Consider the following 288,358-nt stretch of genomic DNA (forward strand, 5'->3'; position numbering starts at 1 on the left):
TTATATATATATATATATATATATATATATATATATATATATTTATTTTTTAGATTATCCCATTTTTCTCCCCAATTTGGAATGCCCAATTCCCAATGTGCTCTAAGTCCTCGTGGTGGCGTAGTGACTTGCCTCAATCTGGTTGCTTCCGCATCTGAGAACGTCAACCCGCACATCTTATCATGTGGCTTGTTGAGCACATTATTGCGGAGACATAGCACATGTGGTGGATTCAAGCTATTCTCCATGGCATCCACGCACAACTCACCACACACCGCACCATGAGTGAACCATATTATAGTGACCAGAAGGTTACCACGTGTGACTCTACCCTCCCTAGCAACCGGGCCAATTTGGTTGCTTAGAAGAAATAAGCTGGAGTCACTCAGCACGCCCTGGATTCTAACTCGTGACTCCAGGATTGGTAGTCAGCGTCTTTACTACCCAGGCCTCCGTGAGATCAGAATATTGAAAATTCTACGTGGCATTGATTCAACAAGGTGCTGAAAGCATTCTTTAGAAATGTTGGCCCATATTGATAGGATAGCATCTTGCAGTTGATGGAGATTTGTGGGATGCACATCCAGGGCACGAAGCTCCCGTTCCACCACATCCCAAAGATGCTCTATTGGGTTGAGATCTGGTGACTGTGGGGGCCATTTTAGTACAGTGAACTCATTGTCATGTTCAAGAAACCAATTTGAAATGATTCGAGCTTTGTGACATGGTGCATTATCCTGCTGGAAGTAGCCATCAGAGGATGGGTACATGGTGGCCATAAAGGGATGGACATGGTCAGAAACAATGCTCAGGTAGGCCGTGGCATTTAAACGATGCCCAATTGGCACTAAGGGGCCTAAAGTGTGCCAAGAAAACATCCCCCACACCATTACACCACCACCAGCAGTCTGCACAGTGGTAACAAGGCATGATGGATCCATGTTCTCATTCTGTTTACGCCAAATTCTGACTCTACCATCTGAATGTCTCAACAGAAATCGAGACTCATAAGACCAGGCAACATTTTTCCAGTCTTCAACTGTCCAATTTTGGTGAGCTCTTGCAAATTGTAGCCTCTTTTTCCTATGAGTGGTACCCGGTGGGGTCTTCTGCTGTTGTAGCCCATCCGCCTCAAGGTTGTGCGTGTTGTGGCTTTACAAATGCTTTGCTGCATACCTCGGTTGTAACGAGTGGTTATTTCAGGCAAAGTTGCTCTTCTATCAGCTTGAATCAGTCGGCCCATTCTCCTCTGACCTCTAGCATCAACAAGGCATTTTCGCCCACAGGACTGCCGCATACTGGATGTTTTTCCCTTTTCACACCATTCTTTGTAAACCCTAGAAATGGTTGTGCATGAAAATACCAGTAACTGAGCAGATTGTGAAATACTCAGACCGGCCCGTCTGGCACCAACAACCATGCCACGCTCAAAATTGCTTAAATCACCTTTCTTTCCCATTCTGACATTCAGTTTGGAGTTCAGGAGATTGTCTTGAGCAGGACCACACCCCTAAATGCATTGAAGCAACTGCCATGTGATTGGTTGATTAGATAATTACATTAATGAGAAATTGAACAGGTGTTCCTAATAATCCTTTAGGCGAGTGTGTATATATATTGGGCATGAATGTAATGTAATGGCGATTGAGAGATATACCTCAAAAGCCTGTTGTATCATAATTGATACATGTCATTTCAACATTCTTTTTCAATAAAATAATGTGCATAATTTTGACCAAGTACAATTTGCTTATATTCAGCAAATACACATTTTAACAATAGTCACTTTTACTTTATTTTTTTATTCATTTATCCCAATATAAGAGTCATGTTTTGCAGAAGTCTGCTGCCATTTTAAATATATCGATATAAACATTGACACCACTTTTTTTACACAAATAACCACTAGATGGTGGCATAATCATGTGAAACTTACATACCATATGATTTTTTTCTTTTCAGATTTAACTGAGAGTGAGACAGGAGCTGTCAAATGCTATGTATCATATTTGATGCATACAGCGTTATAGGGTTCAAACTAAACTGCAAAAATGTCTTTCTCTGCTTTCTGATATTGAATACTTCAACATGGAACCACTCAATTTTACACGTATTTACACAGGTGAGGTAATACGCTATAAAAGTCATTACCCTTACTTAATTGGATGAGATTTTAGAAGCAATTTAATGTCTTTAATTCAGATCAAGTCAGTTTCATTGAGACAACATAATTTAGTTGGATTAGTTCAATCAATGTACTAACTTCATTAAGTTCATCAAACTCAGTTTTCTATAGTTTACATGTTCATATGTTGGTCTAACTTAATTTGTTTTATTAATCATTAGTATATGCCAGGTGATCAAGTGTAACGACAGAATATAGCACTGAGCAGCCCTCAAATCAAGTAACTGAGTATAAGCGTCATTCTTTACCACATTGGCAAGCACAAAAACCCCAGCATAACAGAGCATAAAACATGAAAAAATATCCTCATATTCACATTTGGCTCAAAAATGCATAAAATAAAACTTAATTCAACACTTGTTCTCCCTAACCAGTCCCATGCAAAGCATGCAAGGAAATGGAAATCACCTGCCCAGTTTTATTATATTAACTATATTAACACCACACAAAAGTATTCAAGTTGTTCCAACTTAAATGGAGTAAGTAAACTTACATTTTATAAATTTAAAAAGAATAGAACACAATAAAATCAAGTGGTGACAATGTTCTAGAATCGTGTTGCTTTAGGATATTTTAATTAAATAAACTGAACAAGCAGCAAAAATACTTTTTTTGAGTGAACAGAGGAAGTAGCAAACAGATAAATGTCACCAACTTTACAATGTGCATCTTACAGCAAGATCTATTTATCTGATTCAGCTCTATTCAATTCAGAGAAATTAATTTCCTGATCAGCGTAAAGACCCCCCACAGGAATAGGACCACTAGGCATTAATCGCCTTAGCAACCCTAATGGAAAACATTGCACAAGCGATTTGTAAATCACATCATCCCTTACCTGTCAACCAGATTGCTGAATAACTCAATCACAGTCTCTAGGTTACACAGTTAAAATGGGACTACAGTCAGTAGAGTTACTGACTATAGAAAGCTGGCTGAATAAAACCTCAGTGACTGTATTATGTATTATGCTTTGATTGACACAATGACCAAGGCAAATGCTATCTGTTGCAAATAAGTTTAACATCTCAGTCCATGGATCGTTCATCCAGTATTCAAAGATCACCATCGCCTGAATACTAACCAGATCAGGAACTACAACTCCCAGCACACACTGCTCTTGCCATCTTCCACACACCTGTTCCCAGTTTTATAATTAGACTCTTGCGTATTCATACCCTGCCTTTTCTCTACATCAGTGTGAAGTATTGCCAGTTTCACCTGTCTTACCAAGTGTTTACCATTGTTGTCTGGATTTAACGTATATAGACTTTTCAGCCTGTTTTCCCTTCTTGCGTTTTTGGATTATTGCCTTGGATTTGTTTGCTGTATTTGGATTGCCTGTGTATGACCTCTGCCTGGAATATAAATTAGGTCCTATATATGTCACCTGACTTTTGTTTTGGATTATTCCCTTGGTCATATTGCTTCAAAACGAATGCAGATGGATTCTAATCAGCCTCCAGTCTCCATTACGTTACATAATACTTCGCCCAACCAGAATCCAGCAGAAGTGTCTCAAATCCAAATGGCCATTTCATATAAGAATGAGTTACTCAAGGAATACCAAGGACAACTTATGAATTTACATGCCGCCAATGATCATTTGACTCATTACATTCAGTCTCTGCCTTCCCCTCGACTAGAACCGGTAAGACTAGCTCTGCCTAACAAATTTGATGGTTCTGCTGATAAATCCAAGAGGTTTTTAAGACAATGCTTCATCTAATTTTCTCAGCAAACAGAATCATTTAAAAATAGAGACTCAAAATCAGTGTTTGTCATGTCACTGCTTATTTGCAAAGTGGGCTACTGCTGTTTGGGACAATGATGACCAAATCAGATTCATTTTCACAAATCCAAGAAGTGTTGATTATCCTGCTGGAGGGATGTGTCCATTCAGCTTTTGCATTTACATTTACATTTATTCATTTGGCAGATGCTTTTATCCAAAGCGACTTACAAAAGAGGAAGAACATCAGCGAATCATCTTAGGGAGACAGTGGTACAAAAAGTGCCATATTACAAAGTTTCACTATCATCAGAATAGTATACAAAACAGATTTAAGTGCAACAAGAAATGTAAATAATTGTATTTTAAAAAAAAAAACATTTTTTTAGTGACCGGTTAAGTGCTTTTGGAAAAGATGTGTTTTTAGCTGTTTTTTGAAGATAGAGAGTGAGTTAGCTTCCCGGATTGAGTTGGGAAGGTCATTCCACCACCGTGGTATGATGAAACTGAAAGTCCGGGAAAGTGTTTTGGTGCCTCTTTGTTTTGGTACGACAAGGCGACGTTCCTTAGCCGACCGCAGGCTTCTGGTGGGAACGTAGCTCTGCATAAATGTTTTTAGGTATGCTGGAGCAGACCCAGTGACTGTTTTATATGCCAGCATCAGGGCCTTGAATTTAATACGTGCATGAACCGCAGCCAGTGGAGAGAGACAAAGAGTGGTGTAACATGTGCTCTCTTAGGTTCATTAAAGACCAGACGTGCTGCTGCATTCTGGATCATTTGCAGGGGTCTAATAGCACATGCAGGAAGGCCTGCAATGAGAGCGTTACAGTAGTCCAGTCTAGTTATGACAAGGGACTGAACGAGCAGTTGTGTGGCATGTACAGAGAGGAAGGGTCTTATCTTCCTGATATTGTAGAGTGTAAATCTACATGATCTTGCAGTTTTTGAAATGTGGTCTATGAAATTTAGCTCATCATCAATGGTTACCCCTAGATTTCTGACCGTTTTGGAAGGCGAAACTGTAGTTGGACCCAGCTGCACAGTGATGTTGTGTTCAACAGCCGGGTTGGCTGGAAAGACAAGGAGTTCGGTCTTGGCAGGGTTGAATTGAAGGTGGTGTTCCTTCATCCAGGCTGAGATGTCTGCCAGACAGGCAGCGATTCGAGCAGTCACTGTGGTGTCGTTGGGCTGGAAAGACAAGTAGAGTTGCGTGTCATCAGCGTAGCAGTGGTAAGAGAAACCATGTGATTGAATGATGGGTCCCAGTGATGTTGTGTATATGGAGAAGAGAAGTGGCCCAAGCACTGATCCCTGAGGTACCCCAGTAAGTAACTGGTGTGGCTTGGATACTTCCCCTCTCCATGCTACCTCAAAGGACCTTTCTGAGAGATAAGAGTTGAACCAGTCAAGCACAGTTCCAGTGATACCCAGTTTAGAGAGGGTGGAGAGTAGGATCTGATGGTTGACTGTGTCAAAGGCAGCAGAAAGGTCCAGCAGAATCAGAATGGATGATCTGGATTCAGCTTTCACCTGTCTCAGCGACTCGATGACAGACAGCAGGGCAGTCTCAGTGGAGTGTCCACTTTTGAAGCCTGACTGATTGTCATTCAGCAGCTTGTTCTGTGAGAGATAGGCGGAGATCTGATTGAAAACTGCCCTTTCAAGTGGCCAACGTGATGTAAAATGACAGGGCCAGTGAATCGTCTTTACAGGCTAGTTCAGCTTTTTACACCAAGGCAATCAGTCTGCAGCTGATTATGCAGTGTGTTTCCGAACACTTGCTGCTCAAAGTGGATGGAATGATGTGGCCTTAAAATCTGTGTTCCTCGAAGGATTAAGCCCCATACTACAAGCTGAACTAGCCTGTAAAGACGATTCACTGGCCCTGTCATTTTACATCAAGTTAGCCATAAAAATAGACCATTTGCTGCATAGTAATCCACATGCCAAGCTGCCAACTGTAAGCCCTGAAGCTATAGATTATATTAAGGCTGGACCAGTTGAAGTGATGCGAATTTGAGGAACCAAGGTCTCTATGGAGGAACGTTCTCGACGATTACAGAAACCACTATGTTTTTACTTTGGTTAACCTGGTCATCGCTGCATTTCATGCTCCAATAAACCCAACACTGTTGAATCGCATGGATATGAAGTGTAACTTTGTTTGCTGTCAATTTGTTTGATCTGCTGTTAATCTCATTCATTGTAAACTGGTCAAAGAATTCAACATACCCATTGTGCCCTGTTCTCCGCCCATTCACATCACTGCATTAGACAGTGAACACATTGGAAAAGGGCACATCACACACTAAACAGTGCCTGTAAAGTTTCAAGTGGGTTTATTTCATGTTGCAAAACTTATCCTGCATGCCATTTTCCTCTCCACACCATCCCATTAGCCTAGGCCATCCATGACTTTCACTGCATGATCCACAGATTTCACGAAAGGAGGGTGAACGGATCCATTGGTCCCCATTTTGTCAATCAAATTGTTTCATTTATGACCTTAACCTACCTTGTCTAACCACAAAAGTCAGAGGTCCATTGTTATCTTCTCCAACTAACATTCCAAGGGAATATTCTGATCTCATTTAAGTTTTAGCAACCATTAAGACCAAAGCAACTCAACTGTAGCCACACAGACCTTGGGATTGTACCATTGATCTTCTACACAACACCTCACCTCCCAGAAGTAAAGTATACCCACCATCACTCTCAGAAACCCAAGCCATGGAGGAATATATTGAAGAGGCTCTGGGGTCAGAGTTCATAAGGCCATCTACATCCCCCGCTGCAGCTGGTTTCTTTGTTGAGAAGAGGGACAGGGGTGTATCGACTATAGAGGTCTGAATTCCATCACAATTACATACCGATACCAAACCTTCAGCAAATGAACAACTATGGGGAGCTACAATTTTCACAAAGTTAGACCTGAGAAGTGTGTACAACCCAATACATATAAGAGGAGATGAGTGGAAAACCGCTTTCCTCACCCCTAGGGGGCAATGTGTATCTGGTCATGCTCTATGGACTCGCTAACTCTCCCTTTGTTTTCCAAGCCTTTGTCAATGAGTTTTTCAGAAATCTGCTCAACCTGTTTGTCATTGTCTACATTGATAACATTCTGATGTACTCTAAATCCAAGGAAGATCATGTTAAACACGTCTGAATTGTACTCACTTGTCTTCTCGACTCTCAACTATATGTCAAGGAGTGGTCGTGGCGTAGTGGGCTAAAGCACTGAACTGATAAGCAGAAGGTTGTAGGTTTGATCCCCACAGTCACCACCATTGTGTCCTTGAGCAAGGCACTTAACTCCAGGTTGCTCCGGGGGGATTGTCCCTGTAAGTAAGTCGCTTTGGATAAAAGTGTCTGCCAAATGCAGAAATGTAAATGTAAATGTCAAGGATAAAAAAAAAATAATTCCATGCAACAACCACCACGTTCCAGGGCTATATCATTAGTTATCTTGGAATAGAGATGGACCAGTGCAAGGTCAGGGGAGTAACAGAATGGCCAACTCCAACTACTATCAAGGAACTAAAGCGGTTCTTAGGATTCGCAAACTTTTATCAGCGATTTCATCTGAAACTACTGTACAATTGCCTCTCTAATCACCTCTCTACTGAAAGGAAAGCCCAAGAAGTTGATTTGGACCAGAACCTCTCAGGAGGCTTTTGAGAAACTTGAGACTAGCTTCACTACCTCCCCCATGCTTAAGCATCCAGACCCCAATACACCCTTCATTGTAGAAGTAGATGCCTCAGATTGTGAGATTGGAGCCATCCTGTCTCAACGTCTTTGTAACCCTGCTAAATTATATCCATGTACTTATTTCTCCAGGAAGCTCTCCCTTGCAGAGACACACTATGCTTTCAGAAATAAAGAACTCCTATCTATCAAAGCTTCCCTGGAAGAATGGAAACACTGGCTGGAGGGAGCTCTTCATCCTTTCCAGGTGATCACAGAACATAAGAAACTTGAATATATTAAGAATTCCAAGAAACTAAATCCAAGGCAAGCCCATTGGGCTCTTTCAACCAGATTCAACTTCACATTTACGTACATACCAGGCAGTATGAGAATGTCTGCTTTGCCAATCTCGTATATTTGATTCACCCAATTTATCATCCGAGGCTGAGCCCATCCCACCCCCATCAGTTGTCATTGCTCCAATACGATGGGACATGGAAAAAATCTAGCATGCTTAACAGGAAGACCGTCACCACCATGAGTGCCAACCCAACAAGCAGAATGTTCCCCAGAACATCAGGCAGCAAGTCATACAATGGGTTCACACTTATGAGTTCTGGCCATCCTTGCATCCAAAGGACCACAGCATTGGTACGTAACTGTTTCTGCTGGCCTACCTTAAATACTGATGTTACCTCATGTCAATGCATGCCACATCTGTGCAAAAACAAAGACTCCCAAACAACTACCAGCTGGTCTCTTGGAACCATTACCCATGCCTCAACGACCATGGTCACATTGCCATTGACTTCTTCACAGACCTTCCCAACTCTAATGGTTCCACCAATATCATGGTATCCATTGATTGTTTCTCCAAATCATGCTGGTCAGTTCCTCTGAAGGGACTGCCCACGGCTATGGAAACTGCTGAAACGCTGTTCCATCAGGTATTCAGGATTTATGGAATGCCAGAATATATTGTCTCTGACAAAGGACTACAGTTCACATCCCGGGTATGGCAATATTTCATCTCCTAAAAATTAATGTCAGTTTAACATCTGGTTATCAACCTCAGGCAAATGGTCAGATGGAGAGGCTTAAATAAAAATGTTGACAATTCCTTCAATCCTACTGTTGTAGGCAGGGGTGCCGCCAGGAATTTTGGGCCCAATGACAAAAAAATCGAATTGGGCCCCTTCTGCGCAGCTGTTGTCACCACATCTCTAGGGCCTAACTTTGCCATCAAAAGCTTTACATAACTCTAATCAAAGGCTTGCAACTGTCTTTTTTCTTGTGGTTCAATACTAGTACTAGCACAATATTTACTGCTGGTGATTTGTAAATGCAAGTCTGCATACAGTATGCAGTTCACTCTTTGATGCAAGATTAAAAGCCACCATAAAAAAGGCAATCCTTTACAGTCGCAATGTATTTTTATTGTAAAATTAATGACAGATTATAAAAAAAAGGAAAAAACTAAATATATATTAACTTTTTATTCAAAGTAAATTAACATCATCTCAAAACAATGAAAACAGCAGATTTTTTAACTTAACTGCACATATATGCCAACAACAAAATAAAGTTGACGTGTAAAATGGAATTTTCACATCAGGGTTATTATAGTGCTACAAAACAGATCAAGTGATCACTAAATCAATAGGTTTTGAGGTTTGGAATATGGTCATAAACTTAAACTACATGAAATGTAGGCTAACACCTGCAGCTAGCTAACTTATTTTTTTTTTAGCTAGCTAGCTGAAGCGCAACGCGTCATAATCTGAAGACCACGCCCACCGGGAGGGAAGACAATCCAACCATCTCCGTTGACTTTGCATTGCGAGAGGCTGCCTCCTTGTCATTTATGACACATAACAAAAGACAGAAAATGCCTAACTAAACCCAGAAATACATTTTTATAAGCTTCAGAACCATAAAAGCCAGCCTTTAAGGAGACAAAAGTAGATACAGGCAATAAGACGTGAAGCATCAGTAGGAAGAATGGGTAAATTGAATATATCTCCTCCTCTCAGGTTCACATAGGGTGGTGAAATAAGCAAACGACATGGTTAAAATTATGAATGTTTTTTTTCTTTTTTCAATATCATGTCGCGTTCCAGTGGGCGTAGTTCTCAGAGTAGTTCGGGTAGTAGTCTCCTTTTATGTCCTGAAACAAACCGTTTTTTGGTGTCGACAGCTTATAAAAAAATATTTCTGGGTTATTTAGCTTGTTTGCTGTATACCTTGTCACACAGCAGCTTTTAGACATTGTTTTGTTTTTTTGTTATAAGTCATAAATGACAAGGAGGCAGTCTCTCGCAATGCAAAGTCAATGGAGACGGTTGGCTTGTTCCGTGGCCTAAAGCTCTGTCTCTATGGACAACAGGTTAATACCACTCACAGACTAAAGGCTACCCACCTTTCTTGGTGAAAAACTGGGTTACAGATTGACACCCTTTCCTTTGTCTTTCCTCTCTTTCCTTTTTTGTTAACCAGATTTTCTTATACTACTCAACATTGTAATCTGTGTTTCTGGCACATCGACTAACTGTCTGCAACTAAACACCGTCATTCACTCACTGATGAGCGCGCTAAGGCAGGACCAAACCATTTCATGCAGATACAGGGGGTGGTCGGTCAATATGGATGTTTACTTTTTGGTCAATGGGGATATTTAACTTTTATTGCCAAAATAAGTAAAATCAAAGACCTAATTAATTTTATTATTATTTGAAATATACTCAATGATGATGGTTTATATAGTGTATAATATAATAAAAAAAAATTAATTAATTAAATTAGTTTTTACCTATTTGTTGGGGGCCCCCTGCCATTCAGGAGCCCTTGGAATGGTCCTAACTTTTCCCCCCTATACGGCGCCCCTGGTTGTAGGGAACAACATTGGAGTTCTTTCCTTCCATGGACTGAGCATGTGCAGAATTCCCTCGTTCATTCATCCACTGGACTTGCCCCCTTTCAGATGTGTGCTAGGTTACCAGCCGTCCATGCTTCTGTGGTCTGAGGTTCCTGCAGTGGACAACTGGATCAGGAGGGAAGGGTGTGGGACAGTGCATGTGTCAGTTTGCAATGAGCCGTCTGGAAAGTAGATTCAAGCTGATCGAAGAAGACGCCCACACCCTGACCACCAACCAGGTCAGATGGTCTGGTTATTCACTTGCGACCTACGAATACCCAGCAGAAAGCTCAGCCCAAGGTATGTAGGACCTTTCAAAATGCTAAGACAAGTGAATCCTATGATTTACAGTCTTGAGCTTCTTGCTAACTATCGTATCTCTCCTTCCTTTCATGTGTCCCTGCAAATACTACCCAGATCAGGAACTACAACTCCCAGCACCCATTGCTCCTCCCATCTTCCACACACCTGTTCCCAGTTTTCTAATTAGCCTAGTGTATTTATACCCTGCCTTTTCTCTACATCAGTGCGAAGTATTGCCAGTTTCACCTGCCTTACCAAGCGGTTACCATTGTTGTCTGGAGTTCACGTATATAGGCTTTTCTGCCTATTTTCCTTTTCTCACATTTTTGGATTATTGCCTTTTGATTTGTTTGCTGTATTTGGATTTCCTGTGTATGACCTCTGCCTGGAATATATATGTCACCTGACTTTCATTTTGGATTATTCCCTTTGTTATATTGCTTAAACTTCTGCAGATGGTTTCTAATCAGCCTCCAGTATGTTAAAATATTAAAGATAAAACAGTTGATCAATACTTTTGTAATAGGGACAACAAAATATTTGTAATGAAAATGCAAAATACAGTTTCAAGGCTGGGAAGAAATATTTATGGCCGGTTATTTCATTCTCATGCTGTTGGAAGGTAACGCAAACAATTCATTTTTGACCTTGACCTTGAACATGAGGGTGAGTGAATGACCATGATGTCAGAATTTTCCCAAATAGTATTGGGTGTACTATTCCATTAAGAAAAAGGATACACTGAAATAGAGGAAAAATGAAGTGCAAGTCAGACAGGACCCCAATCATTGAGAGCGCTAAAGACACTTAACCCTGATAAGGTATTTATATCAACTTGTTTGCCTTTTATCCAGTGTTTATTAATCATTAATGTCTTTAAAAACTAAAGAATTCACCCAAAATGAAAATTCTTATCATTTACTCCCCATAATGCCATCCCAGATGTGTATGAATTTCTTTCTTCTGTAGAACACAAATTAATATTTATTTAATTGGTCTTCCATAAAGCACATAAAAGCAGCATTGAAGTAATCCATACAACCCCAGTGGTTATATCAATGTCTTCAGAATGGATATGATAGGTGTGAGAGAGATTAAGTCATTTTACTAAAAATGTACACTTTCACTTCCACATTCTGGTGTGGATGTGACTTTCACATTCAGCCACCTTCTGGTTGGGGCTGGTCAAACATGGAGATTGATCGTGAAAAAGGACTTAAATATTGATCTGTTTCTCACCCACATCATATCATTTCTGAAGACATGGATTAAACCATTGGTGTAGTATGGATTACTTTTATAATGCCTTTATGTCCTTTTTGGACCTGAGTTCTGGTCACCATTCACTTGCATAGTATGGACCTACAGAGCTGAGATATTAATTTGTGTTCTGTTGAAGAAAGTAAGTTATACACATCTGGGATGACATGAGGGTGAGTAAACGATGCGATAATTTTCATTTTTGGGTGAACTTTTCCTTTTAAGCATTTCAATTTCACAACAAAATTCCATCAAACTGAATTAAGTAATCCTTTAACATTTTAAGTTTTATTAGTTTAATTTGGTTTTTAACATTATTCAACTTGACTGAATTTTGTTATGAAATTGAAATGCACAAATCTTAAAACAGGCTACAACATTTTTGGCGTTCAATATGCAATAAAATAAATATTCAGGCTCCATTTACGTATTTACCCATGATATCAATACTTTTCCAATACAAACACAAACTTTCAGAAGTGTGTGTGTGAAGATAATCTGCTACATGTGTCTGCATCCCTCTTGCCCCCAGGTGCATTTATTACACTGGGCTATCATTAGACAAGTGACGTGATTTTCCAATGCGGATCACTTCCTATGCCAGATTTGACTAAGCAATTGTTCTAAAAAAGAATCTCAAATTTTCAGGAATTTATATGCAGATTTAAGCATTGCCTAATTGCATATTACCTTAAAAAAACGTATCATTGCGCAACAGTGTTATTTCATGGATTGCATTATGGGCTGCCCCTGCCTGTCATCTGAAGTATTGAAATATTGCACGGCCATTTTTGAGTTCGGATTCTCGGAAACGTTGAACTAACTTGGATCAGCGGTGCTCGACTTTAAACAGTGAAGTATTAACGGCGAGATTACCGTCAGCTGTGCGACAACAGACATGCGTCTTTACCAAACCACGCGTTTAAAATACATCTGCACTGGAAATATAACAGTGTGTAGAGCTACGGAAGGTAACAAGGCAGTGGGGGTTGGTTCAAGATGCTTGTTTGGTGTGAAGTTTTCTTGCACAGCTGTATCTAGACCGTATTACTCGCTAAAGGGAAAGATAAACACCTGGTATCGGTGTAAATCGCCGGTGCGCACGCCAAATACCGGTTATAACACACACCAGAAACATTTCAGTCGTGTGTTTTCATCCAAACACGCATATGAGGACGCTTTTGGTCAGGCAAGGGATAAACCTGAAAAGTTTTGGAGTGAAGCGGCACATGGCCTCAGCTGGTTTGAACATTGGACCCAAACTTTGGATAACACGGATACAGTGTTTCCAAAATGGTATGTACATAATTGCGTTAGGTTAGGGGGTGTTCACACAGGCAGAACGCATTTTAAAAGTTAAAAAAGACGGCTAACCGTCTTTAAACGGAAAAGTCCGTCTGACGACCACATCTTAAACAGATACGTTGACGGAACACAAAACGCGTACGTTGTGAACGCCCCCCTTGTTGTCTCCATAAGGCATACGAGTGCATTAATGTAGTGAACTGAAATAATAAAATATTTTTCACCGATATTACACAAGTGTCAGTTTTTGGTCGTTGGTAAAAACGTAATGTCATTTAACGATGTGGGATGCATAAAAGTTTTATTTACTCATGTCACTAGGCATGTTTATGTTCTTTTAGCTTTCCTGGAGCGTGAAAGTGTTTCATACGAATTATGGTAAATTAGCATTTTAATTGCTTTGAGTTGCTTATGGTACGTTATTCATTTCGTGAGCAACATAGATTCAACTAATCATGTTATTAAACTGTTGTCGACGTACCTGTCAAGGTGGAGCAGTCCCACCACCCCAACCAAGCTCCAGTATCCCTTACATTTTAAGATGGGTGTTATAGCCTAAATGAAAACACAAAAAGGTATATATGAAGAGCATTTATTTAAAGGCTTATTTTCTGTTCATTTAACATTGCTTGTCTTTACATTTTATTTTCAGCGTCCATCATCCGTCTGTTATTTTATTTAATTTTTTTCCCGCGTTGTCACTCATCATCTGACCTCACACACTAACCTCGCGACAACTGCCACCTACAGTACGTAGGCTACAGCTGCAGGTGGCAGTTATCGCGAGGCTAGTGACAGAGCTCAGTTTGGGATTTTAATTTTTTTACTCCGTCCGGGGTATAATGTTTTAATAACGCAGGTTAAAATACGGGAGATTTACGGGAAAATACTAATACGGGAGGACGGCGGGAAAGAAGGGTAAAATACGGGACTTTCCCGGCCAAAACGAGATACTTGACAGGTATGGTTGTCGATCAAAGTGGCATTGAATTTAAAAGGAGTTACTCAAAGATGATAACTGTGTCATTATTTACCCACCCTCATGTTCTCACAAAAGGAGAATTTTTTAAAGCTCTTAATGCAGCAGTTTTCCATACAGTGACGTAAGAGCTCAAAATGGACCAAAACACCTTAAAGTACCATAAAGAGGTATTCTGTAGTACGACTTTTGCACTATACTCCTTCGAAAGGTCTTTTGAAGCTAAACGATAGCTTTGTGTGAGGAACAGTGTAAAATGTAAGTTGTTATTCACTGACAATCTCCCTGGTTTCCACAGGTTTGTTGGAGGAAAGCTAAACATATGTTATAATGCTGTGGATCGGCATGTGGAGAATGGGAGAGGTGATCAGGCAGCTGTCATCTATGACAGTCCCGTTACCAGCACTAAACAGATACTCACATACAGAGAAATGCAAGAGCAGGTAACATGAGCGTTTTGAGACTCTGTTCCTTCTCATCTTAAGTGGTGTCCACTCATTTGCATTCAGTGTCCATTGTTCTGTTATTTTAATGAATCCGTATTGCATAATTCCTAACCTTGCCCCCAGCCAGTCTGAATTAGTTTATTCTTTGACATTGGCATCAAAACCAGGGCTCAAGGCAATAATACCACTGAAAGTATCAAAAATGGCCCAGATATTTAAAAGCTTGGTCCAAGAAAATCACCCTATGGTGCAAACCTCTGATGTTATTTGATCTGTTATCTAACATTTTAATATATTGCACATATTCTAATATAAACCTATGTATTGTTGGGTTTTGTATGCGTTTAGTGCCTCTTCAGACACCTTAGTGACCTGTACCTGTCTGTGGCAGACAAGCCTCTTGTTCATCGGAAAGGAGGAAGCAGGAACAGTGTTCTCAACCAAAAATAATTTTAATAAAACAAAACACATGCGCGCACATAAACATGGCTCCGTGTGTGTCTCTGGTGTCTCTGGCCCCTCCTTATGTCTCTCTCTGCTGCTGATTGGGGCAACTTCCCCTCTGGTCTTCCTACCTCCTGGGAACCTGAGTTGGGCGAGCTGAGGGCGAGAGTAAGAGAGAGGGAGAGCCAGAGAGAGAGGGGAGAGAGAGACACTCCGGTTCCCGGCCACACCGCCATTCTGTCCTCCGATAGTTGTGCCGCGATCCTCTGTGATCCTGGGCGTTGGCACTGGACTTCGCCTCTTGGTGGACGGCAGCCTCTTTGCAAACTGCTCCAGTACCACCGGATCGTGACTCCTCCCTCTCTCTGGTGTCTCCGGCCCCTCCTTATCTCTCTCTCTCCTGCTAATTGGGGCCACTCTGCACCAGGTGTGCATCCTCACAGCCCGGCCACACACTCCTCCTCGTCACACTGTCATATCTTCTTTCAGAGAGGTGTTGAATGTATGGTTAACTCTGAACAACTCTAAAACTTGTGATTGCATCAAAATCTAATGTGACGGTAGATTGGCTAGTTATTTAAAATGTATAATATTCTAGTCAAGTATTTGTGTTGTGATATACTTTGCATCATTTAGAGCTACATTTTAAAGTTGACTTTATTTTATGTTTAAATAAGTATTAAAGGTATATTCCAGGTTCAATACAATGTAAGCACTTACAATGGAAGTAAATGGGGCAAATCTGTAAACGTTAAAATACTGTTTCAAAAGTATAGCCGCAAGACGTAAACTTTATGTGTGTTAATATGATTTTAGTTGATAAAATCACTTACTGTCATTTTCTGTGTAGTTATGTCCAATTTTACAGCACTATTGCCATGACGACGTAATGCTTTAAACCCAAAAACAACCATAAAAATGAATATTTAAACAACTTTACTGCTCAAATAATACACAAGTATTTACAAAATAATTATTGTAAGTGATTTTTAAAATAAGCTTCACATTTCTACCCTTAAAGCCTACAAACATTGGCCCCATTTTTATTTATTTTTTTATAAAGAAAAGGAGAGAAGTCAAAATGTTTTTTATTATTAATATTATTCCACAAATTCTGTTGATTTAGCTTAACTTGTATAGAAAACAGAATATTATTTTAACAGTTTGTGATGAGGAGGAGGACGGGGCTTAAGGCCCGGTCCGCCCTCCCCTCGTCACACAGTTATAATTGTACAGACTGAGAATTTATTTCATTTAATTGATTCATGATGCAACAATATGCCACAAATGGACAACACATTTTGATGGTATTAGAAAACCATGCCCTTGAAAATCAATTTGAGGGGGCTGATATTGCCCCTTATCAAAAGTTGCATTTCTGACACTGTTCCATACCCTTTTTTTTGTAGGTGTCCAGGTTGGCGGGTGTGCTGGTGAGGCATGGTGTGAAGATGGGCGATCTGGTGGTGATCTATATGCCCATGGTGCCTCAGGCTATGTTCACCATGCTGGCATGTGCCCGTATCGGTGCCACACACAGCCTTATCTTTGGGGGATTTGCCTCTAAAGAGCTTTCCATCCGTATTGACCATGCTAAGGTAAGCCACTGTATTTATAGATAAATGGAAGCTTTGATTTTATAAATGTATCAGTTTGACCACCAGATGTGTCAAACTTAAAGGAATATTTCTCCCAAAAATGAAAACTCTCATAATTTACTCGCCCTCATACCATCCTAGATGTGTTTGACTTTCTTTCTTATGTGAACACAAATTCATATTTTTAGAAGAATATTTCAGCTCTGTAGGTCTTTGCAATGCAAGTAAATGGTGACCAGAACTTTTAAGCTCCAAGAAGCACAAAGGCAGCATAAAACTAATCCATATGACTCCAGTGGCTTAATCCATGTATTCTGAAGTAATCAAATCGATTTTGGGTGAGAACAGACTAAAATTTAACTGCTGGTTGACGCCTGAGTTGCAGCTCAGTGACGCTCTTGAGATCAACTGAATAACACCCAAATGTGCCGTTGATGACATTTAGCCTACATTAAAACCACCTGCTTAATATCATGTAGGTTCCCCCCATGCGACCAAAACAACTCCAACTCTCTGAAGGTGTCCTGTGGTATCTGGGACCTTCATAGATCAGACATATTGGGCCGGCACATCCCATAGATGCTCAATCGGATTGAGAAATTTGGAGGCCAGGTCTACACCTTGAACTATTGTCATGTTCCTCAAACCATTCCTGAACAATTTTTGCAGTGTGGCAGGGTGCATTATCCTACTGAAAGAGGCCACTGCCATCAGGGAATACCGTTGCCATGAAGGGGTGTAAGTGGTCTGCAACACAGTAGTTGGTATGTGTCAAAGTGACATCCACATGAATGCCAGGATCCAAGGTATCCCAGCAGAACATTGCCCTGAGCATCACACTGCCTCAGCCGGCCTGCCTTCTCATGGTGTATCCTGCTGCCATCTTTTCCCCAGGTAAATGACAACATGGATTCACTGTGTGTTCTGACACCTTTCTATAATGGCCAGCATTACTTTTTAAGAAATGTATTCTGTGGTATCAGACCAAACTGGCTAGCCTTTGCTCCCCATGCGCATCATTGAGCCTTGGGCGCCCATGACCCGGTTGCCGGTTGTCCTTCCTTGGAACACTTTTTTGGTAGGTACTAACTATTGCATACCAGGAACACCCCTCAAGACCTGCCGTTTTGGAGATGCTCTGACCCAGTCGTCTAGCAGTCACAGTTTGGCCCTTGTCAAAGTCGCTCAGATCTTTACGCTTGCCCATTTTTCCTGCTACCAAAACATGAAATTCAAGAAATGACTGTTCACTTGCTGCCTAATATATCCCACCCCTTGACAGGTGCCATTGTAATGAGATAATAAATGTTATTCACGTCACCTGTCAGTGGTTTTAATGTTGTGGCTGATTAGTGTAAATGCACTATATGCATTCAAATGTGATTGGAATTTGAAGTGCACAATAATCACGATTTATTTAATAATCGCGATAAGCCTAGTTGTCCTTCTGCAAGTTTCACCCCATTTCCACACATCTCTGGAGCTCAACTAGAGTGACCATTGGGTTCTTGGTCACTTCTCTTACCAAGGCCCTTCTCCCCCAATTGTTCAGTTTGGCCAGCTCTAGGAAGAGTCCTGGTTGTTCCAAACTTCCATTTAAGAATTATGGAAGCCACTCTTTGACACTCTTGTCAATATTGTATCTGATCTCTGCAGACAGTTCCTTTGACCTCATGGCTTGGTTTTTGCTCTGATATGAATTTTCAGCTGTGAGATCTTATATAGACAACTGTGTGCCTTTCCAAATCATGTCCAATAACTTGAATTTGCCACAGGTGGACTCCAGTCAAAGTGTAGAAACATCTCAGAGATGATCCAGAGAAATGGGATGCAAATTTCAAGTGTCATAGTAAATGGTCTGAATACTTATTTCAATGTGATAGTTTTTTTTTTTTATACATTTGCAAAGGTAACCATAAATCTGGGTTTTGTTTTGTCATTATGTGGTATGGAGTGTAGATTGATTTGAAAAAAAAAATATTTAAAGTGTTTTAGAATAAGGCTGCACCAAAAAAGGTAAAAAAATTAAGGGGTCTGAATGCACTGTATGCTTGATTCAAGTGCAGAGCAATGGATGGCGCTAGGAGGTGTAATCGAACTTTAAATCATGATCGCCATGGAGACTGCTGATGTCAGAATTTATGGGGAAATGGAGTTACATTTTAGGTCCGTTATCATTCATAAATCCTTTGGATTGCTGCAGAAGACATGAATGAAACTGTATGGATTACTTTTATGATGCCTTTATGTGGTTCTTGGACCTTCAAAGATTTGGTCCCAATTCACTTGCATTATGAGGACCTACAGAGCTGAAATTCTTAAAATCTTCATTTGTGTTCTGCAGAAGAAAGTCATACACATCTGGGATTGCAAAAAATACGTCGACGCAAAATATGCGCGTCGATTCGTCAGACCAAAACAAAGATGGCGGCGCCGGAGAGTAGAAGCAAAACGAGTGGCTCCTCAGACTACCAGAAGTGCAAGGCGGCAGGCACTCGTTCATCTAAAGTGTGGGAATTCTTTAATTTAAAAGGAAAAAAGTATGTGATATGTCGTCTTTGCAAAATGGAGATGGCTTTCCATTCTAGCGCCACCCGGGAGCAGCCGCAGATGACAGAGCACCGTAAGTTTTTTTCAACTCCCCACTTTGCACTCGCTGTTGGAATAGGCTATAATACGTTGTCGACACCTAAAGTTTTCGCTTATAGCTATTAATAATGCGCTTATAGCTATGAATGTCGTGAAAAATACATAGAGGTCACTGACAACGCGCTGACAGACAGGACCAAGCAGGTAACATTTAATAAAGTCTCAACTTTCAAATTTGGACATTCAAAGAAAATTAAACCATAAATAGGCCTACTATTTTGTGGCTCTTTAATGTGTCGTGACAGATTGCCTCAGTTAAAGCTGCTCGTGAACCGATCATCTTTTCCTTTTTTATTTTATATTTTAATTTATAGCATCAAATAGGCTAAACATGAATGTAGCCTACATCAGAAGGTCTGTTGTTTTAACCGCGGAAAGATGTCAGTACGGTAGCCTACAATCCATTATTCAAATTCACCGACGTTAATCTTCTCTCTCCTGACTACTTTGTCGGACAAAAATGGCGTATTATGATTGATTGATCAGATCGCCAGTCAATCAAACTCCCAGCAAATGTTTTTTTTTTTTTTTTTACATTTTATACACCCCCACCCCCGATGAAACCAGTATTACCGGTGTTGTCACAAGTCGATTAATCGAATCGAAATCGAATCAGACTGGAAAAAATGAATCATTAGATTAATCGATGCATCGAAAAAATAATCGCTAGATTAATAGTTTAAAAAATAATCGTTTATCCCAGCCCTATCTGGGATGGCATGAGGGCGAGTAAATGATGAGAGAATTTGAATTTCTGGTGAATTATTCTTTTACTTCTATCCTTTTGATGCCTTGCACTTTCTTGAAATGCAAATCTAGTATATTGATAAACTAATGTTTGTGACTGCCGAGTAAATTGATACATTACATTTAAATGCATTTCCATGATCTCTCTATTGAGGTTGGTGAAAACAACTTCCTCCATTAAATCATAATTTTCCCTGCAGCCCAAGTTGCTGGTGACCGCATCTTTTGGCATCGAGCCGGGCAGGAGAGTGGAGTACATTCCCCTGGTGGACAAAGCTCTGGAGCTTAGCAGCCACAAACCACACAAAGTCCTCATCTACAGCCGTCCCTGCATGGTGAGCTCCCACAAACCCACAGCACCACTGATGTTGGCTGACTGCCTAATAGCTGGTTAAAGTGAAGATGTTGCTAGGTAATGCAGCAAGAGAATAAATTACAAAAGGTTTCCCTTTTTTTGCTGGACTCAGCAGTAAACATGCTCTTTTTTTTTTTTTTTTTTTTTTTTGTGTTGTGTAAAAAGTTTATGTATAAAACAAAAAAGTTCTCCAGTATTCCGTAGTGTAACTTTAGTTATCTTTTATATGTATATCTACACTCACTGAACATTTTATTAGGTACACCTGCACACCTACCTTTTGGCCATATCTGATTATTGGAGGCGACTTGTCCCCCTCAATGTATATTGCTGTTACGGACCTGGTCTTACTGAAGAAACGAATGTGTGTGCGACTTCAGCCAGAAGTCGTTGTGTAGCGTTCCCTAGCTGTGGCTGCAGTCATTTTAGACCCTGTATACAGCTGGTAATAAGATGCGTTTCGGAATATGCAATTGCAAATGGTCCATGCTAAATATAGTTGTAAATGGGGTGCAACATTTTTTGTGATTGGATCACAAAATAAATAAAATACAGAGGTAGTCAAAAACCACATCACATTTGAGGTTCAAAACGCTGTTCTGATGCATCCCGACTTTAGACTTAATAATCTTCATTCTGTTTTGTCATGGAAACTGTCGGGAAATAGCTTTTTTTTTTTTTTTTTTTATTATTATTATTATCCAACAGATTGGGGTAAAGAAACAGTCCCACATGGTTAGTGGAGATGAACAAAACCAAATTTCAGAAATGTTAAAAAAAAGTTACGAGTTCAAATCAGTTTTCATATTTCCCAGCCACAGAAATACGGACACAAAGTGCAAATGATATTATTCCTTTAGAAGATTCCTACATGGCTCTTAGTTACTGAAGCTTTTAGAATATTCAGAGTTACCCAATTGGAATATACAAAATGGAGATATTCAGAATTTTCATTTATTGCTGAAATTATTTTTAGGCCCCTTTCTGAAGGCCTCAGTGTTTTGTAGATAAACCTTTCTATCTTTTCCCCAGGAAAAGGTTTCCATGCATCCTGACATAAGTCTGGACTGGGAGGAGGAAATGGCTACTGCTCTCCCTCATGACTGTGTCCCCGTCCCCGCTCATCACCCGCTGTATGTCCTCTACACTTCTGGTACCACTGGCACTCCTAAGGTAAAATCTTGTTTATGACAATACGTGGTGATAAAACACATCTGAGGAAATGAATGAGTGTGTTTACTGTGGAATAGATCCATGTTATCAGGGTCTATTGCATATTCTGTTTGGAAACCTTGAGCCATAAATCTCTATAAAATCTTGTCTGTTTTCAAGTTCAGCATGACCTGTGAGTTTCAAGGTGTGTAGATGTACTCGTCTGATGCTGTATATAGGCTTTTGTCTAGCCTGTTTACTTTTCATTCATTTACTATTCATTTAGTGTCGGTGAGAGAATCTGAATTGGACTTGTCATTTTTTCCTTTAAGTTGACAATAACTTTACTATCAAATCATAGGGACAATCAAATAAGAGACAAAAAGGGGTCTATAATTGAAGTTAATAATTATTTGCACCTGAATAATGACATTAAGAAACATCAAGTTTTCATACAGTTTGAATGTTTGAACTTGTTATTAGATGCCGACCAATCGTGGATTTTTGCCGATGCAATTACTAAGGTGGTGGGGATAGCTGATAATTTGGTCTATAGTTTTCATTTATAGAATGTTAAAAGTTTCTTATCTTTCCTTACTGTGACGGGCACAGACATGGAGGCCACAAGAGTCCAAAACGAATAAAGTCCCAGATGCAGTTTATTCTTTAACCAAAATCCCAAATGAAGCATTGGTGCATAATATGGGACATTTAACTTATAAACTTATTTTGAAATGTTGAAGACTTGTCTGGGTTACAAAGTATTAACCAAAATGAAGCTTTAGCCTATATATTCACCAGACGAAGGGTTTTGTAAATGTATATTTCCCCAGATGAGGTATAATGAGCAATAAGGTTTATTATTTTTCACAAGATATGAAGTTGGAGACATGTATGTGTTGATGGGGCATGTTTCTTTATAGTAAAATTTTTCTTTGCGTGCCCTTGCTTCAATTTAGAACACGTGATTATCTAATCTAGATAACAAAATACGCATTAAAGCGATAAATATTGTGGATGAATATTGCCAATGATGACCGATGTAGATGCAGAAAATCCCCTGACGATTGTTTTTTCAACTTTAAAGGCCGCTGTTATACTGTGGAACCAATGCGTTCTAACTGTATAATCCTCTATCGCCGGCCACTGAGGAACACGTAGGAAAAAAAACTATCTGCATGGAATAATCAGTAAAACCGACATATTGGTCCACTTTTACTTTGAATTATACATTTGGCAAAGTCGTGAATGGTTTTTAGAAGTCAGCTACTCAAAATGTAGGCTAAATATGATGTAAAAGAAATGACTGCTATGAGCCATTTTATCTGACCAATTAGATATGTCCTGGCTGTTAAGCCCCACCCATTTTCAGGATCTCTTTTTCAATGCTACTTGCCATTCTGCCCGCCTTCTCTATCCCGCACCTTTTCTTCCAAGACCACCTCTAAATAATATTTTATTTCCCCCACATGATATTGTCCATGAGATGAACAACACTTTGAAATTTTCATGATCGTGCTGTTCTATCCTGAACGTCTCGCTTCTAGAAGGACACTTCTTTAAGCGAGGCAAAAGAAGAGAATACAAAAGCACACAGGAGGAAGTATCATGTCCTGAAGGCACAGTGAACAAATCACAGCTCTCCACTGACATACTTCAGCCGCTGTGAAATATCTGGCTCAAGGCAATCCTGCCCTGTACATAAACCACTTGCTAATAGTCCTGCCTCACTTGCTCAGTCAGGCACATGCCTCTCAAATTTATAGATTTGGCACAATTTACCAGGATTTAATTACCACCCTACAACTCAAAATATACCTTTAAGCTGACTTTCAGACTCCATCATGGTAATACACATGCCTGTAGTTGGGGAATCTCACAAAACAGGTCAAGAAAAATGTCCTGGTCCTATTTTACTCTTTTACTTAAAAAAACAAATTCCTTAGAAAAAAAACTTGATCTCATGAAAATTGGTAAATAATTTACGAGTTATGGCTGTTTCGTATGGTCTCGTACATTGTTGTTCACATAAACTCGTACGACTTCATCACGTGCAAATTCCCTGATGTGTAATACGGGACGTAAGCACAAGTTCCGCACACGTGTTGTTAAAGACATACTTATTAATATTATGCCCTTACCCAAAGCCCTTATCTAAACTTAACCAATCAGTAGAGTGTGGAAACATGATAGGAAGCTGTTGTGTGTGACAGAAGCAAGTAATTGTTATGTATTAGATGGAAACGATGTCCAGTGATGTCATTGGCTGTACTGAAAGTTGTAGGAATTAAAACGAGTGCAATCGCACGATATCATTAATTAGCCAAATTTAGAAAAGTCGTGCGAATCCTGACAATTTTGCCCTGAGAGTGTGTTGGAAAATAAGGCCTACATTTAGGGCCATTACGAGTTTTGCATTGTGACATTATTTTCATGACAGTTACACACATTTTACCCCATTGATTCTCATTACCACAGCATTACAAAAATATACTATTTAAATTGTAATGTGCAAATAGTATCGGTTTTACAGTAACAGTCAAATCTTAACTGAAAGGAATGGGATTAGTAAAAGTATAATGCACAGCCGTGTTGAGGTCATGAACATTGGGGGTTAAAATACATTTAACTGTCATGAAAATAATGTCACAATGCAAAAAAATCTTAAAGGTCCTAAATGTATGCTTCAGTTCTCTATGCAAATATATATATATATAATCAATCACACCACCCAGTTAGTGCTCATTTAAGGTAATGGGTCATGCAAAAATGAGAATTCTGACTTCATGTACTCACCCTAATGTCCTTTCAAACCCATATGACTAATAAATAAAACAATTGTTCAGCTCACTTTGACTGAAGAATTGGCACATTGACATGAAGAAATTATTTCTTGACATTGTGATGTGATCCTGTGAAATGTTCCCATTCTTCTGTTCTTTCTTTCCTCTCAGGGTGTAGTCCGAGATACGGGCGGATATGCCGTGATGTTAAACTGGACCATGTCTAATGTTTACGGACTGGCTCCTGGTGAGGTAGGCCACGATTCAGTATTTTTGCATTGGGGGGGGGTATAATTTTCCTTGATTTAAGCCTTCCTTGTGTAATAGTAACATGCTGTGCATTTCTAAACTTAAATGAGGTGCCCTAGCTAGGGACTAGAATGTTGTAGCTATGACTCATGGCACCGTACAGAGCCAATTTCCAACATTTGTAATGACGAGTTTTGCATCTTCAGGCAATGTTGATTCTAAATAAACATTTATTTTTTATTCAGTACTTGAAAATATTGAAAAACAGTGTAATTAAAGATATTATTTTACCCTGTATTTGTGTGCGCAGTGAATTTTTATGCTTTTATGTGCTGTTAGAATGTGTCTTGAAATCAATTGTGAGTTTCTGCCCAAGAAGAGCTCACTTGTCACTCACTTTTGTTTTTTGTAGTTTGCGGCACAATTTTGCAATTTCATTTGGTGACACTAGTGGCAATAATATTACCCACTTCACCTTAAAGGGCTTTTCACAAATGCGAATCTTTGCCGCAATTAACATTTTCAATCAAAACAATGGATGCCTAACAAACCATTCACACCTGGAGTTAACATTTGCATGCCAGCAAAGCAAGGCTTTGAGTGTGTAAAAAAATAAAAAAAAAAAAAAAATAATAATAATAATTTAAAGGGCACCTATTATGGCATTTAAAAAAATCTGCGGTGATTGGTCAGATGACCCAGTCAGTTGTGATTGGTATACTCTGTGCAGAGATTGTCGAAAACGGAACGCCCATCACCGCTTTGTAGTTAAAAAAATCAAAATCAGAGAAGGAATTTGAGTTGATTTATGTTAGCGATCATAGTCCAAAGTTCGGTAGTAAACACCCAATCAGTTATTGTTTGCGTTAGCCCAACGCATAAACATATTGGTAAAGCACTGCATTACTACAAGTCATTGCTCTATCCTTTATGACAACTCCAATAACATCGACAAACACTTCACATATTTCAAAAAAATTGACATTGGAGACCTAGAAGCTGCGCTGAGCGTAACTTACACAACACACACAAATACTTATTAAGCATGCTAAAAAACACATAAAAGCAACAATTATTAATAATACTTACAGGTTGTGATTCGGAGGAGGAAGCTGATCCAAATAAACTTGGTACTGAACCTTCCTTCAGTATCAACCGGCTCGCGAAACCACACTTGAAAGCATTCATGTTCGTAAAGCAATTGTCATTAAAATGACGCGAACACAGCACAAGGTTCGGGCTATACTTGTGTGGTATAGTTGTAAATATAAACTCTAGCCACTGATTCTTAACATGCTCGTCCCTGGGCAGTGAAAAAAAAGGTCGCTTTTGATATGCACTTCAGAACACAGCGTCTTGTTGTTGACATGATGTTTTCAAGTTTTCCCTGGTGTCTGCGCACGCAGTGAGTGGGCGCGGACAATTTGATAATTTTTCGTCTTGACGTCACAACGAAAAGGAAAATGACTCGTTGGAAAAACGATTCATTACATTGACTCAGATTCGACTCCTACTTTTGAGAGACAATAACTTTTTTTACGGTGAACTTTCATATATAAAACTTTGCAGGATGTTTTTGTTCACTTAAATCTATGTTACACACTACATGAAAGGTCATTTTCAAAATTCCATAATAGTTGCCCTTTAATAATATTTTTTTAAAGAGATTTGGATCAGGAGCCACCGCAGTAACCAAAACAAGCGCAACTGCTGGCGCTAATGCACATAAAACTGTTTTAACCACCGACATTAAATGCTGAAGGAACTCTAGGAAGATATCCTGAACCATCTGCTATGACATGTTTGTGTCTAATGCCTTTGTAAACCTTTTGTATAAATTTCTTTTTAATAAACAACTCAAGATCTTAAGTGTGAGAACAAGCAAAGTGATTGACAGGTGAAAAGCGTCAACTAAAGGTGAACTAAAATAGTTTGTGAAAGTGTTTTCTTTCTCGTTTAACAAATCAACAACAAACTTGTCATCGCCACTACACCTGGTAGAGAAATCAGATTTTCTTCTTTCTTTTTTTCCATCTGCTCAATGGAGAACTTGCATGCTTGTCTTTGGTGTTTTCAAACTTGTCACCCAAGCCGTGAGTGTCACTTTCTATGTGAAAGGGTCATTCATCATCGTGCCACCTCAGGTGTGAAAGGGCCTTAACCACACCATAGTAAACTGGCCTAAATGATCTTTTAGGTGCAAAAAAAAAAAAGTTAAAGGAATGAGATTACTCTTTCCAGGTATGATCTTGAAGTTCCTGTTCATGGTGTTTGAGCAGCATGTCTCTCTTTGTCAGGTTTGGTGGGCTGCATCTGACCTCGGCTGGGTGGTGGGCCACTCATATATCTGCTACGCTCCCCTTCTACATGGCAACTCCACCGTGCTTTATGAGGTACTGTCCGTGTGTGTGTGTGTGTGTGTGTGTGTGTGTGTGTGTGTGTGTGTGTGTGTGTGTGTGTGTGTGTGTGTGTGTGTGTGTGTGTGTGTGTGTGTGTGTGTGTGTGTGTGTGTGTGTGTGTGTGTGTGTGTGTGTGTGTGTGTGTGTTTGTGGGACCGTAAGTGTGTTAAAGCAGTTTACCTGTTACTTGATCCTGGTGCTCCGACTGACCTGAGGTCTGCCAAGTCCATACTGTGGAATTTTATGGACTCTAGCAAGTGTTTCTCTCCGGGAATGCAAAGAAGGAAGAAAAAAACTCATTAAAGCACTCAAGGGATAGTTCACCCAAAAATGGACACACTCATTTGTTCACCAAACCCATATTAATTACTTTCTTCATGTTTTTTTTTAATTTCAAAATAAGGAAAAGCATTTTGAATTGTCTTTTTTTTTTTTTTCATAAATGAATAAACTATTAAATTAACAGAACCTCTGTAAAATGCCATTTTCCATTTTGCACGGGTAAATGCGACTGGATCTTTATCTGATAACACTAGAAACAAATTGGAATGCAAGGTGTAAAAGCAATGCAACTAAAAAATATCCAGATACTATCTACGCTCCTTCAGGGCAATCTGTCTGATTTTACTGACCCAGTTTGACTTTAGTCTTGCATTCAATTTGCTTTTCATTTCAAAAGCTTTTGTGCTGGTGAAAGAGCAGCTCTTATCATTTACTCGCCCTCATGCCATCCCAGATGTGTATGACTTTCTTTCTTCTGCTGAACACAAAGATTTTTAGAAGTATATTAACTCTGTTTCTCCATACAATCCAAGTGAATGGTGGCCAGAACTTTAAAGGCCTAAAACGCATATAAAAGCACCATAAAAGTAATCCATACAACTCCAGTTGTTTAATTCATGTGTTCAGAGCTGATATGGTGTGGGTGAGAAATGGATCAATATTTAAGTCCTTTAAGTCCTCCCTGCCCAGTAGGTGGTATATGCTAAAGAATGCAAAATGGAAGTGAAAGTGGAGATTTATCGTTAAAAAGGTCTTCAATATTGAATTCTTTCTGACCAACTCTTATCGTATCTCTTCTGAAGACATTAGTATAACCACTGAAGTCATATAGATTAATTTAGTGCTTTTTGTACCTTCAAATACGTCTTTACTCGCTGAGCTACTCGGGCCTCTTGGACACTTGACACCATAGTTATTAATAAAGTTGTTTCTTAATCGACATGTTTATTTTACCTTTACTGTTGTATTGGGACCAGTCATCAAGAGATTTTTTTTTCTTTCTATTCTATATCTATAACACCACCCAAGTGTCAAAATAATTGTATTAGCTTTCTTCAATCAAAGCTCGTCTAAGAAAAATCTATTAATTTCTCAGAAAATAATGAGACAATCGATATTAAAGTTATAAGCAGAATACACAAAAATGCTCTTCTACAAATGAGATTGGATATTCCTGTGTGACTGTTTAGTCACACAGGTCTAAAGTCTTTGTTTAGTTTATTGAGCATTCTCTTTGAGCAGCCAGGAAGAAACATGAATATTTCAACAGCTCAGTGTTATGCAATGCTGCTTGTGTGTAATCATTTTGCAACAGTATTGTTCTGTGTCTTAGCCACTCTCTTGGCCCATCTGCTACCCAGGCACCTTTCCAAACCACTCTCTATTTCAAATACATTCTTCATTGAATATTCTCTCCCCAACCTCTGCAAATGCCCGTGCTGATCCAGTTCAATACAATAAGATGCCTGTGCACACTGCTGAATTGGGCGATAATAGAAAATGGAATAGAGATTCTGTTTTTACTTTATACTTCAATATATCTTTGGAGCAGTTTTCACAAATTCACAAAAAAACATACTTTCACTATTGTCAGTTATACTTAATCCTACCATGTTTATGTTAATAATACAAAAAAAAAAAAAAATTGTTCTAATTACTCAAATGGAACTTAAATTAACTGATTTTGATTATTTTTTTTTACAAAAGAGTGTGTTGTCTGCTTTACTTAATCCATGTGCGTTGGGACAGCAAAAAAATGAAACTGGGCAGAGGATTTCTAGTTCCCAACCTGCCTTGCATGAGACTCGACAGGGAGAGTAAATACAAGTAAAAGTTTTGCTTATTGGATCTTATTATATTTGCTTCTATATCTGGTGAATCTCTAAATATTTTGGGCATTGGTAGTTTTTTTTTTTTTTTTTTGCCTTCGCTGCTCGCCATCAACAGTAGACTTGTTTAGCTGATTAAAAATGCTAAGCGGAAGTGTGGAGCATCCACCCGGAAATATCTTGTAGTGGTACCGAAGTGAGAAAAAAGGTGGACGCTTGCTCGGACAGATGAAAGCTGTATGCAAAAACCTGCCTTAAACATTCCAAGTGTTGCAAAAGAGCAATACAGTATAGACTTCAGTATAGACAGTATAGAAATGTTGATTTCAATGGGAGTGATTTTAGTTTGGATGTACCACTCGCATCTGGTACTCACAGTGTAACTTCACTTTTGTTTTTATTTGCAACGAGTGTTGCAACTTGGAATGGCACTTGTCAGATCAGATTAGAGGACCAGAACTGTCTGTTGTATAAAATTATTCATACTGTGATTTTAAGATTTTGGTCATTTTGCCACACCCCTTCTTCTGAAATAACATTATTATTCAGGCAACAAGGGGACGAAGTAAATACTAAATATTGTTTAATTGTATCATTTTATTGTTTAAATCCCCTTTTCTCCCCAATTTGGAATGTCCAATTCCCACTTCTTAGTAGGCCCTCGTGGTGGCGTGGTTACTCACCTCGATCCGGGTGGCGGAGGACAAGTCTCAGTTGTCTCTGCTTCTGAGACAGTCAATCTGTGCATCTTATCACGTGGCTCTTGTGCATGACACCATGGAGACTCCGCATGTGGAGGCTCATGCTACTCTCCGCAATCCACGCAGAAATTACCACGTGCCCCATTGAGAGCGAGAACCACTAATCACGACCACGAAGAGGTTATCCCATGTGACTCTACCCTTCCTTAGCAACGGGGCCAATTTGGTTGCTTAGGAGACCTGGCTGGAGTCACATAAATACTAAATATTAACACAATGTTAAAAATTACCATCATTGAAAGGAAATAAAAGGTTGCCATCTTGCAAAATTGTGCAAATAATTCTATAAACCTTTCCAGAGGCTTTCTGGCTGTCAATTTTTGAAAGGCAATGTTGATTCATTTCTTTAGTGTTTGGTTGAAAGAACAATGTTAATTCTGCATTCAGATATCTGTAACCAGGTGTTGTCTCTGCAGGGTAAACCGGTGGGAACTCCGGACCCCGGGGCATTTTTCCGTGTGATGTCGGAGCACGGCACAACTTCCATGTTTACAGCTCCCACTGCTATCAGAGCCATTCGCCAGCAAGACCCTCAGGCAGAACACGGGAAACGGTACCAGCTCAATAGGTAACCAAACATTTGTACCTGTACACAAACCATTACCATTTATTGAAAATAAATCAATAAAAATAAATGTATATTTATAAATAATTTTGAATATTTTTTTATTTTCTTTATTGGCTCTATTTTATTGGCTTTGACGCTAATGACAAAATCGGCAGATTATAACAATAAACATGTTATATATATGTATATAATAAACATGAATATAAAATAATTTAAATATTGTATACATTTTTATTAGTTTTTTTTTTACTGGCTTTGAAGCTAATTAATTAATCATCAGACTTTAACAGTAAATACATACTGTAATATTTGTCATGAATATTTTATTGAGGATAAATGATGATCTTATTTTCTTTTTTATCTTTGTCTTGGGCTATGTGTAACTGCTTCTCATTTGAGAATGAATGGTTGTTACTTAAATTATTATTATATTTTCTCCCAAATTTGGAATGCCCAATTTCCAATGCACTTTTAAGTCCTCGTGGTGGTGAAGGACGAATCTCCAATGCTTATGTGTCTGAGACCGTCAATCTGTGCATCTTATCACATGGCTTGTTGAGCGCGTTACCGCGGAGACCTAGCGTGTGTGGAGGCTCACGCTATTCTCCACTGCATCCACTCACAACTCACCATGCACCCCACCGAGAGCGAGAACCACATTATAGCGACCACGAAGAGGTTACCCCATGTGACTCTACCCTCCCTAGCAACCTGGCCAATTTTGTTGCTTAGGAGACCTGGCTGGAGTCACTCAGCACGCTCTGGATTCTAACTTGCGACTTCAGGTGTGGTAGCCAGCGTATTTACAGCCCCCCCCCCTTAAAATGTTTAAGTAATTATGCAAATAACTGATGTTATTTCACCTGTGAACACCACTGTTTCCTGTTGAATGCACAGTGGTGGTTCAGCCTTTGCAGTTCATGATAGTAATCCATTTCATGATAGTAATCCATTTCATGTTTTGTTTTAAAGGAGATTTTTGATACTTTGTACAGTATACAGCTTTGAACGTCAATTATTGACCAAAAAATTTACAGTGTAAAATCTGGGTCCTGAAGCATAACCAGTTCAGAACCACTGATCAAGGTTTGTACAAAATGCCTGTTGCTGTTTGGTTTGACAGTGCATTAAGAGAAAAATGTAGTCAATTGTGTAGTTACCATGGTGATAGTAATGGGTTTGATTCAGTAAAGCAGTATAAAGCTTCTATACTCACGTCTATTATGGCTTTGATTAAACTAAATCACTGTTGCGTTAGACTGGAGCAATTCCTCTTCTTCCTTCCACTCAAATAACAGTCTGCAAATAATAACAGTTTAGTGCCCATTTAAACACATTATGACAATTTAATGTTTCACATCTACAACCAATTAATAGATTGGTAAGAGCTTTTACCTCAGGGAAGAAGAACCACAGGTTTGTGTAAATGATATTCCTCACGTAAGCTGCTAAATGGTTTTACGATATGCGAGTAAAATACTTTGAGTAAATAATACAGAGTTACTGGCTAGTAACACTTTTCAAATTTCTATTTAATGCATGGTTTAAATGTCAATTGCTGCTACATTCACTGTATACAGTATAACAGTTTTGTCATAAGTACAAAAATATTTGACCTATTTATATATTTGACGGTATGTATCACAAGTAAAATACCTTTTGACTTCTAATTTGATAGTAATAAATAAATTGTGGCCAGTAAATTCAGTAAATTTTCAAAGACTTAAAATTTAAATCTAATTTCAGTTTAATTTTTAGGTTTTGTTAATCTTACCAGCATATCAGTTCTGTCTGTGACACTTTAATTCATCTAAATAAAGCATAATAGCCATTTCTCATTTACTAGCTTGCACTCGTACAAATGCTTGGCAAATAAATATCTTTTAGCATTTAGGTTATGCACATCTTATTAGAAAGAATGGGTTTTTATTTTCCACCAGAAAATTAACATATAGCTCTCCCATTGAACATTATACTATATACATTTAAAATGTCCCTTAATGAATATATGAGCCACTTTCTTTAGATAAATCAGCATAGTGACACAATCAAAGACTTAAGCACAAAATACATTCCTAGGGATGTAATAGGAGAATTCAGCTGGACCCAAAGGAGTTGTGAAATGTGTGACTACCACAAAAGAACAGGCACTCGTGGAGTGTGACTTGTGTGTCGGTGCTGTAACCTGCAGCTCTCAGCTCAGGTTTGAATGCATGCTAGAGGACACAGCTTCACTCGGTAGAATTTTCCATCTCAGAGGATTGTAAAATCAGGATCTGCCCTTTCGCCAGGATGATAAGACTGATATTAACCTACACTTGCAGGTTGCTATTCTAGATTGTGTGCACCTGGCTATGAAATTGATGTACATGTAGAAATGTAAATAAATTAAATTATACAAATTTGCAAAAGCACTCTTTGAAGCAAGCCTTTCACCCACTCATTCAGACAACAGTAAATTATGCTCTATACAAATCAATGCCTCATTTTGGTGTTGTCATTGTCTTTTTTTCACAGGGGGCTGCATTGTGACTCGATAGTTTCACTGTTGAAAAAAACCAACATATTTTAAAGAGATTTAAATGGCATCTGATTTTTATAATTTTGACGGGTGTGTGTTAATGTACTATGTGTTGCAGCCCCATCACACTCGAGCTTGTTCTCATGCATATCACACACACATCTGAACTTGACTGCAGATAAATGAATCGTTTGTGCATTGTTTGACCCTGGAGTTATACAGTGAAAAGAGCTCCGCTTTAATACTGTCCTTAATCATAGATATTGACTCAGAATGCAACCTGGTCTCATAGTGAAATGTGACTATATCATTTTTTGAAAAGTTGTTATGCATGTCTCCAGGTACAATTTCCAGGTGAAATTACCACTAAAGGTGCCACAACAACTGTGTTTTATTCACTTTCACTCAAAGCATGACTTTAATGGCTGATTATGACTTTATAAATACTTATTTTTCCTCTCTATTACTCAGACTCTGCTATTTTATGATATCAACACACTTTTACTCTAACGAGTCTTTTGAACAACAATATATTTTAATGCTTGTATTACAGACCCACCTACGTATATACACTTATTCCAACGTGATCTGCAGTAGCTCACCTGATAGAGCATTAAACATGTAGTCGGAGGACCGTGGTTCAAGTCCAGCCATTGACTCAAGCTGACATGTGATATTGCAGTTAAGAAAGTGGCATGAAATTATGTGGTTGCTTCAGAAAATTAGCTTTCATTTTGCTTCTGCATTTTAAAACACTAATGCTTCGATTAAGCATTGGTAAGGTAAGTTTGTTTTTTATAAATTGTTATATATATGTATATATTTATATATTAAAACACTATTGGTTAGGTTCAGGTAAACGTTTTAGGGAGGTATGTTTTACAAAAGTATCTAAAATTGACCTTAAAACCTTGTCTGAATACATCACCATTTCATTTGCCTTTAATGCCCCCTGGTGGACATTTCACTGGAAAACTGCAGCCAAAAGTGTTATACAGCACGTACATTTTGAATTGCAAAAATCTTGTAATGTTCACGGAAATTTCATGAGACCAGGCTGTCGGAATACTTTAGTGGTGAAAGTGACCTGATAAATTCATAAAGTCACATCCTTTCCTATTATTTAAAAAATTAAAGACTTTTAGTTTGTACCTAATGTGAAAGGACTATTAAAAGAGCTTCTGTTCTCTGGGAAATCTGTTTTTAAATTCTTTCAATGCTAAATTGCCGTTCAACCATTGCTTTTAAAAAGTACATTTTAGAAAGGCCTTTGGGTGGGGGATAGGACACCAGCATCTGAGAGATATAATACAAATGCATGTATTTGCATGATTTGATTATGTAAAATAGAAGTTGAATATATTTCAGCTGCTTTTTCCCAGCCGTATTAAACACTGCTTGTTATAATTTTACAGTTTGTTAAATACTTCTTAGTCCGTTCATAAAAATTCTGAGCATTCATTCAAAATTAAAATAAATATCTAGCCCTAGGTTTAAAGTGTAGGAAATACTAAACTGGAATTATGCAGGCCTTTTCCTCACATATTTATAATTTCGGTTGCACTTTTGTGACTTTCAGTGGCATTTTCATGTCGGACCCTGGTCATATCATGATTTGGTCAAACAAGATTGCAACATTAATAAACATGGTTATTAATAAACATAATGTTAATACAAATATTATTGTTAAAACACATATTATTATAACTTATAATATTAGTAACACCTGCGTTCTTTATTTTCACATGATTCCTTCCTGTGAAATTTGCTATAGGTCTGGTCTAGAGACTTTCTAAGAATTGTTTTTCTTCTACAGGTTGAGGAGTTTGTTTGTTGCAGGAGAACGCTGTGATATAGAGACCCTTGAATGGGCCAAGAGGAGTTTTGGAGTGCCAGTGCTGGATCACTGGTGGCAAACTGGTGAGTGAACATCTCTGGCTCATTCACTGTAATATTTGGTTGCTTGTTTCATAATGTATGTTGTCTATAAGGCTTTCTTCACAATGTTTCTTTCTGAATGTCCACAGTGTCCTTTTTGCAATTGATGAAATTAGATCTTTCGTTTCAGATTGTGTCGTAAATGTTCTGCATACTGTATCTACATCATTGCCGAAGTAATGTCTTGAGTGTCAGAACAATATCAATTGACTTTGTTCTACAACTACGACAGAGGGTAGCTGTCATTGTGCAAAGAGAGGTTGAGCAACTGGAAAGTTGGCCCAAAAACCGATTTAAATGCATTTGCTGCTGTTCACTAAAAAAAATTAAACTGATTTGAGTCAAACGTGCAAGAAAGTACATCGATTTGTACTGCGCCTCTGAACAAATTGGGCCCAAATACAGTGGTGATCCAGTTTTTCAGCTCTATTGAAATCAGCTACTTACACTGAGCTAAAACATTATGACCACTCACAGGTGAAGTGAATACCGTTGATCATTGCCTAACAAGGGCACATGTCAAGGTCTGGGTAGATTAGATGGTAAGCGAACAATCAGTTCTCAACTTGTTGAATGCAGGATTAAAGACCTTTTGACAAGGGCCAAATTGTTATGACCAGAAGACTGGGTCAGAGGATTTCTGAAATGGTACGGTTTGTGGGGTTCTCCCAGTCAGCTGTTGCGAGTACCTACCGATAGTGGTCTGAGGAGGGACAAGCAACAAACTGGCGACAGGGTGTTGGGCGCCCAAGGCTTATCGATGCACAAGGGCAATGAAGGCTATCCCGTCTGGTCTGAACTGACAAAGTCTACTGTGGCACAAGTCACAGAAAATTGTAATGATGATTATGGGAGGAATGTGTCACAACACTGTGCATCGCACCCTGCTGTGTATGGGGCTGCATAACCGCAGACCGGTCAGGGTGCCCATGATGACCCCTGTCCACCGTCGAAAGTGCCTACAATGTGCACGCTAGAGCTGGAACAGGACCTTGGAGCAGTGGAAGAAGGTCGCTTTGTCTGAAGAGTCCTGTTTTCTTTTACATCACATGGACAACAGTGTACATGTGTGCCGTTTACCTGGGAAGTGATGGCACCAGGATGCACTGTGGGAAGACCACAAGCCGGTGGAGGGAGTGAGACATGCCACTTACCTAAACATCGTTGCAGACCAGTTACACCCCTTCATGGCAAAGGTATTCCCTGATGGGAATGTGTGCACCCTGCCACACTGCACACATTCCGGAAATGGTTTGAGGAACATGAAGAGTTCAAGGTGTTGTCCTGACCTCCAAATTCCCCAGATCTCAATCCGATTGAGCATCTGTGGGATGTGCTGGACCAACAAGTCTGATCCATGGCGGCTCCACCTTGCATATTGTTGGACTTGAAGGATCTGCTGTTAACGTCTTGTGCCAGATACCACAGGACAACTTCAGGGGTCTTATAGAGTCCATGCCTCTGTAAATCAGTGAAATTTTGGCAGCATGCGGATGACCAACAACATATTAGGCAAGTGGTCATTATGCTTTGGCTCATCAGTGTATGTCAGCTAATATTTCTACCAGGCATTGGCACAGTGGACCATCTCAGCCAAAGATAAATCATGTAATGTCTGATCTTGACCAATCAAATACTTGTTTAATTTAAATGTACTGTAGGTGTCCCTTTATTCAAAATGTGGTAGCAGTTTGAGAAGTAGTTTTTGACCAATATGGGGGTTTTCAGTGTTATACAATACTGCCCTACAAAACAAAAAGGCAGTAACTGCATTTTTGGTCAAAAATGAGTTATCATTTTCATGACATTCAAGGCATCCTTTGTTATGTGACAAAACATCTTATCTCAAATGTGTGTCGTTTTGGAGAAAAATGGTAGTCGTTTGTACAGTAACTGCAAAAAGCCCTAGTGAAACAAAGCAAGAGTACAGTAACATCCATTACTGTATTCTTGTTATGTTTTACCTAACAAAAAATAACCGTGTTGCTGCGCAGTGAAGTTACTGTTTCCATGGTGAACACACACAGCTGACTTCGCGGCATCCTCACGGGACAGTTTTAACATTTGCGATTTCACACTTCTAACTTCACACAAATTTTGTTTGAGATGGCACAAAGCCGGGGAAAAAAGATGGTCGAAATGGCATTGAAAAGAAAATACCCGGAGAATGGTAAGTAACAGTGACAGATTAAACATTTAGAGGCTAGGCTATCACAATATAAACACCTGTCAGCCACCAGGGCGGGACTTCCTCTCAGAGGTCCATTCAGATAGCATTATGCTAACTGACAGGCGATGTTTTAAATAGCTTTGCTTACCTGCCCCTGATCCTCCCTGCTCCTAGCTGTAACTTTATCCTCTGTAACTTCACATCATCGCCGATGCCATGTCATCATTTTGTTGTTCATGTCACAAAGTTATAATCCAACCAGCGGTGGAAAAATATTCAATAACTAGAAAAGCATGTGGTCCTATTCAAAATAAATTTTCCCAATTTGGGCCTTGACACAGCTTAGCAATGTGAGACTTTAAGCAGCCGTTTCAGCATCAGAACAGCTTCTGGGTGGAAAATATTGACCTAAAATGGTCAAATTAGTTTGGGTTTGGTATATCCATGTTCAGGAAAACAAATGGTTCCAATTATTTCAAATACAGTGTATAACACACCCAGAGCCCAAGTTGTGGCAAAATAGTTTTTGGAGAATCTGTAATTACTGCCTTTTTCCTTGGTATGGTGCCACGTTTTTGGTAAGTAATACAAAGCAAGAATACAGTAACTGCAAAATAGGGGTAAAATATCAAATTAAATATGAGGATTGATATGTACAAAGAATAAGCTAATATAAAGTAACAAAACAGCCACATGTCCAATAATCTACCTACAACTACTTAGGCTGGATGACAGGATAACTTTAAAGTCATTTTTCTCAGTTCTGCACTCTGCGTAGTTACTGCCTTTTTGCTTTGTAGGGCAGTATACTGTTGTAGATAATACAGTTAAATAATAGCAGATAGTGACTACAATATGTTAAATTCACTACAGAATCTTGCAGTTGTTTATTCATTGACAAAGCTATTGGTAGATTCTGACAAGTGGAACTAACACTAGTGTTAATCCACCCATTGGGTGTTAATTATTAAGAATCTCAAAATGTCCAAGTATTGGCAGATATGGTGATTTAGAGGTTGACTAATATTGGATTTATGAATAATTTGGATTTGCCAATACCAATAACTAAACTAGTAGATAAGGCAAATAACCAACTGGTTAATCTGTCAATAGTTTTGAAAAAATGTATTGAATGTTAAAAAAAATACACAAATGTTTTGTCTTTTCCTTTCTGTGACTGGCACAGAAATGGAGGCAACAAGTCAAAAAGGTATAAAAACCCAGATGCAGTTTTTTTTTTTTTTTTTTGTGCAACCAAAATCCCAATAATAACCAGAAATATTTTTTGTAAAACGCGAGACTTTTTTTTATGTCTGAATGAGCCTGAAATACACCAGGGACTCTTATTTTGAAATGACTGTGCTCCCAGCTTACAAAAACATATAAAGGATACAGAATATACAATCGTACAATCATCTACAATGTATTACAAACACTAAGTAAATAGGCTAATAAATATACTGAGCAGCAGTTCATCATTAGATCATCATTAATCAATAGTAAATCATAAGTGATCACTTGTCATAATTGTCACTGAGGAATAAAACAAACAAAAAACGAAATGAATCGGCAACTGCTGGCGTTAAGTATTACTTATAACAGATAGGTACAAAAAGCAACTATCGGCACGATTAATCTGTAACATTTCCAAGTCATTTCCTATCCTCATCATTTCCTGTCTTTAACTTCTTGCCTCAAAATAAGTGTCAAAAAGCCAAGAAAACTTTGTCCCCGACTGTAAAGTCACCCTTTTCTTTTTCTAGCATGTCAGAAATAGATTTTTTCGCCTTTTTATATTCATAACACCCACTGCCAGCATGATGCATAAACCATCACACATATAATGAATTGGGTTACTTCATTCTATACAGCGCAAAACAGTTTCATCTCATAAATGGCTCCAAAAAATAAACAAGAATGAAATTGTCCTGGTATCCACCTGCTAGTCTTACATACATAAACTTGCATACATTTTTTGTGTCATTCAACAACACAAATCTAAAACCAGAGTCAGAAATGTACTGATGTAATGGCAGCACTAATGTTTCTGTGAGCACAGGGTCAGAGAGGGTAAAGTACTTTATGTGATGAATGATTATGTCGTGTGTGTGTGTGTGTGTGTGTGTGTGTGTGTCCTTCCATTTATAATTTCACTTGTGCCCTCAAATTCATGATTAAAAGCTTGTTTCTGGATCACCACCATGACGAGTCGAGTTATTATTTGGCTTGTAATGACAGCCACATTTCCGCTGGTGCCAGTGTCTGCACACAAGCGTTCAAACGGCACACTGTGTTTGAATTGATCAGTGGCACAGAGCGGGATTTGATTAAAAGAGTTGATGAGATGCAGTGTAATAGCAGTTTGGTTGTGCTGATGCGATCGCTTTTCTGAAATAAAGTGGAAATGACTCGAACCCACATTACCAGCTCAAACCTCTTCAGACGCACACATACGTCTATCAGCACACACACACATTTCACTTAAACGGAATGCCTTTGTTTGCACCAACTTGTGGATGAAAATACAGTAGCGATTATTAAAAATGAATTGTTCAGGACCTGGATGCTGATTGGTCAAAACATCGTCCCAGCCATACTAAAATTTATGATAAAGAAACCGCTATTTTGCGAAACACCTTTTCACCGACATTAGCTAAAGTGCATTTGATTGAGCAGCACACTTAAAGGAATGTTCTGGGTTCAATACAAGTTACGCTCAATCGACAGCATTTGTGGCATAATGTTGATTACCACACAAATGTATTTTGTCTCGTCCCTCATTTTCTTTTAAAAAAAAAGTACAAATCGAGGTTACAGTGAGGCATTTACAATAGAAGGGTTTTAGAGGGTTTAAACACAAATGTGAAGCTTACAATTTTATAAAAACACTTTCATTAATTCTTTTGTTAACACTTGTCTAAAAATTACCATTTATATAAATGTACAGCTCAAATTATAGTCGTTTTATGGTTTGTTGATATGACATCATCATGGTAATGAAGCTGTAAAGGTGTCTATAACTTTACACAGAAAAGGTTTAGAAGTGGTTTTATTCAACTATAATCATATTTATACATGAATTGTTTGTCTTGTGTCTATACTTTTGAAAAAGTGAGAATTTTAATGTTCAAAAACTAGCCCCATTCACTTCCATTGTAAGTGCCACACTGTAACCTCTGAGGGATGAGTCGAAAATATCTTTTATGGTCATCAACATTGATTCTAGTGCTAAAATCAAAACGGCAGTGCTTTCCATGTGGAAATCTAAGCAGTGTTAATGCTGGCGCTGTCCCAGCTCTGTTCAATAACATATTTCTGAGTTGCCAGTTAAGAAAGTGGGAGGCGTGAACAGTAAACACTGAAAACATGTATTTGGAGAAGAGCAAAGTCCTGGCAATTGCTTTGGTATTTTCATGGCACGTTGAAGTCTCAGCGAATGAACCGTACAGTAGATTCATTGAAGGTCTTTGGTGCTTTGAAACAATAAGGTAAATTTTGTGAATGAAGAGTGAATTAACATTCTTTTCATATAGTTTGGCATTTGTTGCTTTGGACTCATTACTAATCACTTACATCAGAAGATGAGCAGCAACTGGGATAAAGTTGACATTATTTGAACTTTATGCACTGGCGGTAACGCAATTATTGCTAATTGTCTGATTGCGATTATTTGATCTAACCATGATTATTGTTCACTTTTAATTTCTAATCACATTTGACTAACCAATAAGGGAATTTTAAGTGAATAAAGGAAGAACTACATGTTTTTTTGTCTCATTTTCAGGTGTTATTGTGTTATGTTTTGTGGTCTGATATTTAATATACATTTACTGTAATTTTACAGGAATTCGGCTGTAAAAACATGAGTAATTTTTCAATACATATTTACAACAGTATGCTGGATTTTTGCAGTACAATTGTAAAAAAATATATTTACAGTACCCTACTGTATATTTACAGTTTTACTAAAATTGCCAGTAAATTACAGTAATTGTTTTACAGTCGAGCACTCAAATTGAACTCTACACGTCTCACTGACCCCGGAATAGTGTATTAGGGCTTGTGGGTTTAAGAGAAGAGCCTTAAAATAACTTGAAAAGAATTAGGACAGAAATATTTTGCTATTGCATAAGACAATACACTACTAATAAAAAAGTACTATTCAGGTTAGCCAGGTTTCAAAAACAACAGTTTAAATGTAAACCGAGAATAAAGTTGACAAAACATATATAACATATATATATATATATATATATATATATATATATATATATATATATATATATATTATTATTTTTATTTATTTAAAAGAAAAATTCCCCTTTTTCTCCCAATTTGGAATTCCCAATGTGCTCCAAGTCCTCGTGGTGGCGTAGTGACTCGCCTCAATCAGTGTGGCGGAGGACAAATCTCAGCTGCCTCCGAGTCGGAGACTGTAAATCTGCGCATCTTATCATGTGGCTTGTTTGAGCGCGTTACCGTGGAGATATAGCATGTGTGGAGGCCCACGCCATCCATTGCGGCATCCACACACAACTCTCCATGCGCCCCACTGTGAGCGACCACATTATAGCGATCAAGAGGAGGTTACTCTACCCTCCCTTGCAACCCGGCCAATTTGGTTGCTTAGGAGACCTGTCTGGAGTCACTCGGCACACCCTGGGATTTGAACTAGTAAACACCAGGGGTGGTAGCCAGCGTCTTTACCACTAAGCTACCCAAAAAAAATGTTTTGGAAAACATACATCCATATTTTATATATTTTAGAAAATAATATAAAATGAAAATTTGTATGAAAATTAATCATGAAAGGCCTAAAACAGACAATTAATTGTCATAAATCACAATTATTTGCCTGACAATTAATTGTCAGCCAAATTTCATAATCGTGACAGCCCTACTCTGATGCTCCACAGATTTTAACCGAAGGTCACCACTTAAATATTTAAATGAAAATTTGTATCCTTAAAAGTTAACTTTGTTATTTATACACAACTAGCATCCCCAAAAGTAATTGCAAAAATGACTCTTTTCAAACATGTTTTATGTAGTAACCGTTTTCTTAAATAATAATCTGCATCATCATCTTCAGCCGAAACTATTTTCTTAACTGAAACATGTACTGTATGCACACATATATGTAAAAGTGTCAGTTAATCATTACTCTCCTAGACAACACGCATCCAGAACATACATAAAATGAAAGGTTCTCGATCTTGAGACCTGATAATAATCTGTGCTATTTTAAGACCCAGTCCTGTTGTGAAGAGGTGGGGGACTTGATGATGAGGGCTGCTGATGTCACCACTGTTGCCGGGCAACTGGTATGTTTCCAGTTGGAAGTATGTAGCAGTGCCTGCTGGTTGCACAAACGACCTTAACACTGGCCTTGAGCGCTGGCACCTGTCTCTGAGCTCTGTGCACATACGGTCACAGTTTTTGACTGGTAAACTTTTATCTGTCCACTAAATCAACTTTGTATGGTGGCAGATGGCTGGCAATAATGTTCAAAAACTAGTGATGGCATACCATGAACTTCAAAAGGAACAAATTTGTGATTTCTCTCAAAATCTTCGAGGTTATTTGTCAATTTGGACCAAAATTGGGCTAACACAGTTACGTTTTCCTGCACTTGACGTCTTGCAGGAATGAGACACCCAAGAATTAAAATGGCCTTTTATTTACCCTCATGTTGTTCATAACCCATATGGAAATCTCTGTGTGTGTGGCAGTCCTCTTTTAATATAGCTGTTTTAATAAGGCTTTTCTCTTGGAAAAAGGGTTCATATCATTATGAGAACAGGCACTTTCTCCTGTTCTGTGTGTGTGGGTGTGTTTGTGTGCACACGCTTTATCACCTGTGAAAAGTATTTGAGGCTTTCTGTATTATTTGCATGTGGCAGCAGTGCCAGACAGACTCATGGTGCCACACACTGTGATGCCAACAATTCTCTCCTTCACTCACTGTCTCTCCTCCTGCTGTTCACAGTACTCCTCAAGCATCTTGAGATGCAGTAGGACTCAGTCAGTCATCTGTTTGTGAACTCTTTGTTTGGGGTCATGCTATCTTCGAATGATTGAAGTATTTTTGTTTCGTGTACTACACTCTCTCTGACCCTTGGATATTTTTGCTTTACAACTTTTATATTCTATAAATATATTACAGGTCGATCGATACATTCGTTTTACTGATTATTCGATGCCGATAACTGCCTTTTGGAATGATTGATTATTGCAGAAATAGACGGCAATAGTTTATTAAAAAAAAATTGTATTCCTCTGTGTTGGCCAAAACCTTTCATGTGTTAATATACAGTTGAAGTCAGAAGTTTACATAGACTTAGGTTGAAGTAATTACAATTAATTTAACCACTCCACAGATTTCATATTAGAAAACTATTTTTTCCAACAATTGTTACAGACAGATTGTTTTAATTGATTTTATCACAATTTTAATTGACTATATCACAATTCCAATGAGTCAGATATTTGTGTACACCAAGTTAACTGTGCCCTTTAAACAGCTTGGAAAGTTTTAGAAAATAGTGTAAAGCCTTTATGCAATTAGCCAGTTAGCTTCTGATTGGAGTTGTACTGAATTGGAGGAGTATCTGTGGATGTATTTTAAGGCCTACCTTCAAACTCAGTGCCTCTTTGCTTGACAACATGGGAAAATCAAAAGAAATCAGCCAAGACCTCAGAAAGAAAATTGTGGACCTCCACAAGGATCAATTTCCAAACGCCTGAAAGTACCACATTCATCTGCACAAACAATAGGATGCAAGTATAAACACCATGGGACCGTACAGCCATCATACAACTCCGAAAGGAGATGCATTCTGTGTCCTAGAGATGAACGTAGATTGGTGCAAAAAGTGCCAATCAATCCCAGAACAACAGCAAAGGACCTTGTGAAGATGCTGGAGGAAACAGGTGGACAAGTATCTATATCCACAGTAAAAAGAGTGCTATATCGACATAACCTGATAAACTGCTCAGCAAGAGAGAAGCCAATGCTCCAAAACTACCATAAAAAAGCCAGACTACAGTTTGCAAGTGCACATGAGGACAAAGATCTTACTTTCTGGAGAAATGTCCTCTTGTCTGATGAAATAAAAATTGAAATGTTTGGCCATAATTACTATTGATATGTTTGGAGGAAAAAAACTGAGGCTTGTAAGCCGAAAAAGAATATGGTTCTTTTTATAGTAATAAAATTAATTTTAAAAACTATCGGCCTATTAAATCGGTTATCTGCCTTTTCTACCACCTTAGTTATCGGTGTCTGCAAAATCCATTATTGGTTGACCTTTATTATAGATTTATATTATATACATAAATGACCTCTCATTGATTCTTGAGAAATGGGTCAAAACAGGCTACAAATTTAATTTCATGTGTCATGGAATTATTTTGTATGAATATGTTAAACATGTTCAGATGTATTTACCTATTTCTGCTGCTTCCATTTTCTCACAAAATGCATGCTTTTGACTTTGCTATAATTTAGTATGGGTCAACACCATCAGAAAAAAGGCATCAAATATGATAAAGATTGACAAGTTTGGCATTCACTTCATTGTGTGGATGGTTTTAAACTGATTTTCTGTGCCATCTACTAAATTGTCATTACCATCAGACAATCTGATGGTTTTGAAGAAAAATAACAACCATAATTTGCATTTCACTTGGGCAAGGTATCGATATAGATTTCCCAAATTTGATTCTGATTTACAAGGTCTCAGTTTCTTTCAATTCTGATTCATTCACATAATGTCCATTTTGCTTACAAATAAATTCTATCTCTGCTAATTCTGTGTATTATACAGGGAACCCTTTACCTTGGTACATTACAAAAATGAATTCTGTTAATTAACAACAGGGCCTAAACTATGCAGTTCCATTAATATTTATTTCACAAATATATTTATCAAACCTACCAAAACTAAAGTCTACTTCAAAGTAGATGTAAAAGATTAATCTTAAATGAAGTATCCACATCAGTAGCATTCTAAAATGAATATTGCAATTTAATCAGAAAATCGATATTTGCCACATCTTTTAAAAGAGGTATATTTTCCTTCTGTCAGGACAAAGTATCAATATTTGTTTAAAAAGCAATCTAAATGTGTATCTTTTAAGTTCAATATAGTTTTAATCTGTATAAAGTATTGATTTATTTTCTGAGGACATGTGGTTTGGGGGTGATGATAATATATTATCAATTTGAGAATCAAATAAAATGGTAGTTTTGTGTTAACAAGTGATGTTTGATTTAATGTATATTTGAATACTGAATAGGTGTTGACATATAAACATATTTCTGAGCAATCCATTTCTGCAGCTTGATTTGTATTGTTTTATTTATTTCTCTCAGTACTCCCAAATGAATCATCATTTCTCTCTCCTGCAGAAAGTGGCTCGGCCATCACTGCCTCATGTATCGGTCTTGGTTGCTCACTCACTCCTCCTGCTGGTACAGCAGGAAAACCTGTACCTGGATACAATGGTGAGATTTCATTTGCTTGAGATTCCATGTGCGCACAATAATGTGTTTATCACTACTCTCTGTAGAAACTGTTTCCTTTTTATCTGTGTGAAATTGTTATTTGACTGCAATTTTAGTTCGTAATAGCCGAACACGCCACTTCAATAAATGCCTGAAGCATTTTACTCTCTTCATCTTTGTCTCATAGTGACAGTGATTGATGATGAAATGCAGCTGGTGAAACCAAGGACTCTGGGTAATATTGTTGTAAAGTAAGTCAATTTCTTGTTCATTTTGTCTTTTTTTTATTGATGGAGACAGTAGAGAGTGTTCTGCTGGAAATTATTGTAGAGAGAGAGAGAGAGAGAGAAAGGGGGAACAGGATCGGGAAACATTGGAGGTCAGATTCAAACCTTTTTTTCCTGCATGAGCACCACAGCTCAATGTCTCAAGCATATGCACTAACCAACAGAGCACATATTCTGACATTTTCTCTTTTAGGATAATTTAGTTCATTTTGTCTAAATCTGTCTGTCACAAGAAAAATCAGACTTGGAGTTGTGATTTCATTCACAACTCAAATGTGACAAATGTCTAGTTACTGCGTTTTGCCTTTGCATGGCAGCATAGGAAGATATACATGTATGAATGAATGTTACATTTATATAGTGGTTTTCTGAAACCACACACAAAGCGCTTTACACCGTGAACAGGTTCTCCTCAACCACCACCAGTGTGCAGCATCCACCTGGATAATGTGACGGCAGCCATAGTGCACCAGTACACTCACTACACACCAGCTATTGGTGGAGAGGAGAGAGTGGAGTGATAGAGCCAATTCATGAGAGGGTATTATTAGGAGGCCATTATTGAGAAGGGCCAATGGGGGTAATTTGGCCAGGACACCGGATTTACACCCCTACTCTTTTCGAGAAGTGTCCTGGGATTTTTAATGACCACAGAGAGTCAGGACCTCAGTTTAGCATCACATACAAAAGACAGTGCCTTTATACAGTATAGTGTCCCAGTCACTATACAGGGGCATTAGCACCTACACAGTCCACAGGGTGAGCACTCACTACTAGACTCCCTAATACCTCTTCCAGCAGCAACCTTAGTTTTCCCCAGGAGGTCTCCCATCCAGGTACTGACTAGGCTCAGCCCTGCTTTGCTTCAGTAGGCAACCAGTTTTGAGCTACAGGGTGATATGCCTGCTGGCATGAACACATAAAAATGAATAAAAGGATCTAAGTACTATATTTATATTTTCATATTTTGACAAAGTCTTGACAACCCGAATAGGCTTTTAGTGTGTCCTATAGATGATAGTGTAAACTTTTTTTCATCTTCACAAATAACCGACACATTTTCTCTGCTTTCCATTTCAATCCACTCACCCCCTCATCTTCCTGCAACACAATAAAGGATTTACAGACACAAAGCAAAAGAAACTCTTCATCACAGATCTGACTTCAAAATCTCAGTCTTTTCACAAGGACATCAACCCCGAGTCTGAGCTGAATGACTAATGGGCTCTCGTCTCATTGGCAAAGACTCTTATTAAGTCTTATTTCAGCCCGTCTTCATGTACCATACCTATCGAAGCCAGCGACGTAGGGGAAAAAGAATCTCATTGATGTATGTTTTGTATTGGTTTCTGTGTTCTGATAGATTTTATTTGAATTAAGAGCATGTTTGGAAGCCTGCTTGGAATAAAGTGAAATGCACAAGTTGTTTGGCTGAAGATTGAATAGATGTGGACATTGGACATTTTATTTTATCTACATCAAGATTATAAGAATATATCTTCAGTCCTGTAACTGATCACAAGTTTATCAACATTTTTGATTGCCTCTCATGCCCTTTTTTCTAATGATTTTCTTTTCTGATTTTCTTCTGAAAGTAGTTGTTTTATACTATAAAGAATTCTCTGCCACTGAAAGGTTGAAAAACAGCCTGTTTGATGGTTTAAAGTGGAGAAAAGTCACATCAAGGTCTCTTTCTTTTATCAGGCTTCCTCTTCCTCCTGGAGCTGCTCTCAGTCTCTGGCAGAATCAGAAGCTTTTTAAGGAGCTGTACTTCACCAAGTTCCCTGTAAGAGTTTCTACACACACACACACTAGCTGACTCAAAACTAGCTGACTATTTTGTCCGAGGATGTCATACCTACCAACTGTTTTGCTGAGATCCTGCTCTCTCTTGTTTGTCACGCTTGCCAAATCTGAATTCTCTCAGATTTCCTGTCTGATGGAGCTCTTTGAAATAACAACGTGTGAACATAAACAATTATAATAGATTGAAATCGGATTAAATTCATAGAGTAACTTTAGCCTGTGATTGTCTGTGATTATGTATTTATTAGTGCTGTAAATCGATACAAAAATTGTAATCATGAAATGAATGAATCGCATAATTTTAAATGCAATTAATCACGTTAACGCATTCAATTCCAATGAATGGGCCTATGAGCAATTTTTGTGGATGATGCATATAAAATTTGAGATTTATGGATAACAGATTCTGTAGTTCTCAAACTGCATAAAAATATGGAAATACAATAATAAAACAACCATTTCTAGTTACAAGTTGCTGGTGTAGTGGTTAAGGCATTGAACTCGTGGTTTCCAGAAAGTTATTCATTTGATCCCCGCAAGAAGCGAGCCATGTCATCATCACATTGCCTTGTGCAAGACATTTCACTCATTTTCCACCTCCAATTTATTTTTATTATAGCACCAGTGTAGTTCATTCAATATCTAAAAATTAGGAATCTCACTTCACGTGCAGGCACCAGTTTCTCACTGGTATGAGCGCTGCATCTGGAGCAGGAGGTCCAGTGTTTGATGCTGACCAGAGCAGGGTCTGTACTGGAACTGGCAAACATATACTAAATACCCAGAGGGGAGATGCCTCAGTGGTGTTTTACCTGGCTTTCCAGAGAGTTGACCAGAGGGGTTATGTGTCAGGTGAGGAGGCACAGGCATTATTCTTGTACATTTACAAAGCACCAGACTCCGATTTGGCCAATTTTTCAAAACATGTTGTTCCCCCCACCTGAAGAGAAATGTACTTGTTGGGATTCAAACCAGTGCTCCTTTCATCTCAAGGCCATTCTCTCCCATTCTGACATACCTACTCCTAGCAAAAGTTCTGTGGTCCTTCTTGTCTGAAGTAAATCTGAAAAAGTTCTAACTAATCTAAAAACATCTTCAACCTGAAGGGAAGAGCAGCATTGTCGTCTTTGTTGGGATTTGAACAGGATCTGTGGGCCTCCTTGTCTGCAGTATTTCTGAAGATGATCCAACTATTCTTAAAACATCTCACATATGAATACAGGAAGAGCATTGTTGTCTTCCTTGGGACTTGAAGCAGCACTCAAGTCCATTTATTTCCATACTTACCAATTCTCTACATAAGCACATGTTCTGTGACCCTCCTTGTCTGAAGTAATTCTAAAGATGAACTCACTTCTCAAAATATCTTCAAATCTTATGAGAAGTACAACAGTGTCGTTTTTGTTGGGATTCGAAACCAGCTCTGTCTCGAGGCCATTCCCTTCCGTACTGGGCTATCGACTACCTACAACCCTCCTTGTCTGAAGTAATTCTAAAGATGAACTCACTTCTCAAAATATCTTCAAATCTTATGAGAAGTACAACAGTGTCGTTTTTGTTGGGATTCGAAACCAGCTCTGTCTCGAGGCCATTCCCTTCCGTACTGGGCTATCGACTACCTACAACAACAAAGGTTCTGTGAGCGCTTTGTCTGAAGTTATCTGAAGATGAGCTAACTAAGCTCATGTCAGCAGCCATATCACTCTGCAGCTCTAGTTTGGTTGCGAGTTGAGCCTGGTCAGTTTTCCCCAGGAGGTCTTCCATCATAGTACTGAGGTTGCTGATGGAAGAGGTGTTTGTGAGGTTAGCAGGAGGTTCTCACCCTGTGGTCTGTGTGGGTCCCTAATGCTCCAGTATAGTGATGGGGACGCTATACTGTAAAAAGCACCGTCTTTCAGATGAGATGTTAAACCGATTGGTACGATTCTGTAAATTGACCTATTATTTATTTATTTATTTATTTATGCATTTGGCAGACGCTTTTATCCAAAGCGACTTACAGTGCAATTATTACAGGGACAATCCCCCCAGAGCAACCTGGAGTTAAGCGCCTTGCTCAAGGACACAATGGTGGTGGCCGTGGGGTTAGAATCTGTGACCTTCTGATTAACAGCCCTGTGCTTTTAGTCACTACGCCACCACCACCTGACAGATTATGCAACAATAAAAACCTCCACAAACATATCGCAACTTAAGTTTTATTGCAGCATTCGTTAGGACATGCAGTTAACTGTTTAACTGAAAACAAGTTGACAAAGTACTTGTATTTAAGTTTTTGCAATTTTCTCTATCTGCCCTCTGACACCAAAACGTACTGTACCTTTTCAACAAAAAGTATGTATATCCTTTCAATAAATAAAAATGAACCAAAAACAACTATAACTTAGGCTAGGTGAACCTCCTTTCTTTATTCAATTATCTAACGATCGGCCGGATAATCACAGCACTTTTACGTTCACTGAAATCTTATTCAAGTAGGAAAAACTATTTGGAGGCATCGCATTCACAATATAAACTGAACCCCTCCTTTTAAAATTAAAATATACAACTCTTCGAATTTACACAGTTTCAATTTCAATTTGACTTTACCAAAAGGTAAGTAGTACACTACATATAATATTTATTATTATAAAAGTATTACCTTCATCTGGGCTCAGGTGCTGGAACATATTAGATGTTTTCACTGCTTTTTTTGCGGTCACATTTCATCTGCACGTTTTGCATACTGGATACTGTCTTCAACAACTCCTGTGTCATTTTTTAGATGGATAAAATGCTCAAAAATAGCTGATTTAATTCGCTTCTTTTGCGGATACAACTATGTTTTCATTTTGAGAGTTTCACGTGCGCTGAAAATTCACGTTCGGCTTTCGACCCGCCTAACCTAGACAATCACCTTGTGAACTCCGTTACCATAGTAACAGCCTCACAGACAAGCCATGCAGAGGGCAGGACACACGTGTGGCGCAAATAGTAAGACCCACACCAAAAGACTCATTTTCAGTAAAGAAATTAAATGGACAACATGGTGGTTTTCCGTTTTTTTGTCGTAGCTTCCAAATTCTCATGGTTTAATAACCATGACCATTTTAATCACGGTTTATTGTGAAATTGGTTAACTGCGACATCCCTACTGTGTTCCTGACTTTCTTTGGTCATTTGAAATCCTAGTGCACTTTTCATAAGAGAGTAGGGGTTGTAACCCCAGTGTCCTGGCCAAATTCCCCAAATGTCATGGCCTTCTAATAATTCCCATCCACGAATTTACTCTTAACACGCTCCTCTCCACCAACAGCTGGTGTGTGAGTTTACTGGTACACTATGGTTGCCATCACATCATCCAGGTGGATGCTGCGCACTGGTGGTTGAGGAGAACCCCCTGTTCACTATGTAAAGCGCTTTGAGACTAGTGTCAGAACAGCGCTACATAAGTGTAACATTCATTCATTAATAATCTTAAAACGTCTTCAACATGAAAGGAAGTACAACACAAGTCATCGTTGTTGGGATTTAAACCAGTGTTCCTTTAGTTTTAAGGCATTTCCTCCCATACTGAGATTCTGACTCCACACATTAGCCCAGCTTCTGTGGCCCTTTGACTGAAGTAATTCTAAAACAAACTTTTTTCTCACACCTAAAGGGAAGTAAAGCACTGTTGTCTGTGGAATTTGAAACAAGTGCTCCTACAGTCTCAAGGCCTTTGCCTTCCATACGGAGCAACTGATTCCTCATTTCAGAACAGGTTCAGTGGGTTAGCAGCCCTCTATATAGCGAGCAAATCACTCGCATATGCAACCAAATTTCGCACTATGCGACTAAAATATGTGTTTTCTTAGCCACTGGGGAGTAATAAGACAAATAAGAACTTGAGCGCCACAATCCATTTACTAAATAAGAAGCTGGCAATTAAGAAGTTGGATTCAGTCTCATCTTTTACAGCGTGTTGTCTCGTGAGTGCACACCCTGAAGGAAATTGACCTTATTTGGCTGCAGTGGGTCCAGATCTGTCATGATCGCACTGTCACCATTGCTTTAATTCAGCTGCGGAATGACATTAAAATTGCATTTAACGACGTTAACTCTGACTTTGGTTAAACTTTTCCCCAGGCTGTTTTCACATCATGCTCCATTTTAAAGCATGGCTATAGACCAGTAACACGCCTGTTAGGTAAAAGTGTTGCAAACTCGAGAGCTTGTAGATTTGAATTTGTGATTATGTACAATAAATATTTGCACAATAATTCATACACATTATACAAGTAAAAGATTCCTTTTGCTTCATTGGGTGTATTTTCTACCCAAAGAGGAGACCCAGGCACCACATTTACACATTTCATGTCTCTTTTAAAATCCTTTTTGTTATTATAATCAGTTGGTGATCAAAAAGATAAAAAAACAACCGTGCAACTTCAAGTGTAAACACTTGCTCACGGTGCTGATCTCATAAAGAGACAGTACCAATTTAGCACTTGTTATACATGTCAATGTAAATTGTACAAGTGCATGTAAACAAACATGTTACAAATTGTAGTAAGTGTAATAAATGTATAAATATTTAAAAGTCACAATCATACATTGTGAAATAATTTAACTTCAGAAAAAACTAAATAAGTGTTTAACTTCAGAAAAAAACTGCAAACATTAAATAATTTAACATAGTCTTGTGCCGCATCTATGCTAGGGTTTGGTAAAGTTTATTTTTTTTGCATAGTTGTTTTGATATAGTAGCACTTAAATTATTATTTTTATAATATAATTATTCATTCTATTTTCATTTGGTTCCAACCTAGTTTTTGTAAAAATTTTAATGAAATTTCAATCAGCGACAACAGATTGTATCATTATTAAAATGCAATTTCATGACATCATATAAATTGATAAAATGTGAAATTTGTACACAAGCTAAAATGTGATTCAAAAGATCAAATATATGAAAAGCGAAATATGAAAAAAAAAAAGACAATCTTGCATACTATATTGCATGAAATCATATGTATCCAGTATAATATATTCCACAGGCCTGTTGAATGCTTGATTCTGATTGGTTGACATACGTTCTAAGGTGTGCAATTATTTTCCAGTAAAAGCACAGCTATTAAGTATTTCCAAGTCTTGACCGCATAACGGTTCCATATTACTACGCCAAATTATTTCAGTTATTTCTGTACAGGCTACCACAACAAAATAACCTATTAAAGTAAAGACATTGTTTACATTCTTCTCCAAATGTACTTAACCAATGTCTATTTCTCCTAAATAAAATAATTTCATTTGAAAAGCACCCTTGCACTCCCTCTTCCTCTCTCTCTCTCTCGTCTCACCCACACTAACAACGTACACGGGCTAACACAGCAAAATAACCATATAAAACAAAGATATTGGTAAATATCAAGTAGACAAAAATCTCTATAATATGCTACATTTATGTAAATTTCGGTTGAATATTGCCCTTGCACTCCCTTCTCTCATCTCCTCCACACTTCCACATGCTGACACATTCATTTGCAAGCACACATACACAACTGGTCAAATGTTTTGAAACAATTGACTGAAATGTTTCTCATGATCTTAAAAACCTTTTGATCTGAAGGTTTTTGCTTAAATGTTTGAAATTAGTTTTGTAGACAAAAATATAATTGTGCCACCATATTCATTTAATTATAAAACTAAAAAAAAAAAATATATATATATATATGGATGGCTTTGACCGAATATTAAAGGCAGCCAATAAGAGATCAACATAGATGGGAACTCCTTCAATACTGTTTAAAAAGCATCCCAGGATGATACATCAAGAAGTTGGTTGAGTACATGTCTGCAAATTCTAACCAAAGAGGGAATATGCTAAAATATAAAACGGTTTTGATTTATTTTGGATTTTGTTTAGTCACAACATAATTCCCATAGTTCCATTTATGTTATTCCATAGTTTTTATGAATTTACTATTATTCTAAAATATGAAGAAATAATTATACTAAAGAATAAGTGGTTCAAAAAATGTTGACCGGTAGTGTATGCATGTGCACACACACAGAGAGACTTGAGTCGCAAACAACAAACAGATCCTCAACCCAGCGACTTGATCAATACACCAGTTTCTATTTAGGGCTGTGTGATATGGGCAAAATTGTTATCACGATAATCTTTTTCATATTGTTCGATATCGATATTTATCACAATATTTTTTTTATTTCAAAGTTGATGGAAGAATAAAAAATACATTCTAAACAGTCAAAATAGTCTCTACAAAACTGCACAGGGTTCCAGAGACAGCCAAAGCAGAGGGGTCTGCGGGATCTTTTACCAATTTTACCGTCTTTTACCGTTTATCAATTGAAAATGAATGTTAAAAGATCATCTGTTTGTTTTGAAGAATAGTGACAGCAGTCCAGTATTTGTTGGAATATTTTTACATTAAAATGTTTTTTATATTTCTTTAGATTCAGATACCCAAGTGTGGGGCATAGAAGCCCTTGTGACTATGGAATGATGCTGAATGTGGGTTCAGGGACGTCCCAAGAGAAAATTTAGAATTTAAATTATTATTATTTTTTTTTAAACATTTGTATATATTCATTTAAGTGAGAGACTAGTCTACCAACTAGAAATTTTAGTCTTAGAGCTGTTGTCCACATCACTGTTGTTCTGTCGCACTTTTCACTAGAGATGATGAGAGGGCGCAAGCGTTGTCATGAATTCTTGCGGTGCGGATGGAATCAATCCGGTGTCCGACGTAACCTAATTGTTAGCAAGGCAGCTAGCATTAGCAAGTTCATCCAGTCTGACCCTACGTTGCCACCGATGCACTGTGAGCGAAGCTGAGAGTGTTTTCAATTCATTCCTATGAAAAGTGAGCATCATGCTCACAAGGTGGATCGTAGGATTGTCAGCGGTGTAGAGCAAGCCCTCTCCTAGCGCTGTGAGCGCCTTTTGAGCGGATTTCGTCCACCCCAGTGGAAACGCAGCCTGAGAAAGCCGAACTGCTTGTGTTTTAGTGACACGCAGTAAATATCGAAAATTCCTCAAAAGCTTATTGTGGATTTCTTTATCATGATATATATCGATATCGTTTTATCGCACAGTCATATTTCTACGTTATCCAAAATAACTTTAATGTTTCAATGTATTTCGCTCTAATCGGCATCCCAGTTACAATGGAAAGCGCAGCCGTGCTCTCCCTCTCTTTTGAATGGCAACACTAGCTGAAGCTGAGAAGAATACTTAAACTTACACTTTGGCAATTTGAAGCAATGTTATTTCTGATGAGAGCCGCTCCAAACACAGGTAATTCAACTCATGATCGATCTGTTTCTCTCAAACACACGCACTTCTTTGTTACTGCAAGGCTGAAGGGCAGCGCATCCTTCGTTGCTAGTTCTAAGTAAAAATTTTTAACTAGCAATGAAGGCTTGAGCATGTAAATTAGTTCCACTCACAAGAGCGTTTTAGGGGCGAAAACCAGAAACTTACTTGAGATAAAACCCTGAACGAAGTCTTAAATGTGGTAACAATCTCGTGTGTGCATTATTTTTCAATAATTCAGCAGTCTGCTGTAAATTATTCTTTACATATTATATAGGGTGCCCTCTTCTCAGTTATCATAATATCTTCTTTAGTTTTCAGTTGCATTACGTTTATGTCAAAATACTGGCTTTTTTTGTTTTTGCTTGCCAATGAGGATTCTTTCTCCAATGTGTCTAGAGGGTTGGTTAGATACATGAGCAGAGTGTTTGTATGCAACGTGTCAAGTGCGAGGAAGTCTAATCATTGATGAACAACTGTATTTAAACAGAGCTGAATCCAATATGGTGACAATGTCAATAATATAAAAAATGCATTTGGTTAATTACAGTATTTCTTTGATAACAGAAGATGTAGCATGTGATGCCAGTTTCTGTAGTAATCTTGCATACTGTACATTCAAGTCTCTTACTACTCATTACAAACTCTCACAGCATTTCTCGTTCTTTGCTGTAAAGATAGTTTGTTTGTCATAGAATGTTTATATTTAGAGTTTTAAAATGTTTTATTTTCTTTGTATTGTTGTGGATCACCATATCTATATGAAATATGTTTTACAAAATGTTAAAATTGAATAACTTGATCATGCACATGCCTAAACCCATATGACAAATTATATAGACTAAGAAGAGTATTACATGTGAGTCTGTTGTTCTTTTATGTGGTGCACAATGCCATCAAGTGGTACAAGCAAGTATTTAAAAATGAGCTCCTTCCATCCTATTAGAATATAATCCATCCAAAATCTAACGCTGGAAAAACATGCATTTGCATTGCTTCTGTTTTAATGTCTCTTTGCTACACTCACTCATAGGGCTACTATGACACCATGGACGCAGGTTTTTTGGACTTGGAGGGCTTCTTGTACATAATGTCACGGTCTGATGATGTCATCAATGTCGCTGGTCACAGGTTATCCACTGGTGCCCTTGAAGAGGTACGAGGAGAGGGACTGTCTCACAGATGGCACAATGCAATTCAGTTTAACATAACCACATGTCCCTTCTTGCTGTACCAACAAACCTTATCTTGTGTGCCTCTTAGTCTGTCCTGCAGCACCCTTCAGTAGTGGATTGTGCAGTGGTGGGACTGGAGGACTCCCTAAAGGGACACATTCCTCTGGCATTATGTGTGCTCCGAAACAGTGAGGAACATAATGAAAAAAGTTTTCATAAGTGTTCTTAAAATAACTTTGGAAGCATTGACTGGTTGAGCTTTACCAATGAGATTTGATGTGTTAAAATGAACAGCCAGGAAAGTAGCTTGTTTATTTTAATGTTCGATAATGTTCTGCGATGCATGAATAATATAGTTCTCTCTCTTTTTTTTGTTGCTTTTCTTGTTTGTAGACTGTCAGAAGAGTGAAGATTTGTTGGTGAATGAGATCGTGAGTTTGGTACGGGAATCCATCGGGCCGGTGGCGGCTTTCAGGAAGGTACTCTTTGTCAAAGTTCTTCCCAAAACCCGCTCAGGAAAAATTCCACGATCATCTCTTGCTAACCTGGTCAACTCTAGGCCTTATAAGGTATTTTCTCCACTTTTCCCTGAAGATAACCGTTAGTGTATGGGACAGATGCAAATCTTGTGCTTTAGTCAAAATATAGTACTGCAGAGCTTTCTAATTTAGACATTTCTAATTTTAAATGCATAGATCACTCCCACCATTGAAGATCCTGAGGTCTTTAAGGACATTGAGAAGATGGTGCGAGTAACACTTAAAGGACCTGGTAAATAATTCATCATGAGATGTGGACAAATGCACGCACGCCAGCTTTCCCTCCAACATCTGACACTGTTAAACTGTGAAACTCGTTATGCGTATAGAATCTAATCATGGTATCCAATAGGTAGTATAGCAGTAATAATCTCTTGAATCAGTAGGAGTGATACTTGCAATAGTATCATCTCAATGGCTTGCCCAAATACAACTACCTGTTGACTTAAAGGAAAAATCTTGAGATAACGCTCTTTGGATGAGTATGAAAGTGAGAATATCACAAAAATGTTATATTTTACCCCAAATTTAAATGTAATATCTAACTTTAGGGCCATAAAGATTTGTTCACATTTTAAAATCAATTCTCATTACCATTCTCATGTTTTAGGTGGAAAAAAGTTAAACTTAACAAGATGAGAAAATTAATGGTCGTAAAAGTAGCCTTATTTTTGATTTATTTCCAATTTTGGAAAATGACTTGGACATGTTTTTTGGTAGGGTTCGTGAAAGTCACCCAAATATGTGTTTTATTTGCAACCCATGAACTTAAACTATAAAGCTGTCAACTTGAAGAAATTGTTTTGTAAAACATTTTGACAATTATTTTTATAAACAAAATCTATTAGACTGTACTTTTTTTATTGACAATGAAAAGATCTTTGATCACCACATAGTTTTGACCAAAATACAATCATTAATAAAAATAAAAAAATGGACACAAAATCAGAATATTCTCGTGCATGCAAAACAGGGATGTATAACTGTTGAAAATTGTGTCAGAAATAACTCAAAGACAGGAAGTCAAGATTTCCCCTGCAACCTCGACAGAAACAGAGTTTGAAAACAGTTTTACACCAAAGTCACAGCAGGCAACAGGTTTGTCTTTTAAAAAGTTTAATCTGGATTTCAAGTTGATATACACTCTAAATTCACTATGAGCTAAGCCTGTCTTTTAGTTATTTCTCCTACAAGAGTCTGTTGAGGCTAGCTGATTGGTTGATGGGTGGTCAGGTGTTCAGTGAATGACATCAGATGTGCCATCACGCAGAGTGTTGAGTAGAGTGAGTAGTCCATGTCATAGTGGCGATGACACACACTGTGCTTTTCTGAGACATTTGTTTTACCCACAACAGGTGACAATTTGATCTAAAATGGTGTTATACTTTCATTCTTGCCAAACAATAACATCTGTGATTAGATGCTTTAAAGTCAACATGAATTCAACATTTACTTTCAGTAAGTGTTCTGTAACTTGCTCCACCTAAAATGACTTTTTGTTTCATGTAAGGTCATAAACTGTTTAAGCAAAAACCGATTGGTTCACAGATTTCTACCCATTATTCAGATTTTGCATGTAAAACCCTTTATCAGCATTCTTGCAGGCTTGTACAATGTGCACAAATGTTTTGACGTCAAAAGCAGAGAATAACCCGATTATTTCAGCTCACATGTAAATGCACTCACTGTTGTAGCTAGTTAAGCATTGAGGGCATTTACATTCTTTTTAAGTGTAAAGTCATGTAAATAAGACTTAAACTGTTTTCCTTCATCACGGTGAGGACATTTTTGCCCATTACCCCAATTTTGTATTGAATGTAAACCTTAACTCTTACTGCTTTAAAGGCGCCCACACTAGGCTTTGAGCACGCAATATTTTTCGGACAACGCAACGGACCATGATATGATTTCATCACACAAATATTATTATATTAAAAATGTTAAAATCTTCTGTCGTCTCACTTTCCTGCAACAATAAACCCTGTATTCTTTGTATTAAACCAAAAGTTCAGTGTGTGACATTTCAAACTTCTATTGGTCTCGCATCCTCTCATCATACGGATTAGTAGATCAGAGTTCACCAAACTTGAACTTACGCAGCATAGTACTGAATTTTTCGCAGAAGGTTGCATTTCAATGGGAGTGACTGGAGCACAAAGTTTAGTGTGACCGCCCCTTTATCCAATGTGCGCAAGTATTCTGTGCATGACCAATTACATTGACGTCAAAAGCAGAGAATAAGCCTATGATTTAGAATCTCATGTAAATATGGATTTATCAGTAAACACACTTTTGTAGTTCATGTACCTTTTCTAACTGAATGCCATTTATCGTTAACATAAGTAAAGCAGTGTTTCCATTGGGATACTACTGTGGATACATCTCCATGTCCCTAAAAAGTGGGTGCTCAGAGTTTCAGGAGTCATGCAGTCCTCTACAATCCACTTCAAATGGGTATTCGCATCTAGCTTGATTCTAGTATGGATCGGCAACATTTTATGATCCAATTCCTGATGGATAAAATCACATTACGCTCTACGTTTCTACTGTGGAACATAAATGGGTTGCAAATGCCGTTTCATGTAGACTTTAAAATCTTTCACACCTTGGTAGGTTTGAGCTCCATGATGAGTGATGCAACTGGTAGGACATGACGGGTAAGTACAGCTCTCATTGTCCGACAGCAGGAAGTAACATCTGAATGAGGGGGAGGGGCTTTCAACAACCAGACCACAACAGGCCTCAAAACACATGAACAAACAGCATGTACAAAAACATCTCTCAGATCTAGGCTAAAAGTTCAAAGAGCAGCATAATTTTAAACCATGACGTTAAGGGACATAATCTGCTCTGAATATGTTCTCGTATTTTTTCTTCATCTTTTTATACAGACGTGTGTATATATATCTATATATATATATCATAAAAAAAACAGCTTTATTTATATTCATTTACAGCTGAACCTACACATCCCCCGTAGAATACACAGTATGTAAGCTGAAGTAGAAAGGGTGAGAGTGTGTTAGCACCTGTGGGGGGTGCCTGGGTTGTGGCCTTGGCTTGTTCAGTGCAGAGGAGGGAGTGTGGGGCTGGCACACCATTACCCCTCCTCGCCCCATCCTCTGGGGTTTCTCTTGGCAGTGTGACTCGACAGCATTCTTCATTCAGGCCCAACTTCAAATTACGACTATAATACATCTGGAATACAAACGTTTTACATTTAAAGATTAGAACAAGCTGTTACAGTGCATCCAGAAAGAATTCACAGCGCTTCACTTTTTCCACATTTTGTTATGTTTAGCCTTATTCCAAAATTGATTTAATTCATTATTTTCCACAAAATTCTACAAACAATACCCCATAATGACAATGTGAAAGAAGTTTGTTTGAAATCTTTGCAAATGTATTAAAAAAAAATCACATGTACCCAAGTATTCACAGCCTTTGCTCAATACTTTGAAGCACCTTTGGCACCAATTACAGCCTCAAGTCTTTTTGTGTATGATGCTACAAGCTTGGCACACCTATTTTTGGGCAGTTTCTCCCATTCTTCTTTGCAGGACCTCTCAAGCTCCATCAGGATGGATGGAGAGTGTCGGTGTACAGCCATTTTCAGATCTCTCCAGAGATGTTCAATCGGGTTCAAGTCTGGGCTCTGGCTGGGCCACTCAGTGACATTCACAGAGTTGACCCGTAGCCACTCCTTTGTTTTCTTGGCTGTGTGCTTAGGGTCATTGTCCTGTTGGAAGAAGAACCTTCACCCCAGTCTGAGGTCCAGAGTGCTCTGGAGCAGATTTTCATGAAGGATGTCTCTGTACATTGCTGCATTCATCTTTCCCTCGATCCTGACTAGGCTCCCAGTTCCTGCTGCTGAAAAACATCCCCACAGCATGATGCTGCCACTACCATGCTTCACTGTAGGGATGGTATTGGCCAGATGATGAGCGGTGCCTGGTTTCCTCCAGACATTCCTTGCCATTCAGGCCAAAGAGTTTAATCTTTGTTTCATCAGACCAGAGAATTTTCTTTCTCATGGTCTGAGAGTCCTTCAGGTGCCTTTTGGCAAACTCCAGGTGGGCTGTCAAGTGCCTTTTACTGAGCAGTGGCTTCCATCTGGCCACTCTACCACACAGGCCTGATTGGTGGAGTGCTGCAGAGATGGTTGTTCTTCTGGAAGGTTCTCCTCTCTCCACAGAGAAACGCTGGAGCTCTGTCAGAGTGACCATCGGGTTCTTGGTCACCTCCCTGACTAAGGCCCTTCTCCCCCGATCGCACAGTTTGGCCGGGCGGCCAGCTTTAGGAAGAGTCCTGGTGGTTCCAAACTTCCATTTACGGATGGAGGCCACTGTGCTCATTGGGACCTTCAATGCTGCAGAAATCTTTCTGTACCCTTCCCCAGATCTGTGCCTCGATACAATCCTGTCTCGGAGGTCTACAGACAATTCCTTGGACTTCATGGCTTGGTTTGTGCTCTGACATGAACTGTTAACTGTGGAACCTTATATAGGCAGGTGTGTGCCTTTCCAAATCATGTCCAATCAAGTTGTAGAAACATCTCAAGGATGATCAGTGGAAACAGGATGAGCTCGTGCACCTGAGCTCAATTTTGAGTGTCATGGCAAAGGCTGTGAATACTTATGTATATGAAATTTTAATACATTTGCAAAGATTTCAAACAAACTTTCACATTGCCATTATGGGGTATTGTTAGTAGAATTTTTTTGGAAACTAATGAATTTAATCCATTTTGGAATAAGGCTGCAATTTAAATAATGTGGAAAAGTGAAGCGCTGTGAATACTTTCCGGATGTTCTATATTAGCTGTTATGGCTAATGTGACCATAAATTAAAAAGCCAAGGCTTTAACTTTTAGGTTAAAGGGTTAGTTCACCGAAAAATGAAAATTCAGTAATTGTTTACTAACCCCTGTTTTGTCATATGTCTTGATGTCTTTTTTTAACACAAAGGGAGAAGTTGTGAAAACATTTTGTGCTCTGTGATATCATTCAGTGACAGTTCATGGTGACTACCTTTTCAAGCTTTAAAAGGATACAAAAGTAAAATTCAGAAGTCTAATTAATTACTTCATGAGACTTATGATTATGAAGGCAGCCACACCCAGATGCTACAGTCAGACAGAGTGTAAAGGAGTCTGCAGTGTTTGAGGTTTCGCTTAAGAAATTTCACTGGAAGAACCAGAGAGAAATGTGGAGGACCCTAGAATGTGTCACTGCTTCTCCATTCTGAACCGGTGTTTATGACAGACCTTCTCTGAAGAGAGAGAGACCTCAGCTAAACATTCGGTAGTTGTAACAATATCTGTTAAAATCAAGTCGTTTCTAACTGGCTCATGAGATGCTGGATTCAATATACTGTTATGAGAAAGTTTTCGGAATGTTGCTAGTTCACATCAGAGGGGGATCATGGCGCGCCACCGCAAATAGAAACCAAGCGATTTCCTATCTGTCATTGTGGCTGGTTAGAACAAAAACTCTGATTAAGATACCTTTTTATTGCATGTCATTTTCCGCCAGGTTAGGAAGTGGTGTGACTGGCTTTCTCAGCCTCTTCAATCTCTCATGTTTGAAACCGAGTGTTTGGAAGTCAAACAAAGGCCAGGCATAGAAATGCATCTCCTCTTCGACTTAAAATTTTAGATGTTTTTAATAAGTTCTGTTCAAAATTAGCTTTCAGTTGAACGCCCCATCTCAGATGAGGGTCCAGCGTAACTGCTACTCTCGGGCAGTCTCATGAATGTGCACAGGACAGCAACGGTTGGTCAAGAGTTTCACTAAATGATACATTCGATTTTGGTTTGTTTCTCACCAAAACTCATTGTATGCTTTCATAACAATCATGAGTCTCATGGAATAATTTATTAGACTTCTGAATTATACTTTTGCAGCTTGAAGATGTGGTCATCATAAACTGCTTTTGTATGACATCAATGAGCACAACATTTTTCACATCTCTACCTTTGTGGTGAGAAAAAGAATGTCAAATAAGGGTTATAACAACACAGGGCTGAGTAAACAATTACATAATTTTCATTTTGGGGTGAACTATCCCTTTAAAGGAACATTGTGGGTTCAAAAGTCAAACTATGGACCCTATCTACAGTAGCTCTTTAATTTTTGATGGGAATAACAAGGATGTATGGGATAGACTTAGACTTTTCAATGAGTTGTTTTTGGTTGGGACACTGCATTTTTTTGCTGCTCTCCCATAGTTTGGTTGTAAAAAAAATCAAATCAAAGGTGAAACGGCTTCAAATCGTATTCAAGTTGATGACGCAAGTCATTTCCAAACCCACTGAGGTTCGGATCAACTTAAAGGAAAATTCTGCATTCAAAACAAGTTGCGCTCAGTCGACAGAGTGGCGGTACGGAAAACCAACATGGCCGATTGATTACACGTCCTTAATTGAGAAAAGAAGATGACTGAAACAAAGCAAGACCGGTAAGATGAAAACAGAGTGGAGCAGAACGCAGGTGTAGGGGCGTTTGGTGAAATGGAGGAGGTGGTGGAGACATTATTGGAGTGTCTGATCCAAGCACTATCCAGTACTACAGAGGCCATTATGGTGAGTGAGACGTCTGGAGGATCATGTGGCAATGCAGTGACGAAAGCCAATGATTGCAGTCTACACTTGATTTGCGCTGGCAAGGATGTTGAGGAAGTGTGTGGTGACAAGATACAGGTATTTGCTTCTAAATGTGTTTCCCACCTAACCCCAGGAGTTCCTAATCGAGACTGAATTTTGCACAATTCAGTTCCTTGGTCATTTATTCTCTTATAATTACTATAATGATTTGTCAAACTGTTTAAAAAAATGTATATATATATTTTCATTTCTAACAGGTGGTTTTTAGTTCAGTTAAAGCTGTCCTGGGCAAATGATTTATTTTGACAGGCTAAACCTGTCTAACGCCTGAATATATTTATTTATTTGATTATAAATTTCAATCCAAGTTGGATGTGGCACCATGTTGATTACCACAAGAAATTATCTCGACTTATCCCTCCTTTGCTTAAAAAAAAAATATTAAAAAATCTGGGTTCCAGTAATGCAATTACAATGGAAGTGAATGGGGCTGAGTCGAAATAAATTTTTGTGGTAATCAACATTGTCACAAATGCTGTCGATTGATCTTAACATGGGAATATTCCTTTAATTCTGTTTTGCACTTAAGTGAAAGAGTGTCTAGATCAGCTTCATTAAACACGTGAGGGTATAAGACTTACGGCTTATAGTCTGTCTTCTCTCAGCAAGAGTATGTCCTCACAGTGGAACTGTCCAAACGCTGTAACGCTGATGGCCCGACTGCAAGCAAACAAAGACATTGATAGAATAAGCTACCATATGTAAAATAGACTGTTGCTCATTCAGACCATGTACACACTGCAATGTTTTGGGAGTGAATGTCCTAAATTATCATTCTGTGTGCGTACAGAATGCTGGACTCACTCCTGAATTTGGGAAAATGGTTGACGGCCATAAACACTGCATCAGTCTGACATCTCATAAAATATAGATGCCACCATTGAAACCCGTTCGCTATATATACTTGGATATTTATGATGAAAGCGATATTAGGTACTGTAGATTGGAGATATTATTGTCTGGCATTTTTAAGTAAACCACATTTGTCAAGCATATGACTGCTCATTTTTACTTGTCGATTAATCATTAGATGAAAATTTGTCTTAATCAGATGTCAGAGCATCTCCAATTTCACCAGCGCACATAATGTGGTTTTCTCATAACATGATTTGTAAATGCAAAGCGCTTTGGGTTCACTTTTGAGTAATTCCAAATATATTTGGCTGTTATAGGTAATAAAAAATCTAATGTCACACAGTTACACTCGGACAATGTTTGTCGACAGGAATTTACTCCGACTGTCAATATTTATAAAACAAGCACAAATGAACTTGTGATTTAATGACTAGTCGACACAAACTAGGCACTTGCCTGTTCCCACATTTGTGGCAGAACTAATCAACTGGTCCGTGCAACCCCTATCGTATTTAGCTACAGTGTGTACATGGCCATTCTGTTACATACAATACCAGTCGCAATGTCCTTTACTCTTGCACCCACAAAAAACACGCAACCAGGACAGCACAATATCACATGGTTAGTTGGATAGTCACCAAGTCAGTGATTTCACTACAGTCTCCCTGCTACAAGTGGTTAATCTCCACACAAAGACTAGAGGAACCAGAACATGAAGGCAGTCCAGCAAGTAAGGCGTTAAAGGAAAGCACTAGTAAAAACGTTGTTCTTCATGCTTATGCAAGATGCACCACAGCTTGAGAAAAGTGTGAATACAAATCACATAATGTAAAAACAGTCGATTTTAACCATTGTATACTTTAAACGCAAGGCAACGAGTAATGTCTAAGTCACGTTAATGCATACAATTTACATTGATGCAATATTATGACATTTTACTGATGATCTAGTGTGTCCTGATTTGTTCTTGCATAGCTTGGTTCATTTGGGGTGGTTTTAATTGGATCTATAATATCCAATGTAACCATTTACCCAAGTCCTGATAGCACTAAATGCAATGCAACTAAATTACACAAAAGTCAGAAAGAACACTTTAGGAAGAATTCTTTGAATAATGTCTAAAAATTAAATATTTGACATCCTAGACTCTGAATTAAAATGAAAACACGAAGGACCATTAAAAGTTCAATATTTCGAAATTAGTATAATGAGTTAATTTTGAATTTGTGAATAAAAAAAAAAAAAAAACAATTGCTGGTATACCACGACCAACATATGCCTTACCGTTGAATTCAAATAACAATCAGTTGATATAATAGCACTACACTGTTTTCAGTCACTGTAGTTGACGGGTATACTTGACAGTATAGAGGAAAGGAGACAGTAAGACCACGTAAGGGAGTACGAGTACAGTTTAAGGGGTGGGGGTCTGGAATGCCACATGACTGGAGGCTCCGTTATATCTGACCTTGAAACCAGTCCAAATACATGTCGTCAGGACTGTCATCCATCACCTCATACAGGACTACAGCAGCAGTCCATAGAAAACAACAGAACACAATCAGACCAGTGTGTGTCTCTTCTTTTTGATGTTGTGTCTTCCTGGAAGTGTGTGGCCATGTTTGGAGCAGTATACTAGTTTAATTCTGACTGAACAATCCATAGTATGCTATGGAAGCCCATTTCTGCAGCATAAGAAAAAAAATTGCACTTTGGTAAGTAAAGATTTTGAGGTACTAAGTCATATTTATGATGTAAAAATAATTGACTTTTGAATCTCATAAATATGAATTGGTATCTAAATGAATACCAAAGCATAATGTAGCAGGGCGGAGGGCGGGGCCGGGTCATGTTTCCACACACCCGCCCCTAATCAGGCTAATCAAGCCTCAGAGAGGGATAAAGGCCGACTGGAGACTGCAGTGCGACGAGAGAGAGATTTATGGACAGCTGCCCGACACCTTTGTGTGTTTGTCTTTTTGTTTAAGTTTCTTATTAAAATATTATTTATATTCTCAAGCCGCCTCCTTTCCAATAATCCCTTTACACTGGTGCTGAAACCCGAGAAGGAGGAGGGATGCACCGTAGTGGAGTTCTCGCCACTACAGTCCACCTGAAAGGATAGCCCGGCCTCCTGGAAGCGGAGGGGAGATGGGGCTCCCAACCAACCGCCTAGAGCGGTTACCGCTGCCTGGGGTGGGGAAGACCCCTACCTTCCACCAAAAACGCGGCGGTGCGTTCCTACCACCAGGGGCCGGAGGACTGCCTCCGATCCACCCGGGGAGGTGTGGCTGTCGTCCACTAGAGGGTGGAGGAGTGGCCGAGGACCAAGCTAAGGTGTATCAGAGAACCGGCGAGTAAGTTCTCTCCAGCTGCCGCTACGCGTTGGCCTTTCCCACTCTTTTAAAGTTTACTTTGGTTTTTAGGGGGTACTGCACTGTTACAGGGAGCACCCCCCTGTGTTTTTAATTATTGTTGTTTCCCTGTCCCCTCCCAGATTCAGGATGGCGGGGATGACCTGCCGGCAGATGGGGCGGAAGGCGGTGTGTTTGTCATGCCGGACATGTTGAGAGAACGAGGGAGGAATGTGGCAGGGTGGAGGGCGGGGCCGGGTCGTGATTCCGCACACCCGGGTCCTAATCAGGCTAATTAGCCCTCGAGAGGGATAAAGGCTGACCAAAGATGGCAGTGAGAGAGAGACAGCTCAGTCTCTCTCTCACTTTGGGTTCAAAAGTGAACCCAAAGCGCTTTGCATTTACAAATCATGTTATGAGAAAACCACATTATGTGCGCTGGTGAAATTGGAGATGGTCTGACATCTGATTAAGACAAATTTACAGACAGCTGTCCGACACCTTTGTGTCTTTTTGGTTCAGTTTTATATTAAGCTGTTATTTATATCTTCAAGCCGGTTCTCGCCTCCTCCTTTCCATTAATTACAATTATTTTCATGTGGCAGAAGCAGGCTTCCATAGTATTCTCTGTGTACTGCTTACCTAAGATGCACTCACTTTCCTCATTCAAAAATTTGACAACTAAAATCTTAACGTGTCAACTACAGAGCTGTAAATGCCACGCTAATTAATATTTTTCTCTACTGCCAAACGCACTTCATTCTCGCTCATTGCTCCTCTCGCCATGCTATAGACATAAGGTGCTGCATAAACCCTGATAAGCAGAGTTGCAGGCGCGGTTATTTTAACAACAGTAGTGGAGACACAGTGAGTAGAAGATGCTAATATCCATCTATATTGCTAAACACATTGCTGAAAACAAAAATGAAGATCTTCATCTGTCTGATATATGACTCCAATGGTTCAGCTATGGTAAGTTTGTGACAGGACAAGTTAACGTGGCGCCTACATTTCCATTATTTCATAGTCAGCCTATTTATACCTACAGCCTATATATCTATATATAGCAAACAGTATTTTTATGTTGCACTGTTATGTAGATTGTAACTTGGAGTAATATATATAAAAATGTTCCATTTATCCCATACTGTTTCACTATTTTAAAAAGTAGTCGTTTATATGCAGTATATACAGGGAAGGATGATTTAACTCTACACTGAGTGCTTAAGCATGTGGAGAGTATTGTGCTCTGAATGGTAGTGTGTATTTTGCACATGCAGTTGCATTGTCTTACCCTCGGGTGGCAGTCTGCGTGAGTGTGCAGAGGTGGCAGTGAGACGGAAGCCCGCAGGCAGGGTCTCGGCCGAGCCGGGCATTATGCTGATCCCGTGAAAGTCCCGCGGAGGAAACTGCCTCCTCCACGATGGCCCTCTAAAGTCTTTCTCATCACACTGCAAACAGTCCAAAGACAGATTCAGACCACAATCATTACATAATGCTGTATCTGCCTTGAGCAGATGTCTGATGACGTTACGTTGGCTTTATTCCCAAAATAAGTAAGCTGCCTACAGCGGCCAAATCAGTCAATTCAGTTAGGATGCTACTTTAGAAGGCAGCTCCCTAGGTAGGCAGCTCACTATGTTTTCAAAATGTGTAAAAAATATAAGAAACTAGTGCTTAACCTCATCTAATCGTCTTTCTGTTCCCAGTGCCAGCAAGTTATTGTATTCTCGTTCCAGAATTTGTCTCGCCTGTAGAGGGGAAATTATTATTTATTTTTAAATATTCTTCCTTTAAAATAAAACTAGACGTAATGGTAGTGCTAGTGAATGTGTGTGGAGACCTGAGTGTTTTGGTTGGGGATCTGCAGCAGCAGGGCCAGACTGCTGTAGTCAAAGTTGTCATCGAGTGCGATGAGCGCCCCGTGCACGCCGCTCTCCAACAGGATGTTGGAGTAATCACGGAGACCGATGTTTTGAACCCATCTAATCACACGCTCATTGGTCCACACTAGCACATCTGAAGAAAAATGGAGTCATATGCATTTTTTCTTGGTCATAATGATTTACAAGAAAGTGTAGTTTGGCCTGTCGTACAAGTCAGTTTACATACACCTTAGCCAAATACATTTAAACACATTTTTTCACAATTCCTGACATTTAATTGTAGAAAACATTCCCTGTCTTCAGTTAGGATCAATACTTTATTTTAAGAATGTGAAATGTCAGAATAATAGTAGAGAGAATGATTTATTTCAGCTTTTCTTTCTTCGCATTCCCAGTGGGTCAGAAGTTAACATACAATTACAAAAAAAAATACAATTTGTTAGTATTTGGCAGCATTGCTTTTAAATTGTTTAACTTGGGTCAAATGTTTTGGGTTGCCTTTCACAAGCTTTTCAGAATAAGTTGCTGGATTTTTGGCCCATTCCTCCAGACAGAACTGGTGTAACGGAGTAGGGTTTGTAGGCCTCCTTGCTCACACAGACTTTTTTTGAGGTCAGGGCTTCGTGATGCCACTCCAATACCTTGACTTTGTTGTCCTTAAGCAATTTTGCCTCAACTTTGGAGGTATGCTTGTGGTCATTGTCCATTTGGAAGACCCATTAGCAACAGAGCTTTAACTTCTTGGCTGATGTCTTGAGACGTTGCTTCAATATATCCACATGATGCCACAAATTTTGTGAAATGCACCAGTCCCTCCTTCAGCAAAGCACCCCCCATGCTTCACAGTTGGGATGATCTTCGGCTTGCAAGCCTCATCCTTTTTCCTCCAAACATAACAATGTTCGTTATGGCCAAACAGTTATCTTTTGTTTCATCTGACCAGAGGACATTTCTCCAAAAAGTAAGATCTTTGTCCCCATGTGCACATACAAACTGTAGCCTGGCTTTTTTATGGTGGTTTTGGAGCAGTGGCTTCTTCCTTGCTGAGCAGCCTTTTAGGTTATATCAATATAGGACTTGTTTTACTGTGGATATAGATACTTGTCTACCTGTTTCCTCCAGAATCTTCACAAGGTCCTTCGCTGTTGTTCTGGGATTGATTTGCACTTTTCACACCAAACTCTGTTCACTCTTTAGGAGACAGAATGTGTCTCCTTCCTGAGTGATATGATGTCTGTGTAGTCCTATGGTTTTTATACTTGCATACTGTTGTTTGTACAGATGAATGTGGTACCTTCTGGCATTTGAAAATTGCTCCCAAGGATGAACCAGACTTGTGGCGGTCCACAATTTTTTTTCTGAGGTTTTGGCTGAATTCTTTTGATTTTCCCATGATGTCAAGTAAAGAGGCACTGAGTTTGAAGGTAGGCCTTAAAGTAAATCCACAGGTACACCTCCAATTAACCAATTAGACTATCTGAAGCTAATTGCCTAAAGGATGACATCTTTTCTGGAATTTTCCAAGCTGCGAAAGGCACAGTTACCTTTGTGTATGTAAACTTCTGACCCACTGGAATTGTGATAAAGTAAATTAAAAGTGAAATAATCTGTCAGCAAACAATTGTTGGAAAATTGACTCATGTTAGGCACAAAGTAGATGCCCTAAACCACTAGCCAAAACTATAGTTTGCTAATATGAAATCTGTGGAGTCCTTAAAAAATGAATTTTGATGACTTCAACTGTATGTACCTCTGATCTCATGTTGGCTGCTCTCTCTGCGTCTCTCCAACTCTTTCCTGTCATAGTTGAGCTTCTTCAAACACATGATGCCGTACTGCAGGCTGGTTCTGTTACCATTTTGAATAAGAATCAGTTAATGCAGCTTAAAAGGATGATTCATTTGTCATTATCTAAGCACCCTCACTGCTTCTATGGTACTTTTTTGTCCTTTCTGGACTTACTGTCTATTGTCATTGTATGGAAAATAGAAGCATAAATGTTTATTTCCATGGAAGACAGTAATACAGGTTTGTAACGACAGGGTGAGTTAATGATGATATAATTTTCATTTTTGGGTGAACTAACCCCTGAAAAATACAGTAATATTAGAGCCTAAACATGTGAAACAGAACGGCTAATAGTACATTAAAGGAATAGTTCACCCAAAAATTCTCATCATTTACTCACCCTTGTGCCATCCTAGATGTGTATGACTTTCTTTCTTGTACTGAACACAAATTAGGCTGTAGATCCTATTACAGTGCAAGTCAATGGGTGCCAACATTTTGAAGCTGTAAAATCCACATACAGACAGCATAAAAGTAATCCATGTGTTCAGACACGATATGACAAGAGTGGGTGAGAAACTGATCAATATTTATAGTAAAAAAAAAAAAAAAAAAAAAGACTATTAATCTGTTTCTCACCTATCATATCATGTCTAACAACGGACAGAGTTGTCTGGAGTACATTTATTTAGTTTTGGTCACCATTCACTTTAATTGTATGAACCCACAGAGCTGAGATATTCTTCTAAAAATATGAATTTGTGTTCAGCAGAAGAAGAAAAGTCATACACATCTGGCATGGCATGAGGGTGAGTAAATGATGAGAGAATCTTCATTTTTGGGTGAACTTACCCCTTTAATATATTATATAAATGGTTTCTAAAGAACAGATGGGGATATTCCACCTTAATCGTGGATAATATATACAGTGATAATTTTCTCTAGTTTACATTCAATTTCTTGCTATAATCCTTATCCAAAAGTAGACTATAAGGTGCTGATTCAAGGACATATTCTTTCACTATTCAAATTGGGAATAAGATGAGAGCGGTTTACTGTAGTTCTGGATCATTTACCTGTGGAAGCTGTCCACCATTTTTAAATGCACTCTGAGGTCTTTCTTGGTGAGATGGTCCAGCATGCGTGCATCCACCAAACACTCCATGAAGTAGCTGCGGTACTGAGGTAGACCTAGACTGGGCAGCCACTCGTTCCCAATCCATTCGTGGTTCATATCGCCGTATGCCAGAGTCTAAATGGCATATACAACACTTTAGATTAAACAATCATGCCATTGCAGCCCAACTAAAAGAAAATCTACTTTTGTTTGTCTAGACTATACACTGAAAACCCTAATAAGTTCACTTTACTCAATTGAAATGAGTAATGGCATCTTCAAAACATGTGTAATTAAGTTCACTTAACTTTGAAATATTGAATCTAATTTTATATTTCATATAAGACAAGATAGGAAACAAGTATATTACACTATTCTCATGTGAACAGTGTGTGTGTGTGTGTTATGGAAATACCTTCAAAAGAGTTTGAGAAGTACATTTTGTACATTTATGTCAGTACTGTACAAGTGCCCCTGCAAATAAATGTATGCTGTGTGAGAAACAATGAAAAGAAAATGTTGTACTCTTACCTGTGACCAACTCCCCTCTTCTGACTCTGACTTCTGTAGGGTGAAGCATAAGAAGTTATTTTATCCTTACAAGGTCTTTATATTGTTTCACAATGTACACAATTATTTACTTTGTAAAAGTAATTGACTAATCTACAAATTCTTCCTTTTGTAATATCAGTTCATACATCCCACACAATCACCCAATCATATAGAGCTAATGTACTAATTTGTTAGGAATTAGCATTTCTGCAACAAGTATGTACTGTAAAAGCACAGTCATGCAAACATACAACAGACTTCCACATTTTATATCACACATTGCATCAAATACATAAAGCATACATGCATTTTCACTGCTAATAACATCCATGCACTTTAATCACAGTATATCGTTTTCCATTGTGGACTCATGTTCTTAGTTTTCAGTGATTGTTATGTTGATGAGAGGTACAAAATGAGGTGAGCTGTGATTGTGCCCCTGCTCTGACATCAGAGTGAGGCTCAGTGGGAAATAACAAGACTAGTTTTATTCTCTTTTTACTGATTACATTTGATTTGTACATTAAACCATCTATTCAGCCTCGGTTTTGTCAGAGGTGCTCTATGGGATATTAGGACCTCTGTCATTGCCAGTTCACCCATCTAAAGATCACTAGTCATGCACTTGAGCTGGCAAATTTAGTATAAAGGATTTAAGTTAAAAACAATTGCTTGCATTTGATAAGCAATCTAGAAACTATTTGGAACCTGAAACATTAATATTTTATTTTATTCATTTTTAAAAATTTAACATGTCCAGGATTAAATCCCAGCTTTCAATGTGGTGTCAGATTTAAGTGTCTCAATTATGTATCTTGTGCATTAATAACTAATGTGAAATTTCTGTGACATGTTTTGTTAATGCTCTTAGAAATGCTATTATTATTAGATAGTGAAAAAAGCATGCAGGCGCAGTGCCAGAGGGCATATCTTATAAAAATAGCTGTCTAAATCCGCTCCCTAGTTCAGCCTCATGAACTTTCCTCTTTCTGTAGAGCAAAAGTCTGTTACAGTGTGGATGAGGTGAAAACATGACAAAATAAACTGCTGGCCAAAAGTTTGGAATAATGTACAGATTTGGCTGTTTCGGAAGGAAATTGGTACTTTAATTCACCAAAGTGGCATTTAACTGATCACAAAGTATAGTCAGGACATTACTGATGTTAGTTTGAGAAATAGATGCCTCACATGTCCTCAGCTGACAGCTTCATTGAATTCTACTCGCTCAACACCAGTTTCATGTACAACAGTAAAGAGAAGACTCAGGGGTGCAGGCCTTATGGGAAGAATTGCAAAGAAAAAGCCACTTTTGAAACAGATAATTGGAAAAGAGTGTTATGGATCTTAACCCCATTGAGCTTTTTTGGGATCAGCTAGACTGTAAGGTGCGAGAGAAGTGCCCGACAAGACAGCCACATCTATGGCAAGTGCTACAGGAAGTGTGGGGTGAAATGTCACCTGAGTATCTGGACAAACTGACAGCTGGAATGTCAAGGATCTGCAAAACGGTCATTGCTGCACGTGGAGGATATTTTAATGGGAACCCTTTGAAGTAGTTTAAGTTCAAATTGTAATAGTAATTTTTCATGTTATTAATGTCCTGACTATACATTGTGATCAGTTAAATGCACCTTTGGTGAATTAAAGAACCAATTTCTTTCCATAAGAGCAAAATCTGAACATTATTCCAAACTTTTGGCTGCCAGTGTATATTAGTGTGGACATGGTCTTAGTCATGAGTGACCCAAAGTAGACCAAGGCCCTTGCTAATGCCTTAAATCAAGTCCATGATATACTGATTTACGTCATTGAGAAATAGGTAGTGCAATGAGACACAACCAATGTTAAGAAAACAAAGTGGAGAAGGACATGCTGACTGACCGTTTTGGAGGGGGCAGCAAGGGTCTCCATTTCCTCATGGGTTAACCACACATTACCTGACGGCTACATGGGTGGCAGCAAATCCATCAGGAATGGCAAGCAGTGTTAAAGAAGAAGAGCAGCAGCACTGTAAGCCAATAGTGTTACAGCATCACAGTCAGATCAGTAGTAAGACCCGCCCACTTAGGCAAAGGCCTGAGACAGCACAAACACACAGAGCATCAATCCTATTCACAGGACAGGAACTGCTGCTGGGGAAAACACCATTGCAACATGCTTAATGAGCTGATGTAGTTAGTAGAATGACTGCTGAGTAAATTGAAAACAAGAACTTTGATAATAGTTTGTTGGACTGCTGGGATGTGGATGTGTCAGTCTGTGAAAATGTGATTACACGATATCATCACAGCTCAGCTGTCACAGCGAATGCCAAACACACATTACCATGGCAACGGGAAATCAAAGCTGCAGAGGGATTAAAAATGGATGAAACTGAGAATGTTTGGTTGGGATTTGATTTCAAAGCCATGCTTCAACTTTAAGCACTTTTATGTCCCTGAGGTTGATTTGTCTTAGAACAAAGACTTCATTAAAACTGATGGGACTTCATAATTTATTTTAACGCATTTAATGTATAGATTTGGCCCAGACCACAACTTTCTGGGTCTTTTCTGATCCCATTTCTTATACATGTTTAAAACTGATAATCCAGAGCACAATTTCAGATGCAAGTTGATGACTTTTTATGATGCACATCTGATATTAAATTCAGAAGGAATTCACTCTGTAAATGTGTTTCTATCATAGTTTATGCTCAGACCTTCTTACTGAATAAAGATGTATCCACTACAAGCAAGCACATGGTTTTTATGCGCATCTTGGAGATTTAATTTGCATCATTTTTTTTCCATCCAGCAGTTTTTATGCAATATCCCCAAATGTGCATAATGCTTGAACATTGTCTAAAGAAAAATCATGGTAAATATAACCTTCAAGATCTAATTTTGACAAATTACACTAAGTGTAAAAATGTTATTTTATTGTGTAATTACTGTAGGATAGATAAAATCCTAGCTATAAAATTAGCCTGACAAAGGAGGTGGTATACAGTGTGTGTGTGTACTCACTGTTCTAGATGTAGGGGGTGCTGAGGGGCTGGTGAGTGAGACCATCTCCTGTATGGCCAGGCGTAGTTTGAGGCGGTGCAGCGGGTTACTGATGCCGATCTCTCTCTGGATCTCAGTGTCCGACAGGGCCGACATAATAGCACCGCTTTTCACATTGGCACGACATGCTGCCACATACCATGCTGGCATGCCCAGCCACAGCTACAGACACAAACAAAAACGCAGTAGCAATTTTTCAACAAGAAACACATTAAAAGTATAGAAATGTACTTAAACATGTCCAAAAGTGCAATAGATAAATTCCTAGCTCCACCACTAGGTCACAGCATTGCCTCATTTAGCCAAAGGATGTTTTGATGTTCTAATGATAAGGTTTGTAATTTCTTCACCACTAGCATCACAAAAATAATGACTCTTTTCAAACAGGTTTACAGAACACTCATTCTCGCCTGCCACTGGACGCCCAACAGATAGTTCCGCCCCTACCTAACTCTGATTAACATAGAGGAGGCTTCAAGTTAATTTCTCTCATTGCAAATATATATATATATATATACACAGTATATGGGAACAGAAAAGTTTAAATTTGCTTTGGGGCAAGTGAATGCCGCCCACCTCCAACCACACAACAACAGTAGGACCGTCCCAATGAGCAAAGGGTAACCCCTTTCTTCTGGCTTCCTCCAACAACTCGTGCCTAAAGAGAGACAAGGAAAGACAAAGTACAGAATCAGCCCCCTTTAGAAATAATCATCAGAACAGACAGAGAGAGAGAGATGTAGAGATAGAAAGTGAGATGCATTATTATCTGTTTATACCAGGTTTCCTGTCCTTTAATGGCCAATATCTGTTTGTCACCAGAGCAACATGTAACATAATGCATCACATTTGATTCGATGCTGCTTCCTAATCAGCATGCTACATGACGAATGCATGTCTTTTAAAGAACTTTTCCATGTAGTCTCTGTAAATAAGCAATGCTAAAAGTAACATACTGCACTGTTAGAAGAGACATCTCTTTGAAATGTAATTTAGAATCAAAGACGAGGTTTGGGGTGGGATAAAACGAAGAAACTATGAGAGAAGAAAATCATGCTGAGACTTAAGCTAACAGAAAGTTCCTGTTTTTTTAGATAAAGACATTGTGACACGTCCTTGCTGTGCCTTGATCGCCACCTTTAAAACCGAGATTGTGTTGAGAGCTTCAGGAAACTGAATACTGCGACTTATCAAGGGAAAACAGAAATTCATTCTCTTTTGATCCTCTGTGTTTTTCTTGATAAATATTTGTGCTTTTAGACAAGACTGCCATCATAAACTCTGATCAAACAATTGTCAAACAAGTTTGCCTCCTTGTCATTTAGCAACTTTACAAGTGCTACAAGACTTGTACCTTAGACTGTCCACAATGTTCCAACAAATCTGTCCTAATGTCAGAATGTGAAAAAGCAAGGATCCATCTTACAGTCTGTAAAAATGTACTGAACCGCCATTTTTAACATATTTTATGGTAGTTGAATGTTGTGGTGGACTTTAAGGCAGAGACAGTATTGGATGTTCCTCCCTCAGAGAGCAGCTTCATCATCCACATGTTTGCAGGCTAATGTAAGGACACGTTGATGAACTGTTGTGCAGTTTAACACATGCAGTAATGAGCGACTAAAGTTATATCTGGAGAAATTAATCCTATAACTCACAAAAATGCTAACTTTTCAGCCGAAACAGTGCCATGCTGGAGCCAATGTTCAACCAGGGGCTCACATGTCCACTGACTTGAGATTCGAACAATGGCGTAACTATGTTACGGCTGGGTATCGGCAAGTACGTCACAATACAATTTTGTGATATATACATCCAGTAATACAAATTTGTAGAGAAAATAAAACATTTATATTACGCTTACAAGCGGGGTTTCAATTGAACAAATCTATGTTAGCACATACTGACTCATTGGGTCAATTGTAACACGGAATAATGCCACCATTACATTGCTGCATTTTTCAGTAGGGCTAACAATCAAATAATGATAGTTAACAAAGTGTTTTCATTTTGATATTCAGGAAAATGTTACGATTAACCAATACTTATGGAGTATATATTATAAGTTTCAAACTACGCTCAACTTGACAGCGGTCTAAAACGCTGCGTCTCACCAAAGTGAGACCCTCCAAAAGTGTCCGTCTGACAAATATGTACATTGACGTGTCCTTAGAAAAGCCCTTATCGTAAGCCTACCTCAGACTAATTGACAAACTCAATTGCAAAATAGATGGCTGTGGACTGTAGGCTATGATATGGATCAGTGGTATGGAAATAAACAATGTTTCTTTCTAAAGCCACATGCTGTACTTTCTGCTACAATAATGTAATGTATTTTAATTATCAGAATTATTTATAATTTTGCGATTTCTTCAGCTGATCAAAAATTAGGGATGCTTCGATACCATTTTTCCTCTTTCGATCCGATTCCGATATCTAAAATCTCAGTATCGATCGATCGATACCGATCCGATACCAGTGTTGTTTTTTGCATAATCAGTTTCGAATACCTTTACTTCATTGTGTGGATCTAATTGGGAGTACTCTTTATTATGTAAAGAAACACAACCTCTAACTACACATTATTTCAATATAAATGTATAGCCTATTCAAATAAAGCTTTATTGTTGTTATCTATTCTACTGGATAATGTAGCAGCAAATTAACTGTAATTCCAGTTAAAGTCTTCAGTAGAAAATAAGCCAGGCAACTTGTATCTGGACTTTAAAGGATTCTGGTATCTTTTTAGTTCAATTTACTTCTCATTCACACCATACATTTTTGGAACCCATTCAACTTAAATATTTTTATAATTTGTAAACAAATAATAAATTGTTATTATTATTAATTGCTATTAGAATTGTATAATACAACAGTAATATACAGTAATTCAGTCCTGCATCTTTAACTTTTAAACCCTCTGGATTTTATTTTGACGGTCAGAACACTCCAGGAAGTCCAGTAAGTGTCTGTTTGTATGCTACTTCACAGTATTTTAATTTGCTTCTTATTCAAATTCTGTTGAAATAGTCCTCTGGTGCCCTTCTTAATGCATATTATAAGTGAACCGAACTATTGAGCATCTACATCTGAGATGTTGTTTGTGAGTAGAGCTCACATATGAAAATAGTCGCAAGATCTAAGGGATGAAAATGGCCACGTCTGCCTCACTGCAGCCTGTGCGTACTATGTATTTGTGTCAACAGAGCAGCATCATTCACTAAAGCGCTGCACATGCATACTGACTTATTAGAACAAGCCTTTTGTGATTCCCAAAGCTATTGCACGTCTTCAAGTGGCTTTGATTAAAATGCACAAGTCATATTAACTACTTTAATGGTGCTTTTATGTAAATGTGGGATCTTGACAGTAATGAACATTACTAACACAGTATCGGATTTGGATCGGGCCCGTCGGACCAATACCTGATCCGCATAAAAAGGTGAGTTTCTAAGATGATACTGATCCAGATATTTTATTAGTGCATCCCATCACAAACTAAGGTTTTAGAATCCACTCAGGGCTGCGTTTCCCAATAACAATCGATCTTAGCAGTTAAGAGCATTTTCTACAAGCAATTTTATGAACGTTTGTTATTTTTTTACATACGTTTCCCAAAACTGCACTTAACATGAACGTGCAAGGACATGCTTTAAGTGCTACTTAAGACAGCCGCTGTCCATGTGACGGTGCTGAAATGTGACCATATACGTAGTGCTGCTCGTCATTGTAAACTCATTATAATTGTGCAATAACTTAATTTGTAATTTACCTTGCTAAAATTGTTTTTTAGCAAGGTCAAACTAACTATCTGCATATTTAAATATTGTTTTGACAGTAATTTTGTGCAGAACGATCTTTTTCTTTTACACAATCAGGTGTGCATGTGTAATATTTTGTTTTCACATATTCCTCTCGATATAAAAGCTTCCAGGATTAGTGAAGACAGTGGAGGACCCGTGTGTTGATCCTGCTAATTAAAAGCATTCGTTGAATATTATTCCGTGTTATCGTGGAAGAGTGCAAAATATGGAGAAGTTTAGAAGATGTGCTTTATGGACATTCACCAATAATACGGAGGTCTGTTCTTCACTCCCAAAAGTGATAACGGTGACAGTAATGCTGCAGGTGCGGTGCTACACAACTTGTTCTGCTCGCGAGAATGCCTCTGGGTGTTAGAGAGGAAGAGGAGAAGAGGATAAAAGCGTCTGCAAATGAATTTAGGATGATGAGCAATTATATACAGAGCAATTATTATGCACGGCAGCAAGTTAATTGCTTTTTTCTTAAACTTTGTTTAAGAAACTTTGTTGTTACCAGCTTGTCCAACTAGTCCACACAAATAACTTTATTTGCTTACTAATTAATCTATTCGATGGATTTCATTATAATAATATGTTAGTTCAGGCAGGTCACATTAGTCAAGCTTGCAATCTATTTTACACAAGTGAGCAATTGTGCCATGTTGTATTGTAATTCTGATGGATCTGTTCTGATAACCCTGGGGAGGTTTGATTTGCTGCTCTCCGCTCATGGCTGCAGTGATGGGGAGCCCAGAACAGAACCATACTGCCAACACCAACAGATTTGTTCTTCAAATTGTCTACATGTCATTAAGTGTTCATTTGACAAAGTGGTCCTGACTGAAACAAGCTTAAAAATGCCAATAGTCATAAATGTTGTTTATTACAGAGTAGTGGTTCACACATGTAAAAGGGCCAGAACGGGGTTTGGCTCCAGCACAAGTAGCAGACCATTCAGCTGTGGATGAACTTAAAGGCAATTTCAAATGCTGTAAAGACAATAAGGCCTTCATGGTGGTGATGTTGTTACTTTCATTATCGTTACATGTTGGATTGAATATGTTCAGGTTGTCTATGAGTATATGAGTGACTTCCTTTGAACATACTTGTAGCTGGGGAGGGAGAGAAACAGTTATGAAAGAGAGGTAAAAGAAAGGAGAGCAGGGAAGTAATCAATGACTTGACAGTCCATAACCAGAGATTAGACCTGGTTATTGAGTATAGCACACAATGCACACATGCACACATAAATACACAAAAAGAGAAAGGCCTCGGCATGGCAGATCAAGAACAGGTCGTTATAAAGGCACACATTCTCTCTCCAGGCAGAAATGCATCGTCTATAGAACTGCAGAAGGGGAAAATCACATTTACAATCAAATGAAAAAGAAGGCAGAGGCGGGGGTCTCGAGATGGACATAGAGGAAATGCGTCGGACCCCCCTGAAGATAGACACACACACTTTAGGATCATGGATGACAGACATGGACAGAGCGTTGACAGTGGATAATGCAGCAAAGTCTCAGCAACACAAACTAAACTTACCCGCTTAATAAGATTCAGATGAGGAGAAAGAGAGAGAGAAAGAAAGCGATGGGAGACAAAATTAAATGTTTGTTATTGAGCATACTGTATGTAGACTTTTTCAAACATCTTAGCTTGACGTGCACAAACACGATTCATTCTGGGAATTATACTTAAGTTTTAGGTTGACTTATTGGTCACAATTGAACAGGTCTACTTGTCTTGGAAAGTTTTATCATACAGCATGCAGAAAGAGTGACTATGCAATGGGATGGTGAAGAGTCATCCTCCTCACAATGCACCACAATGGATGAAAATAACACATGTCAAATGTCATGAAACGGTCAAATTCAACCAATAGCAGTGAGCCAAATAAAAGTGAATCAGCAAGCACTTCAACAGCATGCTTTAAGGGCATCGACATAATCCAGTTATGCAACAAGCTCCCAGTCCTGCTATCAAGAGTATAGCATAGGTCTAATGTTAACATTCAGCAAACAAATGGCAATCCTAGAATTTTTGAAAATGTTTTTGTTTAAACAGTAAACCACATGGCAAAAACTGGCAGTTTTCTTATAGCAAACAGGTATGAAAAAGGGCCTTTATTCTTAATAGCATTGAAATTATACATATTATAATTGCAAATCAGAGGAACGTAAAAGGGCTTTCTCATTGCATTAACAGTAATGGGCTATACGATTGGAACTAAGACTATGTTCACACAGTTAGTGTTTGAAAATGGCAACTGTATTCACGTAAAGGTCCTGCACTGTACATACTACAGCAGACTGACAGACGGAATTATGTCTGTTAACTTAAGTCAATCACCTTCACCTTCCTCATGTTAGGCTTGAGTAATGTCTGTAATCACAGTGAAAGATACTTTGTACTGGGTCTTCAAGGATTGAGTTTTTACTCTAGACTCTTCAGAATTTCATTAAACTTCCACTGCTTCCATTCTTTCACATAAGTGGTCAAAAACATTTTCCAGTAAAAAAATTGTATCCACCAAAACACTTACCAGATGTTTTGTATCCTAGTCTCACAGAAGCATGTTACTATAGCAACATTGTTGCTAAATGTTTTTACATGGCTCGATGTACACTTCGGTTAAGGAATGCGGTTCTCAGAATGTTTCAAACCACTCTAAAACAAGACTGACAACACTATAGTGCTGCTGTGTGAATGTAGCTTGAATGAATTCCTTTCAGGTGAGCTATCATAAGACACTACAGTGCATTTAGAGGGATCATTTGTATAGTATTATTGGTTTGTGCGATCTAGGAGAAGCATCTTGGGAATTGTGTGTGATTATTAGCTTGAGGAGGAGGATGATTAGCATAATCTCACTTCTGTGTCAGTGTTTAAATGTACTCGGGGTCTTGAAGTATTACTTTGAAGGTTGTCTAGGATATATATATATAAAAGATAGTTTGTAAAATACTCAGTACTCACTTCTTTTTTAGTCTGCGATCTTTCTCCGCCTGTGTTCCCAGCTTTCCCACTGCAATATCCTGACCCAGAAGCTCAGGATCATATACATTCCCTGCAGGAGGAGAAGATACATTAGTCCATCAGCTAATGATGTTTCATCATACTTCGTACTATATTTTCAACTATTGATTAGCATGTAAAAGAATGTTATGGGCTAAATACAACCCAAGTCATATTGACAAGTATCTATGGCATGCCGTCATTTACCACGGACGATAATTTTCAACTATGTTGACAGTTATGCAATGACAATTGCTCATAGACTTCCATTGCCGGTGGATTTCATAAATTTTTTTGCTTGTTTTTACAAACTGAGTGGCAAAATTATTCTGTGGTTATCAACAGTATGCACTCTGATGTTTTGGATAGAGATTTGGCTGCATTGAACTCAGAATGTTCCTTCTGTGTTGAACTGTGTGTATGTATTGTACCTTGTCCTGGTCCCACCAGCTCTTTTCCCAGCTGTCCCAGTCTGGCCTTCTCCTTCTTCCCAAACAGTCTGCCGATGGAGGACTTGATGCCTTTTTTCTTTGGCTGCTTGTGGAGGGAGTCCTGACTGCTGGCTACACTGCTCAGAGCACTGGCCTCTATCTCTAATGCAGTCAGCCTGCAGACAAACACAAACACACAAATAAACTGTATGAAAGCTGCTGACAGAGAGCAATTGGGTCGAGCTTGTACACAGCATGTGTCTGATTGCTGTCGTTGTGTGCGTTTGTTGTCTCACCGTGCGTCGTTGTGCGAGGAGGCGGGGAGGGTGTGTGTCATGCGGACTTGGCGAGGTGTGGGAGGTGGAGATGTCTCACATTTAATGGTGGCCTTGTCCTCTCGGCCGTCCTCGTCCACTGCTGCGATCTGTGAAAGGACACAACACTATAGTGTCCTCAAACGTGCAACATTCAGAACTGAACTGAGAATGCCAATAAAATTCCTGAATTTGAATTGTGGTAGCAAACAGAATGCGTAAATGTACTTATTTGAATTAGAATGAATAGAAGTAGAATTGAATGTAATGAAATTCCATAAAATTCCTATTCGTTTTTAGTAATACATTTCTTTGGTCAGTGGCGACTGCAGCTGTACGGCCGTACGCGTACAAGAAATATTTACTCTCAGAATATTTCACCAATCATGATGTGTGTCCCAATTTGCGAATTAATCATCGTTTTGAGTCGGTTCTTTTCAGTGAATTGGCCAAACGTGCTCACAAAACTGTCTGAATTGATTTGTGATTCAGTACAGTTCGTTCAGAGCGCTCTCTCGCTGAATCATTTGGAGCGGTTTCTCAAACAGTAAAACAGTATCGGGATATTTACAAATACAGCACTGGATACAGTGTAAATTTACAATCAACTGAAAGAAAAAGCTGTCTTTTTGAGAGGTAACTTTGAGAAACTTCAGCTAGTGCTGAGTCATGTGAACAAGGGGCTGTTCCAATTGAATGTGTTTTTGCATCCACTCGTGCTGTTTTTCAATCGTTTTCCATGTAAACATTCGCTACATGGATGTCTTTTGACAACTGCGTCACGTTTCACTGTGTTTTGAGCATCTCTCACTGGAGCACTGCATTTTTAGAAACCCCTTTAAGTTAAAAAAAGAACTTCAACTGGGGGGCATGGGTAGCTCAGCAAGTAAAGACGCTGACTATCACCCCTGGAGTCAGGAGTTTGAATTCAGGACGTGCTGAGTGACTCCAGCCAGGTATCCTAAGCAACCAATTGGCCCGGTTGCTAGGGAGGGTAGAGTCACATGGAGTAACCTCCTTGTGTTCACTATAACGTGGTTCTCACTCTCGGTGGGGCGTGTGGTGAGTTGTGCGTGGATGCCGTGGAGAATAGCGTGAAGCCTCCACCCGTGCTACGGCACTGCAGTATTGCGCTCAACAAGCCACGTGATAAAATGCACAGATTGACGGAAAAACACTAATAAAAACACGCCTGCGTTCTGCTCTATTCTTTATGGTGCATTCGCTTTTTTAGCACAAGAACATGTCTGTTCTGAATGGTTACTGGAAGAAACACTTTAGCCAATAGTTACATGAACGCTACTCATGCTCAAGAAAAAAAAATATATTTCTCAAAGTCACCAGAACTTAATGCTTTGGTGTTGTTTTTGCAAAAAGATAATCCCCTAGACAGAAGGTTGTACAAGGCAGATTTCAGCATGTACCCTCAGATGAATTCCTGCAGGCGCCCATGTTTTTGGTAACACTTTACACTTTATATTAAATGTTGTATCCGTTAGCATTAGTTAACGCAAATGAACAATAAACAATACTTTTACATCACTTATTAATCCTGGTTAATGTTAAACTAAAACTAATAGATTTTTTAAATTGAAATTTGTTTATGTTAACACGAACTAACAATGAAAAAATAAATATTATGTATTATTAACCAAGATTAATAAATGCTTTAAAATTGTTCATTGTTAGTTCGTTATACCTAATGCATTTACTAATGCTAACAAATGCAACCTTATTGTATAGTGTTACCATTACATATTTATGCAAGATTTATTTTCCAATAAACATGTTATCATACACACAATGTATGGGCTATTTCCAGAAACATTAGATGATATAAATAAATGTTTGTAAAAAAATTAATTGGCACCTATAAGCACTTTGTTACTTACTTCATTGTATGTTAATTTATTAAACTATTTACACACACACACACACACACACACACACACACACACACACACACACACACATACATACATGCATACATACATACACAAAATGTCACTGTTCATTTCAGCCCACATGAGAATATTTTCAATTCCGTTTATGAGGATATAAAAAAAAAAAACTGCACTGTTTATGGCAGTCTCCCATTCATTCCTATGGAAGTTCTGCAAAGCTTGTCAGAGCAAGCAGTGGTAGCCAAGTTCTGTGGTGCTTAGCAAAGGGTCAATATGCATTTTGTGAAGGATGCACATGTTAAGTACCTTTCTCCTGTGTTTCCGCAAGTCACTGGGCTGCAAAACAGAAAACAATGAATGTAAGTGTGTTGGCACCTGTTACCGGACCTGATAGTCATGATGCACGCAAAGCAAATAGATATGTTCATGTAGAAAGCAGTTGATTCAGTTGTGTATTAATTACCATTGTCCTTCAATTACTAATACAATAAAACTCTTCCTTTTGTAAATGGACTACTCTCTTGTTCAGACGTTTTACTAGAAAACAAGTAATACAAATTGAAAAGTTACAAATTGATATTTTGCAGTGTATATACCAGCGTCATGACCCCCATGCGCTCCATGTCGCGGGCAGGGCTGCGGGGGGTGAGTTTTGGGGTGGAGTGTCCGCTGGGAGGTGAGGATGAGGCGAAGGAGGAAGCGGTGGCCGAAGCAGTGATGGAGGCTCCAGGATGGTGCACCCGCGCTAGGTTAAGCCCCTCCAGACTCACGCTGGCAACACGGTTCTCAATTTCCTCCGCCCTCAATTCTGTCGACTCCTTCTCTTCTTGGATCAACCTGGAAAAAACATGAGTGAACCAATAAGACATTATCTGGCATTAAACTCATGGCACAATAGCCAGTAACTTTACATCAACATTATTTTAGTGCTTAAGAGTTAAAACCAGCAAATACATTGAAAATACACATCGTGCAATTGTAACCGGTCCTGCTCAACCCACTCTGAATGGGACTTGAACCGGCATCTCCAACATTGGAGGTGGGTGCGCTAACGAGGAGGCTAAAGGCTGCAGCCTCTAGGCGCCAGTCGCTAGTTCGCCTCGAGGCCAGGGGAGTGAGGTTTACACATTGCACAGCTACTTACCAGCTGGCAACCGATACACTCACTCCCATAAACCTCACTCCCATCTGGGTCACGGCACCACTGTAACCGGTCCTGCTCATCCCACTCTGAATGGGACTTGAACCGGCATCTCCAACATTGGAGGTGGGTGCGCTAACGAGGAGGCTAGCCAGTCGCTAGTTCGCCTTGAAGCCAGGGGAGTGAGGTTTACACATTGCATAGCTACCTACCAGCTGGCAACCAATACACTTACTCCCATAAACCTCACTCCCATCTGGGTCACGGCACCACTGTAACCGGTCCTGCTCAACACACTCTGAATGGGACTCGAACCGGCGTCTTCAACATTGTAGGTGGGTGTGCTAATGAGGTGGCTAAAGGCTGCAGCCTCTAGCGTCAGTCACTAGTTCGCCACTTGAGGCCAGGGGAGTGAGGTTTACACACTACACAGCTAACTACCAGCTGGTAACCGATACACTCACTCCCCTAAACCTCACTCCCATCTGGGTCATGGCACCACTGGAACCAGACCTGCTAGACCTGGTCCGAACGGGACTCGAACCAGCACCTCCAGCATGGGAGGTGGGTGCGCATTTATTATGCTACTGATATGACATTAGTCTTTATATAATGTGAGTGTACATTATTTTATACATTCTTGGGTGAAATATTCCTTTAAGTTACTTCAATTTTGTAGTGTAAATCTATTCGCTTTACACGAGCTGAAAGTGAAAGTGTCTGAAGTTTCTGTGAAGACATGATCTTCAGTCTAAGCACAGTGGTGTAGGTCAAACAAGCACGATTTTTTAAAAGAGACTGTGCTTTGTCAGGCCTCAGATAGCGCACAGAGCTTTAAATTGCTCAAATGATGCCAGTCTTCACCAGCTGTGTGCACCTGAAGAGATAAATGGCACGGCCCTGATGACTTGATTATTGAGTTATGAGGGGGAAATCTCCAACAGGAAATAATTAAACTAATAATCTTTGGGTCTCAGAAAATCTACATTCTGTTTTTGTGACATGAGGTTATGGCTTCAAGCATGTTTTTAGGCCGGAGAGACACTGGAGAGGTCGTGAGCCCAAGCAGACATTGCGAGTCCGTTTATCTGATAATCATACAGATGAGGTAATACACTTCACAACTTTACGACCTGGCTAATTTCAAAGTAATTGCATGAATTTTCGCCAGAGAGGGACACTGCTTTAATACCTTGTAGCTTGCAATTTAGATATAAAGTAGAACTTTCATCCTTGGTTTTACAGACTTGCACAGAGTTGAAACAATCCACTATCATATCCACTATCGTGTGCATATACAATTATAACAGATGATATACCCCCCTAATTGTAGCCCTAGAAGTGAGACGAATGCAAGTATGATGAATAAAAATAGACCATGATGGAAATGATAAAACTCTGTCCATCAGAGTAATAAAGATTGTTTTCTAGCACAACCCGTATGGCAGATGATTTGTTTGAAGAGCACAGAACAGCATGGCCTTTTTGTAGAATACTTCTCAGAGAAGTGCTCATGAATAAAATGAGAAAAACACAGTTTTAACACGACCATTTTCTCCAAATGTGTGAAAGCTTCATGAACATTCAGTTTTCATTGATCGTGTGAGTTGTGACACCTTCTCCTGATTGGTCAACTTAAGGTAGATCGCCAAATTGGTTTGTTAAACCGCACATACCTCATGAATTCAAGCCGACAGCGGCCACATTTAGACATTTAAAAAACTACCGGGAGGTCGTTCCCTGCTCGTAAGCCTCTTGGCTCCATGCATAATTCCTCTCACTTGCTGCAAGAAAAAATTCAGTTGGGAGCTCGCAAGACAGCCGAAAATTGCACCATGTACGCTCGTCCTTATAAAACCTTGGTTTAGAGCTGCTATGTACAGAGATTGGTTCGATTTGTTGTCCAGAGCACTTCCTGCCCTACAAGTGATGAAAATAAGCCTCTATCTAAATAATGCCATTTTGAAATCAAAAACAAATGGCAATCGCAACACATTTTTCTTTCATGATGTGTATATTCAATGAGAGAGAAAAGAATTTAGGACAGGCCATGATTTTATCCATCTAGAATTGATTTGAAAGCAAAACAAATCTGACAGGGGGTTGGATGAAAGGGGTTGAAAATAAGACAAAAAGGAAAGTCGCTACAGAATCAAAATTATATTTTGATGAAAGCCTATGAAAACAAAATTGGATCTTCTTTGGAATAACATGCACTGGTGGATCACACACCAGGAACAAGAGACCAGGAACATGTAAAATAGGGGTCAGCCTATATATCGGTTTTACTGACATGTCGGCAATATAGTTGCTTTTTGGAACTATTGTTTATTGGCAAAATCAAAGCCGATAGTTACCGATATCCTTTTTATAATGTTGGAAAAATTAGCATTCCGAAGAGGTTTTGTAGTTAAGTAGATGTAAGTTTATTATAAGTTAATGTTCATGCAATTTTGATTGTCAGTGTCCTTATAGAAAAGGGAAAAAGTATGTTTTTATAACCAGATTGCTGATGACTTACTATTGATGAATGATAATCTACTGTTGATGAATTACTGCTCATACAGTATTTATTAGCCTATATGACAATGCGTACTATATAGTGTTTATATTGTAATACACTGTAGATGATTGAAAGACTACATGTTTTCCTCCCCTATTGGGAGCACAGACTTTTCAAATGAAGTGTCCTCAGGCTTGTATTTCCAGCTTGTTTACAGGAACAAATTAGATTTTTGTTGTTGTTTTATTGTTATTGTTGGGATTTTTAGTTGCAAAATAAACTGCACATAGGATTTTATTCAATTTGGACTCTTGTTGCCTCATGTTTGTGCCTGTTACAGTAAGGAAAGACTTGCTTTTATTTACATTCAATAAATCGATTAGATTAAAATCGATTTTATCAAATAAACTATTGGACGATTAATTGGTTCTGCCTTTTCCACTTGCTTAGTTATCGGTATCGGCAAAATGCACCATTGAATAACCTGTATTGTATTATGCCTTCCGTCCACACCGAGACTGTGTTTTGGTCCGCGAAAATGAAGGTTTTTGAAAATGCACTCCAAAGTGGATACATTTGAAAACACCGTTTTCGCATTTCAGTGTGGACTGTGAAAACAGATATATCTGAAAATTATGATGTATTTGTTGTCGTGTGACGCAGTCATGTGATCTATCCAACCACAACAATCAAGATGGCGGCTTGTGTTATAGCGGCGCTGTTGTGCCTGATACTCACTTTGATAGCATTGTTAAAAAAAAATTCACTTTGTACAACCTTCACATTCCATTGCTTCAAAGGCGAAGGGAAGTCTACTCGGAATTGGTGTCCGGCGACAGAACACGAGGACAATTGCGTTTTCCACATTCGCGATAACATGATTTAAGCGTATTAAATCAACGGCAGTGTGGACAGAGAGCGTTTCAAAAATGTAAACACAGTTTTCAAATGCATCCGGATTAATTTAGACGTAGTCTTAGTCTATTTTGATTTCATGTTAACTTCGAAGGTATTTTTCTCTTTTTAAATTACAAAAACAAATATACAAGTTAGAAATGGGTACGTTTTAAGCTTTTTCTCTTAATGATAAAACATGACATAGGTTGAAGATTAAGTGTTTAATATAAAGAACTGCAAAAATAATGGCTTCTATTCAGTTTTTCCTTTTACCATCCCTTCAGCCAAGCCCAGTATGCCATGGTTCGAACAAATTTAAAATCATTGGTTGATAACTACTGTAGCAATGCTTTGTACTACTACACTCAAACTGAACATTACAGCTCTTGCAGATTCTCATAGACCTGGATTATTGGATATGTTGTAAAACTACCATCGACAATGCTGCAAAAAATTCAAGCATTTAACGTGGCCACAGTTGGCTGTTAGACATACAACAGACTCATGACCGATAGCCCTGACCATGACAGGGAAGCAAAATACTGTATAGAGAGTAATCTCAGTGAGTGGACTGACCGGATCTCTTTATTAATGGCATCCAGCTGTTCTTGCAGCATTATAGCCAGAGTCTGAGCATCTGAATGTCCTCCAGGAGACAGGAGATCCATGGAGCTGAAGAGGGTCTCACGGTCATCGTCATCGATATCTGACATCTCCGTGTCACTCTCGAACTGGTGTCCTCCTAGAACGCCAAGCTGCTGAGAGCGCCATTCATGTTCGCCCAGAGACTTGGCCTGCGGGGAAGACAAAAAGAGAAATGGGAAGAAGTGATATTTAACACAAACCTCATGACTGCTTTGGGGAAGAGCTCCTACCTTCTGTTCCTCAATATGTAGTCCCATGCGTCCTCTCCTGGGCCTGTGGATCACCTTGGTGGAGCGGTAGTGATCCGACTGCATCTCGGCTAGAGAACCCAGAGAGAAACGCAAATCTCCAGATGCGTCCAGATGAGACCTGGAATGAAGATGTAGACACACAGATAACAGCAGCATTGCTTAAACATTTTTTAAAAGTCTCATAAGCAGCACACAAGTTTTTTTTTTGAAGATGGATAGTTGGTGTGTTTCTATGTGTCTCACCGTGACAGTGTGGGCTCTGTAAGGGATCCAGCCCTCAGCCGGTACTGATCCAGTTCAGATCTCATTTTGTCCATCTCCTCCGATAGATGAGACTGCAACCACAAAGCACGTTAGTGTTTCATTTTACTCAAAAAGGTGAGCAAAGCATATTTGTTCTGCTCAGCTGGTTTTCAGAACATAAAAACTAATGACCTTTTCTTGAATGGAATCTTCCAACTGCTTCCTGTAGCTATCAGAGTCTTGTATTAAGATATTCTGAAAGAGAAACAAAGAGAAAAGAGTGAATGATGAACATGATGGAAAACAGTCAGTGCTAATGTTTGGCTCTTCTTCTACCTTCTCCTCAAGTGCGGCCATCCTTTCTTTCAGATGAAGTTGCAATCGTTCATTTGACTCGGTTAGAAGTCTATCAACTGTGTCTGACAGACGCTTGTTGTGCTCTTCATTCATCTTTTCTCTCTGTCGAGCCTGAAAAATATAAACATCATTTTTAGCTTTTCATTTAAACACTAATCTGACATACAGTATCCACACACACACACACACACACACACACACACACACACACACACTCGCACAAACAAACACACACACAGACACACACACACACACAAACTACTGAATTGTTGCTCTATGCATGAAACAATGTTTCATGTCCTCACTATGATGCTTTTTTAATTCATAGTGTCATCCAACACTAAAACTGTTATTTTGCACTTTAAACTGACTCAGAACAGACGATCAAATAATGATTTAAGAAAGAGATGTTAAAAATCACAATTGATACTCCAGGTTCATTCGTCATACTGGAAATGGAAGTACTGAATTCTGTAGTACTGTGAGTCATAAGGTACTATGCCATTTCAAATGAACCCTGTGTGCTTTTTAATAATATAAAGTGACATTGACCCTGAGCAGTTCCTGGTTCTTCTCCTCCAATTGTCCTTCTAAATGTCTCATACGTTCCTCGATACTCCCGTGCCGCTCCTCCGCCTGAAAAACACACACATTTCATTTGATCAGATGAGACAAGGTAAATCCACAAATTAGCACAAACAAGCAATGAAACGACCCCCTAAACCATGACTGTGATGTCAGCTCATGTATTTAGCCAGATTTATGAGATAGACAGTTTGATTCATAAAGTACCGTCAGACCAAACATCACTGACAGGTAAAGAGAAGGAGTGTGTATTTCCTCAAACTTTTGTTCTCTCCGGGGTGAATAACAAGTACCACCTCAGCAACTCAAAGACACAAAGCAGACAGAGACTTTAAAATACATGTTAAAGATAGAAAGTTCTCTCTCTCTCTCTCTCTCTCTCTCTCTCTCTGTCATTCACTTAACTCTAAGACTGCAGTTCATATCCTGGAATTTAACTTCCATACCAGACTAGTAAACCATGAAGTACAGAGAACGTAGCACAACATTAATGATGAATATACAGTAGTAGTAGAAATAATTTCTATCGGCCAGTATTTACACAGCAGTTGTGGCAAGTATGAACAAGCGTTTCCTTTCTGTCTTGAACCTCCTTACTTTGCCTAATAATGTCAGCTTTCCCATTAAGCTGCATCCCAATATCCATATTTCCAAGGGATGGCTGTGGCTCAGGTGGTAAAGCAGGTTGGCCACTAATCGCAGGGTTGGCGGTTCGATTCCCGGCCCACATAACTCCACAAGCCAAAGTGTTCTTGGGCAAGACACTGAACCCCAAGTTGCTCCCAATGGCAGGCTAGCGCCATGCATGGCAGCTCTGCCGTAATTGGTGTGTGTGTGTGGGTGTGTGTGTGGGTGAACGAGACGCAGTGTAAAGCGCTTCTAAAGCCGCTAAGGCTAAAAAAGCGCTATATAAGTGCAGACCATTTAACATTTACCATATTTCCCCCTATGCACTAGAAGTCTTTTGAGAATGTCAATGAAATTGATAGTTGGTAAAGAATCCTGTGGGTAATATTAGCCCAAAAAGCATGTTCTGTATGGATGCGTAAAAAGTATACCATCAAACCAACTATCGTACAAATAGTATGCAAACTGGGATGCAGCCCAAATTTGTTAGCTTTGAATTTCACAAGACTGTATGTGTGTGTGTGTGTGGTATACAATACCTTAGTGAGAGCTGCTATCCTCTGCGCTAGTTCAGCCTCTACTTCAGGCAGTGTCTCGGCTTTCCTCATAGTCTGCTGGAGCTTCTGTTCCGCCAACTCCAAGCGCTCCTGTAACTGCCTGTTCTTGTCCTCCATCTGTGAGAGGAACACACACACACACAAAGTCTCTGATCAGACAGTTTGTCCATGTATTGCAGATACCATAAGACTATCTATGGCAAAACAAATAAGACTTGAACTACAGCAGACAACATGAAAGGACCACTTTAATGATACATTTATGGTGCTTTTTGTCATTTATTAGCTTGACAGTCCCAGTCCTCATTCACTTTTATTTGATGGAAAAGAGCAGCCAGTATAGTTTTAATAAATTCACCTTTTGTGTTCCACAGAGGGAAAAGCCATAGGGGTTTGGAGTAAATGATGACAGAATTTAATTAATCAACTGAAGATCCTATAAATGGCATAACCTAACATATTTGTCAAAATGCCCCAGTAATATGTTCTAGGAACATTTATAATCAGATTAGCACTAGAGACATTCTGATAAATAATTTGAGTACATGTCATCTTGAATATGACATCAGAGGAAGAGAAAGTTCTGTTACAAATGGAAAGACTATTTGCCAGATATCAACATTTGAAGCACCGTGCTTTTGCAGTCTTGAAGTCTACCAAGTATGTGATACAAGATATTAAGCAATTGCAGTGCCTCCAAATGATTTGAAATATTACTAAAGGGAAATCGAGAGGGTAATTTGTTTTATGTATTCACAGGGGTCAAACCTGTCTTAGGAACGCCTCCTTATTGGCCAGTTCGTTTTCCAGCTTGTCTGTGATGTCGTGTAGCGACGTGGACTCTCTCTGCACACTGAGATAACGCTTTTCAAGAGTAACGATCCGTTCCTCCATGTCTTCTTTTTGACACATCGCCTGTAAACACACACGCACGCGCACAATTGGTAAGTGGCACTCAGACACACTGAGGCTGGAGCCTGCAGGTGTAACAGTCTGCTGTCAATCAAGAATCCTGCCCTATAATTACACACAGCCTTCAGGACAAATATCAACACAAAAGCAAACACAAACACATATTGTGACCCAGACATACACTCTTGCTGCAAGCTGCCACAACTAATCTCTATCAATACCTATGTCAACAATCCAACAGACATTTCTTAGCGTCTGTCTGGTTGTCACTAATTTTTAATTTGATATCGAGAGGCTGTGTTCAAAAGCTAAGGCAGCTGCCTTGCTGCCTCCATACTCAGTTAGTCAGTGCCTTAAAAAACCCAACCGACCTGCCAAATGCAGGAGAAAATCAACCGTGGCGGGTAAACGCTGTCAACTCACCAGCCAGTTTGACGGGTTATAATTTGATGTTCTATCTATCACAATGCAGGCCATGTATCTCAGTGACTCCCAGCTGGCAGCACATGTACCCCATAGGGTGCTCGTTACATCTCGATAACAGGTCAAAGGTTACTTCTTTGAACCACTCTGTTACAGGGTGTTTCTTCCAACCAACCACCGAACTGCATGCACAGGATTGTGAGATGATACAGACAAATATAGCTATACTGCCTTCAAACCAGATGAGAACATATCAGAAGACAAGGTGTTATGCAACCATTGGATTCAGATGTATACTGCCTGATAAGGGAACATTTCGGTCATAGCCAGAGTCTGTTTTAAGACAGATGCTTCACTTTCACTGTTTGTGTGCCATCCACCAAGATCGCACCTCTTTAATATCTCTATTGTACTTGTTGTTCATGTCTTCACTCTTGATGAGGTCTTTGCGTGCCGTCTCCAGCTCCTGCTCCACCTCAGACACACGTGAGGACAGTGAGGACATGCGCTCCTTCATCTGTGCCAGCTCATAGTTCTGCTTCTCCAGTAATTCTTGCAGCTCTACCACCTGACTGGCCTCATCACACGACTCCATCGACCCATTAGACAACCTCTGCAACACAGACACACAATACATTGTCATTTATAGTGTATAACGGGAAACTGGTCAATTAAATCATGAATTTGTAAATCACGTCTTTCATTTAGTAACACTTTATTATTTGTGTTATTAGACTTAGTGAACTTTCATAAGTCTTTCAAAAGTCATTGACAAACATTATACAATGCTTAATTGAGATCAGTAGTTCATGTCCATTCAAAATATATATGAACATATATGAATCCAAGGTTCATTTCCATCTTTTTGAATGTACATTAGCTATTAATATTATTTGGCAATCAATTATTGTTAATTTGATTGATTTTCAGCACAGATACGTTCATAGATCAAATTCATAATTCTTAATGGTATATTAATAACAAAACACCATGTTAAATAGTATTTTATATGGTGTGTAATACACTATTTGGTATAAAAAAAAATAATATACAAAATTCTTAAATTGTATATTAAACAAAAATAAAATAATATTAAACAAATGCTTTGAAATATAGCAACTGAAAATGAACTAGAAAATACCAGTAATCAGATTTCTTAAGTATATTAAGTTGAATTATAGTTTGAAAATATGCTACTTGTCATGGTATTTGGAGTCTTCTGTACATGTTTTGCATACAATCACCTTAACGATTAATGAGTCTATAGACCACTCATTTAAATTACAGTCGATTCTAACGATTTCTAAAAATGGACATCCCCAACATTTAACCTTTTCATGGCTTAATGCATTCTGCAAGTTCATTCATTCATTCAAACATTGTCCTTTACATTAAGAACTGTGGTCTATTTTGGATTATTAAACTCCCAGCATGCTCATTTCAGTCCGTTCAGTCTAGCTGCATTATTTTCGCAGTGTGTGACACAGAGTGTCAGCAGTTCTTTCCTCTGCAGTGCCTAAAATAAAGATTTCTCTCACATTTTCACACTAAAACATGGCACGTCTTATGGCACACTAAAATTAGACTTTATTTCCAGCTTAATTTATGGTGCAGACTCCAAGACAGAAGGGCGATAAAATCACTTGCAGAGCACACAAAATGTACTCTGTCAAAGCTGTGAAGCCATGAGCGATCTACACGAGTTCATCAGGAGAGATTCTGTGATCACAAACAGAATAACAAGACAAAGAATTTGCCATGAATGTATTCTAGAGAGGCTGCGGGGGTGAGAATGACTCACTTTTTCTGTCTCTTTCTCTCCCTCCAGCCCCTCTCATTTTCTCTTTCTGGGCATCTGACGGTCAGATGTACACTCCTCCATCCATGTACACTCTTTTTTTCCTTACTGCAGAATATTGCTGTTTAATACATACTGTTAAGAATTTGATCACTTAACATATTTGTGCCGAAATGTATTATTCAGCAGTCAATACGTTTACTCCATACTCCAACATGCTTCATTATTTGCTTCCTTACATGTTTACTTCCTTACTTTTTTTCCTTCCTTCATTATTTACTTATTTTATCCTTATATGCTTATTTACTTTATTGCTTCCTTCCTTAGTTATTTTCTTCCTTATTTACCCACTTCCTTGCTTTCTTTCTTGCATACTCCCTTTTTACTTCCTTCTGTGATGAAGAGGAGGGCGTGGCCGTGAGGGTGCATGGCCGGCGATGAGTCAGCTGATCAGTGGAAGACCAAGATAAAGGGGAGCCAGAGACGCCAGTTCGAGCGAGAGAGTGAGATGCACACGGCCGCTGTGTGTGTGTGTATGTCTTATGTTTTATGTAGTTTTAAGTTGAATGTACGTCACAAAAATTTACGCTGACTGTTCTGCCATTTCCCACCTCCTCCTTGCCCATCCTTTACCCGTTACATCATCTTTATTTGCTTGCATCCTTATTTACATTCTTTCTTATTTTCTTACTTTCTTCCTTATCTTCCTTACTTCATTATTTCCTTCATTGCTTCCTCATTTTCTTTCCTTCCTTACTTGCTTCCTTCCTTATTCACTTCCTTCTTTCATTTCTTACTACTTGAATACTTCTTTATTTACTTGATTCATCCTTTGCTTACGTCTTTATTTTTTACATCCTTCCTTATGTACTTCCTTATTTGCTTATTTAATTTCATCCTTATTTACTTCCTTTCATCCTTAGCCACACTGTCCTAGCATCTCTGTCACCAAGCCAACAAAGTCTAAAGCCACACACAACACCAGTGAAAGTGAGAGGAGGCGACACTTCTTTCATCCTTTTGATCCTGTTATCTTTTTATCACGAGCATGAGCCACCGCTCAGAGGAAGATTCCAGCTTATTGGCACATTGAATGTGATCTAGAAATACAGTTTCAAAGGATGAGTTCTTGTGTTGACTGTACAGTGAAGGCTTTGTGATTGTACCTGTTCACAAACTGCTTTGAAGTAGATTTATTTTTGTCACTTCTAGACTAAAAATTGCTTGTTCATCAAAATTATACAGAGTTGGCATGCAAAGCACAAAATAGGGCTGTGTTCCAAAATATAATAAGCTGCCAATGTATGCAGCATTTTAAGGCATCATAAGCATGCTTCCGACATTTATATATGCTGCCTTTAAAGATACCCTTGTTTGGCCAAATTCTAAGGCAGCTTACTTGTATCCTTTATGGAGAAGACAGACATTTTATAACTGTGTGTGTAATGTGTTTTTATGCTTATTATAATATTGTTCTGTTAGCTGAGCAACGTGCCAACGGCAAACTATCTTCAGAGGTTCCATTTAGGTTAAGATACTCTCTTAGAAGGCTCACTAGGTTTTGAAGGCTGTTTGACTTAATTAACCACACAAGGCAGTTCAAAGTTCTTGTGGTAGTAGATACCCACCTTGCCATGCACTTTCTGGGCATCGGTGCCCTCCAGCAAGTCTTCACCCCCCTCTCCTGATGCCACTTTCCTCTGGATGTGGGCATTCTGTTCTCTCAAAGCTACAATCTGCAAAAAAGGAAGAGAGAGAGAGTTACTGGCAAATAATAACCAGCAATACTGATATTTGAAAAATGTATAAATAAATATAAAAAAAAATTCTTACAGGACACTTCATATAAGAATACATGCTTGTGAGTAGTAATTGCCCATGCAAAACTCACTGCAATGACGCTATGGTTTTGTGGAAGGCTAATGCTTGGAATTTTAATACTCTGTCACTAAGCATTCCCAAAAAAAACAGTGATGAACCACCAATACTATGCCAAATCCTACAGGCCAAACATTACAGACATAAATGAACATATGACCATCCTGACTTCACTGGTCCACCAAATCCTTAAACCTGCACTTAATCAAATGCTACATCAAATAATAAACTCCTATTAATACTTTAATGCCTTGTGCTTGCTGATGCTGTCTTTCCATTGCATTCCAGGGTTTGTTATGGAGATTAAGGCACACATTAGCTGAGGATACACAGATATGTGTCGCAATCTGACTGATTCATATATAATCTTGTAAATGAAAGCCTTATGCCTATTTATCACTGGCAAGAAATACGTTTTGAATGCCATTCCAATGAGTAACCAATATAAATGGTAATTAGTGTTTGTGGATGACAACAATCAGTTATTACTTTTGTCAGGAAGTACGATTGCCAGGTGCAAATTTTATTTTGTTTTTGCCATGCATTACTGCTCTATGGAATATCCATATGGTTTCTATCAGCAGACTTAGACCAGTTTTTCTAGTGTGGGAGGGCTATGTCCCAATGATATTCATATATAATGTTGATTGCTCGTGAAACTGCATGCATTGCGAAAAACAGCATCATATATCAAGTGGAGACAGCCTAGAAGTGTTTGCTGCATACATATGGCACATTAACAGCAAGCACAAAGTCATTTTCCATCAATTTTTAATTGCAAACATACATTACGCACAGACGAGACCAACATATCTACACTATTACCTGTGTTCATTCTGACAGGAAATTATTGGGAAGAGAGAAGAATGAGCTGAAAAGCTTTGCAGGCCAGACTCAAACCTGCATGAGCACCCTAGCTCAACGTGCCAGAAGCATGAGTGCTAGCCACTGCACCCCAGCTCTGACAACCTGTATAGGCTTACGCAACCAAATACACAGAGAAACTGACTCTAGATTCATTTTCAAAAGTGTCATGCCATGAAAAAAAAAATATATATATATATATATATATATATATTTTATTTCCCTTGATCTTTTGGAGATTAAACTGTAAACGTGCAACTTTCAGCTTTGTGATACATTAAAATATGACCAATATTGCCAATATATGGCCAATATTTACAGTAAATGTCAATGACAAGTATTCTGTGTAAAGAATATGACCCACCCAGTCATGGTAAGGCAATAAGTGCTTTAAGTGCATTAAAAAGTCAGAGTGATCTTGACAATCCATCGCTGTCACATGACTCAAAATCTTGTGAGAAGTTGAGTTAACAACTCTGACCTCACGGGATTTAATTTGTTCCATCTTTGCGCTAACTGTAGACAGTGTGGCAAATGTACTTACAAATAACTGCATACCTCTGTGATGCCTCTTAAAATAGATAAAAGAGAAAATTTGTTGATCTCCCTTCAGGGTTATGGAGGGTTTAGTTCTTCACAAAGAATTAAACAGGTTTCTTAAAAAACAAGTTGAAATTGCACTGACTCGTGGCTTCTACAGAAGCATAAACAATCGCTTAATACTTAAGAGCTCATGGTAGGTTTGTATTGAAAGGTTTCTATGTTATTGCAAAAAAATATATTTGTCTATGGAGAAATACTTCTGGAATGCTACTGTTGGAATTTTATCCCTTATGAAAGAGTACTGTGGTTGTACCATAGTATAGTGATGGTATCAGATGATAACTATTTTCATATACCATTATATTTTTTATTATGGGGGTTCAATTGGACCAGAACAATAAAAAAAAAATATTAGCTGTTTTTTTTGTCAATCCATTCCATTTCCTGTATGCTGTCTGTCAAGATCTGGATCAAACATAAACTGGATTGGAGAATTATGGCCCTATTTTCAAGTAAACTCACTCAAAAAACTCATTATTTATAACTCAATTTATTCTGCAGATTTGGTTTAGGTTTTATTTGATTTATTTTTTTAAACCTTTAAACCAAGACCAAAACTTTGAAGCTACAGTCACAAAACTTGGCACACACCTACAGACTGTTCTGACTTAAGTTGCAATGAATTTCCTAAATGATTAGAATTTCACACAGTGGATGATCAAATATTCCCCCATATCCCATAGACTTACATTGATGGACTGTTCAAACAAGCAAAGACTTTTCAAATGCAACTGTAAAAAAAAAAAAAAAATCTAATCTAAACAATACCACACAAAGACCTTAATCTGCTTTAAAGGTGCTGTAAGCAATTTTACCGGTCCGGAATTTTCTCTTCCCAAAACCCTGCCCTCTCAAGATAATGTTGAGACCAAAACCAAGCAGTAGAGCATCATGTGTTTCCATGTCTGTCAACCAAAACAGTAGCACAACAGCACCCTCAACTGACAAATACTATGAATCTGAAAATGGCAGTAAGCCTCAATGATCCGCTTCATCGGTGGCCTGGGTAGCTCAGTTATTATTGACGCTGACTACCAACCCTGAGTCTCGAGTTCGAATCCAGGGTGTGCTGAGTGACTCCAGCCAGGTCTCCTCAGCAACCAAATTGGCCCGGTTCCTAGGAAGGGTAGAGTCACATGGGTAACCTCCTCTTGGTCGCGATTAGGGGTTCTCACTCTCAATGTGGCGTGGGGTAAGTTGTGCGTGGATAGTGAAGAGTAGCATGAGTCTCCACATGCTGTGAGTCTCCATGGTGTCATGCACAGCGAGCCACGTGATAAGATGCACAGATAGACTGTCTCAGAAGCGGAGGCAACTGAGACTTGTCCTCTGCCACCCGGATTGAGGTAAGCGTGCCGCGACGACGACCAATGTGTATAGTAAAGTTTATAGTCCTACACTGTCATTAAATCATTAAATGTAGTATTTCTGGACCAGCACAAAACTGCCACAGCCAATACTGTAAAACTGCAGTGCATACAAATATATCACCAGAAGTTGCTGACTGTGTCCATCAGCATATGTTCCCTAATAAAATAATCTTCTATTCCTCACATGAGTGTCTCTGAAGCAGGAAACCTGACTGATGACCACTGTAACACCAACACACACACTGCTCTCTCCAGGCTAAAGGGCACTAGGAGATTATTCCACACCCATGTTGAGACACTCTGTCCACTGTGAGCTCAGAGGCAGAGCGACAGATAGACAGAAAAGAGAGATCTGCTTCCTTTTATTTGGTTTATTGCCGCTCGACACACATTCCTTTAATGAGGCGGCAATTAAGGGGATTCTCACTTTTGAAGGCACAGAAAGGGGTTTGTATGGCCTTTTTTAGCCCTGAAGATCAAACAATCTCCACACCTTCTGACTCCACAAAGAGCAGAACTATTGGGTAAACACACAAATGGGGGTAAATGAGAAATGGAGGCCCTATTCAAAGTGAGCATGTCTGCTTTGATGTCCTTCATATTGTCTCATCAAAGCAGGGCACATATGAGAGTGGCTGATATGTTGGCTTGTTTCAAACAGAAAACAACTACTTCATAAAAACCAGATTCATGTAGATGATGCACCTAAGGGGGGGGGGGCTACTTGTTGAGAAACTGCAAGACACTCTCTTCAAAATTCAGAAATAGCACTCGATGAGGACTAATATATGTGAACAATGATGATGTCACTCTATTGCTCATATGTTGCTTTTTCGTATCTTTTAAGTTTCATTTAGGTTTCAACTTGTCACAAATATGTCTCTTGAAATTTCTTTTTAAGACAAAAAAAATAGACATACATTAAGACCAATGACAAGCGAGTCAACAGTTAAAAGTTTTTAGAAATAGAAGCACTCATGGAATGCAGCTTTTCTAATAAAATAAGTAGACTGAAACCAACCATTGTATAATTTCTAGTCCTTTAAGTCGATTAAAATATTGAATACATTTTAATCACATGATTTTTTAGTATTAATCATGATTGATCGCAGATTTTGAAAGTGCTGAAATTTGACTCTATATAATTCTTTTCCAGTTAAAATGCATTTAGTTCCTTCTTATGAAAGAAAACAAATCAATATGCAACAATATAGTTTATTAAAATTTTCCAAACAAAGCCTTCCAGAATGTCATGATAGAAATGCACTAAATAAGCACCAATTCAAGTAACATTAAATGTTTCCCAAAGTGTAAGTGGGAGTTTGACTAATTGAAAGAACTAGTCCTTATAGGGTGAGTATTCATTGAAATGCACATTAAATCTCTTAACCTTAACCTTGTTCAGGTCTTTACCTTTTTCAAGACCTGAACAAATAAAAATGAATACAGAAACCCCATACCAAAACAAACCAACACAATCTCAAAATAAATCATGTAATTGACATTGCTTATCAGTAAAACAGAGTAGGCTATATGCCTACTATAAGTAAAAATCCTCAAGCCATGTTTTCCCACATATATCACATTAAAATTGGTTTACATGCCATTACATAAATAGATACAAATTAGAGGTCGTCCGATATTGGACTGTGCTGATTAAAAAATGTGTTGAAAGCAATCCAGTTAATCTGCTAGAATCTTTCTTTTTATTTTTTTGTATTTTTAATTGGTAGCTCATTTTATACTTTTAACTTTAAAGGCACTTTAACTTTAAAATACACCAGGGACTCTTATTTTGAAATGTTTGCACATGCACAAAGCAATTGTGAAGCTGCATTCAAATAATTCACGTCAGGGAGTCAACACACCGTTCAACATCACCGTCAAGTAATGCATTGAGCTCCACATGAAAGCACTGCAGACAACATCTGCTTTTAGCTGGCACTGCCCACGTAATGATACCTTGTTTGAATTGTCTGGTAGTCATCATCAGCTAGCACTTTGAAAGGTCTGAATTTAGGCCTAATAATATTTATTAAGCCTTTATTTTATATCTATAATAATTGAATTACTCTAAATAACTTTTATTTGAGGGCCTTTCTCAGTAAATATTGGTATGCAATTGATTTGATTAATTCATCGGCTCATCATGTAATTAATTTGATAAAAAATTGTAATCCATTGACTGCCAAACTATTAACTGAAAACTCTTCACCACAATGCCACGAAAAGCTATTTGACTCTTGTAGAGAAGACGTTTGAAGCCCTATCATCTCAAACGGCACCATCTGGACTGCTAGTATTAGAAAAAAAAAATACAGCACTAAACTTATGATGTAAAAAAATTAGCAATTTGCTTTGTTACATTTGACACTGATCAGATCAAGCAAAAACAACATGGAATAGCAAACATACATCCCATATTTAAGTCAATGGTGAGTAGAATTATGCTGTAGTTAATAACCCAAATGACAAAACTGTGCAGCTATCACTAATGTGTGATTTACCTCCTGATTGGCTGCAGTTAACTCCTCCTCCAAGGCAGAAACCCTCTCAAGTGATACCCGCAATCTCTCTCGTACCTGGGGAAAGAAAAAAAAACTGCAAACACTGTGTATACTCAGATCCTCTATACATCTTTGTATTAGGACCCATGGTGTAACTGTTTTCTAAGTTGGGACAGTATGAAAAATGCTAACAAAAACTAAAAGGAGGGATTTGTAAATTATATTCACCCTTTGCTATATTGAAAGCTCTACAACTACACATTATATTATGATTTACCCTGTGAATTTCATTGTTTTTTTTGGTTGTTTTTTTTAAATGTACAGTAATTTCAAATCAGATGATTGCAACACGCTCAAACAAAGTTGGGACAGTCGAGTGTTTACCACTGTGAAACTAGGGCTGGGCGATAAAACGATATCGTTACATATCACGATAAAAAATATCCACGATAAGCTTTTGAGGAATTTTCGATATTTACTGCGTGTCGCTAAAACACAAGCAGTTCGGCTTTCTCAGGCTGCGTTTCCACTGGGGCGGACGAAATCCGCTCAAAGGCGCTCACAGCACTAGGAGAGGGCTTGCTCTACACCGCTGACAATCCTACGATCCACCTTGTGAGCATGATGTTCGGCTTTCATAGGAATGAATTGAAAATGCTCTCAGCTTCGCTCACAACGCATCAGTGGTAACGTATGGTCAGACTGGATGAACTTGATAATGCTAGCTGCCTTGCTAACGATTAGGTTACGTCGGACACCGGATTGATTCCATCCGCACCGCAAGACTTCATGACAACGGTTCCACCCTCTCATTGTCTCTAGTGAAGAGCGTGACAGATCAACAGTGATGTGGACAACAGCTCTGATCTTTCTGCGCTGCAATCTTGAATATTGTTCTCGAGCACCAAACGTGCATCATTTCTGCCCTGTCCCGCTCCCCACGTGTTGCCACTTTTCCCTGCATGTGTGTAGACATGAAGCGCCGCATGAGATAACATGGTTTCAAAGCACCTTTTAGACCATAATGTTTTTCCCTTCTAAATGTATCTTTATTAATCAGCATGTTACGAGCCTTTAATAATAAACACATCGAATAAACAAATCGATTTCTGTTCTAATTTTGTGAAAATTATTTAGACGTCTGGAATGGATAAGGAAAGACTAAAATTACTAGTTGGTAGACTAGTCTCTCACTTTAATGAAAATATACATATGTTTTTACTTTTTTTTAAAAAAACGTTTTCTAAACTTTCTCTCGGGACACTTTTGAACCCACATTCAGCGTCAGTCCACAGTCACAAGGGCTTCTATGCCCCACACTTGGGTATCTGAATCTAAAGAAAGATAAAAAACATTTTAATGTAAAAATATTCCAACAAATACTGGACTGCTGTCACTATTCTTCAAAACAAACAGATGATCTTTTAACATTCATTTTCAATTGATAAACGGTAAAAGACGGTAAAATTGGTAAAAGATCCCGCAGACCCCTCTGCTTTGGCCGTCTATGGACCCCCTGTGCAGTTTTGTAGAGACTATTTTGACTGTTTAGAATTATTTTTTTCTTCCATCAATTTCCAGTATATCGTGATAAATATCGATATCGAACAATATGAAAAAGATTATCGTGATAACAATTTTGGCCATATCGCCCAGCCCTATGTGAAACATCACCATTTCTTCTAATAACACTTATTAAGAATTTGCGAAAGTGACATTTTCCCCCATTCATCCATTATGTAGGTCTATAGCTGCATAATTGTATGGGGTCTTAGTTGCCGCATGGCGTACTTCATAATGCGCCACACATTCTCAATTGGAGACAGGTCAGGACTTCAGGCAAGCCAATTTAGCACCCACAGTCTCTGCTAACATAGTCATGCACTTGAAATCCAGTATATGTTTGAAGTTTTCTTGCTAGAAAATGCAGGGACATCCCTGGATAAGATGTTCTGGATGGCAGTATATGTTGCTCCAACATTTTTACATATCTGTCTGCATTCATGGTGTTCTCACAGATGTGCAAGTTAGCCATTACATGGGCACTGACACACCCCTGACCCATACAGACACTGGCTTTTGGACAGACACTAATAACAGCTTTGCCCTTATCCTATTTGGCCCTGATAACACGACAGCTTTGTTTTTCAAAATCTATTTGAAATGTGGACTAAAAAAACACAGTTCCACTGTTCTACTTTCCATCTAAGATGAGACCGAGGGTGTATACAGGGTGAAATGCCCAAAATTCTGACAATTCTCGAAGGATCCTTGTTCTTGAAGGACTAGGCTGTTTTTGGAGACTCCTTATGTTTACATTTACATTTATGCATTTGGCAGACGCTTTTATCCAAAGTGACTTACAGTGCACTTATTACAGGGACAATCCCCCCGCAGCAACCTGGAGTTAAGTGCCTTGCTCAAGGACACAATGGTGGTGGCCGTGGGGACCCAGCAACCTTCTGATTAACAGTTATGTGCTTTAGCCCACTACGCCACCACCACTCCTTATATACTATGACATGATTGCCTAACCTGTCTAACACCTACGGTTTCACATCACCATGTTATTTTAACTTGTCAAATTGTTATTACTCTTAAATGGCCCATCTCAACTTTTTTTGGAGAGTGTTGCAATCATCAGTTTCCTCTTGGTCTTACATGTTAACATCTGATAATAAATCTTTTAGCATTTTTACAAACATCAAAACAGAGAAGAATGAGCCAACAGAAAGAAAAGTTGAATAAAAACACCCCCATCTCTCATTGGTGACCTGTTTGATCACTGTAATCATTGCAGCGGGTTCAGTCCTTCATCACTGGACAGACATTGGTAACAGTGGTCCCATAAATCACAAGTGTTTTTAAATGACACTGTCTGTAGAGAGCCATAGAATGGATTACAGTTGGATGAACACAAGGACTTAATCCATGAATAAAAGGCCACAGGTTCAAGAATATGAAAGGTGGGATGATGCAGGTCACATTTTAAAATAAATATACTTTAAATAAATATTTGTGTTATACTAAAATTAAGTAATTCATCAGTCAGCCTAATGTATGGGTTAAACTTTGACAGATTTGTATTTGGAAGGGTTAATGAGACTGATCTCATGAAAAAACATGACTGTGACAACATTTTTGGAAATTTAATGATATTACACTGCTATTACGTATTGCAGAAGTTCCAAGGTGTAAAACGTAACCTGAGTGGTGCAAAAAAAAAAAAGTTTCAATCTTAATTCTCTATCAAGTTTTACATCGACAAAACCTTTTCCCAACCTTAAACCTAAACCTAACTGATAGTGTCAGAAAAAGCAAATGTGAGATGAAAAAATGCAATTGCTGAAGCAACCACGTCATTCTGTGCTGCTTCTATAACACTTTTGGCTCACGTGTGGACTCGCATGTCCAATCCAATTGCCATGCAAGACAAGTACAACGCTCTACAAATTGAACAAATGGGCAATTTTTTTGCTCCTAAACAACCTTATAAATGGAGTTGGTTATATAATGCAAATGTTAAATGTACTACTTTACAAGTCATGTGCAATAGTAAAAGTGTTTTGAGGTCATAAGATTTAGTATTTTGTGCAGTGAAAAGTAATTGTATATGAACTGACAATCTGCTGTTTTAATCGTGATTTGTCACCATAGTTGTTTTGGCAACTGTAGTTTTTAATCTGCAAAGACGTAGATCCTAGGTCTAAGTACAGGTAAACATTTACATTGGCAACACATTGTGGGTAGAGGTCAGCAACCCGACCTCGAAGGGAGTTTATCGACTTCAAGTTCAGGTCGGATTTGGGTTTGTAACTAATTAAACAAAACAAAACAATCGACCTAACTAACTTGTTTCGTGCACGTGCTCATACTCGCAGACATGTGAATGGACGAGTCACTGGCGCGTGGTAAGCGGAGCTGAGCGGGCGTTTTCACTTCATTTCACTGAGGGGGATTGACAAGAGTGCAGAACAAGCGTTGAGAGTGACCGAGAGCATTAAAAAGTTCAAATGTTCAAGCTTATTCAGATAAGAATCAAAAAACACGGCCGTCAGCCAATCACTATGACCTTAAAGTAGCTACGTCTGTCATAAGCACGTTAACATCTGACGATAACAATGTTGAAGTTTCTGCTGAATTCAGTGCTTTAATCACATGACTATGTTTGAATCAGACTTTAAAAGCACTTCAGATGATGATTGCATGGATTCATTGTTGCAATACTGTGGCTGGGTAAGCAAAAGTGTAATAAATCAGCACTTTATATACTTTGGGCATTCAGACATGAAGCTGGAATCTTTCCAACTAATAGCGTATATGTAAGATGATATTATTGCTCCTGAACTAAAATATCAATTCACACTTGCTGTACCATGTCCCAAAGTGGCAGCTCTCTGGCGTTGTGAGCGCAGTGAACACTTACCATTAGGGGCTGTTCACACCAAATGTGTTTTGTACTCCAGCACAGTAATTTAATTTGTTTTCCTCTATGAACATGCACTGGACAGATGTCTTTGTCCGTTGCACAGCATCTTAACCAGGACTGGTGTAACTTTCAGACACATTGTCACTGTCAAGATACAAAAACTCCCAGAAAATGCATCTCGAGACACCAGCATTTCATTCGTAGCCCTGCGACAAGCTTGTTTTTAGCGCATGTGTCACAAACATTTTATGTTCTGAAGAAGTTCAGGCTATGAAGAGGACTTAACGTGACTATTACACTGTTACAAATGATTACAGATTGTTTTACACCAAGCAACGTTTCTGCGCTTGATAAACGGTAAGCTAATATTTTTTCGTTTCATGCTTTTTTAAGTTTACTGCCTGTGTATATTTACATTTACTATACTGTTATGAATGTTGTTTATGATGCTATTATAAATACTATTATTTTGAGAAGAAATTATAAAGACAGTGAGCGATTTCGGGTTGACGCTTAAAATCTGACGCTACTGGCCGGATCAAGTTGGGTCACACACTATCATATATGGGTCGAGTCCCGGCCTCATGTTAAGGCCCGTGCAGACAGACCTCTAATTGTGCGTGAGCATATACAACATTGTGACTGCTTTAAATTCAAAAAGAAAACCATAGGAACCTCACAGTTTACCTTCTCATCCAATGCTTTGTGATGCTCAAACAGGGACTTGAGGGCTTTAAGAACCTCCACCTCACTGGACACTCCTGAAGGAGACTGAGCCTGTCGCTTCACCACCGTCATGCGCAGGGAACGCTCGTGCCGTGACACCAAACACTCCAAATGTTCCAACAGCAGCTGTGGAACACGACAGTTTGTCATCATTTCTGTCATCATAATCCACTAATACATTTACATACATAAAGAATAAAACTAATGCTACAAATAAAGCTAAAACTAAAGCTAACAAAATATGTATCTTAAACCAGCTTTAGCTGGTGTATCTGGTCGGCCAGACCAGTCTGACCAGTAGAAACTAGTGGCCAGCCAATACCAGCAAACCACCTGAGGCTGGTTTAAGATGCTGCTTTAGGCAGGGAAACCAAAACAAACAGAAGCTAAAGCTAAAACAAAATGCTAAAACTAACACTAAAACAAAACTAAAAATAAAGAAAATTTTTAATTTTAAACTTGTTCAAAAGCTAAATCTGAACTTAAATGAATACTAAAACTAGACCAAAACCTAAATCTTAAACAAAACTAAAAAATAAAGCTAAGACTACAGCTAAAGCTAAAAGCTAATGCTAAAGCTAGGACAAACTACAACTAAATTAGTTTGTCGAAGTATTCTAATACCAATAGGTCTACTACTATTAATAACACTGATATATATACAGTAGATCTGCATTTAAATGATTTTCACTTTTATAAATGAAAGAGCTGCCTTACTTAATCAAATATCTCTGTATACTGCAACATGCGGTCAGTTTTGCGTCATGTGACTGCACCCTCAAGGACATTTTTCAAATGAAAAATAATGGCATGCGCTAAACACACCATTTTGTCTTTTCTCATTTTCAAAGACACCCGTTTAAGAAGGTTTATAACATTAGACACAAGAAAACCCATTACATTACTTGACACATTAAAGCAGACAAAACAAATTGAAACCCCTTGGACTTGACACAAAGGAGATTATGTTAATGTGGTTACTCTCCGATCTGGTTCACGGCATACAAAACAATTCAGTCCCTAAGTCCCAAGGACACTGAGGGAAAGAAAGAGATAGTACTGACTGGCTAAAACGAGCAGAGAACACAGTGAACATAGAGAGTTGTGGATGGCCAGATAGAATGTTGTTTTAATTGTACAGGAAACCTGCTCTGAATAATTCTGCGCTGGATCCAAAGCCTGACGTGGGATGTTCCTACTTGATTTCTCCACCCAGCTCTACTGTTTGCTTTGCAGGTGTTTGGTTGCCAACAAAGAAATCTTCAGGAGCTGCAACCACATTGTGAAAAAAAAGAAGATACTAAGAAATGCTTGCATTTTCTTCAAGCTCATTTATATGATTATCAACAGAGGTTTTAAGAAGTGACTAAGTAGCGACGCAACTGATTTAACTACTTTCTTTTTTTTTTTTTTTTGCTGGACAGAAGCTTTTCCATTAGTACATCACCGTTTTTATTTCTACATTATTTACAGAAGAGGGATTTGAGATGATATTTAAACACACTTTCAAGGCATTGAGAAGTCTGAATCATTTTAGTGAACTGACTTGTTCGGTAAATCAGGAAATAATGTACGTAAAAAAAGTGGACCTTCGAAAAGATTCTTATTTTGTAGTGAAATACAGTTAGTTATACAGTTGCTGTTCCTCAATGTTAGATTCTGCTGTTTGTAATGGGTTTTTTTGTTCCCAAAAATTATTTTGGTAACACTTTAGAATAGGTTGCATTTGTTAACATTAGTAAATGCATTATCATGAACTACCAACGAACAATATATATTTTACAGCATTATTAATCTTAGTTAATGTTAGTTGATAAAAAGTGGGAGTGGGTGGTGGCGTAGTGGGCTAAAGCACATAACTGGTAATCAGAAGGTCGCTGGTTCAATCCCCACAGCCACCACCATTGTGTCCTTGAGCAAGGCACTTAACTCCAGGTTGCTCTGGAGGGATTGTCCCTGTAATAAGGGCTCTGTAAGTCGCTTTGGATAAAAGCGTCTGCCAAATACATAAATGTAAATGTAAAAATACAATTGTTCATGTTAGCTCATAATGTATTAACTAATATTAACAAATACAACTATTAATGAAAAAAAATGTTTTGAATGTGCTGAAATTAACATAAACCAAGATTAATAAATGCTGTAAAATTATTGTTTAATGTTAGTTCATGTTAAATAATGTTAACAAATGCAACAATATTGTAAAGTGTTACCATTATTTTATTTTGAAGTCGGATATTTAGCAAATCTTGTGTTACAATAATGGGAGAAACAAAGCATCTAAAACTTTGAATCAATTGATCCAATTACTTCGCAAAATGTGCTGTAAACACCGCACACTGAGGACATCAGTTTTTAACCTGTGTGTAAATGCAGAGGGAAGACTCAAGAATTCAAATGAACAACTCTCGTTTGAATCAGTCTGAAGTTATTGCTTTACTGACTCGAGATCAGTTACTGCCTGCATTTAACACTGATTTAGGGTTTCACTTTGGGAAGAACTCTTCCTATTGTCCGAATAGTATGATGTAAAGAAGACTCATTTGCTGAAATCAAGTGACTTGGCCAGTTCGATACGCACTCCAAAGTACTGGTTCGAAACTAATTATTTATAAAGGTTCATGAGTGGTGCAATGCAATGTTTCGAACGTGCCTATTACTATTGTGTTTCCTGTTCTTTTCATTCATGTTTCCTGGCCGTTTTGATTTTAACAGTTTTTGTGTGTGATGTGTGTGTGTTATTTTTTATGATTGATTATCAATGTTTATGAGTATATAGCCCCCACGTAACAAGGGCTACCATAAGCAGAGTTTAAGGATCTTAATTCAGCGTTATTGTATGAAAATGAAAAAAAAAAAAAGACAATGAACACAAGAAAATCACAAACTTATACAAGTTTACACACAACAATAACAGACAAAAGGACAAGGAGGGCAATATAGTCTAACATTGATATACAAACATCGGAAACACCTAAAATCAATACGCCAGGAACAAAAGGAACAGGAAACCCAAAACACACGACTTCAAAACAAAAGACATGAAAAAAGACACATGAACACAGTATTCATAAAAGCCACTCTTTATCACTTTTTGACTATTATGGAAGTTTTATATTGAACAAATCTAACTGTTCAAGTTGCTAAAAAATACTACAGTGATTGAAGAAATAGTGATACAAGCTGCCCCTTTAAATTGCCTTAAAGTGTTAGTTCACCCAAAAATGAAAATTCACTCATCATTTACTCACCCTCATGCCATCCCAGATGTGTATGACGTTTTTTCTTTAGCAGATCACAAATGAAGATTTTTAGAAAAGTATTTCAGATCTGTAGGTCCATAAAATGCAAGTGAATGGTGATCAGGCCTCTGTAGCTCCAAAAATGTGTAAAGATAAATGTAATCCATACAACTCCAGTGTTTAAATCCAAATCTTCATAAAAAATATAATAGATGTGGGTGAGAAACGGGCAATATTTAAGTCTTTTTTTTTTTACTCAAAATCTCCACGTTAACTTTCACTTTCAGATGTGATAGTGAAACTAAACAGGCACCACATGTGACTTTCAGATGTAAAAGTGAAAGTCCAGATTTAGAGTAAAAAAAAAAAAGGACTACTTTGATCTGTGTCTCACCCACACTTATTATATTGCTCCTGAAGATAACCACTGGAGTCTTATGGATTACTTTTATATTTCCTTTATGTGATTTTTGGAACTACAAAAATCACCATTCAAATGCATTGTATGGACCTACAGAGCTGAAACATTCTTCTAAAAATCTTTGTGTTCTGCAGAAGAAAGAATCTCATACATCTGGGATGCCAGGAGGGTGAGTGAATCATGAGAGAATTGTAATTTTTGGGCAAACTATCTGTTTAATGTTGTCCGCTAGGTTGTGTTAGTAGATTATAGTAGTTAGTAATTCGTTAGTTGCTAACTATCTTTTAAACGTGGCCTTGACTGTAGTTTAGCTTGTAGCTTGGGAATGCCCCTGCCTTAGGACTGTACTGTACTGTGCTGCTCTATAGATCTACAGAAAAGCTGACCTTTCAGGTTGTTCGGTTTCATGCTCTCTCATTCATAGCCCTGAGTATGTGCCTGCCTCTGTCTTTCCCTGTGCCAGCTCAGCATTAAACAAACTCAACAGCTGGATAATGAACTTTTTCAATCTTTTGCTCTCTTTGTGTGTTTTAGTGGGTTGGGTTCACACTCGGTAACAGACAGCCATATACCAATACGTGCATCTCTCCGGGGTCATGAATTTTAGCTGGTTTTTTTTCTTCATGCTATGACAGTGAATCATGACTGAGGCTAACATTCTGCCTAACATCTCCTTTTGTGTTTCATGAAGAAAGCCAGTCATGCATGTTTGGATTGGAATGACTTAAGAGAGAGCAAATTATGAAATAATATTCATTTTTGGGCAAACTATCCCTTAGAATAATCCACTCATGGTCATAATAGCTGTGCCCTGCATAAAAGACTAACTTTTGCTTAAAATGCTTCAACCAGTGTCTGTTTCTAATCTTACACAACATTTCCTCTTCTTTCCATATCACTTGTTCTCCTTATTGCCCTTGATCTACGCTTCCCTGCAGTTTTAATACCCTCCAATAGCCTCAATTCCATAATTGACTCTTCAAACGTTTGGCTGCGGCCAAGTAACACAAGTAATTAATTGAACTGCAGCGCAGAGGCTGGAGTGCTGGGTTACATTAGCGCAGTGATTGAGCAGGCGCTGAGGGGTGCAGCAAAAAGGTGAAAATGAGGCAGAACAAGTGAGAATGACTGCTTCCTTGTGAGATGGAAGTGATAGCCAGACTGGCGGTTCATCTTAGACCTTTCGGTGGCTATTTTGTGCAAGATGAAATTCTGCGAAGACAGAACAGATTTAATCGAAAAACGGCAGCATGTTTTAGGACTTAAGGGAATTAAGATCTCGCTCTTAGAAGTAATTATTGAATCATCTCATGACATTAAAAGCATGTTGTTATGACTCACAGGATGTGAATCATTGGTCTGTATCATTGGTCTGTATCTTGGTCTTTTTTTTAGAAAAGTGAGTAGAGCACTCCAAATGTAGCTTTCGAATGGGACCTTCTTTCAAAGGAATTCTGAGTATAACATCGTAATAACTCTTGCGCAGGTTGAGAGTGATGCGTGCTGTCATAGCAACCATGATACATTCTGTTTCCGTTTGTTCTACAAAGGCCGTCTTGTTTAAACAAAGCTAATTCGAAGTTGAGGACACTCAGTGTATCACTGCCTACAAAGGACATGTCCTACCTAACACCAGCCTTTGAAACCAGACACAGCCAGAAAAACAATTGGTTGGTAAAGCCACCATATTAAGCATTGCAATGCCTCTATCAAAACGTTGATTGGCTCTTTTAACTGCAAGGCGGGACTTCCTTGTCTCCAGCTCCATACTGAGCATTGCTTTGGCCTTTATCAATAACTCAATTGGCTCTTTTAATTCTAAGGCAGGACTTACATTTCCACAGCCACCATACCGAGCTTTGTGTTGCCTCTATTAATAGGGCAACTGGCTATTTTTAACTCTAAGGTGGGACTCCCATTTCTACAACCACCATAATGATTGTTGCGATACCTCTATCAAAAAGGCAATTGGATCATATAACTATAAACTGTGACTTCCATTTCTACAGCCACCATATTGAGCATTACGATGCCTCTATCTGTAAGGCAACTGGCAAGGTGGGACTTCCATTTCTACAACCACTATATTGAGTGTTTGTGATACCTTTATCAAAAAGACAATTGTCTCTTTTAAATATTAGGCGGGACTTCCATTTCTACAGCCACCATCTTGAGTGTTGCAATGCTTCTATCAATAAACCATTTGTCTCTTCTAACTGTAAGGTGGTACATCCATTTCTATATTGAACACAGAGATGTCCCTATAAAAAAGCTGTCTCTTTTAACTTTAAGGCAGCCCTTCCATTTCTACAGCCACCACCTTGAGGGTTGTGATACCTCAAACAAAAAGCTGATTGGCTCTTTTAACTATAATGGTGGACTTCCATTTCTACAGCTGCCATCTTCAGGGTTGTGATACCTCAAACAGCTTTTTTAACTGTAATGGTGGACTTCCATTTCTACAGCTGCCATCTTGAGGGTTGTGATACCTCAAACAAAAAGCTGATTGGCTCTTTTAACTGTAATGGTGGACTTCCATTTCTACAGCTGCCATCTTGAGGGTTGTGATACCTCAAACAAAAAGTTGATTGGCTCTTTTAACTGTAATGTGGGACTTCTATTTCTACAGCCACCATATTGACTGTTGCTATACCTTGTTGTACTGCAATACAGGACTAGAGCTGAGATATTTACTGTTACAAATTCTCCAATTAATTTATAAAAGAGTGGTCCATCTCCTCCCTTTATAATGTCTCTGCTTCAACTGAACGTCCATTAATAAAATGCCCAAGTAGTTGGGTGAGCAGCTGTTAAAATTGTTGGCCTTGTTGTAAACAAGCATAACATTCCGAGGTGCACGAGGGTTGAGGAACACAATCAGTTCTTTGAAGTATCTGGAAGACATATTGTGTGAACTCACTCTGGTATTGTTCCTCTCAGCCTTCAGCTCTGAAATCTCCTCCTCTTTCTCCAGCAGCTGTTCTCTGCAGGCGTTCAGCTCCTTTGTCAGGGCGGCAAACTCCTGCAAGACACCAAACAGCCATTTTAACATCATCAGCAGACATTGAGGAAACACTTGGCATAAAACAGGAATTATGTAAGTCACTGCACATGATCAAAATACCCTTAATGAGAATACCCTTGTCAGGGCTGCTAAATCCCTTTCCTGGAAATCTATATTCCAACAGAGATTAGCTCCCACCCTAATCAAACACTTCTTAACCAGCTAATCAAGGTCTTCTGGGTTACTTTCAGCCAAATTAGAGACAAGTCTAGCATTGAATACTCCAAGAGGTGGACTGGACATCTCTGCTTCGAACTTTAATGGTCCTCTTTCTGCTATCAGTGGTTGCCATTTAGTGATGTCATAGTCTATCATACAGTATTTTTTGACTTCTTTATGATTAAGTTGCAGCTATTGTCCACATTAAAAATACATAATTGGAGTGAAACCTGTATGGTTCTGGGAGAGCAAAATCCCATGCAGAGTAACAGGTACAGATTCAACACACTAGTTGTAATCTACATTCCGTGGCATTATAAGGATTTCAGAGATGGGGTCAGGTATCAATTCAGGCCTGTATACACTGCAAAAAAACATGTGGTGACACAATTGTTTTTACATGGTACAATTAGGTGCCTCAACGAGCCAAATGTGATGAGCAATACAGATAAAGGTCAGAACTGTCCAGGTCGGAATAAACTACTAGTGTTAAGTAACAAAAAAATACAACAAAAAAAGTCGACAATAGCCTTCATCCACTCGCTCTAATGACCAGATTCCAGCTTATTTCAGCAGCAGGTACATCGCAATGGAGATATATGAAATCCATTTTGTTGGTTGATAATTGAATCCAACACTATATGAACACTGATATGAATCCAACTCTATGACTTGGTGGGCTGAAAATATGCTTGCTTCTTGGATCTAATGGAGACATGAGGACAAGTGGATGGGGAGCCTGATTGATGTGAATGCACCTGCGCATTTTGCAAGCAAAACCAGGCTTCAGTCAGCCTCACAGATGCACATACCAGATGAAAAGCATATTTAGCACTCAAACAGCACTGTACACGACATTAATATCATTACCGTAAATACGCTGCGGCAGCTGTCGAAAACATTTGAATGCAGGAAAATCCCTGATATTGTTGACCTACTGTACGCAGTTCAAAGTAAGCCACTTTTGTACGATGAACAATTCTGGTGCTATGTTAGGCCGCCATTTGATGTGAAAGTAATGGATCAGAGGTCTTATTCAAATCAGCAGGAGTTGAAGACTCAATAGCTGAAAGTTCGATTGATATAAATGAGATTAACTGATCATGACAGGCCTGTCTAGCTATGATTGGGATCATGTAAAGTTAACCTTCATGAACAATAACGCATACCATTATTGATCTAAGCCTCTTCTTTGCTGCAGGGCATTGATAATAGATGGATAATTGAGCAGGACTCTGTCCAGCAGTGCATCAAAGACCCTAGCAAATGTATTGCAGTAGTTGGCAAGGTTGTACATCAAGTGGGAGCTCATGGTATAGGGTAGTATGTATCTCTACTAAATCAACCTTAATGCAACCACTATGGCTTGCTGTGATGGCATTGACTGCTTATGTTAAGTAATAAAATACCAGAGTACATCGGTATTTGAGCAAACAAGAAGCAAGGCTTCATGAGGTAGCGTTTGAAATAATTTGCTTCAGGTAACCTTGAAAGTCCAAGTAAGCCCAGGATGAAATCACACTGATCTTTGGAGGCCTTAAGATTCAGGTGCATATACAGTATGCCAGTATAGAAATGGAGACCAAAACAGGCCATCAACAAATCAGCACTCCATGGGTTGGAATCAGAATCAGACACGATCAAAACTCTCCTGCAGATTCCACAGCTCAACCCTAAAACAGCCCATCTGGCAGTATTCCAGGTCAAAGGTCAATGTTCTCAAATCAAATAGAACTCAGGGGTGCCTGCTCTTTCCTTAAGTAGTAAATGTGGGAGGAGCAAAAGCATTGGATCAACATCTGAAAAACTCATTAGTGACATACATAAATAACACAGGCCTAGCTAATTACTCTATCATCTACCATATTATTCTCAGACTGCTTACATTTGCCAAGATACCAAATAATTCTATATGAATTTCTAAATGTTCCAAAACCAAATTACATGAGCTATGCTACATTTCTTGCCACCACTATATACTCTTACTGTACGTCAACAAATTTCTGATAAGGAATTTTAAGAGAAACATCAAGCTGATACTTGAAACTTCACTGAGAACTAATTTAAACAGATTAACCTGGATTAGACAGTATGGCTATTGAGGGCATTTAAATATCATAATTAATCTCTACAGACTGTAATTCGAGAAAGCCAGGAAGGTTTCAGCAACCCTGAGGACTTTGACCCTGGAATATCTCACCATAGTTCTACCATACAGAGGGTAAATTTCTAATGAAAAAAATGCACTTTTACTTCATTAAAATGCGCGACATTCCTGCCATTACATTACTGGTATTAATTCAATGTGTGTTATTAAATGCGTAATTTATTGAGAGTTTTTGAATGGGACTTTTACTTTAACTTTTCTCTGTCACTCGAGCTCATCACTCCTGCAGCAGGCGTTCAAACCAAACACTGTCATTCGCCACACAATGCCTTCATTTTACACCAAGACAAGCAGATATTTCAAGATTAAAATTAGAGCTTAAGACTTAAGAAAGCACGTTGCTGTAAATTTTGGCGATTTTGCGCCAACGTTAGCTTGTATGTGTCTTGGTAATGGTCATTTTCAGGTTGATTCTTTATCTATGGGCTCTTAGGACCTCAGTTTAAAAAATATTATATTAGTGCTGCAACACATCTGTGTCCATATCTATTTTGCTCTGCCCATCACATGCAGACAGCATTTCTGCGCATGCACAACATTTCATTTGACAGACGTGGCGCTTTTTTCTAATGGACAACAGAAAAAAAGGCAGTCGCACACCGGATGAGAAGCGCCTCGCCACGTCACAGCTAGGACACGGCACAGGTATCAAACACTGGACACGTCGATGTGGTACAGGTAGACAGTACACACAAGAGTTAGCAAGGATTTTCCCTTCTTCAAGAATTAAGAACGCTAAAGTAAATAATCTATTTACTTTGTTAATGATTTGGGTTGAATTTAATGGAAAATATCTGAGTTGCGCTCTGTGGTGCGAGCAGCCTCCGGAGTCGTAGCTAGGCGCTGACGACAGATGCTGAGTGGCAGTGGCGGTGTGCATGCCTTCATTGAAAACAATTAAAGACTTTTTTAAATAGTGATGTTCTGTTTTTAACATCAGTAATGTCCTGACTATATTTTGTGATCAGTTGAATGCCACTTTGGTGAATTAAAGTTCCAATTTCCTTCCGAAACAGCAAAATCTGAGGCTACTTGAATGTCTCTGGACATGTTTTTATTTATATATTGTATTGTGCATTTGTGTTAAGTTAATACAATATTCAAACTCTAGGCTACATGCATTCAGAATGAATACATTTAAAGTATGTAGCCTATATTGTGACCCTTCTCTTTAGTCACTTGCTTTCTAGCAAGACATGACGCATTAGACCAATGCACTGGCAACATCACCGCTTATGTCAAACACGGAAGTGGTGACAAAAAACTTGTGCAACAAAAATCTACTTTTATTGGATTCCGAGGGCTCTAATTGACTGGTGTGGCTTCAAGATCTTCAACAGAGCTGACTGGACTGAGATCATTTCAACTCACAACTTTGCAGCATAAATTTATAGCGAACATGATTACATGTTTGTTATTAACTCACATCATTATAGTAATTGTATTGCTAAGAACATGTTTGTATTTATGATGCTTTTGTGTTGTACTTTCGTTTAATCCTCTAATCTGTCAAATCTAACACAACAATCAGCGGGCTTTCTGCCATCACACTGCACACAGGATTGGTCTGTAGTCTTTATTCACAGTAGCGCCATGTTTGATTTTTAATGGGAATGGAAACAAGGCTGTGAGGGATAGACTTGCCATCTCTTCAAAGGCATACACGGTGTAAATCTGTAAAAAGCTCCAATATCCCATCTGATTTTCCACAACTCATGCTGTCTGGAGTTTTTTTGTACACGGAGTGTCCTTGAAAATATATTTTTACAATGTTTTGTCCTCGGAACGATCCAAAAACACATTAAACTGCAGTACATCTCATCGAAGAGACTGCACGTCTAACCCACACAGCCTTGTTGTCATTGTCATTAAAAATCAAAGACGGTGCTGCTGTGAATAAGATCTGAAGCATGTGCTGAAAAACATTTATATTTGTTTTCTTGGCAGATACCTTTAACAAATACTTTAGCAGGTAATTAAATGGCAGTTCATCACTGCTAAGTCTTATGTCTTTGCCATGGAACAAAAAGGAGATGTTAAGCAAAACGTTTAGTCTCAGTGCATCTTGTTTTCATTCAATGTAAGTGAATGGTGACTGAAACTCCCTAAAATCTCCTTTTGATATCCACTGAAATAAGGCATAGAGGTTTGCAACAGCAAAAAGGTAAGCAATGACAATTGTAGTTTTTGAATGAAATCTCTCAAATAAAAACTCCTCAGTTACCTTAGAAACGTCTGTTTAAAGTTGACAAGATGTTTTTTAAATGTTAACAGATTAAATTATGAGAGAAGGAGAGGGAGAGACGCTGTGCTGCTGCTTTCCACCTGATTGGTCAGAATAACTCGCAGCATCTCTAATGGATCATATAGCACTTTTAATAACAGTGATACATTTGAAATGTTTTGCATATGTTTTTAGAGTAATAATAAAAATTCAAATCTAAACTTTTCTTGATTCAGAATTAGTTTAAAGAATCATAAACTGAACTGAACCGTGAGCTCAATATCGTTAAACGAACTGAATCGTGAGATGAGTGAACCGTTACACCCCTAGTGATTAGAATTAAATGTTTCTATTTTTGTTGTTTTTGTTCAAAAACTGAGTGTAAAGCACAGAAAGGGTATTAAAAGAGACATTATTCAATGACAAATGGGTTGTGTGGATCTCGTCTTTGGACATGTGGAACACGCAGTGAAAGGATCTTGATGCTGAACTTCTTCCGCACTCAATCACTGGTGAGAGACATCTTTACATTTATCATCCAATATCTTATCACAGACAGTTTATTTGTCTCGGTTAAATCTGCAAGTGATTTACTGTACTTCAATATGCCAGAGGAAGGTGCATCATTCTGCATTCGATATCAATGATTGCAAATGCTTGGTTCTCTAGTGTCACGCGAAAGGCAGAAACGGCAAGATACAATATACGGAGATGCGAATGAGATTTAAGAGCTATGAGAGAAGGGAAGATTTTAGTAAATAATCATTTAAATTTCTACTTTTCCACACAAAAGTAGTATGGATTACTTTTGGGGTACATTCCTGGTCCCATTTTGTCCTTTTCAGAGCTTATAAAACAGAACATTTGTGAAATTTTCTTTTAGTTCCACAGAAGACAGAAAGTCATTGAACAGCATAAGAGTGGGTAAATGATGACAGAATTGAAATATTTGGTTGAACTATCCCTTTAAATCCATTTTTGAACTTGATGGAGTGTTCTAGGATTTCCTTAGAGATAAGATACGATTTTGCAAGATAAGATAAAAATCCTAAATCAAGTTAGGATTTGCTTCTGTATTACGATTTTGTGAAAAATCAAATTGAAAAGTGGGTGTCAATAACCAAGAAGGTTTGCGCATTCAAGCTGACAGCACACTTAGGCTGTCCCTCCAGGATTTTGCGATTTTGAAATCGCAAGAATTCTTGCAAATTCAACCAATCCCCACATTATTTCCTGTAGCTTGCAATTTGTTATAATTTCTGCCAAAAACGTAAATCTGAGGGAATCCCATCGCTTTACTTCATGTTTGGCAAAACAAATGCTTGAAAAGCTTGAAGCAGTCGCAACATATCCAAATGCACAGCTGTCACTGTGTCATCTCCATAGTAACAGTTTAACCGCCTTCTAAACAGTCAAAATTGTCTCTACAAAACCGCACAGGGTTCCAGAGACAGCCAAAGCAGAGGGGTCTGCGGGATCTTTTACCAATTTTACCGTCTTTTACCGTTTATCAATTGAAAATGAATGTTAAAAGATCATCTGTTTGTTCTGAAGAATAGTGACAGCAGTCCAGTATTTCTTGGAATATTTTTACATTAAAATGAAATATTTTTTATATTTCTTTAGATTCAGATACCCAAGTGTGGGGCATAGAAGCCCGTGTGACTGTGGAATGTCTACACACATGCAGGGAAAAGAGGCAACGCATGCGGAGCGGGACAGGGCAGAAATGATGCACGTTTGGTGCTCGAGAACAATATTCAAGATTACAGCGCAGAAAGATCAGAGCTGTTGTCCACATCACTGTTGATCTGTCACGCTCTTCACTAGAGACGATGAGAGGGTGGAACCGTTGTCATGAAGTCTTGCGGTGCAGATGGAATCAATCCAGTGTCCGACGTAAACTAATTGTTAGCAAGGCAGCTAGCATTAGCAAGTTCATCCAGTCTGACCATACGTTACCGCTGACGCGTTGTGAGCGAAGCTGAGAGCGTTTTCAATTCATTCCTATGAAAGCCGAGCGTCATGCTCGCAAGGTGGATCATAGGATTGGCAGCGGTGCGGAGCAAGCCCTCTCCTAGCGCTGTGAGCGCATTTTTAGCGGATTTCGTCCGCCCCAGTGGAAACGCAGCCTGAGAAAGCCGAACTGCTTGTGTTTTAGCGACACGCAGTAAATATCGAACTCAAAAGCTTATCGTGAATTTTCTTTATCGTGATATATATCGATATCGTTTTATCGCCCAGCCCTAGCAACACATATTTCAAAATATGACAAAAAGACATTGACACTTGAGGAATTTAAATGTGTACATAAACGCTCAAATATGTGAACTGAATTTTAATAAATAAAAAAAACTAAGGGTCTTTTCAGGTCTTTCAGTACCCACAGGTTTCACCTAAATGTATTTTTGTGTGCAATTCTTTTTATTTATTTATTTTTGCTTGCCACCTGCATATTCAGTTATTGTGCACTACATATTTAAATGTAATTGCATTTACAATGTAATGCAAACAGTGACAGAGGTATACAATGATAATTTGTATGTTTTTCCTACAAAACAACCCCCAAAAATGTCACAAATGACATCGCCAAATTTTAGAAAAGCCACAGAAAATTCAGGAAAAAGTGCCGCGAAATCCTGGTGGGACTGTTTTGTCTATGACCCACCAACCATATACAGCAGAGATAGTAATAGCAGTATGTTTGTATGCTATTGCAAACCGAGTCAATCATGTAAAGTGGCAGTAATGGAATATCCCTTAAGTGCAGCACAAAAAAAACTAGTGAAATAAAATAAATCGTAAAGAGTAAAGGGGCCATGCTCCATCATAAACAAATCAAAAACCTCTACTACTGAGGTAGCCAAAAACATGAATGATATACAAGCTACAGACCCATTAAACTGTGGACTGAGGATGTGTTTTGTGTTTGATGAATCTTTAATGGACGCTGTAAAGCTTTATTTACAGAATGTCCCATGGGGCACATGCAAGCTCACAGATGTATTGAATGCCAAAAGAGAGTTCCTGTTCTGCGCTGTGATGCACGAAAGGTCCTTTAGTTTTACAGTAGCAGTAGAATTGTTATCAAAGGTCAAAGACATAATGCAGCTACTGTATATGAGCATACAAGCTCATAAAAAAAGAAGTTATTTTCTGTGCAATCACAGTAACACATTTATATGACTATTTCTGGCTGATTCACATTCAAGCCTGTGTACTGAGTACTAGGGCTGAGCGATTAATCCAAATGCATTGTCAATTATGATTGAAAACAAGATAATCAAGATAAAACGATTATTGTGCCGCATTCCGTTTCTCAATGAAACACAGCAGCATCATATCTTTAAAGCATCCTTTATTAAAGCTCAAATAATAAGGAAGCAGGTTATGAAAATAAACTCAGAAACTGGCATTTCTCTGTACAGTCAGCACCGCGTCTGTGAGTTGCGTGAAGTGACCGGGGAAGAGATAGAACCTTCTCCCAGTTGATACAAGATCCGGCGCAGGGACGCTCGTCACTCGCGTGTATTTGCTACAGCTAGATTATAACGTGATGGCTCGTGATGTAGTGAATCATAATATACTGTATGTCACGTTCACTGTGTGTATTTTATCATCAAGAAAATGGTGATACACAGCTCTATTAAGAAGAGAATGTTTGTTTTTTGTAAGTTAAAGATGGTTTGAAGCAGGGGCGGACTGGCCATCGGGAGAAACGGGACATTCCCCAACGGGCTGAGAAACGGGACATTCCCCAATGGGCTCGATATGACGAAGGGGCAGCGATATGCAGAAAAGGCAGTTTTGTCATCCCAGTCCACCCCTGGATTGACTAGTTTTTTTTGGCTTGCTTTCCAAAATAATATCTCAAACTCCTTTAAAACAATGAATGTTTACTTTAGGAGAAATACTGCAGAAGAACATTTGTTATCGGATAATGTTGAATGCAATATTCAATCAGCGCTCGACATTAACGCTTGTTCGGGAAAAGTGGATTTTTGAAGAGGCAAGTAAAAGAACATTTTACTTACCCGACAAGCAGATGTTTCAATAACGAAAAAATATCCAGCTATATTTGTGAGCCTAGACCTGTGTAAATTAACTGAAAATGTATATTCTTTTTCTGCTGTTGAAAATAATCCAGAGCACATAATTTTATAATTCGCTAGCAATCTAGTAACAACTGCGCACTGTTTGATTGACAGGCGGTGTATGTGTGTGTGCTGAACATACGCATATTCAGAAAATGTTTGCGCTAATGCGCACCTGAACGGTCAAATACATTTCAAAATTCCACCAAATACCTCTTGGTGAGGTATTCATGTAAACACAGAGAGTGATGTCTAAAGTGAACGTAAACAGCAGAGAAAAATGCAGATTTGTATTAAAATGTCGGACTTGTAAGTATAAATGTAAGCTAATAGACCTGCTACCATCTAGTGTGTCATTATAAAAATCAAACAACAAGAAAATGAAAAAAAAAAAAACACTCACTGCTCTTGACTGAATAACTTTAGTAGCTTTAAAAAAGTATGAATGTATTATAATCATACAGTGAAGACCAGTAGTAGTTTTATGTTGCATTTCATTCTGAATGTTCACTTGAATAATTGAAACTGCTGTTAAAAACTTAAAAAAAGAAGTGCTGAACTTTCTTTGCATTTTATGTTCTATTATTTTAATCTAGTTCTATTCATTGCTGTTTTTTATTGTTATTTTATTACTGACCGTTTACTAGTCTTGAATAATTACTTAAGAACTTGAAACCATTCTTCTATAATTAATAAATTAGCTAGTGTTATTATTTGTTGTGGTATTTAAGCTGGTATTGAGAATAGTCAAATTTCACTACCGAAATGTTGGTATTGTGATAATGTATAGCCTTTATGGTAGATCTTGCTCCAATAACATGATGAAAAAGTAGATCTCATTCCATAGAAGTGTGAGCATTCATGCTGTAAATGATTGTGATGGAGGCTTTTTTTTATTTGACTACCATATGTAACATAAAATAATTATCATAAGACAATAGCCTGCTCCTCCCCAACCAGTGCTGTTCACATTTCAAGTTCAAAGAAAATCCAGTTAAAAAGACAACTTAAAAAAAAGAAAAAAGTTCAATAAATGCATGAGGTATTAATGTCAATTGTCAATGAGTAATCATGTTAAATAATCGTGTAATAAACTATCAAAAATGTCAACAGTAAAAAAAAATACAAAAGTTGACAAAAATGTTAATTCACAAGTTGTTTGATCTCATTTAACGTAACATGAGATCAGATATGAAACTTGAGATGATGCGCGAGAGCAGCACTGCAGGTCGCATACATGACTGAGGAGAGAAAACACAGATCACAGTCCAGATGCACTCCAAACTTTCCAAACAGCTTCAGGTGATGTAGATCACAAAGTATGAGAAAATTATAATGCAAAATTATGAAATAAGTAAATACAGAAGCACTCTTGTTGTGTAATAAAGCAGAGCCGGAGCTGCCGTTCCACTGAAGCAAAACTTGCATGTCAGTTCAAATAATACGGAAGCAGATCATGAACTTTGAAACTGCCATTTCTCTGTGTTCTGCCTCTTCTAAGAGTCACGTGAAGTGAACCGATCTGAGGGGGAGAGATTGAAACTGCATCCGGCTGATGTACACTGTCGAAGGGACGCTCATCCCTTGAGTACACACACTTAATGCAGCTAGATTATAACATGATGGCTCACCATGAAGTGAATCATGATACATATGTGTTGCTGTGTGCATCTTATCGTGAAGAAAATCGTTGATATGCAGCTCTATTAAGAAAGAATTAGTTGAAGATGCATCGAAAATGGTGAGAGGTAATCTCGCCCAATTATACACTGCAACTAAATAAGTTTTTTGGCGTGTTTTCCTATATTTATTTATTTATATATATATATATATATATATATATATATATATATATATATATATAGTCTTTACTGCACTCGCAGAAGTTTAACCAATCCACTTATATACAAAATACACTTATATTAAAGATACATTCTCTTAAAGCAAGTCTAAATATCTTATATGCTGCTTCTCAAGTAAATTATTCTTGTTTTAAGAATTTTTTGATATTTTTTAAATGGAAAACAAGACAAAAACACTTGATAACAATAGGATTTTTTGCAATGAATTTTTTTAAACTTTAACTTAATAAAAAGTTATTCCTTTTAATTCAACGAATGTTATTAAGAAGTATTTTCTAAAATACTGTTGTTAGTAAGCACGTTTATTACTTTAAGTCGAGGTACAAGCTGAATAATCATTTAAGAGCTAATGAATAATTGTTGCAATAATCACCCCAATAGTCGAATAATCGTTCTAATAATCGTCCGATTAGTAGATTATCAAAATAATCATTAGTTGCAGCTCTAATTCACAAAGAAAAAGAGTTAAATTAGAAAGAAAGATTTTCATTTACAAATAAACATTTCTCATCTCCTTTCTTTCCAACACCCCAATGTTTCTGTAAGAAAAGACATTTGCAATCCACAAAGGCAAAAATCTGCTTTAAATGGCATAGCCGTTTGGAGCAGGCCTTGAAGACTGGCCTCATGTCAGTGAAGCATAACCAGAGCTAACCAATGACATTAGGAGGAAAGGCCTATATAACCATCAGTAGTCAGAACATCTCATTTCCACTCCTTTAAATATTCAAGAAGGTCATATATGTATCCAAGGTTGTTTACAGAAATAGGCCAGCACTTTTGTAAGACAGCATCTGTATGGGGCATCCAAATTAATCTTGGCTAGGTGGGTAACAGCAATTGCAATGTGGTCACAACCTCCTAAAATTGTGTATGTGTAGAGCTGGGTGATATCCTGAATATTTATGATATATATGATATGTTTTTGTTGGCATTGTAAAATTAATCAGCATTTCGAACAGTGCAGTGATCTTAAGGTTAATTTTATTTGGCAAGTGAACGGTTTTTTAAAAACCTCCCTGGTTTTGTGCTCTCTTCACAACTTGTATGACAGATAATAGCATCTTTTTCAAACCACACAATGACAAAAGAGTTGGATCAATTCTTTCAAAATATTTCAGTGATTTGTTTGCATAAGCATTTGCAGAAGTCCCTGCATGTACATTTTTATGTAATTAAATGCTTCAGTAAAATATATATTTAAACAAATATTTCTGTATTATTATATATTATTAAATTGGTAAATACAAATAAATTTTATATATATATATATATATATATATATATATATATACATATATACACACACACACACATATACACACACACACACACACACATCATTTATAATATTTATTATTTTATAAAAAAATTTATCATCAAACTCAAATTCAAAGATAATTTTGCTTGAGAATATAAAATGTTACCATCTTTAATATATTCCCAATTAAAGCACTAAAAATAATGAGCTCACATTGATCCTTAATTAATGACAAATGATGGCAGCAACAAAATCTATTCTTTCTAACTAGCAAGATGCTATGCAAGGTCGAGTCAACTTTGAATTAAAACTGTAATTGCTACATTTAATTGCATGAAAAATGTAACGTCTAATGCATAGTGCTCAATTCCACTCAATAAGATGCAATTTGCAACATGGGCCCCCAGCGGACCTGGCCCCCTGATAGCATTCTTCTATAAACCCGTCTCTCTCTCAGCATGAGACTAAACACGAATAAATCCATCAGCAACACACAGCCATGTCACAAAGCCACTCCAGCTCTGTCCCCATGGCTTGTGTGTCCGTAAAAAGCAGGAGTCTGTGTGCTAGAGGATCTGGTGTGCTTGATTTACTATAACCTTTGGCCACAGAACTGAGAGGGGTCGTCGGCAGATGTTGAGCCACCTATAAATCTGCAGAGGGGGGTAATTACAGCCCTGGGATTTAGCGCTCATCACAGGCCTTGTCGGCAAATTCTGTCCTCCTCATGACAATCATTAAAAAGCACAGAATAAGCTGCTAATCTGAAGACTGAGAGGCTGTTAGAGGTTAATTCAGTCAACTAGCAATCACAGTTAAAACAAAACAAAAAATAAAGTCCAAACTAAAATAAAAATGTATGCCAATGCGATAGCTAGGGTTTTACTAATGCTCAAACACAGGGTATATTATAGATATTTGCGTAGACCATTCCAAGTCAAGTCAAGTGTTTTTTTTATTGTTGTTAAAACATATACAGTTAGTACAGTACACAGTGAAACGAGACAACGTTCCTCCAGGACCATGGTGCTACATAAAACAACATAGGACAAACACAGAACCACATGAGACTACACAGACTAAATAACATACCTATATAAAGTGCACGTGCAAACGTGTGCAAAAAGTATGGGTCAGTACAATAAATTACTAAAAATGAACAGGACAATAGGCACAGTGAGAGACAGTGCAGTGCCGACCAGTACACATTAGTGCAAATAGAGGACAGTTTCTAAAAATGCCAAATATAAACATAACATACTATGAGATAGTGTTCTATGCACATAGCAGTTATTGAGGTAGCAGCCAGGTATAAAGTGACAATAATTAAAGTGCAACTCAGGACACGTGTGTGTGTGTGACAGTCCAGTCTCTGAGTATTGAGAAGTCTGATGGCTTGGGGTAAGAAGCTGTTACACAGTCTGGCCGTGAGCAGGAGGGTGAAGAGTTTTTGTGAGGGTTGTGTGGGGTTGTCCACAATGCTGGTTGCTTTGCGGATGCAGTGTTTTTTGTAAATGCCTTTGATGGAGGGAAGAGAGACCCCAATGATCATATCGGCTGTCCTCACTATCCTCTCCAAAACGGTGCAAGTCCCAAACCAGGCAGTGATGCAGCTGCTCAGGATGCTCTCAATATTTCCTCTATAGAATGTAGTGAGGATGGGGGGTGGGAGATGTGCTTTCCTCAGCCTTCGAAGAAAGTAGAGATGCTGCAATGCAAATATCAACAACACTTATTCATGTTATTGAGGAAAACCCATTATTTCAAGGAAAGCCATTCTCAGCATTGCAGGACACTAGAATTGAGGGCAAATGAGAACACGGCCACACCCATGTGTAATGAGTGTCACACATTCTCAATTTAAAAACAATCTAGTGGAGCAGTCAGGCAGCAGAACACAATAACACACATTATACAAATGTCAGCCCATGCATCATCCATTAACCAGCTGTGAATACCAGCAATGAACAAGACGAATTGAGTATGAAGCTGCTGACTTTTCAAGGGAATCTCTCTGATCAACCTAAACTCCCTTCTGTTAATGCAAAAAGCTTCAATACTTTGAACGCAGCATGCGGTCTACTGGAGCTAGTTCCACCTGTGCTATTTTTACAGGGATAGAAACATCCACCATGACCTCTTCACAAATCTATCTCAAATAAAAGTTATCCTGCCTTTGAGAGTGGACAAAACCAAAAAACAATTACTGTCAGATCAGATAACCAAAGGCCAGAGTACATATACGTATTCAGCCGATAAAATAAAAGGACGAACAGCAGTGTAAGTACCCATAAATCACCTCTACAAGCAGCTGCAGGAAGCTGTCGTGATTGGATTAAGAATCGGGACATGTCTAGAGAGAAATCTTTGGGGAGATCATTGAAATAAGAACTAGTCAGAGACCACGTCCTGATAGGTGACACAATTTCATTTAGCTGATAAACCAGGCACTGCATGCATGCTTAACTCATCTTATCCTAGTGGAATGTAAAATGTTGATCAGATATAAAGAACAGAACCTACAACTATGGTTACAATACCAGCCCAAACACTCTAAAAATGTAAATATTTTCACGGCACCATTTGGGGTTCCTCACTGGAAGAACCCTCTGGAGAACCTCTAGGCCCCCTTGAAATCTGAGGAACCTCAAATGGTGCCTTATATCTTTTCATCTCACAGTATACACTCACCTAAAGGATTATTAGGAACACCATACTAATACTGTGTTTGACCCCCTTTAGCCTTCAGAACTGCCTTAATTCTACGTGGCATTGATTCATCAAGGTGCTGAAAACATTCTTTAGAAATGTTGGCCCATATTGATAGGATAGCATCTTGCAGTTGATGGAGATTTGTGGGATGCACATCCAGGGCACGAAGCTCCCGTTCCACCACATCCCAAAGATGCTCTATTGGGTTGAGATCTGGTGACTGTGGGGGCCATTTTAGTACAGTGAACTCATTGTCATGTTCAAGAAACCAATTTGAAATTATTCAAGCTTTGTGACATGGTGCATTATCCTGCTGGAAGTAGCCATCAGAGGATGGGTACATGGTGGCCATAAAGGGATGGACATGGTCAGAAACAATGCTCAGGTAGGCCGTGGCATTTAAACGATGCCCAATTGGCACTAAGGGGCCTAAAGTGTGCCAAGAAAACATCCCCCACACCATTACACCACCACCACCAGCCTGCACAGTGGTAACAATGCATGATGGATCCATGTTCTCATTCTGTTTACGCCAAATTCTGACTCTACCATCTGAATGTCTCAACAGAAATCGAGACTCATCAGACCAGGCAACATTTTCCCGGTCTTCAACTGTCCAATTTTGGTGAGCTCTTGCAAATTGTAGCCTCTTTTTCCTAATTGTAGTGGAGATGAGTGGTACCCGGTGGGGTCTTCTGCTGTTGTAGCCCATCCGCCTCAAGGTTGTGCATGTTGTGGCTTCACAAATGCTTTGCTGCATACCTTGGTTGTAACAAGTGGTTATTTCAGGCAAAGTTGCTCTTCTATCAGCTTGAATCAGTTGGCCCATTCTCCTCTGACCTCTAGCATCAACAAGGCATTTTCGCCCACAGGACTGCCGCATACTGGATGTTTTTCCCTTTTCACACCATTCTTTGTAAACCCTAGAAATGGTTGTGCGTGAAAATCCCAGTAACTGAGCAGATTGTGAAATACTCAGACCGGCCCGTCTGGCATCAACAACCATGCCACGCTCAAAATTGCTTAAATCACCTTTCTTTCCCATTCTGACATTCAGTTTGGAGTTCAGGAGATTGTCTTGACCAGGACCACACCCCTAAATGCATTGAAGCAACTGCCATGTGATTGGTTGATTAGATAATTGCATTAATGAGAAATTGAACAGGTGTTCCTAATAATCCTTTAGGTGAGTGTATATACTTCACTCCACACTTGGAAGTTCATCATTAGAAATTGAGCGCAACAGTGCCCGCACACGTTTTCGTAAGTATTTTTCGTTATTAAAGAGTTGTAAGACAAGAACCAAAGCAACCAGCTCTGAGGTGAATCACAACATGAAACATAACAACCTATGTATGGTAGGTCTGTCTTGAAAGCTTTAAGTTTTCATTAATAATCAATTCCCCTATGCAGAAATGAATAGGATTTTTACTTCCTGAACCCGATTGATGCGCTCTATTCTCATAATTTTAACAGAACCAAAAAAATGAAAACCAATTCAGAAATATTCTGCATAAAATCCACACTGTCATCCAACTAACTTGGGAAAGAAAAAGTGCTAAACGATTTTTCACTAGTTTGCCTTTTTGTTAGATCCCTACAGTTTCTAGAGACATAATTCTCTCTTTTTGATGAGTGGAGCAGCAGGTGAACGATGGCCATTTGCGCTAGGATGGCCTTTGCCCTCACTTTATCTCAGGAGGCCCATCTATAAAACCAGATCATTCCATAGAGTTCCTGATATCTGGCCTCTCTCATTACACTCTACTTTAAAACAAAGGACTCAATTGAAAAATGAGAGACCAGAGAAAGTGTTTGAGGTGAAAAAACTTCTCAGAGCACAGATGGGACTCACACTGAGCGAAGACAAAACATGCTCCCCAATTTATTTTACTCAGCCAAAGACGGTATTATCTTCTAAAGAAACTATGTAAACACAAAATGATTGTCATCAAATCCACTGACCATTGGAAATACTCAAATGCTGCTACTGTAAATGGTAGGTAATTTGTTAATTGCCTGCAATTACCGCACCTATAATGTCACCACAGCAAAATTGGTATTAACAGGTTCCAGGGATGGGGCTCTTTGGGAACATTGTAGTAAGTTAATAGCAAAACAGACCAGCCAATTAACATGCCTGACATTTGAACAGAACATGCTTTGCATTATCATCTGTTCGGGGTACTCTAAAAAACTACGGAGCACCGGTATTTATCTGCACCACTAGATCACAACAATCTTGCAAAATGAAGCATGCAATTCGGAGACATTCAGCCTGATTAATGTAACAGGAAAAGGACTTCATAAAAAAAACTGCTTTGAAAATATTACAGTCAAGGCCATGTCAATACAGCAAAACTTTATCAATAAAATAATAAGATGACCTCCATAAAACCACTGACTTCTGTTTCTCCATTCTTCATAACCAAGTACACACCAATATTTGTTAAACTGTCAAGACTTTGGTTGATAATTACAACACCTATTTTAAAGCCATGGATTTGACACACACATCCACATTTCTTGTTGTGTCTTATGGCTGTGGTTGTGTCTAGTTGAGCTCAGATCTTATCTGCTTTGCCCAGCTTGTTTTTCCATAGACTGTGTTTGGCACTTCGGCTGGCCTGTGTCATAAGGGTTTAACATAAATTGAAAGCATTATAACGCAATAAAGAGTTGGTTTGCAGGCATTGTGTCACAGAGGGATGTTCCCTGCGGATAATGGCTGGCCATCACAGGAGATGAGACGTATATGAAAGTCCTGTTGTTTGCGTCGTGCCAGACTGCGCCAAGCCAATAAAGATTGAAAGGTCAGGACGGATTTGGTCTTGCCACCTAGAGTTATGCCCACTATTAGGCAAAGTGGTGCAGTGCTAAATCAGATTTGTGCAAAGATAGACAGATACACACCTGCATATGTACAAATCAACCTGTGTGAGACCAGCCAGGGAAACACACACACGGTAAGAAGCAGGAGTGGCAAGTCCTGCGGCAACTGTTCACTTTGCATTAGCGTGACGCCTGGTGATGAGAATCTCTGGCATTTTCTTAAAGGTCTTAAAGGCGTGGAGTTCAGCACAGGGGAGGATCCATGTTACCTAGGATTTTGTGTCTAAGAAACACCATCTACAAACGGTTATTATTAGTTTAGCTCATTTGTAATTTTTGATCATTTCAGGTCAGTTTATTATAGGGCTTGCATGGCCACTCAATGTTTACCTTGTGTGGATAAACCTTTCTGCTATTTAAAAATGTTTTTGCTTTTTTGGATTTTCTTTTGTACGCCCAATTCCCACCCAATTCTCGTCCTCATGGAGGTGTAGTGACTCGCCTCAATCCGGGTGGCGGAGGATGAATCTCAGTTGCCTCCGCGTATGAGACAGTCAATTCGCGCACCTTATCATGTGGCTTGTTGAGTGCATTATCATAGAGACCTAGCGCACACTATTCTCTGTGGCATCCATGCACAACTCCCCAAGTGGCTCACCAAGAGCAAACCCCATTATAGCGACCACGGGGAGATTAACCCAATGTGACTCAACCCACCCTAGCAACCGGGCCAATTGGTTGCTTAGGAAGTTTGACTTGAGTCACTCAGCACGTATTTTTCAAATTTTAAAAACATTGTAGGATAATTCCAAATGATTATTTCATAAAAATTCATCCCTAAACAGAACATAAAAACAAAACATACTCCAAAAGTGGAGCAGACTTGATTAATGATACTTACATTCTACTATAATTTAGCCAAGAGTAAATTCAAATCATGATGAAAACCACATTTCCTATGTGTCTAAAAAGAGGGTGTCACTGTCATAGAATTATGCCCGACATTCAAGAAAGACAGTTAATGCACAAAGTAAGTCCATACTCTATTTCTATTCTTCTAATTTATTGCATAGTCTATTTACACTAACAACTTCTTATGAATGTGCTGTCTTTGTTTATATCAGTGGTGCTTGATATGTAATAGGATGCTGATGGTGCAATAACCGGAGAAGAACCTCTGAATTAGCATATTGATACGCAATTCCCCCACACGCAGTAGTGACGTCACTCTGCTTAATTTTTAATATAAATTTACCGTCTATAAATGTAATTAATGTTAACAAATTATACATCTTTTCAAAGGTCTAAGGGTTCAACATTGATATCCAATCTCTGTTTCATGATATCAATGCTCCAGAAACAGCAGTTTAGTTATTTGTGCCAGGAGTACAAATGCAATATCAAAACGGGACTTATTAACCATTGTTATGAAAACGCGATCGCCAGATGAATCCAGTTCACCACACTTGGGTCAGTTGTTCATGACAAGCGTTCATTGAAAAACATACAATAGCACTTTTTGTCCATAAATTGATACATCTGAGAAATATTGATATATTCTCCATTGTTTACATGAGATCTCACCTGAACGCAATCTGAGCAGCATTCATGTTGTAAAACTGTATATTATCTTATATATTAGAGTCTCATAAACATAACGAGCCTGTCTCCAAAGTCTATTTTTAAAAATTGGGCATAGTTTTATTCAAGATATCCAAGCAGTGCAGTCAGACTTTGTGTTGTCTTGAAAGGCGGAGCCTTAATTTTACTCTGTACGCTTCCAGCGATTTTACAGAGAAAAAAGCTTGCAGGAACCTAATTTTTTGTTAGATCATCTTTAAATTTGAAACATAACTTCTTTAGAATTGTGGCTTTGAAAACATTGTATTTCTGGGATAGTCTTGGTACTTTTATTATTGTTTTATTAGATTATAAAAACATGTTCAGCACAAAATATTTCCATTACTATAAACTTCATTCACTTTGTATTTTTTACGTTAAGTAGATGCTTTAGTCCAACTCAAATTGTACTACTACTTTTTTTTTGCAAAGTTAGACCAACCGACCTAGATAATGCAACTGTACTGTGGCTCAGCTTCGTCCAGCACATATACATGTTAATAGGACCCCAACTGGCCTTGAAGTTGTGTGCATAATCCGAAACGGAGGTGACGAGCATGTAAAGATACCGAGAGTGATCTAAGGCATAATTTATCTTAACTGACTGCAAAATATGAAGTGACAAAATCAAAGTCAATAAGAACATTTGGGGGTGAATTCACTAAAAAGTTGAAAAAACAACAAAACCAACGAAAACAACTCATCGATTTTTGATCAAATGATGGAGAAGAGTGTTAGAACCTGAGATATATCCAGATGTGCGGTGTAGTCAAGTGCACTTTCTGCATGTTAAGAAGATTAATCAGGTGTCTGGATCACAGTGATGCTGCACAGTCCTGGCAGAGTTGTCAGATGGTGGTGGTCTGTTGCATCCTCCACTATATAGCATTCAGTATCGGCCCGCATGATTGGAATTGCACATGCAAATTGCGTTAGGTTTGTGGCCGCGTTTGCATATTTCCTTTAGTGAATCAGCACTAAACCAACAAGTGCTTTTACCGGGTGTAATTCATTCTTAATTAATTTCCCCCCATGATGTTTAACACACTCGTTACTCATACATATTCATTAACATAGAAGACATGTGATTTCTTGCTAATTTTGAACCAATAATAAGCAGTAGTACTGCATTGGCAGCTTTTAAAACTGTTAGGTTTAATAGACCTTGCAAATTTTTTCATAATTTTAAGATCAGCACATTATAAAATGGTTTAAAATACTCCATCACTGGGGCCTGGTTAGCTCAGGGAGTATTGACGCTGACTACCACCCCTGTGTTCGAATTTCGAATCTGGTTCGAATCAAGGGTGTGCTGAGTGACACCAGCCAGGTCTCCTAAGCAACGAAATTGACCCGGTTCCTACAGAGGGTAGAGACACATGCGGTAACCTCCTCGTGATCACGATTAGTGGTTCTTGTTCTCAATTGGGCACGTGGTAAGTTGTGCGTGGATCGGAGAGTAGCATGAGCCTCCACATGCTGTGAGTCTCCGTGGTGTCATGCACAATGAGCCACGTGATAAGATGCACGGACTGACTGTCTCTGAAGTGGAGGAAACTGACACTTGTCCTCTGCCACCCAGATTGAGGTGAGTAACCGTGCCACCATGAGGACCTACTAAGTAGTGGGAATTGGGCATTCTAAATTAGGGAGAAAAGGGGATACAAAATAAAATGAATAAATAAAATAAAAAATACTCCATAACTGAGTCACTTTTACATCACACTGTTGTGAGAGCTATTAGGATGAGCACAGAATCAGAGGAGAAAATGATGATCACATACGCCAAATGACTCTCTCACATACAAAAACAGAAACAGAGATAAACACTTGAAGCCCCAGAGTAGCACCCCAGAATTCAACATCACAGTTATATGGATGGCTTTATTAGGGAGTCCATTAACCAACTACTTCACTAGTTATCTTTTACCACTGTCACATAGGTTATATTGTTGTCAAAGGCTCAAGTTGTTTTTCAGACTGCAGAAATCAGCAGTGGCTCTGCAGTACAGAATGAGATGTTCTGTCTTTGGAGGGACTATTTCCTCCTGCATCATCAGGAACATCTCCAGAGCTTTTGGAGTTATTGTTTTCCTGCTGAGAATCCTGTTAGACCCGCTGTGCCTCTCTAAATCTGGACTTTCAACTGTAGTTGCTCCAAACCCCACAATCTCTCACTTTCTCAACCCACTGCCCTTTTGAAACCTCGCAAAACTTTCAAGTACTTTCTAGTCTCATTTTCATCAAATTTTCTATCTGTTTCCACTGTCTCTGTAAGGACAAAAAATACAATAGTATGATTATTTTTGTGCTACATCCCATGTCTTCTGAAACCATGCAAAAATTCAAGTTGCTATTCAATGAAAGGTTTCTGCTCCATCAAAGCTTGAAATCTCATTCACAATCACGTTCAGATTAAAAATGGCTCCTCAATGCGAGAAGGGGATGAAAAGACTGTAGATCTATTCTTCACAAAAAAAAAGCATGTGTCTTAAGACTAAATCAACCAGCTCAGAGGTGAATCGCAACATTTTAAACTTATGTAAAAAGTGTTATTTGAAAAACAGACAAAAAATTACTGCGTACCAACAGTCTTCCATAACAGCAACCCCTGTGAAGCATTGAGAATGAATTTTTTGCAATCAAATTAGTCTAACAACGACAGAACAATCTCAAACTACTGATTTAAAGTTGATGATTTTAAGTATAGAAACAACATATTTTAAGAGTATAGCAAAATATTTTGACATCTGCAAATATTTAACCCTCTGGGGTCGAGCACATTCTGCTGGATTTTTTTCGTCATTACAGCGGAAACAACAAAATTCTCTGTCATTTTTGGGCATACAGATAAGTGTAAGACATCATTAAAGACTACAAAGGGTCTACTTTTATTTGTGTACACTCACAATAACAACAAATCCTTGTGCTTTTGTAAAATAAAGAAAATATAAAGGGTGTGCTTTCAGCAGTCTCTGTATTCACGAGCATATTTCAGAAACACGTCACAAAAATGAACTGAAACTCTGCGAATACTTATCACACAAACATGAAACGTATGTCTAAAAAAAGCATAAAATGTCTACTTTTAAATAAAACTATTACAATTTAAAACAAATATTATCCTGCAATGTAATCTGTATGAAACAAAGCGATGTATAATTTCTCCTGGCTCAGCTAATTATCCATAATGTGATCACACCCACGGGCAGAGTGAGCTATTCATACGCTAATGTGCTGAGACGATCAAATCAAATGGTAAACGCCCCCCGACTGTGCCTTAAAAACAAAGTTCATTCACTTTTCTGCACGTTTGAAAGACAGCACGATACACAAGTGAGAAAACTCCTGGATAGTGACGAAGAGTTCACATTTTCCTCAGAAGAAGAGCAGGACTCCGATGAATGTTTGTATTGTGAAGGGAGACTTGATCCAGCCGAGGATACAATTTCGGATGAGTAAGTCATTTAGTTGTCATGAATTGACATGCTATTTTATATAAACATGTATATATTTTACTAGTGGGACTGTTTCCAGACTTGCCAGCCAGGATTCAGAGTACTGACATTTTAAATATATCCTAATAAGCAAGTTTTAGTTACATTTAAATGTTGTTTTGGCTAAAGCAGGTATTTCAATTGTATGCTGTATAATATAAATATGATATGTAATATGGTATAATTATAATATGAATGTTTAGATTATATTTTATCTACTGTTTATGCTGCCTCATTATCATCAATGAAGCTTGTGCTTGCAAATATGTGTTCGGGTGTAAATGTGTCAAATGTCATGTAAATATATTAGAAAATCAGCATATTATAATGATTTCTGAAGGATCATGTGACACTGAAGACTACTTTGATCACAAATTGCATTTTACAATATATTCAAATAGAAAACTGTTCTTTTAAATTGTAAAAAGAGTTCACAATATCACTGTGTTTACTGTATTTTGGATCAAATAAATGCAGCCTTGTTGAGCAGAAGAGACTTCTTCTAAACAGTAGTGTAGGTCTAAAATTAAGTAAAGTCTTTATGTAAAGAAAATGGAGTCAGATTACTTCTTTTAACTTAAAACTTAAAAATAAATAAATGAAAGAGTCGCAAGTTCAAATCCATGGCATGCTGAGTGACTCCAGTCAGGATTCCTAAGCAATCAATTAGCCCAGTTGCTAGGGTGGGTACATTGGGTTAACCTCCTTGTGGTAGCTATACTGTGGATCTCGCTCTTGGTGGGGCACGCGGTGAGTTGTGCATGGATGCCGCGGAGAATAGCGTGAGCTTCCACACGAGTTAATGCGCTCAACAAGCCACATAATAAGATGCGTGTATTGATGGTCTCAGACACGGAGGCAACTGAGATTCGTCCTCCACCACCCGGATTGAAGCAGGTCACCACGAGGTCCTAGAGCACATTGGGAATTGGTCATTCCAAATTGGGGAGAAAAGGGAAGAAAATACCCCTCCCAAAAAAATGTTTAATAATAATGCAGACTTCATTGTTTCAATGGAAGCATATACTATTAATTTACAACCACAGAGCTTGCGGTAGGTCTGTCTTAAAAGGTTTTTAAGTTATTGTTTTAAATCTATAAACTATATAATTAATAGTAGCTAGTAGTGTAGATAACAATATTTTCATATTTTCAAAAGGGTAGTTTGACAGTAATTGAACTACTATGAGTTGTGTGTAGCGTGAAGCTTGGGAACTTTCAAAGTAGCTTCTCAAACTCTGCTTTGTATGCATACACATCCTTCACTCTTCACTAAATCAGAATAGTGTTGTGGTTAGAGTAGACTTGAGATGGTCTGTATTTGAGAGGATTAACCTCCTGCAGACACTACCTGTTCAGCACGCCACAAAAACATAAATCACATCGTTCTGCAGTGATGGCAGAAACCAGCTTAGACTGCATGACAGAATTCAGGTATACAAACTGTCCCAAAACACAGAGTTCGTCAATGTGTCCAGTTTTCTCTTGCGTTCCATCTGCGCTAGTTTTAATTGGTCGCTCCATGTCCATGTGTGTGCCTTAGACTGAAGTGTTTGGAGCTTCTCACTGGTATTCAGCATAACAAACATACAGTTTTTAGAATGTCGCTTCAACTTAAAGGTAGTGGAAACTTTAAAATCGCGTCTCAAGATTCGACCAGATACCCAGAAGCTGGAAACTGGAAGGGAGGAGTAACTCCCTAATAACACAAATTATTTCGATATGAAATGCTTAACAAGCTCTTTTGTTTTGGTGCTTGGGTGTCCACATATCTTTGGCCATATAGGAGTTCATTCTGCTTGTCAATCTCTGGGGCTTCCTTAAGTTGTTCCTAGGAGGGTCTGCGTTCTCTTTTCAGCAATTTGTGCCTTCGAGGAATCCGGCATGAATCTTTTAAAGCGAGATTGCACAGTTAAGATTAATGACTGTGTCAAACAAAGGGTAGAGGGACTGTAAAACATCCCAAAACTACATATGAAACATTTGCCCTCTAGACTTCGTTTCCTCTCTGAGGATCTGTTTGGTTCCTCACAGCAAGGCACGGCAGTAATAAAAAATGCTGAACTTTTAGCTGTCTCGAGTGAATACAGAGCAAAACCCTGCAATGTTTTTTTAATGAAGACAGAGGTTCACTTGAAGGTGAAGCGTCAGGTTAAAGGGATGTGACGAGTCACACAATGAAAGATGTGTGGAGGCCAACAGGTTGCAGCTTAATGGCACAAGCCAGAGAGGAAGCACTTTTCAGGAAGCATATTCCTGAATCAAGACTTTATCTATCACCACTGCAAAGGTCGCAGAGAGTGTTTGATCTCATCAATAAATAATCTACCTGAACTCAAAACCTATTTAGGTTTTCCCAAAAATATTACATCAGGAAGTCGTACGCATGTCTGTGGAGAGGACTGAACTTCATAATTATATTGACTTCAATAAATGATATTGATTAGGGCTGTTCTTATAGCTGGTAGATTTTAAAGGGCTGGTGTATACCTGAGTTGGCTGTATTCAGGTTTTTCGAGAGGCCGAAGATGCCAGATGGCATGATGGGCATCTTGTGATTTCTCTGCCAAAGAAATAACACAATGCAACTGACGAGAGTGCCAAAGAATCATCTATTTCATATGGGTCCTTAAGAGCCACCTAAAGAAAAAATATGAAAGGACAGAAACAATGATAGGCCTGATAGAAAGGTTTGTACTTTATTTTGCTTTGAAATGTTCTTTGATAAAGAATACAATTATTTTAAAAGTCAGGGCAAATAGCCGAATGGTTTTAATCTATTTGTTCACCTGCATTAAACACATTTTATCTGAACCTTGCATTCTATCCCTTGATCAACCGTAATTACAGAATTTTAGCCAAGAGAGCAATACAAAATTCTCCTTGATTTCACAAATTGTTATTAGGCCTATTTCATAATTATGTTGGCTTGACAAAGCCAACATATACTGTTATTCTACAGCCATTGTTTAGGGTTTTTACAAAATCCCTAAACCAAGACCAAAACAAATCTAATTTTAACTCTTGGAGCTTTCAAGCTACATGCACCAAACTTTGCACAGACCTTCAGACTGTTCTGACTTAAGCCTCTATTTCCGTGAGTGCGCAAAGCACAGCGCTATGCTCAACGACCGTGCACAACATCTTATCCAATTTTCGTAACCATGCTAATTCCAAGTGCAATTTACGTGCCAGCACACGAAAAGCACAAGTGACCGTGGTTGGGAGTGACTGCGCAATCTGTGAGTGTATGTGTGCAAACTGTGGGTGTATTGTATGTTCATAAAGTTGCGCAAAGAATAATTTGCTATTTTCCTGAGAAATGGGTCACTGCGCTAACATGTTTCAAAAGCAGTTGTTTTAACGCAGTCTAAATTCAGTTCCTGCATTTGCAGTTTGGAGATTCCACATCAGGTGGCAATAAAGTTCCTGTCCAAACATTGAGAATATACTGGATCATCAAATTCTGTCCCTGACAATCACTGCTGTAGCCATTTTAGGAAACAAAATTTCATTAGATTTGTGTTTATCTCTATTTGTGTTGTGGTCATGTTTTATTTTTCAATTATTAATATTATAATTACAATTGATTCTTTTGTGTGTTGGTATTTTCCTGATGTTGTAGAGTGATTTTAAGTCACTGCAAAGGGGGAACAAGTTGGAGAGGGTGATTGTGAAGGCCATATTTATGAATTTACCACTTTGTTACATTTATTATTTTTTGTTTAGTTTAAAAAGTGTAATTTGAATTTAGAAAAATTTTTGATGAAAAAAAAAATAGTTTGCATTTCAATGAATGAATAAAATTTTTCACAATCAAAATCAACCATCAAAAGTAAAGTGTGTGCCGATACAATCACTGTTAATACTAGCCATGATTTGTGTGTCAGTACATCAAAATGATTAATAATACTAACATTCTCTATGATTTAACAGAACCTACATCCAAAACCTGATGAGAACCATATTTTCTATGCTTGTAAAAGGAGCGTGTCACAGTCATAGAAATATTTATATTCTTCAAATGCAGTGCATACAATCCATTTACACTACCACCTTCTTATGAATCTGCAGTCTTTGTTTGAAAGTAGTAAACGTTATCAACAACGTCAACAATAAAAATTTGTCAACAAACATTTTTGTTGTTAAATAGTCATTTGATCTCATTTAATGTAACATGAGATCACATTAAACTCCAATGAAGGTGCACAAGAGCAGCACTGCAGCTCACATCTGACTGAGGAGAGAAAACACAGATCGCAGTTCAAATGGGCCAAGATTATTCAAACATTCAAAAATGTTAACACAATCAACCTAGGCCTTTAATCTGCATTAAGTCTCTCTCTCTCTCTCTATCAATCTATCTAATAGCTAGCTTTTTAAACTTTCAGGCTCAGTCAAGCCAACATCAAAGTATGTCTTGAATTTGAAGAAAACTTGAACTGATTTTGTGTGTGACTATTATATCATGCGTGGTACAATATGCTAGGGTTTGTTTGTTTGTTCAGATCTTAATAAATCTGTATACATTTGGTTCTACTTTATGTAAATGAGAACCATCTTTTTGTTACATTTCAGCAAATGTTACATGGTCACTAATGCTTGAGGTCATAATATTCACACAAATCCCTCTCTTTCTTTGGCACTGAGCTGGTGTTCCTGTGCCCACATGCACCCACCATCAACAAAAACAACGCATTGTCTATAAAGGGTACAGCATACTTACAGTAGCACTGCTGACAAACAAAACACTAGGTGTTGATTGATGCTATAGCAACCGGTTCTACTGACAAATGTCAGCGCTTAATATTAGATCTCGACACAAATTGGGAGTAATGCACCAGAAACTCAGACAAAATAAAAATGTCAGAGCAATTGTTGGCACACAGTGTTATTCCCCTATCAATGTCATCTCTCACATTTTTTTTTATAGAAGAACTCAACCACAGCTCTCAAATCTATTTCATGCTTGTGTTCCATTCAAAACATTCAAATCACAATTGGTCACAAGACGTGCGAGAACCAATGATGTTTGACAACGTGTCTTGAGGAGCTATTGTGCACAAGCATGAATGTGATTGATCTATTATGGAGGATAAGATTTTCAGCAAATAACAACATAATTACAATCTGTTTCTCACACAAATGTATTATATCTCTTAGACTAAAGGGCACAAGCCATATGGACCTCTTTTATGATATTTGGAGCTTTTGGAGCTAGTGTCCGTTCACATTCACCTTAAGGAAACATTCTGCTTTTAAAAAATATGGAAAGAAATGAGGGATATATGGTAAATATACAGTATATATCATCAGTTAAAGTGATGACAGAAAGTGTTTAATTCCAGACAGTTTAATTAGCTGTAAATGATTCAACCAAATGGCTAAACCTATAAGCTTAATGCATCTGAGATTACGGTACTTTCAGTTAACACTGAAATAATATGTAGGTGTCTATGCTAATCAAATCAGCAAGAGTGATTCGCTTTAGCAGCTCATGAGGGAGAACTTTGTACTAGTGTAGTTACAATAATCATAGTCACTCTACTTCTGCAATAAGCTAATATTACCAAGATTTAAACAAAAATCTGAGTTCCAAGACATTTTCCACTCATATATTAGTTGTAATACAATTAATTACAACTAATTAATTGTAAAAAACACACCATTGGACCTACTGACAATTCCAAAAAATATCACTATTGAAGTTTAATTTTGCTCGTTTTTAAACTGGCCCTTTAAAATATTTATTAATAACAGAACTTTAGTGTTCAAGATTATTAGATCTCTCAAAATGGAAAAAGAAAAATGCAGAAATCACTTTGACCCCAAAAGAGCATACACCTCAAAAGAGTGTTTATTAGAATTACTCATTAAGTAATTGGATAAACATGCTGCATATGGATTTCTAATTGTACTGCCTCAGAACTGAACAACTAATATGTTTCACGTTGAATCAGTGGCAACTGCCAATTAATATATTATTTGTATTAACTTATTTACACCAATCAGCCACAACATTAAAACCACCTGCCTAATATTGTGCAAGTCCTCCTCGTGCCACCAAAACAGCACCAACCCTGAGATGATATTCTTCTCACCACAATTGTACAGAGCAGTTATCTGAGTTACTGTAGACTTTGTCAGATCGAATCAGTCTGGCCATTCTCTGTTGACCTCTCTCATCAATAAGGCATTTCCATCAACAGAACTGCCGCTCACTGGATGTTTTCTGTTTTTGGCACCATTCCGAGTAAATTCTAGAGACTTTTGTGCGTGAAAATCCCAGCAGATCAGCAGTTACAGAAATACTTAAACTAGCCCATCTGGCACCAACAATCATCCATGTGATTATCTAATCAGCCAATCGTGTGGCAGCAGTGCAATGCATATAAGAGTCAGGAGCTTCCGTTAATGTTCAACCATCGGAATGGGGGAGAAATTTTGATCTCAGTGATTTGGAGTGTGGCATGATTGTTTGATCAAATGTGATTGTTGATTGCATGATAAAATTTTGTTTGACATCCTGAGGTGAACAAATTACATTTCTGAAGGTTAAGCACATACTTTCATGGATGTTTTGTGGAAAAAATAAAACTAATAACTAGGGCTGACAATTTAACATGTTAATTTAGTGTGATTAATTATGTAAGGGATAATGTACATTCAGCCGGTTGTTATCACACAATAAACCCGACAGGGTGATCAAGACTTCAGGTATTGTATCACCCCGAAGGGGTTTATTTTGCAATAACAACTGACTGACTGTACATTATCCTGCTTATTACATGGCTACTAACCAAATAAATAAATACATGGACAAGATATTTTATCATTACAACAGGTGTTGCAATTTGCAAAAATCATACTACTTCCAGGTACCAAAACGCAAGCCAAGTATATATTAAAAAAACAAATGTAAAAGAAGCATTGCATCTCCCTCAGTGTCACACTTAATTGCCTAATAAATAGGAAAACCAGAACCTAAAATACAATGACAATTCTAATCAATCAAGGCTTTTGGTTCAGAGCAAAAGACACCAGCATGACCCTGTGCAAAGGTCCTGCCATGAACATAGTACATTGATCTCAAAGCAAAACACTGAATGGAAGAATATATGCAGAATCTATTGCCAACATCTATCTTCTAACTTCCCCACAATATGAGAGGAAACAAATCGAAATAAAACAGTAAAAGGCTAAATCAATAATGAACACATGGGCACCTTCCCGTGGGCTGCACCCCACTGATGACAACTCAGGCACACTGAAAACAGACACTTACTATAGGGGGATCATTAGGCCGCAGTGGGAGGCAGGGGTGACATGTTATTAATTATAGCCAAATCTCATCAAATGGGAGATAGCAAAAACCAAAAAAATTAAGTTAACCTTGAACATCTCTGCTTTACCGTATTTTAGGCATTAAAGAGAGGCTCTTCTGACATATTGACTGTGGTTGAATTCAGTTGTGATCATTTATTTACAAGAATATATTTAATTTTTCACTTTATTTAAGTAGAGTGGTAACAGAAAAATCGGCAAATGAGAAGGAGAATGGGACATGATGCAAGCCAGGTTCAAACTTGCATCTCTCACATGTGCACCATAGCTCAAAGTGTTTCGAGAACGCACTCGCCTATAAGTCACGACTCCAACAGAATGCCACTTTTAAAGGAATGCCGAAACCAGTTGGCTTGAAAAGATTAAGTACGGTTGCAATACAACTGCATTTGTTGTGAACTTTAAATCACACTCTGGTGGCGTAAAGAATACAATTTCTACATTAAAGATTTTTTTGAGTGCTGTGGTCAAGAATATTGACTTGCACAATAAGCATGCACTGCGGCTGAGCATTCATTGATAATCTGAACAGACAGTTCCACACTGAATCTCTGCTGGGAAAGAATGGACTAGTGCCACTCTGAAGAGCTTCTATTCTCACATCTCTCTTCCCAGGACAGATAAAGGTTAGCCCCAGCCAGTGGGATTCTGCACAGGTGGAGCTTTTTCATGTCAAAGTCTATTGAGAAATCACGCTGTCAAGTCTGAATGAAAAACAGACCCAAAAATGGCCACAGTCTTTAAACTGCACCCTCCTGTAGGAATACAACAAAATGCCATTGAATGAACAATCAAACAGCACAAAGAGCACAATATGTTGGCCATACTGTAACTCACTTCAGAGAATGAGCATGTGTTGATTCTGCAGGGTTATCTGTTTTCTTTGAATTCAAAGCCAAAGTACAATGTTTATATAGCCTTTTGGTACAAAGTTTATCCTTGAAAAGTGCATCAAAACTGATACTTACAGAAATCATTAGAAAAGAATTGGCGGGTAATACACATGCTCCAACACGGAGTATCATAGCACCTGTGTTCTCCCTGACTAGTCCTACTCCCAGTCTCAGTGACACACCAATGGAACGCCCATAGACAGTTCACTGACCATCTAATGCATATCGCAAACAATGATGGCAAGAGCTGGCTAAAATGACCAGTGCTAATTGTTTTTGGAAAGGGTTGGGATACAAGAACCGTTTCCATTTTGTAAAAAATACATGAAGCAAATGATTTTCATGATTTTTGGTTCTGTTATCTCTCAAACGTGCATTCTTCTGTCGATCCAGATTGAATGACACTGTGTTTAAAGTACTCTGACAGTGTAGCGCAGGCAGCACTGCTACTAAACCAGAAGTGCGACCAGTGTTGTCCGATTCCAGAACAAATGACTCTTATGGACCAATTCTTTTGAATCTACAGCAGGAAACATGAAGCATGACCAGTGTAGCCTGATTCCTGAATGAATCAATCTTATGAGTCGGTTCTATTGAATCTACTGTGTGAAACATACAGCGCAACCAGTGTAGTCTGATTCCCAAACTAATGTTTCTTATGAACCGGTTCTTATACATCTAATGTGCAAAACATGCAGTACCTGTACAGCATGACCAGTGTAGCTCAATTCCCGAATGAATGACTCTAATGAGCTAGTTCTTTTGAATCTACTGCCAACAGCATATGAGTGCCAAATTTACAAAGAATTGTTAGAAAGGGAAATCGGTTGCAATAAATCCTTTGTTATATCCAGCATACCCTATAGATGCAACATATTCATCTCAATAAATGTATATATTCCTCTTTGGCTACAGCAAAGAGGCTGTAGAATTCACCCCAACAGCCGGTGAATTCATGACTTCAATGAACCTCATGTTTATTGTTTCTTTAGGAATGGGTCAGACATTGCCATACTCCAGGTCATCCTTTACAGAGATTCACTCAAAATTCGAAGCTCTGCACCATTCATCCTCCGAGACGGCCAAGAGATTCAGGACAACTTCCATTTAGCAGAACTGACAGGAGGCAGCCAGTGGGACTAAATGTGGTTGCAAGAATAGAACTGAGAACACATGTCAAGGAAGTTTAGCAGCTGTGTGCATGGAGATGGGAATGGAGAATTCCTCAAGGGAATGTGGTGAAAAGCTCTGAAAGCCTATGAATCTGGTATTCCTTACTGCCATGTTAAAAATACAGCAGCCTGAACCTGAAAATGACACTAAAGCTTAATTTTCACCGACTGCGTAATGATGTATGGCAGCCCCAAATTACATTTGGAAACTTTTACACCAGTGTCATAAATTAACAATATTCCCCATTGGAATTGATTTTCCAGGGCATTACTTTAACCTCTATCGGGGCTTTTTGTGTTCACAGAAAAATACACACTGTGTATATAAAATGAAATTTATCAAATTAAATCAACTCAGAGTATTATATTTGATCACCCACATTTTTTTTATGCTTTTGTTTAAAAATGCATTGATTTTCTACGTTTACGCCTCTCATTCACAATGGGACAGTGTTTTGCTTTGCCAAAAACGTACACCTTCTGTTAGAAACTCTGCTAAACTTTTTCTCAAAAGAAACTTTGAGCCATTTTTTAAATAACTTTCAACCAATGTCTCAAGGTCATTTTCAGCAAATGTAGCAAGTTCCTCTCAATAACTGGAAACCTAAACATCTTTTTGTTAAATGTGTCTGAGCTATATTTAATTAAAAATATTGTTTTTTATTATTTTTGTTATTATTATTTTTTATTAAAATAAAATAAGTTTTAATTAGGGCTGTACATCGATTAAAATTTAAAATGAAATGTATTACATGATAAGCAGATTTATTAATAAAATGAATCACAATTATTCATACATCAATACTTTGTCAAATAAATAAAAACAAAATCAATATTTAATGATAAAATCATTATAAATATTAATATTTAAATAACACAAAAATATACACTTGTGGTGGTGTTGGCGTGGTTGAGCGTCAGCTTGTGAATGGAGAGCGAGATCGGGACATAAGAATAGTAAGGATCATCACCTGACAATGATTGTCTCTAACAGCTATTTGTCATTGCAGTGAGAGTTGGAGACAGATTGCCAGTGAGGGGGGAGAGACAGCGATCACGCACACTCCGAGACTGTTCTGTTTATGTTGCCATTTGAAGATGCTGCTGGAGAAAACGTAGGAAAACATGTCTCAAGACCCCTGCATTCGGAGTTGTGCTTCATCCAGCTGTGTTTGAATGCAAGAAAGCATTCTCATCTTGTGCTGTCAGTATTGTGGTTGGTTGTCTGTGCAGCTGGAGTAGTGCTTACTGCCCCCTGCTGAAAACATGTAGGTACTGCAAACTTTAATTCCTTCAATGGAAAAAATATACCTTATATCAGTCCAGGGGCATGATTGTTATATTGTTTTTAACACATTATATTTGACATTATTAATCACCCTGACTTACCATGTTAAATCGACAGCACTAGTTGTTATATAATACATAGAAATTCATACATTTTTAAGTGTGGCTTCAGTGTCCATATATTTTTGTTGGGTAAAGCACACCTTTCCTGACTTCTAGAGATTCCACATGTTAGCTAAAGAAATATTTTAGAGGTAAACAAAAAAAAAGTTTGTTTCAACTATAGAAATGTCCATGACTTTTTAGGAATTGGCAAATTTCTGTGGGAACCCTGAAATCAGTATGGAGCTAAAAATGCTGTGTATGGAATGTATGGAATGCTTTAAAAAACTACTATTCCTGCAAATGACTTTGACTTAAGAATCCGATTCATATTCATCCATGATAAACCCTTAATAAGACATGAGAGAGCTCTGCGTGAACTCAGAGGTTTATCAGAAACCACAGAACAGTGGGTGACTCGAGTGCTCAATCAAGAACTCCTTTAATTCTTAAACCTTTAACACAATAAGAATTATGAAAATGATATTCATTTATTCCACTTTAATTGAGTCTCATTTCTTGAATTAGCACTCCCCCTCACTCCACATGCTAATAGCAACAGAGCAAAATGGAGAGAGTTGTTGTACACTGATTGGGTTGGCCCCTTCGAGTAAACGTTGCTCTGAGTTGATCCGTTCGTTTGGTACTCCTGAATATCACAGCATGTGAGAGACTTTAATTGATGGCTTTTATTGATGGCTACACATTGAAACTGCCCTAAAGTAGAATAACTCACTATAGATATCTTGCGAGGTGTCATGGCAATCATTTGACCGATGGTCACTATTGATCCCCTACTGACTCAATCTGCATCACTTTACATGCATTAATTATAGATGCTCTGTGATAAATGGAGGACTAAAGGGTGAATGTAAAAAGGTGTTTCTTAAGAGCTAGTGATGGAAAGATGGTCTGGACAGAGAGCATCTTCGCAGCGCCCTATCGTGTTTTATTTACAGAGGCTGTCAGTCACTTCATAACCACTTTGAGATGGTACGGACACTGCGTGAGGTGATTTTGGCTGTCTCTCATTCAGACTGGAGGACAACCAAAGCTTTAAAAAGAATAATGTGACACTGGCTTTGCTCAACAGCAGATGACAAACTATAAGCTTCACACCAGAAAAAAATCTGCCTGATCTGATTAAATGTATGTGACTAAGGAAAAATTTTTGCAAACCAAAATTCTGTGCTGTATTACACGATTGGCTGCAGTTTCCCAGTGAAATGTCCAAACGTTTAACCAAAACCTAACCAATAGTGTCCTAAAAGATAAATGAGAGGTGAACAAAAACATTTTGTTTTTCAGTCCCTGCTTTCAAGTCCAAAGTTCAACACCCTATCAGGTGAGCTACCCCGCAAGCTCACATCGGAATAAGTGTGTAAATGTAGGTGGGTCTGTAATACAAGTGTTGAAATGTATTGCTTTTGAAATGATACATTACAGTAATAGTGTTTTGATATCATAACATAGCAGTGTGTAAATTGAGTGAAAAATAAGTGTTTATCATAATCAGCCAATATACTATTTGTTGTAGCACCTCTAGTGTTCATTTCACCAGAAAACTGCAGCAAAAAGTAGAACATGGCATGTAAAAGTCAGTCTACAAAAATGTAGTTGTAGTAAAGTTTATTCAATAAGACTAGGCATGGTTCATCCCACATTATTATGCTGAATGTGTCACAAAATTTCACAAGTAATACTAACAAAAAATACTAAATATTGCAATTAAAATAACAAATTGTAAATTATAGTACATTAAATAAATGATGCCAATTATGCTAAATTTGCTAATACATTTAAATACATTACAACTAAAGGTGTAAATAATCAATTTGATACAAAATGACGTTTGGAAAGTTTACATAAATCCTTAATTTTCTAAATTCCCTTATAATTAATATGGGGAATGCAACTTTTATGAATTCATATTGATTGAAAGGCTACATTGAAAAAATAATATATATATATATATATATATATATATATATATATATATATATATATATATATATATATATATATATTATAATGATAGTAATAATAAATGTATATTATATTTACAGTCTAATAAAATTATAAAAATGTGTATCTGCTATGAGGCTGAATAAAGCGAGCAAAGTTTTATATGCAAATTTGTTTTCTCGTTTTATTTACATCTTTAATGTGTTTATGTTGATGAAGTCTTCTGAATACCCTGAAAGTTGCAAGTATATTTTTAACATGAAAATATATTATTTATTATTCATTTATGGCATTGCAAGAAGACATCAGACAGACACGTAACCTAAAATGATTATATATGACCTAATACAACATCTCAAAGGGCAAACAATGGATGTCAAGTCATCTGTCTGGAGGAAACTGCGTCGTGCAGTGAGGATAGTGAGGCATGGTATTAGTTGAGAAAATTAACAACACATGAGCTTTGCACTTAATGCATACTCACACACACATACGCACGCACATGTACACACACAGAACCAAGATGAATGGACTATTGTTAATGCAAAGTCACAGCATATTTGCTCACCTTAGTGGACTCAGGTTAATCAATGGGGCCAACTTATGCAAACAGTCCCATACATGAATACGCAACACAAACTATCACTTCTAGAAATAATTACATCCTCAAACAGAGTATTAGCTTCAAATTCAAAAATCACATTGCAGACCATAAATGTGAGATTGTTTTCATTTTCAATAGTTGTTTGCACACAAGCGAGGTTCTGAATATGAACTTATGATGAGACACTTTTAAAATCAGGATTAGTATGTCTTCATGTACAATAAAAGACTCCGTATTGATAAAAGATTTTATCATTTTAATTTGAAGGAGAGCAACTTTTATTACAACTAACAAAATTTAATTAATCTATTCTCATCTGATATACTCTAATATAATTAGTTTAACTTTAATGTAACTGGTACCACCATGGTCTATAGATATGTGACATGGTAGATTCATGGTATTCTTTGAAGCACCTTGGAGTGCCGTGTACTGTAAATACCATGGTATATGAATATGGTAATAACTTAAAAAATTTATTCTCCCCAATTTGGAATAACCAATTCCCTCTACTTAGTAGGTCCTCGTGGTGGTGCGGTTACTCACCTCAATCCGGGTGGTGGAGGAAAAGTGTCAGTTGCCTCCACTTCTGAGACGGTCAATCCGTGCATCTTATCACGTGGCTCGTTGTGCATAACAGCGGAGACTCACAGCATGTGGAGGCTCATGCTACTCTCCGCGATCCATGCACAACTTACCACGTGCCCCATTGAGAGCGAGAACCACTAATCGTGACCACGAGGAGGTTACGCTATGTGACTCAACCCTCCATAGCAACCGGGCAAATTTGGTTGCTTAGTAGTCCTGGCTGGAATCACTCATCATGCCCTGGATTCGAACTCGCGACTTCAGGGGTGGTAGTCAGTGTCAATAATAGCTGAGTTACCCAGGCCCTGAATATGGTAATCATGGAGTACAATGTTAGATATCAATATATTATGGTATTACCATATGATATTGTCAGTGTACCAAGGGACCATTCCATTTGAATGAAAATGTTTTAATTTAACCCATCAAAAATGATGTCTTAATTATGTATAACTGTAACAGTCCAATGTACAAAGCTGAATGATTCAAAGGCTAAAAATCTCTATAGTGATGAAACATTTGAATGCTAATGCAGATCGGTTAATGAATTGGCCAGATGCAAGCTCTTAGCTAATTGGACCCAAAATAGCTTTTATATGAACTCCCTTTATGATCCAACTATAGCTTTACAAGTAGATGATCAGTAGAATAAGCTTGAACCCACAAGCAAATGAACCAAAGGAGTGTGGTTTGCAATCTTAACCTGAGCCCACCAAGATTTTCAAACTCAAAACAACATTGCAAAACCTTTCTTGAGGCTGTCATCTTGGACCATCGAAGCAGAATTCACAAATCTATCCTTTCTGAAGAGGAAAAGCATGCAAAAGAAAAATGACAAGAAAAAGAAATATGAGGGGAAAAAGAAGACAGGGCATAGCATGCATAACAGAACATGGTCAATAAGTTTTTGCATACAGATATCACAAACAACAAAAAATGAATAAGAAATAAAGTATGAAATTGTCAAAATGAGTCAGTATTATGGACATACTTTCTAGGGAAGAAGATTAAAGGAAGCAATCATTGAGCATGTTTATATGCATGTTTTTATAACAATTATGCTTAATAAGCCTACAATGGATGTGTGGTCATGTAAACGCATTAAACAGCGTTCATATATATGTAAGGTCATAAACGGCGAAAGAATAAACCAATCAACACGGGTAGATTTTTGCACATTATGCCGATTTTGCATTGCATGCAAACACCTTATCTGGTGTTCTTACCTGCTTATCCAATGTACGAAAATGTTGTGTGCATGCCTCTTAATGGTTTGACATCAAACGTAGAGAACAACTTGATTATTAATCATTACTTAATGTAATTTAGTTGACAGAGAGATGTTGACCTGATGTCTAGTGGCCCGTGAATGTGACCCAGTGAAAATGACATTACTGCTGAGTATCTTTGATCACCGTCACACTTTACAGGTTTAGCAACTGACTCAGTCTCGCTGTCACGCACTACCACTTTAATACTGGACATCACTGCCTGGGAAGAACATCAATTTCAGAAGAGTGTATAAAACCATGTCTCCTGGAAGAACCACATCTGTGCCTACAGTGGCAATGAAGATTAATTTAATTGTGAAACAAGTCTTGGCTCCATGTACATGATGATATGCTACTATATTTGTATGTGTTGGCTAAAGGGAAAGCTCATCCAAAATGAAAACTCTGTCATCAATTATTTACCATTTTGTTACAAAAACCATACTGTATGACTTTATTCCACGGAATACTAAAGTTGATGTTAGCCTCAGTCACCATTCACTTTCATTGCATCCTTTTATGAATGGTATCTGAGGTGAACTATTGCATGAGCAATTCTTTAAGTTTTATATGTTGCTAGGAGACATTATACTGTCACTAGCACTGAGCAATATATTGAATATTTATGATAAACCAAATGTGACTTTCTTAGCCATAAAATAGCTTCTATGTTCTTTTTTTATTGACTTTCTTAAAGACTGTAGGGTAGTTTTGCAAGTGTGAGAAATAATGTAGACACTGTATGTTTTAAGGCCATCTCTGATTTAAACCTCAGTGTTGGAAAGAGCTTTCGAATGGTTCCTTTCAATTAAGCAGTTGAAATACTGAAAACAACAATTTGTTTGCATCCTTACTCAAAAATGTTCACAAAAACGTAAGAGATATAATTTTTGAGCTATATGAGCAAGGCCTTTCCAATCGGTCCTCAAACAATTTCTTATAAATGTATGTGACGCTAAGTTAGTTTCTTAAATGTACTGCAATAGACAAAGATTACGATTATGATTACGATAATTATCGTGTCTGAACACAAACACATGGCCAGTCCCTACCAATGCTTAACCCTTTCGCAAGTACAATCAAACCGGTGTGATTACACTAGGCTGGGCTCAGATGTGTACGATCAAACCGGTTTGATCTGCATTCATGCATTCATGTTTACCATCAAAATCAGTTGTCATAATGAACCAGCTGCTCAAATAGTCTTTTCAACATCACAATATCTTTATTTTACTTTAAAACAATCACTAAATAAATGCATAAATCCGTTACCGTTGGCACGCACTGTTTTGATCCAGCACTGCGGCCATGCTTTCTGACATCAAAGAATATACAAACTAGTCAGTCCACTCAAGCCTTGTCCCATTACAAAAATGATGACAATCCTGCACTCAGGGGTATATGAAATCTTTTGTCCAATAAAATGCAAAGGCTGTGAGAATATACCACATGTATAGCAATAGCTAGTAAGCAAATCATGACTCACAGCTAAGATGTAAACAAAAGGCTTTTGGCTTTTTTGAGAAAAGGGAGCAGCCCTTCGATATATCTTTGATTATCTGCCATTCAAACAGAAGACTATCCATCAATCTGCACAGCCTAATATCTCATAGCAGGTGTCAGATTTAAGCTGACCATGTAAAATTGTAACCCAGTGTCCTCATTCAGTGGAAACATCTAGGATTTATTCCCAATGTGGTGTCCACTCATCCCGGCACACAGTAAACATGCTTATGAATAATTCAACAAGCTCAGAATAACAGAGATGTCCGCATATAAGAGCCGAGTCCAGGATCAGTCTGAGGGTGTAAGATTACAACTTTTAACAACAGTTAATCATATAGCATAGAGTATACAGTATATACTTCCTCTTCAAACGCACAATGTTTAAAGAGGATGTTCTGCTCCCAAAGCCATAGATCAAATAAATTCAACAAATTGGTTTGTCCTGACCACTACAGCCCATGTGTCTATCAAAGTCTTATTCTTCTGCATACAATCCTTCTACCCAAGTAGGGATCTAGTAGTGATGATTGGACAATGGCACAACAGAAGAATATGACCACAGCCAAAGATAACCATAATTGTGGTAATACCATTTAATTCTAATATCCAGGTTGAACTACTAGCACAGCTTGATCATCTAGAGCTACCCTGCTAGAAAAAAAAACAAGTTGGTAGCTATGTTGTGGAAGAGTAGAGTTGTTTTCTTGCTTTTCCAAACTGGTCATTAGCTGGCCCAAGATGGACATCAGCAGGTCTAAGATGGACATTAGCTGTTCCAAGATGGACAATGGTTGTTCCAAGATGGGCAATAGCTGGTATAATATGGTCATTAGCTGATCCAAACTGGTCATAGTTGGAACAAGCTGGTTATTGATTACTGATCAAATTTCTGCCAATCTAGATCTGCCGATCTTCATCCTAAATCTGTGATCGGTGACTGGCCGATGCTGCCTACATTCAGAAATCTAGGCAGCATGAACAAAATAATATATACACTACTCCCATATTGAATGAGTACTTGCTCAGCAGTCGAAGCATGACACTGCAGCCACTGGATGATGAGTTATTTGCAATTCTAAGAATTCGTGAATTTAAATTTTCAGACATGCTGTAATTCAGATGAATATGCTGATTTGATTTTAAAATATGTAGGAATGACATGTGTATGAATATGAAGGTGCCCATTTTCAGGAGTCATTACGGTAGTAATTCTGACTAGCAACATCCATCCATCACCTATTCCAAAGCTGAGGTGCAATATATAATTTTTTGAACAGCAAGAATATTCTAAAATAGCAGATTATTTTAAAAAAGCAGGGTTCAACCGAGTCACAAAAGGAGCAATTGTGTCAAGTTTCATGCAGTGGACACTACATCAGCGGCAACAGTAGGGCGATGGGCTTTGATCCATATTGCTGCACATTTTGCAGTTGAACTATTGTGCACTCTGCGGGCAGGACCCAAAGAGAAGGCATACATTAAATCCTTAAAAGCAATTAAGGTCAATGTGTGAACTGCACTCCATTGGTGTAATTTCATTCTTAAAACGTAATTATTCTCTATAGATCCAGTAGTAAAATGCTGAATTAGACCTCTCCATATTCACCTGGTTGGCTAGTAACGAGATCAGTTCAGAGTACAATACACACAACCCTCCCCCTCTCTTTCGAAAAGAACTGTCTCAGAACAAGCCGTTCACAGATTCTGTACAAAGTGACATCACTTTGCGCAGGCCCTGCCCATGACTGTTGACGGACACTGCCGTCACTGCTTTGTGAACGAGGGTCAGTACAAAGTAGCTTTTGCTAAAAAGTTGTTCCTGAAGGATGGATCAGTAACTTTAACTTTGTAAATAAATGAAAAATGTACACTCACCTAAAGGATTATTAGGAACACCTGTTCAATTTCTCATTAATGCAATTATCTAATCAACCAATCACATGGCAGTTGCTTCAATGCATTTAGGGGTGTGGTCCTGGTCAAGACAATCTCCTGAACTCCAAACTGAATGTCAGAATGGGAAAGAAAGGTGATTTAAGCAATTTTAAGCGTGACATGGTTGTTGGTGCCAGACGGGCCGGTCTGAGTATTTCACAATCTGCTCAGTTACTGGGATTTTCATGCACAACCATTTCTAGGGTTTACAAAGAATGGTGTGAAAAGGGAAAAACATCCAGTATGCGGCAGTCCTGTGGGCGAAAATGCCTTGTTGATGCTAGAGGTCAGAGGAGAATGGGCCGACTGATTCAAGCTGATAGAAGAGCAACTTTGCCTGAAATAACCACTCGTTACAACCGAGGTATGCAGCAAAGCATTTGTGAAGCCACAACACGCACAACCTTGAGGCGGATGGGCTACAACAGCAGAAGACCCCACCGGTACCACTCATCTCCACTACAAATAGGAAAAAGAGGCTACAATTTGCAAGAGCTCACCAAAATTGGACAGTTGAAGACTGGAAAAATGTTGCCTGGTCTGATGAGTCTCGATTTCTGTTGAGATATTCAGATGGTAGAGTCAGAATTTGGCGTAAACAGAATGAGAACATGGATCCATCATGCCTTGTTACCACTGTGCAAGCTGCTGGTGGTGGTGTAATGGTGTGGGGGATGTTTTCTTGGCACACTTTAGGCCCCTTAGTGCCAATTGGGCATCGTTTATATGCCACGGCCTACCTGAGCATTGTTTCTGACCATGTCCATCCCTTTATGGCCACCATGTACCCATCCTCTGATGGCTACTTCCAGCAGGATAATGCACCATGTCACAAAGCTTGAATCATTTCAAATTGGTTTCTTGAACATGACAATGAGTTCACTGTACTAAAGTGGCCCCCACAGTCACCAGATCTCAACCCAATAGAGCATCTTTGGGATGTGGTGGAAAGGGAGCTTCGTGCCCTGGATGTGCATCCCACAAATCTCCATCAACTGCAAGATGCTATCCTATCAATATGGGCCAACATTTCTAAAGAATGCTTTCAGCACCTTGTTGAATCAATGCCACGTAGAATTAAGGCAGTTCTGAAGGCGAAAGGGGGTCAAACACAGTATTAGTATGGTGTTCCTAATAATCCTTTAGGTGAGTGTATATTATGCAAGTTGTCTTGGGAATTTATTTGTAGATTTAACCAACAATAATTATATATGGCGTTTATGTGTTCAATCAATATGTATAAATAGTTATAGATGAAAGTAGGGAACTATGAGGCTACATTTTTAATAAGATTATTTTACATAAAAAAAAATTTATTTTATTCACTATTCAGTAACACTTACTGTTCTATTCCACGTAGTTGCAATGGACCATAGTCAGCTCTGTAAATGTTAAATGCGTTTTGTAGAGAGAAAACATTTAAACAAACTGGCTCCATTCCAGGATGGTCCACCATACATGAGGGAGTCACTTCAAGCTGTTGCATCTGTCTTCTAACCTTTATTACAGTAAACTGCGTTAGGCAATGGCATTTCATAAATGAACTCTGGTTTCAGAAATCAACAATATGCAACTAGAATTTAAGTCATAACTGTTCTATCTCCATGCAACATATATTTTCTTGTTCGGTAAGCATCCTGTCACATTAGCCACATGAGCGCCTGTACAACAATTAATAAGTGAACATTACGCAACATGTTTGTTTGTGTGTTGTTTTAGTGCATAGTGGATGTAACAGTATTTGTGTGTGTGTGTGTTTGTTGCTCATCCATCATTGCAAAACTGCTGAAAAAAAACTCTACAACAAATAAATATATGTATCAAATAACCATTCGGAAACTTTCTAGTTCATTCTCAAAGTTGTTACTTATAACAGAGTCTCTCCCTTTTCAGTGTCTGACTCCGGTTCAAACATATTGGGTTGAACACCACTATTTTCGCTGTCAGTCATATTGCTTATGAGGTCTAGTTATTTGAAGCAGAGATGTCAAAACTCTGCCCTATTCTGGATACGGGGCAGGGAGGACCAGCCCATTTGCATTTAAAGACACACACACACAAAAACAGCTTGTTTTTATTCCCACCCAAATATTGGCATTTTCAACATGGTATAATAAATTATCTGTTGGGTATTTTGTGCTGAAACTTCACAGACACATTCTGAGGACACCAAAGATTTAAATTACATCTTGTGAAAAGGGGCATAATAGGTGCCCATTAAGGTCTGGCAGGGGGCTCTTTTATCATCAGTGATCGATCAAAATATCAGTGATCAGTATTGGTCTCAAATTCCCTAAAGGCTGAACAACTAGCCATTACTCCAACCTCATCCAAGCTGGTTCAAGCTGGTCATTAGCTGGTTTAAGATGGTCATTAGCTGGCCCAAGCTGGCCATTAAATGGAACAAGCTGGTCATTAACTTGTTCAAGCTGATCAGTTGCAAATCCAAGCTGATCAGTAGCTGGTCATTAGCTGGTCCAAGCTGGTCATTAGATGGAACAATCTGGGCATTAGCTGGTCAAAGCTGGTCATTGGATAGAAAAACTGGTAATTAGCAGGTCCAAGCTAATCAGTAAATGGAACAAACTGGTCATTAGCTGGTCCAAGCTGATCAGTAGCTGATCCAAGCTGTTCATTAACTGGTTCGAGCTAGTCTGAGCTGGTCATTAGATGGAACAAGCTGGTCATTAGATGGAACAAGTTCATCATTAGCTGGTCCAAACCGGTCCAAGCAAGTCATTAGATAAAACAAGCAGGTTATTGACAAGTAAGCCAATAGTTTGTCCAAGTTGGTCATTAGTTGGAAGAACCTGGTTAAAAGCTGGTCATTTGGCAGGTTGACCAGTCACAATGTTTAAAAAACAAATAGCTTGAAGACCTTAAGCCATCTAAAACTTGTCCACCTTAAGCTGGTATGACAAGGTTGTAACTGGACCAAGATAGTTTACCAGCTCAGACCAGCTAAAAAAACTGCAACCATGTTCAAATACATAGTAACCATCTTAAGATGGATCTTCCTGTAGGATTGTTAACTGGAAGACTATAACAATAATAATTTAGTGTTTCATTTGAAATATAGTGGGTAATATTTAAGGATTGGTTTCCATTATAGTCTAAATAGGATAGCGGTGGAAAACAGCAGAAACGTCATGTTCTAAAACCATTGAGCTCTTGGTAATAAATCATTCATAACTGTATTCTACCCTCCAGTGGTTAATGGGTCATCATATTTGTAATCTGTAGCATAACAACTCAAAAAGGATGCAATCTGGAAAGCACTATCCCAACTATATGCTTTGACCATACATCAATGTGCATCCACCTGCAAGATCTAAAAATAGTTAGCATTTAATGAAATATTCAACGTATATTGCATGTTAAATTATTGAAAACAAAAAGTTAAATGCTCTGGTGACTGAAGGGTGCTTTGATTATCCTGTCATTCTCTGGGAACAGAGATGCGCGGGTTGGATAGTTAACTAAATATTCTGTGTGTTTTTGGTGCTAGCTCAGAGGCCCAGGCTATCCTCACAAAAAAAAAAAAAAAAAAAGACAACTGACAGCTAGTCCCTTTAATCTCAAAGCCATAAGAGCACCTATGGTGTGACAAGGCTGCCAGCGATATGTCTTATTCGTTGAGTTTCTACAATACAAGATACACTAGTCTTTGAAGCAAGTGTTCAATGATGTACCAAGCATAAGCTTTTGCAGCTGAAGCTCCTTGGTATTCACAAAGATAGAGAGTATGGGAAGCATGAGTATACAGTCATAAATGATCAATGTGATGTACGACTAATGCAAATGAAGGGGTCTGTCTTGATTGCAACAAGTTGGCAGTCAGTTAGCGGCTGTGCTATTTCCTGAAATTCCAGCCCTTCTAAATTTGCAAAAAATGAACAGTGTTGCAGACAAATCCCTCTTGTAATAATTGGTGGCCTCAGGATTTAACAGATTTTTTTATCTGAGTAGGTTTATTTCAAAGATGAGGGAAACTGGTATGACATTGTAAACGCTAGTGGCGTGACAAACTCAACGAGGAAGATTATTTGTAAACTAAGGATTAAAATAGCCATTTAAGAATATGTCAGATCCACAGGGTATTAAAAGATGAACAGACCCAAACAAATTACACATTAGCATGTTTAAGTTTTGCAATGAGCTGATAAGACTTTCATGGTTGGAGAATAAGAAGACAGTAAGGCCCCTATTCTGACAGAATACCATATAAACCAGCTTCTTTTAGCATATGAAACTTGACACCTATGTTTTGTGAACTTCTAACATTTCACATCAGCCAAACAATGTAGCCCAGGGATCTCTTGTATGACGTTGCCTATCATAAGCTTTTTGCTAGCAACATTAAAAATTGCTCACAAATCCCTTTTGTGAATGCGCATATTCAAACTTGGCATATTGAGACAAGTTGCACCAGGTAGCAAAAGTAGCAGAGAAGGCAAATTAATATTACTCAGTGAAAGCAGTCATGAGCCTCAAAAATTAAATTAGCATGTCTGTTTAATTTGCAACTCATATTTCTCTGACAAAATCAAATATTCAGACAGCAGGTATGCCATCAGCTTCTGTTAACATAGTCGCTACTGATACTAGAAACCGCACAAAGATCATTCGGCAGTTCTCTTTTAATAAACAACATTAACCCAATATACAGACATTTAGTCACTTTCAGGAACCATCAACCAACAGTGCATTAGCATGTCTTCCCCCTCCAATAACTCATGGAAACACCACTTGTTTCTCTTGTGCCCTTGTCCATGGGACAAAAGCCCCTCACATTACAAAGCTGCTAAGAAAGACCCACTCGAGTATATGTATATAGAGTATATGTGTTATAATGTTAATTATCACAGAAAATTATTTTGACTGATCCATTTTTTATAAAATGCAAAAATCTTGTTTACAATAAAGCACTTACAATGGAAGTGAATGGGAGCTGTCTATTATGTTAATACAGACACTGTCTCAAAGGTATAGCCACAATAGGTAAACATAACATGAGTTAAAGTGATGAAATACATGTTCTACATGATTTTAGTGTATACAATCAGCGTACTGGGATAACAGGATTTACTGACGTTATATAATTATGACAACGAAGATTTCATATTGGATATAACTTTACATAGATAAGGTTAGTAAGCGATTTTATTACACTAAAATCATGTTAACACATGTAATGTTCACATCTTGTGGTTATACTTTTGAAACAATGCCTATATTCACTTTATCATGTTTTTTATTTAAACCTTAATGAACTAGCCTCATTCACTTCCATTGCAAGTCAAAATAATTTTCTGTTGTAATGCATGTTATGCCACAAATGCTGTCGATTGAGCTTAACTTGTATTAAATCCAGAACACTCCTTTAAAAGGCATTCTCATTTCAATTCTGAGTGGTGCAAAGCGCTGAACCTCAGCAATGCACAAAAAGAGAACACCACAACTCAGGTAATTGACTCCTGGCACAAAATGCCCAGAAATCTGACAGGTCAAGTGTCCTGTTGATGGATGTCCCAGGAGAACAAATCTACAGTTCTAATGTCACTTGGGTAATGACTGAAACTTGACTTGAAAATTACAAAGAGAAAAAAATAGGGCCAATCTCTGCTCTCAGAGAACATGGGTGAAGCAGCTCTCAAAAATGAAATCTAGTCTAGCTTTAATTACATTTTGCCTGCAATTTTCTGATGCAAATTGTCCCCTGTGCTCTGTTATAGAGCTTCTTAACAGATGGCTTATTATTCTGGTTAGTACTGGTTTTGGTGCTAGTCTAAAAATGAACTGGTAAGGTCAGTCGAACAACATGGGCTTTCTGATAAAGGAAGTCTGGCTAGTGACGCTAAAAGCCTGGCAGTAACACCAGCATCCTATCCCTGCCGATAAAACGAAAACAAAAAATACCCCTAGCTTGTTTGCAGTACTCTGAATGGTCTCTCAGCCTAGTCAAGCTGGTGCTCAGCTGGTTTAGCGGTCAAGTGCCCAAAACCCCTCTATAACCCTAACCTAACCCCTCTATAACCCTAACCTAACCCCTCGAAGCCTATCCAAACCCTTAACCCTATGCATTCACATAAACCCCAACCCAAACTAAACATGACCATCAGTGGAGTAAAAATTAAATGTTAGGTGGAAAAATGCAACCTCAAAATGGTTCTAGTCACTGATTATGTGGAAGTAATTACTTCCTGGTTTCAATGCGGTATCCAAACCCAGGTCTCCCACGCTGCTCATGCATAGTGCTTCCAGCCGCGCCACAGGGGAAGGTAAACACACTGGAAGCGATGCATGCATGTCTGATGGGAGATGTCGCTTGTCAGGATGTCGGCATAATGTGGCTGATCCTTGGGTACCGAAGTATCGGAAACAATATACCAACCTTCAATGTGATCATTCTGAGGGACAAGCACTTAAAAAAATATGCTGGTGACCAGCCATGCTGGGTAAATTCAACAGGGATAACTCAAATCCACATAGACCTGGACATAAAATAAATGTCATCCAGCTCAGCCGACCTAATTCAGATTTTTAGATTTACTGATATAGGGGTCAATCTGGCTGTAGTCGTCCATATTGAGCTGCAGCAATATCAGCAGGAGTCAGAATGAGAGTGATGAAATGTGCTGGGAGCGCCATGGGCATTTAAAGTGTCTTCAGCACATAAGTTTATTGATTTCTCTGGAATCCTTTGGCTGAATGTCAGGCCATCCTGAGGCGATACCATTAACTGAGCTGCCACAGGGAACGAACAGCCTTCAGTTTGCATGCTAATCTCCAACACCCAGTCTGTTCAGATGAAATCTCTTCATGTAGAAGGTGCTTCATGTAAAGCTGTTGTGTTGTTGGGAGAAAATTATTTTGGGAAAAGGTATTTCAGTTTTAACATTTCAATCAAATTTGTCCTGGTTGGAATGACACTTTGACAAAGGAAAATGTTGGGAAACATAGATTAAATCAATCTGAAGTTGGAAACAGTATTAGGTCTAAAGTACAATACACGCTATACCAATCCGGACCCAAATATTATACAACTGCACAACTTTAAAAGCAAGTCCATCTGCTTAGGGCACACTGCCTTTATTCATAGTCTGGAGAGGTCAAATGTCAACAATAATGCTCTATTGCTCTGTTCATCTCAGTGGCTTCGCTTCCTCATAAGCTAACAGAAATAACCACTGCAGTTGAATTGCAAAGCGAAATAAATCATTTGTAGCTGATACCTTACTTGACCAACCACTAACATTTAATATTTCTCTATTCCATATTTTAACAGTCTCTTCTCTGCATTGCACTGTTTTAAAGAACAAAAAAAGGTTATATATATATTATTCCTATAAGTGCAGCTTTATGAGACCGTTTCTACTTGATGGAACATCCCATAAATGAGGAAATGGACAACGCTTACCAAAATGAACATGGTGAGGCTTTAATACACTTGTATTATTCAAAAATATGAGTGGGCAAAGGAGAGTCAACCACACAGCTATGAATAACTGCTTTAGGGGCGTACTTTAGCATGCTCGTGCTCATGACATGAGGCGCAGAAAAAACAGTGAGACATGTCACAACAGTCAAAGGCTGATGGAGATGGAGCTCACATGGGGGGGGTCTCCCCTTTTCTCTTCAATTTGGCATGCCCAATTCCCAATGCGCTCTAGGTCCTCGTGGTGGCGTAGTGACTCAATCTGGGTGGCGGAGTATGAATCTCAGTTGCCTGCACGTCCAAGACAGTCTATCCGCACATCTATTAAAGTGGCTTGTTGAGCGCGTTACCGTGGAGTACCGGAATAGCGAGAGCGTCCACCACGGCATCCACGCACAACTCACCACGTGCCCCACCGAGAGCGAACCACATTATATCCAGGTGTGATAGTCAGCATCTTTACTTGCTGAGCTACCCAGGCCCTCCATATAATAGACAATTAAAAAAATAGCAAATGTTCAAAGTGGCTCACACTGCATTGGCTAGCGCTAAAACTAGTGAATTCTTGCATAAAAATATGAGCAACTTAAGGAACTTTTCGCACCCATGAATGAGCAATGGATGTCAAGACTTACCCTGAAATGTGGCTTAAAGATCAGGTTGTTTTTCACTAAAACCTACCTAATGTGACGTACAAGTTGCATCTACTAATTTATGATCCTTTTGGGTTCCTCTTAAGATTTTTAGTGAGACACTATCAACTGCCATTTCAAGACAAACCAGGATATTTCTTTAAACATTCACTTTTCATTTATGAGTGAACTATTCTTTCATGTGAAGTGTTTCTTTTCAAGTAACTTGCTTTATTCTTAAAGCAATAAAGGCTTCTATTTCAGCCTCTTTCACCCTACACAATAAGGATGAAAATAAAGGCTGATAAAGGAGTTCATGAGACGTTAGCTACTGTGTCAATTAACTTCAAACTCCTTTAGAAAGTGTCATAGACCTAAAATGCTAATCTGAAGGGCATTAAAAAGAGCGCAAAGATTATTCTTCCTCTATATCGCTCTCTCTGTCGCTCTTTTTTTATATTAGCACATTTAAAGTGATAGTTCAACCAAATATTTTAATATTTGTTTTAATTAAAATTATTTACTCACCCTCATGATATCCCAGGTGTGTATGACTTTTTTCTTCTGCAGAACACATTTGAAGAAAATTTTAAAAAATATCTTAGCTCAGTAGGTCCTTAAAATTCAAGTGCATGGAGATTTTTGTTTTGAAGCTCTAAAAAATCACAGACAGTCAGCATAAACATAATCAATACGAGTCCAGCGGTTAAATGAATGTCTTAATAGTGATATGATCACTTTTGGTGTGAAAAGAGATAACTATTTACTGCAACGTAAGGGTAAGTGCAGGAGAGGGTTGAGTCCAAGCAGTCTCTCCTTTGATGTATTCACGTTTTCAAGACACCAATGTAATATCACGTTCTCCACTCGGTTGAGACCTTCAGGATGAGCACATAAATGAATCATTGTGAGTAAAGAAACAAATAAATACATATCTAAACCAAAACCAACTGTACAGTGTTCCTCCTCCTCACATGGAAATAGCGCTGATCTTCCGGCTGTGGAAGCATGATTTAGAGTTAAAAAAAGTACTTACATATTTATCTTTTTTGCACAAGAAGTGATGGTGTCACTTTAGAAGTAACTGTGCTGACTGTCTGTGATTTTTGAAGCTTCAAAAGATAATTCTCCATTCACTTGCTTTTTAAGGACCTACTGAGCTGAGATATTTTTTATACATTTTTTTTCAAATGTTTTCTGGTGAAGAAAGTCATTCACACCTGGGATATCATGAAGGTGAATACAAAAATGAGAGAATCTTCATTTTTGGGTGAATGATCACTTTAACCCCTAAAAAAAATAATTGCATTTGAATTTGGCCAAAACAAAGACTGAGACAGCTACAAACAGACTGGAACAGCCTTGATGCCAAAATTGTTTGCCTAGGTAGGTAGCTCAATAGAGCTTGGAACAGACCCAATGGGAGCAAGAAATCTAGGAATAGGTGACAAATGACACAAATAAAAAGTGGCTAAGTTTGTGAAACTGGAGCATAAATTAGGAATAAATTAGGATGAGGTGAGACAGGGTGAGAGAGATTCACTCCATTGTATCTCAAGCTTTCTTAACCCCAGGTGTGAAACATATTCGGGAAATGTGTTCTTCACAGCAAGCCCAATATGTGCCAAGGATGGCCAAAGTGGAAAGAACCACACACAAACATGCATGCAGAGGGACCGCGGGCTTTCGAAAGCTCACTCATCCTTTTAATCGGTGTGGAATCCATCAAAAGTGGGTCAAACTGCGTCCCATCTGCCCCGCTGAGATTTTAATGCACAAGGCCTGATTAAAGCACATACACAGATGAAAATAGGCCACATGTTTAGGGTGCTGCTGGACACAGGAAACTCCTGCATGGGTCTCCGTGCATTTCATCAAGGAATTTTGCGAGCAATAACACCAGGTGTCACAGCAACGAATGAAGGGTCAAAACACTACAATTCCCAAGAGGCTGTCTGTTGATCAGTGTAAACAAATGCCTTTGTTCTGTTCTTGGCCTATAACACTACGATCCTGCAATCAGTACAGCTGTATGTGTCCCCACAATGGAAATGGCTTCATAAACATCCTTAATGTGTTAATAATAATTGTGTAAAGGTTACGTTTAGGGGAATGTGTAGGGTTAGAGGATAGAAAATGTATGAGTGTATGTACACAATCACTCAGGATATCAATCTTCTCACAATAATGTTATTCAAAGATACAGTATGTTGAGAAATCACATTTTCTAGAGAAATCACAAGTCATGTGCTGTAATAATGTCATTTCCCCTTCTCTTGTAAGCTGGCAAACATTTTCGGTCATATTTCAGCTCTACTGTCATAATCATGCCTCTTAGTTCAAAGAATTTCACCATCGTGTCAAAGTGACAATTCATGCTCTGCTGTCCTAATCCATGTGCATCTGCTACAGGGAATCTCCATTGTAATTCCATATGGGCATACATACGAGAGAAAGAAAGAGAGGTATGTTGAAGCCGGTGGTATTGTGGTACTGTGGATTTATGACACTGAAAGACTGTCTCAGTTTCAAAAGCTAGCAAACTGCCTTGCTATCTACAGTCTCAAAGTGATCTCATGAGAATTCGTATGTATTCTTACGTAAAGTCTGGTTCCATTTGCATAGACACTGAACAGTAAAATATTGACTAGGTATGTGCACGAGTAGTCGAATACTCAAGTATTCGTTCTGCAATAAGTATTCGAAAAGTAAAAATACTATTAGAATTTCACAAAGTTTTGCTTTGCTGGCCATATATACAGTGAGATGCATGTTAAATCCTGAACACAAACTAAAACTGGCAGTTATAACAGAATATACTGGGTGGTGCTGTTGAGTATGGACACAAGTTGATCACATTTGTTGAGCAAACCGTTCTGTCAGTACGTTCAGATGGAGATCAAAAAGCAGGTTATTGCGATGTGGCTTACTGTGAGACAGCTGGGTTCCTGTTTAAATGTACTGTATAAGTGGTGTACACTTTACATATGTGCAACTCAACAGAAAGCAGCATCCCCCGTTGTAACGTAGTTCCCGCGACACTTCTGTAAACAACAAACATGGCATCTGAGAAAGACTTTGCTGGCGGAGGCACATTCCATCAATTAAACTGGTATGTATACTGTAAATGAGTATAGTTTACTGAGCACCTGTATATGCTTGATTTTCTCAACAAAAACATGACATGAGATACAATATTAACATAACTATTATATGCCGAGTGTTTATATTCGTCCTGTACATTAATTGCGTCAGTCTACTTTATTAGCGGTTTCTTTTTCTGCACTTTGTGTGAGCTTAAATGCTTTCATTCTATAATTTTGGGTTTTCACGCATTGCTTGTTAAAATGTAAAAAAAAAAAAAAAAAAAACAGGACATGATATAAAGCTTGTTATGGATGTAATTAGAAGCTTGTTTTTCTGTTTTTAAACGGGGACACAACCTTTATGAATAAAACAATTTTATAATGTCTCTTTCTTATTAATTACCTATAGAAATTTACAAATGTTTTGTTTGAATTAATATTGAATAATTTATTAAATTAATCAGTTAAATACATTTCATTTATAATAAATTAGATTAGTTAAATGTCATCACATTGTATCATTTTAACCAAGACTGAAGTGTTTTTGTTTGCCATGGGACACAAAAGGAGTTTTCAGAATAAGCCAAAAAACTAAAACCACAAAAAGCACCAAAACAATAATAAAATTAATCCATATTTTTTTTAGCTGTAATCCAAATTTTCAGACTGCTTTCTGTGAAGAACAGACCCAAATTCAAGCATTTTCCATTCTCCATCCGCCGCAGCGCCGCCACTCCCGCTGTAACCGTCAACATGCGTTGGGTTCGTTTTCAAAAATTAAAAATTGTCTCAAAACGAATTACAACCAGCAGTTTTACTGCAGTGGCTCTCAAGTGTCTCGAAATCATTTGCAAAATGTCGCATTCTGCAATGTATATGTTTGAATGAGATTTGACAGTGGCGTTAAGGGCTGTGTCTCGTATGGAAGGCTGCATCCTCCGGAGGTCGCATTTGTCGGTCGTATACGTCATCGAGGCTCTCGTTTTCAGCTACTCTCCACCTCACACAATGCTATTGTATGCCATCAGGGAGCACATCGGATGCAGCACATTGCCCTTTGGACTACTTTTGTACTGAATATTGCCATTTGTCTGAATAAATGATTGTGATTAAATGGATCTGCCCATTACATGTTTTATATGCTTAATAAATGTTTGTGGTTTAGGAGTAGGTGTGGGATTAGTGGCTGTAAAGTATATAAATGAATATATTGTAACAAAAATGATTGCAACTGTACATTAATCTACTTGTTACATGTTTTTATATTGTTGAAATGTGGTTATGTTTAGAGGTTGGGGTAGGGTTAAGGGAACTAAAATATCTATAAAACAATAAAAATTAACAAATATATTTATAATCGATTCGTGTATCGCCGTGTTTGTCATATTAATGTTGATTAAAAGGTTAAATTACTGTGACATCACAAAGTAGGCAACCGCATGGTTCTTCAGAGTAGCAGATTTGAGTGGTGGATATGAGCTGCGCTCCAGTTTCTTTTAAGCGTCTGTGAGAGACCTCTGCTTGTTCGGGAAGGAGGAGGTGGGAGCCGAATGCACATCCAAACATATGACATTTTCAACACACACACACAGCTTCCTCTCTCTCTCTCTCTCTCTCTCTCTCTCTCTCTCTCTCTCTCTCTCTCTCTCACACCACAATCATCAACAGCTGGATGAGACAATTCTCCCCAGGTGTCCATCCCATCCATGTCTTGGCCCTGCCCTGCTCACCAAAGCATCTTTTAACCATTAAATATTGTAATAATGTTTGTTAATGTTAGGCCTGATAGAAGTTATTTTAAAGGGATATCTTTGGAAATATTGGCAAACCCAGTCTTTACTTCATTCAATATGCCTGTGTGACATGTTACAGAGCTTGATAAATACTCAGTCTCATACCCACACATTAAACACACCTCTAAAGCATAAAAGGTGGCATCAAATAAAAACTAGCATCAGACATCCATACGCGTCTTTACCTCTTGAATAATTGGTCCAGGTGTGGTAAAAAAAAAAATTATTCAATGAGCACTGTGACGAGACCATAGCCCATTTGATCCCGTTTGATCTTCAATGGTGATATTGTTTATGTAAGATCACTGTTAGCTCATAATTAGCCTCATCGGCTCCAATCGGAGTTTGAGCGATTTGTGAAAATGTGAAATCTACCAAGAGCAGCAGCGGGGCAATTGCAATGACAGCGATAACTTTTTTACTGTTTGACTCCTGCAGTTCAGAACGAGCGCGAATGCTCTCATTCAAAACAAAGCTGTCTAATCGGCATAATAAATCAATTATTTACACCGCATCTCTGCCTTGATTAGAACGGGAGTGTTTTAGTTTTGTCGTGTTGCTCATTTTCAGTATATTTACCATCTACGTTCAAAGCGAGCGGTGCAATATACAATGAATCCAAAATAATTCCAAAGTGCTTTTCACTCTCGCTCTATAGCTTCTTTTCGAGTGTCAGGTGATACATAAAGTCATTTCTGATAGTATGGAGGACTAATGTAAGCATCTCTGATTGACCATTGGCATTTCATTGCTTTGAATACTCAACCCTTGAAAAAAGACTTTGTGAATAGAAAATATTGACGCATCAAGAACAGACAATGCTGTAATCATCAGTTTTCATGATTACATAATCGTGGCAGCCCGAACGAATCGTAATCATGATTAGTTTCGAGTAATTGTGCAGCCTCCTCATCAGTGCCGAACTAATAGCACTCCTCACGCAAAGTGCACAAATTACTCGACTACCACCCAGAGTTGATTCAAATACAGTCTGATGTAAGGAAACAAGGGGAAAAAAAAAATACACAACACAAACAAATATTGGGTGAAATAGTGAATTTTCATGGAACACTTATCAGTACAATAGAAATAAAACAGCCTATGACTAAATCTGACCTGTCGCACTATTTTTACATGCATTAGCTTAAGCAAACCTGCAGTTCCTCGAAATCTGTTCGGCCAGAGGGCACAATCGCTGTGAATCCAAACAGCTGACTAATCACTGATACCACACTGTGTACAATCAGTCCACAAATGCCCTGATGACAGCATCACATTATAGCTCAAAAGTGCTTTGCATGTGTTATCAGCCTCTTTCTATGCACTGACGAGCTGTGTGAAATTCGCAGTGCGAACACAGCACTATGCTGCTAATGTCGAGTTATACCCCCAATCCACCCCCCAACTCCCCAACTCCCCTGCGCTAAATGCTGCAGCGCCCAAAAGTGCTTGCCGAAACAAACCGAAAAGTTGCACTTTTGGCGAGGCTCCATCATCTGTTTCGCCTGACACTTGGTTGAAATAGCATTGGAGCATGCATGCTCAGACAGAGCTGAGAAAGTGTTTAATTGCTGTGATGAAGTGCTCACGAGGGGAATGAAGACAGAGCGAGCGAGAGAGAGAGAAACTCTGTATTTGTCTAGAACAGTCCCAATGACTACTGCTAGCTTAAGGCTGCAAATTCGAAAGAAATACATTCACACAGTCCACACTCACACACACACACACACACACACACACACACACACACAGCTGAAGCAAAGACATTTAGGGCTCAGAAATATGGTTAAAAAATGCAGCCATTTGATGATAATCAATATTATATATTTTCTTTGAAATGGCAAAATGGGTTTATTGTCAAATGAGAGAAACCAGCTCTTGCCAAGTACAGTACATTCAAAAAGTTTAGAGGAATCGTTCATCCAAAAGTGAAATTTCCCATCATTTATTCACCTTCATGATGTTTGGTCAAGAGACACCCAAGAACTAATGAGGTTTGTTATCAACATCGCCGCCATATTGAATTCAGCCCCGTTTAAGTAAGTTTATCAGCGATTTGATTAGAGAATAAAAAACTACTTACATTTTGGTCTGTTCCTCATATCGTATGTCTTCAGGAGACTTGTAATATGATGCTTTTGGGAGCTTTATTAAGCATTAAAGTGAGTTACTATCAACTGGATAAAATTGTCATTGAATTCTTGTCTTTTGTGTTCTGCAGAAGAAAGTCAGTCGCAAAGGTTTGGAACAACAACAAGAAGGTGAGTCAATGATGACAGAATTTTCATTTATGGGTGAACTATTGCTTTAATGCAATAAGTAAAAATCTAGTTAAAATAATCAAGGCATGTTTTCCACTCTGATTTTTACTAAATGAATGCAAGGAAGAATTATATTGAATCATTTTCTAAATAACAATACAGTACATTGTAATCAACACAAACATTTGCCAACATGTATTTTAAGTAAAACGTTTTAAGCAATACATGAAAAATGTCAGAACGGGACTTTCGTTGACCTTTCTGAGAGGTAATACAGTCAACTGTTGAACAAATGTTTTACAACAGATTTTCTGAAATTGACTTTTTTTTTTTTAAGAAATAAATCATACTTCAAAACTTTTATGCTGTTGCGCCATTTTTGCTATTAAAGTTCAAATCAAATACAGTATTTGAATATATGCCTTAACACTCTCACATTCGAAAGTTTCAAGACAACAAAAAATCTTGGAACTAATCTAATGTTTTAGGAAACTTAGTAACCCAATAAAAGGTGTAACGACCATTGCAATATTCACAAGGTTGCTTAATTTTTCATAATCAGTACCATTATTACGAGTATATTATGAGTATTTGAATTTCAGAATCTTGCTTGATTTTATTTTTATAATGCCAGCAAAATCACCATGAACATATTGTGAACATTGGATATATCATTCAGGCCTGAAGACATTCATAGCTACCTCAAATTGCTCTGGACTTCCTCATATTCAGTTTGTTACATCCAGCAAAACAAACCCAAAGCTGTGAATAAAATCTCCTCATTAACCTCTCTTTTATGATGCAACAAAAGAGTGAAAAAAAAAAGCCTTAACCCTTGATTGAATAGAGTGTTTAACTGAATACATGATATTTCTGAGCAAAGCTGGCAATGGTGGGTGGACTGAATCATGCATTTGCTTTGTGACAGGATGCAAATTGTTTTTACCAAAGAGCCACCTGTAGTCCCCTATGAATATCTGCCTTCTTAAGCTTTGAACTGACAAACCCCAATGTGAGAGATTACAATTAAAGAGCAATCCTATATGGAACAAATATCTCAGGTGGGATTAGCACCTAAACTGGCCTCAAAATTGTCCTAAACTTTGGATTACCAAATTGCTATTTTGCAATTGTTACAAACATTATTAAGATAATGTGAGTGGTGTTTCCCATGCAACATCACCACCATGACGCTAAGGTGTTATGTGTGGTTGCCGTGGTGATGCTATGCTGTAGCAAGAGTGTTCTGCATGGTTGTTCTGTGGTTGCTAGGGGGTTCCGGGCAGTTGCTTACTGGCCAAGTCAAAACAGTTTAATACTTACGCTTAAGGGTTAACTCAATTCCCTAACCCAACGAATAAGCAAGTGATACTTACTCCAGCAAATTTGACCAATGAACTTACTAAACTGACTTTTTCTATTATTAGTTATTCTTATAATGAATATAATATGATTAGATCTGACAGAACAAGAATAGATCCTGACAGCGAAAGGTCAGAGCATGGGTAATCATAGACTGTCTGCTGTGAAATAACATAAATGTGTGTCCAGATGGCTTGAAACAAGCAGAGCGGCACAAGAATATTCAAAACTCAATGAGATGTCTATACGAGATATATCATAGCTTTGTGCAGATCAGTGTCCTTTTCATTACGAAGCAACAAAAGAGATCTAGATACTTTACTTAATTGTTTTAAAACGTATATAACTTCAGATTTTTCATCTCTGTGGCTAGGTCCGAAACTGAAAAAAGCTGCCTTTAGAGGCTGTATGGGGGGTAGGATGTAAATAATGTGCTTTTCAGACTGTTCTGAGGCCAGTTTCCTTAAAAGTTCCATTCATTCAAAAACACTGTGGGCAAAGCCGTTAACTGATTAGGCAGCAAGTCAGCTGCCTACGTTTTGGATTCAGGCTATGTAATTAGTATTTTGGCCTTATTTTCAACCCTAAATCCAAAGAAAAAATAAAATCAATAAATCATTCAAAATCAATAGCTTTCAGTTACAGACAGGGCGGACTAGGAACAAAAAGTGGCCCGGACTTACTGGCCCAGAGTGGCCCACCAAACCCATCCCACAACACACCATAACACACAGGCTCAATGACTTTATTGTTTGGCTCAACTTACAATTTTTGTGTTGAAAAAAATAAATAAAAAAATTCTATAGACTGCTTGTCTTGACAATGGACCCCACAGTGCCAAAATTGTCATCATTTTAAAACATATAAAACCTCTGTAAATGTGATGAGTGGATTTTTTTAGAGAAAGCACTGCAATAAGCATTTTATAGACCAGACAAACAACATGTCCTTTCAACTTTTTCTAGAAGTGCAAATAAACTTTTGTCTTAGTTAATATGAGGTTGTGGAAACTTCAAGTATAATAATAATATATTATATATGTACTGTATATACAAAATCATAAAATATTTATTTTTGGGGGGATTTTCCAAATGTGCTACAAATCCTCGTGGTGGCGTGGTGACTCAACTCAATCCAGGTGGCGGAGGATGAATCTCAGTTGCCTCGGAGTCTGAGAGGTCAATCCGCGCATCTTATCACATGGCTTGAGCGCATTACAGCGGAGACCTTCCGTGTGTGGAGGCCCACGCTATTCTTCGTCGCATCATGCACAACTCACCATGCACCCCACCGAGAACCACATTATAGCGACCACGAGGGGGTTACACCATGTGACTATCAACCCTAGCAACCGGGCTAATTGGTTGCTTAGGAAGCCTGACTGGAGTCACTCAGCACGCACATAAAATGTTGTTTAAAATAGTTAGATGAAGAAAGTGTCACACACCAGGACACTGATGACAATGTTTACAATTTCATGGCAATTACTTGCATAACTAAGCGTAAATGTTTATTTAAAGCTACACAATGTAACATTTGGCCCTCTAGCAGTTAAAAAATAAAACTGCATGTGTCTTGTGGAAGGACAGTGTTTTGGTTGTGGTTCGGCTCTGCTCCTGCGGATAAATGTGGTTCGAGGCAACGGTGTACACATGAATACAGGACATCAATTAAATAACGAAAGAAAGGAAAAGATGGATATTCTAAAATATGTCATCTGAGCAGGAGAGTGCCATATTTTATGCTGTTGTTTTGACTTATTGGAAACATTGATGTTTTGAAATAAATGACGTTACAAAGGTAACGTTCGTTAACATTAGACATATCGATTGCTAGTCTGATAAGGTTAAATGTTTTTATAACTGCAGGATATTCTGGCCAAATAGACCACGGTAGTAACTAATTTATAAATTGTCATTTTTACCAATCAGTGTTCAACATTATTTCAAGACTCACATGTCCTTGGCAAGCCTAGGACTAAAGGATTTATTACTATAAATTATTGTCGTTATAAAGAAAAATACACACAAATACATATGAAAAATGTGGCGACTGTAGCGCGTGAGTGGGAGTAGCTGAAGCTGAAAGTTTGTTGTCAAAACAAACAAGAAAAATTTACCATGGATCATTCAAAATGGCAAACATGTCTGTGTGTGTGTAGTGAAATACAATAATTATACTGTAATCGGTGCTGAACTTTTCACTTGCTAGTACACGTGTGCATTTTTCTTTATAACGGCAATAATTTATATCAATAAATCCTCTAGTCCTAGGCTTGCCAAGGACATGTGAGTCTTGAAATTATGTTGACCACTGGTTGGTAACAATGACAATTTATAAATTAGTTACTACCGTGGTCTATTTGGCCAGAATATCCTGCAGTTATAAAAACATTACAACTTTTGACCTTATTAGACTAGCAATCGTTATGTCTAATGTTAACGAAAATTGCCTGACTTTTGAAAACATCAATGTTTCCAATAAGTCAAAACAACAGCATAAGATATGGCACTTACCTGCTCAGATGACATGTTTTTGGATATCCATCTTTTCCTTTCTTCCGTTATTTAATTGATGACCTGTATTCATGTGTACACCGTTGCCTCGAAATCTGGGAGCAGAGCCGAACCACAATCAAAAAAATGTCCTTCAGCAAGACACATGCAGTTTTGTTTTTTAACCGCTAGAGGGCCAAAAGTTACATAGTGTAGCTTTCATTTTCAATAAATCAATTTTTTAAACCAGGGGTGTCCAAACTACGGCCCGCGGTCCAGTTTTTATTGGCCCGCGGCAAATTCTGAAAATATAATTGAATATGGCCCACACAAGAAGCTTGAGCTCATGTCTCTGTTGCACTTCTCAGTTTCAACACTAGATGGAGCCAGGCAGCCAGCCACAGAAACGGTGCTTCTCAACCGTTACCGCTAGAAAAACCTTTACCGCGAGTCACCAGAAATGGCAGCACCCAAGAAACGAAAAATAGCAAGTAAGTGTAGAAGATTTCAAACACGGTGGGAAAATTAATATTTTTTCAAAGAAATCAACGGAAAGTGTGTCTGTTTGATTTGCAATGAAGATGTTGCTGTGATGAAAGACTATAATGTCCGTCGGCACTATGAAACCAAACATCAGAGCTTGCTGCACCTTCCTCTTTGTCGCTTTTGAATTGTGTGCGTTAGTTTTGAAGTATTTTTTATTTGTGAGAATTGTTCTTTAGGCGAATTAGCAGTCTCTTGAAATTGCCTCAGATTATTAGTCTGACAAGTCCTGCTAAATATGGTAAACCTTAATTACAGACAGTTTACACATGTTCATATTTTTAATGAATATAATTGAAAGTAGAACGGGGCTGTCACCAGGGCTGTATCTGAGTAACTAGGATGTTTTGAGTCAAAAGTCCAATCAACATCTGTATTTTCTCCAGCAAGGTTTTGTTTCAACAAAGTATGTTGGTTTTCATTTAACCTTAAAATAAAATATTTTTTTGTGAAACTAAAAGTTCAATATACATTTTTTGAAGGTAGTTTTTAAACTGAAAGGTTTTCAGGACAAGAGTATTTTTTTCATAAATGTCAACCTGGGGCAAATTGTCACGTTTTTTACTGTACATTGATATGTACACTGAGTGCAATGTTCTTCACATTATAGGTGAGTTACAATGTTACGACCACCTGTGCCACCTGCAGGCCTGTCGTTCCAGTGCACGGGCAGTGCAGTTCCAGTTATTAACCTGACTCTTTGCAAACACACACAACTGACATTGTATTTAATTCATACCACACTTTTTACTTTAATAATAAACAGTTCTTTATTCATTTTAAATGTTAAAACCTAAACTGTTTGTTCCTGTTCCTTTTTATGTTGAGACCTTGAGTATTCATGTGTCAATATAGTGTGTGGCCCGGCCCTTTGTTTATTTTTCTGTATTTGGCCCTCACTAAAAAAGGTTTGGACACCCCTGTTTTAAACTATCAGCCTTTTCCACAAGCTTAGTTTTCCGTATCTGCAAAATCCAATATCGGCTGACCTCTAGTAATATGAATCTAATGAGTGTCAACACCACTGAGAACAGTGGAATTACAAAAACTCGTGAAAAGAAGGAAAACGTCCAGATGCATTACAGTAAAGGGAACTTTGAGATAAAATGTGTTTAACTGACATGAAAAAAAAATGTCACAATGCAAAAAATCTTGAAGTGCTTCAAAATAGGTTTCATTTTCGTATGCAGAATATAATTTATTTTCTTTATTTTCTTTCTTATGATTATGGAGTCAAATGTGTGACCAGTTCATGTTTTCATAGGATTCACCACATAATCATAATACACTAATCATTATTCACTCAAATGATAAAGGCTCTTGTGAAGCAGATAGCCCTCTCACCTTTAAACCTTTATTCTTCATCAACACAAGGGTCCCGTGCAAAGCCTCTATCCAGTTTAGTATTCTGGGCTGGACTGAGTTCTATGTGAATGGTTAAGAGGGGTCAAGCCATTAGTCTGATTAAACCCACACCCTCACTCTCTATCAATCACAATCTCTCTCCATCCATCTCTCCAATACTGTTTTGACATTTCTCATCACCCCTCTCATTACTTATCCTTCAGCAGGACAATTACAATGCACTCCTTAAATACGACAGTCCTCTTTTGAGTTTTTTGGGGTCGACTGCCTTTAAAAAGGGCAGATTGCTAATAGACAATACAATAAAATTGCCAGACTGGCTCTTTAACTTTAGCAGTGATAAAATTCCATTAAACACACCAAAGACCCCCAAAGCCACTCTTTTCTCTAGTCGCATTCTAATCTCATTGGATGAGGCACTGTAAGCCCCCCTTCATTGGCTTTTTTTTTTTAACAGTGCTCAGCCAAACTGCACTGGCTATGAGGGGAGAGGCTACAACAATCAAATTATACTCCCCATGCTTTATGACAAAGCCACAGATACCAAAGGCTATACATTTCTTTGTACATATATTATCAGTTTTTATGATAGGATCTGGCTTACCTAAAGAGCACAATTTATAATTCACTATGAATTCTGTGAAGGATCAGCGAGCTAAACCACTATTAGTTTAGACTTAAATTTCCCATATTACAGGAGACAGGTGTGCACTTCCATAGGGACTATTGCTGACGACAAGTCTAACGGGCTTCAGTATATTTGTTCCTTGCCTCATGCAAACTCCATTAACATAAGCCTTGTGCTTGACTAACCTTGCATACCTACACGCACGCACACACATGCAAACCCATAGACGTACACACAGCTGCCAGGACTGGAGATGTGCTTAGCAGCGCCAACACTAATATTGACTGTGCAATGTTTGCCAGGTCTGGCGAGGAATGCTAAGGAAGAAGTGAGAAATTTCATCTGTGCAGAACTGCAAAGTGCTAAAAACACTCTTTGAAATTTACATCAGCCTTTATGGAAGCTTCTAATCCCAGGGTTCCCATATCTTTATACCAATGAATTCCCATGACTTTTCCAATCTTTCATGATTACTGAATGAGTATTTTGAAAGTTTAAGAGTACATTTAACAGTTTAGAGAGATTTCAAGGGCGTCTTTACATTTGTATTTGTCAGGTACCAATCGTTTGAATCAATATGTTTAAACTTTTAAGGAGTGTTCTCCATTAACCAACATCTTATGGAGTTTTGTGTTCCTTGCCACAGTCTCCTTCAGCTTGCTCACTGGGGTTATTAATACAATTATTATTGAATTACTTATTTTTAAACACAATTCACAATTGTATTTAATCACACTACACAATGCGGACTCTAAGATATTATAGATATTACAGTTTTATTTTCTGTTAATGCATGATTTTCTGTAAAGCTGCTTTGAAAACTGTGTTGTGAAAAGCGCTATACAAACAGAAATGACTTGACTTAAAACAAGTTAAGCTTAATCAACAGCATTTGTGGTAAAACGCTGATTACCAACACATTGATTAAATAACTGGATTCAACCCAATTTTTTAAAAGAAGCAAAAATCGCGGTGACAGTAAGGTACTTACTGTCTGGAAGTGAATGGGACCAGTCCATAAACAAAAAAGATGATATTTTTTTAATGTATAGCCTTAAGTTGTAAACATTATAAGTGTTAATATGATTTCAATGTGATAAAATCACATACTATCCTTTTCTGTGTAAAGTTATTTAAGATAACAACTTTGTCGTCATGTCGACGTAATGCTGGTAAACCCTGTGATAATGGTTAACAAATTTATCACACTAAAATCATGTTAACATGAATAATGATCATGTCATATGACAATACTTTTTTTAAAGAGTGTCTATTTTACGTTTACACACACACACACAAAATATTTTAAGATTTACGCATTTGAATTGCATAAAATTCCAATCAAATTAAATTGAGCAATCTTTCACACACACACACACACACACACACACACACACCTATGTATATCATTTTAATTGTTGTTAATTTAATTTTGTTAAAAATTACACAATTCAATTTGTGTCTATGGACTGGCTCCATTTACATCCATTATAAGTGCTTTGCCAAAACCACAATTTTTGCTTTTAAAAAAATAAAAATGAATAAATGGAAATTAACATGCCAGAAAGACTTTTCTTTGGGCTTAACTTGGATTGAACCTGGACCATTCTTTGAATTTAACGTACTAAAAATGCACAAATTAAGGACTGACAAATGCTTATGAAGGGGAATATTCATTAAATGGCTATGCTCTAGGCTTCCTGCTTCCCATTTGGGATACCCCTTGAAGTATTTTGACTGGTTAAAGGTGCAATATGTAACAATTATCATGTAATATTCAACTTTTTTGCCAATGTGTGAACGGCTTGTAACGCAACTAAAAAGAATTTGCCCTTCCCGGATTTCCTAGGTTGCCTATTAAATCCTATAGATTGATTTTCATGCAAAGGGAGCGGGTCACTTTCGCCGTGAAAATCCAAAGAATGTGATGCTTATGCACGCTCCCGAGAGCCTTGCCTCAGTGCTTCCGCTATTCAACAGCGACAACAGACAGTCTGCAATACTAAGTAACGTTATCTTAGAGATGGAATCCAGCAAACGTCCGGCTCCCAGCACAACACAGACTCCTACACAATCTCAGAGTAAGCCGAATAAACAAAGAATAAAAAAACATTTATCTACTTAATCCCGTCTGGCTAAGCGGGAACGTGATTGTGGTCGAGCGAAAACTAGAGAGAACATTGGCAGGCTATTTGATTCCTGGAGGGACCTTTGTTCAGTTTTGGGGATCAAAACAGAAAGTGAATTGGTGTTCTTCATACTGGAAAGGTAAGCTTACATAACTGCAAAGCATGTGAAAAATAGTGCCATAAGGATTGATCTGTGTAATTTTAGCTAACTTGATCTTGCCTGCTAACGCTGACAAATTTCAAGCTACCTTGCTTAGTAACTTTCAAATAATTTCAACAATCTTCTCTTCATATTAAAAGTCAGGTATACAGGATACATTTAAGCAAATACACTGGTTTCTTGATCATAGTACATCATATGACATACACAACATACAATAGTGCAACATAACAGTGCAACAGTAAACTGTCTGGTATAGTTCGGTAGTGTGTAGCTGTATGTGTGTATCAGTATGCCATGTTAGCTGAAAAGTAGTTTTAGTTTAGTCTCAAAATTTGTAATAAAACAATCATAACTGTGTAATTTTAATCATGCTACCTCATCTGTCAGCATGATGCCGGTGGATCACGTTCAGTCTCTTTGTATATTACATATTATATTTTGGATGATGCTCGCTCACGTCTCTATGGAGTGTGTGCACGACAGCGAGCACTAGCAACAGGTAGCTGGCTGCAGTTCACTTAACGGCCACAGGTGTCATTAATAACAAGGGTTTCTGAATCTTACATTTACATGTACACTTAATTCAGTGATATCTATCAGCTAATAGGGACATTTTCTGCATGATATTCCATAGAATAAAAAAATAAATAAAATAACTTCAGATTTTTAAATTCCCTGATATTTCCAGGTTTTCCATGGCAATGGGAAGTTTAATCCCAAATATGGGAGAACTATCTTAACAAAGAGAAATCAAGCAGTTAAGAGAAATGGTATACAACCATGTTGCTTTCATAGCTCTTATTTGTCTCTACGGTGCATGTTCAAATTGTTCAAACAGTGGCTATAACCTGTGAAATAGACCCTCAGGATAGAACACAATACATTGTGTCGTTTTACATAAGGGGGAAAATCTCTCAGGCTGCTTTCCATAGCAAGCGCCTAGATACTGAATTCCACACACACACACACACACACACACACACACACACACACACACACACACACACACACGATGAATATACAGTCACTCAGAAAGTCCAAATCTACAAACAACTTTGTACTACCATGGAAAATAATATTTTTTGAGCCTCTAAAAAATCCACAAACAAAAATCAATTCAGATGGTTTAACAAGCACAGAGCACCTGTTGAGACTAACACGGGTATAATGATAATTTCTAGCCATATTCTCTCAGATATCATCACTGGTTTGGCCTCCCATGACATAAATCAATATCTAAAAAACACTGTGCTCATTCAAATGCATAAGATTTGGGTCACAGCTGAGCAGCGCATGCTACCCAGCACATCAAGGCAATCTACCACGGGTGCATAATAATCAAAGCAATTCTATTGTATTTTCCAGGTTATAAATTACATTTCTTGCAAATATATAGAGAACAATTAGGCAAGGCCAGGGCTAGTTTTCACATGGGGAAGTTGTCACAAGGCCAATACAGTTGAAGTCATTAGTTTGCATACACCATAGCCAAATACATTTAAACATTAATCACAATTCCTGACATGTAATCGTAGAAAACATTCCCGGTCTTAGGTCAGTTAGGATCAATACTTTATTTTAAGAAAGTAAAATATCAAAATAATATAAGACAGAATTATTTATTTCAGCTTTTATTTCTTTCATCACATTCCCAGTGGGTCAGAAGTTTACATACACTTTGTTAATATTTGGTAGCATTGCCTTTAAATTGTTTAACTTGGGTCAAACATTCTGGGTACCCTTCCATAAACTTCTCACAATAAGTTTCTGTTGTTTTGGCACATTCCTCCAGACAGAACTGGTGTAGCGGAGTCAGGTTTGTAGGCCTCCTTGCTCGCACATGCCTTTTCAGTTCTGTTCACACATTTTCTGTCAGATTGAGGTCAGGGCTTTGTGATGGTGAACTCCAATACCTTGACTTTGTTGTCCTTAAGCCATTTTGCCACAACTTTGGAGGTATTCTTGGGGTCATTGTCCATTTGGAAGACCTATTTGCGACCAAGCTTTAACTTCCTGGCTGATGTCTTGAGATGTTGCTTCAATGTATCCACATAACTTTCCTTCCTCATTACGACATCTATTTTGTCTAAGTGCACCAGTCGCTCCTTCAGAAAAGCACCCCCACAATAAGATACTGCCATCCCCATACTTCAAGGTTGGGATAGTGTTCTTCAGCTTGCAAGCCTCACCCTTTTTCCTTAAAATATAACAATGGTCATTATTACCATTTTGTTTCATCAGACCAGAGGACGTTTCTCCTTTGTCCCCTTGTGCACTTGCAAACTGTAGTCTAGCTTTTTTATGTGGTTTTGGAGCAGTGGCTTCTTCCTTACTGAGCAGCCTTTCAGGCTATGTCGATATATGATTCGTTTTACTGTGGATATAGATACTTGTCTATCTGTTTCCTCCAGCCACTTTACAATGTTCTTTGCCCTTGCTTTGTTGTTCTGGGATTGATTTGCACTTTTCACACCAAACTACATTCATCTCTAGGAGACAGAATGTGTCTCCTTCCTGAGTGATATGATAACTGCGTTGTCCCATGGTGTTTATACTTGTGTACTGTTGTTTGTACAGATGAACGTGGTACATTGGGGCATTTGGAAATTGCTCCCAAGGATGAACCAAGTTGTGGAGGTCCACCATGTTTTTTTGTTTTTTTTTTATGTTTGCGCGAACTTTTTCTAAGTACATTTTAATGGTAAAAAATACATACAATTTACTTAATTTCATGACATAATATTGATTAAAATGAGAGAGTAAATTTAACTTAAAAATGTCTGTAATTTATACTTTCAAATCTAATGTTCGTGTTATTTAAAAATGTTTAGTAAAAATTAAATCGACATTTTAGTAGAACATTCCACATAATTTCTATGTTAAATAATGTACCACATGAAACATGGAAGATTTACACAGGAAATACTGCAACTTGCAATGGGATTACAAGATGCACAAGCAGACCTCAACACTTGGTGTACAAAATACAAAACATCAAAATCAACAATAAATATGGCGCAAACAATCTTGCAAACTGTGAAACCATGCAAGCTAATTAATCATTTATGCCCAATCCATGCTGGGAACAACAACTTTGAAAAGTAAAATGTACTTGTTTTATTTACCAGTAAAATTTACCAAAATTAACAAATACATATGACAAGGTTTTCCTCTTTAGGATTGATACATGATGATGCATTGTAGAAATAAATATTTAATTAAGCTAAATCATTTGTAAATGTTTGAATTAAAAACATGTAGAATGTACTTAATATTTTCAAGTTCACACTTAATCTTAGTCAATTAATAAAGTACTTCATGCTATATTTACTTTACATCAAAATATTTTTTTTTCAGTGTATTAAAAACTTGGAATACATTTTGTGAGTACTACCTTCCAAACTACTGTTTATTTTAACTTTTATCATAATTGTGTAACAAGATGTTACACTAATACATTTAGGCAAAGGTCAACTGTAAATTGAGGTTATAAATGTGAGGTCAGGGCAAATGTGTTATGTAAAGTGTATTATACAATTTATTTAGGCAAAAACAAAGGCAACAAGATATATTTTATAATTTAGCTGTTTCACACTTGCTTAATTTAACTTATTTTATTTTAGTTTAAATAAACTTGTGAAAAGAAATAGCAGGTTCCCTTGTGACAACATGCCCCGCTGTGATTTGTCCTTAAAGTCAGGACTTGTTTGTGCCTAAACAGAAATTGGCTTTCAAAAATTAAACATACCATTTTGACACAATCCAAAAATAAAAGTTAGGCTACAGAAACTATAAACATATTAGGTAAACATGTATATGCTGTTTTATAAAGAGCACACGCCTCGAGAGGAATGCACGCGCTCTTGACAGCGGCTCGCGCGCTCAGTCCAGCTCACGGTTAACGCCTTTAAAACCTCCAAATCACATAAACATCATAACAATTTAGCGCTAGACTCAATGTCCGTGAAATGTAAAGGCAAACAACTGTTAACTCAACCTATGCCGTGTAAAACTGCGCATTTTGAGAGAGCTCTCGCGCAAGCGAAACAATGTAAAAATGCTCTTAAACGGCAAATAACAATCATCAGCCGCATAAAGCAAAACAAAAAACATGTTTACATTAGTTGTTGGCTATTTAAGTGCATAAGAGAGCATCCATGTCCTTCTTACATCACATGTTCTTATGCAGGAAAGACTTTTAATACTCGCCTGGTATGTGTAAAATCTAGTCCCGTTGGGCGGGTGGACCTTCGGGGAGTTAGTTCCCGTCTTCATGTCTGAGAAAATCATATTTCCCCAATTCAATGCAGAATTGATGAGCCTCCAATTGCAAAGTATGAATTAAATCCAGATGGTCAAGTTCAGCTGATCGTGGATCAGTCCCTCCCAAAGTGATGGTGGAGTCCTCACATCCACATAGATGCTCAGACAGGTGCTTTGAATGAATAATAAGTCAGTTAAAAGTTGACATTGTCGATTAGAGATGTGAAATCTCACTGATATATCCAGCAGCAGGCTCCATGATCGCAGCACGGATGCTGGACCAGCCCATCTGTTCCCTGAGCTGCAGCCTCCTCGCATCATTATTACAGCGTCACAGGCGAGAGAACCAATCTTCACATTTCAGAATCTGAAGTGGGCGGGGCTACAGACTGAGTCGCATATTCATGAGGTCCAAATTTACGCCTTAGTCCACCATAAACAACTGTGCAAAAAGTAATCGGGAGAAACTAGTCTGCACATTGTTCTATTTTTTATCTTTTATTTTGTTAAAGCATATCAGTGATTGAACCAGGTGTTGAAATATTTGAAAGTTTTTTTATGAGTGTCTTTATACTATCAGAGCGATCTATCTCACACTTTGAATGCCAAACATCTTATGTGTGTCATTAGGACATTTTTATAATTTGTATATCTTAGGTTTCTTAAAAAAAATCAACCTTAAGCACGAGATTAATGCATTTCTGGTTACCAATGTAATGCACAGTAACTCTTCGGTATGCATTTTGGAGGTGCACAAATCACAGGGCTTGAAATCGATTTTCAATTCTTGAAAAGTTTTTCGATTCCGAGGGAATCAGAATTCGACTCCACTACGGGGTGTGAAGTGATTTTTTGTCATTCATCCTAAAAATCATAAATAGTGTGGAGTAAGATTTCAATTCTCCCGTTTTTTCTTATGAATCAAAGTCTAATTAGAAGACAATTAGTCTGGAATTTACTCTGGGAAATGATTCCACTGATTGGAAAACCTGGAGTTGATTAAAAAAGTTCTGGAATCGAACAGCACAAAAAGAAAATTGACATTTTAATTAATTTAATTTTAATTTAATTTAATTTAATTTGACCAATTGTCACACATTATACATACATTTCTGCATATACATGGTGAAATTATTTATTTTTCACATATCCCAGCTAAGCTGGGGTCAGAGTGCAGGGTCAGCCATGATACGGCGCCCCTGGAGCAGATAGGTTCAAGGGCCTTGCTCAAGGGCCCAACAGTGGTGTCTTGGTGGTGTTGGGGCTTGAACCCACGACCTTCTGATCAGTAACCCAGAGCCTTAACCGCTGAGCCACCACTGCCCCTTTTTACACAACATTACTCAAAATATACTAGAAACATTTTTAAAATTGAAAAAGCAGAGTAACCGTTTAAAGGTGCAGTATGTAAAAATCGTCATGTAATATTCACCTTTTTTTGCCAATGTGTGAATAGCTTGTAACACAATAAAAAAATGAGCCCTTCCTGGACTTCCTAGGTTGCCTATTAAAACCTGTAGACTGATTTTCATGCAAAGGGAGTGGGTCACTTTTGCTGGGAAAATCCAAAAGATGTGATGCTTAAGCGCGCTCCCGTGAGCCTTGCCTCAGAGAGTAATAGATTCTCTTCTGCTATTCAACAGCGACAACAAACTGCAACACTTGGTAACGTTATCACAGAGATGGAATCCAGCAAACGTCCGGCTCCCAGCACAACACTGACTCCTACACAAACTCAGAGTAAACCAAAAAAAAAAAAAAAAAACATTTATCTACTTAATCCCGTCTGGCTAAGCATGAACATGATTGTGTCGAGTGAAACCAGAGTGAACATCGCCAGGGCATTTGATTCCTGGAGGGATTTCCGTTCGGTTTTATGGCTCAAACCCGACCCTGAATTGGCGTTCTTCTTATTGGACAGGTAAGCTTACATAACTGCAAAGTATGTAAAATTTAGTGCCATAAGGATTGATCTGTGTAATTTTAGCTAAACTACAATAACACATGAAATGGACAATGTTCAAGATAATGCAAAACGCTCCATTCATTGGTGCAACATAAGTTGGTTATTCACAAAATATATACACATTCAATTATAATAAAACAATATCGCATCGATAAATCAAAATAACAGTTGTGAAGGAATCACATCAATACTGAATTGTGTCAACATATTTATAATGAACAGTCTATTTTATAAACAGCTACTGTCCTCATCAACCACATGTAGCTGACAGCTATTGATAAAGCTGGCTAGCTGCTAACGGCAGCATAGGCTATCATATAAATGCAGTCAATGTATCATGCAAAGAAAAGTGATTACTTCAAACTACAGTCTCACATAGTCAGGCCTATATCCACACATTGTTTTAGCTCTGTTCCAGCACTGGAGAGTCAAAATATAATATACAGTCTCAAAGTTTGTAGTAAAACATTCATAACTGTGTAATCTTTGTTATGCTACCTCATCAGTCAGTATGATGTTGGTGATTCACGTTCAGTCTCTTTGTATGTTACGTCATTGTTTTGGCCAATGCTGGCATCCCAATGCAGCGTGTTCACAGCACGAGCAGCAGGTATCTGGCTGCAGTTCACTTAATGGCCACAGGTGTCATTAATAACAAGGGTTTATGAATCTTACATACTACACCTTTAACTATGGGAGTATTTATTTCTTAATTTTTTTCGATATATTTACCGATTCTTCAAATCCGATGCATTGTGAATCAAAATGTTACTTTGCGGAATCGATTCCACTCACAGACATGTCTTTTGTCTTCATAGTATCAATCATAAATAAGTGTGAAGTATGCTTTATATTGCACTGTTTTTGTAAGATCTCACTTTTATTTTTTCTTAGGAATTGAGAAAATTAGTCTGGAATGGAATCTCAGCACTACATAACACTGAAAATAAATACAAATTTTACACAATATTACCCATAATATACTCAAACATATTGGAAAACAGACAATTTTTCTGTACCACTGACAAAGCTGTCTGTAGACATGACACAAAGAAGAGCCATTACTGTTTTTTATTGCCGAAGCGTTCACAGTTATCACTGAATGCAGTTAATCTCAAATATCAGACGATTATTTGGCTTGTCCAATACGTTGGTCTATCGCTACATTTAATCAACTCAAAATTACAGTAAATGTGTTTCCCAACAGGCATCAAACCAAAAAGTGAGTCTTGACTCTGACCTACAAAACTAATTACTTTTATTATACATCTGTAGAGTGTGTTGTGAAATGATTCATAATGTTCTAAAAGAATCCAGGTCTGCAAGGTCCAAACCTTTGGAGTGTTTGGAATCAATTTGACTTTTTTCCCCACAACAATTGACCTCTTTCTAAAAGAATGCCACCACAACCCTTTAAAATGAGTTCAGTCAGTACTGACCAGGTTAAGCTTTCTTTCAGTTAATAGAGGAGCTCTTTTCATTCAATGTTTCTACTGACACGGGAACGGGATGGTCTCATTCAATTTGGTCCCATTGCTTGGCTTTTCTGAGAATACACATTACCATTGTTGAGGAAGACAATCAAATCTGTAAAGCCAGGTTTAGCAGGAGTCCATTTACCAGACTTTATTGAATCAGTGATCCTTGACTTTTTTTCATACGTGCCTTTAAACATGTTTATCCCATGAGGGTCAGGCCACTGCTTGAATTGTACACAGCACATGACATAATAACTGCTTTTACAGGATTTTGTCAGACAATCTTTATGTCTTTAGGATTTGTCTAATAAAATAAAACTATGTTTGGCACTGTACACAAGCAATTGTCTTAAAATGAGTTTCATTTTGGGTGGATGGCTGAAATAAAGAATAATGGCACTTTTATTTTGTTGTGATTCTAGCATAGTGCTTTTAAAAGCCTTGAAAAACAACAATGGAAAAAAGTGCTGTAATCAAAACACTGACTCCACTACTTCCACTAATGGATGGCAAAAAGTATTGTCTCGTAAGAATCCTATAAAGAGCAGAATGATATGATTTTGAGTATCTCTCCTAAAGGGAAGAAAGAGAAGGTGGGACTGATGCTATATTCTCCTCTTCCAAATGTCTTGCCAGGGCACAGAGGTATAGAGAGAGGCACCAGATCAACACGATCACGTGGGAAGTCAGCATGCTGTTTCTGAAAGTTCCGGTACACTAAGATCGGCAACAGTACAGCGACTCACTGACATGACCTATCTCCCATCTGACATATTTTGAACGGTTCAATAACAATAACTTTCCCTCGTGGCAGGACTGGAAGCGTGTTGAAACCCTTACCACTTTAGCCTCTGGGGGCAGTGTTTTCAAATTCGGTCAAAGTATACCGATTTCGGCTAAAGAAAAATTGGCACACACATTCCGATTCTTATGTGAGATCAGACTGACCAGATGAGGCTTCAGAGAAACCTGATAGGGCTCTCCCCCGGGGATGTGCCACGCCAGGAAGCTTGGATCATGGCCACAAAAAATGCCAAGCCCCGTCACTCTCCTTGCTTATAAAAACAGCAGCCATCTCTGTATGCACATATGAGTCTGGTTCACTCCTGCATGAAAAACGGTTCTACTTCAACAACATGGAGGGAATATTGTTTCCATCTAATAGTCATGTAAATTGCATAAGATTACAAACAGAGAACATTGTGGGACGAGGGAAGTATAGTAAGTCAGGACCTGTGTGTTACCTGTAATGTAGTTTTAACCCTTAGGGAGGCGTTCAGACCAAACGTGTTCTTGTGCTAAAAAGTTTGGTCAAAGGCATCCGTCTAGGGCTTGTTAGACACTAGGAGCAAAAAATATAAAACATAACGCAGGTGCCACGATAAATGTTTTTTTACTAGAAATGATTTCTTAATCACTTTGTGATTATTTTTATGAATATATATATATAAACACTACCAGTCAAATGTTTTGAAACAATTGACTGAAATGTTTCTCATGATCTTAAAAATAATTTGATCTAAATGCGTTTGCTTAAATGTTTGAAATTAGTTTTGTAGACAAAAATATAATTGTGCCACCATATTAATTTAATTACAAAACTAAAATTGTATTATAAAAAGTTTTGAAATGGATGACTGACCGAATATTAAAGAAATGCAGCCAATAAGAGCCCAACATAGATGGGAACTGCTTCAATACTGTTTAAAATCATCCCAGGATGATTCCTCAAGAAGTTGCTTGAGTACATGTCTGCAAATTCTAGACAAAGAGGAACTACTTTCTCTCAGACCATGAGAAACAAAATTCTCTGGTCTGATGAAAAAAGACTGAACTCTTTGGCCTGAAAGGCAAGCGTCATGTCTGGAGGAAACCAGGCACCGCTCATCACCTGGCCAATACCATCCCTACAGTGAAGCATGGTGGTGGCAGCATCATGCTGTGGGGCATGATGCAGCAGGAACTGGGAGAATAGTCAGTATCGAGGGAAAGACCTCAGACTGGGGCGAAGGTTCATCTTCCAACAGGACAACTCTGTGTACTCTGAGACTTGAGGCTGTAATTTGTGACAAAGGTGCTTCAAAAAGTATTGAGCAAAGGCTTATGAATACTTATTTGAATACTTATGTACATGTGATTTTATTCGTTTTTTTATTTTTAATAAATCTGCAAAGATTTCAAACAAACTTCTTTCATGTTGTCATTATGGGGTACTGTTTGTAGAATTTTGAGGAAAATAATGAATATAATCAATTTTGGAATAAGGCTGTAACATAAAATGTGGACTTTCCGGATGCACTGGATGTATACATGCATACATACATATATACATATATACATATATACATATATATATACATACATATATACACACACACACACACACACACACACACACACACACACACACACAACAGTTAGTTCCGGTCCTCGAATCTGATTGGACAAGAGACGTTCCATGAGCACTGATGGTCTAACACAATCAGCACTCCGACGCTTCACTGGGTGTATCACTCCGCTTGTGTTTGTGCCCTTCTAAACTAAAGTATAAGAGCAGTGCAGATCTGTTAAGAGCTATAAATTGTCTTTTTTTTTTTACATTACTTATGTTAGCCAGCAGGTGGTGGCAAAAGATAATTTTTGTGTGTAATAAGCGTTTACATTCAACAGCTCTTCATGATCACTTACTACACTACTAAAGCTAGGAAATAGCTTTAACGACTTTAAACTTCAGCATTATGGCTCATCACAGATGAGAGACACAACAGACTGATTAATTGCACAATGGGTGCTGTTTAAAATGGCGGAGGACATTGCGGTTTCTATAGTGATCGACTCTTGTGCACCAGCTACTACGAAATAAGGAGAAATACCCCCGCATGGATGCTATTTTTCCACTGTGAAAGCTGATCTTCAGAAAGCTGACAGCATCTCTGCTTGGGTGTGGCAAAAGGTGATCGCGCTCTCGCTCTCTCTCTCTCTCTCTCTCTCTCACACACACTCACACACACTTGTTTATCCAATAACTGTTTATCGAAACAGCACAAGCCGTGATCCTATTTCTGATGTGACATTTTTTAATTACTAACGAAGGCTTGGATGCATAATTTGGTTTGAACCAGCAATGGCAGATTCTGATCGGTCACGCAAGAAAGTAGTTCCATGCACAAATGTGTTTTTATGACTGTACTCAGTTTTTCCTAATTTGTTTTTATTTACTTGTTCATTGAACTGTTGTATATAAGCAATATCACACTCGCAATCTTGATATATGGCCCTAAATCAGCACTGTGGTGATTAACTATGGCACTCGGCCTGCGGGCAAATCACATCAGTGCTGATTTAGGGCCATATCGCACTCTTGTTCGTGTGATATTGCATATATATATATATATATATATATATATATATATATATATATATATATATATATATATATATACATACATACACACACACACACACACACATACATACATACATATATATACACACACACACACGTATACAGTGTTTCCCCAAGGATTTGTTTCAGCAGTGGTGCTGTTGTGCTCATATCCACGAGCCTGTAATGCTGGATCCATATAGGTGGAGCTTAAAACAACCTTAGAATCATTATAGATGGATCATAGCCTCGCCTCATGTGTGTGTTTACTGGGGTTCTGGGGAAATAAACTAAAACATTTGAAAATTTACAACAATCTCACAGGGTTACTTTTCTTAATACTTATTTTTTGTTTTTTTCAGATGGAATTACTTTTAAAGCATATAGCCTTATTATGGACCTCCGCTTCAGTCACTTGTCTGCAAGACGAGTACTGATCATGTGCTGAATCATGAGCTGAATTACATTTATATTGTTTTTCTTGGCAGATATTTGAACATGTAGTTAAAGTGCAGTTCGTTCAAAAATGTAATTTCTGTTAGCATTACGTCTGTTTGAATTTCTCTCCTCTGTGTAACACAAAAGGAGATGTTATACGAAACATTAGTTTCAATCACTATGCACTGTCACTACACTTTTGTCTCCATACAATGAAAGTGAAAGATGACTGAAACTAACATTCTCCCCAACTACTATCACTTTAAAAGTACCAGTCAATACATTAAAAATGGCCATTTAATGTTGACAAAATGCATTGAAAAATTTATTTTTACATACTTCATCAAATTAACTGAATCTGAAGCAGAAATCACACAGAACTGAATAAAATGTTAAAATGTCACATAATGTCAACTGTGTAAAATAAATGTGATGACATTTAACTAATCTCATTGATTATAAATTAACTGTATTTAACTGATTAATTTAATAAATTATTCAATATTAATCAATTGAAACAGTGCACTTAAACATTTATGCATTTCTATAGGTGTTAATATGTAATATTATGACATTTATATGCTGTCAATATTGTACGTTTCAGTGTCTATGCAAACGTAAGAGAATGTACGATTGATGGAACCAAACTTTACGTAAGAATACATACGAATTCTCATGAGATCACATGGTGGATGCTCAGAGCACTGGGTCTGGCTGAATGCATGTGAAACTGGTACTTTCGGTCTGAAAACCAGATCCTGACATGAGTATGACATGGTGAGTAAATGACAGAGTTTTCAATTTTGGGTAAAGAGGCTCTAGAAAGTATGATACAATCTCATTAAAAAGTAAAAAGCTTTTAGAAGAAAACCTTCTAATTGTGCCATTATTATCTCCTGCGCAAAGATTGGTTATTAATTCGATTTTTGAAATTGGCTACCACACAACTTAAGTCACGATTTAGGTGCTTTGCAGGGCAGGTGTTGAGTGGTATATTTTTTGTTATAATACTAATGCAGTGTGGGCGGCCCAGCCTTCAAAACATTCAAACATGCTCTCAAGCGAGTTCAAGTGAAGGTTTTTGCACACAATAAGCAACAGTCATAAACTCCCTGTACTATTTATACCAACTCATTTGAACAGGAGGCCTACACTCAATTAAAGCTACTTCACATTTTTATTCAGTTCAGCTTAAAGTTAGAACTATAATTACTTTAAGAATACTAGAAAATAGATGGGCACAACAGATATTGAGAGCTAAAGTCAAGTTGACAATCACATATATGGCTTAGAATCTGTTGTGCAAAAATACAGTAGGACAGAAAGGCCAAAATGTAATGGGTTGATATTATGAGCACTTGCGAGGATGAACTGGATTTGCCCAGTTTGCCATGTTAGTGTGGCATCTAAACTGTTTCATATTCAGAGTTTTGTTCAAGCCACTTCGTAGCAAGTAAACTAGATATACACAAGCAGAACTTCATATTCCACTAGGTCTTCGATTTTCTATTCAACAATCTGTACTTATTGCTTTTGGACAGACAGAAGTTCTGATCAAGGTTTACACATATTTCCATTGTGTTTTCAGGACAAACATTAGTGGAGACCACCCCATCATTTAAAGTATTATTTGAGAACTATGCACTGCAAAAAATTAGATTTTTTCCAAAGCCAGAATATTATTATGGTATCATCTATTTCTGATTTACCCGCCCCTAAAAGGCGCAGAAAAACATATCGGTCAGATGGTTTCTTCCAGTCCCATTGGGCAGTTCATGGCCAGAATAAGCAGCAATGTAGAGCACACTATATGTTGTTACTAGTCAAAGGTCTGGCTACACGAGATGAGGTTTTGAAGGGCAGTTAATAGTTAATAGTTAGTACTGGGGTCAGGGATAGGGTTTGAGGGGGAATGTCATTCCATGACCAACAAAAGATCCAGCTATCCTACTTGTTCTATTTCTGGTCACCAACAATGGATCCACCACAAACATTGATTTAGGTGGTGTTTCTACAGCCATTTCTCCAGCCAGCAAACTGACTCTGCTGGCCTGCTATTGAGCAGTTTAATGCTGCTGGATTATTTATGTGCATCTGGAGACTCTAATGGCCTGAGTGGAGGTGCTTCGGCTAATGCCTGGCCCTGATCTCCATGTTTCTCTTGAGCTGGGGATCCTCATCAGGGAGACTGATGGGGATTTAATGGAGGAGGAGGGGTGCTGAGACAGTGTCGTCATTTTAGACAGGTTTAAATTGGTTCATAGATTGATAGGTCACATTAGCTTTGTTCTAAAACCTTATGACGTCCCAACCTAGACAGCTTTTTATGGTAATATATAGTGTGCTTCCCAACGTAAAGGTTGTTCCACAAGGTAGGCAGCAAGGCAATTCCAAATTCCCTGCCACTAGGCTCAGTGAAAAAAGCAGAAGCATCTTAGATCAGCCTAAACTGGTTTACTGGTCTTAGCTGGTTTAATATGGTCTCCGAGCCTGAACAGCTGAAAAGTGCCCCAAACGCCTGGGGGTGTAATCTGATATATCTGAGGCGATAACAACCCCCCACAGGGAGCTGGTGCCCTACGCAGACTGCGTAAGTGGCGGTTCTGATTGTGATGTTAGCTTAGCAAAATGCTAACATCAAACTAATGGAATCAATAGAGAGTAGAGTCTCCTGTGTGCTTTGCGTAAAGCGCACCATTTATGCAACATACAGAATTGTTGCCTATGTCAAGCATTTAAAAAAAAATCACTTATGAGGTTCCATTATCATTACATGGGAAAAGAGCAGCTTGTAAATTCTGCTAAATATCTCCTTTTTTCTACATAAGAAGGACAGTCAAACAAGTTTGTGAGGCTGAGTAAATAATGCATTACATGAACTATGCTTTAAAGTGCGATGATGTTCTTGAGCAGGTTATCTTATGGTGCAGTCGGTATACAGGAAGTGACACACAAGAGCTGCTTTCACAGGAATCAACCCACCAACAGTTCCACATCTGCACTAGCACAACACGTGTAAAGAGTTCGAACAATTTAACAAGTCCCACAGCAGGTGTAGTAATGCCGAGGCACAGACATAAGTATTTCTCTGCCTTCTTGTTTGGTTTGATCTCTTTTAAAAGAAATTAAAGCACAAGACATTGTTAAGTCATGGCTTTATGAAACAACAGTAAAGCAGCTTTTATCAGGAGCAAAGTTGCTCTAAATTGGTGTGATCAATCTTCGGCAGTGTACAAACATCTCTGCTAACCCTGCCTCATGCTGGTCTGTGGGCGTCTCCATGGCAGCAGCATTTGATTTTACTTTATTTGCAAGTTGAAAGTCATCATTCTTCTCTGGGCGCTGCGAGATCGTCTCATAACTTTCCCATTAATGCCGTCAAAATGATGATCAATGCACCTGCGCCTTGCTACTAATTTGTGGCCAGTTTTATGGAGAATAACGGCTTTTCTGCACTGCTTTTGTGTCTGCTCCTTACAAGATGTTGGCAAAGCAGGATAAAATGGTCTGTTTTGAAGCTGTGTAAGCAGGTGGCGTCCAAACATCACAGCAAAAATGGAGTTGTGAAGGGCAGGTGATGCTCACACATTCAATCTGCTGCTGGTACTGCAGGTGAACCCAAGATTCTACAGCATCAATATGTTTGATTGTTTTTACTATAAAAGGGAGACTACAGATTTAAATACATACAGTACATTTTCTAAAAGTGAATTTAGTCAACTTTTTAGAGCACGCTGGCGACAGCGTAATAATGCGCCCGCTCTTTTTGTCTATGTGAATTAGATTATTAATTCATCACACGCAAGAATTGCACTGCAGCCTTTCTACAAATGATGGCACAGAAATGCCCATGTATCTAACAGTGCCAGAAGGACAGAGACTTCAACTACTCTGTGTAGAGAATATGGTTCTTTTCAATAGAGATAAATGAAATGGAGAGGAAAAAATCTTCCGTTATGACAGTGTTGCCGATAAGCATCTCGTTTAACCTGATAGAGAGCGTAGAAGAGTTTAGGGCAGCACTCAGACAGTAATGACCTGTGATTTACTGCATTGATTTAGCCCTGCTAACATGAACTCATTCATATTTCCTGCCTGATAATGCAGAGGTACCACACGGAACAGAGGAGCTCTACCACATGAGTCGATTAATTTCGGCTCTGTGAATTTGAGCTTCATTACAGAACGCATCACTTAAGACTCACAAGGGCACTTTATGGGACTAAGGCAAAAGTGCAAATGAATGTTAAGTGCATGTATTAAATCTGATGTTCGCATGCCTTAACAGAACAGTCAAATATTTGAAAATGCATTGCGCCATCTGCTGGCCACTTGTGATATGATTTTGACAATTAGCTAAACAAGGCTTTCAAACTAGGATTTTGTTTTGACAACCATTGTTTATTATTTATTGTTTTTACAGTTAAAAACTAAGCTTCATACAGTTTTGAGAGAAATAAATGAATGTATTTTTAAGTGTTCATCTCTCCCTTACAGCACAACTACTTTCGAGAATAGTGGGAAGATAAAATATTATCTTGAAAATTATCTGAAAGAATTTTATTTGTTAAAATATAAATATAAGAAATAAAATTGTCTTTTGGCTTTAGTACAATTCCAGTAAAAATGTAATTACTTAATTTTGCAAACAAACTTTTTGGTGACACATTACAATAAAGTTCCATTTGTTAACATGAATTAACAATGAACAATACTTATACAGCATTTGTTAATCTTGGTTAATGTTCATGTCAACATATACTAATACATTTTTTAAAAACAAAGTTATTTTCCACTTTACATTAAGTGTCTTTAAATACTTTGAAATTAAGCATTTAACACAATGTACTTATTATGTACATACATGTTGTTGCATTGTACTTACATTTAAAGTACCTGCATTTATACTTGTAGTTACCCCTACACTTAAAACCTGTGTGTACAGACAAACAGATAGATAGATAGACGGAGAGACAGACAGACAGATAGTGAGACAGACAGACAGTGAGACAGACAGACAGACAGCGAGACAAATGGAGAGACAGACAGAGAGCTAGACAGACAGACGGAGAGACAGACAGACAGATAGCGAGACAGACAGACAGATAGCGAGACAGACAGACAGACAGAAAAACAGACAGAGATACTATTGATCTCGGACAGCATAAATGAGTCTTTACATTAATAAATATACAGGTAACTGACTTTTAGGAAGCGAGAAACCAAGCATAGTTTTGGTTGTGCACTACCCCTTTAAATTATACACCTGTTCACTGCAAGCTAAATTATAGAATTTGTTGAACCGCAATGTTTTTGCATTCCCCTTTGTGAACACAAGAGGGCAGAATAACACCAATAAAAAGGGTTCTATGACAGAAAATGTACATCCACTGTAATAGAAAGCCGTTTGATACTGTCAGTATACATTTTTATGTTTTTTTAAATATTATTTTTAATGTTTTTTATACAAGCCATAGTCTTGAACTAAAATGTGTAATTGGATTTACTTTTTCCTAACAGGTTGGTAATATTATGATATTTGGTATACATTTCAGTTTAAGATCATGTCAGGTTTCGTGACTAAATGGATGAATAACTCTTGGATCAATTCTTCCACTTTTCACATTTAAATGGCTTTACTTGTTTTATGGCAATTTACCTTACAAGCTGATTTTCTGTAATTTTCTGCAATAAGTGTAATAATAATTCAACAGGGGGAACATCTGAAAGACCGTTCCACAAGGAAAAATCACTTTGCAGTAGAACTGCACTTTGGATAACCCATGACAGTGAACGTTATAATTGGAGTTCAGGGTTCAGATGCTAATGAAACACAGCAGTGCAGATAATCTCACTTTGAGGGAAATGGAGTTTGTGAGTGAGTGAGAGAGTGAGAGAAGCAGGCAGACTGTAACAGTGTCTGTGAGTGTGTACAGGTCAGTGCTGATTAGTCTGCAGGTCCATTACACTTACTGTACTTTCTTCAGTGAGTTAAGCTGACCTGAGCACAGCAGAGCGCGCACACACACTCACACCTCAAAACAGCTAACAGAGAATGAAAGAACACCTTCAAAGCAGGAGATTCTAAAATTGTAGCAGACCAAGGAAAAATATGTGTATGTTACAAGCGTCCATTGTCCTTATAAATCCTTAGCTCCAAAAAACCTCAATTACAAAAAATTTAAATTATTATTACACACGATAGATATTAAACCAAATACAGAGTGTAAGATGGAGAGAGAGGGTCTTACCTTTTCCAAAGAAGTGAGGAGTGACCATGGAAAGGTGAGCCATTCATAAAGAGGAGCACAGAAACAGAGAAACAGACAAAGTTCAGAAATTCAGCAAAAACGTTTGTGCGATGTGTCAAACCATTAACTGAATCCCATTAATATGATGTGAATTCTGGTTCTGACGCAACATAAAATAGATTAAATATCGGTCACACTTTGCAATCAGTATTTATTTACATAAGTCAATGCAAAATTAACACGAACCAACTATGAACAATACGGTTTATTAATCTTGGTTAGGTGTACAAAGTGTACAAATACATTTATAACCATACATTTAAATCATTTTTGACCAATTTGACTTTTTTTTTTTTTTATTGTTTGCCCACAACAGAAAACTTTACATTTACAGTATCACAACATAAAGTTATATTCGTATTACAGGGTGTACAGAACATAAAGTCAGGAATAAGTGAAAGAAATGAAAATAATAACAACCACAGATAAACAAGGTCACATTGACTTAGAGCATCCTTTAAATAGGAAGTCAAAGAAAATGAGCAGAAATTAGAAGTGGTCCGGTATGCCCGTTAAGGGAGTTCCTTTATATATTCCCAAAGGGTAGACCATTTGAGCCAGAATCTGTCAGATTTGTTATGTTTATCGTAGGTGAGCTTTTCAAGTGGTAACCATGTAGCGATTTGTGATGTCCACATTTTAAAAGGATGGAGCCTGTGATGCAGTCCAAAGTAACAAAATGCATTTTTTAGCTAAGTATACCAGGACAACGAATAGTTGTAGTGCATCTTTTTTAAACAGACTGTTCACATTAAGATTCAATAAATACAAAGCTGGGGTCATATCAAAGTGTAGTCCAAGAAGATCTTCCATCACACTATGTACTTTCTTCCAGTATAACAAAATTTTGTCACAGTACCAAAAACAATGCATGAATGTTCCTTTATCTTTATTACACTTGAAGCATAGGCCTGTAGCGTTGGTAAACATCCTCTTAATACGCATCGGTGTAAGATATATTCTATTGAAGAATTTGAAATTGAGCTCATGGATCCCAAGAGAAGTACATTTAGGGTACATGTTATCATATACGACAATCCAGTCATTCTCTTCAATGGTTTGACCAATGTCCTTCTCCCAGACTTCCTTCAGTCCCAGCAAGGCAGAGGTGCAATTGCTAGACAAGATATCATATGTCCTTGATATCGATCCCTTTAGACAGATTGGATTTAGTAAAATGTCTTCAATCTCTGTTATGTCCATTCTTAACTCTGCTTTATCTATCTTTAATTTAAAAAAATGTCGCAATGTTGTAAAAATCAGACTTTGGTAGTTTATATTGCTCCACAATCTGTTGGAAAGACTTTAGAGTTCCCTCTGAATATAGACAAGAATTTTTGAGATTCCCAGTTTCAGCCATGTTGAAAGCCCAATATTCTGTAATGTTAAGGGGAAATCAGGGTTGAAAGATAGTGGAGAAGACAAGGAAAGAGAGGCTGGTATTTTAAAATATGATTTAATATCTGTCCAGGCTCGAAGAGTGTTTGATATGGTGTAATGTTCCAAAATATTTTTTAGCTTTGTATAATTCTTAACAAATGGTAGAAATCGAATTGGTATTGGAGTGCAAGTTGCTGCTTCCATATTATACCAGATAGAATTGATAATAGATTCAGGTATAGATTGAAATAAATATAAAAGCTTGGGAAGGATATTCATTTTAATTACATTTATTCTCCCTAGAAATGAAATCGGAAGTAAACACCAGGTTTTCAAATTTACCTTGATTTTTTCTATAAGAGGGGTATAATTATTGTTTATAAGATCATTCAGTGAAGCTGTGATAAAAATACCAAGATATCTAAAGCCTTCGTCTGATATTTGGAAAGGGGAGATTAATTTTAGGTGTTCTAAAGAGGAGATATTTAAAGGTAATGCAATGGATTTTGAAAGATTTATTTTATAGCCAGAGAGATGACTGTAGTATGAAATACATTCCAATAATACAGGAATAGACTGGTCTGGTTTAAACAAATATTAATACGTCATCAGCATACAATGATGCGCGATGGTCTTCTCCTCCCACTGTAATGCCATGGAAATGTTTGCTCTGTCTAATAAGTTCTGTTAGGGGTTCAATGACTAGAGCAAAGAGCAAAGGTGAAAGGGGGCAACCCTGCCTTGTGCCTCTCCCTATGCAGAATGAAGCTGAAGTGAGACTGTTCGCGACCACTGCAGCCTTAGGATTAGAGTAAAGCAACTCCACCCATCTGATAAAATTATCCCCTAGGTTAAATTTCCCAAGAGTGGCAAGCGAAAAGTCCCACTCAACTCTGTCAAAAGCTTTTTCAGCATCAAGGGAGAGAACAAGTGCAGGGTGCCTTTCCTTTTGAACAAAATTAATAATATTTAACAGTCTGCGTATATTATCAGTGCCGTCCCGCGATTTCACGAACCCTGTCTGGTCTGGTTTAACAATCTTAGGTAATATGCTCTCCAACCTACACGCCAGAACTTTAGCCAGTATTTTAGAGTCTGTATTGAGGAGACTTATTGGCCTATATAATGCACAGTCTTGTGGGTCTTTGTCCTTCTTAAGTATTAGGCAGATATTTGCCGTTTTCCAAGTTTCAGGTATTATACCTTCATCTAAAGCAGCTTGTAAAGCAGGCATAAAAATATTAGAAAGTTCAGGCCAAAATGATTTATAAAATTCCGGGGGGAAACCGTCAGGTCCTGGTGATTTATTAGATGGCATTGAATGTATTGCTGCCAAGACCTCTTCTGAAGTTATAGATGAGTTAAGGTTATTTCAGTCTTCATCTGAAATAACTGGGAGAGAAATATTATTAAAAAAAGTTTCAAATTCTGATTGTGATGACTGTTTTGTGAACAATATAGTGATTCATAATAAGTTCGAAATGCATCATTTATAAGTGCAGGATCATATGTAGTGATGCCATCTGACATCTTTAGAGACTTAATTATTCTCTCAGATTGATTCTTTTTTATCTGATATGCTAACAGTCTACTCGATTTATTTGCGTACTCATGATAATTTTGTTTGGAAAGAAACAGTAATTTTTTTATATGATTGGTGTGATCAAGATTTAGTTCGGCTCTAGCATGGCATAAAGCAGACCAGTTAGTTTGAGTGGGAGTTGTGGTATGTAAACGTTCTAATTTTTTTACTTCCCTTTCCAATTCTTGTCGTTTAGATATCATGGCTTTTTTATGTGCAGCTGTATAGGAAATAATGTACCCCCGGATAGTAGCCTTAGCTGCATCCCACATTACAGCAGGGGTGACGGGTGAGTTTTTATTATCTGACCAATAGTTTTTTATTGAATCTCTAACTACATTACAAAATTTGGGGTCCGACAACATAGACAAATTCAGTTTCCATACCTTCTTGTTGTCGGAGTCCCTAATGTAATATCAATCTGAACCGGAGCGTGATCTGAGATAGCAATTGAGCCAATTTGACTAAGAGATGTAAGATTAAAAGAAGTGGTTGGGATAAAAATATAATCAATTCTTGAGTAAGAACCATGGGGATTGGAATAAAATGTGTAGTCTCTACTAAGAGGGTTCATTTCTCTCCAGCTATCAATTAAACCAGTCTCTTTGCACAGTTTTTTAAGAACCAAAGAGGATCTAGGATTGACTAGAGTGCCTGACGAGGATTTGTCCAATCTCTCATCCATCACGCAATTAAAGTCTCCGGCGCAGACTCCCAGTCCTTTACAGTGTTCGTTGAATAACAAAATAATTTTGGATATGAATTTGGGAGATTGACTTTTGTTTTTAGGTTCTTTTTAAACCGTTTCCTTCCACTTGCCGTCTTAAACACACAAACAAATGCTAAACTTTGATAAATATTTGTTTTAATGATGTCTAAATACAGTATCTATACAAATTCATAACTTGTGCTAATATCTATAAATTAAGTTTGTTATAGCATTAGGTTTCAAAGACCAGGCGTGTGGGTTACTGAAATTGTAATTTCATGCAACTGTCGTTTTTGTTTGTTTGTTTTTTCAGAAGCAGCTCCAAATTCATGACACATAATTTCCTAGATATTTTAAATTAATGTTTTTATAGAAGTGATAGTAAAATGTGATCATTTACTATAAAACATTGTCATTTAGTCATTTAAAAAAAATCTAATTAAGCTTAAATATCATACAATTACAAATGAAATGCAAAAGTTCAGTAAATTTATTGAAATTAATCTCTTAAAAATAAATCTAAATATTTAAAGTGTAATTGTGAAAAGGCCTGCAATGAACAGTAACAGAGGGCAAAATTAAAAGTCGTACACAATAAACAAATATATATGTATATGCACTTTAAAAATATTAATTTAATTAAAAACTTACAATAACAATCTGTTTCTTAACTTTAGTAAATGCATTGTGTATCATGAACAAAATTAACAACACATGTTTTAGAGCATTTATTAATCTTGGTTAATCTTAAATGTTATGTTAATATTAAATCAACATTTAATAAATGTTAATTGTCAGTTAAAATAGTAAAAACTAATGTCAACATATCCAACCTCTGTTTCTATAAATGATTACAAAAATATTATGTGTATATATGGAAAATAACATTATCCAAGATTAATAAATGCTGTAAACATATTTGTTGTTAATTCATGTTAACTAATGTATTTATCAAATGTTAATGAATATATCCTTATTGTAAAGTATGACCAACTTACCAAGATTAAAAAATACTGCAAGAAACTATCCATTGTTAGTTTGAAACTAGACATAATGCATAAAGCACATGTTAATGTATAGAAGTTAATTATAGTGTTACCGGAATATCTTTTTGTTCTGAGAAATTGTGAAAAAGGTTGAATTATGAAACATTTGTAGTCACTTTAATATGCCTGACATTAATGAAACTTCAGAGGGCCAGTGAGAAGTTCTGCAGCAAAACATCCTAATCCAATTAACTCACAAACAAGCATCTCTTTGACTTCCCAAAATGCCTCTGGAGTGGGTTTGTTGGTCCCATGATTTCATGATCAGTATTTTAGGACTGAGACCCATTAGATCCAGCCACACCATCAAGGGTAACATCAAACTGAGCCACACAAACACTCAACTTTTATTTACATTTTTGATTACAGTGTAGGTTCGGATCATTCTGCTGTCATTGATTTCATTTGGGCCATTGGCAGAGGAGGCACAGGGGCAGAACAAAGGGGCAGCACCAGGGCAGCAGAATCACTGAGCATGAAGAAATTTGGTCTGGTTCCCCTCTCAGGCTGCAAATCACGCAAGACTAGTATGACACTCACTCCATGTGGCCATAGCTCAAAACACTGAGACACAGCAGATCTACTGCATATGTCTGCTTTTCCTGTAAGCCACTGGTAAAGAAAGGATTCAGGGTGAACATATTTGTTGATTTCTATCTCTGTCATGAGAATATTGACAGAATTATGTTTATTGTAATATTGAGATAAACAGGTACATGTCCTGCTTTTTGCACGCACACACACACACGCACGCGAAATTTACAGCTAATCACTCTCCTTTCTCTTGTATCTTTCATTAATTTCAGATTATATATATTTGGCAAAAAGATGCACAAACAGTGCAGTATAACAGGATGATGAGTATAATTGTTTTTATTTAGAAATTTTAATACTCAAGAAGCAGGGCAATTTCAGTGCTGATTACGCCTGCTTAAACTAGACTGCGGGTGATTAGTAAATAAGACGCAGGTTTTTGCGCTGAAATTGAATTCACACCAATATGTCCAAACACAACAACAAATGCATGCACACGCAAAAGAACAACCAATAGAACAAACAAAAGAAATGTACAAAAGAAACAGAAAACTAGAATGTACAAAGAAAACAAACACAGACAGACAGAAAGATAGAAAGAAACCAAGAGACAAAGAAAGCAAGACAGTAAGAAATAAAGACAGACAGTAAGAAAGACAGAAAGCAAGACAGAAAGTACAAAAGACAGACAAAGTAAGAAAGACCGAAAGTAAGAAAGCAAGAAAGACATTAAGACAAAGTAAAAAAGAAAGACAGTAAGAAAGAAAGAAAGAAAAGAAAGAAAGAAAGAAAGACAAAAAGTCAGAAAGCAAGAAAACACTGTGGTCTTCAGCAGTTCTGAACCTGTTTTGTATTTATTTTATATTTGTTAAACTAAATGTAATTATAGATTAAGATGTAGTTCTGCTTTTTTTTTTACCGGACCGGACTCTGGGTTCAAGACCTCTGCTGAGTGCTCCCAAATATCCATCCACCCACTGTCCTCCTTTGATAAGAAATTAAGTTTATCCTGAGGGAGAGCATCCAAATTAACTTGGCTAGTCAGATATTGCATGCAGAAAGAACAGGTACAGCTCCAGTGGCACATTAAGCCCAACTACTTTAAGGTGAAGTGTGTTCTTGTTTAAAAAAAAAAATAATTATTATAATTATCCTAATCCAGATTAATATTCATACACAACTATAAATGAGCTTAATGTGGGTCAGTTCTCCTGACAAATATAACACTGTGGCTCTTCGATGCTATCAAAACATCCCATCCAGCTCGACACAGCAAGATTGTCTCAAACAATGAGTTTGAATCTACCAATGGAAGACAAGGGAATGTTTGCGTAACCAGTTTTAAAATGGTCATTATGGATGTGTACTTGCCTATACTTGTTGCCTATACAAAAAAGTAAATGTGTATGAGAGTTTTGATGGGACTCTGACTCCCAGGATAGTGCTACTGTACATCCTGTAAAACACTCAAAATTTACAGTAATATTGTGTATTAAAATTAGAGCTGTCATTCAACTTGTAATTTATGATGTAAAGTAGCAAGTTGGGTTATTTGCCTTTTTTAATATAATATTAGCTATTAAGATCTTTCCTTATTGTGTTGCTCCGTCAAAAATGTCAATACCAGTAGAAGCACTTATTGTGAGCCAAATATATGTTAAAATATGTGTGCGCACGTGTGGTTGTTCAGCAGGTTTACCCGGGTGCACAAGTGGCAGATCTGAAGGTCAAGGACACCCTCTCACTGTCTGATGTGTGCCCTCAATTACCCACAAGCCATCTGTGCACTCTCTACCTTTCATTCTCTCACCTTCAAAGCTGTTGTGGTGAAGAGCTGCTATTACTGATGGGAAAACAGCATTGGTTGGTGGTGAAAAGGACAATACTGCTTTGTGTGTGAGCCTTTCATTAAGCAAGTGCGCATTGGTCACATACTGGTTACAGAAATGCATGCATAGGCCATGTGGGACAAAATTGTCAGAGAAGCACTTTTGTACTTTAATTTGCAGCTAAACTTTGTGCATACACTACGCAAATACGTGAATGAAGACATTCTAGCTGCGCAAGCTTGGTTTACAAAGTAGTTGTTGAAATCTGAAACGTTTAAAACATATTGCAATCTCTGTACATCCTGCATTTGCAATGTTGTCTCAAAGCTGATAAACGGTCTGCTTCAATGGTTAGGTTTTTATATTCGATTTTTTTGTTTCCCATTTACGGTGTGCATATCAGATGTCTGATTTCTTGTCATCTGACCTACATCTAAAAGCTTGTATCTGATTATCTTAATTCAGGATTTGTCGTCACTGTTACACAACAGATAGTTACTGAATGCATGTGAATACACATGAGACTATTCTGCATGCAAATGTACCTATAACAAATGGCCTTCCCCATAGTTGTTTCTAAATAACACGTTCGAAAGTTTGAAAGAACGTTCAAAAGAAAGAACATACTAAGATACAAATGCACACACATACACGCAAAAGTAAAAAATATAAGTACAAAATTACGAATGTAGAGAAAAGAACACAAACTCATCTACCATTACTTCTAAAAGAATAAATACACTCTAGGTCCTCGTGGTGGCGTAGTGACTCGCCTCAATCCAGGTGGTGGAGAACGCATCTCAGTTGCTTCCGCATCGGAGACCGTCAATCTGCGCCTCTTATCGCGTGGCTTATTGAGCACATTACCGCGGAGACCTAGCACGTGTGGAGTCTTCACGCTATTCTCCACAGCATTCACACACAACTCGCCACATGCCCAAAGAGAGTGAGAACCACATAATGGCGACCACAAGGTGGTTAACCCAACGTGACTCAACCCACCCTAGCAACCAAGATAATTGGATGCTTAGGAAGCCTGGCTGGAGTCACTCAGCAAGCCCTGGATCTAAACTTGCAACTCCAGGTGTGGTATTCAGCGTTGCAACTACAGGTGTGGTAGTCAGCGTCTTTACTCACTGAGCCAAATGTTTGGTATTCTTGTTTTGATTACATGCACTTATATGTTTGAGCACTGGCCGAAAACTCTATATAAAATAAACATGTTGTTTTTGATGTTATGTGACCATGAACAGAATGTCTCGAGACATGCTTTTCAAAGTTTCAGATTATGTTAAGCTTGACACGGCATGTTAAAACACGGTGCTTCTGACTAGAGAGGTAGGAAAAAAAAAAAAATGTTAGATGCTCCAAGAACAACCGTCTGACGCACGAGTACATAGACCAACAATAAAAGATGGAATTGGGCCTATATTGGGCAATTATTTGCATATTAGATTATTTGATTAATCAGAACATCATGTAATTCGTTCGATTAAATATTTTTATCGATTGACAGCCCTAGAAAAAAAAAAACAATAACCCTTCCTCACAGTTATTTATGAGCTTTATGGCAAGTAAAGACCTTTAAAAGAGGAATGAAATTGCACTACTCAATGGAACTCGCTCAAGTCAAGATTGATTTATTTGCATGATTCACTCTAACCAATTCGGTCAGCATAGCGCTGCACTGTCTAACAAGGAATTAGTGTAGGCTAAACAGTGGGTTATGTCTAAAGTGAATGTAAAAAATTATTCTGATATGTGTCAAAATATTGGATCTGTGTTTTAGGCCTTGTATTGTAAATGCAGCCTAAGTGTGACCTCTGCTGAGGTCACGGGGCCGCAGAGCTGATCCGATCAGCAGTCATGTGAATATCACACAGGCAAGGAGCCAGCACAACTAAAGCACCACTGGCATCGGTTACACACATCCATTACATACTCTCTATCTCGCATTGTTTCCCTTTCTTTCATTAGATATGCTGAGTACTTCCTCCAATCTCTGCTTCCGTTTCCCAGAGCACTCCACTACCCTCCGGATGGATGGATGGATGGCTGTATACACTCTCTCTCTCTCTCTCTCTCTCTCTCTCTCTCGTTGAAGTCACTCAGAAGCTGCTGAGACGATATAAGGGAATCTAAAACGTAAGCAGGGATATTCTATACTTTTGTGGCATTCTAGTAATAATTGTAGCTGTCTGTTGGAACATGGTAGCTGGTTATTAACTGGCAGACCATCTCGGATCAGCAACAAACCATCTACCAGCTTGTCATTCCAGCTTAAGGTTATCTAACTGACTTATGGAACATGGTGACTGGTTAACCTGCTAATGACCAGTTTGGACCATGTAATAACCAGCTAAAATCAGCTTAAAAAACAACTAATATGTTCCAAATCAGAGCTACCAGCTCAATGGTTTTCCAGGAGTGGATATTTCCACTTATAATGTCAGTCAAGGTTTCTTGCTGCCATACCGGTCATAACAGAGTTTTCATGACCACGTTCTAGCCTCTATCTGAACCTTAGAATTAAACAGGCTTTTGCTGCTACTGTACCTTTAAGACTTCTATATGAAAATCATCTCTGTTGGGATTATCCTCCCAATTCAAACCAGCATAAATCACACTTACATTCTTCAGGCTGGGATGTAGTCTATTCACAGTGCCACTAATAGGCATATTTATAAGACAGTTTAGCAGTTGGTGTACAATTTCTTGCTCCAAAATGCTGTTTTACCAGCGCGGCCTGAATATTATGCAACAATAATGAGCCCCATTTAAAGCACATTAGCATCTGCTCTGCCACGCACAGTGCTTTGAACAAACGAAAACATCAGGACAGATTATTTCACAAGTGAGTAAAGTCAAAGGGGGTGGGGGCAGGGGGGGCTTCTGATCCCCCAAGGACCAGCACAGAAACACGATCAAGGGGGACCAGCCTAAGCAAAATTATCAAGGATGAGCACACCCTGATCTGACAAAGAGATAAACAGTTGAAAAATGCCCCCTCAAAGATCAGTTCCTAGTGCTGCCCCTGATTTGAACATAAAAAGCAGAGCAGTTTAACATGCATTTCACTGCATCATATACAGTCTCTCTTCAAATGCCACCTATCATAAAAAAAAAAGTGGATTGAAAATATCAGTATGAGTGAAGATTTTGTTCCTCGTATTTTTGTTTTGGTGGTATAAATGGCAGTTCTGGGGTAATACAGTATTACGATAAAGTGAACGATAACAATTAGTTCAAGTTTTTAGTTTTTTTTTAGTTTTGTTCAAGCAAAAAGTTTGTCTTAGGTGCGACTTTTCTACTGTTGTGAATTCAATTATGTATTATGTTGGCCAATGACCAGTAACCACAATTTATTTACTCACCAAAGCCAAATTTCAATTGCATTTGTGAATATTAATTTTGGGCCCTGATTCTAGGTATACACATTATATCAGTATATGCTACCTGGGAATCAAACCCATGATATTGGTCTTGCAAGAGTCATGATCTACCAGTTGAGCTTTAAGAACTGAAACAAAACTTATTGGACATGAAAATTAGCTGCATTTAGAACCCACTGGCTTAAAGGTCAAATTACGAAAGCACAGGAAACAGAATTCACAGTTCCCACCCTAATACCAGAGATATCTTTGGATGCTTTTTGACTGACTAATTAGAGGGTTGGCTCCATGAATAGAGACAGTTTTCACTCTAACCCAACCCTCCAAGATAACACATATGCTGTATAAAGAAGAATCTACAGAGGCAAACAATGATTAACCTCCAAATTTAGAAACTGTGATGATCTCATCGCTGTGGGTGTGACCCTCGAGATGTCCCTGTTGTCGTCATTACAGCCCACCCTTGTTAAATGACTGCAGAGCTAACGCACACACACATTCACAGTTTTCACTTCAGTCCTCTCTCTACTGAGTGCCTTATTCAATACTAATACTAAGTATTACCATTAATGATATGTCTCATAACGCCCACCATAGGAACCTTCTGAGAAACCTGAGGAATGATGATGCCTTGATTTGTCATGCTGCTTTCAAACTTACAAAGTTTAAATTAGTTCCTTTGAATGTTACTTTTGCTCGTTTGTTTAATGAAAGTTTTCACCGACTACATTTTGAAAACTGCCATTTGGTATCATGGTCCATGGGTCAGGAGAAGAGTGGATGTGCCTCTAGATTAAGAAGTAGCTCTGTTCAAAAACTAACTGACTACCTAGATAGCATTTTAAGGCTTCATAGACATGCTTCTGATCCAAACAAAAAACATAAACATCCAAATTGGCAGGCAAAAGGGTTGCAAGAAATGTTGATTCCTCAAATGATGATCACTGAAAAGGGGATTACGGAAATGATGATTACTCAAATGATGATCACTGAAAAGGGGATTACGGAAATGATGATTACTCAAATGATGATCACTGAAAAGGGGATTACGGAAATGATGATTACTCAAATGATGATCACTGAAAAGGGGATTACGGAAATGATGATTACTCAAATGATGATCACTGAAAAGGGGATTATGGAAATGATGATTACTCAAATGATCATCACTGAAAAGGGAATTATGGAAATGATGATGATTAGTAAAATGATGATCACTGAAAAGGGGATTACGGAAATTATGATTACTCAAATGCTGATCACTGATAAGGGGATTACGGAAATGATGATTACTCAAATGATCATCACTGAAAAGGGAATTATGGAAATGATGATTACTAAAATGATGATCACTGAAAAGGGGATTACGGAAATTATGATTACTCAAATGCTGATCACTGATAAGGGGATTATGGAAATGATGATTACTCAAATAATGATCACTGAAAAGAGAATTATGGAAATGATGATTACTCAAATGATGATCCCTGAAAAGGGAATTACGGAAATGATGATTACTCAAATAACGATCACTGAAAATGGGATTACGGAAATGATGATTACTCGAATGATGATAAATGAAAAGGGGATTTCTCAAATGATGGTCACTGAAAAGGGATTACAGAAATTATGATTACTGAAATAGAACTATTACATTAATGACAATTACAGAAATGACGACTAATGAAATGGCGAATACAAAAATGAAATGAATACTGAAATGATGATTTTTGAAATGACGATTGCGGAAATGGTCATTAATGAAATGAAACGATCTCTGACATTTTTCATTTTAAGAAGCACAATTTATTATAACATTAATGTCATATTTTATTGCTAGTATTAAATGTTATTAGTACATTTTAGGAGATTTCGTCTTTCCCTATTCAAGTAGATAGCAGCTGTTCTTGTATGAATGGCTTGCGGGTGAACTGACTTGCCTTAAAAAGGAACTATCAGTGTTGAGTCTCAAGCTTTACATGAGGAGCGCTGTTTGTGTGGCACAAATGAATAAGCATTAAAGGGGTTGCTGCCAGAGAGTTTCAGATCAGTCACTTAAGTTTTCATTTGACAGTTCGGATGGGTAGAGGGTAGCATAACATGTAGGCAGACAGTTCAATAGGTTTTGGAATAGAGCCAGTGTGCCACCCTCAGATCACATATTTTTTATGGAATTTACATTCCACATCTCAAGAACACTACAATAGGGACTTCTTCCAATCACTTCTTCCAATCAAGAAATAGACTCCTTCCTAGACTGCATCTTGCCCTTAGCGGTGACATTGAGTGTGCCAGATTTACAACAGACGTGTGTGATGAGATGTGCTGTCGATAAGAGACAAGCACAGGAAGGGCATGTCTCGGTGTTGTGACTCCATTACTGACACACTTGAGAGAAGAGGGCGTCCACGTCAGAACAGAACTACTCCCTGATACTCCTCCAGAAGTTAGCAAAGTGTGTGGCAAAGTTGTAGAAAACAAACATTTTAGAGTGATGTCTGTCAAGAAAATATCCTGGTCATATCATTCATTCATTCATATATATATATATATATATACATATACACACACACACACACACATACACTCACAGTACTGTACAAAAGTCTTTGGCACATGAGATGCTTCACAAAAGCATTTGTCTTAAGATGGTTATTTATATATATTCAGCATTAGTGTGTCAATAGGAAATATAAATGTTAGACTTCCAAACATTACTTTTGCAAATAGAAGGACATATAGCCATGCAACAGACACACACACACACAATTTGAAAATAATGAAATTATATTTTTGCAGTTTTCCATGAGATTTCTTGCATAGAGACATTATTTTCAGGACACTAAATTGTCATTGTTAATAAGGTTGTCCAAGGTTATAAAAATGAGAAACCTTTCAAAAAATGTAGTTAACATGTGTCAAGTTCATAGAAATGTGTGTGTGTTCAATTTGGTTTCATTATTTATTTTTGCATTTCCTTTGCATTGTGTTTATTTGAAAAATCTTAAGAGGTGTAACCATGAAATAAAAAGGTATTAAAATAATTTATCTGAACAACATAAGTGTACACTTAATTTATTTTTTATTATTTGTATTAATACATAGAAACCGGTTTTAAAATGTTTTTCAAGGTAATTCATTTTATTTTAATTATTATTCAATTCCATACATTTTTTAAGTAAAAAATATCAAGACGTTCTCACTTACTCCAATAACAAAATATGCCCATTCATAAAACGTCTTGAGGGTTCTCTCCTCTCTCTTTCTTTCTTCACATGACAACAATTTGCCAATCTAGATGTTTGTAACCCCAAATGACCTAGAATTGGTGGACACATTTTTTTTTTTTCAAATATTACTATCATTGTAACTTTTGAATGCTTATTCCTTAAGAAATAATAAAAAAAAAGGGTGCTGGGTAGCTCAGCGAGTAAAGACGCTGACTATCACACCTGGAGTTGAGAGTTTGAATCCCAGGGCTTAGCGCTTAGTGACTCCAGACAGGTCTCCAAAGCAACCAAATTGGCCCAGGCTGCTAGGGAGGGTAGAGTCACATGGGGTAACCTCCTTGTGGTCACTATAATGTGGTCCTTGCTCTCGATGGGGCGCAAGTTGTGCGTAGATGCCACAGAGAATAGTGTGAAGCCTCCACACGTGCTACGTCTCCACAGTAACACGCTCAACAAGCCACGTGATAAGATGTGTGGATTAACGGTCTCAGACACTGGGGCAACTGTGATTCGTCCTCCACCACTCCGATTGAGAGTCATTACGCTACCATATTCGATATGCTAAATACAATTTCTCATTTATTTCCTTAGATTTTGGAGTAAAATAGGACCAGGACATTTTCTTGACAGGTTTGCTGAGAATCATCCTTTTTAGCAGAACGTTGTTGCATATTTATTTCATCAAAAGGAATCCCCCTGCTGTATCTCTGCCCTCCTTTTCTCTCTCGCTCTATTCATCCATATATTTTCCTGTCAGTCTCCTCTGCCATGCATCCAGCATGCATCTGTGAACACAGCTGCTGGCAAAAACATTCACAAAATCACTAACACATAGAACCCATTTGTAACTTTTTACCTGGTGTTAACATCCATTTTGGGACATCTGGATAGATCTAAATTCAGGGATAAATTGGGTTTAAAACGTTTTGTGATCTGATCAATCAAACTACATTCGGCGGTAACAGACGTTGCCACATTGCATTTGAGGTGTAAATGCTACTCTCTCATGATGCTTCCCAGACAACCGCGAAGGACCACCTTCACACAAGTCTAGTTTTTGTGTGGCAAAAAGTAGGCCAGATACAATAAGTAATCTTTTCTTTTTCGCACATTCATGAATCTGGAATCTGGCAATGCAGCTTTCCCAAATGCAATCATTAGAGCAATCATTATTTAGTTTTGTTAAGGAAGAAGAAGTCGGTAAATTCATTGAGACAGAAGGTAAAGTTTCATTAAACAACTCTCCGCATCTGATGTTATACATTTGAATCAATCAGTAACTAGTGTCTGTTTAAAACAAAAACACAATGAAAGTTAACACGATCCTGTACACCACATGTACCCCAGCCGGGGAATTACAATCGCCCCCTAACAGAGGTCATTTTTAAAGGTTGCATGTATAATGATTAGGCAGGGGTCAGCAGCTTGAGGGGTGGCAGCGTTTGCCTGGCGCAGTGGAGTACCTGTTCGCTGATTACCCTGACGGCAGCAGTGGTGGGCTGCAGGCGGTTGGCGTTGCATGAACGAATCTAACAGCTGCGCCAGCTGTGGGTGGGCAGAAGTCCTGGCAATGAGGAAAGCTATGCTGTAATTATCACAACATAAAGAGCACAAAGAGAAAGAGAGAAACAAGGAGAGACAATAACAGTAGCCAAAGACATGAATGTTAACTATCTGCCCTAAGTGCTCCTCACAACTATCTGGAGTCAGGCCCCTTGCTGTGATCAGGGACAGACCGTGTATGAATTATTCAGGAAAAATCACAGAGAAGGTATCAGAGAGCCAATCAGCATGCTAGATCGAATGCCTTTGTTAGTGTTGCTTCTCAAACAGAGGGGATGAATAACAACAGTTTGATGAAGCTGCCATCTTGGTTTCCACCCATCCAGCTCTTTCTAATAGAAGTATTTTTCCCTTTTATTTTTTCCATAAGGATTTGATGAACAATCCTTCATAAAAGAGTTCAAAAAGCATTAAACAAACCAACCAGCTCTGAGGTGAATCACAACATTACAAACTTTGATTTGGAGTTGTTGATTATAAAGTGTAGAATCAAAATAGTTTCAGCACATGGGCCTTCAGTGAACACGCCAACCAAACCATGGAGAAATATAGTTAAGCAAAGGAACAAAATCCCTTTCAAATTATCCGTTTAGGTAAAAAATGCTATATGTATAATGCTTTAAACATAACGCGTTATGGACTTGACAGTTACGGATGCAATTATATTGATATCAATGAGAAAATCAAACATCCACCACCCATTCTTTTACCAGATCGCTGACTATTGCTTTGATCCGTGATGTACTTCCAAGCTTTCTGTATCTATAGACAACATTTAGGAGGGATCATTTTGACAAGCTTTGTGATTCTTCTAGCTTTTTGCAGTTAAGTAATTGTGCAAGGCCATATGGCGATTTCAGTGGTATTTTGCCTCATCTTGCTACCTTGAAAGACGTTATACCAATGTCTTGAACATACATTTTCCATATTTATGTGAAAACGTTGATGAAAGCAAATTATACATGATCTTCAAAGTGCCAACCCTTCTACATTCTGTGGCTATAATTATTTCTGGATCTTTCACAGTTGCTAAGGTGTTTTGAATGGTTTTAAGTATGTTGCTATGTGAATGCTCAGGTGTTGTTTGGTGGTTGCTAAGGTATTCTAGGTGGTTGCTAGGTAGAAGCATACAAGCCTGACTCAGAAGAGTCCACCTTTCTCTACGATATTTTGGTCCCAATTTGGTTCAGGTCCTTATTGCAATTTAAAAACATTAAATAATTTGCCCATTTTATCATTAACCAGGCGTAAATTGTCTGATGCTAGCACACAGAAAGCCTGATCACTAATAAAACATAATCCTCAATCTGTACAATTTAAGTTATCATTCATGTGCATATCACAAATATTGAAGGGCAAGTTAAAAACTGAATTTGAATCCTTAAGCCAGATGCACACCAGACGAGAAGCGCCATGAAGAGTATGTAGAGCATGGCACAGGTACTGCACACAGGACGCGTCGATCTGGAGTAGGTAGCAGTCCAAAGTTGTGACTATAGTCATCAAACAAACTAAAGTTATGACGGTTTTTGTACATTTTCCAAATATGAACCAAGTGTCGTCGATGAGTTTGCGGGTTATTGTAGGAAACTGGTGTAACTGCATAAACTGAAGGAAAAATGGCAACGTTTATTATGCAATTTCTCTATATGAAACCTTTTTTCACTTATCTCCCCGCTTTGGCATGCCCAATTTCCAATGCGCTCCAAGTCCTCATGGTGGCATAGCGACTCTCCTCAATCCGGGTGGTGGAGGACAAAATCTCCGTTGCCTCCGCATCTGAGATGTCAATCTGCGCATTTTATCACGAGGCTTGTGGAGCGCGTTCCTACAGAGACCTAGCACGTGTGAACGCTCACCTATTCTCCGCGGCATCCACGCACAACTCACCACATTATATATATTATAAATCCAACTTTAAACTTTCCACTGTGGTTTTATTGCTTTGTAAATCACATAACACTCCTGATGTTAGGCTTAACGGTGCCAAACGGTCAGCAAGGGCAGTTGTATTTAAATACAGATGGCCTTTTGACTAGGAAAAGCGGAGCCGAGAATCTGACCCTATTGAATATCCTGTTGTTACCAAAGCATTCCAAGCAGAGTGTCTATGACATCATCATCTATTTATGGTCCTCAAGTTAGGCAGTCAGAAGTTAAAAGGTATCCATTAACGGCCAGCTGCATGCACAAAACATCAGCTCCCATTCTACGTCTGTGAATCAGTAATTCTGTGCTATTCATAGACCGGACATGGCTAATTGGTTTGGCAGCACTCTGGGACTGATCAAAATGTTAACATTATGGCCTGCATCTCATAAATAATCATTACTTTAACAAAATATAGCTCAATTAAGTAAAAAAAAAAAAGAAAAGGGGTTTAAGTTGTTAATTAGTTAATTTAATTAATCTTGGAGCATTAGCCACTTTCAGAACATATTCTAAATCAAAATAGAAAAAAATGTGTTACTACTATGTTATAAATAGTTATTTAACTATTAACAGAATATGAATAGCGAAAGAATGTAAAAACGCACATATGGCCTTCTGGAGAGTTTATATTGGGAGTTTCAATGCTGTTAGAAGGACAGAGAATGTAGCTCTATGCAAGAGCATTATGTAAGTAGATTTGGGGTTCTGCCGAGGAGATAAGATTTCCTGACACTTCCAAGTAGCTAAATGGATACTAAATTTAATAACAAGATGGTCAACCTTATTTACTGTTCAGCTGTTACAGGCATCTGGCTATACACCTGAAATGCTTTATTAAAACACTATTTCAGACTCATTAATACTGAACCTCACCTCAGCTGTGAGTCATGCTGGTTAAGGGTGTGAAACTGTCTGCTGATGTCACCGAGAGGAGCCAATCAGTAGCTAACAACTGCAGATTCTGTTCTTAGATGGTGCATAATCAACTAAAAACCACACAATGTCACCCCTCAAATGCTTACTAATGCTTTTTAAAATAATATGACCTAATGTGATATGCTACCACACATTCTGATGAACAAAAGGACATCTTGACCTACTCACTCGGGTACAGGAGTGTTAAGTACTTAAGTAACTGTGCTTCATTACATAAGTGTTATCCACCCTTTTCCTGAACGTGGAAGTCCATGTTTGATGAAGAACCATTTCCCAAGGGGACTGTGCATACATCGTCCGCTACCTTCTCTGTTCAAAGCTGTAGTTCCTTCCAGCCCCTATCAATCACACCTTGATGAACACCTGTTGGACGTGGTCAACCCCTTCCCATACTGCCTTACAGTCAGTAATATGTGTGGCTGACTGATGATAACAGAATGAAGTAGGGAAGGGAGATGTCATTATCTATTTTGGTCCCTGTATAAGCTTCTATTTTAATAAATGTTGTCAATATGAGTGTAGTAGAAGAGAGTGCAGAGAGCTCTTTACTGCATTAAATAAAAATAAATGAAATGATAGGAAAAAAAAAATTAATTTTTTTACTGACTTTTCACACTGCAGGTTTTATGTGGACAGATCAGATTTTTTTCTGTTCAGACTAGTCATTTTTGCTAGCACGTTCACACTGGTTGTCATAGTAATGACTCAAAATTGCGTATGTTCACCATGTGTGAGAGAATGGACGTTTTGCCATTGATTTTGTTTTTAATGAGCAGTATCCAAAAATGTACATATTTGTCACAGACAGCATGGCATTGCAATGTTTGTGCTGCTAAGGTTTAAAACTGTCATGTTTGAGATGGGACATCCTGTATTTTGACCAAAATTATGACGTCCCATACTGTGTATATTTTGTCCTATGTTTAGGGGGCAGTGAAAAGGCATGTATTCAAGGTTGCGTATCCCATATTGAAGCATAAAAGCGTCCAACAGCGAGACGGACAGTGAAGAGGACCCTCGTTCTGTATTGAAGCGCTCAAAATGCTCAAGCGTCCCGTATACGTCCGAGACATTCAATACTTTATGCCATTGTGGTGGCTCACTACTGGTGTGGGTTACTGCACTCTAGTGCACCTCTTTGGGTGGTAAAGTCAATGTCTGTATTATTTTAAGAAGTTTGCATTGCTTTGGCTGCCCCCGTTACATATATTTGACATATGGGTGCGTTCCATTCAGAAGTGAACATCGCTATGCCCTATTTCCCTCATAGAATTTACATTGGAGGGCTGAAAGTAATAAAACAGTTATTCTGAACTCACTATTTAAGTTATGTTTTATTGCAAGTTCTCTTGTAACGATCAAACAGCGTGGACCATAATTGTTTTCCCTTTGAAGTGCCCTGTGAAGGCATCATTTATGCCTTTTGGAACGCAGTACATGTCTGTCACAACAACTGACGTAACAACCCATCGCGCTCAACAAATGACGAAAAAAACACATGAAATCAGACCGAGATCAGACTGAGACGCATTAACGAAAATCTGATTTTAACCAGATTCCCAACCACCTTTGAATAGGGTTTGGTTCAGGCATGTAAAATTGTAAGAAATATTTGAGGTGTTTTTATAAATAATGAGTTTATATTCATTTGTATAACAATTGCTAGCGTAGTATGTCTTCAAGAATGGCGGCATTTTGGGGGGGCTGGCTAGCTCAGCGAGTAAAGACGCTGACTGCCACCCCTGGAGTCGCGAGTTCCAATCCAGGACGCGCGGAGTGATTCCAACCAGGTCTCCGAAGCAACCAAACTGGCCTGGTTGCTAGGGAGGGTAGAGTCATGTTGGGTTAACCTCTTCGTGGTTGCTATATGTAATGATTACCCTGTCTTGTCTCTCTGTTGCCCCCTTGTTTTCCATCTTGTCACTTTTCACTTCTTAAGTTTTCACTTTAGTCCCTTACTTAATTCTATAGTCCACCCTGTCTCGTTTCACTGTTGCCCTCTCGTTTTCCATCTTGTTGTCACTTTAGTCCTTTATTTGATTCCACAACCCTCTGTTAGCGTTCGTATTCACTGTTCATTGTTTACACCTGCCCTGGTTAATTTGCCTTTGGTTTCTGTTTATCACCTTGTTACCTTGTTTGAGTTCTGTCCTTTCATTGGCCACCTTTCCCACGTTTGTCTATTTATACCCCGTGTCTTTGTGCTGTCTTTGTCGATCGTTGTTTGATGTCAACCTGGTGTGTGATTCTCCCTCGAATGCCCTCTTTGTTCATCTCGTGTTTAGTTTATACTTTTATGTTTCATTTCCCCATCGTAGGCTGTTCCTTTGTGTTTTTCCTGTGCTGTTCATTTAATAAAGTTTGAACTGCGTTTGGATCCGTACCTCCTCGTCTGCCTCATTGCTCAAACGTAACAGAACGATCGAGCACAATGGATCCAGCAGTTTTTCAGGCAAATTACGATCTGCTCAGCCTGAAGCAAGGGGACCGACCTATTGAAGACCACATTCACGACTTCCTGGCTCTGGCAAACGTCTCTGACTTTCCAAATTACTCTCTCGTGGTCTTCTTCCGAGGCAACCTGAATGATGGGCTGAAGGAGCGGCTGCCACCGGCTACGCGCGACTGGACGCTTGACGCATTCGTTGAAGAGACCCTACAGATCTGCGGTTCTCATCTAACTGTGGACATCATCGAGGAGAACCCCGTAGCGCCTCCCGCAGAATTGACCCTCCATTCGCCCGTGGTTCGTCCTTTCGCGCCGGTCAACGAGCCAGCGCGGTCCTCCTCGTCTGCCCGGAGAAGGAGGAGAAGACGGGCTTCCGCCTCCCGGCCCACGCATGTCACGGTGAGCGAGCTAGAGCCCACGCATGTCACGGTGAGCGAGCTAGAGCCCACGCATGTCACCGTGAGCGAGCCCGAATCCTCGCCAACCACGGTAACCCAGCCAGAGCCTGAAGCCTCAACCGTCAGTGAGCCAGTGCCGCAAGCCTCAAACGTCAATGAGCCAGTGCCGCAAGCCTCAAACGTCAATGAGCCAGTGCCTGTAGCCTCGACCGTCCCTGAGCCAGCGCCTGTAGCCTCGACCGTCCCTGAGCCAGCGCCTGTAGCCTCGACCGTCCCTGAGCCAGCGCCGGTGGCCCCGATCGTCCCTGAGCCAGTGCCCAAAGCCACGACCGTCCAAGAGCCAGTGCCAGAAGCCTTGACCGTCCAAGAGCCAGTGCCAGTAGCCATGACCGTCCAAGAGCCAGTGCCAGTGCCAATGGCCGTGACCGTCCAAGAGCCAGCGCTCTCGAGCCCCCTAGGGCTCCGCCTCCCAAGTCTCTCAAGTCTCTCGAGTCTTCCAGGGCTCCTCCTCCCGAGCTTACCAGAGCTCAGCCATCCGAAGTTTCCCATCGAGTTTCGAGCTTTCCAGAGCTCAGCCATCCGAGTTTCGAGCTTTCCAGAGCTCAGCCATCCGAGTTTCGAGCTCCAGCCTCCCGAGCTTTCCAGAGCTCCGCCTCCCGAGCCTTCCAGAGCTCCGCCTCCCGAGCCTCTCGAGTCTTCCAGGGCTCCGCCTCTCGAGCCTACCAGGGGTCCGCCCCTCAAGCCTCTCGAGCCTCCCAGGGCTCCACCTCCTGAACCTCTCGAGCCTACCAGGGCTCCGCCCCTAAGCCTCCTACGGCTCCACCCCCAGAGCCTCTCGAGCCTCCTGCAACTCCGCCTACGGGGCCTCCTACGGCTCCGCCTCCAGAGCCTCCGATTGCTCCGCCTCTCGATCCACTCAAGCCTCTGGCGGTTCCGCCCCCAGAGCCTCTTGAGCCTCCTACGGCTCCGCCCCTCAAGCCTCTCGGGCCTTCCGGAGCTCCGCCTCTCAAGCCTCTCGGGCCTTCCGGAGCTCCGCCTCTCGAGCCTCCCAGGGTTCCGCCTCTCAAGCCTCTCGAGCCTCCCAGGGCTCCGTCTCTCAAGCCTCTCGAGCCTCCCAGGGCTCCGCCTCTCAAGCCTCTCGAGCCTCCCAGGGCTCCGCCCCTCAAGCCTCTCGAGCCTTCCAGGGCCCCGCCCCTCAAGCCTCTCGAGCCTTCCAGGGCTCCGCCCCTCAAGCCTCTCGAGCCTTACAGGGCACCGCCTCTCAAGCCCCTCGAGCTTCCCAGGGCTCTACCCTTCAAGCCTCTCGAGCCATCCACGGCTCTGCCTTCCGAGCCTCCTCCTGAGCCTCCTACGGCTCCGTCTCCTGAGCCTTCCTTGGCTCCGTCTCCTGTGCCTTCCTCAGCTCCGTCCCCGGAGCCTTCCAGGCCTCCGCCTCAAGAACTGTCTACGGCGCCACCGCCCTCAGCTCCGCCTCCTGAGCCTCCAGAGCCTCCCTCTGCTCCGCCTCCTGAGCTTTCCAGGGCTTAGCCCCGAGCCTCCTACGGCTCCGCCTCCAGAGCCTCCAGAGCCTTCTAGGGCTCCGCCTCTAGAACCTCCTTCGGCTCCGCCTCCTGAGCCTCCCTCAGCTCCGCCTTCTGAGCCTTCTACGCCATCGCCTCCCCCGGCTCCACCTCCCGAGCCTCCCTCGGCTCCGCCTCCCGAGCCTTCCACGGCGCCGCCTCCCAAGCCTTCTACGGCTCCGCCCACAGGGTACACCATGGCTCTGCCTGCCTCTGCTCCGCCCCCAGGGTCTCCTGCGGCCCTGCCTATGCCTCCTGCTGGCGCCGCCACCCAAGTCTTCGACTGCCCGCCTCAGAGGTCCTCCTTGGCTCCGCCTCACGCGGCTCCGCCAGCTCCCCAGTGGCCACACCTCCCAGGTCCCCTGAACCGGCCATTGGCCCACGACCACCTCCCAGGCCACCGAAGCTGGCCTCTGTCCTGTGGCCTCCTCCCAGGCCTCCTGACCCAGTCCCTGTCTTGTGGCCTCCTCCCAGGTCTTCTGACCCTGTTCCCGTCCTGTGGCCTCCACCCAGGCCTCCTGCCCCTGTTCCTGTCCTGAGTCCTCTTCCCTGGCCTCCTGACCCAGTCCCTGCCCAGTGGCCTCCTCCCAGGCCCCCGACCCGGTCCCTGTCCTTGCCAAGTGGCCAGCTCCCGGGCCATCTAAACCGGCCTCTGTTCTGCGGCCACCTGACCCTGGTCCCTTGACACACCCCCATAGACTGCTTGCCTGCCCTCTCGGCCTCCATGGTCTATCTATCTACCCTCTCCACCTCCCTGGACTGCCTAATGGCCCCCGCGGACTTCCTGCCTGCCCAGTGTACCACCCCTGGTCCGCCCATGTGCCCACTTGTCTCTGTCTGTTTGCCCCTGGTGCCCTCATTTTGGTTTTTCTTTGTGGGTCTTTTTCGTCTTTTGTTGTTTTGATCGTCTGGAATCCGATCCTTAAGGGGGGGGCTATGTAATGATTACCCTGTCATGTCTCTCTGTTGCCCCCTTGTTTTCCATCTTGTCACTTTTCACTTCTTAAGTTTTCACTTTAGTCCCTTACTTAATTCTATAGTCCACCCTGTCTCGTTTCACTGTTGCCCTCTCGTTTTCCATCTTGTTGTCACTTTAGTCCTTTATTTGATTCCACAACCCTCTGTTAGCGTTCGTATTCACTGTTCATTGTTTACACCTGCCCTGGTTAATTTGCCTTTGGTTTCTGTTTATCACCTTGTTACCTTGTTTGAGTTCTGTCCTTTCATTGGCCACCTTTCCCACGTTTGTCTATTTATACCCCGTGTCTTTGTGCTGTCTTTGTCGATCGTTGTTTGATGTCAACCTGGTGTGTGATTCTCCCTCGAATGCCCTCTTTGTTCATCTCGTGTTTAGTTTATACTTTTATGTTTCATTTCCCCATCGTGGGCTGTTCCTTTGTGTTTTTCCTGTGCTGTTCATTTAATAAAGTTTGAACTGCGTTTGGATCCGTACCTCCTCGTCTGCCTCATTGCTCAAACGTAACACTATAATGTGGTTCTCGCTATCAGTGGTGAGTTGTGCTTGGATGCCGTGGAGAATAGCGTGAAGCCTCCATACATGCTATGTCTTCATGGTAATGCACTCCACAAACCACGTGATAAGATGCGTGGATTGACAGTCTCAGACGTGGAGGCAACTGAGATTTGTCCTCCGCCACCCAGATTGAGGAGAGTCACTACGCCACCATGAGGTCTTAGGGCACATTGGGAATTCCAAGTATGGGAGAAAAGGGGAGAAAATTATAAAAAATTCTAAAACAATTGTGGTATTTCAACAAGTGTCTTGTACAGAAGTGTTTCAGTTAAGCACATTCTTTATCGCATCTGTGCCTTGTGTGATTAAAATGAATGTTTCTTTTTACTTTTTGATCAAACACTGACAGTAACGAACAAAAATTAAACTAAAAGAAGCAGTCAATGAAAGTGGAAAGTGTGGATCTCATCTTTGATGGACACATCGCACTGAAGAAATGTTCCGGTTTAATTTCAATCACTCAGTTGATTTTCCAGTACTTATATTTCTAAAAGCTAAATTCAAGCACTTTAATCTGTACAAGGACATTGTGCAAACCCTGCAAATAGTTTGAGATTTTGAAGTTTGACAGGTTATTTAATTTATGATCACATGGACAGAAAACGTTTTTGCAAATTTAGAAATACTGAATTATGCCTTGGTATGGTTCATCACTTCCTTTGGTTTGAAATATTTCAATTTAACATATTATCCAATCCCTAAATGTAAGAAACAATAACCTCAGAAAGGTGTACTCATTTGTGATGTACATTAAAACAAAAACTGAGCATGTTGTTAGTTTTTCCCTTCAACCTCTCTGTATTTGTATCTCACTCAACACGTCAATCGTTCATGTAGCTTAGGGGTCAAGTGAAATAGGGCACAAACAATAACGAATGATTAAGATGAATCATGCGCTGCCATGGAGGAAAACAGCTGACTGCATCAGCCCTGAGCAAAGAGAAAGAATCAGACAGATATAAGGAGGGAGGAAGCGATGGGGAAAGAAGATAGGAAACTTATTTATGCATTTCATACACTTCAGTTGTTGTTGGGGTTTTTATTTGCCATTAAACCATCCGATTTTCCTCACAGCACAACGAACACAGCTCCCCGTATTGTAATGGCACATTCCAAGACCACACAATCCCGCTCACTGAATGGATCGTAAGAAGCAAGTTCACTACATTTGTTTGAGTAAACTCAACTTGTTAGGGTTTAAAGTGTTGAATATGCTGTTTTGCTCAAAAATATGTTACTTTACGGATATAAATGGGTTGTGAAAACCAAACATGCATTTATCATATGCATTCTTCTGTTGAACCAAATTAGCATTCAGCACGTCAGATGGCAAATATCAATAAGCGCCATCAATATTATGCATTCAAGCAAACATGGCCATTTGCAAAGAGTGAAATCCTTTCGGGCAATTCTGCTCCCACTCACAGCTAAACAGACTTGGTGCAGCATGAGGAGTCGCTGTAAGGAAATCTAGTAAAATCTCTGCCTTCATTATAACATCTGTGAGACTGATCAGTAACTGGTTCCTGTTCTACAGTGAGCAGATGGACTGGAGCTCTAGTGGATCTATAGTTTTATGTTACAAAGTATATGGTACAGTATTAATGGAGTTTACATTTGGGAAGAAGGTATTTCATAATCCAATGTTGGCTTTGCTTGGTACAACAGGTGTGTATAAACATGGTGACCCTGATATTTGCAAGTAGTAGGTTTTCTTGGATCAACGTATGACTTTCATTCTACTGTGGTGCACAAAAGATGATAGAACAAATGAATGAACGAACAACAGTGAGCGTGTGAATTAAAGGCTGTTTGTCTTAGTGGGCATTGTAAGGTCTTGAAAAGTACACCTGGATACTCCGAATGAGGCAGGCATTGTCCTTCAATGACTCAAAATGTGGCATTAATGGGAGCACACCATTTGCACTGATGAATAAGTAGAACTCAACAAACACGCAGACAATTTGTGATACGTGAAAGAGCAACGCAGGACATTAGAACAGGTGAAACTAGACATCAGTTCAACCCAACAGCACAAATGAACTCTCCAAGGAATAGTTTACCTAAACATTTTTTTAATTCTCTCATCATTTACTCACCCTCATGCCATCCAAGATGACTTACTTTCTTCTGCAGAACACAAATGAAAATTTCTAGAAGAATATATCAGCTCTGTAGGTCCACACAATGCAAGTGAATAGTGACTCAAACTTTGAAGCTCCAAAAAGGACATACTGTAAAAGGCAGCAATAAAGTAATCTCCAGTGGTTTAACCCATGTCTTCTGAAGTGATCCAATCGATTTTGTGTGAGAACAGACTAAAATCACTACAAATCTTGACATCAGCAGTCTCCTTGTCGATCATTATTTCAAGCTCGATTACACTTCCTAGTGCCATCAAGCACTCTGCGCATGCATCAAGCACTAGGAAGTGTAATCGAGCTTAAAATCATGATTGTGCCTAGAGACCGCAATGGTAAGATTTATACTAAAAAAGGACTTAAATATTGATCTGTTTCTCATGTCGCTTCTGAAGACATGGATTAAACCACTGGAGTTGTATGGATTACTTTTATGCTGCCTTAATGTGCTTTTTGAAGATTCCAAATTCTGGTCACCATTAACTTGCTTTGCATGGACCTACAGAGCTGAGATATTCATTTTTAGGTGAATTATTCCTTTAAAAGGGCTCATTATGTAGTTTTACATGACAAATTTCCCCACTTTCTTTGATTCTTAGAATGGACATTATTCACAGTAGCGCAATATTAGATTTTTTTAAAAAACAAGGCTGTGAGGGATACACTTGTAAACTCTCTAATGGGTAGTGCTGTTGTTTAAAATGTTCTGGATCATTCCGTTGACAAAACATTGAAAAGAAACATCTTTAAAAAAAATAAAAAATACAAATCATTAGGCAACAAACTCCAGAAAGCACAAGTTGTACAAATTAGATGTGACCTTTGTAGGACTTTATACAGCACATGCCATTGAAGAGACTGTAAGTCTAACCCTCACAGAACCATGTTCATTTCCGTCAAAAACCTAATATGGTCCAACTGTGAATAAGGTCTATTAAACAGGCTGTTTTAGCTCCTGTGCCTTCAAAACTTCAATGTAACTTCCTCATTACCTCACAGTGACTGAATGGGCCAAGTGTTTGAACACAGAATAGCTGTTGTTGTCATGAAATACATGTAAACTCCATTTTTGCCGCTTAGTTGGAATAGATCGCTTTGGAATGGGAAAGAATGTTTGGAGCCTGATCTCATGACAATTTCGTGACTTGTGGTGAAAGTTAATTGGAGGGGAAAATAAATGGTACCGAATCTGTTTTAGTCAAATACCTAAAGGAATATTCCGGGTTCAATACAAGTTACAGTCAATCGACAGCATTTGTGGCATAATGTTGATTACCACAAAATGAATTTTGACTTGCCCATCCTTTAAAATAAGCAAATATCTGTGTTACAGTGAGGCACTATCAATGGAAGTGAATGTTGCTAAATTGTGGAGGGTTTAAACAGAAATGTGAATCTTATCATTTTATAAAAGCACTTACATTAATTCTTCTATTAAAACCTGTCTATTATTTGAGCGTTTAACTTGTTTAAATGGTCATTTTTACACTAATTTAAGGTTTTAGGGTTAAATTTAAGTAAAATTGGCTATAAATGTACACAGAAAAGATTAGTATGTGATTTTATCACACTAAAATTATATTAACATGCATACTGTTTATGTCTTATTTCCGTACTTTGGAAAAAAAAAATATTTTAATGTTTACAGATTGGCCCCATTCACTTTCATTGATAGTGCCTCACTGTAACACAGATTTGTGCTTATTTTAAAAGGAGGGGCAAGTCAAAATTTATTTTGTGGTCATCAATATGCCACAAATGCTGATGATTGAGCTTAACTTGTATTGAACCCTGAATATTCCTTTAATACTCACTATAAATGACTTGAACTTAAGAGGTGTTGTAAAAATTAAGACTTCTCAGGGGCAAAATAAAACCGTAAAAAGTGACCCCCATTAAAATCCTTTCACTGCTTGCTACAATTAAGTTTAACCTGTGCGCTGCCCCTTGGCATAACAGTAAAAGGCTTGTTAGTAGAATTTGCTAAGGCAAGCATCACTATTACTATTGCTAATGCTTGAACATCAGTTTGATATGTACAAGAATAAGTGTTTTCACATGTTAATCAATGTGTTGATAATTGTGAAAAAATGTCTTGTTATAAAAACCCTACAACGCAATAAAACAGTGTTAATGTTCGATTTTGAAATAGTCAAGTTTTCCTATGGTTTCGACTTCAAAACGTGAACAGAAATGTGCACAAATCATCGCAAGAATGCAGGAAAGGTCAGCACTCGGCATGTTGACAAGTTTTGTGTTGAGAGAATTTTCAGATTTGAATTTGAGGTCTGTGCGTGTACAACAGAGAGAGAAGAATAGAAAGAAAGAATTTAAGAATCAGCTTTATATAAAACAGGACTAGCACTGCAAACAAGTGGCAAAACCAGGCCACTTCCTCTCCACATCACTCCACTTCCTCCCCCCTTCCTATCTCTCCTGCTCTTCTTCCACAGACGAGTTCACCCTGCAGCGATAATTCAGCCTATTTCATCTCCCTGCTCATCAGAGCCCAGATTTAACGCACAGTCAAAACCACATGTCCAAAGCTCAGATGTTGTCAAACCCTAAAGGAGGTCAGAGCGTTGTTTCAGAAACGTTCCACATGTCTGCAAGCCATAGACCTGATTCAGACAACCTGCTTAAAGCAACAAAATCAGGACAAGCCACAGGATAGAAAAATCACCCATGAGACATGGCCATTGGCCCCAGATTAACCATGTGCACCCCAGACACTTTAACGGCCCGACCTCGGTCGATGGCGAAACGACCAAGCCCCAACCTTCCCTAGTTAGACAGTAAAACAAGAGAACCTACTGCACACCCTTAAGTCAAAATGCCCCCTCAAGATCTCATCCTAGGATCCGCCCTGCAATGAGATTGCTTTAATTTCTCCCTTGTTTCTCCTAGATAGCGATGAGATTAATGACGTTTTCACACATGACTCATTTGAAACATTTATTTCGGAACCTGGTGCATTTTCTCCCTTAGTTTGGTTAGACATATGAATCAGTTCACTTGTGATGCAAATGCAATTTGACCCAAGAGAGCAACAAAAAACCGATATCCCATTAGTACTGCAGGTCAAGATGACACTGTAATTCAAAATTAAAAGATTAAGCATTCAGTTTAATACTGGAAACCTTTCTGGCAACTATATTAGATATAATTGCACATTTAAAAGACTTTAATTTAATAATAAGTAATTTTAGTATGAACTCCTCCCTCCTTGCAGAACAGACACAGTTAGGACAGCTTTAAGAAAGAAAACAAATGGGGTCTGGGTAGCTCAGCAAGTATTGTCACTGACAACCACCCCTGGAGTAGCAAGTTTGAATCCAGGGTGTGCTGAGTGACTCCAGCCAGGTCTCCTAAGCAACCAAATTGGTCCGGTTGCTAGGGAGGGTAGAGTCTCATGGGGTAACCTCCTCTTGGTCTCGATTAGTTATTCTCGCTCTCAATGGGGCACATGGTAAGTTGTGCGTCAGAGAATAGCATGAGCCTCCACATGCTGTGAGTCTCCACGGTGTCATGCACAAGAGCCACATGATAAGTTGTGCGGACTGACTGTCTCAGAAGCGGAGGCAACTGAGACTTGTCCTCTGCCACCCGGATTGAGGTGAGTAACCGCGCCACCATGAGGACCTACTAAGTAGTAGGAACTGGGCATTCCAAATTGGGATAATGGGGGATCAAAAAGGTAAAAAAAAAAAAAGAAAGAAAACCATTTGAGGCATGAAGTAGATATACCTCTTCAGTTTTAATTTGAACCACCTTATCATGGCTTCACTGTCTCTACTGAGTGCAGGTTTGAGAGCTCTGTGACCATGAGAAAATAAATTATAGAAAAGTAACTGTGTTGTTTATTTGTAGTGCCACATCTGATTGGAAAGCACATTCTGTTCCATTCGACAGCAGTTTGCATAACTGTGACATAAACAATACTCGAAAATTTCACTGGACAACGAATTTTACCGACATTAACCGGTATATTGATGTATGAGTGAAATTCCGGTACAGAGAACATACATTCTGACCAATAAGGCCACAGTTTGCTCACATGTGTCTTTTGTTGACATTCGTTTTACAAATTGTAAAAATGTTGCCTTGTGCAAGCGAACCAAACTAAAAGAGAAACTGCAACACCTTTAGCCCAGTTCAAAAAAACCAATACAAGCTACAGGTCTGAAAACACCCTGAAACGACAGCAAAGAGAGACTTTAGCTCATGTCTCCTGCTTATCTGATTTTTCTCAAATTCTTGACATCCCCTCAAGAGATATAAACAATGTCTCAAAGTGTGCTTAGATTTGCCAAGATACCAGTGTCTGCGATCAAAAGTCAGAGATTTCAACATGAGATTTAATGTCAAACATATCTCATCAAATTCTTCCAAGACCAAACGATCAGAGTTTTAAATAATTAAATCATTAATTTTACACCCTGTCTACACCGGACATGTTTGTTAACGTGACACGCCGAACTGTCTTGAGGCTGTCTCCACTGGATGCGTTGAAGTGAACGTTCTAGGCTGTTTATTTGACAGCTTCATTGATTTTAAATGGTGCTCGTGCCCACTAGCCTGACAGACCAGGATCACATATATAATGATTGTTTTCAAACATGTTTCCTAAACACTCCACAGTCACTGGTTGGACAAACATATAGTCCCACCCCCAAACTCATGACATTGGTTGAGACAATAAATGCATTTACATGCACGTTTTTACACCGATTATGCCAATAACACGCGTGGTCACGTTAACACAATAAACACCGTTCCTTTATCATTGTAAGACTAAACCGGTCGGCACGGGTATAGTTTTGCCATTTTCACCGTTTTCGCATGGCAAAAGAGAATAACACGAATATTTCATGTCATGTGAACATTGATTTCTTTCTTTGTCAGATTTTTTAAATAAGCAGATTTTTAGTAGTTATCAGTGTATTGATGTGCTTGTAACCGTGATCAGTGTTTCTATGTTGGGCCGGACGGGAAACTCAAACAGAGCAATGTTGTGAAAGTACACGAAGTTGCAGTGTTAAACTTTTGGGGAAATCAGCCTACAAATGGCTTACTTATTGTTGTCTCTACATATTAAGTTGGAGCAGGAGGAAATATTTTAACATTGAAAAATGTAATTTAAATAGAATATAAATGAAAACTATTACGTCTCCTGAGCTGTAAAAGAGCTAATCTTTGCGCAACTACATTTTACTCACTATGGGAACACAAAGTTATCATTGCGCAAAGCTGAAAATAAACAAGAGTTTGATTATCACTATAAAAAAGTCTGCATTCAACATACAATTAGCGTAAACTTCATAACTTATATGTGCCCATTATAACCACCACGGAACAATCACTGTAAATAAAACCCATTTCAGTCACAGAATCCAGAGGCAGGACTCAAAAGCTAAAAATAAGGGGATTTATTTAAACAAAAACAAAGGCTAAATCCAACATAAACACCCATAAGGGAGAATAAACAAACAATTTACCCCATAGGGGAAACAGAATATCCAGGCTGGGGCAGAGGAGAACGGACCCATCAGACCGAGCTGGTACGAAACAGGACCGACATAAGGGAACATACAAGATGAACTGGCAATGGACAGCACACATGAGGAGGCTAAAATAAGGAGAGAAATCAAAAGGGTTTACAGGGGACAGGTGAGGTAAATGAAGAAATAATAAGCAAACAAGGAGATGGGGTATGACATAAGACAGACACATGGCAATACAGAAACAAAACACCCGAATGGCATGAGTGCACATCGCTAAGACAATGAGGCAATAAACGCCCATGCCAACCAACAAACAAGATGAGAAAATACATAGCAATGCCAAACAAAGCAATGCCATCTCACGATGCACACAACAGGTGACAAAAACAAGACAGGACACCTGTGCGAGAGTTCAGCAACACACACACCCGACACTTTAGACCGAAGTGACCAAACTTCAGAACAACACGAAGACAGCTCGCGACCCAGGCACGCAACTTAAGCGCAACGCGAGGCGCACCAGCGTACACTAGAGCCAGACATAAACTACTGATGAGAGTGTATGCTGTCAAGATGACATAAGCGTGATGCACCCAAGTCAGTAACAAACAGAACATGGAGCATGAGTGTCCGGATCCCGACACAGACCGAAACTGAACCAGACAGGAAATTAGCACCCTGACACCATGCTACCAACATGAAGCAAGACAGACCGAAGAGCAATTCAAGCAAAACCGCGTGCTCACACAAAGGCAGACAACGAAACACAAGACATGGGACGATGATGTCACGGTCCTGTCACACAAAAACCAGGAATGACAGAGTGACTAGACCGTGACAATTTCATTCATGTTTAAAATACATTAGCAGACACCGCTAAAGTTTTCTTCATTACAGCAGCTCATAATAACATAGCATTCCTGCTGGTACACATCTTTAGAATTACCATGCCAAAAAGCCTCAAAAGCATTAGAGTGAAGTTGATGTGGCATGAGCTAACATGAATGGGACAGTTTGTGCGTTTGTAACGTTGGGGAGAAAGATACAGATCAGGAAATGTAACATCTAATTTTAACCATTGCCGTGTGATTAATGATCAGTAAACGTTGTCACATAATGACAATCAATACATCATCAACCAGCACTTCAACAGTGTAGTGCTTGTAAAACGATCTGTGGCCTGGGGGGGTGTGGTCATGTGTCGGTCTGCGAGAGAGGGAGAGCGGTAAGGCTCGTCACCTGGGTCGTAATCGTCTCGAACACCGGTCTCTCATTATAGTGATGGCAGAGGGATACCTGATAAGGCATACCAGAGCATCAGTGGGAGAGAGACAGGAGTTAGAGATCATTACGACCCAGGTGACGAGCCTTACCGCTCTCCCTCTCCCGCAGACCGAGACGTGACCACGCCCCAATCCACACGATCATATAGCACTGGCTAGTAAAACAGTGAGACGTGAGTCAAGAGGGCAGATGCTAATGTCCGTATTTCACAAGGAGAAAACAGGCATATATGATTTCTTTCATTATTTTTTCGAACTAAACCTGCATCTTTACCAGGAACAAAAGGATCACTGTGGGAATGTGAGAACTACCACACAATAAAACCTTCTTTTCTCCTCTGCCAAGACATCTAGAAGGAGAGCGGTAAGGACTTGTGACTAGAATTACTGACACACTTTTCCTCTGAGTGATGAGCTAATCTGGGCTTAGGCATGATTACATAAGCAGTCACTTTTCCTATGTCTCCGGGGGCGATGGTAGTGCAACTGGAAAACGCGTTTGGTGATTTTTAGCGTTCTTTGTTCGAGAGGAGCAACTTGGATACAAATTTTAGTATCAGCGGTTTCAGCTGCTGCAATCACAATCGGCCAGCTGTGACATGCCCATATTTTCAGAGTCTCTCAGCTGTGGTAAAAATATACAGAAACGCTCCGCAAAGGAACGAGCTAAAACTGTATCTTATAAATGTTTTTTAAATGTGAATATTTATCAGCTCCTCTCACAACAACTCTGGTTCTCAGATATCCTTTTTGGATTTAAAAGACACAAGTTTCGCCGATAGACACTTTATAGATGAATCGATGGCAAGAACACACTGATATCCGCAGTTCCTGATTGGTTGGCTTCTACACAAATTCCGAAAGTCAGGACGAACTGTTTTTGCAATGAGCACTTGAGGAAGAACTAGTTGCTGAAATTGACAAGGATTTTGGCATCAGGTCTTTCAAGGGCTTCATTAGTGACACTCAATGGCTCACTTAATAAGTAAACTAGATATCCTATACATGAACATTTGTTCTCAGATTTACTTCCCCCCAAGCATCCAGTAAATAAAATAGTTTAATAAAAACATTTTAAAAGTGAACTTCTCTTTAAAAGTATTGTATTTATAATTTATGAAACATTCACTTGCCTGAAAAGTTTCAGATTATTAACTTATAACAAAACTCGAAAACGAAAATGTGCATCTTAAACCGCATGCTACCAGTATGACCAGATAGTTACTGTTTCAAGTCTCACGAGCCTTAGGTACACATAACACAGTAAAAGTTTTTTTGGAACGACAATAAAGCTTAACTTAAAAATTGATGATTCATAAGAGTTGTTCGTTCAGAAATCAGATGAAACTGGTCGCACTGTATGTTGTTGATTCACTTACAAGAGCCACTCAAAAAACATTTGTTGTAACTTAAGTTTCACACTGTACATTCTGTAGTGGTGTTGTGGCGCTGCTGAATACTGGTGCAGGAAACATGGTCTTAATATTTAATATGGTTTCCGGTAGATCTGCAGTTTTAATGTTACACCATCTCAGTGCTGCATTCGATGCGGTTGACCACGCTATCCTTCTTAAACGTTTAAGGGATGAGGTTGGCATCAAGGTAGGGCTGCACATAATTTGCTGATTTTTCTAAAGATTTGTTATTATTTCTTGATTACTATAACAATTAAACCAAAATAAATATAAAAACTCGTCTCATTAATATTCTTTAATAACTAAAGCAGTTAGGGTTAAGGGTCAACTACTTTGGGGGCGTTCTCATTTAGAATCACATACCCCACTCCCGTTAAACAAATTTTGGGGGCGAGTTGAAGCGGGTGTCGCCCAGGGTGCCAAACAAGCTACAACCGCTATTGCCTTGGATTTTACCTGAATATTTATTGTGTATTTTATGGGTAATTTCTTGTTGTTTTTGTGTTATTCTTCATATTAGATATTTATTCCTCTGTATCTTGTTATCGTTTTATTTGCATATTTAGACCTTTCCTGTCCATATCAGTGAAAAAAAAATAAAAAATAAAAAAACACATTCGAGAGCTGCTAATGGAACCAATAATCATGAAAATCAGGTTGGCTTTGTGGGAGTTTATTTCATGTGGTTGTTATAGGGATATTGGTTGGCTCTTTGGTTCACTGGGTTGGATTGGAATTCATCCAAAATCGAACTGTTCAAGAGTTCCCTTGAAATCAGATGACTGTTTTGATGCATATCGGAATGCACTTGTCATGTTCATGTTTGAATTACGCACCAGGTGACGAGTCAATTGCTCCCAACAAACTAGGACTGCAATGTGGACCAGACTTCATTTTGATAGTGACTATGAGTTTCCTTCTCAACAGCTCACTGTTTGTGTAGTTGTGTGTGTTGTACCTGTGGCAGTGCAGAGCTGAGCTGACGCTGCAGTGAGTCTCGGTCATAGATGACGTCCTGCAGGTGTTCTTGGGCGAGGGCGAGGCTCTCTTGTGTCTCTCTCAGGGTGTCCAGCAGACGGTCCCTCTCGTCCAGCATGTTCACCATCAGCTGCTCGAAGTGCGAGTCCGGGTCGGAGGCGCTGCTCTGGGAGCCACGCTGGCTCAACGCAGTGTCCTCGCTGATCGTGGGCATCACCTCGCACATCATATTTACCTGCTGAAAGACAACAAGTCCTTGGAATATATGTATAGTATACGTATGCAGTTTAGCAAAGACAGGGTATTCATACTGGGTACTCATCTGAGAACAAATCCAAAAATGTTTGCACTGAAAATACAGTACATCAGTTGTTTAGGGCCAGAAACATGCTCTATGCAAGTACGCAAACACATACGTAAATAATTGCAAGCATTGTACATACATGTGCATTCTTGTGTCCGTCGTGTCATTGACCTGAAATGTCAAGGAAGGCTACGCTGCCCTACAAAACCAAAATGCAATAACTATGCCAACAAATAAAAGTGAGGAAAATGGCTTCGAAGCTTTTGATTGTCCAGCCAAACGTGCATTATAAAATAGTCTTCTTTCACTTTGTGTCGTGTAAAAACAATAATATATAAACCATCCATCCATAAGCACTTTTCTTCTGTCAGCCCACTTTTGTTTCTATCTTGATGCGCTCAGACAGTGGCAGCTCTAGCTTGTATGACACCCTGAGTGAACCGCCCCTTCAGCACCCACCCAACAAGATCCTGAAGGGGGGTCCGTCCTGCCTCGGGCAGCAGCCAAAGTCGGCCATGCCTAAATTCACCACTGCACTCAGAACATGTGCGAGATGACTGCGTGTAGACTGTATCTACATCGTGTTTATGGCTGTCTATTCCTGTCAGACTCAAAGCTGTCAGAACTGTTGTGGCTGGTTGCTGTAGGGGAGACAAGCAATAAAATATGAGGGGCCACAGAGCTCCACGCCTGGACTGTGATGATACAACAGAGGCAAAGCGGGTGGAGGAATCTTTTGGCAAGGACGAGATGTGTTTGTAGGAAAACTGCAAAAATAAGAAAGAATCTTAGGAAGGAAATCTTGAATTTACTGTACAGTGAGGTCTAAAAGCCTAAATAAAACCTGGAAAGAAACAACTTTTGGATTTTGAAAAATTTAGAACAAAGAAACCACATCTAGACCAAAACCACAACTTGTGCCATTGATCTCTCTCCGGTGGGTCATATATTACACTATGCCTGAGGATAGTATACTTAGTATGGTATTCTTAAAACAGAAGCAAATTAATGAGATGGTAGCAATCTAATAAAACATGCAAAAAGCCCCTAAACAAAAACAATGGTAGTCTATTGCATTTTATCATTTGCAGGTGGCATATTCTTATTTTCGGCCAATGTATGTATAAAGTCAGGTCTGTCCCTAAGCTGACTCTCACTGTTATTGGGCACTGCCATCACCCTGTGTACAGGCTGTTAGCCAGAGTCCCACCATCTCCCAGCTTGCCACTAACCGCTAACTTTCAACCCACAAACACTCTGGGCTGCGGCCACCTCTCCTGATGACAACTGAGCATGGGATGGAGAGTCTTGAAGTAGCCTGAAGAGTGGGCGATTTTCCCCGACTGTGGATAAAGAGTTGAAAAAGAAGAAATTCCCTAATGTCGAAATTCGTACACACTGCAAGTTTCCATATCAACTTTTGGTTCAACCAATGCCATGAGTTTGGGACTATCTGGTGACCAATGGAAACGAAAATTCCTAATCTTATTATTAACTCTTGTATATTCATGTTGTTCCAAACCCGTATGACTTTCATTCTGTGTAACACAATTATCAAGCTTAAAAAAAAAAAGCAACACTATAAAAGCACAGTAAATGTAATTTGATGTGACTCATGCACTACATTAAGTCTTCTAAAGAGATACATTTTGTTTTGTTCCTCACACATACTGATATATGATTTGATGTTATTGATATAGATTTATAGGATTCTTTTTTTTCATTTTTCGTGTTTGACAGGCCAGAGTCACTATAAATAAATATGGGCTGGGTATTGATACAGATTTCCCCATTCAATCCGATATTGATTCACAAGCTCTCGTTTCGATTTGATTCTAATTTTGATTAAATAGGTTTATTTCAGTTAAAGTTTATTTGCTTACAAATAAAATAAATTCTCTCCCAGCTAATGCTGTTAATTATACAGGGGAACTTTTAACTAGGTACATTAGGAAAACTTACATTTTACTAATTATATTTGACTACTTTTTCATCATTTGTCACACTTTGGCTTTTTATAAATTAACAAATAAATGTATTCAATCAATAAATAAGATATATTTCAGATATTGTTTGTGTTAGATATTTATTGTTAAATGGCATAATTTGTACTATTTACAAGTAATTACATTGATTTGTTGAACACGTGCTAAAACTACTGCTACTGTCTCTTTAACAATATACTGCGTTTCTGCAAACAGTGCCTTTAAAGGAGCTGTTAACTAGAGAAGACTCGAATGGCTTCACCTCATCTGTGCGACGCATGATTGGAATTAAATGTTGTTTTTGATCAACAACTGACTGTAAAGAACAGAAAGAACATTACAAGAGACTGTATTCAATGCAAACGGGTTGCGTGGATCTCGTCTTGGACACACATTACACGGAACATCATTTACACTCTACACGCTGTGAAAGGATCTCACTGCTGAACACTTCATGACTAAACTACACAATTACTGGTGAGAGAAATGTAAACATTTACCAACCAGTTGCCAAAATATATTAACTTGAGTCGTATAGTGAAAAATTTGGTTGCAAATGCGAGTGATTCCCTTTCATTGTAGTAGAGGGCTGCGCACTGAGTGAAAGATCGATCTTGGGATTTAAGAATCGAAACAGTTCAGATCAATATTTTTACCCACCCATAAAAATAAACCATCTGAAGACTTTTTTTTATTCTTGTGTGTCCCACAGAGCAAGAGAATCACACAGGTTTGGAGCAACATTAGTAAATAATGACAAAATTATAATTTTTGATCAATCTATTCCTTTAAGAAATAATGAGTTTACACATTTCTAAAATCTGATAGTATTTTCTCAAGAGTATAGTGCTGCCTATATAGTGCGGCCACTATTCAGGTAGTTATTGGAATATTCACAGTTGATCAATACAAAACAATCACCAGCACTCCTTACCTTTGGCACTTTCAGCTTGCTGCTCAGGAAAAAAAATTTAATTGGAGAACAATAACTGTAAAACAGACTGCTGTCTAACTGCAATGAAAGTCAATAAATGAGTGCAGTGGAATCACTATAAGGATGGGGTAAATCATAACCCAAATCATAAGAAGGGTAGTGATTGGGTGTTCTTGTTTCCATCACCAAGTGGAATTAGAGTAATATCTGGAGAATAAAGGAATAATAGGGAGATGTGTGCGAAGGGAAGAACAAAGGAACTGAAATAGTAGCATCGTCTCAATGCCATATGCCAATCAATAAATGATTCATGTGGGACACAGTCTGGGTTTCCCTCTCAATCAATGCTCAAGCATTTACACACAGAGACCACAGACAGTCCTTACACGTACAAACACACAATCCAGCTGCAATGGAAAAAAGGCCTAAATTAGTTTTTTTACCAAAAATTCACACATTCAGTCACCCTCTGACAGTGACGTCAAAGGCAAACATCTGCTGCAGTGCTAAGCACTGACTCTCACAGCAGCCTGGATGTGCCACACAGCTTACACACTGACTGCATATTACATCATCATTATACAATGACAACAAACTGGACAAATTCAGGATTGTGGTAACTTATTTCATTTATACATTTAAAATAATACCACTGATAAAACTGACAAAAGTTCATTTGGAATCTTTGAATCAGATGTGAAATTTAATGTAGGTCTTTCACTAAAAGACCTAGCTCAAAAGAGTTATTAGTTCAGCAATCAGACTACACTTGTTCAGGTATGTTTTTGATTCACTTAAAATAACAAGCTCATAGGAGTCACTTGTTCAGGAATCAGACTACACTGGTCCAGGTATGTTTTTGATTCACTTAACATAACCAGCTAATAAGAGTCATTCTTTCGGGAATTGGACTACGCCAGTCCAGGTATATTTTGAGTCACTAAAAATAATTGGCTCAGAAGCGCTGAATGTATCACACTGTAGATTAAAATAGTGGGGTTGTCACACAAAGAATACAGTGCAACGAACACTTTCAAAGAGTATTTTAATATTGTGTTCCATCCACATCAATGCAAGATTGCAAGATTAACAGAACTGAACGCAATGAAAATCTTTCGAACCATGTATTTCTTAAACATGGAACCGTTGCAAAAATTATTCTCAGTCAACATGATCACAAGGGAAGTTGACATGTTGTTTCCGTGAGGTCCAGAACCCCAAGGATCGGCCACATTATGCCGACTCACTGACAAGCGCATCTCCTATTAGTCAATTTTGAATGAAGAAAGGTCAACCTACTGTTTCACTGTGAGATCAGTCTGTCTCCATTCCCAATCATGTTCCAACTTGTTGTTTCAAACAAATGATAGACGAATTATTCATTAATCTGAAATTAATCACCAACCGTACCACAACTTTTCAATCTATAGGTCGCAGCAATAGAAAGAAAGAATAATGCAGCAGGATTGGAAAAGAGGAAAAGAAAAAGCCATTACAGCTGCATAAGTGAAGAAGACTCCCATCTATATTTCATAAAGCCAAACAGCCCTCACATCAGCAACGGGCCTGCAAGACATCAAAACTTTAACTGGGGAATGATCCAGAGCTCAGCATAGGGGAGAGCTCCCAACAAGATACATACTAGTATTCAATGAACATAAACGTAGTGCAATCCCATATTTCATTGAGGAAACAACCGATTTATTTGGGCTGATCCAAAAAAGACAGTGATAATTTAGTTTTTTACATGACTCCAGGGACTCACAGCCAGTTGTAAAGGAACTTCTGACAGAAATAAAGCCACATTCTGGTGGCAATTCAGATTAAATACTGTATGGTTATAAAAAGGCCTACAGAGTATCTGCAAGCATATAGCACTCCAGATAAATACCACATTTAAATACATTTCACAGATTTTGCCCCAAAATTAATTGTGAAATTGTGAAAGACTTGAGATTCCATCTGGACCTGGTTATAATGTATCTTATAATTATATGGTTCTATGGTAAATTTGGACTCCTTGCACCTACCTGCCATCAAAATGTGTGCCATAATATACAATACTTAAAGTAGTTAATTAAGGCCTCATGACTGGTTAATAAGAAAACTGTGTCAAATATTCCAATGATGGCCAATACTAAATCCTTGCATGTATGGGATGGTCCATGTGTGTATTGGAATGAATAAACAAACAAAAGATTTGGGAAAGTTATTGGCTACTAGCACATGGCAGCTCAAATCTTAAAAGATTCAAGGACACGGAATATTTGGAGGGTTTTGGCATAACAGTAATGCGCTGAAATTTAAGACAAATGGGCATAAACCCAACACTGCTCAATAACACATTTGGTGCAACGGAGTTCTGTACACTGTATATTACACCCACATTTCAATCGGAGTATTGAGTGGAGCACAAAGCAGTGCCCAGAGTAAAAGCCCCACTGATGAGTACAAGAGGGATCATATTCCACACACTCTGTTTGAATGAATGAATGGCTGTGGGAGGGAAAGAGAGAATGAGAGAGAGTGAGAGGAAGAGGGAGGGCGGAGGTGAGAGGGTTCAATGAAATCTCTGGATTTGTACTGATACAAGATAGAGTAAGAATAATGTGGAATAACATAAACAATCAGCCCCACTCATTATTATGGCTGTGCAAAACTTTTTTTAAAATAAACTAGTCAGTGGGAGGTCTCAATGACTGCTCTACAAGTCGGTCTAAGGGCTAAGGTATACTTCATTTTTCAACATGCTGCTCAGTCTCGTGCATGGTCAAGCACTCTAGTCTATCGCCACCACCACGTGAAATGGTGGTGGCGTAGTGGGCTAAAGCACATAACTGTTAATCAGAAGGTCGCTGGTTCGATCCTCACAGCCACCACCATTGTGTCCTTGAGCAAGGCACTTAACTCCAGGTTGCTCCGGGGGGATTGTCCCTGTAATAAGTGCACTGTAAGTCACTTTGGATAAAAGCATCTGCCAAATGCATACATTTAAATATATGAAGTATACCCTTTTGACCACGAGCCCACATGGTAAAGTTTGATGAATGCATGCTACGATTGTAGATACTCTTTTAGTACAATCAACAGCAGGTGCAGATGGTGCACACAGTACGCCTAGATTGCGTGTCTAAAAAAAATTGACTGAACTTGGAGAGGTTGCGTGTACTGTGCTGATGAAGACATTTGCGTCATGTGCACTGCAGACAAACAGCAGTACTTGGAAAAATAAAGAATATGTTGGCCTATAATGCTAAAGTATACTTCTGTGCCCAAGACATAGCGTCACGCTGAAAACGAATGAATGCATTGACCTATAACGCTAACATATACTTCTGTGCCCAAGACTTAGCGTCATGCTGAAAACCAAAGTGCTAGAGCACCCAACCATCCACCAGACATAACAGCACACAGAATAGCCTTCATAATTAGGCTGGTTTACAGTCATGCTCAAAACACACCAATCAAACAAGTTTTCTATGGGTGCGTTCAAATTAGATGCGTTCAGGCATTCGAAATCAGATGTAGTGCAACAGAATAAAATGGACTGCAGGAGTTTCGGGACATGTTTTTACTTCATTTTAAAATGCAACACTTCTAGTGCGATATGCAAATAAAAATAAATAAATAAAAACCATCAAGCCGAAGACATCAGTCTGCATCTGTACTAAAATAAATCAAGTCTGAAAGTAACCTGGGATAAATTTAGAGATGCAACTTGAGTGAAACAGTGGCTTTGCATTTAGTGCTTTTAAGCAATTATTTTAGCATGCTGACATCATGGTTTAATGCACTGAAAGTAAAAGTTGTATTGAATAAATAACAATAAAAGTATTAAATAGCTTAAAAACAAAATAAATAAAACAAGTAAACTCACTAATTGATTAGATGTTTGAGGACGACTAGTCACCCACCCATCATTACCCATCATTGTGTTATAAATTTGTATTGGATACGTTTGTTCATTGACATTCAAGGCCAGATATTATTACATTGAATATAATGTACACAAACTAGCATGAACATTTTCTGTGGTTTGAAGAAAAACAAGATTCCCATCATTACCCCTGCAAGGTCATATAAACCATCAAAAGCTCTATGTATGACAAAATACAGTGAAAATGGCTGAGCCAGACCTTACACACTATCAACAGGGTCAGTGGGACACGGAGGGCGTCCTATTCTCAGCCTCTCTCTCTCTACAGTGGTATGGACCATTAGAGGCAAGTAAGAACATCAGTGTTGCAGCTATGAGTCTCATTCAACATTACCCAGTCACGGATTAAACATCAAATGGGTTGCATGTTCTTGGCTGCAAAAAATATTGGGAAAGATCCAATAGTAACTACAGACTGTTTAGGATGATAGCGGTGCATGCTTTGTCTCATTTGGACTGTTTCTCTGGCCTTGAACATAAACATTCTGATTTAAATAAAAGATGAGCTTTATTAATAGGACCTGTGGCATGCTGATGTTTACAACAACAGCTAAATAAATTATTTTTACTTATTTGATGCGGTTATCTGGAGAGCAGGGCAGCCAATGGCCGAAATAATGCCAATATGTTTAACTCAGTTTAATAACAGCACATAAGTAGTATTAAGTGTAAATTTAAATGAGGGTTGTCGATTTAAGATGTTAATTTAGTGCGATTAATTAAATAACAAAAATAACGCATTTAATCATGCCCCCTGACCAAGACGTTTTTCTTTCGTACTAAAAGTATGTATTTTCCTTGAGGTATTTGTAAATTTGTGTTTTTATAAGCCAATGCAGCAGGGGGCAGTCCATGCGCCTTAAACCTTACAAGCACAACCGAAAGCAGGGTTTTTGAGACTTGATTTTCAGTTTCAAACATTTTTTAACTTACCAAAGCATCCAAAAAAATCCAGCGTTTATCAACATTATGCCACAAATGCTGTATTGAGCCTAACTTGTATTGAACCAGGATATTCCTTCAATGTTTCAATGGTTTCACTTGGCTGATGTGTTAATCCTGTGAATATTCTTTGTTTGTATTAACATACATTCATGTATTTGTATGTTAAAGCATCTCATCAATGTTCACTCATCCAGACAGCACATGTGAATCAGGTTACAGCTGGACTACAGGCAAGTGGGACGTACAGGAACAATTCCCCTGAAATTCCCAGTACACATACCCGGGCCGGCATGTTATAGTGATTTCATCTCTTTCCAAACGGCCTTTTCCGCTGCTGTGACTCTAACTGGAGAATCCTCGACCATTGTCTCAAGCGCATTACATCATGCCTGTCTTTACCTCTCTCTTTCTCATTGCCCCTCTCTCTCTTTCTCGCTCTCTCAGAGTCTTCCATTGATCTATGCACCTTTTCCCTGATTGACATATGGTGGAAGACGATCATGCATTCAACAGAATAAGCATGCACTCATTTATACATTGATGACACTCATTCATTCATTCATTCATTCATTCATTCATTCATTGATTGATTGATCCCTGCTACTACAGCAATACCTCTCACATCTGTTGGAAGTTTCCTTGCACTAAAGGGACGGCTTTTCTAAATCACCTTGAGAACGCTGCTCAAATAATACTGAAATCACACACACGCCAGACACAATGCATGACTGTTGCATTTGATAGCGCATGCTGTCTATACTCACTGTTCTGTTCTGTTCTGTTCAAAAGATCAATGACAGCTGCAGTCCTAAGCGCGAGCGCACAGCTGCTCCAATCATCTGATTTACTATAAGGAAGCTTCAGTGTCTAAAAACAGCACTGGTCCGGTGAAACACACGTAAATATTCACCACTAGCATCCTCAGAAACGCGATACTGCCCCGTACATCGATGACATTTAAATTTCCAGATATGCCCATTAGTAATAAAATGGCACGTTAAATGGATTCAGCGGCGAGAAGCAGCGGCGAGAAGCAGCGGCGGTCGGTAGAGACCATTGCTTAAGAAAACGGGGGAGTGCGCCTCTGTCTTAAAGTTGCAGGTGTGCAATTTTCCGACGCAAACCAAACAATCCCATTCGTTTCCATGTTTAGCTATGGATATTTATATATTTTATTTTTTAATAATAACATTCAGAAAATGTGATAAAACTCAGCAAACACACGACACGCCGAAAGCGGTGTTGCGAACATCTGCGCTGTTTTTTTTTTAATCGATTGCAACAGTGTCCGCCCACTTTGTTAGCTGTTTGCGTTCCGGAAGTATTTACCCCATTAATTTCTTCCATAGACTTTTCATAAAATCCTTCATAAAAGAGTTCTAAGCCATGAATCAAATCAACCAGCTCCACGGTGAATAACAACATTACAAACTTTGCTTTGAAGTAAAAATAATTTGAAATCAGACAAAAAGACAAAGGGACAAAGACAAACTACCTTGTTTCACAAACTAAAATCCCATGAAGCATTGTGAATGACATAATTTAATAGAAAATTATCTAATAATCTATTGATTTTAGGCTGTTGATTGTAAGTATAGAAAAAATATTGTTTCGTTTATTGAGACATTCCGATATATACAAATATATAACTAGTCTGAGGGTGAAAGGAGACCGATTGGTTTGCGTCATTCACAGTAGCCTACATTATGGGAGTGGGCGGTCCATTCCGGGCTCATTTGGAGGGCTTTCTTGGCCTTAGTTCCCTGATTGGTGGAGTGTAGTTGTTCACCAGGAACTCTGCTATTTAACCCGATTTATAAACAATAAAGTTAATAACACAGAGTGATGAAGACTGATGGCTTCATCAGAAGCATCGCAGCATAGCTGCATTGATGAACAACCACAGAGCTCACGGTAGAGCTGTATTTAAAGGTTTGTATAATGTCTGTAAAATAAATTAGTCTATGGAAAAAATTTATAGATTTTATTTCCATAACCCAATTGATGCGCTTTATTGTTTTACTATGCAAACACGTGCTTGACGGACGACTTTGACCATTGTGCCACATCTTGCTGTGTTTTCAGAATCTCGCACAGGAGTGCCACGTTTTTTAGATGCATTGTCAAGTATAAAAACGCATCTCGAGACACCTACATTTTGTTATATTCGTTGCTCTTTTCTTTCTTTTTTGAATAGGTAACATGAGAGTGTCATCAGACTACCAAGATGTAATTAAAAAAATGCTTCAAACTATAAAGCAATCGTATAAATACATCAAAAGTGCGTATTTGTGACAAATATGGACCCTTTTCACATTTCTGGGTTTTGGAATTGCAGGGTAAACATTGTAAATGGAGTAGATGGAAGGCTACAGCAAATATAATTTTTGCTTACCCATTTTCTCCAACATCAAATGAAAAATGCCACTATTACATTTCCATTGTTTATTTTTGGCAATTTTTGGCAAATATACTGTCACTCTTTCAGAAGCTGTACTTGAAACCTCATTGCATCGGTGGAAACTAATTTATTTAAACTAATTCCAGGGTAAATTAATACAAAGTATAATGTTATTAATTTACACAAAATAATTCAAATATAAAAGATATTAAAAAGTTTGTTAGAATTACGCAGCTAAATTAGGAGGAAATGCATCATCATAGTCTGTGAAAAGGGTAAATTACTTTGTAACATCTGTTCTTGAAAAATCCAGAATCTCTTCAAACCGAAAGCTGGAGTGTTTTCCAGAACACACCTCCAGTTCCTTGAAGGTCTCGACCAAGTTACAGTATATAGAAATAAATCATGTAGTCATAGAATCAATGTTTTGCTTTGTACAACGTAAAAAGTAGTGGTTAATCGATATGGGTTTATAAATGACAGATGCCGATATTTAGACAGATTGAAGGCCTATACAAGACTGATATACTGTATATAAATTATGCAATTTAATTATGGTAATCAAGTCGTTCACAAAACTGCATTAAATACAATTCTTATTTTATACAAAATACACTCAATATTCACTGTGTTTGAAGTTTTCACCTTTATAGTTCTGCTTGGATTCAAAATGTGAATTGTACTTATCTGCATCATTTATACTATTTGTAAGTATATAGTTTCTTAGTGAGAAAGAAAGCAGGGAATTTATTTTCATGTACATGTTATAGAAAGATGAAATAGAAAAAGCAATGTCCCTATGAACATTTTTACACAATGATAATACACTTACAAATTCTACCATTGACTGTAAAGGTGAAGTTTACCATTTCTGCACCCCTAGCAGCACAAGCTGAATTGGAAAAAGACCATACAGGTTACCAAAACACACCCTCCGTCATCCATAGTTCAACCAAACAGGTAATCCCATGTCAAACTCATACCATTAGAGCCAGAAGCTGATGGGTTGGACTTCTTAAATATAGCAATGTTTTAAAAATGTCACAGTCTATACTTTTCATGAAGTCAACCTGCGAAAGGCTCACTCATCGTTGTCTCCGCACTTCAAACTGGGACTGGAGTAAGCATTTTAACATTGAAATGTTCTGGTTTATGTTTGGCTATAGGCTAGTATTATGATTAAGAGCAATTCATACACTCATTTACCATAGCTCACTGTTTTGACCATGGACAGCAGCATTTGGTTCTCACGGAAGCAGCACCACGGACAGCGGCAGGCTCGTCAGCATCAGGACTCCGCTGCGGATGTGACACCGTACACATTAGAGCTCCAAAGTCTGTTTTTACTGCTATAACATCTGTCAATAAAGAACAAATGTTCAAAGAAAAGAAGGGATATTCTAGCTGTGCTCAGATATTTTTACTTTCTTACAATTTGTTGCCTGTTAATTACTGTATGGTGCTTTATAATATGTGGTATAGAGGTCCCTGGACCCACGCTCAAGATACAGTTAGCTTAGAAATTATGGAATAAAAAAGTGGATAAAAATCACTGAGCTAAAATATACATTAAGTCTGCAGTATGTAGGACTATTAACAGTAAAAAAAACAACATTTGTTTAATAAATAATTACATTAAAACTCTTAAGAGGGTCATACCACCTACTCGACAGACATCAGTCTGGCTTAAAAAAGTACATCCAACAGAGACTGCAATCTTGTCAGTAGCTGAAACCCTGCGACTGGCATGAGCTAACTCCAAATCATCCGTCCACATCCTCCTTGATTTGTCTTCTGCCTTTGATACAGTGAACCACAAGATCCTCCTGTCAACCCTCTCTGACCTGGGCATCACAGGAACTGCGCTTAGATGGTTTGAGTCATATCTCAATGGTAGATGTTCAACGTCTCCTGGAGAGGAGAGGTGTCCAAGAGACACCAGCTGACCACTGGTGTTCTTCAAGGATCAGTACTTGGACCCCTCCTCTTTTCAATGTGCACAGCATCACTCGGACCGGTCATTGAGGCACATGGCATTTCCTACCACTGCTACGCAGATGATATGCAGCTCTACCTGTAGTTCCAGCCTGATGACCTTAATGTCTCTGCCTGCCTCTCTGACATTTTCGGCCTGGATGAACAAATAAAACTTTCAGCTCAACATTGCCAAGAGAGAACTCCTCGTAATCCCAGCCAACCTATCTGTTGACCACAACCTCACTATTCATCTTTATTCAATTGCACTAATACCAACCACCTGGGAGTGGGGGTAGATGACCAGCTTAATTTCACTGCCCACATCTCATCAACTGCCCGGTCTTGCAGATTTGTGCTTTACAACATCAGGAAAATCAGACCTTTCCTGTTTGAATATGCTACACAGCTCCTGTTCCAATCTCTGGTCATTTCAAGACTGGAGTACTGCAATACTCTGTTGACTGGCCTTTCAGCTAACACAATTATGCTACTGCAGATGATTCAGAAAGCAGCAGCATGTCTGGTCATCAATCAGAAAAAAAGGCTCATGTCACCCCACTCTTGATTTCACTCCACTGGCTAACTGTAGCTGCCTACATCAAATTCAAGGCTTTGACTCTGGCTTTCAGGACAGCCAATGTAACCGCACCCTCTTACTTCAATTAACTTCTTTAGGTCTATGCTCCAACTCGCTCTCTGCGGTCTATAACCAATGTAATGGGACTGGTGATCCCATTACAAAGAGGCTCAAAGTCTATTTCACAATCGTTCACTTTCTCTGCTCCTCGGTGTTGGATGAAATTCCAACACACGATCTGCTGTTACCCTCTAGACATTCAAGAACCAACTGAAAACCCATCTGTTCCACAAGCATTTAACCAACCCACACTAATTGCACTTACCATTGCATTTAATGTACAGAAAAAAATGAAAAATAATCCATGTCTGTCTCTTTCTTCTGTGCTATCATCTTTACTACTCCAGCCACTGTGAGAACTTGGCAGTCTTATACTGCAGATGTTGTTAAACTTTGTATGACAAATTGTTTCATATGTGTCTCATTTGTAAGTCGCTTTGGATAAAAGCATCTGCTAAATGACAAAATGATTAAAACAGCATTCTTTTACACAAAGAATGTAACATTTTACATTGTGTTGTCAAAATTCGCAATTAAACGTCAAGATATTTAAAAAGAAATCACTGAGACAAGAGGAATGAGGAGGAGGGAGAGATGAAGTATGTCACTCCATTAGTTTTCTTGCACTGACCCCCCCCTCCTCCCTCTTTTCATGGTCACTGCAAGGACATAAATGTCAGCTCTTAGGCTCAATGGAGGACTTTAGTCATGCAAACCCTTAACAATCTTCCAATCTTTTTTCTTTTCTTTCGTACCTGTTATAAAAAGATTATATATGTGACAGGTTGAGTGTTTCTAAGTTGTTTTTGACTCTTAGCTCAGAAGTAGTTTCTTAATGGGAAGATACACCTACTGGCATTGAGCCACGGCGCGACATTGAGCACACCTGTGTGGCTCAATTAAGGAGGTTCGTTGGGTCCCGGTGGCTTTATAAAGAGTTGGTTTAAATGCATCGTTGTCATTCTTCTCCGTGCTGCGTGTAACAGAGGGCTATATGGTGATAGTTCCTGTGGCTATTTCCTGTTGAGTCGTTTGACTTATTGCTCTTTTTCAGTTGTAGATTATAGTCTAAATATGTGTTGTCATTAGAGAGGTGTGTGCGCGCGTGAAGTGGCGAGCGCAGGTTGCATAAAGCGCACTGTAATCTATCTTTCACCTATGAGGTAAGACAATTTATTGGGGTTTTCTCATATTCTGTGGGGGGAATATTGTGAAATTGATGCACTATTTGTGCTGTTATTTTATTATTGTAGGTGTGGTCCAGAGCGCTAGCTGCTGTTTTCTTCATAAGCTTTATACTCATTGGTGTTGCGTTTTGTCCTGTTTGCACGGCTGGCTGCAGTGAGTGGACGTTTGCGGTTTCGAACTGTTGCAGTGATCGAGCTCTTTCACGGCTTCTGCTCTAATCGGTCTGTATGAAGGTTGTTGAATTATTGGACCTGCGTGTTTTATATGGGCTATTAAAGTACACTAAACACGCGAGTAGTTTGGTCCGTAAAAGCAGCCTGAAAGATCTTAAATATTATTGTGATGTTAAATATCATGTCCGTTCTGATGTTTATGTAGTCTTTATTTGGTATTAAAATTGTGTTTGCCATGGTATGTCCGCATGTGATTTCTGACCTGTGATATTGAGGCTTAGCCGAAGAGGAGTGTTTTTGCTCTCTTTTGATCGTGTTTTATTTTTCACTGGCTTTAATAACTTTGTTCACTGATTGTTGTGTGGTTTGTCTATTCGGCTAAAGTGGATTAATTTCGGTCTTTTATCAACTGGGTATTTAATTGGTAAACTGTATGAGATCTATTTTTAGGATGTTTTAAAATGTTTTCTGTGCAAAATAAACTTTGTATACTTTTGGAAGTCACGTCTCTGTCTTTGACGCCCTCCGAACCAGCAGGGTCCTTCCTATTTTTGTAGTCCTTTTGGGTTTGATTCTTTTTGGGGTATTTTGTGTTTTGTTTTATACTTTCCTGGGTGAAGTAACCCAGGTGGCGTAGTTGGTTTTGTTTTATATTTAGCCCAAGGTTACATATAGAAAAATGTTGTCCATATGAACATTTTAGTCTCTGTATTTTTCACACATAATCCACTGATTTTATTGTTATGTCAATAATTCTGGCACCATAAGCAGCACAAATATGGAGGATGAAACCAGCAAAAATAATAAATCAATCCACAAATACATGCGTAAAGAAAACAATAAATCCACGTGCATAAATACATAAAATAAATTATTTAATGTGCAAAGACATTTACAAATGTAAATAAATGCACCATCAATGCAAAAGTAATACAATATAAAACCTAAATGGTTGATTTTCCATATTTCTGTAATCATTCAATTATTTCTTTATAGTTCCTCTTTTCTTTTTCTCTTTTTACTTTGCACAACATGCAAGTGAGAGGTCCTCAACAGCCGTTCAGGCATCAGTCAAAATATCGAGTGATCCTTGTCAAATGTAGCTGCTAACTGCCCCAAAAAAAGCGTTTCCAGGTCTGACTATTGCTAGTTTGAGTTTGTCCATGTCGTCTCGCTGTACATTTAAGTATCCTAATGTGCAGGCAAACATAGTCATGCCCAGCACTTTTACAATGATCAGCCAATGGTGCCATAAATTCTGCTTGCTGTTTGATAGCCATCATCTCATTAGCATATTGTACGAAGGAAAAATAAAGAACTACATTAAGAAACAAATGGATGATTAAATCAATACAGAAATATAGAATTAAAAATAAACTTAACATTTTTGCATTTCCCCAACCATTTGTTTTATATTGTATTTTTTTTTTTGCATTGATGGGTGCATTTATTAATGTATTTAAATTATTTGTGTCATTTTACACCATTTAATTATTTATGTTCTATACATCCAATATATGTATATCTAATCAAATTAATTACAACTCGTGTGTGTGTGTGTGTGTGTGTGTGTGTATATATAAGGAATAATTGACGACGGACTGTTGAATTATTGATTGAATTATTCAATGCAAGGTAGTAATGCGGTCGCTATGCGCAGCGGGCCGGAGTCAATTATTCTATTCCGCTTAAACCATGGTTACCACACCTTAAATACATAATTCAGGGTTTTATCTCAAGACATTTTCTAAATTTCGTCCCTAAAACGTTCTTGTGTGTAGACATTCTTTCTTCTGTGAGTAATGCATTTATTTAAGTGTGTCCATGTCTGTGTGGAGAGCTTAAGAGAGGAGTAAAAGAGAGATTCCCACAGATATTTCAGATAATATAGAAACTTTTGTATTGATAAAGTGTGTCTAGCTTTGATTCAGCTCAAGCCTTCGTTGCTAGTTCAAATACGTCACTTTAGAACTACCAACGGAGGATGCGCTGCTTTTCGGCATTGGAGGAACAAGGTTATGTGTGGTTTGGTTTTTGTTTGTGTGTGTGCAAGAAAAGAGAAAAACAGAGATCACGTGTGGAATTACCGGTGTTTTAAGTGAGTCTCGTCAGGAATAACATTGCTTCAAATTGCCAAAGTGTACGTTTAAATCTTAGCAGCAGAGAGTGTCGCAATTCTTGTACAGCTTTTCCATTGCTAAACAACTGTTTACTCTCCCAGTTGTGAGGGTGCTCTGACTTTTCTCCTGAGAGAGTTGGTGTGACAACGAAATAGAGGTGGATAGTAGCGTTTCCACTATAGCTATGTGAGGTTTAGGGTGAAATACATTGGAAAATAAAGTTTCCCCATTTCAAAAATTATTACAGATAATAGAAACTGTAGTATTGATGAAGTTGCAAGGGGTGTGGCTCTATTTGTTGGTCATGACTCAAGTGTTAATGTGTGTGTGTGTGTGTGTGAGACACGAGAGAGACCGAGGATGTTTTTCAATCGAAATAAATGTAGGATATTATAGAAATAGTTTATCATTTTTATCCGATGTACTTAACCAATGTCTTTTATTTGGTTATTTTGTTGTCATAGCCTGTACGGCTCTTTGAAATAACTTAAATAATTTGGCAAAGTGATATGGAACCATTTTATGGTCAAGATTTGGAAATACTCCAGAGCGGTGCATTTACTTTAAAATAATTGCACACCTTAGAATGTCCATCAACCAATCAGAATCAAGCATTCAACAGGCCTGTGGAATATATATGTATATATTCTTCATATAATAGCTATGAATAAATACAGTGTATATATATTTATTTATTATTTTTTGCAAGTTTAGTTTACTCCTCTAAAGTACAAATGGAATGTGCACACTTCACCTCTAAAATCAACATGAAAAACTGTATTATTAAACACTGCATTGGTGCATGTTACTCCAAATAAAATATTTTTGTGTCTTTAATCAAAATGTAATAACTCTTCTTTTTTGACATTTAACATTATCCAATAGCCTGCACTTCCTTAGAGACAATGGAAAAGTAAAGTTGTTTAGCCAAAAAGATATTTAGGTATTATTTTAGCAAACTCTCATATAGACCTGGATTCATTTTAATACAGAACCTGTAACACTGGGAAGAAGTCAAGAGAGCTGGATCTAGGTGCAGCTAAGGATTTTAATGAAAACTAACAAATACAAATAACTGGTAGACACAGGAACAAATAAAACATCCACGATGGGGAAACAAGAACATGAGCAAACATCTACGACAGGTTAAACACGGGAGGTCAAACACATACAAAAACTGACAATGAATGATCAAACAACAGGGCTTAAATAAACAAAGGATAATGACTAAATGAAACACAGGTGAGGACAATGAAGGACAGCTGGCAGAGATGAGAGCAGGGAATTATGGGAAGTGTAGTCTGGGAACAGATGACAGGGGAGAAACACAGGCAAGACAACAATGAATCGTGACAGAACCAATTTTTCACAATTCAATTAATTCCCAATGGATAAAATATACAGTCGTTTTACCCTTCTCATTGAAAATATATTTTCACCTGTAAAATGGGTTGTGATTACCATTTCATATTGAATTTAAGTGTTCCCTGTTGGCATCTATTGATCAGTGATGAGCTGAACTCCAGCCGTAAGGGACAGATTCCTCAGACAGAGACGGAGCTGTTTACATGAATCACTGCCATTCCACATCAACAACATTCTACACTGCACTCTTCTCTTGGGTCAGAGGAAAAAAATAGCTCACTTTACATCTTTACATACAGCAATTCCCTCTTGTAGGCGAGAAAAATATCTCATTTGACTAAGACATCATGTAAATGGCTTCAATAAAATAGGTAATGTGGCAATGTATTTTCTTTGCAGCATAGTTTACAAGCTGCAGCATTAAACGTAACAGCCCATTCAGATTCAAGAAGACTCGATTTGGAGACAAGACTTGATTGAAAATATATTGCGGTGGTGTCCTACAGAAGGATATTGAGAAGATATTGTGAAGGATAGACAGATTGAGGTTTGACAAGCTGTTTTCTATCCTGTTTTGACGTATTTCCTATTTCAACAGAAATTTAAGGCAGAACATGCCAATGGTTCAAAGGAAAAATAAAAAAATAAAAATGGTACTTAGTTTATGTTACATCCCCCCCAAAAACCATTATAATATTCTCATTAACGTAATGTGACAAAATGATATATTATTTTAAATTGTACCTGTAAAGGGTTTCATGGAAAGGAGGAGGCGAGAACCGGCTTGATGATATAAATAATATTTTAATTATAATCTGAACCAAAAAGACAAACACACACAGGTGTCGGACAGCTGTCCGTAAATCTCTCTCTCTCTCGCACCGCCATCCCTGGTCGGCCTTTATCCCTCTCTGAGGCTTGATTAGCCTGATTAGGGGCCGGGTGTGCTGCAACAAGACCCGGCCCCGCCCTCTGCCCTGTCACATTACCATATTGTAGAGAGTTCCCATAAACTAAAAATTCCTGCAGGTGTGTGGAGCCAGAGACTTTTTTCCAGATTTTAGAGATTGCTATCTGCATACTGGCAAATGAAAATGTTTTCATTGTGTGGACAGCAATCTCTATAAAATTGTACCACATTAAAACATCATAGTAGTATTCCCTTGGTACTGACTTTCATTTTTGCTGATTTTAATTTAAAAATCATTGTACAACATCATTTTACTGTAATACAGTAAAAAAGAAAAAAAGAAAAAAAAAACTGTTACGTTAATGAGAATCATCACTGGAAACAATGAGAATAGTAAAATTAAAACGTCCGATTACATTAAAGTAATGAGAATTGGGATGTAAAATCTCCTAACAATAATTTTACAAAGAAAAATAAATAGTCCTAAATGTAGACTTCATCTTCTTAATGCAAAACATAATTAATATTTATATTTTATTTATATATATTTGTAATTTTTATATGTGTATATATATATATATATATGTATGTATATATATATGTATGTGTATATATATGTATATATATACTTTTCTTTATACTTGGAGTTAAATATCACCATCTCCAACCCCATTGCTGGTTGGAGGCGGTATTTCTCATTCTAGAGAGCATTTTAGTGGACAAAAACAGGAGAGGATGTCAACAATTGTTTGGTCCATTTTTCCAGAAGAGAAAAACACATTTAAAAGGCAAAGGCTCTTTGCACTAAGTGTAAATATATAGCAACAAACAGCATTTTCTTTGTATTAAATGCAAATAGCATTTGACTTTATTTTCTCTCTGGTGCAAATAGTGGCCATTACCATTACAGATACCATTACACCCCTGTTTAAATACTAATATGCAGTATAGGGATATCACTGCAGAGTGTTAATTGTGTTTATTTAGAGTCCTACACACACCTTACACCTTCCCCTAAACCTAACTTTAACCTACCATAGCAAATATTAATCATGGTTTTACTAAAGTAAGCATACATGGTATTTTGAAGTAAAATAATCACAAAAAATTCATATTTGAATATGCCTATGCATTGATTTGATCAGCAGCTGACCCCAAATAAATTTGTCGTGGCTGTCTCGAGCTTGGTCTCAGCTATGGTGGGCGGAGTTAGTGTTAATAGCCTTTGCCAAGAAGAATGGCTATTTGCACTTAGTGTAAATAGACACTCCGAATTTAAAATATACAGTCTGTTAAAAGTTAAAGGAGTACACAAGAACTTAAATTACTTCAAATCTAACAGGCATGAACTGAAAGACACACAACTCCAATTTTGATTTCATGTTGTCTTCAACATGCCTTTAATATTTATAATAAGGAATGTTTGGAAGCTATTATTGGTTGAATGTTTCTTCGCTTATTAAAATATCCTGTCGTTCTGCCCAGGAGTCCACAAAAATGCTGATGCTAAAATAGAAATTTTCTGAAAATCACATGGATGTTAATCAACAAGGTAAACACTCCCACACAGCTCCATTTGAATCTTTCAATCCCATAATAGGCCTAATTTTACCTGCATGAGGTGCCTGGTTTCTGCGGCTTAGCTTCTTGATAGATCAAAGAGAATGTGTTTTATCAAGCTTGACATTTACTCTGGCTTTACAAGCTCTTTTTAAGGTGTCACATTCGCAGTGGTATCGTGCTGCATCAGTTGATTCCCACTCAGCTTGACAAATTCACTGCTGATTTCACACCAGTGACTCAGGTTAATCAACACAAATCGGCATATGACAACTGGGTTAAAGAGAGGAGAGTAGATAAGCTTGTAATCTTTACTGCACTCTGTGACTGAGGTTTGGATAGAAGGCTTTGTGTTTTAAGGAGTGTGAATGTGTTTGATGCAAAGGAGAGGGGGTGATGAACAAGGCCGGTGTTTGCGATAGCCCCATCAGAGCTGGTCTGAGCAGGATTACAAGAGTCTGTGTCCTGATAAACCATGTTATCAGTCCTATCCCAGTGGACGGCATGTTATTACACTTTGTCAGGGTGTCTACTAGTGTGTTAAATCATCATAAACCCCTGCAGTAAAGCAGTTTAAAGGCTCACTTCACAGTGATGGATTTCGAAAAGAACAGGGCAATAAAAATATGCAATTCAACATGCAACAATAATAATTATTGAGATAAAAGCTATAACTTGTCTTTTATTGTTCGCATTACTGTTAAAGTTTGATAGGTGCTCTGCATGGCTTCTCAAATGAGCCATTGGATAAATTTAGTAGATCTGTTCTCTTAAACCTGGTATGGAAAAGATAAATTACACTGTGACTAGCATAATGCTAATTACTAGATTATACAACATTAATGTACATCAAAACACCCACACTATACATGATAAATCACATATGAAACATCATGGCATCCTTCAAGGGGAAAATTGGTAACTTGCACTGCTTTTAAGATTTGTAATATTTTATAATGTCACTCCGAGATCATAGAGAATTTGGGGTGAGCTCTTCTGACTTGAGCTATTAAGCAACACTGTTGGGTGTAATCTGTTTTAAAAGATTTAAGAGATGTAGTGGACACATTACATTTTCCAGTCTTGTAAACAGATTATTGGTACTGACTTTCAATTAAAGAAATATTCCGGGTTCAATAAAAGTTAAGCTTAATGGACAGCATTTGTGGCAATAAAAAATCGAGGTAATAGTGAGGCACTTACAATGAAAGTGAATGGGGTCAATTTTAGGAGGGTTTCAATCAGAAATGTGAAGCTTTGATTTTATAAAAGCACTTACATTAATTCATCTGTTAAAACTTGTGTCTAATTTGATTGCACTTTGTTTAATTGTCCACTATCCCTCCACAAGAGCTGTCCAAAAAGTCAAAATATCTGCCCCACTTCCCATCAAATAACCCCAGACTGCCCAGCCTTCTATAAGAAATGAATAACTTTTGAGTAATTTAACCAACACTGTTAAGCAACCACCTACCGTACATGTAGCAACAACCAGAACACCATAGCAACCATCCAGAATACCTTAGCAACAGCATTGTAATGCCCTCTCAGCCACCCACAACACTGTAGCATTATGGCAGCAACTTTTATTTTCTTCTTCAGCAAATGTAAAGAGAGAATCGTCACTACCAGCGTCACTGGATTTCCGACATGCAACATCAACCCGCTAGTTTTAAAATTAGTAACAGCGATAGCAGTATACATTTTTCACTCGACTTTCGAATGGTGAAAAAAGAAATGGCTGTTGCTCAAATCCACACCGAGGTCAATAAACGAGGTGCAGAAGGCCCACTCGTTAGTTATGAGCCTCTGAGGAAGTGTATCAGCTGTTGGCCGCACACAGCTACCACCGGACCTACCAACAGTGTAGGGAAAAGTTAAAAATCTTAAAAGTGACTACAGAACCATCAAGGAAAAGTGGAAGTGGTTTGACCAAATGGACTCTATCTAAACGGGAGAGCAATGGGAGGGAGAGTGCCCTGGACACTGGAGAATGGTACGTTAACTCTATACTCTGCTTGAAAGCTTCACTTTATTTAGTTGACCAGCTACTGGAAAGCTTGCTTCTAAAACAACCAGGCCAATTTAACTGTTACACGTGTGTAAAATCACCATTCAACAACTATTTTATGCAGTACAATGAGCTAGTAGCTAACAGCTAGCAGTTGTGTTATTGTTTTGGTCAGTTTGTGTCGTGTTTAAGATGATGTCACAGCAGTAGAGGTGGCACAACTATGACAATCAGCTTTTAATCCCACCCACGCTGAGGAGGCACTAAACTGCAGTGGAAATGCAAGCTCAGAAAAGTAAAGCGAGTAGAGTTGAGGCGAGTCAAACCATAACGTGCAGTGGAAAAGTGCCATTAGATCTTAAATAACAAAACCGCATTGCCTTGAAAAAGCATTTAGAAACAACACAAATCCAGGATTGGTCTGGAAACATGTGTTGCAATGAACAGGCCACAAAGCTGAGATGAGATTCTGCTTGACACATCTCTCTTATTTAAATTATCCTTCTAATTAGAACAGCTCCTATCAAAGTGCCTGTTTGAACATTTACACATCAAACACAGAGCTCCACAATTATCTCCTCCTGTGCTTTTTTCTGCATTTTTTTGGAGAGCCAAGTTGCCAAGCCACTGATGGGATTCCCCAAGTCCAGTACAAAGAGAGAAATATGGGAACAAACACAAACTGTATGGGCCATTCAAACACATTGGCCTCTTTCAGCTGGGAGTTAATTGGATAGTGGCATGAGACAAAGGACTCTGGTTTCAGACAGGTGAGGAACCTGGTTTCTCCTGCTGTAAACTTGCCCTGCTTCCCCAACAGTGGCTCTCTTTTTTTATTCTCCATTTCTTACCACACTGCTAACTTACCATGGTACCATGGTAGAAAACAGCTTCAGCCTTCTACCAAAACAGAACCAACCCAGATTCCCATGGAGTAAAACACAAAATGAGCCCATGCATACACTGCATATTACAAAGAAAAAAGAAAAAAAAAGTACAAATATTCAAGCATCCTTAAAACAAGATACTTGAGAAACAAAATGACATATTAAGTCTGGTTTTCAGTGAAATAAAAAAAAAAATATTATGTGATTTGTGGTTAAAATCATGGGGTAAGAAAAATTAGCTTCCTTTTTCTTAGAATGAAATTCTTATTTCTCACCTTATCAGCAAATACAGATTTTTCTTGTTGTGGCAGGGCGGAGGGCGGGGCCGGGCCATGATTCTGCACACTTGGCCCCTAATCAGGCTCATCAAGCCCGAGAGGGAAAAAGCAACCGGAGGCAGCAGTTCGAGAGAGAGAGAGAACTACAGGCAGCTGCCCTGTATGTGTTTGTGTTTGTCTTTTTGATCCAACGGTTACCGTTGAATGTTTGTGAAGCTCAAAATTAAAAGAAAAACACAAACTTCCGAGGGATCCCTTCTCTTCTCCGTGTTACAACTCACCAATCTGACAGTAGTAGCATCGTCCTAGCAACAAACAGCCACAATCTTAACAGAGGTCAAAAACATCCACGGAACCACCAGAGATTTCTACTTACACAGCCAAAGAACCAAAGCAATGCTGAAAGTGCTGGTGTTTCTATAATATAATTTGAGTTAACTGATTGCAAATCAAGTTAAAGTTAATTAAGTATCAATGGTTCTCAAGGCATTGTCTACAGACACCATAAGTTCATTTTCTCTGTATAGATCATTTTCATTGAAGCTACTCAATGACTTGTTTTATGTTTCTATGTGTTAAATGAGTTTTTATGTTTAGCAATAAAGTCTTGTTTGTATTCAGAGATAATTTGACTGTGGTATATTTTGCTAAATAATCTCGTCATCTTGTTTCAAAGCTCAGAAACATGTCTAAAATATTGATGATATTATGTTCAATCATAATTCCCTTAATAAAGCAAATTCATTACAATAGAAATTGTGAGCGGATACAACGAGGCGAGAATTTTATTCAGACAAATAATCAAATTATTTGTCATTTATCTTTCTTATAATGGCTGTCGAACGTGACTAATTCCATTATACAGTTCCTTACATAATGATGTAGACATACAGACAGTTTAATTTAATTCCTAACACACATACTGTTTCCTGCATAATGATGGAGGTATGTGGGCACTTTTTACCCATACCGTGTAGATTTACATTAACCAAAATATCCTACATTCAGCATGTATCTTGTTTAAAGGATGTTTAGTTGTGTATTATTTATTCTTTGTAAATTATTTTGTTTTTTTAAAGAAAAAAAAATACTGAGCAAGAAAATTATTATTTAAATTTTTTATTTATATAATTGTTTATTTTTGCAGTGTACGCTTCAAATTCTGAGAGAAACCCACTATTAATACTATACCCAAGAGCCTTTTAAAAGTAAGTAAATACCTTTTCAACCTACAACACTCAATATGAAATCTGGATTTAGTACATATTTAGCAAAATTTGCAAAAGTTATGACAGTGGTATTGGACTTTATGCTAATATTTATAAGTAAAGTTTCCAGTTACCAGTGCTATAGTAGAAATAACTGATTCACAGGTGTTTTTTGTCACCCATTTTCACATTTTTCAACCTAAAGTGTCCAATTCACACAATTATACTACTCACTAAAAGTACTTTGCCAGTAATGGCAAGTCCTGAAAAAGTCCTTCACAAATTGTTCTTGTTTTGAAATCGGTTTTGGCCACAATTAGCACACAAAAAATTCACAGACTTCAAAAATTCACCAGTTAAAGTATATCACCTGGTCACATTTGGCATGCTATTTTCAACATCATTTGGGACTCATTTTCTCACTATGTACTGTATGATGGATGGCATGTGAATTGCATTGCAGTTAAAGAGAGCATTGTTTCTTGTGAGTGACCCATCCATACGTATAATAAAACTACCTTTTCTGTGCCTCATATTTATACGACTGGAGTATTGAAGTTTTCATCTCATCATCATGTGAGTGTAAATCATTGTTTACATAAAGTGAATTACTATTAATGAAATATGTCGAAAATCCTACATGTATTCATTTCTTTAAGTTTAAAACTTTTGGGTGGGAAACCTACTTGCTACACTTTTTAAACATAATAGATTCTTTATATTCCACTACACCTCTGAAGTACACAAAATTGTATCTGTCCTCCCACCATGTCATTTTGTAAACAAACTTTAAAAGCATCTTCCTAAGACATGACTCAACACAAAATAGTCTCATTTGTCCCTAAAGCCCATTGCACAGTTATGCAAGGATGCATCAGATCTCAGTTCAAAAACATATAGTCACAAGCCTTCAAATAAACCTCTGTTTGGAGTCTCTGACTCATGTTGAATAAAACATGAATAAAACATTTCACACCTTGACTGTGCAGATATCTGATTGTTTTTTTGTTTTTTGTTTTTTGCATCGTAGACCTGTGGGAATTCTGCTAGAAAAAAGCCAAATTTAAGTTTTTATACTGTTATAAATCAGAAAAAATAGTTTTTATGATATCACCTGAACAGACAGTGTCTGCGTTGAATTTGTGCAGTTAATGCAGGTATTGCAGAATGCAGAATTACCTGACTGAATCAAGTTTACACCAAGACCCAAAAGGTTTTAAGAATCCATATATTTTGTTTCAATAGCAAAGAAAATATATTAAAAAAAAAATGTTTCTTTAGAGGTAAAAAAAAATAGATGTGGTGGCAGAACAAACAACAAACTTGGCTCCAAACAAACTCTTCTTTGGCCCGAAGTGTTTCTGAGACATTTATATTATCATTGAAAGACCATGTGAATGGAATTAAAGGATGATCCTTGGCCTCCTTTATGCAGAATAAACTCCTCATACACACGCACTGATTGACCGCATAGGGTCTCAGTTGCCAAGCAACCATCCAGCAGTGGCTGAAGCTTGCTGACAAGCAGCTGCTAATGGCTGTTCAACCCTAAATTGCAGCTTTAGTGCGATGCGCAAAACGGAATAGCCAGTCTTCTGACGGCCAACACGTAATGCACATGCATGAGGCGGCATGTGAGACCTTTAGAGCTAAACCTTCATGCACTTGCAGTCTATACATTCACTCACTTCACAGGGGTGTATCAGAGCAGAGATGTGGCAGAGATTCTTGAATATCTAATATAGATGCAACTACATCCATAAACAGAGTTTGTCTCAACTTGACACGATTAATGAAGCTTGGAAGCTTGAAATTCTAGAGCAGTGAGTTTGACGCAATTTTCAGCACCATTTACGCCATGAATATTCAAATGCAATCTGAATGGAGAAGAAATGTTTTTATATTTATGGAACCACATACAAACAGTACCATGGTGTTAACGTTATTTTCTGGTACTATATGGTATTCTTTGAAGTACCTTCAAGTACTTAAAATATACATGAATATAAAAATATATATGAATATAATAATAATTCAGTTCCATGTTCAAATATAACATCACTGTTCCATGGTGCTACCACAGTACTTTTGTGAGAGCATCATTTAATATAAATCTTTCTAAATAAATGTACATTTATGCATTTGGCAGACTCTCACATCCAAAGGCAATTTTTTCAATGTTTATATTTTATCATTGAGTGTTTCTAGAATGTTCTCACTGTAAATTCAGTGATAGAATAAGTTGAAAGTTCTGCTGCTGAAAATCAATCTGTGCTTACCGAAATTTAAACTACTTCCCCCAGTGGCCAAGTTGTAAGTGTTGCTGGATTTTTAGAGTGAAATGTCCACAGAGTGGCACCAAAAGCGAGTTGTATTTTTAGTTTTAAAGACCCTGTGAAATCAAAATGAAAATTTTCTGCTTTTAGTCCATATCTATAAGCTTAAGGGTTATTTATATGCTAGTGTTCTTCTAAAGGTTGACAATATAAATTTTCAGAAGACATAAGTATTTTGATTCTGCAATCTCACTCTTCCGGCTAGAAAGACACCGTCAAATCATGAAGTCAAACTGCACTAGAGAAACTTTGTCCAATCAAATTTGTTCTAGAACTAGAAGACACCTGAACCATTAATCTGCACACTGCACATTGCTCTGTTTTTACCTGTGCTGATAGTTCCTTCGCAGCGCACTTCAAAGAGAGCACAATCCATGTTGTAGGGTCTTTCCATACAGAATTAATAATCACTGTAGAAGTGAGTCGTGACTGACCATTATCATCTTTTAGCCCGCTGAAGCCCTCAGAGTGGACGGTAATTGTATTTGAAGGGAATAGGGCATAGGGCATAGGGACCTGAATGGAATGCGCGAGCGGGAGTTTGACGCAATGAAAGTGTCTGGAGTTTATATTTAAATCAGATGTTTTTCAGAGGTTTCTTGGGATGTACATCACGAGTATGCTTTCTTTGCTCTTTATATTTAGTGTAGTGTGATTCAAAACTTTTATATGTCATGTTTAATTTATTCGCTTGTTTCTTCATGGCTTCATGACTCCTGCCTCGTCATTAGTGATGTCCGCGATGCACTGTGAGTGAGTGGGACTGCGCTTACTGGCTATTAAGTCCCGCCCCAACATAATTTTTCAGTAGGAAATAAGTCAACAGTGTAAAGTAAGCTGTGCTTTTCAAGGCACTTCACAGGACTTTAAATTATGAAAAGTCAACAGGAATGAATATTTTGTTAAATCTACCCCCTAACCCCAACCCCATTCCTAAACCTAACTGTCAGTGGAGTCAAAATGTAATCTTAGAGTGAAAATACAACCTCAGAATCAGGCTCATCATTGTTTATGTGATGCCGCTTGTCAGTAATTTGACAGAATGGGGTTTATTTCAGGGTACCTGAACTTTCGGAAGCAACAAGTTTATTTCCTGTTGTGGTGGTGGGGATCGTGGTTGAGAGCTGGCTTTGGAATGGAGAGCAAGATCAGGAGATGAGAACGGTAAGGATCATCACCTGGCAATGATTGTCTCTAACAACTGTTTGTCATTGCAGTGAGAGTTGGAGATGGACTTAAGAGCGAGCCGGATGCCAGTGAGGATGAGAGAAAGCTATCACACACACACCACAAGACTGTGTTAAGCTGTGTGCACTGAAATGCGTGATATTGAGTGAAGTGTTGAAAAGACAATTTTGTGTTATAAAATAAGTACCCTTTGAGTTAGATTCAAAAATCTCCCATTTCCTCCTTGCAACCCCATTACAAACTTTGTTACACCTGTGCAATCATGTCAGTGTTTCTTGGGAATCTAACCCATGAGTCATGACCTTCATTTTGCTAGCACCACACTCTACCAGTTGAGCTACGGCCCCGGTTTTCAAACTGGGAGGTGCGGAGATTGATGATAATTTCAGGAAGTAATATCAAAAGATATATAAATACAATAAAAATGCAATGTGAAGACAAATGAAAGTCCTGCTTAACAGAACGTAGCACTATGGCATTACAATATTGTTAAAGTCGAGAGTGCATTCATGTACCGCTACACCCCAAACTGTCTGACCAGGTAGACAAATTATGCAATTTCCTCTCCCTGGACCATGTGGTTTAACATTTTGAAATAATACTGTTGTAAAGTCAGAAAACCAGAATGTGTTTATAAAAGTGTCATTACCGAACTTGTAGTTAGTCTTATAAAACACAAAATGTGTGAGTTTTTCATGACTTTCCTCTGTTCAAATGAGTATGTCTAGAATTCTACTGTGCTGGTGTAATACTGGGTGTGGAAGCAGGACAAGACAGGCAGAGGTGCGGATCCAAACGCGGTATTTATTAAAGATAAACAAACAAGAAACAAAAGGTAAACACAAAGAAAAGTCCACGAGGGGAAAACAGGAAACTGATACACAACGAAACAGATATAAACACGAAGAAACAAACTCTGAACTCGGGTAGGGAACACGGACCAGGCTGGACTACATGCAAGAAACGAAAACGATCGACAGAGACTAAACAAAGAACCAAGGTTTAAATACACAGACAAAGTGGAGACTGAACGAGACACAGTTGAAAACAATGATGAGTGCAGGCAGTGGGGAGGCCGGGAATTGTGGGAAATGTAGTTTAACACACGGACAGTGAGACTCAGGGCGGACAACAGGGAAAACGTGACATGGAGCGGGATCGGTGACGGGTGAAAAGGAAAACACGAAGCGGACAACAAGGAAACGTGAAATCAACGTGATAGTGAAACAGAGAACAGAGGGCAGACAACACAGGAATGTAACATAACCCCCCCTAAAAGGACCGGATTCCAGACGGTCCTAAAGCAAAAAGAAAACCCACACAGAAGAACAGAAACAAAAGACCCAAGGAGTGAGGGGGTAGACCCGGGGGAACACAGACAGAGAAAAGGGAGCACAAGGGGCATAGAGACAGACCAAGAAGGCACAAGGGACACGGAGACAGACCAAAGGGGCGCAAGGGGCAATTAGGCAGTCCACGGGGGCACAAAGGGAAATGAGACAGTCCACGGGGGCACAAGGGGCAATTAGGCAGTCCATGGGGGCACAAAGGAAAATGAGACAGTCCCCGGGGCCAATTAGGCAGTCCCTGGGGGGACAAAGGGACAGGTTTAGGAGGCCAGGGAGGTATCGACCGGGCAGGGATAGGTTTGGGTGGTCTGGGAGGTGTTGACCGGGCAGGGACAGGTTTGGGTGGTCTGGGAGGTGTTGACCGGGCAGGGACAGGTTTAGATGGCCCGGGGGCTGGCCATAAGGCAAGGACCGGTTCAGGGGGCCTGGGAGGAGGAGTGGCCACTGGGGAGGCCGGCGGAGCCGCGTGAGGCGGAGCCAAGGAGGACCTCTGAGGCGGAGCCGAGGGAGGCTCAGGAGGCGAAGCCGAGGGAGGTTCGGGAGGCGGAGCCGAGGATGGCTCAGGAGGCGGAGTCGAGGGAGGTTCAGGAGGTGGAGCCGAGGGAGGCTCGGGAGACGAAGCCGAGGGAGGCCCCGAAGGCCGGGCCGAAGCAGGCCCAGGAGGCGGAGCCGAGGAAGGTTCAGGAGGTGGAGCCGAGGAAGGCTCAGGAGGCAGAGCTGAGGGCGGCTCTGGAAGCTCAGGAGGCGGAGCTGAGGGAGGCTCATGAGATGGGGCTGAGGGCGGTGGCGCCATAGGCAGCTCTAGAGGCGGAGGCCTGGAAGGCTCTGGAGGTGGAGCCAAGGGAGGCTCAGGGGGCGGAGCCGTGGGAGGCTCAGGGGGCAGAGCCGTGGGAGGCTCGAGGGGCGGAGCCGTAGAAGGCACTGGAGTCTCTGGGAGCAGAGCCATAGGAGTCTCTGGAGGCGGAGCCGTAGGAGGCTCCGGGGGCGGAGCCATAGGAGGCTCGGGAGTCTCTGGGAGAGGAGCCGTAGGAGGCTCGAGAGGTGGAGCCGTAGGATGCTCGAGAGGCGGAGCCCTAGAAAGCTCTGGAGTCTCTGAGAGCAGAGCCGTAGGAGGCTCGAGAGGCGGAGCCGTAGGAGGCTCGAGAGGCGGAGCCGTAGGAGGCTCTGGAGGTGGAGCCGTAGGAGGCTCGGGAGGCGGAGCCGTAGGAGGCTCGGGGAAAAAGGCCGTGGAAGACTCGAGAGGCTCTGGGGGCGGAGCCCTGGAAGGCTCGAGAGGCTTGAGAGGCGGAGCCCTAGAAGACTCGAGTGACTTGAGGGGCGGAGCCCTGGGAGACTCGAGAGACTCGAGAGGCGGAGCCCTGGAAGGCTCGAGAGGCTTGAGAGGCGGAGCCCTGGGAGGCCCGAGAGACTTGAGAGGCGGAGCCCTGGGAGGAGGAGCCCTGGAAGACTCGAGAGACTTGGGAGGCGGAGCCCTGGGAGGCTCGGGAGGCTCGGAAAGCAGAGTTCTAGGAAGCTCGGGAGACCGAGCTCTGGAAAGCTCGGGAGGCTCGGAAGGCGGAGCTCTGGAAAGCTCGGAAGGCGGAGCTCTGGAAGGCTCGGCAGGCTTGGAAGGCGGAGCTCTAGAAAGCTCGGGAGGCTCGGAAGGCGGAGCTCTGGAAAGCTCGGGAGGCTCGGAAGGCGGAGCTCTCGAAAGCTCGGGAGGCGGAGCTCTGGAAGGCTCGGGAGACGGAGCTCTGGAAGGCTCGGGAGGCTCGGAAGGCGGAGCTCTGGAAAGCTCGGGAGGCTCGGAAGGCGGAGCTCTGGAAAGCTCGGGAGGCGGAGCTCTGGAAAGCTCGGGAGGCGGAGCTCTGGAAAGCTCGGGAGACGTTGGCCCTTGGACGGTCATGGCTGCTGGCGCTGGCTCTTGGACGGTCCTGGCTACAGGCGTTGGCTCAGGGACGGTCGAGGCTACAGGTGCTGGCTCAGGGACGGTCGAGGCTACAGGCACTGGCTGGGTGACCGTAGCTGACGAGGGCTCTGGCTCGCAGACCGGGGCAGGCGAGGGCTCTGGCTCGCTGGCCGTAGCTGGCGTGGGCTCTGGCTCTGGCTCGCTGGCCGTGGCAGGCGTGGGCTCTGGCTCGCTGGCCGTAGCTTGCGTGGGCTCTGGCTCGCTGGCCGTGGCAGGCGTGGGCTCTGGCTCGCTGGCCGTGGCAGGCGTGGGCTCTGACTCGCTGGCCGTGGCAGGCGAGGGCTCTGACTCGCTGGCCATAGCTGGCGTGGGCTCTGGCTTGCTGGCCGTGGCAGGCGTGGGCTCTGGCTCGCTGACCGTAGCTGGCGTGGGCTCTGGCTCGCTGACCGTTGCTGGCGTGGGCTCTGGCTCGCTGACCGGGTCAGGCGAGGGCTCTGGCTCGCTGGCCGCGACAGGCGTGGGCTCTGGCTCGCTGGCCGTGGAAGGTGTGGAGTAGCGAGCAGAAGCTTCTGCCCTCCTCCTCCTCCTTCGGGCTGACGAGGTTGAGCGCGCTGGCGCAGGAGCAGAGGAAGCTGAGCACACCGGCTCTGGAGCGGACCAAGCTGGCGACGCTGGTTTGTGGATTAAGGCAGGCGTGGAGGTTGGCTTGCTGGCAGGTGGGGCAGGCGCGAAAGGACGAGCCATGGACAACTGGAGGGTCACCACTGCGGGAGGAGAGGCAGGGTCTTCCTCAACAACGCCCACAGTGAGTGACGAGCCGCAGACCAGCAAAGTCTCCTCCACGAATTCCAGGAGAGTCCAGCCGCGCGCCGGTGGCAACCGCTCCTTAGCTTAACTGTTCAGATTGCCCCTGAAGAAAGCCACCAGGGAGGAGTCTGGGAAGTCCGCGACACTCGCCAGCTCGAGGAAGTCGCGGATGTGGTCCTCCACAGGACGGTCCTCTTGTTTCAGGCAGAGAAGTCCACGAGGGGAAAACAGGAAACTGATATAAACACGAAGCAACAAACTCTGAACTCGGGTAGGGAACACGGACCAGGCTGGACTACATGCAAGAAACGAAAACGATCGACAGAGACTAAACAAAGAACCAAGGTTTAAATACACAGACAAAGTGGAGACTGAACGAGACACAGGTGAAAACAATGATGAGTGCAGGCAGTGGGGGAGGCCGGGAATTGTGGGAAATGTAGTTTAACACACGGACAGTGAGACTCAGGGCGGACAACAGGGAAAACGTGACATGGAGCGGGAGCGGTGACGGGTGAAAAGGAAAACACGGAGCGGACAACAAGGAAACGTGAAATCAACGTGATAGTGAAACAGAGAACAGAGGGCAGACAACACAGGAACGTAACAGCTAGCATTTTAATATAAGGGCAAGATTAGCTGGAATTGTCAAAACCGAAACCAAAATGTATTTTGTCATTACCGAACAAGCTATGGTTGTTTTGGTATTGAGATTTTTGTTTTGGTGGTGATATTAAGTTATTTTTAAAACATATACATACATTTATGCATTTGGCAGGCGCTTTTATCCAAAGCAACTTACAGAGCACTTATTACAGGGACAATCCCCCCGGAGCAACCTGGAGTTAAGTGCCTTACTCAAGGACACAATAGTGGTGGCCGTGGGGAACGAACCAGCAACCTTCTGATTAACAGTTATGTGCTTTAGCCCACTACGCCACCACCACTCTATATAATACATACACTCACCAGACACTTTATTTGGTACACCTGTATATCTACTTGTTTATGTGATTATCTTATCAGCCAATCATGTGGCAGCAGCACAATGCATAAAATCATGCAGATACGGGCCAGGAGCTTCAGTTAATGTTCACATCAACCATCAAAATGGGGAAAATGTGATCTCAGTGATCTCGACCGTGGCATGATTGTTGGTGCCAGATGGGTAGGTTTGAGTATTTCTGTAACTGCTGATCCCCTGGGACGCACAACAGTCTCTAGAATTTATGCAGAATTGTGCCAAAAACAAAAAAAAATATCCAGAGAGTGGCAGTTCTGAGGACCAAAACGCCTTATTGATGAGAGAGTTCAACAGAGAATGGCCAGACTGATCGAGCTGACAGAAAGGCTACAGTAACTCAGATCAATTGTAGAATAGCAGAATAGCATTTCAGAATGCACAACACGTAAAACCTTGAGGCGGATGAGCTAAAAAAGCAGAAGAACTAGTCGGACACTTAATTAAGACCATAATGTTCCTAATAAATTGCTCAGTGAGTGTAAATCTATGTATGTTTTTACTTGTAGACACAAGAGATGCAAATGTGCTCAAGCGTACAGCTGAGCGTCTATGTGAATATTGACAGAGGATCAGGGATGACCCCATAAGATATCAACAATTAACTTACAAAAAGAAAGAGAATACAGTGAGAACACACGTGCAAGATGGAGCACAAGTCAAAAACAACACAGGGCACAGAAGAAAGCACAGAAAGAACTAGAGACCTTCTGCAGGGAAACAACTCCACCTTCTATGTCAACTGAAGGTGAACATAACTGGAACCTGAACATACCTGAACATACTTGCTAAAAGTGTCATTAAGTGACTTGATGTGTAAAACAAATAAGTAAAGGGTGTTCCATGAAAATAAGGTCACTACTAAAACATCATCAACCACATCCAACCCTGAATTTGCACCACGTCTGTGGAATTACCCATATACATTTGCACATTTCATGGGATATATATTTTTGCCCTCAATCCCAGGCAACAAAAGTAAACACAGACACATTCTTTACATGACAAACTCAAATCCTGCAGCAACAGGATCTAGATTGATTCACCATGGATGATTACAGCAATTCAGAAACAGGAGCTGTTACTCTACTGTTGATCAGAGAATCATTATTCCATACCGCAGAAATGGATATGGTAACCACATGTTAAAACATGCAATCTGACCGCTTTTCTCAAACAAAACTTTCAATGTTAAGACAAACTGTTGTAATCTACTAGTAATGCATGGACTGCTCTGTGCAGCACAGATCAAGAAAGGTTCTTCCCAGTATCATTGATAAATATGATCTCTAAGTCTCTATTGAGCCATTCAAGACCATTTTTAGAAACGTAAAAGCACATCACACCTTAACAAGATTTTAGGCATCATTCATGCCTGTAGAACAAACCTTGCAGGATGAGTAACATAAAGAATATTTAAGGTTAGTGGTTAGTCAAATCCCAGAACCCCAGTGTGGGCAATAGCTGTAGTGAGCTTTGCTATTGCAAACACCAGAATGTTTTAGCACTCAAATACAGGCTCTATAGTGTCAAATTAGCTCTGAATACCTCGGTCTAGTTGGACCTAGTCAGGTGTCCTTAGAGACTCACAACTTGGCTAAGGAATGAAAGAGAGTCTAGCCAAGAATCAGAGTGCATCACACTGTTATTGGACTAATGTACCTGACTGTGCAATACTGCAGAAATAATCTCTGCTCAAGGAGAAAAAGAGAGAAAGTGCACAACAGAAAGCAGTGTGAGTCTAATGGAAATCGTAAGCTTCATCTAAAGGTCTTTTTATGCTTCCTATATGTGACAGTTGATTTATCACTCTTTATGAGAGTTATATGGTGGCAGTGTCATAAAGGCTGAAACCTCAATATCAATAATTGTCATTTCAAAATGTCTTACACTCTGTATTTTTACAACACAGTATATGAGACTGCACAGAACAACAATTCATTTCATGGAAGATATCCGTTGTTCCTTTTGGAATTGTTTTCCAAAAAATAGAATTATGACATACCCACATGTTGTTCCAATCCTGTATGATTTTCTGATGTGGAACCCAATATAAGAAATGTAGAAGAGTGTACAGAGTGCTCCTTTTCATAATGCGGAGACAAGACAAAAAGTACCATAAAAGTACCATTTTAAATTGTTTTCATCAAAAACCTAAATAACATTTGTGTTTGCATACATTCAAATAAGGCTCATGAAAAATTTGACATAAATGATTTTCTTCTCATTGACATTAAATCTTCTTTCATGTTCATGTTCTTCTTTCAAGTCAGTAAATACTTGGATGGACTTGGATGGAAAACCAGGGTCCAGGTTGTTTGTCTCTGTTTTTCTTTGTACTTGCAAAATAAAAAAAATTATTCTAAAAAAAAAAAAAAAGTCAGTAAAGTCAATAAACTGGATTCGCTGACAAATAACAGACTGATCGTACTGTGAATTTGGCGACAGTAGGTCGAAAGTTCTGCTGTTGAAATTGGTCTGTTTACCGAAATTCACAATTTTTTCACAAGCAACAAAATTGGCAAAAATGTTTATTGATATTAAGTTAAAAATGTACATAGTATTGCTAGCTAATTTTTATTTAGCAAGTTTCACAGAAACTGCAAAAAAACTACTTTTATATAAAAAGAAGAGGCTCGCCGATGACGGTCACAACGGCATACTACATATACTACAGCAGCAACAAATCAGAACCAATATGACACAGCATAAATACCGGAGTTCAGCCATATATGTATGAACCAGAGATGGACACTGATGAAGGAGAGACTCACAGAAGGAGATAAGTCACAACTGTGAGAATGAACCAGGATGTTTCTGAATGGTTAATTGACACTACACAGCTGTGGTGAGTCAGTCTGGCAACCAACAACCCTTGTGGTACTAATATGTTGAGCAGATGTGCTGGCCTTTGCAAGAAACATTCCACATTTAGTACAACTCTCTTATGTTCACAGAAAATGTACATCGTTTTCAAAAAGACAATCACCTTACTGTACTGTGCATAAAGGAGCAGTTATGAATTATACAGACAGTAAGCTAAAAAACAATGACATAGCTCTGGTCTCCGTGAATACAATCAGAGACAATGGTAACTTTAGCAGGAACACGAACAGTTGGAACTAATCCATGCTTGAGAGTAAATTTATTTTGATTTTTTTGAAAACAATGGCAGACTGTGTGTAGATCACTCAAGGGAGGATCTATGATATTAGGGAGGAATCCGTCACCAGTCGTGGGTGAGGCCTGCTCTAACATGACGTCACTTTAGAGCAGAAATTAAAACTGTTCATTTTGACACACTGTTTTTGATTAATAGAAATATAAGAAAGAGGAGTAGGTGGACTTTTAACATTGTAAGGTTGTTGTGTTCACATACTGCCAACTCACATTTATGTTCAAACACCATGTAAAAGTGAATTTTGTATAATAGGTCCCCTTTCAGAGCAAAAATGCAACCTTAGTTTCATGTTCACCATTGTTTAATGTAAATGTGATTACATCCTAGTTACATCCTTACATCCTTTTCTCTCTGTTGCTCCAGAGCTCCAGAGAGAAAAGGTGAACACATTTGAACTGATGCAAAAAAAATTCTCAATTTCTCAATTTTTCTCAATTTCATGTTCCAAGTGAACAGCTGTATTTCAGCAGTAAAAATACATTATTATATTAATTCAAGTTTGTTTTAATTGGGTTATAGAGTATGTTACAAATCCATGACTAATCTACATAAAAAAGGTGCAGGTGTGTCTTTGCAAGCAGAATTTTAATGAAGATGTTTCTTTATGAATTTATAGCCAAAATAACAGGGAAAATATTGAAAATGAGGGACAAGAGAGAAGAAAAGGGCAATGAAAATGAGGAATGGAGACTTAAATGCCAAGCCAACAGAACTACAATAACTTGCCTTCCTCCTTTAATTGTGAATTAGAGTCAGTATTCCTTCTACTCACGCATGTTCAACCTCAACATCAAAAATCCTTTGGCATTGCTTTGGCAATCCAGGAAGAATTCCAATGGCTGAATGGGATTATTAAGGCACAGGGCACAGGGATGTCTTGGAAGATTTGGGACGAGGGGAGAATGAATGATGGTGATGAGTCTCTTGTGAGTTTAACGGAAAAGCAAGTATTGACTGACAGGAAATGGAGGTCTGCTAGCCCCTTGGGGGCGGGGGCGGGGCGGGGCGGGGGTATTGATTAAAGATCCAAAGGGACTATTGAGAGTTCACTGCTTGGAGTGGAGTAAGATTACGTAATTCTAGAGAGCAATGTGATGGCTTTTCCTGCAATCATTTTAGACAGTAAGTAGAAATGGGATCTTCAAGAAGGTTTCAAAGTGGATAATACAGATAAAAATGTCTTGGTGTGAAGAACCATAAAAGACAAAATTGCAACAAATGATCTTCCAAGTCTGTAAAAGGTGAAGCTTTGATTGAATAAATCACTATAATATAACCAAGGTATTTGAACAAAATGTTCATTTTTAATTAATCCAAGACACAAAGAATACCATGGTATGAAAATGGTACATGTACATGGTATTCCAATAGTAGGTATCTAAAACATAAAAATAAATTAACATGGTATTTGACCAAAAAACATGAGGTGCATTCCAAACCGCACACTTCTGCACTATTCTTTGTCATTTTGAAGATAAAGTAGAGCAAGTAGTACCTTAAAACTGAAAATGCAACAAAAAGAAGTGTACTAAGAGTACCCAGATGACACTTCTTAAAAAATGGAGTGTGCGATGTTGGATTCTTCGTGCACTTGGCACTTGAGGCTTGCAGTATGTAGCGTAAGGGGCAGAGTAGCCTGACTGCATTGTTGGTCTGACAAAACAATTGTAAATAATGGAGAATGTAGCAAACAGTGAAACATAAGTGAAGACAGCACCTTACAAATGTAAGTTGATTGCTTTAACATCACACCCACACTGTATGAGTATGATGTAATTTGAGATACATGCGTTGAACTGAGGTTGGATAATGCGCTAAAGCTATATATATATATAAACATCGTATTACTATAGTATATGCCCAAACACATAGTATTTCCATGCTAATATGTCAAAGAAACAAATAAATATATAAATAGCATGATACATTTTGGTACTTTTTTGTACTTGTAATTCATCCAAAGTACAAAGAATACCACAATATTATCATGTAGAAAACATGGTAATACAATGGTAAATACACTCACCTAAAGGATTATTAGGAACACCATACTAATACTGTGTTTGACCCCCTTTCGTCTTCAGAACTGCCTTAATTCTACGTGGCATTGATTCAACAAGGTGCTGAAAGCATTCTTTAGAAATGTTGGCCCATATTGATAGGATAGCATCTTGCAGTTGATGGAGATTTGTGGGATGCACATCCAGGGCACGAAGCTCCCGTTCCACCACATCCCAAATATGCTCTATTGGGTTGAGATCTGGTGACTGTGGGGGCCATTTTAGTACAGTGAACTCATTGTCATGTTCAAGAAACCAATATGAAATGATTCGAGCTTTGTGACATGGTGCATTATCCTGCTGGAAGTAGCCATCAGAGGATGGGTACATGGTGGCCATAAAGGGATGGACATGGTCAGAAACAATGCTCAGGTAGGCCGTGGCATTTAAACGATGCCCAATTGGCACTAAGGGGCCTAAAGTGTGCCAAGAAAACATCCCCACACCATTACACCACCACCAGCCTGCACAGTGGTAACAAGGCATGATGGATCCATGTTCTCATTCTGTTTACGCCAAATTCTGACTCGACCATCTGAATGTCTCAACAGAAATCGAGACTCATCAGACCAGGCAACATTTTTCCAGTCTTCAGCTGTCCAATTTTGGTGAGCTCTTGCAAATTGTAGCCTCTTTTTCCTATTTGTAGTGGAGATGAGTGGTACCGGTGGGGTCTTCTGCTGTTGTAGCCCATCCGCCTCAAGGTTGTGCATGTTGTGGCTTCACAAATGCTTTGCTGCACACCTCGGTTGTAACGAGTGGTTATTTCAGTCAAAGTTGCTCTTCTATCAGCTTGAATCAGTCGGCCCATTCTCCTCTGACCTCTAGCATCAACAAGGCATTTTTGCCCACAGGACTGCCGCATACTGGATGTTTTTCCCTTTTCACACCATTCTTTGTAAACCCTAGAAATGGTTGTGCGTGAAAATCCCAGTAACTGAGCAGATTGTGAAATACTCAGACCGGCCCGTCTGGCACCAACAACCATGCCACGCTCAAAATTGCTTAAATCACCTTTCTTTCCCATTCTGACATTCAGTTTGGAGTTCAGGAGATTGTCTTGACCAGGACCACACCCCTAAATGCATTGAAGCAACTGCCATGTGATTGGCAAATTGATAATGAGAAATTGAACAGGTGTTCCTAATAATCCTTTAGGTGAGTGTATTTTGTATGTGTAATTCATATGCTTCCTTACCATAAATCCATACACCACCCATTTGTCCATTCATCTTGCTTGCACACTTGTCATCTCTCTCTCTCTCTCTCTCTCTCTCTCTCTCTCTCTCTCTCTCTCTCTCTCTCTCTCTCTCTCTCTCTCTCTCTCTCTCTCCATCCCTCCCCCTCATAGCTGGGAGGGATTTTCAGCCTAGATTTCTACTTGGGTCTTCCCCACTCCCAAAGATGACTCACCAGTCTTGTTTTTCTCTGGACAAACACCCTGCACACTGCTTACATATACAGCTCCACAAGATGCCACAGTTGAGTGTGCTGGTATAGACATACTGCAACCATGACAACACATCTTGGACAAAAAAGCTTCAAGGACACAAACACTAAAAAAGGAATTACAGTTTGACTGTAATATAGATCTGTGTATCCTGTGGCTTAATGTACCGTTATGTATAACTATATATTTGCCCAATCAATTCACAGAGTAACACATACACCAAGGGTGTAGCAGCCAGGGGGACGTGGGGGACGTGGGGGACGTGGGGGACACCCCCAACATTCTTTAAAAAATTCCAAATGGTGGATTTGTATACAGAATACAAATAGCTCCGTTCATTTCCACAAAGTTGCATTCAACAATGCTCATTTATCCATGTTTTTTACTGGCATTGATGCTGATCTAAATTAATAATCTAGAGATGAGGAACACACAAACGAGAGTTACATCGTCAACGACTCAGCATATCGTTCTTGATTGACAGCATTAAATGAAATGTAAGCATAGTTCTAGCGGGAAGACTAGCAGCTGTACATCATCACGCCATTAGCTAGGTAACTCCTTTCCAATCACATGTAAGCCATTGCTTTATAAGTCTGCCCACAATCAATTACATTGCTGTTTCAGTTTCCTAACAACCTCCACCACCCCACCGCCACAGGTTGAGTCCCGTCCAGCACAGGGGTAGGCTCCTCGCCCCTGCCTCATATCTCCGGCAGGATATGACGGTTCCAAGTACAACATTTCCGGACTGCCAGATGGGGCCTACGCCAAAGAGAGACATTACATTTCTGTTTTATATTCATCAAATAAATGTAATCTTAAATTTCACTCAAGTCTCCGAGTCTTCTTGATAGATATGTACTGCAGAAAGGACAATCTTTCTTTTAAGAATATATTGTAAGTGGAGTTTCTATCCGTGCAGTCTTCATTAAGTTATGCTTTTTACATTATGTTTGTGCATAAATAATGCAAAAATAAAATTGTACACATGTACATTTGGTATTATTGTATTGATTAAAGCATTTATTCAAGGACCAGCTTGTGCTCAGTCTTTTATTGTCATGTGTGAATCAGAAGCAAGTGCTCCACAAGATGCCTTTTATTTTTGCAGCTAATTGTGCTAAATTTTGCCCTTAATTTGTAATACTTAATCTCTAAAATACTGCAAATACTACAAGTAAATAATACTAATATATTAATATAATACTAACATTATATTATACTTGTATATTAATATATACTGTAATATATTAATACTGCACTGTAAGTGTTGGGTCTGCGCGAGCCACCTACTGACAGATGTGTATCCCCCACTTTTAAAATGACTGCTACGCTCCTGATTTACACCCATGTGATTTCTCATTTTAGAGCCAGTGATCTGATGAATTAGGTTTTTCAAAAGAGAATTTTTTTTGTGTGTGTTTTTATAGGGTTGCATGCCACATAGCTCCCATCCATTGGTGTAACTCTTCTCATGCCCTCTATAATAACCAACACACACTCATCTCACATTTGGCAAATTCATATTTTATCATACGACTTTCACTACAGCCAATGGAGTCGCTCAACATTGTTTCCATCAAATATGCAAAAATACTTGCTTCTGTCACACACAGCAGCTTCCTATCATGTTTATACACTACTGATTGGTTAGGTTTAGATAAGGAGATTGGGTAAGGGCATAATATTAATAAGCATGTCATTGACGCCTCACACGGGGAACTCGCGCTTACTTCTGCATTACACAACCAGGCATTTGCACGGGATAAATCGTATGAATTAATACTATCGAAATCATACCACATCATATGAAATAGCCAACTCGTAAAATATGTACAACTTTTCATAAGATTGGGTTGTAACAACTGATCCAAAAAGGCAAGTAAAAACAACATCACTAATCACACAGGCACATCAGCCAATTAAGATGAAAATACAATTCGAGGAAGAGCAAAACAATGTTCACATTAATTCAGTACAGTGTCAGACAATCATTCACACATTAAACAGTGCTGAATGACTAAATAAAGCTCTAGGAAATGCATTTTGTTGATCTAGGGCCAATCTTGAGTTGAGATCCTTTGTCAAAATGGATTGAGAGCATTTTAAGGGAGATCGTTTACTAACCATCATATTGTTCCAAACCCATTTTAATTTCTATATTCCATTTCATTGTATGGGGAAAAATGCAATGAAAGTGAATGGTGATCGAAGGTGTCACTCTCCCAACATCTCCTTTTGTGTTCCACAGATGAAAGAAAAGTCCAGCATTGTCTCATGATGAACATTACATGACTTTGTCAACATTTTTGTATCATAACATGTTTTGCTGCAGGTTCGCAGTTAAATGTCCACCATGGGGTGCCAAAAGCGAGTGAAATGGTGTTGTAATCAGATGAGGTTTTAAAGGTAAATATTAGATGGAGGTTTTAAGAGTAAAACGTACCTCCCCAACCAAAAATGTTTACCTAAACCTTCCTTATAGTGATCTAAAATCAAATGAGAGGTAGACACAAAACAGACATCCTTACCCTAAAACAACAACGAAACCTAACCGATAGTGTCCAAAAACAAAATAAAAATGAAAAGTACATTTTCTGAAGCAACCGCTACATTTCGTGTCGCTTCAATGACACTGTCGTCTCACATGACAGCTTGTGTGCTCGGCTGGTTTCGAACCGACTTCAAGCTAATTACGCTGGAATAAATGCATAAATGAAAGTGGGTCTGTTATAAAAGCATTAAAAAGGATAGTTTTTCAAATGATACATTAGAGAAAAAGTGTTTTGAAATCATAACTTAGCAGTGTTTGAGTGATTTGTGTGAAAGTGAATACAACGCACAGTGGTTGTCGTGCCTCTAGTGGTCATTTCACCAGGAAACTGCTGCAAAAGTTGGAATTCAGCACGTAAAAGTCAGTTTCCAAAAATGTTGCTACAGTTACTTCTATGAGACAAGGCTGGAAAATTAATGAGTTTAAATAAACGATGACAGAATTTCATTGTTGGGTGAACTATCTCTTTAATAGACAACAGTTTAGCTAACAGGTCCTCAACCATGCATGACCAATGTGTTGGTGCTCATGCAGAGTAGATGCAGTGGCTAGTATCTTCCTCTGAGCTACTAACACATTCTCTCTGTCCAAAGCACACACAATTTTAATCCTCCCTCTCACTATGCAGCCTCTTGAATCGTTCATCAATACTATAGGAAAGAAGGGCGAGTCTTTCAGTGGGAGAATCGATGCTGGTGTCAGGGGGAAGCCCTCTCTCTCTCTGTCTGGGCTCTACATGCAGACACTTCACTCTCAAATAACACTATAGAGAGCTCTTCACTGACAGCACTTGTGATATTGTGCAGTACTCGGGAGAATAACGGCCATTAACCTCAATGTTACGCAGCATGATAATAAGAATCTAGAGTACATTTTTATTAATTGTATGTTTTGTTGACTGTGGACTGACTGTCTTTTTCTGAAAAATTTAATTCAGTTAGGTTGGGGCAAGTTGTCACATGTGTTGTATATGCTGTAATTGCATATATTTCATTACAGGGGTCATTGCATGTCTTTTTTATTAGTTTTATACAATGATCAGCCACAACAGCGCTAACAGCGCTAGATACACAAACACATGCACACGTCTCTCCACTGTTAAGGCAGCAGAACATTAAACTGGACTGGAAACATGTTGCTAGGCAACAGATGCCGATTCAGTGTAAAGGCAAGATGTTCATTGTGTCTGTGAGCGCTAAAGCACCATGTTGGAAGACCAAATCGTCTGTCCTTCTAGACTATGAGAAAGGATCACTAACCAGGCTGCAAACAAGGTGAGCACTGATTTACAGTTAGAATTAAATTATTCCATTAAACTGGATTCAGACAGATTACTGTGGAGGAATTTGATCTGTCGCATCAGTATTGTAAGCATTTTTTAATCGTTATTCACTAGTGCATATGTCTATGTCAGGTTATGGTAAAAGGTTAGAGTCCCATCAATTTCACGATCGATTTACATTAATCTACCTGAGCTGTACAGGGACCCTGTGAGCTCAGAGACCCTTCAGTTCTGGAGTGTGTCCTAATCCAGGTGAACAATGAAGGGGGAAGTCATCCCAAACCCATTCATCAACAATCCGCCTAATTTCTGTGAACACTGAACAAAAGTCCACACACACCCGGACACTCCACAGCATTTACAGAACAGTAGAGATAATATATAGCCAGCACAAATAGAAATTTAGTACAAACAACATTTTTTAATTTTCTTCAAATGTGTTCTCCTGAAGAAAGTAAGCCATACACATCTGGGATGGCATGAGGTTGAGTAAACGATGAGAGAATATTCATTTTTGGGTGAACTAACCTTTTAAGAAAATAATGTATGTCTCGCCTGCTGTTGTTTAAGGATGGACAAACTGTAGAGAAAGTTATCCAATAATTCACTTTACAGAGTTTCACTCTGTAACACTTCAACAGAATGTTAACATACTGTAATTTCCACAAAAGCAGATCCAGCAATCTCATTCTAAAAGAAAAACTGCATATTCCTGCTTTTAATAACTACTATAGCCATCTGCTTGTTATAGTTTCTCAAACATCATGTTGATTTATCGCAGTGGACTAAGACTATCTAAAAGACCACCCATGTGCAGTATATAAAAATGACAAGATGACGGTGTCATCAAGGTGACATGATAACCTCTTTCTATAAAGCAGAGAAAATCAATACGGGCACTGTGTTATTGATGATGGCCTGTACATACTGTCTCTCACTGTTCATAGTTTTACAGATGCAAGAGACTCAGCTCTGAGCAATAAGTCATTTTTAGTGGTCCTTGCAAAGACTGATGATCTCACAGTGAATTCAGAAATAGTAGGTTGACTTTCTTGAGCCTTACTCAAATTTGAAGCACTGCGGTTGAAGTGGGAAGTGTTTTCAACATAAGAGCAATTGTGAGCTCCAGTTTTCCAGTGAAATGCCCTTAGAGGGGCGCCAAAAGCTAACTGTCCAAACCCCAACTCTAAACCTTACCGTCAGTGGAAAAAGGAACCTCTGAATCATGCTTGTCAGTGATTATGTGAACATGACTATGCAACACGACTTCCTGCTTTCAACACGGGACTAGAACCTGGGTCTCCCACATGGTTGATGAAACACACTTTTGGTCGCATCACAGGGTACATTTGAAAGCAACATTCAGACTTTTTATGTGATCATGCAAGGATTCAATAAAAATATGCTTTTCTTGATAATTATAGGTAACACTTTACAATAAAAGGGCAAGTAGTCACAAAAGGCCAATGTGTGGTTCAGTGAATCTATCCCAGGAACCTTTTCCTGGGCAATAATGGTGTAAATATTCACAGCTTTTAGCAGCCAAGACTTTAACATATGTGGCTATGCATAAAATTACGTAATAAAATAAACGCTCTGATAAATATTTACTGAACTAAAAAGTGTGACTACTAGCCGCCTTCGCTATATAATTAAAAAAATCTTTATGATTCTGCACTATTTCTAGGTCACTAATGAAATAAGCAAATCTGTAACTCCTTTTTACAGGTGGTCAGATTTCTTTGCTTCCATTAAAACACAAAATCTTTGGAACATTTTGAAATCATGCTGGAACATCTGGATTTGCACAAACTTCTGGAGTCTATGCCAGCTCGAGTGCTTGATGTCATAAAAACACGATAGGGACATGCCAAATTCTAAGCTGATAATGTCGTTTGTAACAGGGAAAATGTATTAAATTAGAAAAGCATGCAAAATAGAAGCTTTTCACTAGTGGTCTCAGATTTGTACCCCACTGTAAAAGCGTATAGGTGTTAGAAACCAAAAGGATTTGTCTATTGATCTGAAAAGGGATAATCAAGTGATTTAACGCAGCTGTACAATAAGAACCATCAATAGAAGCAGACAAATGTGATGAAAATCTGTTCCTCTTCTTCTGTGCAGTGGTGTGTGTTGTTTTATGGTGGCCTGTTAGTGTCCCCAACTAGGTGGTTGTGGGCAATGATGCCCAGAGCAGAGCACTCAGCCAGGCATATCTCTGCACACTATCTGCCCTCCCCATGTGGCAGCTGTCCAACTGTACATCTGCAAATTCAAGCCCTCAAACTGTTGCTCTCCCTGCTGCTCGCTCTGTCTGCTATAAGGACTGATAGGGCTTATATAAGTAACCTATTCTGATTGTACAGAACAAGCATCACTTCAAGGTAAGAACATGCAGCACAGGATGATGACGCGTGCTGATTGAGCGATTATAAAACGAGACAGTGACAGCTCCATGAAACGTGTCACACACTGTGAGTGAAAGAACACAGATCACAGTGATTTTACAGCGAAAGAAATACTGTCCAGTGCAGCCCTATTTACAAGCCTCACTGGTATGTGAGATCATTATGGAACTCTAAAATATACTGTGTTTCTTTGCCCACTCTAACCTTTTCTTTTAGATTTTCTGTTTCAAAAGAGGTGTTTTCTTTACAATTCTTCCCATAAGTCCTGCACCCCTGAGTCTTCTCTTTACTGTTGTACATGAAACTGGTGTTTAGCGAGTAGAATTCAATGAAGCTGTCAGCTGAGGACATGTGCATCTATTTCTCAAACTAGAGACTCTGATGTACTTATCCTCTTGTGTAGTTGAACATCTAGCCTTCCACCTCTCTTTCTGTCCTTGTTAGAGCCAGTTGTCCTTTGTCTTGGAAGAATGTAGTGTACACCTTTATATGAAATCTTCAGTTTATTGGCAATTTCAAGCATTGTATAGCCTTCGTTCCTCAAAACAATGATTGACTGATGAGTTTCAAGAGAAAGCTGTTTCTTTTTTGCCATTTATGACCTAATATTGACCTTAAGACATGCCAGTCTATTGCATACTGTGGCAACTCAAAAACAAACAAAAAGACAAAGTTAAACTTCAATTAATGAACAAATAGCTTTCAACTGTGTTTGATATAATGGCAAGTGATTTTCTAGTATCAAATGATCAATTTAGCATGATTACACAAGGATAAGATGTTGAAGTGATGGATGCTTGAAATGGGGCCTGTTTAGATTTGATCAAATATGACTTTTTTCAAATAGTGATGGTGCTGTTTTTTACATCAGTAATGTCCTGACTATATTTTGAGATCAGTTAAATGCCACTTTGGTGAATTAAAGTACCAATTTCCTTTTATTAACATTATTCCAAACTTTTGGCCATCAGTGTAGATATATATATATATATATATATATATATATATATATATATATATATATATATATATATATATATATATATATATACCTATTTGTATCCTACATTTTTTGGTTTGAGTGTCGTTGCCATTTGGATGTAAATTTAACCATCCTCTTAATGTAGAATTATATTTCATGATGATCAAGTTTGTATTATTTCTAAATGGACCACTCCTGCTAACATTTTTATTATTTATTACCATTTTCAGTGAAAATACTAAAATGTGGAAACCCAGAAGTCATGTTATTTTCTGATAATAAATAATGTCTACATACTGTAGCCTTTATAAATCCCTTATTTCAAAAGATCAAGGACATTTCCAGGCTATGTCCCCTTCAAATTCCACTGGAGGGAGGAACTTCATATAATGCTTGTCAGTTTTGACATTAAAGGATGCACAAAGTCAAACTGACTCATTAATATCAAGTGACAATTCATTATTCATCAGCTACCATATATTCCATACATTTTAATGAGTCTAGTCTTGGCAACACACATTCAAGCTGATGATTGGTTCACATGCCATCTGTGGCATAATGGTGCAGATGAATAATCACAGCTCTGTTTGTATTCCTTCTCATTTAATCCTGTTTTGCAGCTATTAATGAATCTGCTTTTCTGTGAGTTTTTGCAGAAGTGGATTCCTTCAAGCAAGTGTAAAAGGTTTATTTGGCACTACACTGAGCTCACTAGAAGCCACATGCAAGTTAACAAGAGCAACACATTAGCAAAAGCACAGATGGGCCGCTTAATCGCCATCCTGCAGGCTGAATTGGAGGACATTTCGATATTGAGTCCATATGCATCTTGTTTACAATATTGTTTGCATCAGTTGGCAAGATATTACTGTGAGATTAGACGGCTTCCATTAACGTATTGTAGAAATGTTGGACAGTTTAAAGGAACAGTTCACCAAAAGTGTAACATTCTGTCTTAATTCACTTAATAAACTTAATGTAGTTTCATACCTGTATGTCTTTCTTTCTTATGTGGAACACAAAAGATGAATTTCCCAGTGTGTCTTTTCAATACAATGGCACTGGATAGAGACTCATATTAAAACAAAAAAAGGTCATAAATTACTCTCGTGCATGCATCTCGTTTGTCATATTCCAAGTCTTCTGAAGGCATACCTTTATGTGTGGCTTAAGTTTCCTAATACTTTTGTGGCATCAAACAGTACTCGCTTCTGTCATTATAGTTTGCAATACTTCTCTACATGTTGCACCTGGCAATCTGTTTTTCTATAAACATGGCTGCCCGTAATGTCCTCCAGTCAAATATTAGTATTATAAGTAATATTAGTATATTATTGCAGGCCAGCTAGACTCTGTACATAGCTTTTGTACATTTTCCACATCATTTTAAATGAAGGGAGAGGATAGAGAGATATTACTCTGTTATTATTAAAATAACTCAATAAAGATTTTCTCACCGAGAAACTGAATGGACGTGCTGAGCAACCTCACTCAACCAATTGATTTTAAAACTAGAGCCATAAGCACAATCAAATCTAATAATCAAAACCACACATCAACACCAATCACTGCCTTCTGCTGACAACACACGCATTGAGCAATATAATCCGTCATTACAGTGTAATCACCTCCCTCTGTGATGAAAAAGTAATAGAGATGGTGGAATATAGCTTGCGGCTACAATAGCTCTATGTAATAACACAGTGATAAAATGGCCTGCCCTCTAATAACACACATGGCAGCCATGTGTTATGCTATCATAATAAAAATGCCCAGAACTAATCTAGATCCCATTTTACAAGGAGTAGATTATGAAGGCTGAAATTCTCTTTATATTTTGGTGGCATATTACTCCATATGCTTTAAACCAGAAACAGAAAACAAGTTCAATAAAAACATCATCCGAAATGTATTTACTTATATTATGTATTTCAGTGTAAAGATACTGTAAAGATAAAGTAGGGCAATACATGATTTTATACATCAGGACTTAATTGGATCATCCTGAAAAGCAGACATTTAGTTCCAGACTGCAGCTTAAATGTCAGTTTGCAGTTGATTGTGGAGGACACTGCCTCCTGAAATACCAACGGTGCCCCTATTGAGGAGGCTTTTGACAGGGACGTGGAGACTGAAGGTCATGGTCATCCTCATGAGTATCTTGATGACTAAAATTACTGCATTAATTACTGGCAAGATTTTAGTAAGGCTGCATCACCTACAAGAGTAGCCTAAAACAGGAGTTTTCAAACCTTTTGATGCCAATGACCAAGAATGATGATGCTTGATCAATGCTTGTCAGGGAAAATTCATTCTTGGGAATCAGTTATTTTTAAACTTGGAATTATTATTAATATGTTTTTATTTTTGAAAACTACATTTGATTGAATACTCCACAACATTAGCCATTCAACCTCCAACAAATTCATAGTTCCCCACATCAGACATCACAGCTTTTTTAGTTTATTTTTTCTGATTTGGACACGTTCTAAACTCCATTGCGGACATAATGGAAGTGGTTTTAAAATGATTCTAAACAATGTTGTTTATTAAACAAACATCTACATACTATGTGTCCTACATATAAAACATTAATAAATTACTACAAATATAACATTGAGTTTTCAAAAATGTATATGTGATGAAGCTTCAAGAGTTTTAATTTCAGATTTTTAACTAAAACCCCAACTTTTTTTGTGCTCGCCCTTAACATGTCAGTAAACAATACATTAATTTTAACTTGTGTTCCCGTTTATAATTGCCACGCTCGGCTCAACCCCGTCACAAATCTCTCACCACTTGGTGACTTGCACCCATATATTTTTAACACATCATATTTCATTCAAGTAAATATATAGACCATGTATAATATATTGACTATTCCATATTTTTGTTACAATATTCATACATGTAGTGAATAACTTAACATCTTTTCGTTTTAGTGAACCACCTGTCAGCAATGAACAAGGGGAGAGAAATCTGTTGAACCCAAATGCAGTATTTAATGAAGACGAATATACAAATAACACAAGCCTTGATGAACAAAGGAATTACATGCTCAATGCTATAATGGACGGGACTAGACAATGAGTAAGGAAACACAAGGGAATAATATATACACATGCAGGCATGGGAATTACCACAAGGAACAGCTGTGAACACTGATGGAAAACAGGAGAAACTAATGATGATGCTTCCTGGGAATTGTAGTGTGGGGAACTACAACATGAAGGTGTTAAACTTAAAGTCTGTGAACATGAAGGAAAGGTGAGATGAAGGGATGTTACAGACCCCACCCCCCTTAAAGAGCAACTCCTGGCACCCAATGACGAAAGGTGGGCATTGGCTCCTTGAACTTGTTGGGCGTGGGCTCTTGCTCGTAAAACCCCTCCTCGAAGACCTCCCGATAGTGTGTGATGAAGGAGTCAACGGATTGAGTTACTTTACCTCCTCGCCACCAGATTGCAGACACCAACTTCAAGGCATTTCTTGTCAAACGGGATATGATACATGCGATCATTGCTCACTCAGTGGGAAGAATGTGTGGAGAACTCTGGAACAGGAGAAGACATTGGAGGAATCCATTGCACTCCTCAGCGGAACCGGAAAGTCAGAGTGGCCAGTGGATTGCAAGAAAGTTGAACCAGAGAGCCAGGAAAGGAGTAAACAGAGTAGGCCACTGTAGTTCTGGTAGCACTGACCGTAGAAGTGATAACAGAAACTCACTATGGGATCCAGTGCATGTTGAATCTGACGAACGACAACCCCAAAAGGCTGCATAACATGCTTGTAAACACTGTGGGGTTATTGCATGTAATTGGGTCCTACTGGGTTAATTTTTGTAAGTCTAGTCATCTGTCAGTAATGAACAAGAAGAGAGAAGATAGTGAACCCAAATGCAATATTTAATGAAGACAATTATATACAAATAACACAAGGCTTGATGAACAAAGAAACTACTCAGCTCAACACTATAATGGACGAGACTAGGAATTGAGTGAGGAAACACAAGGGAATATATACAGGCATGGGTATTAACAAAACGAGGAACTGCTGTGAAAACTGATGGAAAACAAGTGAAACTAATGATGATGGAGCTTGCTAGTAATTGTAGTGTGGGAAACAATTACAACATGAAGGTTCATGAATGGGTTAAACTAAAAAACTGTGAACATGAAGGAAATGTGAGATGAAAGGATGTGACACCACCACTTCAAAAAGTCTGGGGGACTGAAATATTACCGAATCCCAGAATGACCCTAACCAATTATAACCAAACTTTCTGTGTCTGTGTATACAGTAATTTAGGAAAAATAAGGAAGAAAGGAGTTACAGCAAGGCTGCTTGCTAAGGTTTTGAAAGAGATATGTGCCTGTACATCCAGAATTGTGTCATATCTAAATGAAAATGAGGGCAATATTAGGTATATATATGTTTGCAATGGTACTGCACATAACCAGAGCACATGTGAGATGGTGTGTGTTTGTGTGCGCCACTCACATCCTGATCATTTCAGAACACACTGTCCTGGGACTTCATTAGCCTATACCACGCACAGCCACGTCACAACCCCTAATTGGGCAAGCCAAAACATACAACAACGTTCACAAAATCCCCCATGCTGCAAAGACACTCAGCTGAATACCAAGGGCAATGTCACTGGAGCAAGCCGGCAGATGGGCCTTTCAAATTTGGTTCCTTCTGATGATGAGAGAACTAGCTGGTCCGATGGTAAGGGGGTTGCAGGTTGTCCTCAGTGTGTTTGTCGTTTTATTTGCCATAGTCTAATTCTATGAGGTTTAACAAAAAGCTACTTACAGCTGTGGTGCTGCAGAGGGATAATGCAACTGTTGCTCATTTTAAGGAGTCACCTTCGCCTCAATTTCCTTCTGTTAATGATGTAAGTGTGAGTTCATGAGCAACATCAGTACTGATAAACACCCTATGAAAGGAGGAAACAGAGGAGGTTTTTAATGGAAATTTCTACTAAAAAGCTCATTCAACTTGTCAAATGAATTTAGAGTTGATGAAAGGCAGTTTAAAAACAAATAGGTGAGACTGGTGCTAGATGTCACACTTCTTCTTCCAGTCAATATTTATCTGGGTATGTTTATCTTTTAAAAGTCAGTTTATGTCTTGGTATTAAATAAATAATCATTTTAAAAAAAACCTATTGAACATTTCATTATTGTCCATAGGGTAAAAGAAAACGTTGTTTTTGTGACAACCTTCCCCAAACAATTACAACAAACACGGTGCTATTTCTTTTCAAAATCATTTTTGTGAGCCTCTCACTCACATTTGAAAACAAAAGAGATTGTAAGATTACTGCAGGTGCAGTTTGGTGTTCATAATATCGCCGTTTTGTCTCCATCTACTGAATGAATGTGTGTCCTACTGCGCGCGACCACGTGACGGCAGCTGTCAAGCATGTCTATTGAAAGTAACCCTCCGGCAGCCTATGTCTCGCGAGAGTCTCGTTCGTTGTTATTATATAGGGTTTCTTTTGGACTCAAAATAAACAGCGTGTGGACGTAGTGTGCGGCTCTCGCGAGACTTTAGGCAACCGAGCGGTTGCCTTTCACAGGCACGACCTGTGAGACGTTGTGTCGCAAAACAGGAGCCGTTGACGCAAAATGTCATGCTTTGCGGCTGCTGTGTCCGGACCCACGTGTGTCTAGTGCGCTTACACGAGTTTGGCATAGCGAATTTAATAGGCTTGAAGAGACAATGAAGCAATACTGGCAGCAAACATTATACAAATGCTAGGATTTATTACTTCAGTATCGTTTAGAGGAGAGATCTCTGTGTATGTATAAAGTGGCTAACAACAATTATTTTACTTACTGATTAATGTATGATCTAATGATAGAACAGCATTGTTTCTGTTATGAATATATTAAATGAAAAACAAAAAAAAAATATCACGGCCAAAAAATACATAAGATTATTACTTGGTGTATATAATGCAAAAATATTAACTTTTACTAGTGTTTGTCATGTAGTGTGTACTAGTCTTCCCCAGCACTGCAAGATGTCTCATCTCACTAAATATCGACCGATATTGTTTATGTTTTGTTTTAATCGCCGATACGATGCCGATTATTCTTGTGTCCTAAAATCGATATACATAAAGCAGAAATAAAAGAAGTATTAAAAGAATTAAGGCACAATTACAACTTAATAATTTATCACTAACTTCTGAAGGCGAATGGCTTCGCAAAACTACTGTTAGCATTAATGTTGTGTCTAAAAGGAATTAATTTAACTAGTTTTAGTTGCAATATACACTTGTACAGGGCCCCTCACTTAATAATAATAATTTGTATTTATAGGCACCTTTCAAGACTCTGAAGGACACCTTACAGACATAAAGTTTATTATAAGAGAACATAAAAGATAAATACAAATCTAAAATCACATAAAAAATAGCATTATCATAGGAATAAATACCTTCATAAGTAAGAGTTATATCTATCATTTAAAATCTATTGTCTCTAACTATCGGTAAATCAAAGGCCTGTTGCATGAAGCCGGTTTTAGTTGCTGGTGAGTTTAATCAGATGTGTGAAATGAGGAAGACATACAAAATACGGTTAAAATCCAGGATCAGGACCGGTGTTGGGTTGAAGTTTCACCGTCGGGATCTGTTTCCCCCAGCACTACACTACCTAACTTACACTACCCTATCTACCCTAACATATAATATCCTAACCCCATACCCTATCAGGGCTAGGGGGAAACGGATTCTGACAGGGAAAACAATTCGATATAAGGATCAAGCAAGTTGATCAGACTGTTACTTTGCGGTTACATTTTCATTGTGTATTATTTTAGAAATTAATGATACTGTCATAATTTGCCCATAATTGTCTGTCAGAAATGGGTGCTGTTTTGTAAGCACCTCACAGAAACTCACTATCTCACTTTAGTCTCTATCAGGATGGCGAAAAGTTTACGCAGCAAGTGGAAGAGGAAGATGAGGGCAGACAAGAGAAAGAAGATTGCCCCCAAAGAGCTGGTACGACTCAAAGCAGTGCTGGGCCAGGGAGAAAAAGGCGAGATCACCATGAAAGATGTAGCCGAGGTCGCCACTGTAGTGCCAGCTGAGAAAGTGAAAGAGAAGCCAAAATATGTAGAGTTGCAGGAAGACAATGGTGAGCTTGGCTTTTTATCAAATGAGTCAAGTTGTTATGCTTTACCTGGTTAGATGATCACTGTGGTTGTGTTGCAGGAGATGCTGGAAAGATGGATTTGGACAGTAAGCGCAATAAAAAGACAATGCTGGATGATCAAGGGCGGTATCCTGTCTGGATGAATCAAAGGCAGGCGAAGAAGGTGAAAGCCAAATGTTTGACTAAAAAGGGCAAACCGAACATTAAAAATAAAGGAATTGCCTGGTAGATGAACGGATTCGCCTGTATAAGGACACTATTCCTGTAATGGTTGTACATGAGCTTTGCTGTGCATTGTTTTGATGTACAATTTGGAAATTTCCATGGACTGATTATGCAGCCTTGTGCAGACAAATACTTGACAATGTTTGCAGTTGTCAAATGTTATGACAATCTAGTAGGCACTGTTTATGGCTTATGGAGAATGCGAGATGAGGTCAGAAGGGAATACATTGATTGAAGAGCATATTTAATGAAATTATGGGAAAGAGAGCCTATTTGAATACTGTAATTACTCTGGATTCAGCATGCTACCTGGCTGACTCTTTCAATAAAATATAGAGTCTGTCCCTCTCCGACTAAACGTTTATTTATTTTTTTCTTTATTTGGATCTTTTTCACCATTTGGATCTGTTTAATTTTGAAATTGTAAAGTTTTCAAGGAATTGTTCACCCAAAATGTAAATTCTCTCATCTGACGGACTTCTGCAGAACACAAATTAATTTTTTACATTTTTTTTTTTCTTCTGGTCCTCACAATGCAAGTGAATGGTGGCTAGTACTTTGAAGCTTCAAAAGCACATAAAGGCAGTAAATGATGAGAGCATTTTTATTTTGGGGTGAACAATCTCTTTAAAAGTGTGTTTCTATGCAGACAGAATTATTATGGATGCGCATGACTTTTTATCTTAATAAATCTAATATACGTCATGGTGAAGTTTGTCTTTTATTTTGTGATTAAAACAAAGG

The 288,358-nt window shown here is 38.7% G+C and overlaps 4 protein-coding genes across 7 annotated transcripts in view; 2 read left to right on the forward strand and 2 right to left on the reverse strand.

Moving 5' to 3' along the window:
* The first annotated feature begins 12,867 nt into the window (after positions 1–12,867).
* Positions 12,868–58,993, forward strand: acss3 (acyl-CoA synthetase short chain family member 3). The gene is made up of 16 exons (XM_052120657.1): positions 12,868–13,386; positions 14,673–14,817; positions 16,674–16,862; positions 20,459–20,593; positions 21,646–21,786; positions 24,720–24,800; positions 27,095–27,190; positions 30,485–30,636; positions 34,974–35,077; positions 45,679–45,774; positions 45,962–46,025; positions 47,766–47,847; positions 56,204–56,326; positions 56,434–56,533; positions 56,739–56,914; positions 57,041–58,993. Exons 1-16 carry the CDS (start codon positions 12,989–12,991, stop codon positions 57,122–57,124), a joined length of 2,166 nt encoding a protein of 721 aa, XP_051976617.1. The 5' UTR covers positions 12,868–12,988; the 3' UTR covers positions 57,125–58,993.
* A 188-nt stretch (positions 58,994–59,181) lies between these two features.
* Positions 59,182–241,825, reverse strand: ppfia2 (PTPRF interacting protein alpha 2). Of its 3 annotated transcripts, none has more exons than XR_007969906.1 (32): positions 241,755–241,825; positions 232,866–233,123; positions 114,517–114,618; positions 107,895–108,059; positions 102,779–102,853; positions 97,185–97,292; positions 94,150–94,371; positions 93,192–93,338; positions 92,406–92,540; positions 91,207–91,290; positions 90,634–90,765; positions 90,490–90,552; positions 90,298–90,389; positions 90,034–90,172; positions 89,735–89,952; positions 85,214–85,454; positions 84,924–84,953; positions 82,696–82,823; positions 82,400–82,575; positions 81,930–82,020; positions 75,724–75,805; positions 75,109–75,309; positions 73,982–74,044; positions 72,080–72,112; positions 71,508–71,683; positions 70,394–70,491; positions 68,601–68,776; positions 68,440–68,508; positions 68,052–68,208; positions 64,130–64,208; positions 59,914–60,082; positions 59,182–59,581 (listed from the first exon to the last, which is right to left on the reverse strand). XR_007969906.1 is itself a non-coding variant. In XM_052120656.1 (32 exons), the coding sequence occupies exons 2-31, from the start codon at positions 233,112–233,114 to the stop codon at positions 64,150–64,152; spliced, it is 3,768 nt and encodes a 1,255-aa protein (XP_051976616.1). In that variant the 5' UTR covers positions 233,115–233,123; positions 241,755–241,825; the 3' UTR covers positions 59,182–60,082; positions 64,130–64,149. The 3 variants fall into 3 exon arrangements, 2 of the variants coding, with proteins under 2 accessions (XP_051976616.1, XP_051976615.1); XM_052120656.1 differs by adding an exon at positions 65,872–65,928 and having other exon boundaries at positions 59,182–60,082; XM_052120655.1 differs by having other exon boundaries at positions 59,182–60,082.
* Positions 241,826–285,875: 44,050 nt separating this feature from the next.
* llph (LLP homolog, long-term synaptic facilitation factor) lies at positions 285,876–288,291 on the forward strand. Its single transcript, XM_052120516.1, has 3 exons — positions 285,876–286,023; positions 287,147–287,371; positions 287,449–288,291. The coding sequence occupies exons 2-3, from the start codon at positions 287,158–287,160 to the stop codon at positions 287,616–287,618; spliced, it is 384 nt and encodes a 127-aa protein (XP_051976476.1). The 5' UTR covers positions 285,876–286,023; positions 287,147–287,157; the 3' UTR covers positions 287,619–288,291.
* Positions 288,292–288,313: 22 nt separating this feature from the next.
* Positions 288,314–288,358, reverse strand: part of hcls1 (hematopoietic cell-specific Lyn substrate 1) — a 13,865-nt gene continuing 13,820 nt past the window's right edge. Inside the window, exon 16 of one of the 2 annotated variants that reach the window (XM_052120515.1) lies at positions 288,314–288,358. This exon is cut by the window's right edge and continues 857 nt beyond it. The gene's annotated coding sequence lies outside the window, so the exon portion shown is untranslated. The other variant, XM_052120514.1, reaches the window with a different exon arrangement.

Source organism: Xyrauchen texanus, chromosome 47 (assembly GCF_025860055.1).
Source record: "Xyrauchen texanus isolate HMW12.3.18 chromosome 47, RBS_HiC_50CHRs, whole genome shotgun sequence".
NCBI lineage: Eukaryota > Metazoa > Chordata > Actinopteri > Cypriniformes > Catostomidae > Xyrauchen > Xyrauchen texanus.

Coding starts and splice junctions, on each gene's coding strand:
- acss3 (XM_052120657.1), top strand. CDS start 12,989: ATGCGTCTTTACCAAACCACGCGTTTAAAATACATCTGCACTGGAAAT. Junction 27,191..30,484: donor ACTCCACCGTGCTTTATGAG/GTACTGTCCGTG, acceptor TTGTCTCTGCAG/GGTAAACCGGTGGGAACTCC. Junction 35,078..45,678: donor GGATCACTGGTGGCAAACTG/GTGAGTGAACAT, acceptor TCTCTCCTGCAG/AAAGTGGCTCGGCCATCACT.
- ppfia2 (XM_052120656.1), bottom strand. CDS start 233,114: ATGATGTGCGAGGTGATGCCCACGATCAGCGAGGACACTGCGTTGAGC. Junction 90,553..90,633: donor TGGCCGCACTTGAGGAGAAG/GTAGAAGAAGAG, acceptor TTTCTCTTTCAG/AATATCTTAATACAAGACTC. Junction 72,113..73,981: donor TTGCTGCCCCCTCCAAAACG/GTCAGTCAGCAT, acceptor TTCACCCTACAG/AAGTCAGAGTCAGAAGAGGG.
- llph (XM_052120516.1), top strand. CDS start 287,158: ATGGCGAAAAGTTTACGCAGCAAGTGGAAGAGGAAGATGAGGGCAGAC. Junction 287,372..287,448: donor AGAGTTGCAGGAAGACAATG/GTGAGCTTGGCT, acceptor GTTGTGTTGCAG/GAGATGCTGGAAAGATGGAT.